Source organism: Trachypithecus francoisi, unplaced genomic scaffold, assembly GCF_009764315.1.
Source record: "Trachypithecus francoisi isolate TF-2019V2 unplaced genomic scaffold, Tfra_2.0 Lachesis_group6, whole genome shotgun sequence".
In the NCBI taxonomy this organism is placed as follows: Eukaryota; Metazoa; Chordata; class Mammalia; order Primates; family Cercopithecidae; genus Trachypithecus; species Trachypithecus francoisi.
Window position 1 is genome coordinate 23,578,019 of NW_022681471.1, and position 273,634 is coordinate 23,851,652.

At 42.6% G+C, this 273,634-nt stretch overlaps 2 protein-coding genes and 2 pseudogenes across 3 annotated transcripts; 1 reads left to right on the forward strand and 3 right to left on the reverse strand.

The window, feature by feature from the left end:
* Positions 1 to 33,101: 33,101 nt before the first annotated feature.
* Positions 33,102 to 236,644, reverse strand: PLAC1 (placenta enriched 1). Of its 2 annotated transcripts, XM_033201896.1 has the most exons (4): positions 236,376 to 236,644; positions 206,550 to 206,634; positions 70,744 to 70,815; positions 33,102 to 33,992 (listed from the first exon to the last, which is right to left on the reverse strand). In XM_033201896.1, the coding sequence occupies exon 4, from the start codon at positions 33,932 to 33,934 to the stop codon at positions 33,296 to 33,298; it is 639 nt and encodes a 212-aa protein (XP_033057787.1). In that variant the 5' UTR covers positions 33,935 to 33,992; positions 70,744 to 70,815; positions 206,550 to 206,634; positions 236,376 to 236,644; the 3' UTR covers positions 33,102 to 33,295. The 2 variants fall into 2 exon arrangements, with proteins under 2 accessions (XP_033057787.1, XP_033057786.1); XM_033201895.1 differs by lacking the exons at positions 206,550 to 206,634; positions 236,376 to 236,644 and adding an exon at positions 130,242 to 130,395.
* On the forward strand, positions 122,486 to 123,093 carry LOC117078344 (annotated as a pseudogene).
* Positions 232,385 to 232,517, reverse strand: LOC117078722 (annotated as a pseudogene).
* Positions 236,645 to 241,933: 5,289 nt separating the features above from the next.
* Positions 241,934 to 267,918, reverse strand: FAM122B (family with sequence similarity 122B). Its single transcript, XM_033201897.1, is given in 11 exon segments — positions 241,934 to 244,649; positions 253,153 to 253,249; positions 257,164 to 257,228; positions 259,105 to 259,166; positions 259,802 to 259,903; positions 260,157 to 260,211; positions 260,295 to 260,338; positions 260,657 to 260,713; positions 265,543 to 265,633; positions 267,825 to 267,891; positions 267,894 to 267,918. Coding segments are annotated over 11 exon segments (810 nt in total). The 3' UTR covers positions 241,934 to 244,504.
* Between the last annotated feature and the right edge of the window lie 5,716 nt (positions 267,919 to 273,634).

Here is a 273,634-nt window from a genome sequence, read left to right on the forward strand (position 1 = left end):
ATTGGATGGTTACACTGGAAGCAGGGTAGGATGAAGCCACAACTCTGGGGAGACAGACAGAGGTAGAAGAGGACGATGGAAGGGTGGTAGAATGAGGGTTCTCTTTCTTTTGGTTGCTCCTGGTGAGACAGACTTTCACAAACTAAAGCCACTCTGAAAAGAACCATGAAGCAACCCTTTGCTTCATCTGCTAGACCTGAGGTTTGTTCATGGTTGCCTTTGAATTCTTTCTGGTCCTAGACCGGGCCTGTGTGCCTTCCCAGTCCTGGAGGCACATAACAATGTTATTTTGCATACCCATGATGTGAAATAAATGGAAGTGATACCTGTGTCTTGTGACAGGCTGGGCTGTGGCTTAATGCTTCATGTGCTATAGAGTGGGTGGGAGCCTGTTGCAGTTGAGTAGGCAAGACTTTCCGGAGTTCTCTAAGGAACAAGTTCAGTTCCAAGTGACAGAGCATGGAATTGCAACATAATACATAATAATGTTTTTTGTTGTTGTTGTTGTTTGTTTTGTTTGTTTTTTTAATAGAGATGAGATCTTACTTTTTGTCCAGACTGGTCTCAAGCTTCTGGCCTCAAGTTATCCTCTCACTGTGACCTCCCAAAGTGCTGGAATTATAAAGTGTGAGCCATCGCACCCTGCCACAATGCTGATTTTTTTTTTGAAACGAAGTTTCGCTTTGTTGCTAAGGCTGGAGTGCACTGGCATGATCTCGGCTCACTGCAACCTCCACCTCCTGGGTTCAGGGGATTCTCGTGCCTCAATCTCCTGAGTAGCTGGGCTACGGGCATGAGCCACCGTGCCCAGCTAATTTTTGTATTTTTAGTAGAGACAGGGTTTCACCATGTTGGCCAGGTTGGTCTTGAACTCCTGACCTCAAGTGATCTGCCCACCGTGGCCTCCCAAAGTGCTGAGATTACAAGCATGAGCCATCACTGTGGGCCCTAATGCTGTTTTGATTATATAAATATTTTGTCCTATATCAGAAATCTCTTCAACTGTGCTGTGACAACCCCCTTCAATATCCTCTAAACAAATATGGTTACAATATATTTTATCATGGGACATTTTTGAGAGTGAAAGAAGATGCTACTAATAATTATGACAATAAAGTAGGCCTAAGCCAGGACTGTCCCAGGAAAAGGATTAAGATGGCCTTATCCCCAGGCCATCTCTGTGCTCAATGTCATCAGTCAACCTGGATGGAGCACCTGCTCTGCTGTGCCGGGAACAGCGCTGGGCTCCATGACAGATTTGGGGGTGAAGAAGGGCCTGGTTCTTGGTGCTTCCTACGGATTTGCAGAAGGCATGCCTGTAAAAATGGACATCTTATGAGCCAGTGTCTGGACATTGGGTATGGCAGGAGGTCAGATGAGGTTCAGTATGATTGGGGTGGTCGAGGAAGTCCTCAAAAGAAGGAGGCACGTGGAATAGGTCTTGAAAGGTAGGCGGAGGCCTGGCGTGATGGCTTACGCCTGTAATCCCTGCACTTTGGGAGGGCGAGGGGAGTGGATCACCTGAGGTCGGGAGTTTGAGACCAACCTGTCCAACATGATGAAACACCTACTGAAAATACAAAAAAATTAGCCGGGCGTGGTGGCAGGCACCTGTAATCCCAGCTACTGCGGGGGCTGAGGCAGGAGAATCACTTGAACCTGGGAGGCGGAGGTTGCAGTGAGCTGAGATGGCACCACTGCACTCCAGTCTGGGCAACAAGGGCGAAACTCTGTCTCAAAGAAAAACAAGGTAGGTGGATTGGGGCAGGGAGGGAGAGGGAAGCCTTCCCTGCAGCTCACATGTTCCTATCAGTGGCGTGTGGACTCCATGTGCAGACAGGTGTGGGGTCGAGGGGAGAGGAATCCAGTGCTAGGTAGGCCTCAAAGCGAAGCAGCAGTGCAGCACACGGGCAGAGGGCGAGAGTGGAGCAAGCTGGGAAGGCTGAACCAAAGGACCCGGCCAGGAAAGGATGGGAGAGCAGGAAGAGCTAGGCCTGGAACACTTCCTGGAAGCACTTTGTTTTCCTCCCAAACTGGGTTTCCTTCCAGAGACCTTGATTCAGGTAGGCCACCTTCGTCATGAGGGCATTTCAAAAATTGAACAAATCAGAGCGCCAGCCACTCCGGCCTTTTTGTAGTCACCGCTTCCAACCTAGCCCAGCCTCATATCTAGACATTTGTGAAAGATCATGTGATTCCTCTGCTGAGAATATTCAACGCCTACCCCGCAGCCCTTGTTTATAGTAGTCCTCAGGCTAACATGCAAAGTCTCCCTCTTGTTTATAGCACAGTCCTTAGGCCAGCCTGTCAAGCCTCCCATGGTCTGGCTGGCAGCACTGTTCCAGCTGGAAGTGACAGAGACAGAGGCACAACTCAGTGTGGTGGGGAAACGCCGCAAGAGCAGGGTCTTTGTCTCTTTTGTTCACCGCTCTTTTTCCGTTCCTAGAATAGTGCCCAGCACTTAGAAAGTACTTGATAAGTTTTGCTGAATGAATAAATGAGACTAGCTTAAACAAAAGGGACAATGTGTGCTCTGGTCACTGAGGGACAGGAGTGGAGCTGACGCCAGAACCACCCGGGTTCAAGGACTCAAGCAATGTCATTAGCTCTCTGTCTCTGTCTCTGTCTCTCTGTCTGTCGTCTCTCTCTTTTATGTGCATGTTTTATGTTTTTATGTGCATGCTGTTCTCATTCTCTCCTGCTAATATTCCTCGGTGAGAGACATGGCAGAGCAGGGTGAGGGAGGGCATAGCTATATACAGCTTTAGGTTTAGAAGCCACAGAAGAAAGGGAGGCTCTTTCCATTTCAGCATTGAACATAAAAAACAAAAATAAAAACAAAACAAAAAAAACAGGCAAGGCTGAGTCTGGTGGCTCACCGCTGTAATCCCAACAGTTTGAGAGGCTGGGGCTGGAGGATCACTTGAGCCCAGGAGTTCAAGTCTAGCCTGAACAACATAGTGAGACCCTATCTCTAAAAACAATTAAAAACTTAGCCAGGTGTGGTGGTGTGCCTGTCGTCCCAGCTACTCAGGAGGCTTAAGCGGGAGGATCGCTCAAGCCCAGGAGTTCGAGGCTGAAGCGACCTGCATTCACACCATCACACTCCAGCCTGAGTGACAAACTGAAACCCTGTCTCAAAAAAAAAAAAAGAAAAAAAAAAAATCCCAGGCAAGTACTTTGAGTGGTTAGGCTGGGGTCACGTGAACATGTGAACTTTCTTTACCACAATCATTGTGGAAGAGAGGATGGGATACTGTGGTTTGCCTGACCTGGGTCACGTGCCTGGTGAAAGGCTCAGCAGTTTACAGAGATGGGCAGCCCTTCCAGAATCCCATGATTGCAGTGGAGGAGGGGCAGTTCAGCAAAGGAAAGAGTCAGGGAACTGTTATCAGAAGACAAGGAGTGCTGGCAGGAAAAACAAACAGCCAAATGCCTAGAGACCAGTGCACAAATACTCCCTCGGAATGAGACTGGAGTGGGAGTCCTGGGACGGCCTGGAGGGGCCTGCAACAAACTGGAAATGATTTTGTGAGGTCTCAGTTTTATCTTTTTAAATTTGTGCTTGTTTTTACAGAAAAACAATGCTATAAATTATTCATTATGGAAACCAAGCTGTGCTCTAGGAAACTGTGCCATCTATATTCTGTGGCTTTTGGCAACACATGGGACACTCTCTTATACCCTCGAGGGCTTGCATAGCCCACGTTGAGAAGCAAGACTTGACCTTAATTTCCTCCAGATTGCCCTGTGGTGACACCACATCCATTCCTCCAGTGCTTATGTCATTACCCGCTGCCTGGAATGTCCACCCCTGTCCTCTCTGCCTCTTCTGGCCCCACCCATCTTTTTTTTTTTTTTTTTTTTAAAGAGATAGGACCTCCCTTGGTTGACCAGGCTGGAGTGCAGTGGCCATTCATAGGCACAATCATCATGGTGCACTGCAGCCTGGAACTCCTGGGCCCAAGTGATCCTCCTCCCTCAGCCTCTGGCGTAGCTGGGCCTACAGGTGAACACTACTATGTCCAGCCCCACCAACTTTTGCAGGTGCTCCTCAAGTCCCATATCCTTCATAGAGTCTTCCTGAGTCACTCCCTGTGTCCTTTAGACCCAGTGTATTACAATGGAAAAAGCCCTGGAGCTCAAGGTTCAAGTTTTGACCTTGCCCAATTCTCTGCACGACCTCTCTGAGATTTATTTTCTCTCTCTGCAACTTGGTTTTCTCTTCTGTAAAATGAGGGGCTGAACTTGTGTAAAATGAGGGTTTGTACCCTGTTAACAAAGGCAAGCCCTCGGCACCTTCTGCACTTGCCCCTCCTCAGCCCCTCTTGGCATACTTCCAACTCTAAGAACCACTCTTTGTACTGGCCAATTCTAGGACATTTCATTGGTTCAGAAATTCAGCAGGGTGCAGGGACTCACGCCTGTAATCCCAATACTTTGGGAGGCTGAGATGGGATTATGGCTTGAGCCCAGGAGTTCGAGACTAGCCTGGGCGATATAGCGAGACCCTGTCTCTCTGTCTTTCTCTATATATAAATATAAAGAAATTCAGGGGCTGAAGATTTTTTTTCACTGAGGTCAACGAAAGGTGCTTAAGATCAATGCTCAATTTGGGGTGATTTTTCTGTCTCTCTTTCTCAGCCCTAGAGGCGAGACCTCCCATTTAGAAAGGGGTCCCTCCCACACTCTGCCCCTATTCCATACATTTTGTCCAGCAGGGACTAGAGTGAGCCCTAGGGGAAAGGAGGCCACTTAGATGGTTGCTTAGCAAAGCAGATTCTCTGTGTGGTCTGACCTGGCTCAGACGAAGGTCAAAGCCTCAGCTGATCCCTGCTCTGTACCCAGTGGCAGACAAAGTATCCGTGTGTTCAAGGCCTCTCTGGCTCAGTATCACCTTAACCCCCCGCTTCTCCCCTACCCTCTCCTCTACCCACAAGTAACTAGCACAGAGGTAGGCACCCGGTAAATATGCTCTGACAGAGTGTGGCAGGGAAAAATGCTCATGCTCCTTAAAGCGGAGCACGCACATTTAAGCATGGGGACCAGTTTGGTTGTATGATTGTGTGTTCTTAAGCAGAGCAAGGGCAGGGCATCAGGAAATTGGAGGAATGGTCTCCTGTATCTTTGTAAATGGATACATACACACACACACACACACACATATATATTTTGCGCCTCACAACTCAGCTTCTCCTTTAAGGAATATGATGGATCTATTTTGAGAGTAATGTCGGCCGGGCATGGTGGCTCACGCCTGTAATCCCAGCACTTTGGGAGGCCAAGGTGGGCAGATCCTGAGGTCAGGAGATCGAGACCATCCTGGCTAACATGGTGAAACCCCATCTCTACTAAAAATACAAAAAAATTAGCCAGGCGTGGTGGTGGGTGCTTGTAGTCCCAGCTACTTGGGAGGCTGAGGCAGGAGAATCACTTGAACCTGGGAGGCGGAGCTTGCAGTGAGCTGAGTTCACGCCATTGCACTCCAGCCAGGGCGATAGAGCCAGACTCCATCTCAAAAAAAAAAAGAAAAAAAGAAAGAAAAGAAAAAGAAAGAAAGTAATGTCTAGTCATATGGACTTGCTAGAGTGCCAAATATGTCTTTGATGGGGGAACAGTTCCCAAAATGCTACTAAAAGGATAGGAAGGACTTTAGATCCTCCTGTAATGTGTCTCTGTTCATATCAGTGCCACTGAGGAACGTTAAAACCTTGGTAGGTGCCCTTCAGACCACGGGCCGGGTACGTGACCAAATGGTTCCATCTCTCTTACCAGAACAGGGATTGCCTAAATTGGGGTGTCACATGTGTTCTGCAACACCAGAGTTATTATGGAGCTCAGCTGAATTTGCAGGAAAATGCAGGGCGGCTTTACCTGCATCTGCAAGAAGTTGGCTGAGTGGAAATAACCTTTCTGTAAGGTGTTTTCCTGACTTGGGCATGTCTCAAACTGGCCAATGTGTCTTGAGGCCCTGGGCGAGCATCCAAGTACCGCCTTCCTGAATTGCTACTAGAGGAAAAGGAGCCTGTTTCAGCTTTCTGTACTTCTTTAAATGTTACTTTGATTAGACAGGAGATAGCAGTTGGTTTAGTAATATTACTATATAACTCTGTTGTGGTTATATTTTTAAGTTATACTTTCTCTTTCCTTTGCCAAGAGCAAATGAAAACACATTTGCAGATCCAACTGAAGCTGTACAAAGGTTTCCCAGATACGTTTGAAAAAGTATTCTAGGCCCACTGCTGGCCAAATAGGAAGTCTTCCCTTACCCTTACGTCAGGGGTTCATGCTTTAAAAAACATACAAACTTTTAAAAAATAAAATGTTTTATTATTGCTATAAAAGTAATGCATTTTGTTGTTTACACAAATATTACTTGGAAAATACATAAAAGTATAAAGAGAAAAACAAACATTACCTATAATACTGTTACAAGTTTTGGTATATTTCTTCCTAGACTTTTCTCCATATGTTGATACAAAACTATGGGTGCAAAATGATCCCAATATGCTTATACTACATATTCAGGAACATACTGCAAAAATAATTCTGCATCTTACATTTATCACAGAAGTAAACCACAGATAGCCACTGCTAGATTTTTGGTTTATTTCCTCCATCTTTTCATCTGTATATTGATACAAAACTACACTTGCAAAATGTTCCCAATATATTTATAGTGCATATGAGGAACACATCGCAAAAAGAGTTTAGTATCGTTTTTGATTGCCTATAGGGACACAAGTCAGCGATAACCACCTCTAGACTTTTGGTATACTTCCTGATGGCCTTTTCTCCCCGTATTATTGATACAAAACTATGAATGCAAAACGTCCCCAATACATTTATATTACATATTAGGAACACATCGCAAAAATAGTTTAGCATCTTTCTTTGGTCACTTTTTATACCACAACTCAGAAATAATCACAATAAAATTTTTATATGTTTCCTCCTAGCCTTTTATCTGTATGTTGATACAAAACTATTCCTATAGAATGCTCCCTATATACCTACATTGCAGAGATGGGAAAATATTTTGCACCTTTTCTCAATCGCTAAATGTTTTATCAGGAGCACATTCTCATGACATGAAAATTAGTTTCAGAAACATTATTTTACATGAAAGCATCCTATTCTATTGTACTAGCTACACTGTATTTTATTTGTCCAATCCTTTGTTGTTGGTCATTCAGGATGTTCCTAACTTCCATCCTTAAAATATTGAAATAAGCACCTTCATGCATTTTTTTAACTGGGGCTTTCTGTTCATGTAGTTTTTATGGTTTTTCTTGACCACTTGTGTGGAGTCAACATATTAAAAATGACCCTGTGTCTGTAATGCTTATAGCAAAATGTTTTCCAGTTGTTTGCTTGGGCATAAATTCTTTATTTTAGCATGCTAGCACAAGTATAAAATCATATACCCTATGTAAGTTTCAATTCATTCAACAGACATTTAAAGCAATAAAGACACAAATAGTTAAGGACATTCCCATTACACTCCTATGAAAATACAACTCATCCCCCCCATCCCATAGCAACCCCTTTTTTCTTTGCTTAGGTCCCACTTTCTTCCTGATAGTTTCATTGATTCGTCTTGTAATACTTACCACGTGTTTTGCTATGAAGATGAGTGGCTCCCAGACCTTTCAGTTATCAATCTGTCACAAGTGCACAGTGGTATCTCGTGACATGATGATCCCCGAGATGTCTGAGGTCTGTGCATCCTTGACTGATCCCAAATTTCTGTATCACCCATGACCCCAAAGACTTTTTAGAGAATTATATTTTGACAATATAACAAGAAAACGTGGCATCACACACACACACACACACACAAACACAACATGAAAAAGTAGAGAAAGAAGAAACTTCAGCTCTAATCCCACCACCCTTAAGTAACAAGTATGTCTGTTTTGCAGGTTTCCTCCAGGTTCTGCTCCTATTTTTCAATCATGGTGTCCATGTGATTTTGTGACCCTGAATTTTTTTAAAGTTGATATCATAAGCATTTTCCAGGTTTCTGTATAGTCTCTATCATTATTATTTGTAATGGCTGAAAAAGGTTCCACTGAGTGAGTGACTAGATTAAGTCAACCCCTATAGCTGGACACTTCATTTGTTTCCTTAAGATAATTTGATTGAATCTACAGAAAATAACAAATATGGGACAGAGGTTTAAAAGGAATTTAAATCATGCTTTTTTGGTTTGTGCAGATTGACTTGTACACGGCTGGGTAACTTATAGTCACTATTAAGTAATCCTGGGGCCAATCTTGGGCCTCGCCCTAGGCCAAAGCTCATCATAAGACTGGTCAGTTTCACCTGGAATTTTTGTAACCAAACACATTTACTTCCACTTCCTGCTCTGGTCACTACTGCATAGTCGGTTCTGATGAACAGGTAATGACATAAGGAACACATTATGAGGCCTGGAGGAAGAGCCCCCAGAGATTAGCCTCAGACAAATCCTTAACCTGCAGAAGCCCCCGTTTTCTTGTCTGTAATTATTTTTTGGACTGCCTTAACTCTGTTTGTCTTTCAAGGTTGTCACAAATAAAAAAAAAAAGAAAGAAAGTATTTGGAAAAGTATGTAAACACACGATACAAAGGCAGGATGTTGGGATACTGGTGATTCTGTGGCCACGCCTTTAGAAGGTCTGGTCTTAGGGTAATAGTCTTGTCTGGATGGCGGATGGGGGTGGACATGAGGGAACAGGTGAGGGAACTGACTTGGGAGACTCAGACTTCAAAGCAACCAAGACTCTCACTCTCAGGTTGCTGCAGTGTTCTGAGCTCCCTGACTCCAGCAGTGGAGCCAAGGCCATGTTTCCAAACTCCCACCAATTGCTCAGATTATAGAGCTCAGTAGTGGAATGGGGAGTGCTCAAAGGCCCAAACAACCACAGGAAGTGGAAGTCTTTCGGGACTCCTCCCTCTTGGCTCAGTTTACTATCCCCACAGGGGTTTTAAGCCTGGCAGCACTTGCCAAAGAGATCAGCTGTGGAGCTGGGGAGGGAGGAAAAGGTGGCAGATAGGTGAAATATTATGAAAGAGCTAGACAATCCTTGTTTATTCACTGAGCAGTAACTAATGGGTGGGCCTGAGTGGGGGGCAGGGAGATACACGTTTGCTATACTTGATGTATATATACTCTTTTTTGCTTAAGAGTCATGTAATAACTCTAAATACAAATGCATATATAAAATTCTAGGGTTATGAGATTAAGCCATACTGCAGGCCAATGGGAAAAAAGACCTCTAAAAACATATGCCAACTTGCATATAGCCCCTGACTCAAGTCTTTTAACTTCTATCGATAAACTCATTGATCTTCCTCAAACATATTTCTTGAACCTAGTTTTATTTTCATCTTGCACAGTCTCAGGAAAGCTGCCTGTAAGTTAACTCCCATCTCATAGGCTCAGGTTTTCTGCAAATGTTGCCCTGAACTCTATAGCAGTCCAGGATTCAGGGAATGAGCCCAGTCCCCTGCTGCCCCATCTGCCTTGATGAGTTGATAGGTATGGTGTTTTGAAACAATCCGCAAAACAATTTGCACTGCAGAGTCCTTAGGAGTTTTTAATTGGACAGTTGCCCATGTTAACGGAAATCAAAAGCATCATACAGTCATTCAATGTCCCAGCACTGGAGTACAGCCCACTGTTTTCCTGTGTGGGGTTCCACTTTAGTCCTTGTCTTTGTGCATGCATACATTTTTACAGAGTTGCAACCACTGCCTTTTTCTGTGGCCCTGGTTATTGACATCTAGTTTTCCAAGTAACATTGACACACATCTGTTCAAATCAGTTGACGTTACCATCATGACTGACTCATTTGGCGGGAAAACCAAATTTACATGCCAATTGGAACAAAGAAGTGTGGGTATGGGGGAACAGCAGGGAGAAAGAAATGGTGGGAGAGGATTCCTTGGACTTACAGATCATAAAACATTTCCCAATAACATTTTTAAAGGATGTATAATATTACACTGAGTGATTGATTATATTTTACCCTTCTATTTGGGACACTTGGGTGGTTTTCAATGCCTAGAGAGTTTTAAATGCATATAAATTACAGCCTTTGAGAGATGATTGTATTTTCTTGAAACAGGAGTCTTCTTGTCCACATCCCCGCCAAGAGTGTTGATGTAGTGTTCCTTTGTCGGAAAAAGAAAAAAAAAAAATCAGTACTGCTAACTGGAGATGCCGGATGCCTTCAAGAAAAACATTCCTGTGATTTAAATTTTAAAAAAATTATGTTCAATTCTGGTTTATCAAACAACGTGGGTATCTTGTCTCATAACTTACCGAAATGTCGAATTTTAGATTTAGAGTTATACTAAGCTCTTCCTAGTTTAAGGGCCACGTCTGCTTAATAAACTTTATACAATGCCACGTGCACACAGCTTCCTCACTAACAAGTAACATGTGTTGGGGAAAAAATGAGAAAATAGTGGAAAGGTGCCTCCTTGGAGGTGGTAACATCGGGTCAATTAATCAACCGAGTATAAATTGATTCACTTTAGACAAGTCTCCCACACATTATGATGCACATTTAGCAACGTTGAAAAACAATGTAAAAGAATACCTTAGGGAGTTGTTAAAGAGAATTTATAGTCTGGAACGAATTGCAGTCTTCTTAATTGACACGGAAATGTTTGGCTAAAATATTGCTTTATTCACATTTTTGTCCTTGGAGGAAAATCTAGGCACACTGCAACTTGGATCGTGTAAATAAAGGTACAAGGAATGTTTTAAGTCAGAAAAGGGCACCACGCAGTCAGGGGGCTATGTGGACGAGCTCAATTTCCATGCATCTCGGGAGACGTGGGCAAAAGGCCGCTTGGATTCCGGGAGGCAACGCCCCCAAGTCAGGATCCCTTGCTCGCCGCCCTCCGCCCCTCGCGTCCCCAACCAGTCCCGTATCTCACCTGGGTCCTGCAGGCGTCCACTGGAGGAAGCCGGATGGCGCGGGCTTGGTCTTTTCAGGAAGGCTGGCTGGCACCGGGCTTCCTTCTGGCTCCAAGGGAAACCGTACAGAACGGGGAGAAAGGGGGAAGCTGGTGAGAGGCAGAAGGGGCGTCACAAGGTGGCTCCCCCACCCCCAAGTGCAAAGGCAGGCGGATGCGGGGACCTGTTCACCGTTTGAGCCTGGAGATTGCGGGCCTGAGGGGCCCTGCGCTGGCCGGCCGGGGCGGGGCGGGAGCAGAATGGGGCTTCCAGGCCTGGGAGTCGCCGCCGGGTCGGGCTGGTGGGCGGCGCCCCGGGAGCCTGAGGGTCCCCGCCGGCCCGGGAGGGACTCGAGCCGCCCCCGCGCACTGCCCCGGCGCAAGGGAGTCTGGGAGAGCCAGCGTCTCGGGCCGCTGAACCCGACTCCCAGCTCTGGACTCCGGAATCCCGGCCCTATCCCAAACTGGGAAACTTCTAGGGGCCCACTCCTGGTCCCGGGAGGCCCAGTTCTAGCCAGCCCGTTCAGACCAGAGGGATTTGGGTGTGTTGTGGTTTTTGTTGAAAGGTGACAAAAAGTGTGGGAAAGATTCCACGCCTCCCTCCCCACGCCCGCCAATGGTCCTTTACCTGCCCATGTTTCAGATCAAATAATTAGCTCAAGTGATTTGCACAGAAAGTTAGCGAATTAGCCCTTTTCCAGTCAGGCTGTCAAGCTCCCAGGCGGGCAACTCGGAACACTATTTCCTCACCGAAGGCTCAGGAGGCCAGCCCAGTGAGGGATGGAGGTGGCTTTGGAGGGCGACAGTTGTGCAGCACTCATGAGCGACAGCGCCCAGGACTTTTGGAGTCACGAAGGGCCCCTGAAATCGACAGCTCAGGTCCCGCCCCTGGGGCGACAAAGGAGTCTTGGGGGCGCGCCTCCAGGGTGGATTGTGGGAGCAGATTTTTGGGAGAGGAGGGCCCAAAGAAGCTAGAAACGCACATCCTCATTCGGGAGCTATCCCAAGGCCCCCACGCTTCTCAGCAGGCCTCAGGCTCAGATGAGGCAGGTTGGCGCCTTCCACCCCGCCATGGGTTCACCTGCCCGCAAGTCTTCGCGCCTCACCGGATCCTTCTAGGGTGCTGGAGCTCCATGGAGCCTCCCTAACCCAGCAGCGGGGAAGGGAGGGCGAGGGAGTGTGGAAGAAGCCTGTTACTTTTATCTTTCCTGAACTCTTAAGTCCCTTCCATACCCAGGACATGAGTGCGTTTACCAGGAACCGCAGAGAGGTGTGAAAACTTCTTGCAGCTGCTCACCCTTCCTCTCCCCTTACTCCTTTTCCAGTCCTCCCCACCCCCCACCATTTCGTGGTTGGGGACTGAAGATGGGTTTTCTTCGTTGTCCTGTGGATGGTATTCTGATTGGGAAGGGGTTTTTTCAATTGTTTAAATTCTACCTGAGCAGGGAAAGGGGGTGCCAAAATGAAGCATCATTCACGTCCAGTCACCTATGGAAGGACGGGGCAAACGTTTGATGCAATCTTGGGTCTCGCTGCTCCCAGGGCTGATGCCGCAGGCGATGGCCTAAGACTTACCTGCTGGGTAGGCCCGAACGGCAGTCCCAGACTTACCCTGGCAGCGGAAACAATACTCCAGAGCACTGATCACTCACTGCAGAACTGTTCCCGCTGCTAGAGCACGGCTGAGCGCGGGCACCGCGTCCCTCCTCGACTCGCACCGCCTATGTGCGCCCTGGACTGGCCACCCCTAGCCCAGCCAGGAATACTTCCCTCCCCGGACTACAGTCCTGCTGCGTGGACAAGGAAGGGCGAGGACCCGCCGGAAAGAGAGACGCGAGCCCTCGCCCACCTACCTGCTCCTGAGCCGGCCTCGCGGGGAGCGGGCACCTGGTGGCAGGAACACGAGTCCGGCAGACCCCACCTTCTACCTTCCCCACGAGGGGGTATAGCAGCGCCTCACGTTTTGAACCATTTAGAACACTTCAAAACATGAATTGCTGCTGTATCCCCTCGGAGTCAATGAAGGGGGATAGATCTGGGGTACCTGCGGGTGAAGAAAGACTGGATGACTGGAAGAAGCCCCGCCCTACCCCATGGCAAGGAATAGGGCAAAACTTATGACTAGGCCACCTCACTCCAAGTTAAGGTACTTTTTATAACTTCATCATTTGATTTCCAGGAGCTGCAGGTGGAACCGAAGGTGTGGCTCTCAATTTTTTCCCGAGGATGAATCTTGGAAAAATGTAGTGGTGAAAAGCAGAGCGATGGGAGATAGGAATTAGTGTGGAGGAGAATCTAATTACTTCTGAAAGTAGACGAGTAAGATTAAGTAGAGGCAATTGGACATCTGGATCATTCTTGCCAGCTTCAAAGTCTTGGTGAAACTTCTTCCTGCTGCATATTACAAGTCTCATTCATTGTCCCCATTAAAAACAAAACAAAACAAAAATCCTTTATTGGAAATGGACTCAGATGACGGAAAGAAAATAACCAAAACGTCACCGGTAGCTTCAGCTGATTCTAATATATACTATCGCTGCGACATATATATCCATCTTTAATAGCATTTGATGTCCGAACTCACTGCTAGTGTTTTTTCTTACAACAACCCTGCTCTGAGTCATTTTTAAGAGCTTCAAACAATGACAGAGAAATTTCTGTAGATGAAATACCAGTTTACATATTAAACTGGTTACTCAAACTTATTTGTAATTTACACCTATCAATGCCATCTATCAAAACATAAATCAAAAAGTTTAAATACTTGATGTCAAGTTGCTCCTTCCTGTTTCAAGCAGCTCCACAGAAACTCTTTCATGTCCTGAAATGGCCGGCACTGCGCATACTCCTTAATGATTAACTCATTAGATACCACTTTTTCCTTTTTAACGTGGACACATATTAGCAACAAGTCACATGCATGACCCCTTTTTGTTTGAATACAATATTCAATTAAGCATTAAAAAAAACCCACTCTGAAATCCTCAATCACAAACCTAAAAGTTAAAACAAAATCAGCACTAACTGTAATGGTTTTGAAAGTTACAATACATTTCAGCACAAGTAACAGACATTTAAATTATCCAACTGTAAGTATCTTGTTACATTTACAAATTATGTCGGTTTTTCAAAACCAGTACAATGAATGTTAAGTGTCCTATTTATTAATTAATAAAATGTGCAGAGTATTTAGTAAGATTAAGTATTAAATTTATAACATCCAGACTGAGATCCAGTGGTAACAAATACACTATGTCATGGTAAAAAAAAAAAAAAAATTATTGACATTAGTAACAATAACCCCATTCCCTAAATTGGGACAGACAATCAAGTATCTCTACATTCCATCTTGTTTTGGCAATGATATTTACAAACAATTTTACATTGACTGGGATTAATGGAGAAAAATGTCGTTGACTGCCCTTAAAAAGAAAAAAAAAAAAAACATGTTTAGCAAATGTACAATTATAATTTAAAATGCCACAACTTTATCCCAATATTTTGTTCCACACACATATACGAGCCATCATGTCTGAAGTTAAAGTCATGCCTAATTTAACATTTCCTTAGTTGACTACTTAGAAAAACAAAAGTTCATTCGAAATAGCATCGGTGTCAAAGGCGAAGGTCCCTTCCAGATTGCTCTTGGAATCAAATTCATTTACACCTTTCACCCTAACCCCTTTCATCTCTCCCAGTGATAGTACAACGAGTTACACCCCTAAAAAGCCACCTTGATCCCCTAGTTTACATATTTCCCCTTAGACTGAAATTTACTTACGAAAAGAGATTACAAAGGGGCGTCTTGACACTTCAGGAGAGGGTCATTCGCTGATACAATAGACAAAGAATCGATACTTTCGAGTTGCCATAGCCCCACCCCCTTCTGAACTGCAATGTGTTTGGCTAAATGATTTAAGAGCCAAAGAATACGCCTCTTCCTCTGTTCATACTTTACAACGTTTTGTCTTTTAATTTTGCATATGCCTTCGTCCCCCACACCCCAAACACACGATGTACCTTCCCTCGGCGCATTCTAGCCAAACTTTCCCAATGTCAAGCTCCCTACAGGGAAAACTAAACAACCTTGAAAGTTATAATTCGGGAGAGACAATGTGAAATTAATCACACATTTCTTTCCAAGACATAACTAACTGCTTGCAAGTAAGAGTCAGGAAAAGTTCACTTACATTCTGTCAAAACCAGTCGCTCCCGACCATAGCGAGGCTGACAGTCGGTCACTGCCCCTTACTCAGTTTTCTCTCCCCGCCCCTCCATGTTAGTTTTTTTTTCCCAGTCCGTTTCCTGAGAATTTCCCGGTCGCACTCATTTGTTAAACACTTTAAAGGTCAGATTTGCCCCCATCCCGCCCCCAAAACGTGCTTTACAACCCCCAAACGCCACAGCACTTTTCTCAGAATTACCACCAGATTTTTTTCGGTCTGCCGTAACAGACGTTACAATCGGGAAAGAGGCCAGCCACCAAGTCCCTTTTTAAAAAATCGCATGTCACCTCTGGCTCCACTCGAAAATGGCGCCGAAATCGAAGAACTTCTTAAATTTCATTGCAAGCTTTTTGCAAAGGTTTCTGGGATTTGCCTGCGAAGCTGTTTCGCCGCGTCCGAGAGCGAGCGAACGTGCAAGCCAGCGAGGGAGAGAGGGAGGAAGGAAGGGCTGGGGAGGCGGAGAGACAGACGGAGCGAGCGACACACGGACAGCGACGGACAGCGACAGAAGCGGGGCCCGGGACTTGGGAGACGGCGAGGTTGCGGGGCGCGAGGTGCCGGGCACGGAGCTACAGGGACGCAGAGCCGAGAGCCGGGGTCGCAGCGCGGAAGGGGCGCTGGCTGCTGCCGAAGCTCGGAGAGCGGCGTGGCGGAGGCGGAGCGGAGCCGAGCTAGGGGCCAGCGCGGAGCGCTCCCTGGGAGGCGAGCGGCGCAGCCGGCGGAGAGGCTCCCGGAGCCGCCCTAGAAAAAGCCGGCTCGGGGGGCGTGGCCACGCGCTGCTGGCGCTCCCCGCCCCCCGGTGGCCCGGCTCGGCTCCGGGGCCCGGGGGCGGAAGGGGGGAGGGGAGGAGAGGAGCGGTAGGGAAGGGGGTTGTGCAGGCGCTCGACGCCGCAGCCTTGGCCCGCTGCGGGGGCGGGCCGAGAAGGGCACTGGGCGCCCAGAGTAACCAACACCAAGACGAATAGCGAGGGCTCGGGGAGAAAAAACGGAGGATGGCAAACGGCAAAGCCAAGGGCACGAGATAGCGCAGCGCGCACCCAGAGGCTCCTGCGATGGACGCCACCCTGCGCTCACCGGTCCTCTGGTGGTTCCTTTGAGCTGCCGGGAGGGCGCAAGGTGGCTGAGCGAGGCTTCTTGCTCGGTGCTTCCCAAACCTGAGATGGTTTGGGAAAGGAAACAGGGGGTCTCAGACCGCGTGGATGCAGCGCTCTCGCCACGCGTTTGAGTGCAGGTCTGTCGAGACGCCCCAGCCCTCGCCACCCCACCAAGCTCTCAGGTAGAGAGGCCCCGGGACAGGGTGAGCCCCATAGTCCTTTGGCGGGAATAACAGAGGGAGGAGCAATTGTTTACACATGTGTCCAGTACAAGAAGGGAAACTGATATTTAAGACTGAAGTGGGGAAACGGGAGGGAAAGGAGCCCTTATCCTGGATGTTAGACGCTATTAGGGACCATGCTATTTTGTATTTGTGAGAATGGTATTGAAGGTAAGGAGGTCCTTATCCTTGAAGATGCATGCTGAAGTGTACAGAAGTGAAATGCCACGATGTCTGCAGTTTTCAAATGATGCAGCTAACATACGCACACATTATGAGAGAGAACAGAAAGGAAGCAAGTATTGCAATATGTTAACAGTTGTTGCATCCTGTTGGGGGTGGGGGGTAAACAGACGTTCGTTGTACCGTTCTTTCAACTTTCCTAAATGAAAATTTTGGAAGAGTTCCCTTATAAAATAGTGCCTGAATGCTAAGAAAATGAACGCGGCTTCTTTTCCTTTCCCTGTCCCGGGTGGGACAAATCTGAGAGCAAGCAGGGCTCAAGGCCAGCGGGGTCTGGACGGGAAGAGCAATGGGTAGAGCTGGCCTGCAGCTGCCATAGCCCTGGGCAGGCCAGGAGGGGCCATCGGAGCCTTGGGGTAGATGGGGCAAAGCTCTGCGGAGGAGCTGCCGAGCGCGTTGGCCCCGGGGGCGGTGCAGGGTGGGGACTTCCTGGCGGCTCTCAGCAACCCCTGGTCCGACTCAGACTCGGTGGGCTCGGCTGCGCTATGGATGAGCAAAGAAACCGGTGGGCCGCGGGGAGCTGAGCCGCGCGCCTGCAGTCGTCGCCACCGCGGCCGGCCACCGCATTCCCCGAGGGAGGCCGTAGTTGTCGCGGCCTGCAGACGGCGCGCGGGGTAGCCCAGAACCGCGTGCGGGCGCTGGGGGAAAAAAAATCAGGTGCCGAAAGAAAGCAGCAACACGCGCGCGCGCGCGCACACACACGAAATCAGTTTACAAAAATAAAACCGCGGAATCTGCCGTGCTCGGCGCTCGAGTTTGAGCTGCTTAACTCTCGCATGCATTTTACTGTGATATTTCTGTAGAGCTGATGGAAAATCTGAAATGTCTTTGCAAGGGCGATCTCGCAAACCCAAGGCGTTGCAAGCGTTTCGCAGCCTTTCGCTGGCGTCTGCGGCTCTTTTCCGGGGCGCGGGGAGGGAAAAGAGTAGCGTCTTCCAGGGTCTGCAAAACTGTTTTGAAAAGTTAACCAAAAAGATTTTACAGGGCAAGATTTTCTTTTCAGGAAAGGTTTTTAAAACGGCTGATACTCGTCCAGTTTCGGTGGGCGCTAAAAACTCTTATTACTAAGCTACAAGTTTCCCTGTTGAGATTTTCAAAAACCCTCGTGGACAGGGCTGAAAGTTTGCCCGGCTGTGAGACGTGACTGAACACGCTTCTAAATCCTCAGATAGATCATTTATAAAGCTCCGGTGACCTTGGGATGAAAGGCTTTGCTGGGTTTTTAAGGCTTGACTTCGTGGGTAAATTTGCTTGGGTTGCTACACGTAAGCATTCATTTCCCCACCTAAATTAGTAAAAGGGCAGAAGGTTCCAGCGACATAAGATAAAAGTTGAGTTTGTGGCATGTTCTCTAAAGACAAATTGTAGCAGCTTTCTTTATTAAACTCCTTTTGCTACCTCAGCAAATTGGAGAGCCAGTTGAATATTGATGAATTCTTTGAGGGTGAGTAATATTGCTACAGGCCGGAGAAAGTAAGGGAGGACAAGCTTAAGCATTTACTCAAGTGAACAACCTTCAAATGTTTTTCAACTGTGATATCTCAAGGATTTTCTTAGGACCTTTGAAGCAAACCCTGATTCTGCAAATGGCTTCTCTTTTGGTAGGCCCTTCCCAACTTGACAAAACTCACAGGATATAAATTGCCCTGAGAAGTGGTGAGAAACTTATCCTAGCATTGAAAACAGGCACAGCTCACCAACTGGGGTGTTAGGGGGGACCTCCAACTGGTAGTCAGGCAACTTCTCACGGGGCAACTAGGAACCTGAAATGAAAATTGCACACCATCTATTGTTTTTTTGGTCCCTTCTGAAACAGTGTTTCAAGGCAGCTGTTTTCAGGAAAATAGCACATATTTTTCTTTCTCTTTTTGTTCCTTGAAACATTCGGAAATTATATTGATAAGGAATAATCATAGTCAGCCGAGGGAGCAATAGCTTTGAAGGCTCTGAAGGCACAGCTGAGAAAAATAAATTAGCTCTAGACTAGAGATATTCAGCAAGGAAGTTATGCATAACATGGTATTTGGCATAAATTTGGAAAATGTTTTCTGGAAAGCAACTGTGAATGAATCTTGGGAAATAGATACTGGAGAATCAAGTTGCATTAAAACTTATTTTTGTAAGTAACAAAGAAGATTTCTAGAACTTCCCATTTTTATTTTAAATAGAAATGCTGTTTATGTTTGTGTTTTTAATGAAGGCCTTGAGTTAGGGAAACAAGACTTTCCTTATGTTGTAAATATCCAGAAGTCTTTAGAGAGATGAAATCAGGATAGAGTTAAAATTTAACAGAAAGAAAACAACTGTAATTGTGTTATGAAGCTTCTATTGTGTTATTTGCAAAGGCTTTTTTTCAGGGTTCAAGCAATGGCTAGCAGTGAGTAGTAACTGTATAATGTATAATGTAAGAATGCTTGTCCTACTCTCAGATTAAACAAAAAAGACAGTGTCCTTTGGTAATTTTTATTTTATTTTATTTTATGAAATTAGTTATAAAATACAGTTATTTGCAAAACTCAGAACTTTGAGAGGAAAATTCTAATCTTAACTTCTCCTACCCCCATGATCTCACCAGGAAAAAGTAGGATGAATTAGTAAATTTTTCCTTTCTGCCAAAGAGAAGCTTAGTAAGTCATCGGTAGCTGTTGCTTTTGATTTCTAGATCTCTTTTCCCTCCTCAAAGACGCAGAATCACTGCCTTCAGTGCTGCCTGGATTTCTTCTTTAAACCAGGCCTTTTTTTCCTTTTTTTTTTTTTTTTCCTGGGTGTGTAGTATCATTGTCTTAATTATTCCTGGATTTTTGCCCATTAAATCAAAGACTGTCTCAGATGACGGCAATGATTGGAACTTTTTGCTAAGGAGGGCGAGAATGAAGGGGTGTAGGACAGTCTCAGTGTCTCTTTACACCATGCTGGCCCTATAGTGCAACCTGTAAGTGGCCAGGACTTGCTGTCCTTTGCACAGAGCATGAACTGACAGAGCAAAATGTAATGACAGGGGCACGGAGACCAAAAACCCATCTCTTGTAGGTGTGGTGGCCATAATGGGGGTTCAAGTATAGTACTAGGCTAGATTTAGTCACTTGCTTTCACCATAAAATTATGGTAATCAGTTTCACCTCACACTTCTAGCACTTTCCTTGAATTTCAGCTAATTATAAAAAGGAGAAAAGAAAAACCCCAATATATCAGTGTCAGCCTGTTAAATGCAATCTTGTTGAGGGAACTGAAGTGCCTTTGGAAGGTTGGTTGCTCCATTGATATAAAAAAAATTGAAATAAACAAACAAACAAAAACACCAACCAAAAGTGACCAGCACCAAGGATGTCCTGTAAAAAGCACAGAGCTCTGCTTTGTGATGTCTGAATGACATCGCTTTCGGGATCTTGTTATATGAAAAGAAAACACTCCTGGGGGCAAATAATATCTTGCTGGGTAGAAAGAATAGGAGGGAACAACAAATTGAAGTGTGCGAAGGGATGCTATCTTTGTTTAAAACCAAGATGCAGCTGCAGTATTTTCCAAAGCATGGAATACGTTGTTGAAATAGCAGAGAGAAAGTGAATGTGCATATCTGAAATGTTTACATGAGAGATGGTAACACGACATCATCCGGAACTGAACTCACTCATGGTTGCCATTCTTTCCCCCGAACATCCGTTTGCATTTAAAAAAAATAAAACGTAAGAGATAGAGTGTCAATTCGCCAGGCATGGTGGTGGTTGCCTGTAATTCCAGCTACTCGGGAGGCTGAGGCAGGAGAATCGCTTGAACCTGGGAGGTGGAGGTTGTAGTGAACCGAGATCGCGCCACTGCACTCCAGCCTGGACGACAGAGCAAGACTGTCAAAAGAAAACAAAAACAAAAACAAAAAAACAAACAAACAAAAAAACAGCGATAGAGTGTCTAGGACTGATGGATAATGCCATTTCTTTTGCCCCCTGTTTCTTTAAATTATTCTTGGGCTTACGATTGGGTGGGATTTTGCAGCGGTTCATGACCAGAGTAAGCCCCAGCCCTACGCGTGGAAGAGGAAATGGAAATCCAGATCCCGTTTTTAATTTTAGCATTTGCCCTAAACCCAGGGCTCAACAGCTTCTTTAGTCCAGAGTCCCCAGGAATGCCGACACCATAGGCAGGGAAGAGTGAAAACGAGAGTAGGGTGGAGAGCAAGGGCCAGGGCAGAGGAGAGAAAGAAAGAAGATGAAAGAAGAGAAAGAAAACTAAGTCCTTGTCGTCTGTCCCTACTATCTGTCCTCAAGTTCAGAGTCTCCACTTGCCACCATGATGTCATCAAGGTGACCTTTTCAGGCCCCCCACTGATCTCTCAGCTGAGTTCTGCTCCTCTCCCAGTGGTCCATGGAGTTCTGGTGGGAAAACACAATTTTGATCATATTAATCCTCGGCACAAAAGGCAGATGACTAAAAAGCTTAACTCCTTAATGTGGCATTCAAGGCCTTCTACAATCTGGCTCCAGTCTTCACCTCTGCTTGCATCTCCTACCCTCCAGTCACACCTTCTTTATGCATTTATGCTGGACATCCCTGTTCCTTCCATTTCCACATCCTTCTTAGGCCCAGCTCAAATGCCACCTCTTCCATGAAGCCTTCTCAGATGGCCTCAGAGTTGGAGTTAACTGCCTCTGGCCTGTCCTGTCACAGCACTTTAATGAACTTAGTTGTTCTGAGAGTCTCTTCCTAGCAGACAGTAAGCTCCTAGAGGGTAGAGACATGTCTGTCTATAGGTATCTTCTCAGTGCTTTGCACAATACTTTGCATCCGTTGATGTCCAATACATATTTGTTTTTTTGTTTTGTTTTGTTTGTTTTTATTTGTTTGTTTTTTGAGATAGAATCTCCCTCTGTCACCCAGCCTGGAGTACAGTGGTACCATCTCAGCTCACTGCAAACTCCGCCTCCCAGGTTCAAGCAATTATCATGCCTCACCCTCCCAAATAGCTGTGATTACAGGCATGTGCCACCACACTTGGCTAATTTTTGTATTTTTAGTAGAAACGGGGTTTCACCTTGTTGACCAGGCTGGTCTCAAACTCCTGACCTCAAGTGATTCACCTGCCTTGGCCTCCCAAAGTGCTGGGATTACAGGCATGAGCCACTGTGCCCAGCCAAGTTAGAAAGAAATCCAATACATATTTGTTAAGTGAACGTATACCTGAGAAGGGAAAAAAGAAACCAGAAGAAGTGAGAACAAGGTGCTGTGGTGGTGGTAAAGATGATGGCTAACATCCTCAAGAGTTGGCTTAGGCACCATTTGGTGTTCTTGGTGCTGACCAAGGGTTGTTGAACCCATATCTAACACGTTGGCTTCACAGATGTCCATCTGGGACTGACACTTGGAACACATCCTCTGGAATAATATAGAATTAATTTGCTTTTAAATTAGCTGCTCAGTACTATAAACTCTCTCCTGAAAATCTGTCACCATCATTTTATACTTTTAAGCTTCAAGCTGATCCTTGAAGGGAAGGTGGAATTTGGATGGAATGGGCAAAAGAGCATTTTCAGAGGCCAGGAGACAGAGAAGAACTGAAAGGAGATGGACCTAGTTAGACAGAGCCTTTCTACTGGGGAATTAGAGACTGGGCTGGACAAGTAGGGTGATGGCACATTATGAGGGGCGGGGGTGGGGGGGCGGGCGCGGTGGCTCACGCCTGTAATCCCAGCACTTTGGGAGGCCGAGGCGGGTGGATTGCTTGAGGCCAAGAGTTGGAGACCAGTCTGGCCAACATGGTGAAAACCGGTCTCTACTAAAAAATACAAAATCTAGCCGGGCGTGGTGGCGTGTGCCTGTAATCCCAGCTACTTGGGAGGCTGAGGCAGGAGAATGAAGAGTGGCTTAAACCCAGGAGGCAGAGGTTGCAGTGAGTGGAGATCGTGCCACTGCACTCCAGCCTGGGTGACAGAGACTATTGTCTCAAAAAAAAAAAAAAAGCTTGGGCGCGGTGGCTCATGCCTGAAATCCCAGCACTTTGGAAGGCCGAGTTGGACTGATCACAAGGTCAGGAGTTTAAGACCAGCCTGGGCCGGGCGCGGTGGCTCAAGCCTGTAATCCCAGCACTTTGGGAGGCCGAGACGGGCGGATCACGAGGTCAGGAGATCGAGACCATCCTGGCTAACATGGTGAAACCCCGTCTCTACTAAAAAGTACAAAAAACTAGCCGGGCGTGGTGGCGGGCGCCTGTAGTCCCAGCTACTCGGAGGCTGAGACAGGAGAATGGAGTGAACCCGGGAGGCGGAGCTTGCAGTGAGCTGAGATCCGGCCACTGCACTCCAGCCTGGGCGACAGAGCAAGACTCCGTCTCAAAAAAAAAAAAAAAAAAAGACCAGCCTGGCCAAGACGATGAAACCTCGTTTCTACTAAAAATACAAAAATTAGCCAGGTGTGGTGGCAGGGGCCTGTAATCCCAGCTACTCAGGAGGCTGAGGCAGGAGAATTGTTTGAACCCGGGCAGCAGAGGTTGCAGTGAGCTGAGATTGCACCTCTGCACTCCAGCCTGGCCGACAGACTGAGACTCTGTCTCAAAAAAAAAAAAAAAAAAAATAGAGATTATGGGGGGCCTGGAAGTAGGCAGAGAAGTTGTGACTTTAGTTGCAGGATGGTATAGAGCCTTTTTTTTTTTTTTTCAGTGTGATGCTTTTAAAGGGGCAGGGGCGTGATGTAGTGAAAGCAGTGTTTTTTAACAGATTTACCGGGCTTATATGGTATAACCCTATGGACTACAAACTATGGTAAACCTAGGACTACCTGAATAATTAGAATATCCCATTCTCCATGCCACACTGGAGTGAACTTTCTTATTTGGGAAGATAAAGAGTGGAAAAATACTATTTATCATATGCCTATTCTATATCAGGAGATGTACTGGATTATTCCCCCACCCCAGGTATTCCCTCCCTGTCTCCCCCTTCCCTTTCTCCCTCCCTCTCTCACACACCTGCACTTGCACACACCAGAAGTCCCAACTAGGACTTGATATTAATTAACCTTTAAAGTTAATCAATTTTTTGTTTAATTACTCATACAAAGTATGCTATGAAATACCAGTAAATATCAGGTTAAAAAATTAATTGAAAGACAGAAACTTACTATTGTGTGCTGATTTGATGGAACAGAGGAGTGAAAATATAGTACGTACCTTCTGGATTGAGACTGTGGTTTTCGTTTTTGTTTTTGTTTTTTGGTAGTGGCAGAGCTTCAAACTGGAGAATGTTCTTTTTCATGGGCAGTTTAAAAAAATTGTCATTAAATATTTTCGCGAAGTTAAAACAACATTGAAAGTAACTTGGGCAACTTAGATATTCCCTGTACTTGCTGTAACTCAAATACCAAAACCTATTTAGAGTTTAGGTGCATCTATCATTAGAGGCATGTGATTTCTTTACCTGGGTAAAGCAAAAGAAAGTTAAATTGATGAAATATGAAATGAAAATGAGAATTAATTTGTAGAATGAACCGTAAAAGAACGAGATTTTTGAAGAGATTATTTTATTTTGATTGCAGACTGTAAATTATCACAGGGAGTTGCTGTAGGAATGACATTGAGGCTTACTTTTGGGTCAATTTGTTCCTGTCCTGACCCACCCTTGGCAGTGGAGAGAGCTAGAATTTCTCTAACTCCATAGAAACCAGTCTCACTGTTGCTTTAGGACTGGATTCTCTCCCTACACTGGGCTTCCTTTAGTGCTTTGTTATGTAAATACAGCTTCAAAAATAGAATAAATATTCTGTAGGCATTACTTGGAAAATGAGCTTTTCTTATAAAGATGTGTGCTTAAGTTGCAGACAGAGCTTTAAAGAGCTCTTGATAGAAAGAAATATATTTGGCGAAGAGTCAAAAATTTTAAAGTAACTTTAAAAGGTGAATAATTTACATTCGTATAGTGTTTATATAATAGGGTGTTATGACAAAGCCAAAACAACATTGAAAAGAACCTGAGCAATTTAAATATTCTTCCTAGTAACTGTAAAATAAAAGTGCCTTTGCTGACAGGGAATTTTTTTCATGTTCCCAGGTGGAAGGGATTATTTCATGTTCCCTTATATTTAAAAACTGGTATTAGCATTTACTTCTAGGACTCAGACCAGTTCCCCCTTACCTGTCAGAGAACATCTAGCAATGAATGCTGACAAAGCTACATAGCAAAGTTGGGCAAACCTGTCACTTCCCTTTCAGAAACCTGTTTAGGCACCCTCCTGCAATCCCACCACCTGCCCAGGCCAAGTAAGTGAGCCCCTCTCCGCTACTGGTGTTTCATCATTCTGGGAGCTACTTTGATTTCATGCATTGCCCTTCAGGTAAGCCACAGGAACCTCACCACTGGCCATGCCAGATGGTTGTGAATTGGATAAGAACAAAGAAAAACGGAAGTAGCAAGTGGTGGGGAGTTTAGTGTACTATATGACTTACTCACATGCAAGTCAATAAGCAAAGTCCCCTGCCTTTTGTCCTTGGATGCTGGATAATAATAAATATAAATATACATAATATATATACATACATATATACGTGCGTGCACACACACACAGACACACATTACCTGGATCCCCCCACCTCCTCACCCCACTCTGAAAAACTTTAGAGTATCCTTGGCCTGATCTGAATTACATTACATTAGAGAATTGTTGAAAGAGTTCATATTACTGCTAATGTGGGGAACATAATTAGAACCAACATTAGTGCCTCTACCCAGTATCATCATTGCTATTATTTGATTTACATCTTACGCTTTTTTCCTTTGACTTTAACTGTCTTTGTCAATCTCCTGTTATAAAAATAAATAGAAGCTTCCTATGAAATGATTTTCACCAATCAGTCAAGTCCTATAACTTGTTTTCCTTGAAGAGGGAAAATATAACTGATGGACACAAGGAAACAGCAGTGGCATAGCATGTCCTTTTCCACCCTGTGTTTTGACATTAACGGTATTTACACAAATAAACTGAAGGACATTGCATTTGTGGAGTTTGCCAGTGTGATAAGATTGAAGGGGTGGTAGGAAGCCTCTACGCTGGTCCCCACTAATCCTGCCTCCTGGTGTTCCCACTCTTCTGTAATCCTTCCTAGCTTGTGAGCTAGACCTAGAGACTCTTTTAACAAGTAGAATAGGCAGAAGCCATGGGATGTCACTTCTGTGACTTCTAACTTGGGTCTTTTGTCATCCCCTTCCCCTTCTCTCTCTTCATCAGCTGCCATGTTATGAGGACACTTGGACAGCCTATGGAGAAAGCTGCAAGAGAGGAACTGAGGTCTTCTGCCATCAGCCACTTGAGTGAGCATGGGAGTGGATTCTCCAAACTCCAGTTAAGACTTGAGATGACCACAGTGGCAGCCACCAGCTTGACTGCAACTTACGAGGGACACTGAGCCAGAGGCACTCAGCTAAGTCGTGCACAGATTCCTGACCCGTAGAACCTGTGACACAATGAAGGTTTGTTGTTTTGGGGGTAATCCGTTATTCAGCAATAGATAATGAATACGGAAGGCCTTGTAATTGTATAACCAACGTGAGTTTATAAGCGGAAATCTGACCTCATTTGTTTTCTCCTGAAAAAGTTGTAGAACAATCACAAGACTGCAAGTCACTCCCTGTCTTTCTCTCTTTTGTGGGAAATAAACAAGTATAATTACAATTTTTTTTTTTTTTTTGAGGCGGAGTCTCGCTCTGTCGCCCGGACTGGAGTGCAGTGGCCAGATCTCAGCTCACTGCAAGCTCCGCCTCCCGGGTTTACGCCATTCTCCTGCCTCAGCCTCCTGAGTAGCTGGGACTACAGCCACCCGCCACCTCGCCCGGCTAGTTTTTGTTTTTTTTAGTAGAGACGGGGTTTCACCGTGTTAGCCAGGATGGTCTCGATCTCCTGACCTCGTGATCCGCCCGTCTCGGCCTCCCAAAGTGCTGGGATTACAGGCTTGAGCCACCGCGCCCGGCCTACAATTTTTAAACCCATTGTTTTATTCTCAAATAAAATTATAATTTAAACAGGATATTGTAGAGCTCCATTGTAGGGATTAACACTAATTAGAATTAAAGGACATTTTCGTGAAAGCCAGCTTTTTTTTTTTATTTAAATAAACACTCATCCCTTGATAATGTATTTCTTTTTCATAAAATTAAAAACAATTATGGGTATGTAGTAGGTGTATATATTTATGTGGTACATGAGATGTTTTGATCCAGGCATGATGTGTAATAATCACATCATGGAAGATGGGGTATCCATCCCCTCAAGCATTTATCCTTTGTGTTACAAACAATCCAGTTACACTCTTTTTGTTAATTAAAAATGTACAATTAAATTATTATTGGCTATAGTCACCCTGTTGTGCTATCAAATATTAGGTCTTACTCATTCTTTTAACTATTTTTTTGTACCTATTTATCATCCTCAGTTCCCTCCCACCACCCACTCCACTACCCTTCCCAGCCTCTGGTAACCATCCTTCTACTGTCTAGCTCCAGGAGTTCAATTGTTTTGACTTTTAGCTCCCACAAATAAATGAGAACATGTAATGTTTGCCTTTCTGTGCTTGACTTATTTCACTTAACATAATGACCTCCAGTTCCCTCCATGTTGTTGCAAATGACAGGATCTGATAATGTATTTCTTATAAACGTGTGTATGTGTGTGTGTGTGTGCTTAGTTTAATGCTTGACTAAGCCTTCATGACTTGTGAAGGAGGGACGGGTGTATTTCTATGCATCTCCAAAGTGGGCTATAGGTTCAAAGTAGTGAGAAAAGACTTTTTGCCCTTAACATTTACATATACTTTACACAGTTTTCTAAAAAACCTGGTTGGCTACTTTCAGGCTACGAGAATAAAAATTTAAACGTTATTTTGAGTTTCCTTTTATGGGTGAAAAATCTCGCTATGGCCCTAAATTTTAAATATTTGACAAGCAATTATCATAACAAACGGTTTCAGACATTTTTGGCTTTCCCAGAGATTGAAAGGTAAAAATGTTCATTTCTTTTGTTGGCAATGAAGGATTTCATCTTATTATCACAAATATGATTAACACTGTTATGGATTTTTATAAATTATGTCATCTTAAAAATTAAAGAACATTACCACAGTAAAGGAGAAAAACACTCTTTTGAAGTGGCATTTTCAAAAGGCAAATGAATTAGTCAGTTTGAAATGCAGGTTTTTCACAAGGTGTTTTTATCTTCCCATCTTTAGAATGGTTCCTTTAGCTTATGGGCTCCCACACCCTTTCTCAGTACCAGTCAGTCAGTCAGTCACCTGGATTGACCATGTACTGGGTACCTTCACCAAGTAATGGAAAAGCAAGGCAAAACAAACAGGCTGGGCGTGGTGGCTCACGCCTGTAATCCCAGTACTTTGGGAGGCCAAGGCGGGTGGATCACGAAGTCGGGAGATTGAGACCATCCTGGCTAACACAGTGAAACCCCATCTCTACTAAAAATACAAAAAATTAGCCAGGCGTGGTGACACGCGCTTGTAGTTCCAGCTACTCAGGAGACTGAGGCAGAAGAATCACTTGAACCCGGGAGGCAAAGGCTGCAGTGAGCTGAGATCGCGACACGGCACTCTAGCCTGGGCGACAGAGTGAGACTCCGTCTCAAAAAAAAAAAAAAAAAAAAAGCAAGGCAAAACAAACAGGAGAGAGCCCCCATCCTGCCCTGCTCAAAAAATATGCAATCGAATTGAGAAGATCAAACATGCACCTGAAATGTTTGAAGAACACTTTTTACTGAGTAATGATATGTCCAAGCCAACAAGTACAGATTACTATTGAATTTTGAAAAATTATGCCCAATTATCCTGAGACATTAACCCATGCATGATCCTTGACCAGATCTTTTTTTTTTTTTTTTGAGACAGGGTCTCTCTCTGTCACCCATGTTGAAGTGCAGTGGCACGATCTTGGCTCATTGCAACCTTCACCTCCTGGGCTCAAGCAATCCTCCCACCTCAGCTTCCCAAGTAGCTGGGACTACAGGTATGCAATGCACCACCATGCTTGGCTGATTTTTTTTTTTTTTTTTTCGTATTTTTGATACAAAAATGTAAAAATACAGGCTGGTCTTGAACTCCTGAGCTCAAGTGATCCTCCCACCTCGGCCTCCCAAAGTGCTGGGATTACAGGCATGAGCCACCATGCCTGGCCTGCATCTTTGTTCTTACTGTTTCCTTTGCCTGGGATGCCCTCCCCCTACATCTTCACCTGATTCAATTCTACCTCTCACTTCAGGTCCAATTCAAAGGCTCCCAATTCTTTGAAGCCTGTGCTTACTCCCTCTTGTCATGTGTTGTACTGGAGACTATAGTCTACCCAACTCTCCTCCCTAAAATTTCATGAGTCATACTTCTTCCGTATCTCTGATCACTTCTCTTCTATCTATTTTGATGACTGTTCTTCTCCTGCCCTTTTTCTAACAATGCCATGAGGATTGAGTATTAGAGAATTCTCTTTCCTGCACTCATGTGATTCCCCCAAGGCTTTATCTCCCAGTAATTACATTTCTTGAGCTGATTCCTGGACATATCTACTTGGATGTCACTGTCATCTCAAACTCAATGTGTCCATCCTAGATTCATCTTCCCCCCATCCTCTACCATCACCCCAATTTCCTTACTTAAATCCAGGGCTTACCATGTCTTCTGAGCTTCTAGGGCTCTTGATGGTGACATCTTTGAGTCAACATCTTCTTTTTCACATATATCCAGTCAGACAAATCAGAGCATAGCTTAAGTCTTGTCCTCCATGAAACCTGTCTCTTTGCTCTAAGGCCTGGAGCTTTCCACGCTCCAAATTCAATTTCTCTCTTAATCGTGAATGAGGCTTATATAGACATTTAACTGTTTCCTGTAGGCTAGAATGAATGAAGTCCTGTTGTTCTTCACTTGAAATGGGTCTCATTTTCTTCTCTTCCTACCCTTCAACTCCTTCTTCCATCTGCTGTCCTTATCTCCTCTCACCTAGGTGAGAGCAATAGCCCCCTAAGCGGCCTCCCTCCAACACGGTGCACTTGTCCACCCTGTTCCAGGGGTTATGCCCACAAAGAATACTCTTCATCCTCTCTCTGCTTAGCCAAGTCCTCCTCATCTTCTAACAGTAGGGTCATTGCCTATCTCTACCAAGAAACCTTCCTGGATCTTCTAGTCCATATGGAAGTCTCTCTTCTCTGGGAGTGAGTTTTGAGCATAGAGGGGAAAGTGGACTTCGGCGCTAGACAAACCTGGGTTTGAGTTCCAGTGATCTCATTTCCTAATGGTACAATCTCCATTTCTCTGAGCCTTAGTTTCCTCATCTATAAAACAGAGAAAATCATTTTCATCTTGTAGAGCTGTTGTGAGGATTAAATGAGATCATGTATAATGTGTCTGACACATAGTAACTCCTGTTATTACCATGGAGGTCTTGAGTCTTTTCCAAGGCTGATACATTATGCAACTTCAGGGCAAGTCTCTGAATATCACCCTTGCAGTTGTGAAATGCTCAGCTTGCACCTCGTAGCCCAAGTCTAATGTATCTAGTATTGATTGTTTGCAAAGTTGCTTGCCTGTGTTTTAGTATTAAACAATTTGTTAGCTTCTGAAGAGAGGATGGGGGGTGGGGATGTGCTAGCTCTCTTGTACACAGTCTCATATACCACTCATGCTCTAGCCTCATCACTCACCACCATCACCACCCTGCTACACTACCTCCATTGTATTGGACCAGACCACTGGCATGTTCTCTGATGACCTCAGCCCAAGGCCTCACGTCTATGCACAGGCACATTCTCTGGACTGCAGTAGCCTCTATAGCCTCTATCTCTGTAGGCCTCTTTACTTGTCTGCCTTACCCCAATTAGACTGTGTCAGTCTTGTTCCCCACTGCATCCCCAGCATCTAACATAGTGCTTGGTGCATAAGACGGGCTCAATAAACATTTGTTGCATGAATACACTGTTTTCAGGGATTATTACTTAGTTTTCCTCAAGAAGAGGCAGGGGATTTTTAAATTTAACCACTCTGTTTCTTCAACTACCATGACCGAATTTCTAAATCTACGCCCTGCTGAAGCACTTTGCCTATATTAAATGTGCAAACATTGTGTCAACGTTGTGTAATTTTAATTAATTTATCTTCGAGACAGGGTTTCTGTCATCCAGGCTGGAGTGCAATGGCACGATCACAGCTCACTGCAGCCTTGACCTCCCAAGCTTAAGTGATCCTCCTGCCTCAGCCTCCCGAGTAGCTGGGACTACAGGCACATATCACCATACCTGGCTACTTTTTAAAATTTTTTTGTAGAGATGAGGTCACTCTATGTTCCTCAGGCTGGGCTCAAACTCCTTGGCTCAAGCAATCCTCCTGCCTTGGCTTCACAATATGTTGGGATTACAGGTGTGAGCCACTGTGCCTGGCCAAATTAATTTATTTTTAATGACAAATAAAAATTATATATATATATATGGTGTACAGTATGATGTTTCGAAATAGTCTACTTCTTAATAGGTATGTGGCCTCGGGCAAGTATCTTAATCACTCTGTGCTTCAGTTTCCTTATTTAGAAAATAGATATGAGAAGAGTATTTCTCTCACAGGTTGTAGTGAAGATTAAATGAGATGCTTTTACTATCTGGAATGTGTTCTCTCCAGATCGTCCCAGGACTGGCTCCTTCTTCACATTCAAGACTCAGTTGAAATGACAAGTCCTCAGAGGCCTTCCCTAAATACGCTGGTCCCTTCTCCAGTTTATCTCATATCACTTTATTTTAGGTTCTCCATAGCATTTGTTGCAGTCTGAATATTTATTTATTTATTTTCTGTGTGACCTCAATTTTTCTGAGTCCCTTTCTACTCACTGCCATATCCTCTGTGCCTAGGACAGTGCCTAGCAAGTAGTAGCACTCAATAATAAATTTCTTTCTTTCTTTCTTTTTTTTTTTTGAGATGGAGTCTCACTGCGTCACCCAGGTTGGAGTGCAATGGCACGATCTTGGCTCACGGCAGCCTCCACCTCCCAGGTGCAAGTGATTCTTCTGCCTCAGCAGGCGCTCCAGGCGCCCACCACCACACCTGGCTAATTTTTGTATTTTTAGTAGAGATGGGGGGGTTCACCATATTGGCCAGGTTGGTCTCGAACTCCTGACCTCAGGTGATCTGCCCACCTTGGCCTCCCAAAGTGTTGGGATTACAGCAGGCGTGAGCCACCGTGCCTGGACTTTTTTTTTTTTTGAGACGGAGTTTTGTTCTGCTGCCCAGGCTGGAGTGCAATGGCATGATCTTGTCTCAATGCAGCCTCCGCCTCCCAGGTTCAAGCAATTCTCCTGCCTCAGCCTCCCAAGTAGCTGGGATTACAGGCGCCTGCCACCACTCCCAGCTAATTTTCATATTTTTAGTAGAGATGGGGTTTCACCATGTTAGCCAGGCTCGTCGTGAACTCCTGACCTCAGGTTATCCACCTGCCTCAGTCTCCCAGAATGCTGGGATTACAGGCATGAGCCACCACTCCTGGCCTCAATAATAAATTTCTGTTGAATTCACTTACTCTTACTCCTCCCTTTCTCTCTTCCTCCTCCCCTTTCTCTCTTACCCCTTTGAGAAAGCTAATAGCCAAACTTGAGCAAAAATTTTCTGATCATAGATGTTGGGGGAGAAAAACTCCTTTCAAAGCACTATCGGCCGGGCGCAGTGGCTCACGCCTGTAATCCCAGCACTTTGGGAGGCCGAGGTGGGCAGATCACAAGGTCAGGAGATCGAGACCATCCTGGCTAACACGGTGAAACCCCGTCTCTATAAAAAAAGATACAAATAATTAGCCGGGCGTGATGGCAGGCGCCTGTAGTCCCAGCTACTCAGGAGGCTGAGGCAGGAGAATGGTGTGAACCCGAGAGGCAGAGCTTGCAGTGAGTTGAGATCCGGCCATTGCACTCCAGCCTGGGTGACGAGCAAGACTCCGTCTCAAAAAAACAAAAACAAAAACAAAGCACTATCAGTCTGTGGCTAAAGCATAAGCTCTGGCTCTTGGCATCAGGAATTTACCATACAGCTGGTGGGTAGTGACGTGAGTGCTTCTTAGAATCGTTGATAGTTTATAATTCACCAGTGCAACCTATGTTTTTTGTGGATAAAAAGTGACACAGTTGTAGATTGAACTAAGAAACGATGTGGCTGAGTACTAAGTTAGTGGTGCAGAGTGTAAGGGAAATGGGGATATAGACAGAGGGTCAATTGCGGAAGGCTTTCTTAGAGGAACTTGACGGAGAGGGAAGTCATCCTAGAGAGAAGGGACCATGCACCAATGTTTGCAAACCACTTAGAACAATGCCTGGCCCATACTAAAAATGAGATATGTGTTTATTAAATAAAAATGCCCAACATATTTTTATGCGATCAGAATTTTATTTCTGTTTACACATGAATATAAAAATATAGAAAAAGGCTTAATTCATGAAGTTGCTATAGGTTGTTCTTTCTCAAAAGTGCTCACATGAGGGCCACAAGAGCACTTATTTGTCAGATATTTGTACACTATATACTAATTCTAGAAATAGCATCTTCAGGGGACCCCAAACCTGAGAATCACATGGACCCAATCATATCATCTGCGTGAAGAGACCAATCCTCAGATATATCGAGAAAGTGAGATGGCTGCAGAGGTTGGGCCTCCTGAGCCCCTGCTTGGTGACAAGGGACCTGGGTATGCTCTTCTTCATTGAAGACACAAGGTGGACAGTCGCAGTTGGGCCTTTGGCTGGACTGTGACAAGCTGAACACCTCGTAGCATTTCTCATCCTTCTGGGCTATGGCCCTGCTCTGGCTGGCTACTCTCATGGAGCAGGGCTTGGTGAGCCATGGGGACTTTAGGGGTGCAGCACATGACACTGGGATCACAAACTTAGATGGCGTGCCCTTAGAAGAGTAGTGTATTTCAGTGCTGTAGATAACCACGTCCTGAGAGACAGCTTTGACCCTGATGCCACATTCAGTAACACGGTAGGTGAACTGGTAGGCGTGTGGCTGAACATGGTTTGGGGGACAACCCAGGCCCAAGTGTAGCTCATGAAAGTGTACACACACATCGTTGTTTAGCATGAAGGGGTGCACTGTGACCATGAACCAGTCTATGGAGCACAGCACAGTCATTGGACTTTGTCCTGAACAGGCTGAAAACGCAGAGGTGAGGAGGATCATCACTCCTATGAGCTTAAACACTTTCATCCCTGCAGCCAATCAGATAATGAACCACAGGAAACAGGAAGCCGTCCAGTGAGGATTTCTAGAGCACACAAAAACACAAGAGGCAAGTCATCTTATTTTCTATTGAAAGTTCAAACGTGATATATTTTTTAAGCAAAAGGCTGTTCCTAAAGCATTAAGAAGAGGAAAACACTCATTCGAGAGAGAACTGAACTTTAATTTCATTGTTGGAACTCACGTGTTTATGGACGATTACAATGGCTTTTTAAAGTGACTTTCCCGTGCTGTTCTAGTATAAAACACATATCCCTAATATGTAGAACAACAGTTACACTGATCAGGACTGACATCCTTTTGTGTTTAACGTCAAGACTAACCCAAAACAGAGCAGTTTTTGTGTCAAACACTGAATAAAGAGATAGGAGATAGAGTTTAATTCAAGATGGCAACACTTACCTCTTTAGGGGCCTCAATGTCCTCTCATAGACCATACTAATGAACCCTTCCCTATTGCTTTTTTGTTGTTGTTACAACAAATTTGATCAAATAAAAACCTATGAAGGAATTGTGGTTTATTCTAACAACCAATATTGAAATTTTGCCGAGTGGCTTACTTAAAAGGATCATACGAATGCTTCATAAACTGGCAGTGGCATCATAAGTCATTATGACCAATAGAGTCCCTGATACATTCTTTGGGACACCTTGTAAAATACTGAAATTGCGGAAACATAAAAACATGCTGGTTTTGAATTTTACATTTTTCAATGCATATTACACATGAAAACTACTGTAAACATCTTATATTAAAGAAAGGGACCAGGTTGTGGCGACTTATGCCTGTAATCCCTGCACTCTAGGAAGCCGGGGTGGGAGGACTGCTTGAGCCCAGGAGTTCAAGAGCAGCCCAGGCAACATAGTGAGAGCCTGTCTCTATAAAACAATACAAAAAACTAACCGAGCGTGGTGGTACACGCCTGTAGTCTGAGCTACTCAGGAGGCTGAGGTGGGAGGATTGCCTGAGCCTGGGAGGTTGAGGCTATAGTGAGCCAAGACTGTGCCACTGCACTCCAGCCTGGACAACAGAGACAGACTCTGTCTCAAAAAAAAAAAAAAAAAAAAAGGAAGAAAGGAAAGAAAGAGAGAGGGAGGGAGGGAGGAAGGAGAGAAGGAGGATTGAGTTTGTACTTTACACATTGATTGACAAGATATCTCCTTAAATCTTTGCTTTACATTCTTTTATTTTCTCTAGCTTTTTATGTTTTCTTTTTCAATAGAAAGCTCTGTGGCCACTTCCTAGTCCCATTGCTTCTAGCTCTCAAAGAGTGGCAGGCAGACCAGTGAGGAGAAAAAGCAGTGCTAGGAATAAGTATCTAAAACATGCTGTCAGAAGGAGGTAACAGATGAAGAAAGAAGAAAGCAAGAGCAACATCATCCAATGTTTTCCAACTCAACTTTCATTTTACAAGTGAAAATGACATAAATCACATAGTAAAGCGCCTAAAGTTTGGAAGGAAATGTACATGCATATAGGGATTCACTTTCGTTCCCTGCTGAGATAAGTAACTCCTGCACAAATTCATTCTTTGACTCGTGTTTGTTGAATGCCTACTATGTGCATAGCAATGGGCCAAAAAATATCCCAAGACATTTCTCTCCTTTTTCCCCAGTTGCAAAAATGCAGCTCTTTCTCTTCCCTTGATAGTGATGAATTTGTTGCATTGTTTAATGGAAACCATGGCACAGGAGCCCACTAGAAAAATGCACTGGCCTGGATGAAATGTTTTGTTTCTGATTGGCACAGATTGGTCTGTCTTTCACTCTGCCATTAATGATTCCTTATTCTCTCAGGGGTGTTGAGGGTGTAAAAGAGAAGCCCCACAGGTCTGCCAGGCTCCTTCCTTTCCTCTTTGTTCCTTCTGAAATGTCTCTCCTGGGACAACTTTTTTGGGGTTTGTTTTTCACAAAGCAAAAGTAGAAGCAGCAGCAAGAAACAAACAAAAACTTACCCCCTTTCTCTCCCCTGCACCAAAAACCCCAAAACAAACAAAAAGGAAACAACAATAACAACACAAATAAGTAAATTCTGATGTGAGCTGGTCCTAGATGACTCAACAGTTAAGTAAAGAAACCACCTGCTCTGGAATACTGCATAACATTTGCTGAGGCATCTTTTGGAAGCTGAGATAATCATCCCATCACTACTGCACTACTGTCTTGGTCTATAGAAGACCACCTTGTGCTAAATGTGCTTTAGGTAGGTTTTCTTTCCCTTCCTGCCTCTCTCTTTTTCTCTCTCTCTCCTTCTTTCCTTCTTTCTTTAACATCATCCCACAACCTGGGCCTAATTGCCCTGAATGAAAACCTCCTCCTTAAGTAGTTCTGGACTAGGCCAAGGAAACAACTATTTTTGTTCAAACCCCAAAATTAACACCCAAGTTTAAGGCTACTCTTTTCCAGAGAGTTAAGCCATCCATTTCTCCCCCTCCCTCAAGCATCTTTCCTGTACTCCTTCTCCTCCCTCCCCAAAGATAATCCAAATATAATTATAAAATGTCTAGAATTTCTGAGAAATGAGACTGTTGTCCCTCAAGCAATCATTTTAGACTACCTCACTTCCCACCCCCACACATTCACTTCTTGTATTATGTTGCACTGAGTCAGTCTCAAAGGAAGGGGTTCAATAACGTCATTGAGTTTAGGGGTTCATTAGTACAAGTCTCCAAATGTGAACACGGCAGAATCCGTTTCCTCTGATTTTCGTAAAGCCAAGAACAGCTCACCATGTGATAGGAGAAATAAATGAAGATGACTAGGCGTGTGACAGCATACCCTTGAGCTCAGATAAAGCTTAAAGAGGAGGTCACTGAGACCCAGGTTTAAGGTTGCTCATCTCTAAGGGGAGAGAAAGGAGATTAGGGTGAAAGCAGAATGTACTTTCTAATGAGCTTGCAAATGAGCTAGAAAAGCTCATTGGCTAGTTAGAAAGCTAGCTCATTGGCACACTTTGGGATTTACTCCTTGCTGAGAACAGATCCTCAAAGCGGGGCAGCCTTCCTTCTCCTGCTACCTGCAATTCCTAGGGAAGGGTAGAATGTGTGTGTGCATGTGTGTGTATGTGTGTGTGTGTGTTGGGGGATGGTTATTATTATTATTGTTTTTTTTTTTTTTTTTTTTTTGAGATGGAGTCTTGCTCTGTCGCCCAGGCTGGAGTGCAGTGGCCGGATCTCAGCTCACTGCAAGCTCCGCCTCCCGGGTTCACGCTATTCTCCTGCCTCAGCCTCCGGAGTAGCTGGGACTACAGGCGCCCGCCACCTCGCCGGCTAGTTTTTTTTTTTTTATTTTTTTAGTAGAGACGGGTTTCACTGTGTTAGCCAGGAGGGTCTCGATCTCCTGACCTCGTGATCCGCCCTCTCGGCCTCCCAAAGTGCTGGGATTACAGGCTTGAGCCACCGCGCCCGGCCATTATTATGTTTTTTGAGATGGAGTCTCGCTCTGTGGTCCAGCTGGAGTGCAGTGGCACGACCTCAGCTCACTGCAACCTCTGCCTCCCGGGTTCAAACGATTCTCCTGCCTCAGTCTCTTGAGTAGTTGGGACTACAGGCACCCACCACCATACCCTGCTAATTTTCGTATTTTTGGTAGAGACGGGGTTTCACCATGTTGGCCAGGCTGGTCTCGAACTCCTGAGCTCAGGTGATCCGCCTGCCTTGGCCTCCCAAAGTGCTGGGATTACAGGCGTGAGCCACCATGCCCGGCTTGGGGATGGCTATAAGTCATTCACAACACAGTGTGAATTCATCAGCTGACTTTTCTAACACCTTGCTGAGATGTGCTGGAAGAATGGGATCCTGAACAAGGGAGGGAGAAAGTGGGCTCTAGTTATTGTGGGCAGAGGGAAAAGAAGGCTGAGGGGCTAGAGATGGGAAGGAGATGCCAGAAGAGAGGGCTGTGTGGGGGTGCCCAACTGAAGGTATTTTTAGCCATCATGCGGGCCATGCACAGTATCCCAGGAGCTGTGGGCAGAATTCTATTTAAAGTCTTTAGAACTCTTTAGAGCTGACGTGGAGTTGGGGACTGGGGAAGAAATAAATGCAAAGAAGGGTCCACTCATTTTGGGACTACTGTCCAGCTTCTTGGGGAGTCCTCTGGGCTGAGAAAAAAAAAGCAGTCTCAGGGTCTGTATTACTGTAGCCCCATTTTAACTCGATTGCAAATTAGTCCTGCAACATGCCTGAAGCAATGAGCTTAGATGCATTTGTATAGCCAAGTAGGGCTCAGCTGTTGGTACACAGCGTCCTGAACTGAGCTATAGAGAGGTCAGGCAAACCCAGAGCTTCTAATAACACCTGGATGCAAAATGTTTGCTTTCCTTGAAGCCACAGAATACAAGTAGCTTTCTGTTTTTTTGTAAATGGAGTTTATGCATATACATTTCCCACTGGCTCCTTTAACAGAGTTTTCCTCTTTCCCCTTTTTTCAAGAACTCCCTAATAAGCCTTAATAAATTCTCTACATTAAAAAATCATAAAACGTTTCATTTTGGGATATAAACTGTATTTCCTTTCTTCCCCCATAAACACATATGCTGTTTTAATTAAGTTCAGAAAAATGCCAGTGTTTATGTTTAGAGCTATCTATGTCAGTCACTGACAGTGATACAATCTGATTAGCAAAGCCAGACTGAGATCTCATAGTACTTGTGAAACCAAGACAGCCCTTTTCTTCTTATAGACAGGAAGAGAGTGGATTGGCCCAAACAAAAAAGGAAAGAGGAAGAAGAGCTACCACTTAACTCCCCATCGTTAACATTTTTTATGCTGAAAATGCTGCTTATAAAGTTAAGCAGTTGTGCTGTTTTTAAATTGACAAATAACAATTGTATATATTTATGGGATACAGTGTTCTTTGTATACACGTAACAATGATCTATGTATACATTGTGGAATGATTATTTTAGATCAAGCTGGTTAACACGTCCATTGACTTACTTTAAGAAGTAGAGAGTGGAGTGGAAGGGGTAAGAGGAGATACTGGTCAAAAAGTAAAAAGTTGCAGTTAGACAGGAGGAATAAGTTCTAGTGATCTATTGCACAGCATGGTGACTTCAGCTAATAATAATGTACTGTATATTTCAAAATGGCTAAGAGGGTAGATTTTAAATGTTCTTACCATGAGCTCTATTTTTTAATGTTTTATAATAAAGAGATTGAATATTGGTCTAAGCACAGAGCATTTTAAATCTCAGGACCCCAAAAAAATCCTTTTAAAAAGAGACAAAAGCTGAAGTCCAAATTAGTTTTGTGATGTTAGAGAGTGAATTGAGAAGTGTAAGAGAAATCGCTTTGAAAGCAGACAGGATTTTTGGTCTCCCCATCTCCTCTGCTGTCGTTAGAGACACGTATGAACTCTTTGCATGAAGAATGGGAAAGGGAATTAGCTAAACATTTCCACATCTGGTTTTGGAACGGTTTGGAAAAAGAATTCACTCCATAGGCCCCTGGAAGCTTTTTGTGTCGACAGTTATTTATTTTTAAAATTCAGTATACTCGTGACAGCATAGTTATCATTTGTATATTGTTTTCCCAGAAACTTGTTGTCAAAACAAAAGGAAACAGCAGGGAAAAGGAAACTCCAAAGCAGCATGCAATTATTTCAGGGAAATGTAACTGTCAGGGCTTTGATTTGCAGCAAAGTTGGTTCACTCTCTTGCAGCTGATTTAAAGAAAATGAATCTGAGTCAGAATAAAGATTCTTTTACAAGACAAGAACGGAAAAAAAGGAATCCTAACACTTTGTGGGCGCTTTAGTTTAAACATTCAGCAGTCAATTCTGACTGTGCCCTGCAAACTATCTCAAGGTTGAGAGCCTTTTAAAATGGAGGTTCTTTTTAAAGCCCAGTTTTAAGGAATTAGTTGGTTCACTGCTCTCAAAGAAAGTGACAATTGTGATTAATACTAATGATGTTGAAAGTACATTAAAGTGAGTTAGAAAATTAAATAACTGCTTTTGTAGAATTTACATTAATTTTAAAGACGCTGAGACTGGTTCAGTTTTCCAACCTCATGAAGCACAGTGTTAAAGTAACCGCACATTATTCATCATTTTGTGTGGAAGAAGAATTATGAACTGCTAATGCTTAACAATGTCCTTTTCTCGGCAGAGAAAAACACCTTGACCGAACCCTAAAAAGGCTTCATTAAAATTAAACTAAAAAGCAGTCATTAAAAATTTATTTCTGATTCTAAAAGTAACTGCAGAAAAATTGGGTGCTGTCGAAAAGAAAAAAGAAGGAAACACCCTTCTCAACCCCCAAATAACCATTGTTCAAATGTTTTATATATTTCTAATTTTGGGGGAAAGTATATGTCCACATATACGATTCGAAGTTATCTCAGGGGAAAAAAAGTCAAGGCTTTTTGAAAGCTGTTTTTAATTTTTGACATTGAATTTTAAAGCAATCAAAGCATTATTTTTGTTTGGGCCATCTGGTTTTGTTCTTATAATCTGTTAAGCTATCAAGCATAGTTTAAATGTCATGGTTCATCTCATACACAAATAAAGGTTGCGAAATAAATAAGAATCCAAGCTCCTTGTAAGAGAGAAATTCCCGCTGGGTCGCAAATTTGGTTACTAAAAGGTGAGTAGTCTAATGTGAAATAAACTATAATAAGGCTACACAACAAGGGTAAACCATGCCCTGACTGAACATAAATATTCCTAAATAAATACAGAAAGCCATACTTTAGAGGAAATTGCAAAGATCAGGTCATGGGAACTCCTCCCCTTTTGTGCAGAGAAGCTGAGTTGGTTGAATTTTAAACTTGAACAAAGAGATGTATTTCATAATTTCCGTGAAGTGTGAGGGACATCCCAAATGTATGCTCCTAATTCAGTTTATGTTTTAACAATTTATTTGAGTTTGATTTTTTTCAGCAAACTACACCCTTTGCCACAAAGCCCCAGATTCCCTTCTCATTTTAAAAGACAAGGTAGGTTTGTGTCTGTGCAGACCTCTCAACTCCACGACAGCCACGGCCACATTTTTAACCCATTAGTAGTCTCTGGGAGTCTGCCAAAACCAGATAAAGGCCCATTTGCCTGAGGTGATCTGAAATCATCAGAAGGCAGAGGATTGAATCAGATGTTCCTTCAAGGGCTTCACCACCTCTTTGATACACCTGTGTCAATAAATGAGGGCTCTAGATGGCTTCCAAAAATGGTCAGGCACATTCCCGTCTCCCTTTCAAAACTGGGATTTTTGAGTACAGGTTTTCTTAAAGTGAGGTGCACGCATAAGAAAAAAATATGGCCCCTTAGGTGTGGCCTAAGTCCAAAATAAACCACAGTTGACTTTATAGGCTACTTGGCTGATTTTTCACTGACTTGACCAGAATGCATCTTTCCAAAACCCAAAGCTACCTTGTGTATGCCCCACCCAGAATGTGGTCACTTGGTGCATGTGTATAATGCCCTGACTGAGGCCATTCACCATCATTTGGCTCCTGAGAGGTAGAAAAGGTTTTAGAAAAGGTTCTTTTGATAGGAAGGCTGTTGGTCATTGTTAGCGAGCCTACAATTTGGGAGGCATGCGTGCATATCAGAGTAGGTAAAGATGCATTGCTCTGTGATGAGGACATTGTAGGAAGAGAAATTTTCTCTCTCTCTCTCTTGCTCTTGCGCGCGCGCTCTCTCTCTCTCTCTCTCTCTCTCACACACACACACACACACACACACACAGTGATGGACAGACAGACAGACACACACATACTGAGGAGAAGAAAATCCCCAAATCTGTTTCTTACTATTGCCCTGATCCCTACTATTTCTCCCCATTCCTTAGTTATTGTACCGTAAATTCCTTTAAAAATGGAGTCTTGGTCTACTATAGTATCTGGTACACAGTAAGTACTCAGTAAATATTTTTTAAATAAAAGGAGGAAGAAATTAATGAATGACCACCAGAAATCACCACCTGCCCCTGTGCCTCCTTGTCCAGCCCCTAAGGGCCTGAATCTGGTTATTGGCTAACCCCTTCCCCCACTCCTTCTCCAGTCTCCCAGTTGAAGGCCTGGGGTAGCAGTAGAGTCTTTCTATAATAGTTAGAGAGTACAGAGTCCTAACAGGGTCCTGGCCTGTCCACTTGCACACCTGCTTACCTTCTAGGCTCACTGATGCCAAGGGCTCTATGTCTGTCCCACCCAACGGTGCCCAATGTCCTGTCAATGAGCTCTTAGTCAGTGACCCCAAGTGGAGCCAGCACTCTTTGTACCCCTTTTCCTCCATCCCTGTGATAAGTCATCCTCTGGAAAGAAGACAAAGTAGAACTCTCCCCTAGTCTGGCCTTTACATGGGAGGAAAGAAGAAATGATCAAGCCGTATCTAGATCAAGTCCAGGCAATTGAGAGACAGCATAATCAGAAGCAGAAGCCTCAGGTCCACAAGGTACTGAAGAATGGTGGGGTGCCTCGAAGGGGCTTGGTAGAGCCCCCAGGTTTACCCAGGCAAATGGAATTAGCCCCTGAGGTTGTCCAAGGATTCCCTTAGCTAGAAAAAGGAACCTAAACCACAGGCTGGATATCTGTTCCTCCTGAGAGCAGACCTACACATCCACTCCCAGTTCTATGCACAGACACAGAAATCAGAAAACGCTAGAGGTTCCGGGGAAAATCAGAGGCAAGATGGGTGAATTCTCCCCTACACCAACTTGACCCTTGGCTCCGTCTGGGCTGGGATTTCACTCTGCCAACTCGACTAAAAGAGAGATCCAGGCCAACTTCAGGTCTGTTTGAGTGTCCCTAAGCCTGAATGTTCCCAAATTCAGGAACCCTGAATGTGACCCCATCTCCACATATGATAAGAGTATTGTACTGGTAAATACCACTATACACTTCTCTGATCTGGACTTTTTATATAACAAAGATTTGACTTTGGGTATCATGGCTCCTTATCCTAGCAATATTAAAAATAATAATAATATTTAATTAGCTGAATGTGGTGGTGTGCATCTGTAGTCCCAGCTACTTGGGAGGCTGAGGCAAGAGGATTGCTTGAGCCCAGGGTGAGACCCTGTCTCAAAAAAAAAAAGAGGCCAGGGCGGTGGCTTATGCCTGTAATCCCAGCACTTTGGGAGGCAGAGGCGGGCGGATCACGAGGTCAGGAGATCAAGACCATCCTGGCTAACACAGTGAAACCCCGTCTCTACTAAAAATACAAAAAATTTGTCGGGCGTGGTGGCGGACACCTGTAGTCCCAGCTACTTGGGAGTATGAGGCAGGAGAACAGCATGAACCCAGGAGGCGGAGCTTGCAGTGAGCCGAGATTGTGCCACTGCACTCCAGCCTGGGTGACAGAGCGAGACTCCGTCTCAAAAAAAAAAAAAAAAAAAGAGCAAGAACAGGGTATTGGGCGGCGCAGTGGCTCACGCCTGTAATCCCAGCACTTTGGGAGGCCGAGGTAGGTGGATCACGAGGTCAGGAGATTGAGACCATCCTGGCTAACACGGTGAAACTCCGTCTCTACTAAAAATACAAAAATTAGCCAGGCATGGTGGCACTTGCCTGTAGTCCCAGCTACTTGGGAGGCCGAGGCAGAAGAATCACTTGAACCCAGGAGGTGGAGGTTGCAGTGAGCCAAGACGGCGCCGAGACAGTGAGTCAAGACAGTGAGCAAGACTCCGTCTCAAGAAGAACAGGGTGTTGGTTTGGTGCCTTTTTCCTGCAATTAATTACTTGGTTAAAAAAAAGCAATTGGTTAAACTTGTGTTCATCATTTGCATATTATAATATATATATTTTAAAATACACTATATATAATGTTAAAAATAAATATAAAAGTCTCATCTATTATATCTAATAATAAATATATATATAGTATATTAATATAATTATTAACAACAAAAAGGAAGTTTCCCCCCACTGGTAATCTATCTTCCCCTAACAAAGAATGAAGGACTTTCTTTCTGAAATTTTTCTCTAGGACTAACACTTGAACTTACATCACTGCACTACAAATGTTTAGGAATACCTATCTATGTATTCTATATCTATATATCTAATATTCTTTTTATTTTATTTTATTTTATTTTGAGACAGAGTCTCACTCTGTTGCCCAGGCTGGAGTGCAGTGGCCAGATCTCAGCTCACTGCAAGCTCCGCCTCGCAGGTTCACGCCATTCTTCTGCCTTGGCCTCCCGAGTAGCTGGGACTACAGGCGCCTGCCACCATGCCCAGCTAATTTTTTGCATTTTTAGTAGAGACGGAGTTTCACCGTGGTCTTGACCGCCTGACCTCGTGATCCGCCCGCCTCGCCCCCCCAAAGTGCTGGGATTACAGGCGTGAGCCACAGCACCCGGCCATCTAATATTCTATATATAGATATAAATATTCTCTATATATCTATATCTATTCTATATCTATATATCTATACATTTTATATAGCTAATTATATATACATATATATGTATAAAATTGTGGGCCGGGCGTGGTGGCTCAAGCCTGTAATCCCAGCACTTTGGGAGGCTGAGACGGGCGGATCACGAGGTCAGGAGATTGAGACCATCCTGGCTAACACGGTGAAACCCTGTCTCTACTAAAAAATACAAAAAACTAGCCGGGTGAGGTGGCGGGCGCCTGTAGTCCCAGCTACTTGGGAGGCTGAGGGCAGGAGAACGGCATAAACCCAGGAGGCGGAGCTTGCAGTGAGCTGAGATCCGGCCACTGCACTCCAGCCTGGGCGACACAGCGAGACTCCGTCTCAAAAAAAAAAAAAAAACAAATTGTGTCCTCCTGGCTGGGTGTAGTGGCTCACACCTGTAATCCCAGCAATTTGGGAAGCCGAGGTGGGTGGATCACAAGGTCAGGAGTTCGAGACCAGCTTGGCCAATATGGTGAAACCCCGTCTCTACTAAAAATACAAAAATTAGCCAGACGTGGTGGCACGTGCCTGTAGTCCCAGCTACTCAGAAGGCTGAGGCAGAAGAATTGCTTGTACCCAGGAGGCAGAGGTTGCAGTATGACAAGATCGTGCCACTGCACTCCAGCTGGCTGACAGAGTGAGACTCTGTCTCAAAAAAAAAAAAAAAAAAAAAAAAAGTGTCCTCCCAAAAAGATATATTGAAGTCTGAACCCCTGGTACATCAGAATGTGACTTTATTTGGAAATATGCTCTTTACAGAGGTAATCAAGATAAAATGAAATCATTATGGTGGGCTCCATCCAATATGACTTATGTCTTTACAAAAGGGGAAAATGTGGACACAGAGACAGACACACACAGAGGTAAGACAATGTGAGACATGTAGGAAGAAGGCAGCCATGTGCATCACTCTAGTGATGCGCCTACAACCCCAGGAACGTCAAGGATTGTCGGCAAATACCAGAACTAGAAGAGGCTTCTCTAGAGCCGTCACGCAATATGGCCCTGCCGACACCTTGATTTTGAACTTCCGGCCCCCAGAGCTGTGAGACAACACATTTTTTGTTGTTTTAAGTCACCCAGTTTATGTACAGCAGCCCTAGCAAACTAACAGTTATATCTTCCTAACAAATGGAACAGACACACGTGCTTCCTTTCTGAGATAGGAGCCTGCAATTATTAATGTTCTGACTCCGTGTTTTGTTACAATCTTAAATTCCGTTTAGAATTAGAATACGATGAGGCAACAAGGAAGAGAAACAAAAACTTAGAAAGAAAGGGGCCAGTTAAAAGTGGTGTTGGTGCTGATATTTGATGCCTACAGGAGAAACTGAACTAGAATTGCACTGTAGTATCAGGGAGACGTTCCCAATATAAAAGTTGTCCAAAAATGGATGGGGAAACCTGGAGTGAAACTAAGATCTCTTTGTTCCCTGTGGGCCTTCAGTTAGAGGCTGGCTGGCCACTTATTGGGGTGACTGGAGAGGGAGATCCTGTCCTATATCAGAGGCTAGAGTAGATGGTCTTTGGCCGGATGTGGTGGCTCACACCTGTAATCTCAGCACTTTGAGAGGCCAAGGCGGGCAGATCACCTGAGGTCAGGAGCTCAAGACCAGCCTGGCCAACATGGTGAAGCTCCATCTCCACTAAAAATACAAAAATTAACTGGGTATGGTGGCGCATGTCTGTAGTCCCAGCTACTCGGAAGGCTGAGGCGGGAGAATTATTTGAACCGGAGAGGGGCAGAGGTTGCAGTGAGCTGAGATCGTGCCACTGCACTCCAGCCTGGGCAACACAGAGAGAGAGACTTCACCAAAAAAAAAAAAAAAAGATGGTCTTTAAGGTTCTATCACAGAATGCCTCATGTGTGCATGCGTGTGTGTGTGTGTGTGTAGTGGAGCGATAGATTAGCACATGTATTGTGAACACATGCATGCATGGGAACCCACACACATACATACATCATGCACACATGCAGAGGTTATTTATGTAGGTCTTCTCTTGAAAGTCTTACAATGTCATCGATGCCCACAGCCTCCAATCCTGACATACAGAAGACTATATACCACTTTCTAACAGGGACTTGACCTCTCAGCCAGGTTTTTGTTGTGACTGGATGTGACTGTGCATTGGTGGCAATTACAAGGGGAAGGTGGAAGGGGAGAAGGGAGGGCAGGTCATGATATAGAAGAAAATACTCAGAATGATTCTAAGTATTAGCCATTGAGAAAAAAAAAACTTAGAATGGCACTTACTGCCCAGCCCTGAAGCCTGGGGGTGGGGCAGTGGGAAGGGTCTTTCTTCTTTCTGACTTTTTGTTTGTTTGTTTGTTGTGTGTGTGTGTGTGTGTGTGTGTGTGTGTTTTGAGACAGGGGCTTGCTCTTTGCCCAGGCTGGAGTGTAGTCGTGTAATCATAGTTTACTGCAGCCTCATCTCCTGGGCGCAAGTGATCCTCATGCCTCAGCCTCCTGAGTAGCTGGGATCATAGGCACGTGTAACCACGCCTGGCTACTTTTTTTTGAGGAAATGGTCTTTCTAAGCAGCATGGTCTGTGAAAGCCTGAACTGGGGATTCATGTGATGCCTGTCTTTAGGGGACTTACAGGAGAGCTGATCAAGAGAGATAACAGGAGGGAGTTATCTACTGGGGTGGTGCTGGGGAAATCTCTAGACAAAAGATATCCAAATTAAAGTGAAATTTCTTGCACCGAATTAAAAAGGTTAGGGCTCTGATCCTTGAAACTGCAGTCTATGGAGGCCCTATCACAGTTATAGGGAAAATGATCAAAAGTAGAAATACTTTCTATTTCACCTAGAAAGCAGTAGTAGTGATGACTTTAAAAATATTTATTTATGCTTCTTTGCAATGTCTTAAGTGATTACAGAAACCAGGGGGTCTAAAATGCTTGTTTAAACATGTATGGGTTACATATGGCAACAAATCTCAAAATACGGCACTTTTGCTTGAATTTGGATATCTTTTGTCTAGAGATTCCCCCGTCCCACCCCAATAGAGTGCGCTCCCTCCTTTATCCCTCTTGATCCTTGCAGCTCTTCTGTAAGGGCCACAAAGACAGGCATCGCATGTTAAAACTGTGGTAACGGGGGTCCCAGAAGGGCAGAGAGCCTTGGCCAAGATCAAGATTGGATAAGTCAATCGGGGCCTCAGGCCTTTCCACCAGCCTACCTGGCTTCTCTGCCTTACAACTCAGAGAAAAATGGCCAGACATTATAATGAATTTAATCACCATGAAAGAAAAGGAAAGTCCTGAGGTGGCTTGGCTTCTGGACTATGGCTCTAAAACACTTGGGTGATTCTGCTTCAGTGTCTGATGGCTGAGTTTTTAGGAGAGGGGACAGAATCAACTTTCAAACTGAGAAACCAAAGCATAGAGGGGCTCTGGGAGCAATTTCCCATGCATGACTGGGGAAGCTGAGAGAAGCTCTAAGATGGTGGGTGGCAGTGAGAGACAGGGACAAAACTTTCTTGAAAATAACAAGAGGAAGAATGGAGTGTTCTCAGGCTTTCACACAAGACTTGTGTCACAGGCTGGAGAGGGCAGACCCAGAGAGACCCCAGCTGAGCAGGTGGTTTGTGCTTTCCCGGAAAGCTGAGGCCTCTAGAACTTAGGACAGTGAGGGCAGATGCTCGTCCCTAGGAGGACACCCACATCCAAGAAGAGCAGATAATTCCTGTATTCCAAGAGCTCTGTGCACTTCTTTATGAACCTGCCCTGCTTCTGCTTCCACCAAACATAGCTATTTCTCAGGCCAAGCCACCAGTTCTAAAATTGATCGCACTGCATTTATGCTGGGTATAAATAGACATAGATGGGCTGTTTAATTTCCTACGTGGCTACCTTGTGCCAATTGGAGCACCCTTGGGAGTAGAACAGAAAGAGGTTTAAGGTAGGCAGGCCACTAGGATTTTTGAAACTTGGATATTTTGTCTTATACAAAGAGCAACAACTTTTCTATACACTCTCAAAAATAATCCTACTTTTTAAAGCTTTCTTTTTACACCTAAGTGATGAGAACAAAGACAGAAACTGAGTCCACCCACTAGACAAAACCTTTCATCATAGGCAGCTGCTTAACTGTAACAACTGAGATTCCCACAGAAGGAAGAAAGGAAGGAAAACAGGAAGGAGGGAAATGGATATTTATTGAGACACTGTGTTAAGGGCTGTACGTGCAGTATCTCACTTAACCCGCATAGCAACTCTGTGTGGTATTATTATTAGCTTCCTTTTATGGAAGAAGAATTGATGATAAGAAAGTTTAGGAAATTCACTAAAGACACAAAGGTCGTAAGTGGCAAAGCCAGGATGAGAAGCTTCTATAGTTCTCTGTCTAGTCTATGCCAGTGCCAAGAAAGTAAACACAGTGAAGGTGTTCACAACAGAGGACCTAAGAGTGGCAATGGTTGTTTATGGGTATCAGAGTCTAGGGTTGTGGGGAGGTGGGGAAGTTAATAGCTTTTCAAGCAGGGGAAATTGAGAAAAATAGAGGCAATAAATGGGGGACAGAAATTAAAGGGCATTTAGAGTAGATAATTCTGGACCACTGTTTCTATTTTATCACTCTCTATATTTTAGACTTCTTGACAGCACACAGCCATTCCTTATTTCAATGTAACACATTTATTCCATGGGCTGCGTGCATACCCAGAACACAATGAACCTCGAGACACACTGTATATTCATGACTTCTCAATCTGTTTTGACGCAGGAAATGTGTATGGCTTCTGTACAAGCCACCAGATATGGCAACCCCAAACTAAGAAGAATGGCCTGTAGACTCACCCAATAAATCTTCCTGAATGAAAAAGGTACCACACATTCTCAAACTCTTGCATTTGTTATGGAAGTGGAGAATCACATATTCCTGATTCCACTCTGAGGACAGGGATTGTATGTCTTTCTGATTTCATCATGTCTTTAAAAAGAATGGGCTTCTCTTGCCAAGCCTGAATGTTTGTGACACTCCAGACTTGGATGTCAGGGCTTGGATGGGAGGGAGGCAAAGAGTACAGACAGTCGAATGACTGAGTCAGGGGCAATGTCTCATTAGTGCCATCTTGGAAACAACCAGAGCTAGGCAGCCCTAGTTCCCTGACATAGTTGGGTTTTACAAACATTTTACTTTGTAAAAACTGAAAAAGGGTGAGGGGCACTTACTGAGTTTGAAGAAAGCAGCAGGGTGAAAGCACCCTTCATTTCTGATTAAATCCAGTAGTTTGGGTTGCTGAAGAAAGGAATTGAGTTTATTTCCCCCCAATAATACCATCTGGCAGTTTCTCAGACTTTTTTTTTTTTTCTTTTTTGAGACAGAATCTCACTCTGTCGCCCATGCTGGAGTACAGCGGTGGGATCTTGGCTCACTGCAAGCTCCACTTCCTGGGTTCAAGCGATTCTCCTGCCTTGGCCCCCCGAGTAGCTGTGATTACAGGCGCCTGCCACCGCGCCTGGCTAATTTTTGTATTTTTAGTAAAGATGGGGTTTCATCATGTTGGCCAGGCTGGTCTCAAACTCCTGACCTCAAGTGATGCACCCGCCTCGGCCTCCCAAAGTGCTGGGATTACAGGGGTGAGCCACCGAGCCTGGCCCAGTTTCTCAGACTCTTTATGAAGAATCCCATATTGTTCGAGCTATGAACTGGCTCATAATAAGAGCTGAACAACTGTGGCACCCACCTGTTAGAAATCAAGACTGGGGTATTAAAACCAGAAGTGCTGGCCTATTAGAAGGGCCTGACCATTCTGTGTGGAAGGCAAACCTCGCCTAACCCAGGGATTAGCATGTTCACATTGGGACAATAACTGAAGCAGGTGCTCATTCTATGGGTTGTTCGGAATCATTTTTCTGACTGCATAGAGGTAGAAGCTGAAATAGAATAAGTTCTCAGAGGCCATGACTCCAAACAGGGAATGGGGAGGGAAGGGAGGCATTCCTTATTCTTTGCTTCCTTGGAAAATGGAAAAAGAAACTGTCACAAAATGGCAGCTGCCCTGGCTCATTGGCAGTTCTGCTAAGAAACTAGGGGACAAAGAGCTGATTAAAGAAGGTCATGTTTATCTAGGGCTATGGTAATTGGAACACACCCTCACTAGTGATCTAAGTTTAAATCCCCAGCCTCTAAATAAGCAATACTTTCAAAGGGCCACCTTATCATTATTTATAAAATAGTCTGATTTTCAGGGAGGAGTACTTCTCTTTTAAGCCTCTCCTTTAGAGATTCTGTATGTGGGAGATTATAGACCTCAAGGAGTATTATTTTTTTAAACTAAGTTTTAAAGTCACCATAGTGTTTGTAAATAAAATAAGATAAAATACAATAAATACCAAGTTTTAAGTAGCATAAATTATTTTTAAGTACAAGGGCTTATGGTTTCGCTGTCTTCTTAAGATTCTATGAACCTAGAAGGGTGACTGAAAACTTGGTGTTAGTAGTATTCTTGTTCTGATTTCCCTATATGGACACATCCTTGGAACTTCCAGATATGCCTAATTGGATATTGGGGATAAGAAGTGATTTGGGTGAGGAGAAAAGGCAAGGTTATGGAGGAGACAATGACTTAGTTCACTTATGGGACAGAAATGAGCGCAATGTATTTGGACAGACTTAGAAGGACAGAAAAAAAGGTGAGAAGAAAGTCTAGGGAAAGAAGTTTGGAAACAATGAGGTCCTGGAGGGTTTCAGGCAGGATAGTCTAGTAGTTGAGTGCCTTTGATGTACCAAGAGAGATTTGGAATAAGACAGTGCTAACTTTGGGAATTACTTTTTAAGCATTGCTTTCATCATTTGTAAATGAGGATAATAATAACGATAACACTGCATAGGGTCGTTATGATTATTAAATGATACCATGAGTGTAAAACTGTTTAGTATAGCTCCTGTCATGCAAGTGCTCAATAAGTGTTATTATTAAATTATTATTGTTGAATATAGAAATTAGACTAAACCACACATGGAAACAGAGTTCATGAGAGCTCCTAAGCTCTCTCTTTCAAAATGTCTGGACTTTTGATGTAATGATAAGGAGGGTTTTCTTGTTTTTTTTTTTTAATTTTTTGTAGAGACAGGGTCTTGGTATGTTGCCCAGGCTGGACTCAAACTCCTGGCCACAAGCGATGTTTCTACCTCAGCCTCCCAAAGCATAGGATCACAGGCATAAGCCACTACGCCTGGCTTTTTTTTTTTTTTTTTTTTTTAATGCCCAGGGAATTGGAGATATACAGACCTAAGTTTGAATTGAGACTGTCACTTCCTAGCTGTGTGACCTTGGGTAAGTCCCTTCCCTGCCCTGGCCTCAGTTTCCTCATATAAAATACGGACAGTTATAATAGCAACCTCAATGGGATTGGAGGAGTGAATGAGATCTGAAAAACTGCACGTACAGGGCCTGGCACAGAGCAAGTGTCCAATCAATGGGAGCTATAGAATAGGCTCAGGCAGACAGCCTGGCTGCAGGTCTCTTTCCGCCCCCACCTCCCTCCACCTCCTGGTTAGTCCCAACTAGAGTCCCATCAATCTGCCACTCTCCTCAGGGGTTGCTGGAAATTCCTGGCGCAGATGTCTCCTACAGAGACGAGTTTTGGATATTCCTCCATCCACCCCTGTTACCACTGAATTATGGGGAGAGAGAGAAGGAGAGAAGACCCATTGAGAGGGAGAGGAGAAAACAACGACTTCTGTATACTGCTGCCCTGGCTAACCCAGGCCCATGCCTGAAATAGGTGTTTGGTAAATACTTGAGGAATGTATGTACAAGTGAATGAAAAAAAAAAAAAAAAGGGCTGCAGGCAGGCATCCGGGCAGGGAGAGAAAGAAATCCAAGTCATGGCAAACTTTTCCTGACTATGCCTCCGTGACATCTGTCTGTACAGGGGCCTCTCCTGCCTATGGGTTCACTCAATAACTCCAATTCGCTCCTTCCTTTTGCACAGATCACATACAACACCCTACGTGCTCCCTTCAAGAGATCCAGATAGAAGCTTGGGGGCTCGCCACTTTGGGTTCAGAGCACTTGAATTGCTTAGCTGTGGGCAGAAATGCTGATCTCAGGCAGCCCAGCAAGGGGTATCCAGATATAACCCCATCCATCATTCTGAGATTCCCTTCTTGTCCTGAGACCAAGCAGTAGGGTGCTAGACAACAGGACCCACCAGTCCACTTCCATTTTCCATTTAACACATGTAAGCAATATGACTACCAGGTTTTGATGTGAAGGATTTGCAAGTGACTGAAGACACCTGTGCACACAGGTGGATAAACACGAGCATTGAACGTGCACGCTGACCATCCAAGGGACTGACACTGAGGATTACGCTTTTTCTGGGCAACATTTTAAAACCTTATGTGTGAGGGTTTCTCAGTGCCCTTCACAAGCTCAACTTCTGTTCCAACATTTGTTTCAAATTAGATTTCCTTCCATAAAAATACCGCTTAACGACACACATGCAGAATATGCATTTGGCTTTTCCTGGGTGTTAAATATTTTATTTGATGTGCTGATTTTGTTACTACATCACTGGAAAATTAATCCACAATGAATTGCCTGTGTGACAAGCTCTCACCACAGAAGCAACAGCGATTTGAATCTTGAATCCTGGATTCTTTATCTCTTGCTCCCTGTGAGCTCCTAGCCTCAATTTCACACCCGATCTCCTGTTACCCACAAATTCTGCAACTGACACATTAAACAGGCAGAACGTCTTTCTCTCTAAATAAAAACAACAAGAAATCAGAAAAACGGGGCAAGGATTCCACCTTTCGTGATGCTACTTAAAATTTAAAAAGTATTTTAGCCCGGGCGCGGTGGCTCACGCCTATAATCCCAGCACTTTGGGAGGCTGAGGTGGGTGGATCATGAAGTCAGGAGATCGAGACCATTCTGGCTAACACGGTGAAACCCGTCTTCACTAAAAATACAGAGAAAAAAAAAAAAAAGCCGGGCGTGGTGGCAGGCACCTATAGTCCCAGCTACTTGGGAGGCTGAGGCAAGAGAATCGCTTGAATCCAGGAGGTGGAGGTTGCAGTGAGCTGAGATTGTGCCACTGCACTCCAGCCTGGGCGACAGAGTGAGACTCTGTCTCAAATATATATAATATATATTATATATATATTTATACATTTTTAAAGAGAACCATTAAGCCAGATCTTGCTAACACATGTAACTTCTTGATTAGTTCCACATTCACATCATCTCTGCCTGAGTTGGTTCTGGGGTCTGACTTAGCAAGCTTTTTAAAATCTCATTCCACATGTGCTGAGAGAGAGGGATATCTGTGAGTTGCTCATTATTGTTTAAGTTAAAAAAAAATAGTGAAGACCACAGCTGACTCCCAAAGTAGGCAACTCCAGCTCATGGGTTAATGAATGAGCCCCAGGGAGTATGTTTATGATGTTCTGCGATGGGGACTCTGAGGTGGGGGTAATTTTGGCCCAATGGCAGCTGGCTAGGCAGCTGGTAGAGAGCAGCTGCAGGAAGGGGACTATTTCTATGGGGGGTTAGAATTTAAAGTTGGACTTGTGGACAGAACTGTTCAAGTTGAGCTGCCCCTGGGTTGAATTCTCCCCCTCAGTATAGGTTACCAGCTTATGCTTTGACATCAGATGTACAAGAGTTGGGGGAGGGAACAGGGGTGAAAAGAAGGACCCCTGCCTACTTCCTGAGTCACAGCATTACTGGGGAGAAGTCAGGACCCAAAGGTGCCCATTGCCATGTGCTCTCCTTCCCCTCTACATGAGTTTTGATGGAACTTAGCATTTGAGAATGTACCGTCAACAGGGCTCTCATTTAAAATGTAAAATGTCCTTTCATAACTGTTGGAAAGGAGGTCTGTATACATAGAGAGCATCTAGGATTTGCCCATTTCTGTGAAAAAAAATTCTTCCTGACTGTAAATCCTGTGCTCTGTAAATAATTTTTGGGTCCAAGAAGACCAACAACTTGCATTTTCCTACCCCACCGCCTGCCCTGCTTTTGAAGCCCACAGCGAGGGGAGGGGGAGAGGGCATCTGGAGGGAGGAGACGGCAAATGGATCCAAACACACATATTTATTTAGTAAACAAGCTCATCATCTCCTCAATTTTAAAATTCACTGTGAGCAAATACAAGCACAGACTTCATTTGAAAAAAAAATGTACAGCATTCCCCTTAAAGCGATTTGGTAATTGCAGGAAGGAGAGAGCAACATTCCACCCAGGTGCTCACTACAGCACACCTGTGGGTTTGGAAACAAAGTCTCAGCTGTTAAACCTGAGGGGCCGTGAAGCCACCTTTGGATTAGGCTGTGAAAGGAAGAGTGGTAGGGGAAGGACGCAGAGAGCAGCTAGGCCCCTTCTTTCCAGGGGACTCCAAGGTCATCTTGCCGCCTTCTCCCTCTCCTCCTCTTCCTTCTCCTCACTAACATTTTTTTTCTTTTTCTTTCTTTCTTTCTCTTTTTTTTTTTTTTTGAGATGGAGCCTCGCTCTGTCACCCAGGCTGGAGTGCAATGGCATGATCTTGGCTCACTGCAGCCTTTGCTTCCCAGGTTCAGGCGATTCTCCTGCCTCAACCTCCCAAATAGCTGGGACTACAGTGTGCACTACCACGCCCAGCTAATTTTTGGTGGTTTTTTGTTTGTTTTTTGTTTGGTAGAGACGGGGTTTCGTCGTGTTAGCCAGGTTGGTCTCGAACTCCTGACCTCGAGTGATCTGCCCGCCTTAGCCTCCCAAAGTGCTGGGATTACAGGCATGAGCCACCGCGCCCAGCCCTCATTCACATTTAGGGAGTACTAACAACATGCCAGGCACTGCACAGAGGGCTTTGTGAGCCTTGCTTCATGTAGGCTTCACAGTGTTCTGAGGTAGGGGCTGTTATTATTCCCATGTGAGAGAGGAGGAAACTGAGGCCTAGAGACTTTGAGTGACTTGCTCACGCAGGTCACATCCTAGTAAGTGACCAGGAGTCAAGGCCAAGCTGAGCTCACTCCGCAGCTGGTTCTCTCCCCACAGAAGTCAGACATTTCTTTAAGGCTCCCTTTGTGGGCTGGGTGCGGTGGCTGGGGCCTGTAATGCCAGCACTTTGTGAAGCCGAGGAGGAAGGTTGGATCACTGGAGGCCACAAGTTTGAGACCAGCTTGGGCAACAAAATGAGACCCCTGCCTTTACAGAAAAAAAAAAAAAAACAACAACTAAAAAAATAGCCGGTCACGGTTGTTGGCATGTATAATCCCAGCTACTTGGGAGGCCGAGCTGGGAGGATCACTTGAGCCTGGGAGTTCGAGGCTGCAGTCAGCTATGATTGTGCCACTGCACTCCAGCTGGGTGACAGAGTGAGACCCTGCTTCAAAAAAAAAAAAAAAAAAAAAAAAGCCTCCACTTGTGGATCCTGTAAGATGTTGATTGCTCTAGGGAGGTAGCCTTTTAAATCCCTCAGTTGTCCAGAACAACTTCATGAAGAGAGGCCCAGGTACATCACAGAAAATGGTAAGTGGGGGAGATGGCACCAGTAAGATGCTTCCCAATTTTCCTTTTTCTCTCACTTCATTCAAGTGCTATTCGTGGTGGCCTCTGCCGTGGCTCCCAGGCATCTTCAGGTTGTTCATAAGACCCACTAGCTTTTAATGAGGCAGGCAGCGAGGGGAGGGGACAGGGATTAAAATCGATGTTGTTCTGTTGCCTCCCTTCATAACATCCAAACTATAAAAAAGGAGCATGTTTCATGCAGAATAAAACAACTGTCAAGATATTTCTTATTTTTATGAACTGGTACAGTTTTACCCCCACTTAAAAAATGTGATTGACCCTAGAAAAGCCCAATTTATAAGGTTCAGGTACTTGTATTCTTTCTCAGAGCATTTTGAAGAAGTTTATATACAAAGAGGATGCATATAGGAAAGTGATATAAAAACACCCTTGAATAGATTTTCTTTAACTATGATTTGATTAGCTTACCCCCTCTTTAGGGGAAAGCTATCGATTTTCTAGCTGTTTTGCTGAAAAATACTCTCATCTTCAAACTTGGTAATATCTGAATCTTGCACCCCTTTTTTTCTAGAACCCTTTATTTTATTTATTTATTTATTGTGAGACAGAGTCTTGCTCTGTCGCCCAGGCTGGAGTGCAGTGGTGCGATCTCCGCTCACTGAAACCTCTGCCTCCCGTAGAACCCTCTTTTCTGTTCTGTGTATGCTGGAGTTAGACCCTCCTTGTGTGGGGAACCCACAGGAACCTGTGGTTGTTTAGTGATTGCAAAATGCTGGTGAATAAATGACCGCATCTACAGCTGGGAAGCAGGCCCAGGATGGATGTGGGGTGAGGGTGCTGTGAAGAAAATGATCTCACCAGAGCACCACTGGCCAGGAGAGAGAGGAGCCTGGAGAATATTTAAGGATGGAGAAAACACAAGCTGGAGGAAGTGCGAAGGAGACATTTGAGAGAAGGGATGAATTCAATCAAGAGTAGCAGAGAGCAGAAGAGTAGCTGGGGAAAATTTTGACTGACTTAGGGGCCCGGGGAGAAAAATGAATTCAAGCAACACAGGGCATTTGATCGAGGGAAGGGTTGAGCAACAGCTCCCGTGTCAGGTGGCTATGAGGAAAGCACTGGATACTGAACGTGGAACTCAGCCAGAAAGGACCCTGTTTCCCTGAAGGGATTGGGTGGAGGAGGTGCGGGGAACCTAGGTGGCCTGGCACTAAATCATGGTATATTGAGAAGAAAAGGCAAGCTTATGTGTGAGAGGCTAAACAGGTTGGACTTGTCCCTGAAATGTTCCGACTTTGAGCATGTTCCTCCACCCCTCCAGTTTCTCCAACTGGTGGAATCTCTGTTTCCTAACTGGCTGGCAGGAGGGCTCCAATCTGAGTGACAGGAAATGGGAAACCTGGAGAAGCCTGAGGAAGAATATTGGGGTCCTAAAGTCAAAGTCTAAAGTGCCGCCTCCCCTCAAATCCTTTGTGCTTGCCTAATTCGCTTGTTCTCTTGGGGAAAATAAGTATAGGGGATGGAAATCATAATTTTTAGCTTGGGTAGCAAATGGTTCCATCAACCCCTGGGCTCTACTGGATGATTTCAAGGGATATTTGGTGGGTGGAAAGAAACCCCTCCAATGATGGATACATGAGTACTGATGTCTACATTTTCATGTGCAGAAGATTCAGGGCTTGGGATTCTGTACCTCAAAGAACATACAATGGGGCTGGGCACAGTGGCTCATGTCTGTAATCCCAGCACTTTGGGAGGTCAAGGTGGGTGGATCACTTGAGGTCAGGAGTTCGAGACCAGCCTGGCCAACATGGCAAAACGCCATCTTTACTAAAAATACAAAAATTAGCCAGGTGTGGTGGGGCATGCCTGTACTCCCAGCTACTTGGGAGGCTGAGGCAGGAGAATTGCTTGAACCCGGGAGGCAGAGGTTTTAGTGAGCCAAGATCACACCACTGCACTCCAGCCTGGGTGACAGAGGAAGACTCTGTCTCAAAAAAAAAAAAAAAAAAAGTACAGTGGACCTCCAGACCCAAAGGTTAGGAAACCATTGCTTTCCTATCATTAGTCCATGTAGTCAAACAGTACTTTTCATTCCGGGGCATCCCTGTAGCCATTCAGTCTTATCCAATGTGGGATGGGGAGTTTTTCTCTTTTGTAAGAGAGAAAATAAATACAAATGAGCCAGGCACGGTGGCTCATGCCTGTAATCCCAGCACTTTGGGAGGCCGAGATAGGCGGATCATGAGGTCAGGAGATCGAGACCATCCTGGCTAACATGGTGAAACCCCATCTGTACCAAAAAATACAAAAAATTAGCCAGGCGTGGTAGCACGTGCCTGTAGTCCCAGCTACTCGGGAGGCTGAGGCAGGAGAATTGCTTCAGCCCAGGAGGTGGAAGTTGCAGTGAGCCAAGATCGCGCCACTGCACTCCAGCCTGGGCGACAAAGTGAGACTCCATATTAAAAATAAATAAAAAATAAATAAATAAAATTTATTTTTCCTTAACATGATTTTGAGTAACTATGTTTACAGTCAATCAGAGTCTTGTTACCTGGCTTCATTCATCCAACATATATGTACTGAGCACCTTCTTTGGACCAGTACTGTATTAGGTGCTGGGAATATAAAAAAGGGAACTAACACAGGGTTTCTACATTAATGGAGTTTACAGTCCCAAATGGGAGACAGGAAGTAAATAGATAAACTCACACATCATTACTTAGTATTAGATAATTGATCTCAAAAATGTGTAATTGGCCGGGCGCGGTGGCTCAAGCCTGTAATCCAGCACTTTGGGAGGCCGAGTCGGGTGGATCACGAGGTCAGGAGATCGAGACCATCCTGGCTACCACGGTGAAACCCCGTCTCTACTAAAAAATACAAAAAACTAGCCGGGCGAGGTGGTGGCGCCTGTAGTCCCAGCTGCTCGGGAGGCTGAGGCAGGAGAATGGCGTGAACCGGGAGGTGGAGCTTGCAGTGAGCCGAGATCCGGCCACAGCACTCCAGCCTGGGCGACAGAGCGAGACTCCGTCTCAAAAAAAAAAAAAAAGTGTAATTACATTTGCGATAAATGATACAAGGGTTATATGCAAGTGTTATAATAAAGAGTGCATAACAGAAGGATCTAACCGATTCTTGGCATCTAGCAAGGCCTCCCTGAAGAAGAGACTTTTTTGTTTTTTTGAGACAGAGTCCCACTCTGTCGCCCAGGCTGGAGTACAGTGGTGTGATCTTGGCTCACAGCAACCTCTGCCTCCCAGGTTCAAGTGATTTTCCCACCTCAGCCTCCTGGGTAACTGGGACTACAGGTGCAAGCCAGGACGCCCAGCTAATTTTTTGTATTTTTAGTAGATACCAGGTTTCACCATGTTGGCCAGGCTGGTCTAGAACTCCTGACCTCAAGTGATCCCCCGCCCCCCTTAGCCTTTCACAGTGCTGGGATTACAGGCATAAGCCACCACACCTGGCCAGAAGAGACATTTTAACATCAGTTGTCAGACATAGAGTTGGGGGTGCAGATGGGGAAGATAGCACATGTCGAGAGAATGGCCAAGACCAGCACTACAGAGCTGGAGCCCAGGTCAGCAGAATCCTCTTCATACAACTCGGTGTTATCTTCCTCTCTTCCCTGCCATTTTCCCTATGCCACTACCAACCATCACCTTTCCCCTGATTCGAGCACAGCTCAGGTAGGTCTCTATCTTTCATCTTTGAAAATGAATCAATAGAGGCAAAAATCTCATTGCATGAAAATCTGTCATCTTGGAAATGTGTGTGTGTGCATGTGTGTACACGTACACATGTGGGATGCATGTGTCTTGCAGGTATGGGATAAAATTTAAGAAACATTGCCTTAGAGATTGCCACTTCTCATACACTGCTACAAAATTGAAATCACCTGGGTGTTTCTTTTTGCCAGTTTGTCTTTTGAATCCCAATTAATCGAAGCTAGAATGTTTGCAATGGCAGAGGAGTGAGGAGTGGAGATCTTTGTGCAAACAATTTTGGCACTCAAGGTAACACCCTTAAGGTCCATCCAAGTTATTGTCCATTCTGTTTTATTGTAGCACGGTTTGTTTAATTATTTACCTATGGAAGGACATTTTGGTTGTTTCTAGTTTTTTGCTATTATGAATAACACTGTTATAAACATTCACGTATGAGAATTTGTGTGGACATAAGTTTTCATTTCTTGGATAAATGTCCAGGAGTGTGATTGCTGGGTCCTATGGTACTTGCATGTTTAGTTTTATATGAAACTGCCAACAGTTTTCCAGAGAGCCTGTAGCATTTCACATTCCCACCAGCAATGTCTGAGAGATCCAGTTTCTCTACATTCTCACCAACATTTGGTATTGTCACCATTTTATTATTTCAGCTGTTCTAATAGGTATATAGTGACATCTCATTGAAGTATTAATTTGCATTTCCCTAATGATTAATGATGGTGAACATCTTTTCTTGTCTTTACAATCCATGGTTCTTCTTTGGTGAAACGTATCTTAATGTCCTTTGCCCATTTTCTGGTTGGATTTTGTTTTACTATTGAGTTTTTTAAAGTTCTTAATGTATTCTAGATATGTGTCATTTGTCAGATGTACAGTTTGCAAATATTTTCTCCCATTATGTTATACAACTTGTCTTTTCATCTTCTTTCACAGAGTAAATGTTTATATTTTGGTCAGGTCCAATTTATTGATTTTTCTTTTCATGGATTGTGCTTTTGGTATCAAGTCTAAGAACTTTTTGCCTAAGCTCTAGATCCCAAACATTTTCTACTGTTTATTTAAACATTTAAAAATAGTTTTATGTTTAACTCCATCATCCATTTTCAGATACTTTTTGTATAAAGTATGAGTCTTAGATTGAGCTTTGTGATGGTTAATTTTATGTGTCAACTTGGCTAGGCCACAGTACCCAGATATTTGGTGAAACACCTCTGAATGTTGCTGTGAGGGTATTTTGTTTTTTAGAGGAGATTAACATGTAAATCAGTAGACTTTGAGTAAAGTAGATTACCTTTCATAATGGGGGTGGGCCTTATCCAATCAGTTGAAGGCCTTAAGGAAAAGACTGAGCTCCCCTGAAGAAGAGGGAATTCTGTCAGCGGACTGCCTTTGAACTCAAGTTGCAACATTAACTCTTCCCTGGGGCCTACCCTGAAAATTTTGGGCTTACCAGCTTCCACAATTCCATGAACCAATTCCTTAATCAATCAATCAATCAATCTCTCTCTCTGTCTCTTTTTCTCTCTCTAACACACCCCCCAACACACACACACACATCCGATTGGTTCTGTTTCTCTGGAGAACCGTGACTACTACAAGGTTTTTTTTTTCCCTACCATGGATGTGCAATTTCTCCATCATCATTTGTTTAAAAGGCTATCTTCCTCCGTTGAATTGTGTGTGTATCTTTTAAAAAGTCAGTCGGCCATATTTATATGGGACTATTTGTGGGTTCTGTTCTGTTCTATTGATTTATGTGTCTGTCCTTCTACCAATACCACACAGTCTTGATTACTGTAGATATATGATGGGGTCAACTGATTCCTCCCACTTTATTCTTCTTTTTCAAACTTGCTTTAGTTATTTGTGTTGCTTTGACTTTCTGTATACATTTGACATAAAATTATACAAAAATCTTGTTGCTGTTTTGATAGGAATTATGGTAAACATGTATATCAATTTGGAAATAATTGACACCTTTATGCTTAATCTTTAAAATGGATTTAAAGCATTAAAATACATGGTATGCTTCTCCATTGAGTTAGTTATTTGATTTCTTTCCTCAGCATTTTGTAGTTTTCAACATACAAGTCTTTTTTTTTTTTTTTTTTTTTTTTGAGACGGAGTCTTGCTCTGTCGCCCGGGCTGGAGTGCAGTGGCCGGATCTCAGCTCACTGCAAGCTCCGCCTCCCGGGTTCACGCCATTCTCTTGCCTCAGCCTCCCGAGTAGCTGGGACTACAGGCGCCCGCCACCTCGCCTGGCTAGTTTTTTTTTTTTTTTTTTGTATTTTTTAGTAGAGACGGGGTTTCACCGTATAGCCAGGATGGTCTCGATCTCCTGACCTCGTGATCCGCCCGTCTCGGCCTCCCAAAGTGCTGGGATTACAGGCTTGAGCCACCGCGCCCGGCAACATACAAGTCTTATTCATGTTTTGTTAGATATACACCTAAGCCTTTTTTGAGCAATTATAAATGGTGTTGTATTTTTAACTTTGGTGTTATGTATTCATTATTAATATATAGAAATACAATTGATTTGTGTGTGCTTATCTTGTATCTCCTGACCTTGCCAAACTCGTTATTAGTTCTAAGAGTTAAAAAAAAAATAGTTTTCTTGGTATTCTCTATACAGACCATCATGTCATCTGAAAATAAGAAAATGTTCTTTCTTCCTTTCTAATCTGTATGCCTTTTATTTCCTTTTCTGGACTTTCTGTACTAGCTAAAATGTCCAGCACTATGATGAATAAGAGTAGTGAAAGTGCACATCCTTGCCTTTTCCTGATCTAAGGGTGAAAACAATCAGTTTTTCACCATTAAGTAAAATGTTAGTTGTAGGGGTTTTCTTTTGCAGATGCTCTTTATCAAGTTGAGGAAATTCCTCTCTATTCCCTGTTTGCTGAGAGATTTTATCATGAATGGATGCTGAATTTTGTCAAATATTTTTTCGGCATCAAATGATATAATCATGTGATTTTTCTTCTCTAGCTGTTAATATGGTGGTTCACATTGATTGATTTTTAAATATTGAACCAGACTTGCGTACACGGAGTAAACCTCACTTGGTCATGGTGTGTAATTCCTTCATATTGCTGAAGTCTGTTTGCTAATATTTTGTTATTAATTTTTACATTTACTTTCATGAGTGATATTGGCCTGCAGTTTTACTGTTTTTGTCTGATTTTAGTATCAGGGTAATATTAGCTTAATAAAATGAATTGGGAAATATTTCCTCTACTTCTATTTTCTGGAAAACATTATGTACAATTGGCATTACTTTTTCTTAAATGTTTATTCCCCAGTTGAAACCATCTGAGCCTAGAGATCTCTGTTTGGGGAGTTTTTAAATTATGAATTTAATTTTCTTAATTGTTATGGAGCTACTACCTGTATTTATATTGGGTGAATTGTGGTAGTTTCTGTTTTTCAAGGAATTGGTTCATTGTTATATTTGTGCGTGTAAAGTTGTTAACCTTTTGATGTCTGCAGGGTTTGTAGTGGTATCCCCTGTTTTGTTTCTGATACTGGTAATTTGTTTCTTCTCTCTCTCTCTCTCTTTTTGATCAGTCTTGCTAGAGGTCTGTCAATTTTATTAAATTCTTTAGTTTTTACAAAGGAACAGGTTTTTCTTTCATTAATTTTCTCTATTGTTTTCCTTTTATTCAATTTCAACTCTTATCTTTATTATTTCCTTCCTTCTGCTTGCCTTGTGTTTATTTGTTCTTTTTCTAGGTTCTTGAGGTGGAAGCTTAGATTACTGACTTGAGACCTTTCCTCTTTTCTCATGTATAAGTTAGTAATATAAATTTCCCTCTCAGAGTGGCTTTTGCCATGCCCCACAAATTTTGAAATATTATAGTTTTATTTTCAATTCAGTTCAATGTATTTTAAACATTTCTCCTGAGACTTCCTCTTTGACCCATAGATTATTTAGAAGGATGTTGTTTATTTTTCAAGTGTTTGGATGTTTTCCTGTTATCTTTCTGTTATTAATTTCTAATTTGATTCCATTATTGTCAGAGAACACACTATGTACAATTGCAATTCTTCTAAATGTGTTGTGGTTTCTTTTATGGCTCAGAATATGGTCTATCTTGTTCTATGTTCTCCAGAATGTGTATTCTGCTTGTGTTGGATGGAGTATTCTATACATGTTGATTAGATCCTGTTATTGATGGTATTGTTGAGTTCTCTATCTTTGCTAATTTTCTGCCTAGTTGTCCTATCAATTGTTAAGAGAGGAGTGTTGAACTTTCCAACTATTGTGGCTTTGTGGATTTTCTTCTTTCAGTTCTATCAGTTTTTGCTTCACATATTTTGCTTCACAAACAGCTCTGTTGTTGTTCCATGCACATTTAGGATTGATACATCTTTTTGGTGGGTTGAGCCACTTACCATTATATAATGTCCCTCTCTGTCTCTGATAATTTTCTTTCTCTGAAGTCTGTCTGATATTAATATAGACACTCATGCTTTGTTTTGACTAATGCTTGCATGATAAATATGTTTCCTTCCTTTTACTTTCAGTTGTCTTGTATCATTATATTTAAGGTGAGTTTCTTGTATAGTACATACTGTTGGTCATTTTTCCTTATCCACTCTGCCAGTCTCTGTCTTCTAATTGGTGTATTTAGACCTTATATGCATTTAATGTAATTATTGATATGTTAGGATCTAAGTCTGCCATTTTATTTTTAATTTTATTTTCTTTTTCCTGCCTTCCTATGAGTACTTGAATATTTTTGGAATATTGTAACATTTTGACTTACCTGTAGTGGTTCTGAGTGTATATCTTTGTATAGATTTTGAGTGGTGGCTCTAGGTATTACATTGTGTATACATAACTTATCACAGTCTACTGGTAATGTTATTTTGCCAGTATGAGTGAAGTATAAAAGCTTACTTCTGTTAATGTCTTTTTATCTCCCTAGTTTATGATATAATCAACTTAAATATTTCCTCTACATGCAATAAGAACTATATCATACAGTATTATTATTTTTACTTCAACCATCAAACAAAATTTTGAAGACTCAAAGAGGAAGGAAAGTCTAATGTGTTCATATTTTTGCTTATTGTATTATTTTTTGCTTCTTGATGTTCCAAGATTTATTTTATCATTTCTGTTCTGTTTAGATAACTTCCTTTAGCTATTATTTTAGAGTAGCACTGATGGACACAGGTTCTCTTAATTTTCCTTCATCTGAGAATGTCTTGATTCCCACTTCATTCCTGAAGGATATTTTTGTGGGATATAGGATTTAGTTCTTTTCTTTCAGCATTTGAAAAATGTGTCAATTCCTTCTGGCCACATGGTTTCTGACAAGAAATCAACTGGCATTTAAATAATTGTTTCTCAGTTTCTCTGTCAAGTATTGTTTTTCTTTTCTTTTTTGAGACAGAGCCTTACTCTGTTACTCAGGTTGGAGTTCAATGTGGCATGATCATGGCTCACTGCAGCCTCTACCTCCCTGGGCTCAGTGATCCTCCTACTTGAGCCTCCCGAGTAGCTGGGACTACAGGTGTGCATCACCACACCTGGCTAATTTTTGTACTTTTTGCAGAGATGGGGTTTCACCATGTTGTCCAGGCTGGTCTCAAGCTCCTGGGCTCAAGCAATCCACCCACCTTGGCCTCCAAAAGTGCTGGGATTATAGGCATGAGCCACTATGCTTGGCCAAATCATTGTTTTTCCTCTGTCTGCTTTCAAGATTGTTTTCTTTGTCTTTAGTTTTCAGAAGTTTGACTATGATATGTCTTAGTGTGGATTTCTTTGGATTTAGCATGTTTGAGATTCTCTAAGCTTTTTGAATCTGTAGGCTTATGTCTCTTGCCAAATTTGGAAAATTTTCAGCCATTATTCCTTGAAATACTTTTCAGTCATAGTCTCCTCCTCTCATCCTGGGACTCTAATGACATGAATGTTATATCTTTTGTAATAGTATACAGGTCCCTGAGACTCTGTTAATTTTTCCAGTCTATTTGCTCTCTGCATAATTTCTGTTGTTATATATTCAAGGACTCTGATTTTTTTCCTTTGTCCCCTCCATTGTGTTGTTCACCCTATTCACTGAGATTTTCATTTTGGTTGTTGTGTTTTTCAGTTCTAAAGTCTATATTTGGTTCTTTATATATTCTTATTTGCTTACTGAGACTTTCTGTTCTTTTTATTTGTTCCGAGCATGCTTGTAATTGCTCATTGAAGCATTTTTATGATACCTGTTTCAAAATCTTTGTCAGATAATTCTATCTCAGTCATCTTAGTGCTGGCATGAATTGACTGTCTTTTTCATTCAGTTTGAAATCTTCCTGGTTCTTGGTATGATGAATGATTTTCAATTGAATACTGTTCATTTTGGATATTATGTCACGAGTCTCTGGATCTTATTTAAACCTTATGTTTTAGTGGTTTTATTCTGACATTGCTCTAGTAGAAAAAACTGGAAGGGTTGCCTTGTTACTGCCAGATTGGGGTAGAAGTTCAGGCTCGCAGCTCAGCCTTTGCTTGGACAGTTGGAGGTGAGGGTTACAGTTTCTCCTGTGGTGTTTGGCTACAGTAGAGCAATAATGGTCTAAAAGTTTTCTGTCTTTCTAGGATGCCCCTTTTCTGGTCCTTTGGCTAGAGAGAGTAAGCTTTTGTTGGCGCTTTAGAAAAATCTGTTCCCACTGGTGTTTTCTGAATTGCTAGCTTCTCTAGCAGCCAGTCTGGGATATTCGAGGCAAAAAGAAAGCTCAGGGAACTCACGAACATGTCACTCTTTGAGTCTCAAGGTCCTTAGTCAGTCTATCTTCTCTCCACCTTTCTGGTTGTCTTATGTTTGTTGTATATATAATAACTAGGGTTTATACTTGTACTTAGTGAAAGGAATAGAGAAAAATACATCTACTCCCATCTTTCTAAAAGCAGAAGCTGACTTTTAGGATCCCATATCTCTGATTAGTTATTAAATCTCATTACTTCTCTCTGAAGTTATGGCGTTAAAAACTCACATTTTATTTATTTATTTATTTATTTTTGAGATGGAGTCTCCCTCTGTCGCCCAGGCTGGAGTGCAGTGGCGCGATCTCGGCTCACTGCAAGCTCCGCCTCCCGGGTTCCCGCCATTCTCCTGCCTCAGCCTCCCGAGTAGCTGGGACTACAGGCGCCGCCACCACGCCCGGCTAGTTTTTTGTATTTTTTTTTTAGTAGAGACGGGGTTTCACTGTGTTAGCCAGGATGGTCTTAATCTCCTGACCTCGTGATCCGCCCGTCTCGGCCTCCCAAAGTGCTGGGATTACAGGCTTGAGCCACCGCACCCGGCCAAAAACTCACATTTTAATACACCGTCTTTGTTGAATGAGTGGATCATACTCGTGTAGCTTGTGAGATGTTGCAGCAGAATTATTGACTAAAGTGTCCCCTGAGCTCGTCAGCTGCTGAACTGGTGACAGATTCCTTGAGTCTGTACTGCTTTTTAACTAACAAGTCTTCAGTATGTGCCCAGAACTGCTCTGTGTGTTTAAGAAACTATGAAGAAAGATGTGGCCTCGACTCTCAGGGTATTTGATGTCTATTTGGGAAAACAAGAAAAGTGAATTCTCCATTTCAGGGTGTAGAATATAGTAGACACTCAATACATGCTTGTTGCATGAGTGAATGCTGCTGAGTATATGCTAATTGCCCCTGAATGACAAGTGCTAAACTAAACTGTGTGATGCAGATTAAAAGTGCTGTATGAAGCCAGAAGAGAGGCAAGAGTATGGCTGAAGTGGTCGAGAAGGGTTGTTTTTTAAGGAGGTAGAGGTTGAGTTGCCTTGAGTGTATGTTAGGACCTGGAGGTCGTTTTTGAAGGAAAAAATTGACAGGACTTGTTAACAGACTGTTTGTGGGGGATGAAATTCAGTAAAAAGCAAAACAGACTTTGGTTCAGATCCTGGGTGACAGGGAGATGAGGGAAACACCATGAGTTTGACTTTGTACCTGATTAGCTTGAGCTGTTAGCAAAACATCCAAGCACAAGTACACAGTAAGTATTTGGAATATTTGGAGCTGAAGGAAAGATTCTACTAGAAAAACCCATCTTTTCACTTGAGAGTCTCCAGAAGATATGGAAACTATCACAACTTAGCAGCCAACAAATGATGTGAGCTAAGGTAGTTAATAACCTCTCTCTGGGTAAATAACCTCTCTCCTCATGTATAAAATGAGGTGTGCTGGTAGGTGGTTTTTTTATGAGATAACATTTGGATTAGCATAGTATCTGGTATTTGGAAGGAGACCTATACTTGCTGGAATATTTTCCTTCCAGCTCTAAAGGTCCAGGATTGTGTGATTTCTTTGAAATATGAACTGTCCTTAATACATCTGCTGATATGGTTTGGCTGTGTCACTGCCCAAATCTCATCTTGAATTGTAGTTCTCATAATCTCCAAATGTCGTGGGAGGGACCTGGTGGGAGGTAATTGAATCATGGGGGTGCCTACCCTCATGCTGTTCTCATGATAGTGAGTGAGTTCTTACAGGATCTGATGGTTTTATAAGAGGCTTTTTTCTTTTACTCGGCACTTCTCTTTCCTGCCACCATGTGAAGAAAGACATGTTTTCTTCCCCTTCTGCCATGAGTATAAGTTTCCTGAGGCCTCCCCAGCCATGTGGAACTGTGAGTCAATTAAATCTTTTTCCTTTATAAATTACCCAGGCTTGGGTATTTCTTCAGAGCAGCATGAGAACAGACTAATACATCTGTCTTCTATGATTGGGTTTTTCCCCCATCAGAGCCCACTAGTTTGTATCACATGAAGCTAAGAATCTAGGGGAGGGAGAGTTGCACATGTTGTGTCTCAATCTTTTCAGACTTCCTAAGTTTTTCTATCTTTTGAGCATTTGCATTTTTCACGCTTGAATCAGAAAAGCCTCCATTTTGGCTGACTCTAGCCCTTCACTCTGGGGAGTAGAATGGGCAGGTAGCCATTAGTACACAGGAAGGGAGGGATTTGTGGTATCTTAAAGCCATTGGATTTTATTTATTTCCAGTTTGCTCAACATTTGTTCCACAGATCTGGAAAGTTTAAAAAGGGGTGGGGGTGGAGAGAGAAGGATGAAAATTAACTAGGCCTAGAGAAAAGGATAAATATATTTTCCTTTCAATATCAAACTAAGGCTCAGAGCATTATTATTATTATTATTATATTATTATTATTACTGTTATTATTGAGATAGGGTCTCACTCTGTCACCTAGGCTGGAGTGCAGTGGCATGATCACAGCTCACTGCAGCCTTAAACTCCTGGCATCAAGTGATCCTCCTGCCTCAGCCTCCTGAGTAGCTTGGACTACAGGCATATACCACCACATCTGGCTTATTTTTCACATTTTTTTCTTTGTTGAAATGGGGTTTTCCTTTGTTGCCTAGGCTGGTCTGGAACTTCTGGTCTCAAGCAATCCTCTCACCTCAGCCTCCCGAGTAGCTGGGACTACATGTGCATGTCACCAGACCTGGCTAATTTTTAAATTTTTTGTATAGATAAGGTTTTGCCATGTTGCCCAGGATGGTCTTGAACACCTAGGCTTAAGTGAGCCACCTACCTTGGCCTCCCAAAGTAGTAGGATTACAGGCATGAGCCACTGTACCCCACCCCTCAGAGTATTTAAATCTGAAATGACTTCTGGGCTTTATTTAGTTTTTCTAAAAACTGACCACTGCCGTAACCATCCATATGGCATCTGAAGAGTTGACACTGAGTTCAAGAGTTTGAGACTGCAGTGAGCTATGATCAGCCCACTTCACTCTAGCCTGGGCAACACAGTGAGACCCTATCTCATTTTTTTTTTTTTAAGGATGAAGATTTGACACTAGTTGGAGAAATGGTTCTACATGTCATTACTAGGATTTTATGAATGTCAGCCCTCTAGCATAAGTAGTAGTTAGTTCTTTCACATTAAAAAAATTTGGATTTTAAAGTAAGATAAGCTCATTACAAAAATAAGAAAATGAAAATGACTCATAATCCCACAACATAGGGATAATTATAGTTTTGTGGTTTGTTGCTTAGGGACATGGTCACCCAGGCTGGAGCACGGTGGTGCGATCACAGCTCACTGCAACCTCGAACTTCTGGGCCCAAGGGATCCCCACATCTCAGCCTGCTGAGTAGCTAGGACCACAGGCATGTGCCACCATGGCTGGCTAATCATTGTTAATATTTCTATTATTTCTTTCTAGTCTTTTTTTTTTCCTGCACACACACACACACACACACACACACACAAACAAACACACTTGGGATTTCACTGTATGTTTGTGTATCCTCCTTTCCCTTGCTTAATTTAGACCGTGAGCATTTACTCATGTCATTAAATATTCTTCTAAACATGATTTTAAATAATTACCTTGCATTTCATAGTATAAATGTTACTGCATAGGATTTCATAGTATGGACAACTTGAGTTGTTTCCACTTTTTCTCTATTTTAAATATTGCCACAATGAATTTCCATGTATTTGTATTTTTTGTGCATCTCTATTTCCTTTTACCATAAATCCTTAGAAAGAGAATTACTGGGTAAAAGGATAAGAACATTGTTAAGGCTTTCGAGCATTTTGCCAAGTTGCCCTGTGGGAGAGTTGTACCAGTTTGCATTCCTATTAGCGTTTGAGAATGCCTGACTCACTGCATTAACACAGACTATTTTACCATCATAGATACATGACACTCTTTTGGATCATTTCAATTCAAATGGCATTTAGTGAGCACCTACTATGTGTAGTGTACTGTGCTAGGCATTAGACTCTCTCCTGTTATACAGCATAAGTGCTAGATGCATAACACATGTACAAAGATGGTTAAAAATGCAAATGAAATATAACAACACATAAATCTCTATGGCCAGGGCTGACATCATTCAGCCTTTAAATGGTTACTCATTGAGTAAAGACACTGTGCTAGCTAATTTAAAAATTAATTTAGATCTTGTAAGCACTTAAAAAACCAGAATGCATTAATATGAATCTTGCAAACAATAGAGGTTCCATTGTGATCACTTACACTCTATTTCCTGGTATAAATTAGAGTAGGAACGGAGAGGAATATTACAAATCCACATCTTTTAAAAAATCAACAATCACAACTCATTTGGGTAAAAGGACAATTTCTGCTTTTGTCAGTTCCCTTTAGAAAGTTAACTTGTTGGTTATCAGAGAAGGGGGACACTGAACACACAGAAAACTAACCTCCTTCTGGCAGCTGGGGATAATTTGTCAGTTTCCTTTGAAATGTGGCTTTGTGCTCACTGGTGAAGGCAGCTGGAACAGAAAAAACATGACAGACAAAAGCTGAAATCCACATGAAGAAAGGTCTTTTTCCCAAAAACTACTGCCTGAGTTAGCAACGGTCAGAACAGAAAGTACATGCATATCTTCCCAGCAACAAGCATGTCTAGTACTAGAGAAGGCCCGCTATGTGACAGGAGGCATTTAGAATGGCTGTAGCCTTGAATAGGGCTGCTGGACAGCATTTGAACAAGTCTTCCCACCCCCATGAAAAATCACACCCTCAAATTAAATCCACCTAAAACTGTGACTAAAGAAATGAAAGTATTATGTTTTACAATCAGTCCAAAGCATTTACTATTCTGAAAAGGAAGATCTACTTACTATATAGTGGATGATGGTGCAAGAAGTAGAGGTTTCAGTATATGATTTCCAGTTAAAAAGTAACCAATAGAATAACTAAAAATAATGCTATCAAACTGGAAACAACTGAAAGGGTCTGCAACTGGTGAATGGATAAGCTGTGGTACATCCACGAGTGGAGTACTATTCAGCAATACAAAAGAATGAACAACAGATACATGAATCTCAAAATAGTTATACTGAGTGAAAGAAGTCAGTGTCAAAGGGTTATATGGTATATGATTCAATTTCTAGGCCTTCTGGAAAAGACAAAATTGTAGCAACAAAACAGATCAGTGTAGGGGGTAAAGGAAGGAGTTGATTACAAAGGGCAGCATGAGGGGATTTAGGGGGTATGGAACTGTTCTATATCATGATTGTGGTGGCAGTTACATGACTTTATGTATTTGCCTAAACTCATAGAGCTGTACACCAAAAAAGTAAATTTCAAAATAGCATGCTATTTTAAAAAGTGATTTTTAAAAATCTCATAAAATAATTCTATCAACCATGGGGAGGCAGAAGAAAGAGAGGCAGTTGGGAGTAATGTTAAGTGAGCTAAATCTTCCATTTTTATAACAGGGAGTCAATAGATAATGTCCAAAATGCATAAATTAGGAATAGAAACAGAGTAATATTTAGAGATTCAGAAGTAACTATCAGATGAATTGCCAACAGAATCTGTTAAAAAATGGTTGCCTCTGAGGAGTGGGACTGGGGATGGGGAGGAGTGGGGCAGAGAACTGTTGTTTTTAATTGTCACCTCTCTGTATTTTATATATGTCTTTCTTTCTTTCTTTCTTTCTCTCTCTCTCTCTCTCTCCTTCCTTCCTTCCTTCCTTCCTTCCTTCCTTCCTTCCTTCCTTCCTTTCTTTCTTTTTTGAGATGGAGTCTCACTCTGTCGCCCAGGCTGGAGTGCAGTGGTGTGATCTCTACTCACTGCAAACTCCACCTCCTGGGTTCAGGCCATTCTTCTGCCTCAGCCTCCCGAGTAGCTGGGACTATAGGTGCGTGCCACCACGCCTGGCTAATTTTTTTTGTATTTTTAGTAGAGATGGGGTTTCACTGTGTTAGCCAGGATGGTCTCGATCCCCTGACCTCATGATCCGCCTGCCTCGGCCTCCCAGAGTGCTGGGATTACAGGTGTGAGCCACCGCACCCAGCTGCCTATTTGATATTTTTAAACCATGCTCATGTATTACTTGATTTAAAAATAAGTGTAGTGGAAAATGCATTGGACTGGGAATCCAGAAACGTGATCTCTAACCCTAATTCTGCACTAATTGAGCAAATCCCTTCCCCTTTCTGGACCTTGGTTTCCACATCTGTATGATAAAGGGGTTGAACTATATGATGATTAAGATTCCTTTCATACCTAAAGAAAATTATAAAATTAGATTACTTGCATATCCACAATAATTCTTTGTTGAATGCCAAGCTATGAAACATGCATTTTTATTTTTAAAGCTGTAAGAGACTAACTCATCAAATTCAACTGTCTCCTTTTAACTGCTGAAGAAACCAAGATACAGATTCATTAAAAGATTCCCTTAGAATGACAGTTAATTGGCAACAGAGCTAGGACTAGAGCCCAGGGCTCCTCGTGGCTCTTTCAGTTGCACCACACAGCTTCTCCTAGGCCTAATGGAATCAGTCCTAGGCACCAGGGCTGACAAAAATTCTCTTGGATGACACCAGGGGTGTAATTCACATGCTGAAATGGTTTCATTGGCCTGGGAGATGAGTCAGAATTTTGGAAGTGGTCCCTGACACAAGCATGTATGATGCAATACCATAGGCATTCCAAAGTTGATCAAGGCTGTGTTAAAATTCCAATTTTAGGATTCCGTTCCCTAATAATTGTCCAATAAGCTGCCCTTGGCAGCTACTGCTAGCCTACTGACTTCCCCCTTTTGTGTGACAGGAATCCCACTACTCAGAAATATCACCATTCTCATTCTGATGTAAAACAATGGGCTCATCCGTTTTTTCTCATCAGCCTTTCATCTCTAGAGCCTCTCAGCTTGTGGCGTGATTCACTGAAATACATCAAATATGACAGAAGATGTGAGCATTTGGAAACTTACATCAGCCATCATCAAGTTAAAAAGGTATCTTGATATGATTTAGCAATCATCCTTGGAAGAGAGTTGAAACAGACCCCTGACTTTGACCACACCATCTTCCTAGGGGAGACCTTCCATGTTGACCAGCAAGCAAGCTAAAAGTATGTGTTTTGCCAACCATTTCCTCCCTCTTTGCTGGGGCCTGCAGGCTCACTTGCCCCTCATCGCACAAGGTCTGGGGTTTACAGAATAAGGACACCATTATGCAGGGCTATCATTCTTCCTTAGTGGAAACAACACTGCCCTTTGTAAGCTCCCAGCTAACTTCAAAGGGTGTGGCTATCTTTTTGTGCTCCAAGGGAAGCCTCCTCGGGAAACATTGCTCACAGTGCCTTTCCAGTTCTAGAATCTTCTTGAGCCGATAGTGAGTTAGAGCAGGCATTTTCAGGCAGCACTCCCACCCCTGCACCCCTCATTGGTGCTTTGTCTACTTTAGAGGCCAGATTGTATTTTTTAAAACCTACTTGGAAAGCACTTGTTTGCCAACTTTTGTGCTCCCCTCCTATCAGTGCTCCCCCTCCAGCCTGGCTTTCTGCCCAGTTCTGAATCTTGCCTTACCTACTGCCTGGTGTTTACTTCACAACAGCTGGCCCAGGGATCTCAAGTACTTAGCCTCAGCTGCCAGCTTAGGGAAGGAGAGGCCCCTGTAGTTGAGCCTGTGACAAAGACAGCATTTGTTTCCACACCGGTATTTTCAATGTCAACAGCAGTGACAGGCTCCAAAGGGGATCATACCCAGTCACTGCCCACTTGATGAGAACTCCACAAGCTCAGGGATGTCCATTCATCCAGCTCCAGCTCTCCCTGCAATGCTATGAGATGACTAGAGACCACTAATAGGACTCGCATTGTTATTTCCCCATGGGGAAAGGAGACAAATGGCTGGAGACTAGGGGACTCATCCAAAGGAATTAATGATCATTTTGTTCACAACAAGAATCAGGATAACTGGGTCTGACAAATGTTGGTTTCTGTGATTTATCCATTTGTGTAGCTGAAAAGTGCTATCAGCTGGCTTGCTCATGCTTGAGTGACCTGAAGTGATGGATGATGGAGAGGAGGTTGCTGTGAGGGTAGAGGTGGTTCAGTACCCTGCAGGAGCAATGCAAAGAGAGACTGTAACCAAGACCATCTCCCCCAAGGGGATGGGTGGCATTCCTGCCTTCCTTCCACCAACAAATGTTGACTGTGCCAGGCACTGGGATGACAGAGATGACTCAGATGTGCCCTTGTCCTCAATGTGCTCATGGTTGGATGAGGAGATCACCAGTCTCACTAGTGACTGAAGGCCATGACAAAGACTCCAGCCTCAAACTTGAGGAAGGAAGTTCATGTTTCTTCCTGGGTTGGCCAATAGAAAGCAGTATTTGTGGCCCGGCGTGGTGGCTCACGCTTGTAATCCCAGCACTTTGGGAGGCCAAGGCAGGTGGATCACGAGGTCGAGATCAAGACCATCCTGGCCAACGTGGTGAAACCCTGTCTCTATTAGAGATGCAAAAAAAAAAATAGCGGGGTGTGGTTGCACACACCTGTAGGCCCAGCTACTCAGAAGGCTGAGGCAGGAGAATCACTTGAATCTGGGAGCAGAGGCTGCAGTAAGCCAAGATTGTGCCACTGCACTCCAGTCTGGGCGACAGAGTGAGACTCTGTCTCAAAAAAAAAAAAAAAAGTGGTATTTGTGTAGTTTTTCTAACCGCAGTGATGTGCATGCACTGAATTACTCACTTGGATTCTCCTCCCTGAGAGTAGGGTTCATTTTGTTACTAATCTGGCTAGATTGCTTATCATAATGCTTAAAAATATAGCTTTAAACATACAAGTGGCCAATAAACATGTGAAAAAATACTCAACATCACTAATCAGAGAAACACAAATTAAAACCACAATGAGATACCATCTTACACCAGTCAGAATGGCTATAATTAAAAAGAAAAATAGATGTTGGTGAGGATGTGGAGAAAAGGGAATGCTTATGTACTGTTGGTTAGAATGTAAGTTAGCACAACTTATGGAAAACAGTAGGGATATTTCTGAAAGAACAAAAAGTAGAAATATAATTTGATCCATTCTCAAAGAACTAAAAATAGAAATATCATTTGATCCAGGAGTCCCACTACTGGTATCTACCCACAGGGAAAGAAATCATTTTATCACAAAGATGCCTGCACTAATGTTTATCACTGCACTATTCACAATAGCAAAGATAATGGAACCAACCTAAGTGTCCATCAGTGGTGGATTGGATAAAGAAAATGTAGTATCTATACATCATGGAATACTACTCAGCCATAAAAAAGAATGAAATCATGTCTTTTGCAGAAAATTGCCTATTGGGTACAATGTTCACTATTCGAGTGATGAGTACAGCAAAAGCCCAAACTCCACCATGATATATGAATGTAGGAAGTCTGCACTTGTACCCTCTACATCTATACAAAATATTTTAAAATATAGCTTCAAGATGTAATTAAAGTCACATATCAGCTGATTTTGAGTTAATAAAAAAGACAGATGATCACTTTTGGCCAGAACCACCATCTTCTAGTATTTTGCCAAAATAACAAACACAAAGGGAAAGAGAAGAGGCACCCAGTATGTGTTCTCTAGGCCTTTTAGAGAACATGGGCTTGTTCCTTTGACCACATACCTGTGAATCTACAAGAAAGGTGATATTTTAGACATCAAGGGAATGAACACTGTTCAGAAAGGAATACCCCACAAATGTTTTCATGGCAAAACTGGAAGAGCCTACATTGTTACCCAACGTGCTGTTGGCATTGTTTTAAAAACACAAGGGTAAGATTCTTACCAAGAGAATTAACGTGCATATTGTGCATATTAAGCACTTAATTAAGAGCCAAAAAATAGCATCCTGAATTGCATGAAGGAAAGTGTTCAGAAAAAAAGGAAGTCAAAGAGAAAGGTACCTGGGTTCAACTGAAGCACCAGCTTGCTCCACTCAGAGAAGCACACTGTGTGAGAACCAGTGGGAAGGAGCCGGAGCTGCTGGAACCTACTCTGCATGAATTCATGGCATAATAGGTATATATGTAAAAAAAAAAAAAAAAAAAAAAAAAAGTCCTCTGGACTGTAAAAAAAGAAACAAAACAAAACAAAAAACATCATCTTGGGTGGGGCTGATGTAATTAAGTGAAAGCTATTACCCTCCCTGAAGAGAGACAGCATTTCCTGCTGAACATGAAGAAGCAAACAAGGTTGTGGAGAGAGGGCCAGCCTCGGGAAGTGAGAGCGTCGGCACTAGAGCAGCAGAGAACTCAATTCTGTCAACAACCTGAACAAGCTTGGATGCGGACCCCAAGCTCCAGATCTCCAGATGAGAATGCATCCTAGACAACACCTGGACTGCAGGCTCATGACACACTGAGCAGAGGACCCAGCTAAGCTGTGCCCGGACTGAACCATAAAAATGGAGACAACAAATGTGTATTCCTTCAAGCTGCAAAAGAAAAATACAAAAATATGTATCTCCATATGATTATGTTTTGGCTGTTGAGTTTTTCTTTAAACAATAAAAGTAGTGCTATTTTCTTGTTCCTCAGTAAGTTAAACACAGAATTACCATATGACCCAGCAAGTCTATTCCTAGATACATATCCAATAGAATTGGAAATAGGTGTTCAAACAAAAACTTGTACCCCGAATGTTTAGCAGCACTATTGATAATAGCCAAGAGGTTGAAACAATCCAAATGTTCATCAGCTGATGAATGGACAAGCAAAATGTGGTCTATCGGTACAATTGAATATTATTCAGTCATAAAAAGGAATGAAGTGCTGATACATGCTACAATTTGGATGAACCTTGAGAACATTATGCTAAGTGAAAGCAGCCAGACACAAAAAGACTGCTATATGATCCCAGTTACATGAAATATCCAGAATGTTCACATCCACAGATACAGAAAATAGATCAGTGGTTATGTAGGGCAAGGGGGAGGGAAGAACAGGGAGTGAGTACTTAAAGGGCATAGAATTTCCTCTTTGGGATGATGAAAATGTTCTGGAAATAGATAGTGGTGGTGGTTGGACAACACTGTAAATGTGCTTTATTCCATCAAATTGTATCACTCTTCTTCTTCCTCTTTTTTTTTTTTGAGACAGAGTCTCGCTCTGTTGCCCAGGCTGGAGTGCAATGGCGCAGTATCAGCTCACTGCAACCTCTGCCTCCTGGGTTCAAGTGATCCTCATGCCTCAGCCTCCTGAGTAGCTGGGATTACAGGTGTGTGCCACTACACCTGGATAATTTTTATATTTTTAGTAGAGATGGGGTTTCACCATGTTGGCCAGGCTGGTCTTGAACTCCTGACCTCGTGATCCACCTGCCTTGGCCTCCCAAAGTGCTGGGATTACAGGCGTGAGCCACCACACCTGGCTGGAAGGGATCTTATTTTTAGGCAAGATGTTAGTGTTGATGCTTTCACTATACCTAGTCCCTCTCAACCCACCAATGGTATCTGTTCACCTTTGGCTCCTGTACCTCCTAAAATCTCTTCTCTGCCATGGTTTTCCCAGGGTTCCAGTATCATCGCAAAGCTTCTGGGAAATTAGATGAGAACAGTTTTCCTTGGTCCCTAATTTAGACTAGTAACATTAAATCCTCTCAAGAATCCTTGTCAACATGGAGGGTCACTCTGGCTGCCCTTGCCTGTGCTACCCTGTGCTCAGTCCAGATACTTGCTGCTTGCTTCTTACCTATATGATTAAGACAAGGGCATTTTGCATTGGATGGCATAACAATCCATGCAGATCCCACAGCTCCAAAGTTGATCGAGGGTGACAAGCTGGGGTGCCAGCAAGTAAGAGAGTGACAAGCTGGAGTTTCTGAACTGATATGACTACAACAACCAGTAATCCTGCCTGCCTCATGTAAACAAATTTATTTGAAATAGTCCATGTTAAGATGTCTCACCCGTCTTAAGCACTCAATAAATATTAATTATTTTACTTTTGTTGAGACAGGGTCTCACTCTGTTGCCCAGGCTAGAGTGCAGTGGTATGATCAAGGCTCATGCAAACCTCCACCTCCAAGGCTCAAGTGATCCTCCTACCCCAGCCTTCTGAGTAGCTTATACGATTATAGTGTGCATCCTCCTACTTTAGCCTTCTGAGTAGCTTATAGGATTATAGGTATGCACAACCATGCCTGGCTAATTTTTGTATTTTTTTGTAGAGATGGGGTTTTGCCATGTTGCCCAGGGTGGTCTCGAATTCCTGGGCTCAAGTGATCTGCCCACCTTGACCTCCCAAAGTGCTGGGATTACAGGCATAGCCACCACGCTTGGCGTATACTTTTATGATAAAGGTATTTTATACATCCTTAAAATTATGTTATTGAATATATCTAGGCATATGGGAAAGTTATTAAGTGAAAGGACATTACAAATAATGTGTACAGTATCTCATTTTTATAAAAATATAATTTACGTATGCGAGATATTGTATAGCAATTTACAACTCAGGATCTGAAGGTAGACCTATTTTTAATCTATGCACTATCACTTATTAGCTGTGTGACCTAGAGTAATTTCTAAACCTGAGTGCCTTAGTTTCTTTATCTGTAAAGTGGATACTATATATATATATATACACACACACATGCATATATATTTGCAATGATATGCTTACATATATAGAAACACAAGAGGTGTAACTGAATTATAATTTCACAAAAGAATGAATAAGAGTTCAATGTGGTAGTTGAATGCACAGTGGACATCGCAAAAATGAAAACTTTCCAGTGTGCCAGAAATAACAAGTTAAAAACTACCATGATTAAAAAAAAAAAAAAAAAACGAGACACAAGGCAGGTGCAATGAGTTGGTTGTCTGCTCTGCCCAACTCTAGGTCACACTTGGACCCCTGGGCTTAGAAGCAGCTCCATGGGTGCTATGGTTTCTCACGCCTGTCAGCCTCTGGCCCTTGGCCTTCTTGTACTCAAGGGACTCAAAATCAAACTCCACTCCATCACCTCATCGTACTTGTTCTCTCTTCAGCCGAGATGTAATTGCTCCAATAGCAAACTAGTTTGCAGAAATGCTACCCTGCCTCCCTGGTAGACAACTTTAAATATCTTCCTCCTTGCAAAGCCATTTTTGCTTCTTGAACCACATCTGATTTCATTAGAAAGTATTTGCTCTAAATTTGCAGGGAGAAGAAACTTAAGTAGTTCTCACCAGGACGTTTTGCACAATCATTAAGACTATGGTTCAAACCCCAGTTTTCCACTTATTAGCCACTTTGCCTTAATCAAGTCCTTAAACCTCTCTTTCCATCACTTTCCTTCTCTATAAAATGGAGGACAACAATAGTACCTCACTTTTAAGGACACTATGAAGATTAAATGAGATTATGTATGTAAAGGGTTGAGCACAGTGCCGGACACATAGGAAGCTCTCAATATATAGGAGATGCTGTCATTAAAACAGGAAGAGTTTGTCCTAAATGAATATCAAAGGTTTCATCTCTTATAAGCTAAAAATGACTTGCAGCAATTAACAGGATTTCTCCACCCCTAGTTTCTATCCAACAAAGTTTCAAACGTGTCAGGGTCTTAGTTTTAGCCTGGGGCTCCCAAGCACAATTGTGCAGATGTTTGTATATAAGGAAATATATCTATATAGAAACATACATAAGGAAATACACAGTCTCCATACAATCCCCTCTAAGCCCTGGAGCCACAGGGCACTCCATCCAGCAAGGCAATTCAATCACAACAAAGTCATTTTTATATTCCTTTAAAGTTCGTAAAAACAAAATCCTCCTTTTCCAACCAGATGAATGTATTGGTACCTTTGCTTTGCCCTGCCCCTTAGCTGGAGTAGCTGAATCTGTGCTGAATCCAGTCTCTAAGAGCAACTTGGGTCAAGTGCATGGACCCCCGGGGGGTCCTATTATCCCATTTGTACTTGAGGGTATATGGGGATTGGGCCAGGCATGGGTTTCTCAGGCACACATAGCAGGTAGAAATGATGCTTCAGAGCCTCACAGGGGTCTCCACATGAAACCACCTCACTCATATTTCTGAAAGAAATGTTCAAATCTGAGATGGGTTGGGTGGCTAACACCGGTAACCCCAGCAACTCAGGAGGCTGAGTTGGGAGGATCGCTTGAGCCTGGGAGTTCCAGATCAACCTGAACAACATAGTGAGGCCCCATCTCCAAAATAAAAGGAAAAAGCTCAAATCTGAGAAACAAATGCTCAGGACGATCCAGGGAACTGAATCCTGAGACCCCTTTGCGGATCTCGCTTTTGTACCTTTCATGCTAAAATGTCATCAGAATTGTGTCCATGTGGGACCAGGTTCATGACTGACCTGTGAAGGCTGAGAGAGCATTTTTCCACGTGAAAAGCCTCACAAGACCTGTTACATCAAGTAGAACTCTGGGCAGAGGCGGAGGAAGGGGACTGTGGAGGTGCTTTGTCATCCCACACCCCAAAGCCTCCCTAGGATGCAGGGCAGTAACTTGCACATAAATTGCGGCAGTTTCTATGTCAAAAGACCCTCTGTGACTCCTTTGGTGAAGAACCATTGTGCAACATGAAAAGTCACCTCTCAGGCTCTCTCCTTTGCAAGCTGTCTTGCCTGGTTTTCTTTAAGCAGGGCACGTGCTCCTGGATGAAAGAGGCATTTCTCATGCTGTAGAAATATAAAGACCAAAAATGGACTTGCTCCTTACAGAGAGAAAAGTCTTTGTGTTACTCCAGGCAAAGGCTCTAGAGACCAGCGAGCGCTTTCATCCTCCCCTTTCTCTGTTTCCATGGCTTCATCCTCGCCCAGACTCTGATCATTGATGTCTAGATTCTTACTCCTGGCTCCCAGCTGGACTCTGCCACTCGACTCCCTTTTCTTGCCGCTCTGTTGCCACACCTCACTGCCCCTCACCACCTACCAAATCAAGTCCAGTCCCCTTCCCTTGTTTGAGCAATTGATGCCTTCCATAACTTCTTTAATCAAAATTCCCACTATTTCCCATAGCGACCCCCCTGGCTGACCACTGTGTGAGCCCCTCCATTCCCCCAGCCTGCTCATCCCAGCCTCTATGCTCCTGCTTATCTGCCTGCCACACTGCTTCCCTCCGCCTCCCTAGCAGCCCAGGGCCCACCTCCTCCAGGAAGCCTTCCCTGGATCCTGCAACCCACCTACATCTTCCCTTCGCTACAGTCTCACAGCTCTCAGCTGTACCAGACCACCTAGTGTCTAGTTACACTTTCTAACGATTTTACTTTCATGTATTCTTTTAAAATGTTTTTTTGCATGTATATTTGAGGTGTGTAACATGATGTGTGTGTGTGTGTGTATATATATACACAAAATATAATCAAGCAAATTAGTATATCTATCACTTCACATAGGTACTTTTCTGTGTGGTAAGAGCACCTAAACTCCACTCTCTTAGGAAATTACATACATTGTCATTTAACTATAGTCCTTATGCTGTACATCATCAGCTCTTTTTAAAAATTCCACATTCTACATATAAGTGAGATCATTCAGTATTTTCTTTCTGTGCCTGGTTTATTTCACTTAGCCTAATGTCTTCCAGGTTCAGCCATGTTGTCACAAATAGCAGGATCACCCTCTCTTTTAGGCTGAATAATATTCCGTATACATGATACACATACACACACAATATACATACATACCACAATTTCATTTGTTATATAGAGATAGAGTCTCACTGTGTTGCTCAGGCTGGAGTGCAGTGGTGCGATCATAGCTCATTGTAGCCTCAAACTCTTGGGCTCAAGCTATCCTCCCACCTCCACCTCCTGAGTAGCTGGCACTACAGATGTGCACTATCATGCCCAGTTAATTTTTTTCTAATTTTTTTACTTTTGTAAAGATACGGTGTCACTATATTAAACAGGCTGGTCTCGAACTCCTGGCTTCAAGCTATCCTCCTGCCTCGGCCTCCCAAGTATTGGGATTACAGGCCTGAACCACTGTGCCCGGCCACCACAATTTCTTTATCCATGCATCTATCCATGGACACAAATTGTTTCTGAATCTTGGCTATTGTGAATAATGCTGCAGTGAACATGGGAAGACAGATATCTCTACAAGGTGCTGATTTCATTTCCTTTGGGTATCTATCCAGAAGGGGAATTGATAGGCTATATGGTAGTTCCATTTTTATTTTTTTCAGGAAACTTTATCCTGTTTTCCATAATGGCTTTACTCATTTACATTCCATCAGCAGTGTACAGGTGGGTCCCTTTTTCTCCACATCTTTGCCAACACTTGTTATCTTTTGACTTGTTGACAGTAGCCAGCCTAACAGATGTAGGGGATATCTCATTGTGATTTTGATTTGCATCTCCCTAATGATTAGTGATATTGTGCGCCTTTTCATATACTTGTTGGCCATTTGTATGTTTTCTCTAGAGAAATGTCTATTCAGATCCTTTGCCCATTTTTAAATCAGGTTATTTATTGATTTATTTTGCCATCGAGTTGTGTGTGTTCTTTACATATTTTTGATATTAGCCCCTTATTAGATATATTATTTGCAAATATTTTCCCCCAAGCTATAGGCTACCTTTTCATTTTGTTGATTATTTTCCTTGCTGTCCAGAAGCTTTTAGCTTGATGTAGTCTCGCTTCTTTATTTTTGCTTTTGTAATCTGAGCTTTTGGTGTGATATCTGAAATATCATTGCCAAAGCTAATGTCACGGTGCTTTTCTGCTAGGTTTTCTTCTAGTTTTATGGTTTCAGGTCTTACACGTAGGCCTTTAATCAATTTTGAGTTGATTTTTATGTATGGTATAAAAGTCTAATCTCATTCTTTTGCATGTGGATATCTAGTTTTCCCAACACCATTTGTTGAAGAGACTGCCCTTTCCCCATGGTGTCTTCTTGGCACCCTTGTTAAAAATTAGCTGATTGTGTATGCTTGAGTTTATTTATGGGCTCTCTATTCTATTCTATCGGTCTATGTGTCTTTTTTAATGCCAGAGCTATACTGTTTTGATTACTATAGATTTTTAATATAATTTTTTAAGAGACAGGGTTTTGCTCATCGCTCAGGCTAGAGAGCAGTGCCACAATCATAGCTCACCGTAACCTCGAACTCCTGGGCCTCAAGAAATCCTCCTACCTCAGCTTCCCGAGTAGCTAGGACTACAGGCATGCACCATCATGCCCAGCTAATTAAAAAGAATTATTTTGTAGAGACACGATCTTGCTATGTTTCTGAGGCTGGTTTCAAACTCCTGGACTCAAGCTACCTCCCACCTGGCTTCCAAAGCGCTGGGGTTACAGGCATGAGCCACTGGACCACCTGCCTGTAATATAATTGAAATCAGGAAGTGCGATGCCCCCAACTTTCTCTTTTTTTCCCTCTCAAGATTGCTTCAGCTTGGCTGGGTGCAGTGGCTCACGCCTCTAATCCCAGCACTTTGGGAGGCCAAGGCGAGTGGATCATGAGGTCAGGAGATCAAGACTATCCTGGCTAACATGGTGAAACCCCGTCTCTACTAAAAATGCAAACAATTAGCCAGGTGTGGTGGCGGGCGCCTGTAGTCCCAGCTACTCGGAAGGCTGAGGCAGGAGAATGGTGTGAACCCGGGAGGCGGAGCTTGCAGTGAGCCGAGATCGTGCCACTGCACTCCAGCCTAGGTGACAGAGCAAGATTCCGTCTCAAAAAAAAAAAAAAAAGAAAAGCTTCAGCTATCTGGGATTTTTTTAGTGGTTCCACACAAATTTTAGAATTGTTTTTTCTCTTTCTGTGAAAAATGCTGCTGGAATTTTGATGGGGATTACATCAAATCTGAATATCACTTTTTTTAGACAAAGTCTCACTGTGTCACCCAGGCTGGAGTGCAGTGGTGCGATCTCGACTCACTGCAGCCTTTGCCTCCTGAGTTCAAGCTATTCTCCTGTCTCAGCCTCCCAAGTAGCTGGGATTATAGGTGGCCACCACCACACCTGGAATTTTTGTATTTTTTTTTTTTAATAGAGACAGAGTTTCACCATGTTAGCCAAGCTGGTCTCAAACTCCTGGCCTCCAGTGATCCACCTGCCTCGGCCTCCCAAAGTGCTGGGATTACAGGCGTAAGCCACCATGCCCAGCCTGAATATCACTTCAGGTAGTAGGGGCATTTTAACAATATTAATTCTTCCAGTCCATAAACACAGGATATCTTTCCATTTATTTGTATCTTCTTTAATTTCTTTCATCAATGTTTTTAGTTTTCAGTGTAACAGATCTTTCTCCTCCTTGTTAAATTTATTCCTAAATATTTTGTTCTTTTTGATGCTACTGTAAATTGGATTGTTTTCTTGATTCCTTCTTGGTATAGTTTGTAGTTAGTGTATGGAAACACCACTTACTTTGTGTGTTGGTTTTGTATTGTCGACTTTACTGAATTCATTTATTAGATCTCACAGGTTTTTTTTAGTGGCATCTATTTTCTACATATAGGATAATGTCATCTACAAAGGGATAATTTTACTTCTTCCTTTCTTTCTTTTTTCTTTTCTTTTTATTTATTTATTATTATTATTATTATTATTATTTATTTATTATTTTTTTTTCTGGAGACTGGGTCTGGCTCTGTTGCCCAGGCTGGAGTGCACTGGCACGATCTTGGCTCACTGCAACCTCCACCTCCCGGATTCAGGTGATTCTCATGCCTCAGCCTCCCAAGCAGCTGGGACGACAGGTGCAAGCCACCACACCTAGCTTATTTTTGTATTTTTACTAGAGGCAGGGTTTCGTCATGTTGGCCAGGCTGGTCTCGAACTCCTGAACTCAAGTGATCTGCCTGCCTCAGCCTTCCAAAGTGCTGGGATTACAGGCATGAGCCACCATGCCTCGCCTACTTCTTCCTTTCTTATTTGGATGCCTTTCAAAAAAGTGTGTGGTTGCTCTGGCTAGTACTTCCAATACTATATTGAATAGAAGTGGCGAGAGTGAGATCCTTGCCTAGCACTGGAGGAGGAAAAGGTTCCAGTTTTTCCCCATTGATTATGATGTTAGCTGCAAGCTTTTCACAAATGGTAGTTACTGTGTTGAGGTGAGTTCCTTCTGTACTTAATTTGTTGAGAGTTTGTACAACAAAGGATGTTGAACCTTGTCAAATACTTTTTCTGCATCTGTTAAGATGATCAGGTGGCTTTTAGCCTCATTTTGTTAATGTGGTGTATCACATTGACTGATGTGTGTATGTTAAACTAACCTTGCATCCCAGGGATAAATCCCGCTTGATCATGATATATAATCCTTTTGATTCATTGTCATGAAATTCTTAGCCGGGCGCGGTGGCTCACGCCTGTAATCCCAGCACTTTGGGAGGCCGAGGCGGGCGGATCACGAGGTCAGGAGATCGAGACCATCCTGGCTAACACGGTGAAACCCCGTCTCTACTAAAAATACAAAAAAATTAGCCGGGCGTGGTGGCGGGCGCCTGTAGTCCCAGCTATTCGGGAAGCTGAGACAGGAGAATGGCGTGAACCCAGGAGGTGGAGCTTGTAGTGAGCCGAGATTGTGCCACTGCACTCCAGCCTGGGCAACAGAGCAAGACTCCGTCTCAAAAAAAAAAAAAAAAACAAATTCTTGCCACTCCAATCTGACTATCCATGTGCCTTTCCATGTGCCCAGCTCTGTGCTATATTCAGTTATACACAGTAAACTCAATATTCAAAAACGAATACCCAATAAACATTTCTTGCTAACACACTAATTTTACTTATTTATAAACCACTGCATTTTCACAAAGTCCTTAAAACCTCTGGACTTGCTTGTAACATTGCAGCAATAAGTGGCTTCTCCAGCACCTGCTCTGCTTACCTCATATGGCTGTTTTGAGGATCAAATGAGAACAGGGATGGGAAGGCCCTTTGGACACTATTATTGCTGCTAGGTCAAAGCATCGACTGGAGCTTTTGAGCTGATTTGACTGCACCAATTGTTCCTCCCTTTTCCCTACATAGAACTTCTGGGTTTTATAGTCAAACATAGTTTCAGGGCTCCTCAACAGTTTCTAGCAGAGGACAAGTGTTGAACAGGCCAAACCCTATGTTTTGAATAAAGTGATAAAGGTCCAACTGGTTTTGTTTCCATGCCCATGGATGGACCACTGAACATGGCCCCAGGCAGCAAGGTAGCTCCCAGACAGAGCTATCCATATCCTCAGGAAAGAGCTTTGGATCTTCTTAGAAACTTGCTTATCAGCACAGGTACCATTGGCATTGCTGTTTATTAAGCACTTACTATGTTTCCAGCACATTATATACATCATCTCACTTTTTTTTTTTGAAACAGGTTCTCACTCTGTTGCCCAGGCTGGAGTGCAGTCGTGCCATCATGGCTCACTGTAGCCTCAAGCTCCCAGGCTCAAGCAATCCTCCCATCTTAGCTTCCTTAGTTGCTGGGACTACAGGTGTGTACCACCATGCCTGGCTAATCTTTTTTTTTTTTAATTTTATTTTTTAGTAGAGACGTGTTTTCGTTATGTTGCCTAGGCTAGTCTTGAATTCCTGGGCTCCAGCGATCTGCCCACCTCAGCCTCCCAAAGTGCTGTGATTAGAGGAGTGAGCCACCATGCCCAGCCTCATCATCTCACTTATAATCCTCACAACAACCCTGTTATTATTCCCATCTGTCAGATGAAAACTGAGGCTCAGAGAGATTAAGTGACTTTCCCAAGGTCACAGAGCTCTCTGATTCTAAAGCTGAAGTCATGCAACAAAGATGTCTGCCTTATAGGCTGTACTCTGGGGTTGACAACTGAGGACAAGGACTTGGAAATGTTGTCAGATAACACCTTATTTCAGTCTACAACAATTGCCACTCAACTCCTATTAGCATGGTTAATACCCTGCAAATGCGACAGAGAAAAAGTAAAAGCTTGGCACTATGTCCCATGGGTACCTATCCTTCAGGGGCAGCAGAAGGCAGAGAACCAGACCATGCAATTGACAGAGACAAAGCCACTTTCTTAATAAATTACAGTTGAAGCTGCATATTTTAGGACTCACAAACACAATTATAGTTCCACCATTTTTTTCACCCAGTTTTTCTTCACCTTTTTGGGTGTTAACCCTTTTGAGAATTTGACGAAAGCTGTTGATCATCTCAGAAAAGTGTGTAAAAGCAAAAACACAATTGTGCACATAGTTTCAGAAAAATTCACCCAGTTTCCTGTAGCTAATCCAAGAGCAACAGACCCTATGTTTAAAACTCCTGCGTTAAGAAAGCCTAATTCTGGCTGGACGCGGTGGCTCACGCCTGTAATCCCAGCACTTTGGGAGGGCGAGGCGAGCAGATCATGAGGTCAGGAGTTCAAGACCAGTCTGGCCAACATGGTGAAACCCCGTCTCCACTAAAAATACAAAAATTAGCCAGGCGTGGTGGCATGCGCCTATAATCCCAGCTACTCAGGAGGTTGAGGCAGGAGAATCGTTTGAACCTGGGAGGCAGAGGTTGCAGTGAGCTGAGATTGCGCCACTGCACTCGAGACTGGGTGACAAAGCAAGACTCCATCTCAAAGATAAAAAAAAGAAAAGAAAAAGAAACCTAATTCTATGTTTTAGAACATGATAAACTAGAGATCAATGATTCCTTTAAATAATAAGCCGATTAGGGCACAAAAATAAGGATTTGCTTTATGAAATTTTGTTTTCAATGTCTAATTGCCTGCATGAGGTACACTTACAATGAACATATCTCTATTTCCCTAGTGCCCCATGCATTAGAAATGATGATGACACAGATGACCATCATCAGAACTGTCCAGAACACAAAACTGGAAACTACAGGTACAGTAGGCAGTAAGTTTTTTGTTTGTTTGTTCGTTTGTTTTGACACTGGAGGGTGGACAGTGACTCATCAGATAGGAATAACTTTACTGGATGGGGACTAGACTATATGACTGTATTAAACAGCACCATTCAGTATCATGAGTCAAAGGTTCTAAGACCCATGTAAACCTGGAGAAGACTCAGACCACAAGTCTGTTCCTGCTAAACAGCTGATGGCTTCATGAAAGGCCAGGCACCTGATGGCACAAACTAAGTAGATATTGGCTGACTCACTTGAGTCTACAGTCAACCTTCTTATACTGGCCCATGTTATTCCAAATAGCAACTATTAGTTCCTTGCCAACTGGAGGTCCCATTGCTCTTTTACAAAAATATTAGATAATCCAAACCCAAGTCATTCCAACACCATTTTCCCCTGGCCTCTTGTATTTTGAGTTGACAAGGTCTTACCATAATCTTCAATAGCATTGTTAGTCCTAGCCTGATATTTCTTCTTCTAAGCCCACTTCCAGTGTTTAAGCCCTCATATAAAAGGTGCTTAGCTGTAAGTCATAGATCCTATGTGGTGGTCCTATAGAACTTTCTTCTTTAAAAACCTTTTTCATCTGAAAGTAAGAGGTTGTGTGATACGTTAGAAGGAGCACTGGATCGGGAGCCCCTAGTTCCATCATCTATTGCTTCTCCACCTCTCCTACCCATTCTCTCTATCAGACAGGTGACAGTCCTTACCTGCTTATCTCACAGGTGCCTTGAAAGATTCAAATAAGATAGTGAGTATACAGATAATGTATTAAGTGTAGTGTTAGAAAATGAGAACTCATAACCATTATTTCATTTAAGCTTCAAACCAACTCCATGAACTATGCAAATCCTTACCATTCTGTCATATATTCATTCACTTTCTTGACATTTTCATTCATATATCCATTGCTTTCTTTTTCTCTCTCACTCTCACTTATTCAGAAAACATTATTACTAGGCACTGTGTGTAGCTAAAGTATTTACTGAATCAGAAACAGGCTTAGAAAAGTAAAATAACACTTCAAAGCTTACACTTCTTGGGTCACCCTTCACACACAAGGGAACTAGGACACTCCCTCCTTCCTTGTCCCCTCTCCGCCTGCCAGACCAGTTTGTTTTCCATTACTCCACATTGCCTGTTACAGAACATTTCCCCCATTAGACTAAGAAATTTTTACTCGCTTATGAAAAATAGATCCTTGGCCAGGCGCAGTGGCTCACACCTGTAATCCCAGCACTTTGGGAGGCCGAGTCTGGCGGATCACTTGAGGTCTGGAGTTCAAGACCAGCCTGGCCAACATGGTGAAATCCCATCTCTACTAAAAATACAAAAATTAGCCAGGTGTGGTAGTGCACACCTGTGATCCCAGCTACTTGAGAGGCTGAGGCAGGACAATTGCTTGAACCCGGGAGGCGGAGGTTGCTGCGAGCCGGCATTGTGCCACTGCACTCCAGCCTGGGCAACAGAGCAGACTCTGTCTCAAAATAATAATAATAATAATAATAATAATAATAATACATAAATAAATAAAAAATCCTTGGCCTGTTTGAGAACTCGGAGGCAGTTAGTCCTGTTTTCTCCTTGTGAACATGAGGGTGAGGCAGGCCCCTTGGACTTGAATCCTTAATGAGTGAACTGTTTGAGTTGTATATGGCTTTCAGAAGATGGCTGAGTATGTTCACTCTCTCTTTTTCCCTGCTGCCCTTTTCTATTTTGCAAGTTGTAAATAAAATGTGTCACCCCCAAATGCACCAGGTGTCTTCAACTTTCTAATTGAGCAAGGCAGACTCTTTCCTAGCCAAGAGTCTTAAAATATTTACCCAAATTTTGGGTTCACTGGATTACTGCTTTAAGCTGGTGAGCAACCCAACTGAAGGTCAATGTTTGTTTCCTAAAGTTGTCCAATGTCTGTGTGGTACTCAGACCTGAAAATGATAACTTTACTCCAGATTACAAACTCCCCAGGGTGCATCCTGGAGATGGAAGTCAGCCCACAATATTTTCTGATTGGTCAGCATAAATGATCCTCTCTTTTGAGTTCAAGGTGGGCTCAGAATTGAAACTGTCTTGAGATAAAGCAGATCAGCCCCAATTCACCCCTGGGGGAAGGGCTCTGAGCAGAGGAATGTGAAAGGCCCCTCCAGTCAGGGAAGGCATCTGCTCTGCTTGGCTTTGGGCTGTATCAGTTGGCAGATGAAGCTCTGTGCAAATGCTGGCCAGACCAAAATGGTGCCGAGACAGCCACAATGTTGTTTAGAAAAAAGAAAGGAAACATCTGCAAATCCTGCCTTGGTGCTGAGCGGGGACAGCCTACTGCATTCCCTCATGGGCCCACGGTGGGCTACCTCCTGACTGATCAGAAGGGTTCCCTGAAACAAATGCATTTGAAAGATATTTTCCATCCCCCGCCTCCCCCCTCCACAGGAAATTCTTGTGTTTAGTCATCCTTACTACATGGGCTGAGTCAGCAAGCTCTGCTTTAACCACAGCTGCTTTCAAATGGTAAGTTAAGACCAGTTAGTTGAATGAGGAGGCTTGGCTGAAACACTTTGACAGCTGGAGCTCCAAAATCGGATGGGTAAACTAGAGGAATTGCAATTTGGATACTGCTCAATACCTTCGAGTCCTTCTGGGTGGGCCTCAGTTACTTTTTTAGTACATTGATACCATGGAGCATTCCAGAACTAGAAGGGACAGCACTTTGAGTGCCTTAAGAGATAACTAAGGTGCAGTAGCACGCTGTGTTGGCCTAAGATTTAAATCCTGGTCCTGCTAATAATTTGCTATGTGACTGTAGGGCCATTATCTCCTCCCTCTGTGTATTAGCATTCTCAATCCTTAAAATAGAGGTTTGGATATGATGACCTCTAAGGGTTCTTCCTGCTCTGGTGGTCTATGAAACAATCTAGGACAGATGGCTGGCCACTCTTTTCCCAATTTACCGGGGGAAGACACTACATAACCTGTTTTGGGAATGTGGCCCAGCATTTTATCTGTGTGTGGTAAAAATGTCTTCCCTGGGTCTAACCACAATCTGTTTTCTCTTGTTTGGGCCTCTGTAGACATGGAGCACCCTCAGGGAACATTCTTTTCTAAAGATCCTTTGTCAACTACAAGAGCCTTCACGTCTGAGCTCTGTTAAATCCTCTGCAATGGCAGACATTTGCTTATTGCTGGGGTCTCAATTAGCACACTTTCCCTCTCGTCAGATAGTTTTCCATATTTTTGGTCATTATCACTGACTTGTGAACCCAAGGACACTAAGGCTGGGCTAGTGGGACAGTAGCTCTATAGAAAAGGGAAAGTCACCTATTCCATAGCAGATACAAAAGTTCTTACAAAAGTTGTCCTAGACCACAAAGGGTCTTGGACACAAGAGGGAGGATGGCCCTGTGAAATCTAACCTTTCAACTCCTGGATCCATACTTGGACATTTGAGCCCAATGGACAAATAGTTAACATTTGCCGAGCACTTAATATGTATGTGCTACACATTGTTCTAAGCACTTTGTGCCCACGTGATCTTATCTAATCCTTGCAACTGTACTCTGCAGTAGTATGATTATTATTCGTATTTTACAGATTAGGAACCTGAGGCACATAAAGGTTAATTAACTCACTGAAGGTAAACAGCTAGTAAGCATTCTAATCCAGGAATGCTGGCTCAGGGATCTCTGCTCCGCACCGTTATGCTTCTGAGTGGAGCCAGCTGCATGGGAGGACTGAGGCTAGTACTGATGATTCTGGCTCCTGTGAGGGACAACCCGCCCCACATGCCGCATGTGCCTGCATCTCTTGTCAGGTGTCAGTTCCTGCCCTGGTTCCCATGGCATTCTGTGCCCCTTCTACATAGAAAGAAGTTTCCTCGTGCAGAGCTGCAAAGTGTTGACTTTACGACACTGGAAATGGGTCATGTTTTCCTTTTAAAAGGGAAACACAGGGAAAGAACATTATATAAAATTAGTTTCCCCAAACTAAAGAAAGTGCTGGAAAATAGCCACATTCCTCTCTGCTGATAAGTGCATTAGATTTGTCAAGTGTCAGAGTTTGGCGAGAACTTGTAGCTTGTCTAGTCCAAGTCCTTTGTGTTACATACAAGGAAACTGAGGCTGAGAAAGTGGTATTAGATACATGTAGATCGAGGGCCAGGAGGGCTCTTAAAAGGTTGGGAAATGGACAGAAATGACACAACTAATTTATAATTGCCCTTTAAGCCAACCCTACAAAGGAATCTGAAGGACGGATTCATCCACACTAGAGCCACTTTTTCCAGCGGGCTGCTCCAACCCCTTGCATAACAGGGATTCCCTAAGTATGGGCTTCCAATGCACTGAGATACCACCCGGCTACCACATTCAGATGATCAAGGTCCATGGCTAAACTGTAATGTTCCTATAACCTTCCTTAACAGCCAACCTGCTTACAAAATAGATCCCACACCAACAGTCACACAGGACTTTGGGAAAAGCCACTTCTGTTGAAAAAGAAGCTGATCAACCACTGGACTAATGACTGTGATACAAAGAAAAGATACCTCTCAAAGCCTACTACAATGAGAGCAAAATGGAGCCATCTTACTTTTCAGTATTGAATGTACAGATGTTATTGAAATATTTTTAAGCTAAAGGCTTGTAAAGTATTACTTTAAAATAAATCTTATGATAGTATAAATTTTCACTGATCCTAACACAGGAGTCAATATGGAAAAGCTAGAAGAAGAAACTGGGGCTTTGTATGTGGTTAAAACTGCCCAGGAATTGGCCCGAGGGAACAGTATCTTAACGGTGTTTTCAAAGAAAGATTTTCTTGCATTCCCCAGTGTCAACCCACAATGTATTTTCCAGTCTCTTCCTCCTAAACTCAGAAAAATAGTGTCAGCGTTTAAAAATACAAAGTACACAATGGGAGATCTTGCCCGATTTGCCTGCTAACGAAGCAGATAGATAGATAGATAGATAGATAGATAGATAGATAGATAGAGGAGAAACCTTATTAAGTATCATGTCTCCTAGGTGCAACTACAGCTAGACTTGAATAGATCTTTAAAAGACCCACATCGTATTTTAGGGCATGATCTTTTACAGCCTACCAACTTTCCCACATGGAAAGTCGGCCACATACCATTTTACAAATAACCAAATGAACTCCCCTTCATTTTATATGATCACTGAAGCCTGATTACCTTTCATAATCAGCCAATATCTTAATTCATCCCAGGTTGCAGCTGGGCTCCAGGAACGTGGAAGAAGCTTGGTTTAGGAGGGAAGGCAGAGGGTGAGAGAGAAATGGGGTATATGTGTACATGTGCATGGCACACAGAATCACTTTTGAAGATTTTTATAGGTAGTCAGCACTTCTAAGCTAGAAAAAAACCTGCCTTTGTAGTGTTAGGGGATGACATTTCATTGCAAAAATAAATGATTTGGTCATTACCATTTCATGGTTGCTGGCAACCACCCTCCTCTGCTTTCTAACAATTTCCATTTTAGGCACTGACAAGCCCTTCAAAGTGATTCAGCCAAATATCCACCCAAAGTTGCGTATTGGCAGTTTCAAACTGAGAAATCTGGGGCCTCTGGGCAAAAATGTCAGAAAGGGCTCCCTCCTTCTTTGTCAATTGTGAAACAAACAGATCACCATGAACAGTCACTGGGGGCTCCTTGGGCAGCCATGCCGAAGGAAAGGGAAAGAACGGAAGTTGTTGGCAGGGGCTGCTTCCTTGGCTTCAGTTTTTGCTCTCTCTCCATTGCTGCTTGCACTTTTCCTGAAGGCCAGCACTGCCTCAATCTTTAACCCTAACCAAGGCGACACACTGCTTTTCCGCAGGCAAGCATCCCCTGCAGAAAGAAAGTGATGACCAGGAATGGAAATTACTGGGAAATGGGTCTTGGAGGCTGTAGGGTTTAAGAATATTTTGGAAGCTCACCTCATTCAACTGGCTGAAACTTGCAGGCTATCACCATGCATCTTCATTGGGGAACTTTCAGGCTGGTCTCTGGAACCCACCTAGTCCTCTGCGCCCCAAGCAACCACAAAGCCTAGAGCACTTTGGTTTGCACAGTGAGGAGCAAAAAGTGGAGCAACTTTCAGGGAGCCTCCTGCCTGGCCAGTGACTTCAAGAGCCTGAATCCCAAAAGTGCTTTCACACACGTTCTGTTCAGCCTGAAAGGCTCTTCTCTTGGCTCTATAAGTGACTGGCCCCCTTCTCTTTATTCAGAATTCATTCTAAATGCCAGGCCACCATGGTGACGCCATCCTGACCCTTAGTCCATGCCCCACCTGTATTTTTTCTTTTGCCATTTGTAATTCTATATTTGTGTGTTTACTTGCTCTTCACTCACCTCGCCTACGAAACAGTAAGCTCCCTGAGGGCAGGGGACACTTCTGTTTTGTTCAACACTTTACTCCCAATGTTTATCAAAGTACCTGGCACATAGTAGATGCTCAGTAAATATTTGTCAAGTGAATGAATAAAATAGTGGTATTCTGTACCTAGTTGATTTTGTGGAAATTTAAAAAGCAGGCCTATTGTCTCCACACATAGGTCTCTCCATAAAAGCTTGCATTGGATTCTGTCGTAACCCATCTCTCTGGGAGAGACAGCTTGCCTCAGCTATCTTCTCTCCCCATCTACTCCCTTCTTCTTACTTGGCTCATGACACCCAGGATCTGGCACCAGGGCCTGGTAGCTTTTTGGCCAGAGGCAGTTAGTACTGGGGAGGTGCCAAGCAGAACTGGCTCTACTAGCAGTGCATCAAACTTACCACTTGGAGGGACAGACCATTATACTTCATAATAACGCTTGAGTTTACCTTCCCTTCCCTTTGGGAGCTGTTTTAAAGAAGTTATTTAAATTCCCTCACTAAAAACAATAGCCAACCTTCTCAACTACAAACAAAATCAAGTTGTTATTATTATATCTGAAAATTGCCCTGTATTCAGTTTGCCAATCTTCCTCCTAGAAGCCTCTCAATAGGCTGTCTATTAAATGATAGCCACACAGGAAGATCGCTTGAGCACAGGAGTTGGAGGCTGCAGTGAGATATGATCACACCACTGCACTCCAGCCTGGGTGATAGAGTGAGACCCTGTCCCTTAAAAAAAAAAAAAAAAATTGACAGCCACAGCTATCTAGCTGCTCAACACTTCAGCATAGTTCCCCTTCCCTCAAAATTAAGTAATGAAGAGAGACGAGTTGCCAGTTCTCCATTTGAAAATGGTTCCCAAAAGGCTTACTGTGTCTTCTGTTCCCTTTCTTTCTGTAATTAGCTTCGACAACATTGATGTTGTTTGGTAGGAATGGTAAGAAAGGCCTTGTGCTTTTTGATTACACTCTTGAATGATGACCAACTCGTTTATTTCTGCTATAGTATATCTACCAAGGAAGGTTCCCTCCCACATCCCTAATTTAAAATAATAATCACTCAACTATGAAAATCTTCCCCAAAAAGTCTATCAAAATTTAAAATATGTTTCTTTCAGGCCAGAAATTCCACTGACTGGAATTGATTCTATATACATACCAGTATACAAAGATATACGTATATCCAGCGTGCCCACTAGAACAGTGTTTGTAGTAGTGGTACTCCCACAGAATGGATGCCTAAGCAGTCACAAAAGGTACAAGGCAGATTTATATGTCTTGTCATAGGAAGATCTCCACGATATCCTAAATGGCAAAAGCAGATCCCGGCACAGTAAGATCCTATTCGTCTTTGGAGTCTGTCAGTTTCTCCTTCCAGTTCTATTTCACAGAATTCTTTATTTTCATTCCCTTTCATTGGTTCTGCCTCCTAACTGGTTCCTTGGTCCCGGGGCCTATCTTTCCAGTTCACTTTTTCCACCAGCCAGAATGAACATTCTAAAATACCACTTTTGTCAGACCTCTCTTCTGTCAGGGGGAGAGTCTCAAGCAACCAAGCTGTTCCAATTACAGAGGCAGGATGGGGGAGTGTTTCTGTGCTCTGGAATTAAGGGAGACCTGGATTTGAGGGGAGGTTCCACCACTGACTAGCTGTCTGACTTAAGAAAGATGAGTTAATCTCTCTGAGCCTCGGTTTCCTCATCTGAAAAATGGAGGTAGTGCCTACATCACAACTGTAGGATGAAATAAAAAGGATGAAAGAAAGGTAAAAGGAGGAATAAGAAAACCATGTAAAGAGCTCAGCATGGTGCCTGGCACATAGTAAGTTCTCAACAAATGGTAGCTATTATTAATATTGTTATTATTAAACCAAGAATTGGTTTACTGGAAGCATTAAAATGCTTTTTAACTTCACAACACCTTCAGAATAAGAAGGTTTGCACCTTTCCTTCACATTTACTGGGCACCTCGTATCCACTGTGTACAGTAAAGCTGCTTTTTTCAGTCTGTTTTTCCTGATAATCGCTGCAAAGGCTGTGCATCTCGCTTGCACTCCAGAATCTGGTGAATGTGTCTAACTCCCTTGGATCCGCGACCTTCAGGAGTTTCTCTGTATACTTTGATTATATGACATCCCTTCTATGCCTTCATCTTCCCTAACTATTTTGCTTTAATCTTTCCTGTCTGGTCTTGTAAGGCAGCTTCCCAATGTCCTTGACCCTTTCCTGGTTTCGTCAAGACCTCTTTGTGGCTGCCTGTTTGGTGTTTCTTTTTTTGGGTTGGGTGACTCTTTTACTCCACTAATTCTTTAAAATGAACAGGGCTGTTAGCTGGTACTGTGGAATGAAAGGGCATGCCAGTTTGGTGTTTCTTGTAGAATCCTAATGTTATGCCTGTGTTGTGAAAAGGCAACAATGTTTTCTGTATTCCATTTTGATTCTGCCTCTTTCATTTAGTGAGTTCCCTGAATTCTGCCTGGAGATGAATTTCCTCTGTGACCCTGGGCATGTGTAAGAGACTCCTGTGCCTGTTTCCTTATCAGTGAAGTGAGAACGTTGGATCATAGTTCCTAGTATGTCTTCCAGCTCTGATGTTAGGTGTGGGTGGAGTACTGATGGCAGACACTATGGCTAAAGTCCTCTCATTATATCCACCCCCATACTGGGGCTGGGCTGGTTCAAGTTGAAATGAGCTATTCTGTGGGATAGTTTCATTTATTTCTAAGAGCCCATCTTTTGAAAATTCCTCTAATGTCCACTAAATATCAAAATAATTGATTTTTCCATTTTTCCAGGGGTCACCACAGCTTCAAGTTCCAAGTCCCACTTATACTGAGAAAACTCCTGCATGCTGAGCTCCAGTCAGACGTGATGGCAAAGAGTTTTCTATCACCACCTCTATCCTCAGTAATTCTCATCCTCACACATGTACATCCCTTGGTCTCTTACAGGCAATGCTGACCGGTTGATTATTTGCACTGATGATTGCAGCATGCCCTCACTTGGATTTTGCCTCCAAAGTATTTTTATTGAGAGTTTTTATATTAAACATACACTGAGTCCCAAGCTTGATTTTTAACTGATCCCACATGAAGGAATGGTTTTCAACTCAGAACACATGAGGAACATCTGTTCCATTATTTGAATTCAGGAGGTCCATTATTATTATTAGTAGTAGTAGTAGTAGTATTGAAGCTGACTGTTGAGTATCAATATTTGTCTCTTTCAGTTCCATTGAACTTTCCTGAGGGCCGTTCCCATTTGTGAATTTTTCAAACATATATCCTGAAGTCTTTAAAACAGTGAAACAACTCACATTTTCCTTTTCCTTTTTCTCAAATTTTGTTGCAGAACTTGGGTCAAGCCCTTGTGATTTCTTGTACATGTGGTTGGGACATGAGAGTCCCTGTCAGATGCAGCCAGAGTCACTGCTCAAAAGTCCAGACACGAGGTACACAGCCTTTGAGACTCCCTCATGAAGGCCACCCCAGACCTTTGTTTGACACAATCCAATCTTCAGTCTTCAGGGAAAACTTCACTGATCTGTGAATTCACCTGCAAACTGGAGCTAAGTGAACTGAATTGTAGCTCTCTGTAGCCTCTAGATGTGTTTGGACCAAAGGTTCTCACCTTTGATGTCAGGACACATTGGTGTTTGACAATCAGGTTTTCTTCTCTCTTCCTTTCTTTCTTTTCTTCCTTCCTTCCTGTTTTTTTTTTTTTTTAGACGGAGTTTTGCTTGTATTGCCCAGGCTGGAGTGCAATGGCGCGATCTCAGCTCAAGCTCACTGCAATCTCTGCCTCCCAGGTTCAAGCCATTCTCCTGCCTCAGACTCCCAAGTAGCTGGGATTACGGGCATGCGCCACCTCACCGGCTAATTTTGTATTTTTAGTAGAAACGCGGCTTCTCCATGTTGGTCAGGCTGGTCTCAAACTCCCGACCTCGGGTGATCTGCCCCCCTCGCCCTCCCAAAGTGCTGGGATTACAGGCATGAGCCACCACACCTGGCCTCAGTTATTATTTATTTCTAATAATCAAATACCAAGGCTTGTGTATGATTTACTTAAAAATAAATTTGAGCAGATTCAAGGATTTCACTATAAATAACTCTCGCTAACATTCCCATATGCTTTCATGAGTGGGAGAGAAGAGGGTGGGGTTATATTCAGCTTTCTGGGAACTAAAGAAAACTCTGGGTGTGCCCAAGGGCATATGAATACTACGGGCACTCATGCCAGGCTACTAGCCCTGCCAACACATGGGTATTTTCACAAGGAGCTCATGAGATTATTCCCTTGCCTATGGGGTCTGTCACAGTGGGGATTTAAGGGCGGGCAAGATGGGGCAGGCAGCACATACCACAAAGAGAGTATGTTGCCTCTGAGTAAGCAGACTGGCTCTAAGTAGGACTGAATACATGATAAATAATGGAAGGACTTGAGTTGGAATCTTAACTACTAGTGCAACCTTGGCCAAGCTACCCAATTTATTTTAGTCTTGGACTACTCATCTTTGAAATGGGAACATTATTATTATTATCTACTTCAGAGAGTTGTTGTGAAGATTAAACAGAATGGTGCAAATCAATCACCCAGCATGTGCCTTGATTAAGCTAAGTATGCTAAAAAGCAGTAGCTGCTGCACCTGAGGAGGAATCCTCGTCTATTACAGTGGGTACTCAAAGAATGCTGGCTTGACAACAAAGACCACATACTGTATGATTCCATTTGTATGAAATGTCCAGAATAGGCAAATCCACAGACACAGACAGCAGATTAGTGGTTTCCGGGAGCCGGTGCAGGGAGGTGATGGGAAATGAGTGCTTAACAGGTATGGGATCTTCTTTGGCGATGATAAAAATGTTCCGGAACAAAACAGAGGTCATGATGGTATAACATTGTGAACGTACGAAATGCCACTGAATTGTGCACGTAAAGGCCTGGGCCCTAGCCCCTGTCTCAATGCAGCTGGTGGTATGTTGGCCCTCTTGGCCTTGCCCCTGACCTGAGTTCATGTAGGAGGAGAAAGAATAGTAGGAGTGGAAAGGTTCCAGCAAAATCCAGAGCTTTAAGCCGAGGCCCAGCAGAAACAGTGGTGTCCAACACAAAAACCACCATTCCTGAGGCTGCTCCAAGCTGACCAGCCCTGGTGGAAGCCACCGATGGCCCTACTCTTGAGAAAGGTAACTCTCCACACTTCTGCAGGGAGCACAGGGAGGCTGATGTTATTATTAAGCGCTTACCGAATCCTCCTTGAGCAATCACCCAACACTCCAAACACCAAGATTCTTGAGTTGCAATCAGGAATGTCCCTGGAGTGAATTAGTTTTGGCCGGGGGGTGGGGGTTGGATTGAGCAACGAGCTCCAATCTGGGGTCTAGGGGTGACTGGAGCATTTGAAATTTGTTACCCAATAAAAATCTCTGCTAAGGCTCAAGACTGAAATAACTCAGCTGGGCTCTGGACTCAGCAGGGACCATTCATTAACTAACACTTCTCATCTGTGATAGTTACAGACAGGTTTTTTCATGCCCCCCAAAACGGGCTTTAACGTTGCAGCTGGCAGACAGCTGTGGCCTCACAGTGTTTACATTACCCAGACTAATGCAGTCTGCGCAGGAGACACAGAATGAATCTGATTTAGCTTTTGGAAAATGGGATTTTGAAAAGTTCCGTGGTTTTCTCTCACCCCTCCCTTCCTGAGCTGCAGCAAGACTGAAGGTGGAACGAAACAGGCATGGCTAGGAAAAGGAGACTCTTGTTTCTTGGGCTGACACTCTTCTTTATTTTGGACTTCTTTGTGTGACACCTCCAGGTGGTGGGAGCTGAGTTGAGACCTTAGGATTAAGACAGCCAAACGGTGGTTCATCACTCTTGAGCTTCGCCTTATTGGTCAGCATGAGCTCCCTGGGGACTTAGCACAGCCGGCACAGAGACAGCTGGGCAAAGTCCCCTCAGCAATGGTCTAGTCCCTTTCACCACTAGACATGAAAAGTACAGCTGGGCTCATAACCAGTTGTCCACAAAGTGCAAGTGGAGGCTGGTTAATCCTACTGGGGTCTGTAGGACCTACCACACTGCCTCATGGGGAACCTACTTTGGTTCCACAGTCCTTTTGCATTGTTTCCTGGTCAGTGTTAACTAAGGTTCCCAAGTCCTGTCTATTCTTCTTTCAAAATACATCAGACATCCTCCCGTCTTCTCTGTCACCATCGCTACTGCTTTGGGTCAGGGCCATATTTTCTCATATCTCCCAGGGCAACATCCTTCTAACTGATCTCCTCTTCCTGCCTTCTCTTCCAGATGGCTCCTCCACAGATCTAACCTTCTATCAAGTCCCATCCCGTCCTGTCCCCTCCCATCAACACACATTTCCTGAGTGCTGACCACGTGTTAAACCCTTTGTTAGGCATTAGGGATATATGCATCAACCAGATGTAAGCTGTTCCCACAAGGAAATCAGTTTGGGAAGAAGTACAAGGAAGCAGTGAATTACAGGAAAATGTGTAAAGTGCTAGGATAAGGCCCAGGGGGTTGTGGGAGCCCAGAGAACACCAAAACCAGTGTTGAGGGGAGGGTGAAGAGAAAGCTGCCCTGATGTGGTTTTCATCTGGCCGCTCACCTCTTCAAAATGCTCCGTTTTGCCTCCACAATCTGTCTCCAACCTTCTTTTTCAATCAAACATCCCATTAACTCCCTCAAAAGAAATCTCTATTCCAGAAAGACTAGTCCCCTCACTGTTATTCAATATACATCAACTCTCCTACCCCTTCAGTTTTGCTCTTGCCCCATGCCCTTGCCCTACACCATGCCTGGTTCACCCTATTTTGGGGGTGTATGGCTTCTGTTGGTAGGCATCATTTCTCCCCCCTGTTTTGTCTCCCCCTAGCACTGGCATTGTACCTGGCACACAGCGCCTGTTGACTGATGGCCTACTAAGCACATTTTCTTTTCACTGTGGTACTAATAGGACTCCAACAAGCATGATCAATGGTTTTGCTGCTCTTAGGGTTATCAGGAAAATCTGTGAATGCAGATGAAGGAGTTTGGAAAATTGCTGATACATTTTGGTCAGACTGTCCCCAGCTTTGTCCTGACCTCCTGCAAAGGTCAGGTTGTGAATAATCAAGTAGAGATTAGCAGTTTCAAGGGCTCCAGTAGGCGTACAGTTGGATGTATTTTCCATTCTGATTTAAATATTAAGCTTAATTTGGTTTTGGCTTTATTATTTTTTGTTTTGTTTTGGTCCTGAGCCTGTTGGTCAGGGCTAATTTGTACAGCTGCTTTTTCGTTTGATTTCTTCAAGAAAGCAAGAGGAAATAAGGTTGCCAGCAAATTTGCAGTTACCAAGGTTTTCCTAAGATGAATATTATTTTTCTCTTCTAATACTGCCAAATACAGTATAAAAAGAAGCATGTGATTATTCCACAAATTTAGTTGTACCAGGGGTCAAATCCTGTACTCCGTCCACATCCTGATGTTGGGAGAACTATAATACAGATCTTCTGATCTACTACTTAGGAAAGTTGTACCATATTTCCAGAATTGTAAATTCACCCTGATTTTGTGCTTGGATTCTCAGACTTGACTCCTAGATTTTAGCAAGAAGGGCTAAAGGGGCTGATCTGGGCAAGACAGGGAAAAGGGAAGTAGTAGAGAAGCTAGGGCAGGAGAAAGAGCACTGGAGTGGGAGTTAGGAGCATCAGGTTCTGGTCCATGTTCTGCCACTGACTAGCTGTGTGACTTGAGCAAGTCACTTCCTCTTTCTGAGCATCTACACAGAGGGATTGGAGTAGGCAAGCTCTAAGGTTCTTGTCTGTCAATTATTATTGGACTCTGTGGCTTTGGGTTGAATGTTTCTATAAAGGCGAAAAAAAAAAAACCCCAAAGGCTTATGGGTATTAACAAGGCTTCTTCCCACTGGTTTGCCCTTATGAGGCATTTGCCCAAGTTCATGCTTGCCCATTTTGAAGCCTGAGAAGATCTGTCTGAAAGAGAGTGCCCATGTCCTTGCTAAAGGAGTGCAAGCCTAAACTGGGTAGCTGGTACTCAGTCTGAGTTATGCCTGGAGGCCACACGTTTAATGGCTTTGTTGAGATCTAAATTACACTCCATACAATTCACCCATTTAAATGGCACAATTCAGTGGTTTTTAGTATGTTCATGGAGTTCTGCAACCATCACCACAATCAATTTTAGAACATTTTCATCACCCCCAAAAGAAACTCTGTACCATTCAGCTGTCACTCTTCCATCCCCGAATCCCCACCCTGCTCAGTCCTAGGGAACCAGTAATCTAATTTCTATTTGTATGGATTTTCCTGTTTTGACATTTCCTAGAAATGGAATAATACGATGCAGTCTTTCGTGATGGCATCTTTCACTTAGCATTATGTTTACAAAGTTCATCCGTGTTGTGGCATATATCAGTTCTCTACTCCTTTTCATGGTTAAATAATATTCCCTTTTATGGATATACTACATTTTGTTTATCCATTCATCAGTTGATAGACGTTTGAGTTGTTTCCTCTTCTTGGCTATTATGAATAATAACGCCATGTACATGCATGTACAAGCTATTGTGTAGACATATGTTTTCACTTCTCTTGGGTATATGTGTAGGAGTGGAACTGCTGAGTCATATGGTAACTCTATGTTGAATTGTTTGAGAATTTCCAAACAGTTTTGCAAAGTGTCTGCATATTTTACGGTCCTGCCAGCAGTGTCTGAGAGCTCCAATTCCTGGAGACTATGTTTTGATCCTGTCTGATTGACAGAGGATACTTTCTAGGGTTGGTGGCTTGGAGAAGCCATTTTCCTGGGATAGTCTGACCATGCAATCTCAAGTTGTCAAGGAAAAAACTTTTACAAGCAAGTATTTTTTATACTTGCTTATAAAATATATAATTATAAAATATATTGCTGCCAAACAAGCTGGGAGGTCATGTGAATTGTCTGCCCAAGCAAAAGGGAGTGTGGTGTTTTTTAATTAGAATAAGGATGAAGGATATTCAGAACCTTGGTCTGTCAGAGAACTTGGAACACCCAAATGCTATATTTCATTCACATTTATTTCTCTCTCTCTCTCTCTCTCTCTCTCTGTCTCTGGAGACAGGGTCTCACTCTGTTGCCCAGACTGGAGTGTAGTGGTATGATCATGGCTCACTGCAGCCTCGGTCTCCTGAGCTCAAGCAAACCTCCCACCTCAGCCGCCCCAGTAGTTGAGACCACAGGCGTGAGCCACCACACCTGGCTAGCTAATTTTTAAAAAAATCATAGAGACAGGGTCTCACTATGTTGCCCAGGCTGGTCTTGAACTCCTGGACCCAAGCAATTCCCCTGCCTCAGCCTCCCAAAGTGTTGGGATTACAGGAAAGAGCCACCTCACCCAGCCAAGTTTCCCTTTAAACTTTACCTTATCCATGGAAGCTTTTCTGCATAAACCTCCATCCCCTCACTGTACCTCACCCCTCCTCCGAAATGCACTTCCCTGCACTTTGAATCTCATCAGGATTTGGTTTCCACTGTGTGCAATCCTGGATCCCACAGCCATTCTGAAGCTGTCCTTTAACAGATTTGAAAGGTTGTTCTTTATCCCAGTGAGATAGAAGCTCATCAACATGCAAAACTCTGTAGTCTTTCTAGCTCTGAGTGTGATTCTGTACATTACATACTTGCTGCCTAAAGCTAAGGTGCTGCCTAAAGCTAACGTGCTGCCTAAAGCTAAGTTTATTGTACAAACTGGAACACTTTTGTGGGTGAAGGGTAATGCTTCAATAATGACACTAGAGCAGCAGGTGTAAAATAGAACTATCCTGAGCAAACCAGTACCTACGTTCCTCCTACCTAAAACACAAGGTTCCTTTTTAACTTCTGTTGTTCCTACCCCAAATCCCAGGAAGTACTGGCCAACACTAAGGCTGAGTAGGCAGATATACCAAAAAACCCTCAACTCCCTCTACCCCAGAAATGATACAATGCTTACAGAAAGTAGCCTTGAAAAGGGTTAAAACTTACATGGGCCCACAACAAACCCTTGGCATCTTAACACAAGTCATTTGACAAAGCATCCTGAAAGTGTTTCTACTGAATTCATATAGGTCTCAAAGGCCAATGATGGCTTCCTCCAAGTCACCTTTTCCCAGGATCCAATTGCCATATAACAAAATGAGCTATAAAGGCTACAGACTTTCACATCTTGATGAGGTTCTATCTCACTGGGATAAAGAATGGGTCTCAAATCTGCTGAAGGACAGCTTCAAAATGGCTGTGGAAGCCAGGATTGTACATAGTTGAAACCAAATGCTGATGAGATTCAAAGTGCAGGGAAGTGCATTTTGGAGGAGGGATGGGGTGCAGTGTGGGGATGGAAGTTTATGCAGAAAAGCTTCCATGGACAAGGTGAAACTTAAAGAGAAACTTGAATGAAGTATAGCATTTGGGTGTTCCAAGTTCTCTGACAGACCAAGGTCCCAAATATCCTTCATCCTTACTCTAATTAAAAGACATCGCGCTCCCTTGTGCTCGGGCAGACAATTCGCATGACCTCCCAGCTCATTTGGCAACACTTGGGAGAAATCTGGCCTTGCAATCAGACTAAATGATGTGTTACCCTACACTTAATCTCCACCATCCATCAAAATCCAGGGGCCTTGGCCTCAGCCCCTCGACAAGAGGCCCACAGTACCTGGGTAGGATTTCATTCAGGGAATGAATGCAAAGCCCCTAATTCTCCATCCATCTCAGTCCTCTGTAAACAGTTAAAGACTGCAGCCAACAGCAAGAACTGCCAACCCAAATGAAAGCAGTGAGTCAGCAAAATAAAGACAGATGGCAATGGATTAACTGTAGCATAGGCAACGAGAAGCAGGCCCTACTTAGCTCTGACCAGATTGCTTTCCCTCAATTTCAGGCAACCCAGTGCTCACATGGAGTCCCTCATGAGCTATGCTGGAGATAGGGGAAAGCAGCTGCTGCACCCAGGGGTGTGTGTAGCCATAGCGGTGCAAGAGAATACTGCTTTAATCCATAGTTTCCAGGTGGTCCAGGCACGGGGAAGGGACAGGACAGAAGAAAGAAGACATTGATCAGGCTTTTCCCCAACTGTTCCACCTCCCTTGTCAAAGGGCCATTTCCTTCAATAGCCCTATTTCCAAGTATTCTTCTCTGTTGTCCCTTAACCATAGTTATTGGATCACATATTCCAGTTTGTGGACACACCACCATCAACACCATAACTTGCCCTGTTCTTGCCCATCAGCTTACTCAAGCTCAAAGTTTAGAGATAGGAAAGGGTTGAAATTACGTTTACAAAGAATTTGGGGGATTGTAGGCCGGGCGCAGTGGCTCATACCTGTAATCCCAGCACTTTGGGAAGCCAAGGCAGGTGGATCACTTGAGGTCATGAGTTCAAGACCAGCTTGGCTAACATGGTGAAACCTCGTCTCTACTAAAAATACAAAAATTAGCTGGGCATGGTGACACATGCCTGTAATCCCAGCTACTCAGGGGGCTGAGGCAGGAGAATCACTTGAACCCGGGAGGCAGAGGTTGCAGTGAGCTGAGATCACACCACTGTACTCCAGCCTGGGCAACAGAGTGACACTCCATCTCAAAAGAAAAAAAAAAATTGGGGAGATTGTATGTGAATTTCCTTTATCCATGCCTATGATGGTGCATCCCTATTACTGTATTTCCTGGAACACAGCAGGTGCTCAATAAATTTTTCTGGAATAAAAGAAAAAATGGATGACTGAAAGCTCTTACACAAAATGTGGTCTGAAGCTCATAAACGAGATTCTACTGGAGTGGAATCCTTTGTTTAAATGTCCTTTTTTGGTTGTTTTTAAAGTAATGCATTTTTATTTCTCAGAAAGAGGATGATGAACATTTAACTTGCACAAAATATTCATTGGCACGTATCGTTTACTCTGGGAGCAGTAGCAGTGTCATTGACCACACAAATAGCAGAAGACACAAAGCATCAGCTTCTACTTCAAAATTCATTGTTACTTTTACAAAGCCTGCTCAAAAATGACCATTTTTCACATGCAGCTGTGTTGAGATATTATTTTATAAAATAAGACTTGCCATTTAGAATAAAGAGTTGTTCTCCTTAATAAGTTTTCTAAGATAATTTTTTGTGAATGTGCAAAAAGTGAGCTGATAGTTGTTCAGGTGTTGACTATTAGCAGAAAAATCTTATAAATAGTTCCATGATGCAAGTATTCTGTCAATGTCATATGATGATTCAAATAGAAAATCAGTTATTTCAGCACTAAATTCTATTTTTTTTTCCAGATTTTGTTGTCTTGGTATTTGTATTTTTCATTTCATCACTACTTTTGCAAAGGATCTCAGTAGCAGAGTTATGTAAAGAAAGATTCCCATCCTCTATTTCTCCTGAAGCTCTCTGCTGTGTCAACATATGCAGCATAATTCCAGGAGTATATTTCTTTTGGTACTGCTCTTACACTTGCCATTCCCTCTGCTGGGTGTGCCTTCCTGGCTATTGCCATTGCTGGCTTTTTTTTTTTTTTTTTTTTTTTTTTTTTTTTTTTTTTGAGACGGAGTCTGGCTCTGCCGCCCAGGCTGGAGTGCAGTGGCCGGGTCTCAGCTCACTGCAAGCTCCGCCTCCTGGGTTTACGCCATTCTCCTGCCTCAGCCTCCCAAGCAGCTGGGACTACAGGCGTCCGCCATGTCGCCCGGCTAGTTTTTTGTATTTTTTAGTAGAGACGGGGTTTCACCATGTTAGCCAGGATGGTCTCGATCTCCTGACCTCGTGATCCGCCCGTCTCGGCCTCCCAAAGTGCTGGGATTACAGGCTTGAGCCACCGCGCCCGGCCGGCTTTTTTTTTTTTAAACACAACTTTTATTTTAGGTTCAGGAGTACATGTGTAGGTTTGTTATATAAGTAAACTTCGTGACACGGGACTTTGTTGTACAGATTATTTCACCACCCAGGTAATAAACATAGTAACCAATATGTAGTTTTTTGATCCTCACCCTCCTCCCGCCCTCCACCCTCAGTTAGGCCCCAGTGTCTGCTGTTCCCTTCTTTGTGTCCATGTGTACTCAAAGTTTAGCTCCTACTTATCAGTGAGAACATGCAGTATTTGCTTTCCTGTGCCTGTGTTAGTTCACTTAGGATAATGCAAATGTCTTTATTTACTCAGTCAAGGAATTAGTCAATCAACAAGCATTTCCTAACATCCCCCAGGTACCCAGCATTTTGTATGCACCCATCACCTTGGCTACATCAACAATTTCTGACGACTCTTCTCAAAAGGCCATCTTCTTAAGCTGACATATGTCTACATGCTGGCTTCCATATTCCTAAAATCTTTTATATTTGGGGTTTCTTAGAAGGGCTGCCAATAAATTACAACTGGCTTTTCCTGATGAACAGTCCTTAGAGAAGTAGAATATTCTTAAGACTAATTCCAGATGATTCTTGGATATGAACAGGAATGGAGATAGGAATAAACACTTGACTTAGCTGAAGAAAGGAACAAGCATTGGGGCATGGTGGGGTGGTGGGTAGGGAAGGAAATAGTTCCCACTCTACACCTAGCTAGTCTACCACTTCCCACAACTACCCAGTTTGCCCACAGAATTGAGGCTGTTCTACTCTGACTTTTTCCAAGGTAAAATAATTGACTGAGGTGAAATTCACATAAAATTAACCATTTTAAACTGGATAATTCAGTGGCATTTAGTATATTCACATGTTGTATAACCATCACTTCTATCTAGTTCCAAAACATTTCCATCATTCCAAAGTAAAACCCCCTACCCATTAAGCAGATTCTTCTCATTTCTCCCAGACCCTGGAAATCATCAGTGCCCCATCCCTACACATTTACCTATCCTGGATATTTCATGTAAATAAAATCATACAATATGAGGCCGCAGTGTCTGACTTCTGTCCTTTAGTATTATGTTTTCAAGGTTCATCCACATTGTAACCCATATCAGTAAGTTCATTCCTTTTTAGAGCCGAATAATATTCCACTGTATAGATATACCATATTTTTTGTTTATTCATCATGTGATGGATGTTTGGGTTGTTTTCACCTTTTGGCTATTGTGAGTAGTGCTGTTGTGAACACACGTGTACTTGTACTCGTTTGAGTCCCTGTTTTCGATTTTTGGGGAGTATATACCTAGAAGTGGAATTGTGGGGTCATATGGTAATTCCATGTTTAACTTTTTGAGGAACCATCAAACTATTTTTCTACCCTATTATTTTAATACCTTCAAGGATGAATAAACACTACAATAAAAGTGACCGATTCAAAGTCACTAGCATCTGTGAAGCTGACCTAGGTATGCCTGAGTTTTTGTCCCATGACTTTGGGAACTGCTTCAGGATTTCAGCTGCTTCAGAGACATCTTGACAAGGGTTGTTTCTGGGGAGTCCAATCAATGATCATCAGGGACTCAAGCATTTCCCTGAGATTGGCTCTTATGAAAGTTACTCAACATCATCTCCAGTCAATATGAAACATTTCTGGAACCCCTCATCTAGCCCTCTTTCCTTCCGTCCTTCCCTTCTCCTTTCTTTCCTTCTGTCCTTCCCTTCTTCTTTCTTTCCTTCCTTTATTCATCTAACAAATGTTTGTTGGGTACCTATCATATTTTAAGCAGTGTGCTAGATGTTGGGGGTACAGAGATAAATGAGATGCAGTTTCTGTCTCTGGGGCCACTGAAAATGCTGAAGAGATGGTACATACTCAAGTCAAGGTGCCAGATAGCATAGTAGCCAGGAGAGTTCCAAATGTGGACACTGTGTCCCACACAGACACCAGACTATAAGCTCCTCAAGGCAGTAACTGTGTCCTGTTCTTTGCTATATCCCTAGAGCCCAGCGCAATGCCTGGAGCACATTTGCTGTCAGCAAAGCAACCTTAGAAAGGCCTGAGGTAGGGGGCCAGGTGCAGTGGCTCACACTTGTAATTCCAAAGGTTTGAGAGGCTGAGGTGGGAGGTTCACTTGAGCCCAGGAGTTTGAGACCAGCCTGGGCAACATAGTGAGACCCTCTCTCTACAAAGAAATACAAAATTAGCTGGCCATGGTTGCATGTGCCTGTAGTCCTAGCTACTCTGGAAACTGAGGCAAGAGGATTGATTGAAGCCACGAGTTTGCCTAGCCTGGGTGACATAGTGAGACCCCACCTCTCCAAAATAAAAAAATAAAAACCTAATTAGCTGGGCATGGTGGCACCTGCCTGTAATCCCAGATACTCAGGAGGTTGAGGCAGGAAGATCACTGAACTCAGGAGTTTGAGGCTCCAGTGAGCTATGATCATACCACTGTACTCCAGCCTGGGCAACATAGTGAGATCCCATCTCTAAAAAAAAAAAGAAGAAGAAGAAAAGGAAGAAAGAAAAGACTGAGATAGGCTGCCTGGCAGCATCAGTCCATCACCTTTCCCTAGCACCCCTGGGGCCTGCATGGTTCCCTGTAGCCATCTCTCTTTCCTTAGTTCTGTCTTAGGCAGGTAGCGCAGAGTGGGTATCCTTTGGGTCCTGTATTCTCTGACCTCCCTACAATTTCAGAATGAGTTTTCTTTCAGAAGTGTTTTTATATTTTCAGTTTCATGGTGCCTTCCTCAAAGAGGAACCCAGATGATGTGAGGAAGTGAGACCATCTTTCCCAGGAAGTAAATTCACAGTGAGCAGGAAAACCCTCAGTCACCAGCTTGATGTTTGTCTCTAGAAATAGTCTTCTATCAGCCTGTAGCTTAGGGTGGAGGTGGGAGCTGAGACGTGGGCAGGAGCCAGCCCTGATGCCGATGGTGTTCCATGATTTGGGTATGCCTCTCTTTCAGTTCGTTCTGTGTTCTGCTTTCCTTGGACCTGAATGCTAACCACAGAAGTTTCCAGAAGAAAACTGAGGGCAGCAGAGCATAGGTGTTGCCAATTCCATAAACTACTACTTCAGTTCACATTCTCGAAACACCTCCTGGACACAAGTAATAAAAAACTACAGGGTCAATGGCAAATAAGGAGAGGGAATTGAGAGGAAAGATGAATATAGAGGGAAAGGTATTTCAGATGAGACTGGAAACAAGAGGAGTGGAAGTGGGGGTGAGGTACCCCAACGTTCACTGCAGAGAAGGAAAAGGCTCTCATGCAGGAAGCTGCTTTGAAATAAAAAAGCCCTGGGGCAGCCTGCAGACTCTAACTCTGGTCAGTCTCAGCTCCTTTAGGGCCAACTCTTGGCCTTGTCCCCTTTGGGGTTGAACCCTCTAGATCCATGCTGGAGTGCACAGGTAGAATGCGCAGGACACGTCCCCAAAGGGTAGACAGACCATGGAATGACACATTTGAAGAGATTTGATTATGTTAAAAATCAAGAAACTAAAGCTACCAAGGATATTTTTTCCTTTTTTAAAAAAGACCCAAAACTTCAGGCAACAGACTGTACTAGGAGCTCCTTTGTGAGATCTACCTACCAGCTTATGGGTGGGTTGCTACCTCCAGTAAAATTTCCATTTGAACTCCTATTGGGGATGGCAAGTATTAATACTATGTTAGGTGCTTGGGAGTACAATTATGAACCAGACACGGTCCCTGCCCTCAAGGAATTTGCAGTCTAATAGGGAAGAGAGATAAAGCAGACAGCTAATTATAACATGGAATGATGAGGTCTGGAAGTTGTTGGGGGAGGACAGAGGATGAGCATTTAAATCACTCTGAAGTGTCAGGGAGGCTTCCTGAAAGACATGATGCATAAACTGAAGAATGAGTAGGAGTCAGCCAAGTTAAAGGGAAGGAGAAAGGATATTCCAGACAGATGAGCTTTGCAGGAGTAAGGTATGCTAAGAAAGATTAAAGCAAAAATTTACAAAATACACAAAATTTACAAAAATACACAAAAATGAAATGTTGATCAATACAAGCAGAAGCCAGCTCTTTGGAAAGACCATGAAAATAGGCAAAGATTAGCAAGTTTGCTAAAGTAAAACAAACAAAACAAAACAAAAAACAAATAAAAAAACAACCACCACTCAAGAGTAAAAAGAGGCAGAGAAACGGAGAGGGAGAAAGATAGGGAGAGGGAGAAGAAGAAGAAGAAAAGGAGAGAGAGAGGACAGAACTGCATTTAGAATATATTAAAAATCAGATATGAAGGGTGGGACTAAACAAAAAATAAAAATAAAAAAGAATATATTGAAAAGTATAAGAGAATATTATTCTTAGTAATTGTGTGAGTCCTGGTATGGGTATAAAATTATGAATAATTGGCATTTTGTATTAATATTTATACCAATAAATTTGGAATGTAGATGAAATAGACAATTTTCTGGATACTTTACCAAAATTGGCTTGAGAGCAAGATGAAAATCTGGCTATATCAACAAAACTAGAGAAGAAATGGAAATAGAATCAAAGATGTGTACACCTCAGCCCCCTTAACACACACAAGTAGGCTTTAAAGTGTACAACAACTTTAAGGAACAGATAATCCCTTTACCAAACAAACAATTTCAGAGCATTAAAAAAGATGAGAAGCTTCCAACTTATTTTCCAAAGATCATAACACCAATACCAATTGTATGAGGACAGAAAACTAACTCTATATAAAACCCCTAAATAAATTATTACCAAATCAAATCCCGCACTTTGGAAAAAGAAGACTATACCATTACCAAATAGGGTTTATCCCAGAAATTCAAGGCTGGTTCACCATTAGAAAATATACCAATGTAATTCATTATATTTACATAATAAAGGAAAAGATAATATGATCATTTCAATAGATGCAGCAAAGATGTTAGATATAACTGAGTTGAGTACTCATTTGCTCTTAGAAAGCTCTAAGAAAATTAGAAATACAAGGAAACTTTAACTTGATAAAAAGTACTTTCCAGAAAGATACAGAAAACTTCATACTTAAAGAGGCAGCAAGTGTAGCAGAGTAGTTAAGAACACAGTCTCCAAAGCTAAGCAGTGGAGCTTTGAACACTTGTTGGTTGTGTGACCTTGGGCAAGTTACTTAGCTTTTCTATGCCTCACTTTTCTTATCTGTAAAAGAGGAATAACAATAACAACAAAAATAGTATCTATTTCATAACATTGTAGAAGGATTAAATAGCCTAATATTTGTAAAGTGTTCATAATAATGTTTCACACATAGAAGAATACACAAGTGTTTGTTAACAAATGTTGAAATATTAGATGTTTTCACCCTTAAAGTCAAGAACAAGACAGGAATGTTTATTTCTACTTCTACTCTGCTATTCAACATTTCACTAGAGCTCCAAGCCAATGCCATAGAATAAAAAATAGAATTAATAGCATCAGAAAGGAAGAAACAAAATCGTCAATATTTGCAGATAATATAATCATCTAACAAAAAATGAGGTCTATGTCTGTCAGAAAGGAAGTAAAAGAAGGAAATTCTTTAGCTGTGCAAAAGCTCTTTAGTTTAATTAGATCCCATGTATCAATTTTTGCTTTTGCTGCCGTTGCTTTTGGTGTTTTAGACATGAAGTCCTTGCCCATGCCTATGTCCTGAATGGTACTACCTAGATTTTCTTCTAGGGTTTTTATGGTATTAGGTCTAACATTTAAGTCTCTAATCCATCTTGAATTAATTTTCGTATAAGGGGTAAGGAAAGGATCCAGTTTCAGCTTTCTTTTTTTTTTTTTTTTTTTTTTTTTTTTGAGGCGGTGTCTCGCTCTGTCGCCCGGACTGGAGTGCAGTGGCCGGATCTCAGCTCACTGCAAGCTCCGCCTCCCGGGTTCACGCCATTCTCCTGCCTCAGCCTCCCGAGCAGCTGGGACTACAGGCGCCCGCCACCTCGCCCAGCTAGTTTTTTGTATTTTTAGTAGAGACGGGGTTTCACCGTGTTAGCCAGGATGCAGTTTCAGCTTTCTACTTATGGCTAGCCAATTTTCCCAGCACCATTTATTAAATAGGGAATCCTTTCCCCATTTCTTGTTTTTCTCAGGTTTGTCAAAGATCAGATGGCTGTAGATGTGTGGTATATTTCTGAGGACTCTGTTCTGTTCCATTGGTCTATATCTCTGTTGTGGTACCAGTACCATGCTGTTTTGGTTACTGTAGCCTTGTAGTATAGTTTGAAGTCAGGTAGCGTGACGCCTCCAGCTTTGTCCTTTTGACTTAGGATTGTCTTGGCAATGCGGGCTCTTTTTTGGTTCCATATGAACTTTAAAGCCGTTTTTTCCAATTCTGTGAAGAAAGTCATTGGTAGCTTGATGGGGATGGCATTGAATCTATAAATCACCTTGGGCAGTATGGCCATTTTCACGATATTGATTCTTCCTATCCATGAGCATGGTATGTTCTTCCATTTGTTTGTGTCCTCTTTGATTTCACTGAGCAGTGGTTTGTAGTTCTCCTTGAAGAGGTCCTTTACATCCCTTGTAAGCTGGATTCCTAGGTATTTTATTCTCTTTGAAGCAATTGTGAATGGAAGTTCATTCCTGATTTGGCTCTCTGCTTGTCTGTTACTGGTGTATAAGAATGCTTGTGATTTTTGCACATTAATTTTGTATCCTGAGACTTTGCTGAAGTGGCTTATCAGCTTAAGAGATTTTGGGCTGAGACGAGGGGTTTTCTAAATATACAATCATGTCATCTGCAAACAGGGACAATTTGACTTCTTCTTTTCCTAACTGGATACCCTTGATTTCTTTCTCTTGCCTGATTGCCCTAGCCAGAACTTCCACACTATGTTGAATAGGAGTGGTGAGAGAGGGCATCCCTGTCTTGTGCCAGTTTTCAAAGGGAATTTTTCCAGTTTTTGCCCATTCAGTATGATATTAGCTGTGGGTTTGTCATAAATAGCTCTTATTATTTTGAGGTACATTCCATCAATACCGAATTTATTGAGCGTTTTTAGCATAAAGGGCTGTTGAATTTTGTCAAAAGCCTTTTCTGTATCTATTGAGATAATCATGTGGTTCTTGTCCTTGGTTCTGTTTATATGCTGGATTACGTTTATTGATTTGCGAATGTTGAACCAGCCTTGCATCCCAGGGATGAAGCCCACTTGATCATGGTGGATAAGCTTTTGATGTGCTGCTGAATCCGGTTTGCCAGTATTTTATTGAGGATTTTTGCATCGATGTTCATCAGGGATATTGGTCTAAAATTCTCTTTTTTTGTTGTGTCTCTGCCAGGCTTTGGTATCAGGATGATGTTGGCCTCATAAAAAGAGTTAGGGAGGATTCCTCTTTTTCTATTGATTGGAATAGTTTCAGAAGGAATGGTACCAGCTCCTCCTTGTACCTCTGGTAGAATTCAGCTGTGAATCCATCTGGTCCTGGACTTTTTTGGTGGGTAGGCTATTAATTGTTGCCTCAATTTCAGAGCCTGCTATTGGTCTATTCAGGGATTCAACTTCTTCCTGGTTTAGTCTTGGGAGAGTGTAAGTGTCCAGGAAATTAGAGCTTTTGCACAGCTAAAGAAACTACCATCAGAGTGAACAGGCAACCTACAGAATGGGAGAAAATTTTTGCAACCTACTCATCTGACAAAGGGCTAATATCCAGAATCTACAAAGAACTCAAACAAATATACAAGAAAAAAACAAACAACCCCATCAAAAAGTGGGGAAAGGATATGAACAGACATTTCTCAAAAGAAGACATCCATACAGCCAACAGACACATGAAAAAATGCTCATCATCACTGGCCATCAGAGAAATGCAAATCAAAACCACAATGAGATACCATCTCACACCAGTTAGAATGGCAATCATTAAGAAGTCAGGAAACAACAGGTGTTGGAGAGGATGTGGAGAAATAGGAACACTTTTACACTGTTGGTGGATTGTAAACTAGTTCAACCATTATGGAAAACAGTATGGCGATTCCTCAAGGATCTAGAACTAGATGTACCATATGACCCAGCCATCCCACTACTGGGTATATACCCAAAGGATTATAAATTACTCTACTACAAAGACACATGCACACGTATGTTTATTGCGGCACTATTCACAATAGCAAAGACTTGGAATCAACCCAAATGTCCATCTGTGACAGACTGGATTAAGAAAATGTGGCACATATACACCATGGAATACTATGCAGCCATCAAAAAGGATGAGTTTGCGTCCTTTGTAGGGACATGGATGCAGCTGGAAACCATCATTCTTAGCAAACTATCACAAGAAGAGAAAACCAAACACCGCATGTTCTCACTCATAGGTGGGAACTGAACAATGAGATCACTTGGACTCGGGAAGGGGAACATCACACACTGGGGCCTATCATGGGGAGGGGGGAGGAGGGAGGGATTGCATTGGGGAGTTATACATGATATAAACGTCATGCACATGTACCCTAGAACTTAAAGTATAATAAAAAAAAAAAAAAGGAAAAAAAAAAAAGAAGAAGAAAAAAAAAAATTTTTACCATCAAAAAAAAAAAAAAAAGAAGGAAATTCTACTCTCTAGGGTATTCCAGTATCAACTTTTTTTTCTAGACATTTCTATAAATTGAACATTGAGTCCATCATCTTCCCTCCATGTCTACTGCTCTTCTTGACTCCCATTTTGCTGTCAACAGCACCACCACTTCCTTTTTTAAAATTTAATTTAATTTTAAGTTCTGGGATACAAGTGCAGGATGTGCAGGTTTGTTACATAGGTAAACGTGTGCCATGGTGGTTTACTGCACCTATTAATCTATCACCTAGGTATTAAGCCCTGCATGCATTAGCTATTTATCCTGATGCTCTTCTCCCCCCGCCCCCCAGACAGGCCCCAGGGTACGTTGTTCCCCTACCTGTGTCCATGTGTTTTCATTGTTCAGCTCCAACTTAGAAGCAAAAACAATGGCACCACCACTTTTGAAGTCACCTAGACTAAAAACTTTGGAAGACTCTTGGACTCTTCCTTCTTATTCATCTCCCATATCCAATTACCTACTCTATCTGGTTAGTTTTTCCTACAAAATATTTTTCAAATGTTTTCTATTCTCACTCTCATATCTCTAGTCCAGGTGCATATCAACTCATGCCTGAAATAATGGATATCCTCCAGTCCCTCTCCAAGTCACCAAGTGCTCCATAGGCCAATCCTATTCGAAGACTACTATTGTCAAGTCACTCTCTTGCTTAAAATTCTCTGGTGGCTTCTCCCTTCCTATCATATCCAGTCTAAACTCCTCCACTTGGTAGCCTTTTACCATCTTGCTGCACCCAATCTGCACAATTTATTTTCTCCTACTCACTTTATATGTATGTACCCTCTGATTTAGCAAGACCAGTATTCTCGATATCCTCATCCACCTCCTTTCCTTTTTAATTCAGTACCTTTGTTTAATTCAGTGCCTTGTATTGTCCTGTCTCTCCCCCTGAGTGTCTCCAAATCTTCCCCATTTTTAATGGTTAGCTTAAATAGCACCAAATTTTACTTACTCAAGTGAGATAATGGATACCATACTGTGCTCATTTAATCTTCTCAGCAACTTTTAAAGTACTTATTCATTTTCACCCCATTTTATGGATCACATATAGTGATTTGCTCAAGGTTCGCATTGCTGATAATGGTGGATCTGGAATTCAAAGCCATGTTTACTGCCCAACCTTAGAGGTCATGCTCCTAACCACCCCCTGTTCTGACTTTCTGGGATGCCTCCCCTGGCTGTCTCAACCCTCTCTGACCTTCTCTTCCTTTTGTTTGGCTGCTACGCATTGTTATGTAGTATGTACAAGTTTAGCTCCCAGCAAAACTGTAAGCTTTTGGAGGTCAGGATCCATTGACCCTGATCTCCTACTTCTCTGTCTCTTCCTCCCTACAAGAGCTGGACCCACGATGCCTAGTTGGTTAACTGGTAAGGTTGATCAAATATAGCTAAATATATAGGAATTTGGCCTTGGTATCCAGTCTTCAAGAAATCTTTTGAGTAGCTTGAGGATAATGCAAGCCCTTCCCATTCAAGCCTGGGTTTTTAGGCCCAGAAAGGGAAAGGAGGAGTAGAATTATTTCATTTCCCAAGAAATTATTAAATTTCCCCTAGTCCCCTTCCCCGATGATCAGGCTTCTCTCTGCATAGCTTAGGTCAATGTTGCATGACAAATCTTCCCTTTACATAACGGTTGGATCAGGCCAGATTTTGTTAGCATGTGCAAATAGAGCCAAACCTGTCAACTTACAATTGTGCAAAATCTGACTCCTGGGAATCTTCCAGAAGTGAGCCGGGGAAAACTAATATCTGTCCTACCTACCTCACAGGGTCATGGTGAGAATCAAATGAGATAATGGATATGAGCACACTTTGAAAAGTAGCAATGAAAAGCAGCTTGCTTCTTGAGCCTGGAGTGGAGCAGTAGGAGCTCTTTGGTGATTTCAAGGCCAGGTGAAGGGTGGAGGCTCTTCTGAAATTCTTGGACTCATCATTTCCCAATGGTTGTAAGACTTGCTTTCCGGCAATTCTTGGGAAGTTTTACTTTATTGTGAGACTTCTTCAACTACGTGGGAATTTGTCCTTGACTTCCCTTTTCCTTTTTCTAATTACCCTTACTCAACCAGTCCACAGTACTTTGAAAGATTCTACAAGATAAACTAACTTTCCTTCCTTTTGGTGCGTTGAAGAGACAGTATTTTGCTGGTGGCTTACATTTAGATTTCGAATCTCTCTCCAACGTCAGGAGCAAGTGATACAGGGAAAGCACACTCTGAGATTGATGACTTCCATGATGGTCTATAAATGACAATTAGCCATTGAATGTTATTGGATAAATAAGGAGTGCCTCTCTGCTTCCCCTGGAGAGACCAAATTCCCTCAGAATTCAAGTGTTAGAAGACACAAGAGAACCTAGAAGTCTAGAATGGAAGGCTAGAGGTGAGAGAGAAGATATTTTTGTAAGAAAGAAAGTTTTGGTTCAAAAGATTCCAATTCTGAAAGTGAAGGACGTTGGGGAAAGCCAGGGGAAAGTGAGCTCAGCTTGGACAGAGAAGAGGAAAGAGTGCCGACTGTGCAGGGACCTTGGCCAAAGGGCTCTGAATCAAGACTAGACTGGGCTTGCAGAGGTAGCCAGAGGTATTCTGACCAGGGAATTGAGCAAGATTTATTGCCTAAGTTGGCCTCAACTGGACAGAGTTTGGCTTTGGGTCTGTTTTGTGTGTTGGGCATGCATACGTACCTCCTTACAGTTGAAGCCTTCAGATAGTGAGCCATGTCCTCAGCAAAATGGGGCCAAAGGGAGGTTGCTGCTGTTGTAGGAAGTGGGGACAGAACCTGAGAAGCAAAGCTAGGGAAAGTAACCCTAAGCCTCTGAAGGTAGCCATGCAGGCAGGAAATAGCAGCCCTCTTGTCCCCCACAGCTCCTGGGCCACTGGCTGTCCTATCTACATTTGAACAATATGCACCCAGCAGACTGGGCAGCTAGCCAAGAAGCTCATTATTGTGCCCCATCCCGTGGCCTCCTGGGCAACCAGGTTCCATGCATCTTATTCCACTGCTCTGCTCTACTTTTGCTTCCATTATACTGACTCTCATGAGCTGCCGTGTTGAACTGAGGGAATGTTGTGGGCTTCTATGTGTGTGCATGCATGTATCCGTGTGTGTGTGTGTGTGTGTGCGTGTGTGTGTGTGTTTGTGTATGTGTGTTGGAGGGGTCCCGAGTGGCCCCCAGCCTCAGCCTCTCTGACTCCAGGCTTCGGAGGGTGCCTGTGCCTATGAACTTTGCTTGGCTAGCCTGCTGGATGGAGAGAGATGAGAGTAAACCCCTGCTGGTTCCATCCCACACTCCCCGTTATGATAGGCAGTGAAGCAAATCACTTGGGCAATTGCCTGACCTTAATGGGATAGAAAGGGCTCCTCTCTTGCTTGAAAGGAACATCCAAGCATGTGCTTAGTGTTTAGTTTTCCTGGAAAAATAATTTTTCTGGCATGCTAAAGAGGGTGAATTTGCCTTCAGAAAGGATTGTGTCATATCCATAACCTTTGCAGCCTCTCTATCATTTTCATGGATGAAAACTACATTCAGGGGAAGACGAACCAAACATCTGCTAGGATAAGGTTTTAGTTTTCACTGCAAGAAAACTGTGTTGTGTAAAGAAAAATAGAGATACACTCTTGGGCCGTTCTTTGGGGGTAACTTAGCAACCCATCGAAATCAAGAGATTTTTGAAGGATACTGCAAAGTAGAATCAGGTCTGACTGTTCAGTGTTATGATTTTAAGGGCACTGAGTACAGACAGCACCCCACCCCTCACCCCCAGCACCCTGCCTGGAATTCCAGCTTTTAGAAATTCATTCCTTTGTATTTGAAAGACCTTATGTGTCTTCTGGAGTCACGTGTTGAAAAGTAAAATATGCCTGGGAGGAATATCACCTAAAACCATATCAGCTGATAACAGCTATCTCTTCAGTGAAGATGGAGAGCCTGGGATGGGACAGAAGGATCTCTGGGAATAGCAGGAATAGGATGCCTGAGTGACAAGAGGGGACAAGGAACGAAAGGGAAAATGGAAGGTTAGCAAGACATGGCTAACTTAAGACATCATAAATGGAAGGAACCTCATAGACCATCTATACCAATGCTTTTCAAAAAAACCCACACATTTAAAAAACATGGAGGCTGGGTGCTCATGCCTGTAATCTCAGCACTTGGGGAGGCCGATGCGGGTGGATCACTTGAGGTCAGGAGTTCAAGACCAGCCTGGCCAACACGACGAAACCCCGTCTCTACTAAAAATACAAAAATCAGCCCAGCATGGTGGCACCTGTCTGTAGTCCCAGCTACTTGGGAGGCTGAGGCATGAGAATCTCTTGAACCCAGGAGGCAGAGGTTGCAGTGAGCCAAGATTGTGCCACGGCACTCCAGCCTGGGTGACAGAAAAAAAGATTAAAAAATAAAAAACATTGGAACCCTCTGCTCAAACACAGAACCCCATTATGTATGAAATGAATACAAGCAGGGCTGCTCTGGTTAAAGTGGGGGCAAGAGCCTTGGGACCCAGTTTACTCAGACTCTCTACTGCTTAAGCTAAGAGAAAAGTGAAGCAGCACCACACTCATCCAGATAGTGAGAATCGATGGTTCAACATGAATTTTGTGGCCCAGTTTGTTAAATATAGCCATTGTTAAAAGTGAAATGATCTAAACTTACAATTAGGTTATACTAAAGACAAAGCTGGCCGGGCGTAGTGGCTCACACCTGTAATCCCAGCACTTTGGAAGGCCAAGGCGGGTGGATCACGAGGTCAGGAGTTTGAGACCAGCCTGGCCAACATAGTGAAGCCCTATCTCTACTAAAAATACAAAACATTAGCCGGGTGTGGTGGCCGGCGCCTGTAATCCCAGCTACTCAGGAGACGGAGGCAGGAGAATCACTTGAACCTGGGAAGCAGAGGTTGCAGTGAGCCGAGATAGCGCCACTGCACTCCAGTCCAGGCGACAGTGGAAGACTATGTCTCAAAAAAAAAAAAAAAAAAAAAAAAAAAAAAACAAAACCAAACACAGACAAAGCTAATGAATACTCAAAATTCATCACTTCCTAATTATTTTACTACACTTATGTTACCTATGCTTTTGAGGTTATTTACATCTATTGTATCTGTGCGGCGGAAATACTCTGTGATGCCATGCTGTTGCACATGTATTCCCGACTCCTTGTTCGGTGATATCATGTCGGGAGCTTGAAATTGGCCATGGTAGGAGCATTTACACCATGGAAATCAGCAAACACTATAAACCAGCATTCCCCTCACTGCTCAACTGAGGGAGGCAATTGTTGGACATCTGCCAGCATGCCACTGACTATACTATACTGTAAGTCCTCACTTCTTTGGAAGCTGTACTTCCAGCAACCTCAACCATGTGGAATGCAGCTTTGCACTAAGGAGGAAGAGGAAATACATCCAACTGGCCAACCATTATCACAAAACACATCTACTTTATACTCCGTGGGAGAGAAAAGTCACTGTAAGGCCCTAGCCTAGGCAAACATGTGTTAAATAACATGGCAGATAAGAAGTGCTGGCCCTCAGAAAATGATACTCCAAATGATGGTACTTTGGCATGCTGAGTACTTTGAACTAAAGGAGACTGGAAGGTCTCAGTTGCCACCTCACAAGCAAAGTATCTCTCTGACCTTCTCCTACCCTCCTGTCTCCTGCCCCGGGTGAATCATAGAAACTGGAACCTCTCTCCTCCAAGGCAACCCATACAATCTAGAAAGGTCACTTCTCCCTCGCAGACCCTCATGCCAGAGAGTTCCTGCCCTATACCCTGGAGGAAGGAATGCTACACAGAAATGCCAAGAAGAATCTAAACAGACAAGACTTACTGGGTACCCTCTGCCTTCAGTCTATTACCATTAGATCATACCCTTTGTCCAATCACATTTCTATACATTCTTTATAGAACCTAAGCATAAAAATACACAACTTTCCCTGGGTCTTTGGGTCGTCATTTCTGAAAGCTCCCATGTCATGTAAAATTTGATTAAATAAGTTTGTTAAATGCTTTTCTCTTGTTAACTGTCTTTTGTTATAGGGTTAGGAAAGAGATCACATCTTTCTGCTCCTAAAGAAACAACACGGTGACAGCAGCACAGAGCGACAGCTGACACTGGGAAGTCTCGGCACCACAATCTGGAGCCTTTTATTATAAGGGCAAACAACCCAACTTATTCCCGAGATCCTCAAAGACCTTACTGCATCACAGCCCAGCACAGTTTAGGAAGTGGAAGTGTTCATTCTCTGACCCCCTCAAAATGGACCAAATTATAGGCAGAACAAGCTCCATAAGAAGGCTCCAGGTCTGTCATGTCCACAGCACCCAACACAGTGCTTAGTGGATACGAGGCCCTGAATAAACAAATATCTATTAAAGAATTAAACCAATTTTCACAAGCAAACTCCTTGCCTCTTTTACCACTCTTTCCAGAAAAAGGACTCAGGACGTTTAGTTTCAGAAAGCAGTGGAGTCTGAATACATTTCAAAAAGCTGTCTATTCCAAACTGAGACTTGGGCTTCTTCCTAAGCCAGTACTCAGCAAGGAGAAGGCCATGTTCAGTTTGAACACCAGGATCAGGAAACCCAACGGCAAGAAGCCAGACAAGTTCAAGTTCGGCATCTCCCAGGCTCTTCTGGAGCCAAAGATGAACGTGGACCTCAAGACTCAGCTCAGGGAGCTGAATATCATAGCAGCCAAGGAGACTGAAGTTGGTGGTAGTCAGAAAGCTATCATAATCTTTGTTCCTATTTCTCAACTGAAATCTTCCCAGAAAATCCAAGTCTGGCTAGTACGCGAATTGGAGAAAGAGTTCAGTGAGAAGCATGTTGTCTTTATTGCTCAGAGGAGAATTCTGCCTAAGCCAACTTGAAAAAGCCATACAAAAAATAAGCAAAAGCATCACAGGAGCCATACTCTGATAGCTGTGTACCATGCGATCTTGAGGACTTGGTCTTTCCAAGTTAAATTGTGGGCAAGAGAATCCACTTGAAACTGGATGGCAGCTGCCTCACAAAGGTTCATTTGGACAAAGCACAGCAGAACAATGTGGCACACAAGGTTGAAACTTTTTCTGGTGTCTGTAAGAAGCTCATAGGTAATGATGTTAATTTTGAATTCCCAGAGTTTCACTTGTAAACAAAAATGACTAAATAAGGTATATTCACGGTAAAAACAAACAAATAAACAAATAAAAACAACAAAAAACAAAACTGAGTTCAAAAGGATTGATACCCAAAGGGGCCAAATGTCTACTCTTAGATAAATCTTTGGTATGAGAACTCTAATGCCCTAATGATGTCTGATAAACAGGAAATGGCTTTATCATGATGCGGAGCTGACTGTCAGCGCCATGGGTTCTCCCAGCTGCCCCTACTCCAAACATCTCTGGCGTCTCTCTTCTCTCCCTTCTGTGCCTGTTCCCTTCACTTTCTAGTCTCTCACCCCTCTCACCTTCTGTCCCCTTTCTTCCTCTATCCTCCTCATGCCCTCGGCCTGCCAGTCATCCCCCACTTGGCCCTAAGCACCCACCAGGCCAAGTCCTGCCTGAGACCCTCAGGCTAGAGAGATTGCTTCCCCCATACCCAGACAAAATGTGTTCAGTAGACAATGCTGTTGTCTCCAGCCTTTACAAAGGAAGCTCACCTAGAGCCAAATACTTTCCTTTTCTCATTTCTTAATTTCTATGGGGGGAGGAGGGTATCATGTGCGTGTGTGTATGAGTATCCCAGATGACTGTGCTGTATCCAAAGTACCTTTTATCCCTGTGTGTCCTTGCAGCCTACTTTGGCCTATCTAAAGTTTATAGTATTGCAGCAGAGGAACTTGAGCCTATTTCCTGATTTTAATTAAGCCTTTTTGGGTTACAGTGACCCAGAGGCAACTATCTAGCCAGTTCAGGCAGACTCTGAAAAGAGCTGAGGCTGGAATTGCTGGGTGAACTGAAGGTTTTCCTCAGAAAACACCCACGTTGACAAGTCATGTGGCTCAAATTGGATGGGTAGTTGGTAGGCTGCACTTTCTTTCTCTGGCAGCATGGTCAGTAATCCGACTATTGGTCTTCATGGACATTTTGGGGTCCTTCTAGAGGATCTTGTGGTTTGTGGCCAACCCTAGTGAAGTTTGTTATTTCTGTTCTCTGGTTCTACAGGCAACTGCCCCCAGGTGAGTGGTGCAGCTGGCCCTTGGTCAGGTTGACTCCACAGCAGGGCTATCCCAGGAAACCTCATTTGAAGATAAACCCCTCACCACAGGGGTTGAATCAATAGGGAGAGACAATTCAGAAGTGGGCTTGGGTTAGGAAAAGTAATCTGAAAGAGTCTAGCTGGCCAGCTGACTTCCAGAAGCTCTGCTGGAGCAGAGCAGTGCTGGCCAAGTTACTTAATCTCTCTGTGCCTCAGTTTCCACATCTGTAAAATTGGTTAACAATAACATCTACCTCACAGTGCTGTGGTAAGGATTAAATAAATGATATATCCAATATGCTTACTCTAGCATCTGGCACATAATATGTGCTTTTAAAAGCATGGGGCGGGGGGCAGGGGCGGTTACAGAAAATCAAAATTGTGGATTTCTTAAGAGACATAGGAGAGCCGGAATAAACTGTCACGCAAGATCCTTGAGGCCTGATCCCCCAGATGTGAGGCCCATGACTGCTCTCTGCTATTGTGGTCCATCAGTCTGTGTCACTGCATAACGGGGCAGGTGGAAGTGTCCCTGGGCTAGCAGGCTCACTGAAAATTCAAAGCACATGCACTCAGCACAGTCATGGTAATAATAGTGGTAAGGAATTGGAAACCGTGGTGATGCTTCCCGATTCCACAATCATTACAGTGAGGGTGTGCCTGTGGGGCCACATATGAAAAGAGTGGCCCAGGCCCCTCATACACTCTCCTTAGGCCCTCTCCTCAGGCCCAATGGCTCATCTCTCTTATTCCTGAAGGTTCTACCAGTGGCTCAGGGAAGGCCTGGGCCTTCTTGACACCCTTCCCTCTCCTAACCACCTGCTCACCCTCCAGGCTTACAACAAAAACCAGACACATCACTACCCACCCTTCTCCATTTGGTTTTTAACCTTAAGTGAAAAGCTGCTTGTCTTAAAAAAATTAGAGATCCTGTCCTTACCTCTGAGACACTTTGATTTAGAGAAGACAGGGGACTTCAGTGCTTCACACTGAAATGCAAACATTTCAGGCAGTGTGACAAGCCAATGCAGTCCTCTGCCATTGTGGGTCCCTAAAATGACATCAGGCCTTGCTCTACCTTGTCCCAATGCAGAGGGTGAGTTAGGTGCAGAGCTGGGTTTTCTAGGACACCTGAAGAGACCAATTTGAGGTCAGCGCATGGCTTCATGGGTCTGTGGGCACTCAAGTCCCCTCAGAGCTCTTGCTCTTGTCTCAGGATTGTTCTTAAAACATTGTGACTGGGAGTCCTAGGACTGCTTCTAGTAGGAGTCCAATTCCACAGACCATTAAAAAAGTCATTTCTTAGAAATTCAAGTCCGTATCAGGAATGATAAAAGGATGGCTGTCTCCCAAGGTCTGCAAGCTGTGTAGGATTTAGCTGCAAATAAATAAAATAAATAGAGGAATCCAGTCCCTTTTTGTTAATTGTGCCAATACTTTCATTTTTCAGGCAATTTCAGTTCAGTCCAGATCTGGTTTCTGGAGTCACATTTTTCCAATCATCCTTCCCATTTGCAAGGAGGAGTCCAAGTATGTGATTTGAATTTGCCCAGGTGCTGGCAGTTAGGGAGGGTTTTCATATTCAAAGCTGCACATGCTTTGGAAATGTGACCCCAATGATTGCAAAAGGAGGCAATCATCTCTGGAGGGGAGGGGTTGGGGAAAGAAGCTCGTATGGGAGTTAGTGGGCTCTGTCCTCGGACTTCAGCATTTCTCAGGTGTCTTGCCTTCTCTGTCTATTCTCATGCCTTTAACTAGTACCATTAGTGGAGCTTCCATCCCTCAGTGCAGTCCTGTTGCTGGAGCCCCAGTCCTGGTTCTCCAACTGTGTATGGTAGCACTGCCCTAGCTGGAAAGCTTGTTAGACAAATACCCAAATGATTCTTACGATCAGGCAAGTTCAGTAAGCCTAGGTAATGTTTTTTCTACCCAGATGTTCCACCATCACCTGAAGCACAATATGATTAAAACCATACTCATCCTAAAAGCAATTCATCCTAAAAACTGTACTGAAAGAATGAGACAGATCTACATGTGGTTATATGGAACAGTCAGGGTGTGCCTGTGGGGTTCATATGAGAAGAGTCCTGGCCCAGGCCCCTCATGCACTTGCTGACTTCACCTCTCCCCAAGCCCAATAGCTCATCTCTCTCATTCCTGAAGGTTACACCAGTAGCTCAGGGGCCATGCTGGCAGACCTAGGCCTTCTTGACACCTCCAGGAAGGCTCCTGAAGTGAGAAAAAAAAGCAGGCTGCCGCCATTACAGTGGAATCTTGCTTAGCTGACGTCTGTGGGGCCAACTCTCACAATTAAAGGATGCTCTCCATTTCCTGTGTAAAATGCACTGATTGATACCCACAGTATTCTGGATGCACTTGGTCACCGCTCCCTAGTGCGTCCAAGCACTTCCACTTTTACTGATTTTTAATTAACTAACTACTCTCCCAGTTGAATAGATAAGAGAGTCTATTTGTAGCTAACAAAAAGATGCATAGCATGAACCTGTCTATTTATTAACAGAATTTACAAACACATACATGGGCTTGTAAAATGCAGATAAAATTTCAAGAAACGTGACCAGTGGTTGCTCCTGGGAAGGCGTATTGGGTGTCTGGGGTAGAAGGGTTCCCCCCATACCCTTTTTTACTGTTTTTTTTTTTTTCACAATGTTCATGCATTATTTTTCCCAGAATTTTTATTTTGAAAACATTCAAACTTACAAATAGATCAAAGAGTAGAACAATGAACATACATATCACCGCCAAGATTCCACAATTAACATTTCAACATAGTTGCCGTGTAGTTCTGTTTCTATCAATCTATTTACACACACACACACACATGCACATATATTTGAAGGTCACAGGCATCATAACACATTCCCACTAAATTCTTCAGAATGACTCTTTAAAGAATAAGAAGATTCTCCCTTCTAACCACAAGATATTATCACAGCTAAGAAAATAAACAGGCCGGGCGCGGTGGCTCAAGCCTGTAATCCCAGCACTTTGGGAGGCCGAGACGGGTGGATCACGAGGTCAGGAGATCGAGACCATCCTGGCTAACACTGTGAAACCCCGTCTCTACTAAAAAATACAAAAAACTAGCCGGGCGAGGTGGCGGGCGCCTGTAGTCCCAGCTACTCGGGAGGCTGAGGCAGGAGAATGGCGTAAACCTGGGAGGCGGAGCTTGCAGTGAGCTGAGATCCGGCCACTGCACTCCAGCCCCGGCGACAGAGTGAGACTCCGTCTCAAAAAAAAAAAAAAAAGAAAAGAAAAGAAACAATAATCTCCTAATATAATTTAATTTCGAATCCATATTCAAATTGCCCCAATATTCCCCCAAATGTCTTTCGTAGCTTTGTAAAATCCAGAATCCAAAACCAAGGTTTGTGTATTGCATCTACTTATGTCCCTTTAGTGTCGTTTAATCTAGAACAGTGCGTGCTCCTAATTTTTGTGTGTGACACTGAATTTTTGAAGAGTTCAGGCTAGTCTTGTAGAATATCTCATATTCTGAATTTGTCTGTTTTCTCATGGTATGTGGGTTTTCTTAAAAAATTAAAAGATTTAATAGCAATAGTACTAAAAGAAACCAGGCTCTGTTTTATATAAACAGCAACCTTAAAATGACTATGCTATCCCAATATGCCTAGTAGCGGCATTGCTCAGTCTTCTGGTTCCCATATCAGATTCTTTCATCATCCTGCTGTCCTTCTTTCTTCATATTCAGCCAGTTCCCAAGTCTGTGAATTTGCCCTTTGACATGCCTAATGGCTTAATGCCTTCTCTAGTCCACCATGCCCCTACCCTGGATCAGGCCTTCAATACCTCAGCCCTAAAGTATCGCAACTGCCTCCTCATTGACCCCTCTAGTGCCAGAATCTTCCCCTGAACACCTGCTGCACTGTGCATATAGAAAACACACTGCCTTTTCTATGTCACTCCTATCTGGAAAACCGTCGATGGCTATTGCCTATTTCCCATCTTTCTTCAGTCAGAGCCAGCTTTGAACATAGCCTTCAACACCAGACAGAGACAGATCTCTACCTAAATCCTAGCGCTGCCCATTACTTGCTGAGTGGCCTTAGAAAAGTCACTAGGCTTATCTGGCCTTCCATTTTCTTATCTGTAAATTGGAAATAACAGTTGTCCCTACCTCTCAAGTTTGACCAGCATTTGCCCACAGAGCTCCCACCTTTTCTAGGGGTCACTCCAAGCCTCATCCTTTCTTTAAGTCTCAGCTGAAGCCTTGCCTCCTCCAGGAGGACTTCTTATTCACAGCAGCACCCCCTCTCTGAATGTCCACAGCATTTGTGGTCTATCTACAGGAATAATTTAGCAGATACTAGTCTTACTGCCCACTCATATTTACATTTTCATCTTTTTTTTCTTTTCTTTTTGAGATGGGGTTGTGCTCTGTCCCCCAGGCTGGAGTGTAGTGGAGTGATGATGGCTCACTGCAGCTTCGATCTCCTGGGCTCAAGTGATCCTCCCATCTCAGCCTCCTGAGTAGCTAGGACCACAGGTGTGCACCACCAAGCCTGACTATTTTATTTTTAGTTTTTGTAGAGACAGTGTCTCCCTACATTGCTCAGGCTGGTCTTGAACTCCTGGGTTCAACAATCCTGCCTCGGCTTCCCAAAGTGTTGGGATTACAGAAATGAACCACCATGCCCAGCCTTTTTTTTTCTTTTTTAACATTTGTGGACATTTTCATCTTATCTGCTCATTTGGATGGCCAGGGCCCTTTGAGAGCAGGAGTAGGTCTACCCATTGTTTCTCCTAGAGCCTCTGAGAAAGCCAGTGCTATGCTGAGCATTCAGCAGCTCAGAGCTGGCACCTGACCATGAGAAGATGCTTTGTTCATCTTTAGAGTCCTCCTTTCAACTCTGATTGTCTCTAACTCCAGTGAGACAGGAAGGACTAAGGGTTGCGACCATCATCCAAATAATCATAGTAATTCCACCTATTTATAGAGCACTGATTATGTATCCAGCACCTTGAATATATGGATACTCCTTGACTTATGATGGGGCTATGTCCTGATAAACCCATCACAAATCAAAAATATCATAAATCAAAAATGCATTCAATACCCTAATAAACCTGTCATAATGTGAAAACATTGCAAGCCAAACAATTGCAAGTTGGAGACTGTCTGTATATTCTACTTGATGCCAATTTAGCAGATGAAGAAACAAGCTGAGAGGATAAGCACTTGCCCAGGGTCACTCAGCTATTAACTGCTGAAGCTGGAACTTGAACCCAAGTCTGTTTAAATACAGAGCCCATATTTGTTCCCTGTTGCCTCTGTAGTAACAGTGATCAGTATATTAATAGAATGAAGGACAAGTTATTAGAGCTGCTGGGATTAGAATGCAATTTATTCTAGTACTCTTTTTATAAATGAGAATGTCCACCCGGAGAGTAACATTGTGCTACCTACCAGTGGTGGTGTAGCTTCTGTGACTCTGTTTCCTCTCAGAATCAAGGTACAGAGACATGCTTCTCTGTGGTCATGGGAGAGAATGAGACAAAGCAGCTCACAATGGATTTAGGGTCCCTGTCTCTTTCTCAAAGAGTCTGAAACTGATCATCTGGGTTAATGGGAACACACAGTTAAAAGCAATGATAAAGATAAATAGGAGAGTAAAGGAAGAGAGAATGATGAGATGGCAAGTAAACAGGGGAGAGAATAGGCAGTTAGACTGGGAAATATGTGTTAAGGGGAATCTACATGAATCCCTAAAAAATACCCTGTGCAGTTGGGGAGTGGTGCATGTGTGAGTGTGTGTGTGTGTATGTGTGTGTATGTATGATATTGATTTTAGATCTGTGTGTGTTCAATCTTTAGATTTAAATAAAGAACAGACCAAATTCAGAGTCTAACTGCCTCCTTCTCAGCAGCCACTTCATCACCCCCATGTCACATTTCCCAGCTGGAGGGCAATAATTGCATGGCCAGATCTGGCCCCATCTGGGAAACACCAGGGTCTTCCTGAATCGTCCTATACCATGCTGGCTGCCAAGACATAAGGTGACCTAAGCGAAGCTTTCATACAGGCCATGTGCACAGTCATAAAATCTTGAGAGAATGTGGCAACAGAGACAGACTTGACTTACCTGCCAAATTTCCAAAGGGAAGAAGGAATTGCTGTGTCTGTATTTGCCCCCGGGATTGGAAAAATGTATCTCAGTCACTGGAACTGAAGGGGGGTGGCCTTTACCTCATAGGAGAGTCACTCTTTATACAAATCCTTCTGATGGCCTGATATATGTGTGTGTCTTTATATAAATAGAGCTAGATACTGACTTTGCCAGATTGCATCAGCTACCTGCTTAACATTTTACTCTGGTGCTTTCGAAACAACACTCTGAAAGTCAGAATAATATGTGGCCTCTGCAGCATTTCCCAGTTTGGCATTTTGTTTACAGAGTAAAAGAAACCTACTCACCCCTGAGATCATCAGTGATTGAATGATACCTACTGTCATGTGTTAGAAACCATGTCACCTTGACAGAGCTCATTCACAGGAAGAAGGGTGGGGTAGAGGGTTACAACATGGTGGTGGTAATTCTTAGAGAAATCAAGCAGTGAGCTGGCCACTTGTAGTGCTTGCTGTTGCCAAGGTAGTCTTTCATGTCTTTATTCAGTAAACATATATCAAGTATATCAGGCATAGGGAATACAAAAACAAATAATATATATTCATTCCCGCCAGGAATCCAGCCTTTGTCCTGAGTTCTCTCAAGGAGCCCACTGCCAAATGAGAGGTAAGCCTCTTCAGGAAGAATGTTCAGGGAGAATGAGAACACATGGACACAGGGAGGGGAACAACACACACTGTGGCGTCTCATGGGGCTGTGAGGGGTGGAGAACATCAGGAAAAATACCTAATGCATGCTGGGCTTAATACGTAGGTGATGGTTTGATCGATGCAGCAAACCACCATGGCACATGTTTACTTACATAACAAACCTGCACATGTACCCCGAAACTTAAAATTAAAAAAAAAAAGAAAGAATTTTTAGGGATTGCTCGTCAGTATGGTTGCCTGAGCTGTTGCAGGAAGCTCCTCTCCTGCTCCAAACACATTGTTTTTCGAAAAATTTAAATCTGTCGTAGAGAGCAGAAGCAAAAATAAACATATTCTAGTGCCAGAAATGAAGAGGGAGCTCAAAGCCATAGCAGCAACTATACAGCCTACAGAAGAACCAAAGGTGGTCACACATCCTGGGCGAAGGGTTTGAATGGCAGGGTGGGAATGGGAGTGGAATCTGAGCTCCTATGGAAAGTTAGCAGTGGGAGGTGCTGGCCCGTAAGTGGGGATGGGGGAAAAACACAGTTCAGAAGTGTACTGGCCACTTGGAGCTGAGAGTAGGCAGTCACATAACCCAAAGTACACAAGACTCCAAGGTAAAACAATTCCTGCCAAATAACAGTAATAACACTAGCCAAGTGCTTAATTATGTGCCAGACACTGTCCTAAGTGCTTGGCTTATATTATTTAGGTTGATGCAAAAGTAATTGCGGTTTTTGTCGTTGAAATAAATGGCAAAAACTGCAGTCATTTTCCACCAACCTAATAACTCATTTGTAGAACAGCCCTGTTTTCCAGATACTGAAACTGAAGAACAGAGAGATTAAATAACCTACCTAAGAACACACAGGTATTAAGTGGCAGAGCCAGAATTCAAACCCAGGTGGTATATAGCACATGAATCTGTGTTTATATCTATGACTCAGGATGAATGCATAGCTAGAACTTACTAAGTCTGTGAGGAAATAAACCACCATAAGACTAGTGCAACCAATGGCAGAATTCATACCTTAAGAACCACAGCTAATAGGGAAATCTAAAAGGGATTTTAAAATAAGTATGCTGAAAATGTTCAAAGATTTTTTTTTTTTTTTTTTTTTTTTTTTTTTGAGACAGAGTCTTGCTCTATCACCGAGACTGGAGTACAGTGGCGCGATCTCAGCTCACTGCAACCTCCGCCTCCTGGGTTCAAGCAATTCTCCTGCTTCAGCCTCCTGAGTAGCTGGGATTACAGGTGCCTGCCATCATGCCCGGCTAATTTTTGTATTTTTTAGTAGAGATGGGATTTCATTATGTTGGCCAGGCTGGTCTTGAACTCCTGACCTCAGGTGATCTACCCGCCTCATCCTCTCAAAGTGCTGGGATTACAGGTGTGAGCCATCGTGCCTGGCTGGAAGAGCTTTTAAAAAGGAATAGAAACTAGAAGCCAAGAATAGAATAGTTTGAAAAATACAGGTGAATGCAAAAAAGAACCGAAATATAGGCATTGCAATGGAAAAAAGAACACTCAACAGAGGGATTAAACAACAAACTAAACACAGTTGATGAGAGGATGAGTGAACCAGCAGATGGAGCTGAGGAAATTATCCAGAATGCAGAGCAGAGGAATAAAGAGATGAAAAATAAGAAAGGAGCCGGGCATGGTGGGTCACGCCTGTAATCCCAGCACTTTGGGAGGCCGAGGTGGATGGATCACGAGGTCAGAAGATCGACACCACGGTGAAACAGCGTCTCTACTAAAAATACAAAAATTAGCCGGGCATGGTGGCGGGCGCCTGTCGTAGTCCCAGCTACTTGCGAGGCTGAGGCGGGAGAATGGCGTGAACCCGGGAGGCGGAGCTTGCAGTGAGCCGAGATCGCGTCACTGCACTCCAGCCTGGGCGAAAGAGTGAGACTCCGTCTCAAAAAAAGAAAAAAAGAAAAAGAAAAAGAAGAAAGGAAAGCTAAGCTACATGGAGGACAGAATGAGAAGTTCCAGTAAGTGTCCAGTTGGAGTTCCAGAAGGAGGGAAGAGAGAGAACGAGGAAGAGGCAGTATTTGAAAGATAACAGAGGATATTTTCTGGAGTTGTGGGAAACCATGAGTCCTCTAACTTCCTGTCTTAGTATCAGCCTCTGGAGCCTGCAGGTCTGTAGCTAGTCCTCATGGGAGGAGTCAGCCTCTTAGCTCTGCCACTGCTGTGATAATAGCTTAAGAGCATCAAGTTGTTTATATAAACCAATGTTTCTCAATGTTGTTTTTGAAAAATTATCATCCCCTTCATCCCAGGGGCCTTTTTAGACGTCGTTTTTTGTTTTTTTCTAATTTCTCCCCCCATTGAATTTTAATACCAAAGATATGCTGTGTATCTGTGTATGTATTGTATGTGTACCTGTGCTTTGGGCAAGCATCCTATAGGATGTCCCCATCACCTGGAAGGAAGGGTGTTCTACTTCTTTTTGCCTCTTCCTTGGCATGGCTTTCTACTCATTCTTCAGGTGTCAGGTTAAATGCCACATCCTGAGCCTCCCAGAATAGATCAGGCTGCTATGTTATATGCTCTCCTTTAAGGTACTAATGTAAAGTATAAGTAAACAATGATCTGCATAATTACTTATTCAGCAGGGGCCATGTCTCTCTTGCATTCTGCTGTGTCCCCGGAGCTCAGTACATTGGCGGGCAGTTGATAGATGCTCAAATAGCTGAATAAATGAATGAGCACCATGAGTGGCATTACCTGAGCAGATGAGAGGAAAATCACAGCCCTGGGAGGAACCTTGGAAAGCTATTTTAACTCTTCCCCAGTTTATGGGCAGAAGTATTGTGTAACTACTTCTGAAAGAGCAAAGTATGTGCTTTTCTTAAAACACACTACAGTAGTTCCTTTTTCCTTAAATAGTTCTCATTATTTGGAAGCAAAAGGTGGTCAGGAAGCAGTTTAGAATAGAGACAGACCTCTTTTTGAAAATACGTAAAAATAACATCTAAAATCATTTCCTATTTTAGAAGAGCCAGGGAAACTCCCAGCTTCAAAGAAACCCTGTAGTAAATTCTTTTGTTACAAGGAATAATGGACCAAATTGAGTGAAGATTCTCTTTTTACCTACCCCCCAACAAAAAAGACAGGTTGAAATTGTTATGGTCACAGTGGTGTGCTCATACCAACTCACAAGAGACAAATTAATTTTGAGAGCTGAGTTGTTAAATTCAGCCATTATTAGAAATTAAATTATATAACCTTGCAATTAAATAAATTATATGAAAAACTAAGCTTGGCTGGGCGTGGTGGCTCATGCCTGTAATCCCAACACTTTAGGAGGCTGGGGCGGGAGGATCACTCAAGCCGAGGAGTTCCAGAGCAGTCTGGGCAACATAGGGAGACCCTATCTCTACAAAACATAATTTTAAAAAAATTAGCTGGGTGTGGTGCCACACACCTGTGGTCTCAGCTGAGGCAGGAGGATCGTTTGAGCCCAGGAGGTCGAGGCTGCAGTGAGCTACGATCATGCCACTGCCCTCCAGCCTGGGTGACAGAATGAGACCCTGTCTCAAAAAACAAAACAAAAAAAAAACCCCACAAAGCTAATACATATGTGAAACTCATCCCTTTCTAATTATTTTACTACATTTTACTATTATCCATGCTCTTGAGGTTACTTATATCTTTTGTATCAGTATAGTGGAAATACTATATAATGTTCTGCCACTGGGCATCTCTTCCCAACTCCACATTCTGTGACATCAAGTTGTGTAGCCTGAAGTTGGCCATGGTAGGACTATTTATGTCATGGAAACTGGCAAATGCTACAAAGCAGTGCTTAATCTATTGTTGTGTTGATTGTCTTGACCAAGAGTTGAGAACTTTCCCCACAGTCTGTTTTTGTGTAGCCCACAAGCAAAGGATGATTTTTGCATTTTTAAAGTGTTGTAAAAAAAAATGACTATGTGGCCACAAAGCTTGAAATGCTTAGCCAGGCGCAGTGGCTCATGCCTGTAATCCTAGCACTTTGGGAAGCTGAAGCAGGTGGATTGCTTGAGCCCAGTAGTTCGAGACTAGCCTGCTCAACATGATAAAACCTCATCTCTACAAAAAAACATAAAAAGTGTCCAGGCATAGTGATGCACGACCGTAGTCCCAACTACTTGGGGCTGAGGCAGGAGAATTGCTTGAACTTGGGAGGCAGAGTTTGCAATGAGCTGAGATCATGCCACTACACTCCAGCCTTGGTGACTGAGCGAGACCCTGTCTCAAACAAACAAACAGACAAACAAACAAAAAAGCCTAAAATATTTACTATCTGGCTCTTTAACAAAATATGTTTGACCACCCCTGAACTAGGCTTAAGAAAGATGGAAGAAATGTTAATAGTGCAGCTGAAACCTAAAAATTGTGTTATCTCTGTAGCTGTTATATTGTAAACAACACAAGAAATTGAGGAAATATCCTTCCAGTATTTGAAGACGATTATCTGATTTAGTAAAGAAGTCATTTATGTCACTATATGAATCAGAAAAATTTTGACATGCATTTTGTTGTTTTGCTTTTGTCTTAATCATAAATGTAAACCAATGTATCAACCAATACTTATGTCAGAACCATGCTTGTTTGTTAATTGCCACCTTAGGTTGGATATGGATACAAGAGTTAGGTAAAAATGAACTAAAGCATGAGTATGAATGTTAATTAGCTGTATGAAATTTATAAGAATGAATATTGTATATTTTATTATTTTTGGATCACGTGCCACACATTTAAAATAAAGGTGTGTGTGTGCACGCGCGCATCCACGTGCGCATGCGCAGATTGTTAAGCATTTACCAGAAAACACTGGTAAGGAGGGGCATAGATCTGAGAAGATTCTTTGAGTCTTTGAATAGGTTCATGGTCCCATTTCTTCAGGGGTTCTGAGCAAAGTTCCTAACCTGAAAAAAAACACACATCTGAGCCATCTTAAGGCATTTGAGTTACGGCTGCAAGTTCTAACCCTCTTCATTTGATCATGGTGATGGGGGAGGCTGTCTAGTCCTTGAGGCCTTGAGCTGCCTGGGAAAGTCTTCAGGAAAAGATAACATTTCACTTTGGTGACAAATTTGTTGATTTTACAGATAACATCCACATTTTGCCCTCGAGGAGCATTCAACAAGGACATTGGTTTTTATGTTTTTCTCTAAACAGTCATTAGTACAAATTAATAAATCTTTTTGTTGAGGGAACATTGGGCTATATTTCATCTTTGTTCCGCTAACAGAAAAAAAAAAGAAAAGAAAAGAAATGTGTTTCCTTGGGTTCAGGATATAAAGAACAAGAGACTTTGAAGTTATATGGATCTGGCGTGTGCCTGTAAGTCATACCAAGGACACAGGACACTGGTTATGCGCATGAGCAGAGCACATGTGAATGCGTCCTTGCTTTCTCTGGCAGTGGAATTTAGAAACCTCTAGAACAGAGGTTCTCAAACTTACGGGTGCCTCAGAATCACCTGGAGGGCCTGTTAAAACACAGATGACTGGGTCTCACTCCCAGAGTTTCTTTCACTAGGTCCCTGGTGGGGGCCGCAATTTGCATTTCTAAACAGTTCCCCGGAGATGCTAATGCTGATGCTGTTGGTCCAGGAGCCACACTTTGAGAACCAGCAGTCTAGGAAGAAAGCCCGAGTTTTTCACATGCCTGGTTTTGATTATATTCTGCCTTGAGATGTTTCCTACAGGGTCACTTTGACAGTTTGTGGTCATCTAAGCAAGCTGGAAGATGCATTTCTCTCATAATTCACACAACTGCCAGGCAAAAAGCTTGGCTGCTCTGACTGCTCTAAGCCTGCACCATTTCAGCTTTGGAGAGCATCAGGTACATTCCCATCAGAAAGTCCTTTGGGGCCTGAGTTAGCATTTCATCTCCTGTAAAGGCAGAAGACACAGTGAACCTGGCTTCCTGACCTGGCTGTCCAGAAAGGGAGCCAGTGGCCCAGAAGATGCAGTGCAATGTGATGTGCAGATGAGGACGTTGAAATTTTGGCACTATTAAGCTTCAGGTTTTATCTGAGGGAAAGAGTGAAAGAAGGGTGAGAAGCACTATTGCCAAGAAGGTGGAAATGATGGCGGAGCTTCCTTTCTCCATGAGCCAGAGCAGGACCATAGAGAAGTAGAGCCAAGAGGACTACAGAATGCAATGCAATATCTAAATGGTCTCTACTGGTTATCTTTGGGAGGTGGGGCCATAGGAGATTTTTTTTCTATTTTTCTGCATTTTCTAAATTTAAAAACTTAACCTGTACATATGCTAATTAATAAAAAAAAAAGGCCGGGCGCGGTGGCTCAAGCCTGTAATCCCAGCACTTTGGGAGGCCGAGACGGGTGGATCACGAGGTCAGGAGATCAAGACCATCCTGGCTAACATGGTGAAACCCCGTCTCTACTAAAAATACAAAAAACTAGCCGGGCGAGGTGGCGGGCGCCTGTAGTCCCAGCTACTCGGGAGGCTGAGGCAGGAGAATGGCGTGAACCTGGGAGGCAGAGCTTGCAGTGAGCTGAGAAACGGCCACTGCGCTGCAGCCTGAGCGACAGAGTCAGACTCCGCCTCAAAAAAAAAAAAAAAAAAAAAATTCCCACTATATTTCGTTTGTAAAAATGTAGCCATAACGTACAAAGGTAGGTGCATAAAGTATATTAATCTTAATGCAAGCTTTGTGATTTTGGAGTGTGTATGTGTGTGTATGTGCATGTGTTTGCGTGTGTATGTTTGTGTATATGTGTTTGTGTGTGTGTGTGTGTGTGATATACCAGAATCTAGATCAAGATACAGAACATTTCCAGCTGCTTAGAAGGTTCCCTCATGCCCCTGGTCATTATCCCCTAAGGATCACCACTGAGTCCTGGCCTTTACCATCACCCATTAGTTTTTGTCTATTCTTGTACTTCAGAGAAATGGAATCGTATAACATGTGTTTTTTGTGTGTCTGGTTTCTTTAGCTCAATCTAATGCTGATGAGATTTACTCATTTTATTGCTGATTAGAATTCCATTGTATGGACCCAGCACAATGTATTTATCCATTCATCTGTTGATGGGCATTGAGGCTATTTCTAGGTTTGGATTATAATGGATACCTCTATTTTGTTTAAAAGTTAGGATGTAGCTATGGAAATGATAGATTCCCTAGTAGTAACAGCTCCCTTTGATGGAATGCCTCCTTTGTGGCAGGTATTGTACTTCATTCTAATGTTTTTATCAACCTGTGGGATGATGCCATTATTCCCCTGTCACAGGGGAGAAGACACAAGCTGAGAGACAGGTTGAGTTCTCTGTGAAGCAGATGCTCTGACAGGTGGAAGTGCAAGAGGTTTAGTGGGAAATACCTGTGAAAGAAAAGGGGAGAAAGCAGGACCAGGCAAGAGGAGCCCAGAGCATGATGCAGACCTGTCAAAGTCTGTGCCCAACAGGGAGCTCTGGAGCAAATACTGCCTTTTAGAGGAGTCTTCTGAGTGGTGGAAATGGGCCTTGTATCACCTCCTTCATCAGCCATTGGCTAGGGGCCACCTCAAGAACAGCATGACCTTGGCTCAAAAGCTGAGGCAGACCCTGAAGGAGCTAACAGCTGGAGGCTGTCAAGTAATCACACTCCTTCCAGCTGGTCAGCGGGTTCTTTCTTGACAGGGGATCTAAGGGATCTAAGCAGTGCATCTCTGTGTCTGCCATAGCAAGCGAATGCAGAATCGGGGACTCAAACTCAGGTTGTCTGGTATCAAAGCTTGTCCGCTTTGCACTCTGCCATTCTACCTTCCCTAACTCAGGAAACCCTATAGTCAAGAGGTCAAGAATCTCCTGAAGGCATGAGTCAGGATCATCAGTTGCTAGGTAGTGCCAAAGCTAGCGGGAGGTCACGTTCCCTTTCTATCCTGGGAAGTCTACTGCAACTGTGAGGTGCTCACTTCCCAGCAAAAGTGGGAAGGACATGTCCAGAGTAATCCATTGCCATTTGCTGGGGGACTGCCCAAAGTGTGAAGCTGTGTGACCGGCAAAGAAGATGCAAGCAAGAGCATTTTTCCTTCAAGAAAAGAAAAGAAAAGAAAAGAAAAGAAAAGGAAAGAAGGAAAGAAGGAAAGAAGGAAAGAAGGAAAGGAAAGAAAGAAGGAAGGAAGGAAGGAAGGAGGAAGGAAGGAAGGAAGGAAGAAACCAAACCCCTCTGCTTTCTGAAATTCTGGGCTCTAACTATAGCTTAAACTGAGAGTGGACAGTCTTAGGAGGATGAACATGGGATGAATTTCCCAGCTAAGGGGAAAGAAGAAAAGACTTTTCCTAAACTCATGACAGCATGCTCAGAAAGAGGAATGGAGGTCTGCACTGAAGCCTAACTTTCCAGAGAAAGGAAGGTTGGTTCTGCAAACACGTGTAACTTTTCCACATGATCTCCTTTCAGGTTGAGTCATTAGACCTAATGTCGGTGACCAGCATTTCCCTGGACAACGATTCTTTCTCTACTGAGGGGATGGAGGGATGAGAGCCTTCTGGGTGTGCTAAGCTGAGACATTGGGACTATTGTAGGCCCTCCATATCTGACCATTCTTTTCTGTCAGTTAAAAATGTTGTGGACCAGAAATAAACCCTCACGTTTATGGTCAATTTACTTTCAACAAGGGCATCAAGACAATTCAATAGGGGAAAGGATAGTCTTTTAAACAAATGGTGCTGGGACAACTGGATATCCACATGCAAAAGAATGGAACTGGATCTTTACCTTACACCGTGTGCAAAAATTAAATAAAAGTATATCAAAGGTCAAAATGCATGAGCCCAAACTATAAAACTCTTAGAAATAAACATACGTGTAAATCTTAGGTTTGACACCAAAAGCACAAGCAACCATGGAAAAAATACACCTATTTTTTCTTTGATGAAATGAAGACTTCATGAAAATTAACAGCCTTTGTGCTTCAAAGCACACAACCAAAAAAATGAAAAGACCACCCATGGAATGAGAGAAAATTTTTGGAAATTATCTCTCTTATAAGAGACTTGTATCTAGATTACATGCAGAACACTTAAAACTCCATAAAGTAAAAAGACAAATAACCCAATTAAAAATGATCAAAGGATCTGAATAGACTGTCTTCCAAAGAAGATACATGAATGCCCAATAGAGCACATAAAAATATGCTCAACATCAATAATTAGGATAATGCAATTCCAAGCTACAGTGAGGTACTACCTCATACCTATTAGGATGACTGTAATAAAAAATACAATGGAAAATAACAACTGATGATGAGAATGTGGAGAAATCAGAACCCTTATGCATTGCCGATGGGGTTGTAATATGCAGCTGCTTTGAAATACAGTTTGGCAGTTCCTCAAAAAGTTAAACATGGACCAGGCACAGCGGCTCACACCTGTAATCCCAGCACTTTGGGAGGTCAAGGCAGTAAGATCACTTGAAGCCAGGAGTTTGAGATCTGCCTGGGCTATGCAGGGAGACCCCATCTCTATTTTAAAAAAATTTAAAAAGGCTGGGCGTGGTGGCTCACACCTGTAATCCCAGCACTTTGGGAGGCTGAGGCAGGTGGATCATGAGGTCAGGAGATAGAGACCATCCTGGCTAACATGGTGAAACCCCATCTCTATTTAAAAAAAAAAAAAAAAAAATTCGCCTGGTGTGGTGGCGGGTGCCTGTAGTCCCAGCTACTCGGAGGCTGAGGCAGGAGAATGGTGTGAACCCAGGAGGTGGAGCTTGCAGTGAGCAAGATCGTGCCACTGCACTCCAGCCTGGGCGACCAGAGCGAGACTCTGTCTGGAAAAAAAAAAAATTAAAAAAAAATCTGGGTGTAATGGTGCATGCCTGTAGTCCCAGCTACTCAGGAGGGTGAGGCAGAAGGACTGCTTGAGACTAGGAGTTTGAGGCTGCAGTGAGCCAAGGCCCCACCACAGCACTCTAGCCTAAGTGACAGAACAAGACCTTGTCTCAGAAAAGAAGTTAAGTGTGGAGTCACCCTATGATCCAGCAATTCCACTCCTAGGTGCATACACATTCAGGAGAATTGAACATAGATCCACATAAACACTTGTACACCAATGTTCATAGCAGCAGTATTCGCAATAGCCAAAAAGTGGAAACAACCCAAATACCCATCACAGACAAATGGATAAACAAAATGCAGTATAGTCATATTATTCAGCCATAAACAGGAATGAAGGACTAATGCATACTACAACATGGATGAACCTTGAAAACGTGATGCTAAGTGAAAGAAGCCAGACACAAAAATCACATATGCATGATTCCACTGATATGAGATATACAGAATACGCAAATCCATACAGACAGAAAGAGATTAGGAATTGCCAGAGGATGGAGTGGGGAGAGAATGGGAAGGACTATTTAATGGGTACAGTTTATTTCTGGAGTAATGACAACATTCTGGAACTAGTGATGATGGTTGCACAACTGTAAACCTAAAGTCACACATCTATCAAATGGTAGGGCTAAGATGTCAGTCCACTCAGTCTTACTCCAGTACCCACACCCAGAGGCACTCTGTCTAGAGTTGGATGCCTAGACTTATAATTCAGTATTGTGGATCCTGAGCATCATGTTCTAGTTTTATTTTTTTTTAAAGGGATGTCTGTTTGTTTCCTCAAAAGGGCCTCTAAGGGCCCTGGGAAGAACTAGTGATGGGTCTAAATCTGGCCATAATGTCCAGCTCACACTTGTCTATAGTAATTCCACACAGGTGAGGCTTTCATACAAAGGTTTCAAGGCTGAAGACAGAAAATTCTAGGACAGGGAAAGACTTCCTCCTGGCCTCTCCAAATTTCCCTGAGACTGGGGCAGGATGGGCTAAGTGTGAGTACTCCAAACAAAGAGGAGCCAAGCCCTCTCCCACCTCACCCACCTCCCTCCCCCAGTGAGCAAGTACACTGTGGTCTTTAACCAAAACCAAATGAGAAGTAGTGGCTACACTGGGTGGCAACAGAGCAGGCAGGCCCAGCAAAAATGGGTCTGGTCTTTGAAAACAGCCTCCCAGAGGCTGCCTCCCAACGTGGGGCCTCCGGCATTGTTCTGGCCTTTGTGCTCCCCAGAAATCACCCACAACAGGATCTGTTAGACCTGAATATCCATCCACAGGGGTAGGAGGGACAGGTGTGTGAGTTATTAGGGGCCACCTCTTTTTCTGGCCCATTCCATCTTTCCAGGATCTTCCCTATAGTCTTCCTGGTTTCGTGTGGTTCAATTAAGTCCACCCACATCTCTGGAGTGCCCACTCTGAGAATTCAGGGATGATTTGACTAACCTGCCCTCAAAGAGTTCACTTTCCAGTGGGATATATTTTGGAGCCAGACAGCTTGGGTTCAAATCCTGACTTCATCATTCCCTAGCCGTGTGATGTTGGGCAAGTTACTTAACCTCTGAATTTCCCAGGTCCCTCATCAATAAAATCAAGATACTGATGTTAATATGTGTAAAGAAGGTAGAACAGTGACTTGCGCATTGTAAGCTGGAGATGAGTGTGAGCTCTTATTCTCTAGAGTGAGAAATGCTGTGGTTGGAGAAAACACAACACTTTGTAGGGGAGCACACAGGAGAAGGCCAAACTCAGACAGAGGGAATCCAGGAAGGCTTTCCAAATGAGGTGATCCCAGAGGGGAGCCTTGCAGAATGGGTAGGAGTTAGGAGAGAGAAGCAGTGGGGAAAGAGCAGTTGGGATGAGGCAAGGGGCATGAGCAGTGGCAGAGTGGCTGAGAACTGCCTGGTGTGAGCGGGATGCTGGGGTAGCTTGGTGTTTCTGGAGCTGGAGGCCCGCAGTAGTGGAATACAAGGCTGAAGCAGGCGGTGGGCTTGGTGGTGGAGGGGCCTTACACAGCCTGGCTACTCTCCCTGAAGTCTCCTGTTTCTCCCTCTGAGTCAGGCCAGCCTGCTCTTGGCCATGGGGCTTGCCCTGGATCTCAAAAGAACCTTGGCTGGGGTTCACAGGAGGCTGCAACCATCTCCAGGAAATGCCGAGGTGATGAGGATGGCCCTGCATACGGCTAATGTAACTGTCACTCCAGTCTCCCCACCCCACCCCCACCCTGAGAAACACATTTTTGTCTCTGTCTCTGGAAAACATGTGTGCAAGCAAAGTTTGGCTGGGTGGCAGCTGAAACTTTGTGTGTGTGTGTGTGTGACAACAGAAAGGCACCAACAATCTGACTCTTGCTACCTGGGAGCTCCCAGCCCGGCCTCCTACATTCACCTGAAAAGCCCAACACACCCCTGGGTGGTCCCATGCCACCTTGGGGACTGTCCTCCCTGCATCTGTTTCCTGCTGACCTTACAGCAGAAATCAGCGGGCAAAGGGACCCGACTGCCTCATGCTTGAGGAATGCCTCCCGAGCCCCCTCCCACCTCCTGCCTCCCAGCTTCCAGAATTCAACAGCTCGCCTCTTGTGGGTCAATGTTTGCAGAAAATGTTTGCAGACTTCGTATCATGCCATTTCCAGGAATAATTAGCAGTCAGGCAGTCAGTCTCTCATTCAGGTCTGGTGAACGAAAACCTCAAGAATGTGGAGCTGGGTAGGGGTGGGAATGGGGGTGGGTGAGGTTTGGGGTGTTTGCCCATCTCGCCAGCCTGCCTAGCTGGCTGAGTGCACAAGCCACTGGATCCCAGTCCCTGAGCACACCACCAACGAACCTGCTCTGACTGGCCTCCATGGAACACAGAATAACTGACTGGTCATTTTGTTGTTCCATGAATGCCAAGTCACAGTGTAGCCTCCAGCCCTGCCATGCAAATAAGACAAGGAGATGCCCTAGCTCATGCAACTCATGCCAAGAGCAAGCAGTCACGGGCACCTTTGCCAATCAGGTCCCACTGCCTTGAGGACTTGGCCTCTGCAAACTCCCTTCCCCCATTCTTACCTAACAAAGACCTGCTGGTTTCAAGTTCCCAGCCCCAATTCAACCACATGGTGAGCAGTTGGGGATCTTTCTGAGAAGGCTGTTATCCATAACATGCTTGGGAGTTCCTTGCATTATTTTACTGAGCCAAAGCATAATGTGATTGCCTTGCTTCTTCATTTGTTAAAAAAAAAATTTAACCCCATGAGGTGAAACTCCTATGACATCTTGGGTGTCAGGCCTTCAACTTTTGACTAAGACCAAGTTTCTCTCTGTGATAGCCCAGTGTTATAAGTTTTATAAACAGACCCCTGAGTACATACAAAGGGCTTTCTGTCCTCCTAAAAAAAAAAAAAAAAAAAAACTAGCTCAATAGACTGGCATGACAGAGTACTTTTAGCAAAATAATATTTAACAGAAATAGATGTAAAATGTTGTAATTTGGTTCAAAAATCAATTGCACGAATATAAAACAGGAGAAAACTGGCCTAATGGTAAAACATGTTTAAAAGTGGGGAATAGGGGGAAGGCTTAGGGGTGTCTGTTGACAGTCAGGTCACTGTAAGTCAATGTATGATGTGACCAGTTGTATTAGTCTGTTTTCACACTGCTATAAAGAACTACCTGACACTGGGTAATTTATGAAGAAACGGGGTTTAATTGACTCATAGTTCCACAGGCTTAACAGGAAGCATGACTGGGAGGCCTCAGGAAATGTACAATCATGGCGGAAGGCGAAGAGGAAGCAAGCACGTCTTACCATGGTGGAACAGGAGAGAGAGAGAGAGCAACGGGGAAAGTGCCACACACTTTTAAACCATCAGACCTCATGAGAACTCACTCACTCTCAGGACAACAGCAAGGGAGAAATCCACCCTCATGATCCAATCACCTACCAACTAGGCCCCTCTTCCAATTTGACATGCGATTTGGACAGAGACATAAATCCAAACCATATCACCAGTGAAACAAAAAGCAAAATTGGTCGTAAGTTGCATTCATAAGAGTCTAGTCTTCAGAATAAAGGAGTTCTGCCCTGACCTCATAAATCAAGCAAAACCCTCCCGAGTCATTGGGTTACATTTTGGGCACCACAAACCCATGGGCAAAGGCATAGAGAGTGATAGAGCTGGTGGAGAAAGTTCTGTTCCTTTATTATCTATCTCCTCACTAGAATGGAAACTCCAGGAGGGCAGGGATCCATTTGTTTCATCCACTGCTGTATCCCCAGTACAAAGTACACTGCCTGTCATATAGTATAAGCTCAGTAAGTTAAACTCAGAGCCTGAATAAATGAAAAAAAAAAATCCTTTTCAGAGCCATTTAAGAGTATGAAACCATCTCTGGTGGTGACGACCCTACTATTGGAATAGTCCAAGGAGAAGAAGGATAGTTATTTGGTGTGGGAACTGTATAGGGGATTCCAGGATCATTAGATAATCTCGCAGGGTCCCCTGACAAATTCCAAGGGCTTATGATAACATCCTCTGTGGGGAATGCAGGGGCTGACGGGGTATCTCTGGGTGGTCCCAATACCTAGCTGGCTGTGTGGTCAGAAGCCCATGAAGCCTGAGTTCTCTTGTGTACTTCCTTGTACACTCTCTCTTGCTCTCTCTTCCCTTCTATTTTGATGTTAAGTATGTCTCTGGAGCATACTGTGGTAGCTGTACTAAAATCAGGCAATACTCAGTTATCTTCCTCTTTGATGGAAATGTTGGTGCTACTAATCTAATTAGCTGCTTGGAGGCACATCCCCACTCTGAAGAAAAATACCCTTGATCAATATGAACCTCAATAAGAACTGATGATTCTGATGAAACAGAGCAAAGGATTCTTCATAAGTCATGAAAGTTACCCCAAAAGGGGGCTTCATTTGAAAAAAAAAAAATCCACAATATACTAGTGAATAAGTTAGGGGCTGACTATTTACTATACATAAGTTGCTGCACTGACAATGCCCTGTAATAGGCAACTGGCTGGTGGGTGAGAAGATTTCAGAATGGATCTGGTGTTTTTCCTCCTTATTGAATGTACTTCTAGGCACCTCCATAAATCCTGTCATTTCAGAGACTCCTTCAGCTATATACTATTAGAGACAAACTCAAGACTTACTGGTACTTTGTCAAGGCTCAAACTCCTTATGTAAGTCACAAGAATATGGATCTTCCCCCTCTGTGTCTGCTTAAACTGAAATAGCCATTTTGGAGAATCCAGTAAGTGCTGACAGGGGAAAAGGTGAGAAAGAGAGAAACATCTCAGGCTTGTGAACTTGCTGAAATAAACTGGGTGAGCCTCTGCAGGCTTAAGTATTTTTTAATGAAAGAAAAAGAGAGAGAAAGGAAGAAGGAAGAGAGAGGAGGAGAGAAAGAAGAAGAGGAAAGGGGGAGAGGAGAAGGAGGGAGGGAGGAAGGGAGGGAGGAAGAGAGGAAGGAAGGAGGGAGGAAGGAAGGGAGGAGGGAGGGAGGAAGGAAGGGAGGGAGGAAGAGAAGGAAGGAAGGGAGGGGGAGGAAGGGAGGGAGGGAGGGAGGGAGGAAGGGAGGGAGGAAGAGAGGAAGGAAGGGAGGGAGGAAGAAGGGAGGGAGGGAGGGAGGAGGAAGGGAGGGAGGAAGAGAGGAAGGAAGGGAGGGAGGAAGGAAGGGAGGGAGGGAGGGAGGAAGGGAGGAAGGAAGGGACAGAAAGGAGAGACAGAAGGGGGGGCGGGAAAAGGGAATTTGAGTGGATTTGTGTGACAGGATATGAGGAAGAAAATGGCCCATAATTCTGTGGCCATTCTTTTCAGCCTAGAAACTCTATCATGTGAAAGTCTCATCATAGTCCTACATTTTTTTTTTTTTTTTTAACGGAGAGGTTTCGTCGACCAAATGATTCCAAATGAAAAGTGGCCATAAGATACAGAGCCCACCCTGGTCCCCAAGCCCTGTGGCCTAATAAGGCTGTTTCAGATTGCTGCCTCCCTCACAGAGAGAGATGGAATGTTGATAGTGAGTGTCAAACGCTGGAGAGATTTGTGGACGGTTAGGCTGACACTGTCTTTTGATCTCCATCTGTTGAGGGAGGAAAGGGGCTGGCCTTGCTTTCCAACATAACTTAATCCCAGAATAAGAGTCCAAAAAGCCTCCAACAACCTGACCTAGGTACTGCCAGCCATTTTTCAAATGTCCCTCACTTGCCTTCACTCTTCTGTTGATGAGAAGAAATGTGGCTATAATCTTGTGTGGGGCTGGGTAGGACTGTTCACACGGTCTTTATCTATCCTGCAGATGAAAGGAAAAATGTTCAACAGATGGATATTTCTAAAGCCTACCACCCTTTGCTTTTTTGAAGCTACACATCTGTTGGGTATGATCACAACTCCCTACAGAGTGAAACACAAGACGGCCTACTTGAACACCAAAATCTTGGCCCAGCAGCCCACTTGGGAGCCATTTAGGATATGGCCTTTTATGACACTTCACAAGTTGAATGGTAAAGGAATATACCAAGGTTGCCCAAAGCTAGCTGATAAGCTGATATCATGGATCTTCTTCAGAAATTCTAGATTCAGGATGACATGTTGAGGAAAAAGATTCCAAGCACTGAATCTTAAAACTCATTTTCTCAGCCTTATGCCTTAAATTCTCTGGGAATCCTGAAACAGACCTGTGGAGATACTCTTAACCTTTGCAATGCCAAGAGAGCCTCCAGTCAAAAGGCCACTCAGGAATGAAATGGAAGGGTTAGGGTAAGGGCAGGGATGTTTCTGTGTCTTCAGTAGATCCAAATAAGAAAAGCTCACACAGGCAATAAAAGAAGGCCAAAGTGAGAAAGGACTCAGGACAAAATAAACGTGGTTCCTACAGCATTCAACCCATACTTAATCTCAATCACATGCACCGTGACCCACAAGCATCTGTGGTGCACAGACATGGGTAATTCAGAACTGTAGAAAACAAACATCAACAGCCTCTCAGACAGTGGTTGACTAGGTCCTCCACTTTCCTATGGGCTATGTTGGTTTCATGTAGATGTGGCCCAAGATAGACCACACTAACTGCTTTTGTACTTCCAGGATGTGGAAGAAACTATTTTGGAGTATTCAAGGAAAACTTGAAATGGGTTCTCATTGGTTTCTCACTCCTACCTCTTCCTGTCTTTATCGCTGGCAATACAGATCAGACCAAATCTTTCAGCAGAACAGGGAAGAAAGAACTCGGCCCAAGCTCTGCTTTCACAAAAAGAACACAGGACAGGAGTTTGGGAAGAGAAAACTCATCGAGGAAACACTCATTCTCTATTCGCTTCAATTCTTAGCTGAGGCTCTTTGGACAAATGTAACCTTCCAGACCTCAGTTGTCCTAATCATAGCACGTGGTGAACAAGAACAGTGATCCATCTGAGGCAGGGGAGCTGAATCAGTCGTCACTTAATGCGTCGAACTCTGGAGTCTAGGATCAGTGGGCTTTGTTCTGAGCCCATAGACAGCCTCATTGTCTCTGAACTCTGCTAAAGGCTGAGTTGGCTTATAGTTAAGATGAAAAAGTAAGCTATTACATCTGGGCAGAGCCTAACCCTGCTGTCAGGCCTCTTGCTCCTTTTCCATGCTAGAATTCTAGACCAGGCAAGTCCAAGACAGAAGTTGGTGAGATTGCCTTGTCCCCCCATAGGCCTCTCCAAACATCTCTAACCAGGTGGCCTGGATAGAAATAAAGTGGCCTGGCCGGGTGCAGTGGCCCATGCCTGTAATCCCAGGACTTTGGGAGGCCGAGGTGGGTGGATCACCTGAGGTCGGGAGTTCAAGACCAGCCTGACCAACATGGAGAAATCCCGTCTCTACTAAAAATACAAAATTAGCCGGGCATGGTGGTGCATGCCTGTAATCCCAGCTACTCGGGAGGCTGAGGCAGGAGGATCGCTTGAACCCAGGAGGCAGAGGTTGTGGTGAGCCGCGATCGTGCCATTGCACTCCAGCCTGGGCAACAAGAGCGAAACTCCGTCTCAAAAAAAAAAGAAGAGAAAGAAAAAGAAAAAAGAAATAAAGTGGCCTTTTTTCCCTCCTGCCATTTATGTCCCCAAAGGATGAAGGCAGAGTTAGAACTCATGGTGTGGGCAACCAATACAGAAAATCTGAGCTCTTGAGATCCATTTTGGAGCAGAGATGGAGAGTCTGAATTCCCAGATGGACCAGGTCACAACATCATTGCTCAACCTCTGTTGTTCTGAGCAAGGCTAGAGTAGCCCTCTTTCCATCTCCCCCAAAAGGTAGAATATGGGCTCGCAGAGGCAAGAGCAAGAGGGGAGGCTAGAACAAAGGAGTCTTTCTTTAGCAGAGTGACCTTCCATAAGTCACTTAACCCTTCCATGCCCCTTGCTGTCATGTGACTCAAGTCATAATTTATTGGTTAGAAACGTTCAGTTGCTCAATGAAAAGTAACGGAAAAAGGGTGAACTCGTACAGTCATTCTACTAAGGAAACTTTGTCCATTCAAAGTCAGGTTACAGAGTGGCCTTTATTTTAATTAAAAAGCATCTGGAAATTGAAAAGCCTGTTTGGCCTGGGGCCTCATTGGAGAGTAACTGAGGCATGTCATCTGGCTGGGCCATCCCGTGGTTCTCTCAGTGGGGGCTGGCGGGAAGAGGGGAGTGGAGGCTGCCTGCCGAGGCCTGGTGCACTTTTTGTGGCCAGAGCAGATAAGCTCTGCCGCACATACTGCTCCCTCCGCTGGGATTATGGGGCTTCTCTTACACCTCCATCCTCAACTAGGCCAGCAGCAGCAAGCTTTATCACCTGTGGCTTTGCTAACTGTCTTCTGAGGTAAGGGGGTCTCCCACTTTAAGCTTGTATTGCCCCAGAGACGATGAGAGATCCCAATGCCAGGATGTGTTCCTGCATTCCCTGACAACCAGTGCTGACAGCAAAAACATTTCTAGACAACTTCTTGTGACTAAATTTTTATGTAAGCAGCATGCTCCCCGGCCATGCCCTTTACAGAGCACAGAATGACTGGACAGAATGGAATGCTCATCAGATGGAAAGATGCAAAACCTATTTCATTTCTGATTGTGGCTTTAATCAGGTCCATTGTCTAGTCTGGGTCTCAGTGTCCTTATTGGAGCAAATTTCATGTATGGGTTCCAAACAGCACTGATCACAGAACTTCCTGTGCAGAGTCAGCACGGAGTAGTGGTTAAGAGGACAGACTAACTGGGTTCGAATTCTGACTCTACTACTTCCTGCCTGGGTGGCCTTGGCAAAGTTACCAAACCTCCCTGTGCCTTAGTTTCCTTGGCAGTAAAACTGGAATACTGAAATTATATTAAAAGGATAAAATGAGTTTATGTAAAATGAGTATATGTAAAATACTTAGAATAGTAGCAGTAAGTGCTACATAAGGTTTGTTACAAACTGAGCTTGTTCAAAATGCAGATTTGTGGACCCTGCCCCAGGAGATTTTGATGCAGTAGGCCTGGAAGGGGCCCTGGAAATATGGATTGTTTAAAAAGCCCTCTGGGTGATTCCGATGTCCACTCGCTGGATAGTCCTTAAGCTCCTGTTCAGCTGTGCACTGGGAGAGAGGTTCATTCACTCAACAGATATTAACTGAGGGGCTATTGTGTACCCGGCACTGGACTAGCTGCTAAGGTCATAGCAGCAAACAAGTCAGACATGAGCTCTGATTCAGGAAGCTTACATTCTAGTAATAAAAGACAGGTAGTAAATAAGCCACCATATAAACACATAATAAACAAATACCTGATATAATTTCAGAGAGTAATACATGCTCTGAAGAAAATAAAAGAAAACAGGGTGACAATCAGGATCCTACTTGCATGAGGGTAATCAGGGAGGCCTCTTGGAGGAGGTGACAGCAGCTGGAAAAACCCATATTACCACCTAGAGGAACAGCTAGTGCAAAGTCCTTGAGGTAGGAACAAACTGGAATGGTTTAAGGAACAGAAAGAAGGCCAGAGTGGCTGGAATGTAGTGAGTAAGGAGAGTGGTAGGGAATGGGGCTGCAGGATAGGTGGGAGTCACATAAGGGGGCCATGGCAGAGTGTTTGGATTTTATTTTAAGCGCACTGGAAAACCATCGCAGGTTTTAAGCCCAGGGGGTAACATGTTCTGACTTATGCTTTAAAAAGATTGATTTGGCTCTTGTGTCGCAAATAGACTGGGGAGGCAAGAGTTGAAGCAGGGAGACCAGTTGGGAGGCTATTATAGTGGTCTAGGCAAGAGATAACAGTGGCTTAGATTGAGGGGTAGTGATGGAGGTGATGAGAAATGGTCAAATTCTGGATATATTTTGAATACGAAGCTGACAGGAATTTTCCAGTGAATTAGATGTGGGGATAAGGGAAAGAGAGAAATCAGGAATGACTCCTTGAGCAACGGGATGGATGGAGACAGCGCCTCTCCCTTTCCATGAGCTTGTCTCACTGCCTATACACTTGCCCTGCTGCTATGATTCCTTCTCTACATCACAGCCAGGCTGATATTTTGAAAATGCAAATCAGGTCACGTCACTCCCCGATCTGTAGCCTCGGTCTCATGGTTTCTTATCACACTTGGAATAAAACCAAAGTCCTTTCCATGGCCCACAACACCCTGCGTGCTCTAGTTCCTACCAACCTCCCCAAAACTCATTTCCTGCCACTCTTCTGGTCACTCTCTGTGCAACACCCACTCTGGCCTCCTTGCTTTTTCTCAGACATGTCAGGAATGATCCTTTCTAAAGACCTTTGCACTTTCTGTTCCCTCTGCCTCTAACACCTTTCGCTGACCTTCCCATGCCTGGCTCCAGTGCTTCGGTTCTCTACTTGAACATCACCTCTTCCAAGAGGATTTCCCTGAGCACCCTATCAAAAGTAGTATACCCCATCATTTTCTATCTTCTTACCCTGTTTTCTTTTTCTCCCTAGCACTTATCACTATCTGACATTCTATATTATATAGTTATCCATTTATTATCTATCTGTCTTCTAACAGTATAATGTAATTTCCGTGAGATCAAGGACTTTGCTTTGTTCCCCATTGTATCCCCAGCATCTATAACATTCCTGGTGCATAGTAGGAGTGGTGGGTTGAATGATGGCCCCTAACAAGATACATCTGTGTCCTAACCCCAGGAACCTGTGAAGATGACCTTTTTGGAAGAAGGATTTTTGCAGATGTAATTAAGGATCTCAAGATGAAGTCATTGTGGATTATATAGGTGGCCTCTAAGTCAAATGTTAAGTATCCTTATAAGAGACATAGAGGAGAACCACAGGGAGAGAAGAGGAAAAGATCATGTGATGACCAACACAGAGATCAGAGTGATGCAGCCACAAGCCAAGGAGTACCTGGAGCCACCAGAAGTTGGAAGAGGCAAGGAAAGATTCTCCCCTAAAACCTTTGGAGGAGGCAAGGCCTTGCTGACACCTTGATTTGGGACTTCTGGCTTCCAGAACTATGAAAGAAAACATTTTCTGTAGTTTAGACCCTGCCAAGTTTGTGGTAGTTTGTAACAGCAGTCACAGGAAATGAATACACTAGGTGTGCAATATTGTCTAATGCAAGAATGAATGAATGAAGGCAAGAATGAGTGGAGAAAGGGCAGGCACAAGAATCAGGAGTTCGGTGTTGTCTGAGATGCCTTTAACATGTACAAGAGGGATGTCGAGTAGGCCGTGGATATATAAGACTGGAGTGGGCTGGAGAGGTCAAGTCTAGAGCTCCACATCTGGAAGCCATCAGCCATGGGGTTGGATGATATCACCATTGGAGACGATATAGTGGAGAAGAATGCTGAAAAGAACTCTGAGGAGCAAGCTGCGTTTACAGTGCTGTTTCTATTCAGCTGTACTCTCAACCTGAGGTTCTGCCACCCCACCTTACCCCTAGAGCAGACATTTGGCAATGTCTGAAGACATTTTTGGTTGTCACACAACTGAGGAAGCAGGCAGGGATGCTGCTAAACATTCTACAGTGCAATGTGTGGTAATAATTTGTAATGATCTGGCTCAAAATGTCAATAGTGCTGAAGTTGAGAAACCCTGGTATACAGAGACTAGCTTAAGTCTCCTAGATTCATGGAGTTTGTTTTTGAATCTGTTCTATACTGCACACATTTTCTTTCTCAACTCTTATTCATAAAAGAGGCAGTAAAAAGATCAAGAGGTGGAACTGTCTACCACTAGTTTATTGTGTGACCTTCAGAGATTCACTTCCTTTTTTGGAGTTTCTGGGCCCGTTTGGTGTTGGCGGGTGAAGGTGAGCAAGAGGGTGACTGAATTAGCTTAGAGTTTATGTCTCTGTTCTTTCCGCCATGGAGTGGTATATTCCCACTTGATCAAGCCACTGAGCAAAGTTTTCAGGCAAAGAGCAGAGTGCAAACTGCTTCCTAGGCAGAGAATGAATTTTGCAGGACAGCTCCAGTTTCAAACAGGCTACCACACTGAATCTTCAGAAGGCCATGGGTACTCTTGTGTCCCAATATTGTAATTTGGACATTTTTCTCCTAACACTGACAGAGCACTAACTAAGAGCCAGGCACTGTTCTAAGCGTCCCTTTGTTTAATTGTCACAACGACCCTAAGAAGTAGTACCATTATTATTCCCTTTTACAGATGAGGAAACTAAGGATCAGAGGTTAAGTAACCTGGCTAAAGTCATGCAGCCAGCGCATGACAGAGCTAAGACTAAGACCCAGGTATCCCTGATGCCAGAGCACACCATCGTAGCTACTCTATCACACTGGCTGTCACATCACATGCCAACGTGCCCTGGAGCTGTTAAGCAGTGAATGGAGGGAAAAGAAGAAGAGGGTCCTACCTGAAATACTGGCCAATTCTTTGCCTTTGAAAGGACTTCTGTATTAGCAAGTATTCCTAAACTAAACTAAACTAAACTAAACAACACCTTCCTTCCCTGATCCCTGTGTTGGTTGTGTGTAGCCTCTTGAGAAATTACCAGCTAAGGGTTTGGAAAATCAGTTCTATATGTGGTGCATTAGCTGTAATTCTAGGCTTTTCATTTGGGTGCCTTATTAAGGCCAATATTCAAGTGTCTGCGCACTGCACTTTTAAATAGAGCAGGGCAGATATGGTAGTGCTGGGGCCATTTGAGAAGACACTATACTTTCTCAAGCATCCTGGCCATATCCTCCCTTTCTGAAGTCAGGAAGAATCAAGCCTAATAGACAGAAAATTGCAAAGGACCCAAGTGCCCAGAGAACAACTGCTTCATTGTACAGGTGAGTCCACTGAATTTCAAGGGGCTAAGACTTGACCAGAATCATATCGGCAGATTGGGGGCAGAACTGCAATCAGGCTCATGTGACCAGGCCAGGAAGATTCTGCATGCCCAAGGTCCTCATCAGAGAAGGGGCCTCATCTGTCTTCTCAGGGCCTAAAATTGTAATAGCTGCTCTTTTGTTAGGGCCTCGTGGTTTTCACAAAGCCCCTGGGAAACTGGAAATCATTTTACCTACCCATATTCATTAGTGGCCCTTAACAGAGTTAAATGAATAAACTACAGTCCCCAAGCTGTCACAATACTGTGTGTGATGAGATTCAAATTAGTGGTAAACACTTTGGTTGTTAAGAGGAGGGGGTCCTCCTGGGAAGTCATCATTAAGGAAATGAGGCTGCCTTGAAGGATAATGTGAGAGAAGTGGAGATGCTATTTCAAGCAATGGGGGACAGATTGAGCTACAGTGTAGAAGTGAAATGGCATTATACACACAGTCATGACATGCGCGCACGCACGCGCGCACACACACACACACATATGCATACACACATTCCCTAATTGAAGATAACAACTATTTATTAAAAACCTATGCTGTGCCAGGTCCTAGAGTTATATCTATTTAGGAGTCTTTCTGCAAAGGAGCACAAATTTTTTAAAAAGGTGAAATGGCAATGGTGAGGATGAGGATGAAGAAGGTAAAGATGAAAAACCATGAAAATCAATAGAAGCCCCATGAAGGCAGAGATCTTTTGCTTAATTCACTGATGACTCTTGAGTGCCAAGCACACTATCTGGCACATAGTAGAAACTTTAAAAAATTGGTTGAAAAAACATGAAGGTATCATCATCACAACATCATTATGGTTGGAACTAGATGGTGCATCAAGACGCCACTGGAAAAAGATTCTAATCCCAGTTTCAGGCTCAGTTCCTTCTTCTTGTTGTGTATCAGTTTCCCAATTTGTGTGACAAGATGTTTTTTCTCCAGCTTTTTGTTTTAAAATGATGTTGTGTCCTCATATTGAGTCACATCCAGGAGACACATTATGTAAGTTTGCTCCATTGTAGGCTTATTTATTATTGTGTTAGGGTTGTAATTTCAAAGGGGAAAAGATCCTTTTATAGTGGAAAAAATGAGTCGATACCACCATAACCAAGAAACCAAACTAACACAGACTTGCACCCTATAGTTTCAGCATACGTTGATGATCATTGTCTAAATCCATTATTAAGATGATGGTTGCGAAATGGTGATATTTTAATTCTATGATTCCTTCTGTATTTATGCATTGGCATTCTTCTGGGCAAAGTGATTTTTAAGGCCCTTTCTGACTCAGATGTTCTGTGCTTCTATAATTAAACAGGATTTAGTTTGTCTGGTAGCAGAAACTTTAAAGAATAGGAACTTTGACAAATTATGCTCTTCACAGGGCAGTTGGATGGGGCAAGGAGCCTCAGCTTCTGCTCCACCCAGGGAGACAAGCAAGCTTAGGTGTGTTCTGAGGGGCTCAAGGGGAAAGGAAGGGCCTTTTGGCCAAATGACTCCTCCTCTTTTCTTCACAGTTATTGGATCCTGGTCTGCCATGGGTGACTCAAGTACCTCTGTATCTGCTTTTTTTTTTTTCTTTTTTTCTTTTTTGACATGGAGTCTTGCTCCGTCGCCCAGGCTGGAGTGCAGTGGCACGATCTCAGCTCACTGCAACCTCCCTCTGCCTCCTGAGTTCAAGTGATTCTCCTGTCTCGCAATTCTCCTGTCTCAGCCTCCTGAGTAGATGGAATTACAGGCGCCTACCACCACACTCAGCTAATTTTTGTATTTTTAATGGAGACAAGGTTTCGCCGTTTTGGCCAGGGTGGTCTCGAACTCCTGACCTCGGGTGATCTGCCCACCTCAGCTTCCCAAAGTGCTGGGATTACAGGCATGAGCCACCGTGCCTGGCCTCTGTCTGCTTTTGACTAGAGGATGTCACTTAATCAGATGGCCTAGGAGAAGTGTCCCTTAAAAGCCAAACTCAGTAAGTGGAGATAAAGTAAAAGAGCATATGGACTCTTCAATTGTGAAACCAAGATGTTATTTCATCCCTGTCCACTTTATAAGTGGTAGAGACAAGCCCAGGAAACACGTGCAATATTATTTTGTGTGTGATTTATTTGTTCAGTTTCAACACTTTCTTCATCCTTCCCTCCATCTCCAGAATTTTCTGTGAAGTCTCATTACACAAAGAAAAATCAAGAAGTAGATAGCTTTAAAGTTTTCATTTTCTCCTGTGATTGAAGCTGCAATTGATTGGGGTGTGTGGGTTGAGCAATAAAATGAGATTTGGCTAATCTAGTGGGCCTTGGAATCATCTCAAGCCTTCCATGGCCATTTCTGCCTCCATCTACAGAGATTCTAGAGATGTCAGCTAGGGTACCTTTTCTCTATTATTGAGGGCCTACTCATCTCCAACATAAACAACAAAAATAGAGAGGTGAATTCCACAAATGGTTCAGATGGCCCTACTCAGTGGAGACTAGAAGAGATTCTGGTCTGCTCTCACTGTGTGATGGCACAAAGATTTGAGTGTCACAAATCTTTTCCATCACAGATTGCCAGGGGTTTGCAAACAGTGGCCTTGAATCATTTATCTTCTCTGCTTCACATCACAGGCTAATTCGGCCCGATTGAAAACAGATGATGGGGATGGCTTTTGGTAAAGTCAGGGATGTGGTTCTTCCAGAGTGTTGTCCCTGACACGGAGCCCAAACATGGAGTGTCTATGAAACCATCCACACTAGCTATTGTGACAAGAGACTTGGAATGATGTATACTTTCATGAAAGGCCGTCTGCTTCCGGAGTTGCCACAAAGTCAATACTGGCTCTGTGTGCAACCTCACTTTGTGCCAGCATCAGTCTGTGTAGGTACCATGCATAAGGCCTGAAAATTGAGCTGGGCATCTGCAATCATGTTAGGCTAGGTCTGAAAGAAAAAGTTAAGTTGGCATGCCCACTACAGGCAAGGTATCAGAAGTCCCTTGCACACTCTCTAGCTAGACTGGCCTGGCTTGGAATGCCCAGTCAGAAAGAGAGGGGGTGATCTTTTGTGGTCCTAATGGGAAACTGGCCACATCAAGTAATGATCAATCTGGGACTACATTTTGGGAAGAGGGGTGAAATGGGAGAAGCAGACTGAGAATGGGACTCTTCTATAGGGTGTGTGAGAGATTGGTAGGCTTACCAAAGTCTCAGTCAAGTTCCGAAGGAAAGGCGCCCACCCGGTGCTAAAAATTTCTCCATATAACCCTCAATAGAAAAACTACCTTTTGCATAGTTCAGCCTCACCCCCAACTATATGAAGGCAAAAGAATGTCCTTCTAAAACTCCTAGTAGAAACTCAGGAATTAGCATCATTCAGGAAGGAAGAGTTCTAGGGATTGAATCTTACTACCTCCTCAACATTCTGAATGTTACTGAGTGCTCTGCCACTAAAAACAAAATAAAACAACAACAAAAAAACACTCTAGGTTGGTCTCTGCTTTTATTTAGTGTCTTTTCATTTACATTTCCGCTGCCAACAAACTAAAAATCTCAGTATTTTCATACGTATATCCTCGGAAGAGAGGTCATCTGTCCTAGCTACTTCCCGTTGTCCTACTAAGTTTTTTCTTGTTAGGCCACTTCATACAAAGGTCATCCATTAGCTTGGGTCAGGTACTCATCTATAATCTAAGAAGTTACCACTCCATTCTCAAGTAATAATTTAGGGCTATTTTCTTCAGGAAGGGACTGTGCAGTTTCCCTTAGAAGGAAATGGTAGAAATGGTAGTCTCCATGACTGACATGACTGGTCTAGGATTTCTGCCAGCATAATGGCTGGAGGGGGGAGATGATTAGAGCCTTATTGGACAGCTCTTGCATTAAAATGTGGAGATGGTCATCTATTTCAGCTACACCTAAAGCTGGCCCTAGGCACATCCCTCAAATCCCATAAAGTGTACACAGGGCCATCCCTGACTTGGACTACGCAGGAGAAAGACAGTCCTATCCCGAGTTTCTCTATTCATGGCAAAAGGTAGTGAAGGAGAATAAATGGCTTTTCTGTCTTGGGAGGCTGACTAGCTGCTCCAGAGGGCCTCGGCAGAGCAGCTGTCAGTCTCTACAGAGAAGTAGCTTTAGCCCTGCTGAGTGAGTGGCCGTGTGTCATGTTCCCTTCCTGAGGAACATGCTCCAACTTGTGTCCCCTGCTATATTTGAGTTGTTGAAAGTGGATCAAACAGGAACTAGACATCTGCAGCATTAGGCAGCAACAACAGATCATAACTTTTACTGGGCTGAGACTTGCAGTGAAACAAGAGCTGAGCCTAGCACCAGATACATAGGAATCCCTTCTCAAATTCCTCATCCAATGCCGCAGTTCTATTGCTTAGGTTAGCTCCAAAAATAGTGCCCATGCTGGGTCACAGTCTGGTGAATAAGGGGAGGTAAAACATGGAAATATATGGAATATAGCAGGCTGGACAAAATGGCGTCCTTTATTTATGTATATTTATTATTATTTATTTATTTATTTATTTATTTGTTAGTACTTAGGAAATAGTGCTCACTTCATGTGAATGGAAAAAATGGTATCTAGAATCTAATGCCTGGTGGAAGAACAGGTTAAGAGCTCCTCAGAGGAGCTCAAGCTTGGATTTAAAAGCCAAATTTCTAAAAACGCAAGGCTTAAAAGGCTCTTCAAGTTAGAGGACTCTATGTACATCTTCTTTAAAAAGGAAATTCAATATTTTGTGCATTTGGTCTTGTTGGAGAGCGGCAACTAGGCAACAATAGCTTTTTCACACCCTAAAAGCTTGTGTTCCCTTATCAGGGCTTGTGTAACTGATAATTTTTCCTTGTCCAGTATCTAAGGAGTCGTTTTGAGACAGGACATCTGCTCAGCAATCTGAAAGCCCCAGACAGAAGACAGAGACATTCATTTTCGTTTACTCACAGTGCAGAGGCCAGGGAGGATTGATTTTGTGGCATGTTCCATTCTGGCCTGGATTGCAATGATTTGGGGAGAACAATCCAGGATGACACTTAGGCACTATCCACACAGCCTTGGATTATCAAGTGAGTCCAAAAAGCCGGTAAAGGAATACTTTGGAACCTGACACACATGTAAACCAAGAAGCCCTTAATCAGATGTCCGCTAATGATGGAGTCACCTTGTGGTGGGGTAGAAGAGTACTCATCCAGGAATCAGGAAATCTGGGTTCTAGCCCATAACTAAGTCACTGCCTGACTTTGAGAAAATCCATCTCCTTCTCTAGGCCTCTTAAGTGTGGGAAGAGATGAGTTTGGAATTCTCTTTCAGTTCTGTCATTTTATGGTTTGAAGATGGGAAAGTTGATGATCAAGAGTATCTCTTGCAGGGTATAATGACAAACCCAGGGTATACTAAAGAGGGCAGAATTGCTGGTTTGACTCTTCTGTGGGATAGTAGTTATTGAAAAGTAAATAAACGGCCGGGCGCGGGTGGCTCAAGCCTGTAATCCCAGCACTTTGGGAGGCGAGACGGCGGATCACGAGGTCAGGAGATCGAGACCATCCTGGCTAACACGGTGAAACTCGTCTCTACTAAAAATACAAAAACTAGCTGGGTGAGGTGGCGGGCGCCTGTAGTCCCAGCTACTCGGGAGGCTGAGGCAGGAGAATGGTGTAAACCCGGGAGGCGGAGCTTGCAGTGAGCTGAGATCCGGCCACTGCACTCCAGTCCGGGCGACAGAGCGAGACTCCGCCTCAAAAAAAAAAAAAAAAGAAAGAAAAGTAAATAAACAAAGAAAAATGTGTTTCCCTGGCTAGAAACCCTCCTTCATCTCAGCTAGCCATCTTATTTGGCACAGACAATACTAGGTGAGAGAGTGACGTGCTCAGTCTGAGTCTTGTCCTCTAATGGAAAAACCCCTTGAAACCCAGTCCTGCTTAGGGTAGGTCAGCAGTGATTAGCTTTGTTAAGGCAGGACAGCACTTATGTTATTATAACTTTAAAAATCCTCCTTCAACCTCTTGTGAATCATAGCAGAAGGCAATGGGTCTTAGTTTAAGCCTCTGCATTGGCCACCTGTACAGACTGCCATGTGCTCAGAGCAGTGCTGAGCCTTGATAAATTTGGGAAGAAGCTAGCTTTCTTGGTTGCCCCCTTCTAGAGCCCCAATTTCCTTGTCTCTTTTCTGTTCTTCTTCCAATATGACAAAGAATTATATTTCTTAGCTTCATCTTGGAAACCAATGGGATGAATTAATCCAACACAGAACTGGGTGGTAATGCAAGAAGATAGTCTACTCTTTCAAGAGACTTGCAATTTAACAAGGGGTAAATGCAAATCATAAAGCTTCTCACTGCCCCTCAAATCCTGTGCAACTCTTAAGATCAATGTTTTAGTAGAAAGAGATTATGAAAGGGATATTGGCATCATGGCTCTGTCACAGATCAGTCATGGCAGGGCTAGATAGAATCAAAGTGCAAATTCAAAATCATGGAAATGCCAAGAAAAAAATGTGTGTTACAATTCTTAATTCAAAAGCATCTAAAGAGTGACTGTAAACTTCCTGCCAAAACAAAACTCTCCCCTTGCCCATGTTAAGGGTAGAAAACATCTTTCCAGTTTCCTTTAGGCCAACCTTGTCCACTCACAGCTTGTGGGCCACATGTGGCCAGGATGACTTTGAATGGGGCCCAACACAATTCATAAACTTTCTTAAAACATTATGAGTTTTTGTGTGTGTGATTTTTTTTTTTTTTTTAGCTCATCGGCTATCATTAGTGTTAGTGTATTTTATGTGTGGCTTAAGACAATTCTTCCTCTTCCAATGTGGCCCAGGGAAGCCAAAAGATTGGACACCCCTGCTTTAGGCCATCAGTGGAGTCTGCCTCAGGGGGCAGATGTAAGGGCCTCTAGGAACTTCACTGCTCAAAAAAATGATGTGAGAGTCTGCTGGTTGCTAGGGTTGATCTGGGTGCTTTTGGCTAGCTAGGTTATACCCCTGTCTTTCCTGTCACTTTATGATGAAGGTTGATGTGGTGGAAAGAGTGCCAGACTCGGGTTTCTACCTCAGTGGAATCTACTTAACCTCTTTAAACCTCACTTTTCTAATCTGTACAATGAAGGGAATAATAGTACTTACCTCATAAGTTTGTTTTAAGACTGAGATAACATATATATATAAAGCACCTAACACAACGTCTGACACATTGTCAATTCTCAATACACAATTGTTATTATGAGTTTTAGGGACGCCTCACAGTGGGGACCTGGAGCTGTGCTAGCTCTGGAACTTAGAGCCTGTAGACTACCAAAAGTAGATGTGAGAAGAGAGAAGACAGGAAGAATGGTGGAAGAGCTAAAAGAGAAACTTCACAAGTTTCCCTGATGACCGGCTCAGACTCCAAGAAAGAGAAGTAAAAGAAAAGGCTCCCACAGCCTTTCTCTCTGTAAAAATGTCCAGAACCCCTGTGAAACCTGCTGTTTTCGCCAACTCGGACAGTTTATTGTAGTTTGACTCACAGATTTCAGAGATGAATTTTTTTGGGTTAGCAAGTCCAAGAGTTTTGTCAGTTACGCTTAAGGAGGTATAGTCTTTCATTCACTGAGCAAGTATGTAACAGACAACAGAGCAAATATTGTCCACTCTCCCATTCTCACTTTGTCAAATTATGTGGTATTACATGATGTCCTGATATGAATCATTCAAACAGCTGCCATCCTGCATTAATTGCAGAAGAGCTGGATTCCATACAAGGTGTTCCCAAAGGTTCATTACTAATACTCATCCAGCAGTTCTTTGAAAGGTTGTATTGGGTGACAAGGACACTAAATCCTTCTATGCATTAAAGCTCCAAGAAAGGACAACTGGAAATTACACCATGGTTTTTCTCTTTTTTCTTTCCAGAAGAAAAAATTTATAATTACTCACTTGGGCCATTCCCACCCTTTCCTTGATGTTTTCTGGCTTTGAAGCACTTAAATGCTTGTTCTCTTGTGTTCAAAGTCTTACACCACATTTCTTTATGAAAACAATATGTCTTTCAAATTAATGCTAAACAAAAATGAGTATGTCACTAGAACACCATCCTTGTGTAAAGTATCCGTATTTAAAATGAGAGTTTAACAATTTCTTTCCTGTAACCCAAGGGCCAATCTCATATTTCAAGCTGCTTGGAAACTACCTTTACTTGGATGTTTCTTTACCACCTCCAACTCCTTATGTCCAAAACCAAATGTTTCACCTTTGCCCCACATTATCTCTTCTTCCTTTGTTTTTCATTTCAGTTAAGGGCACTACTATGACTCTGTCGTCCAGGCTTAAGAATCTTGAATCTGTCCTTTCATGGATGACTAAGTTCTGGCTGTTCTGCCTTTGACTTGCCTTTGAATGAGTCATTGATTTACCTTTGCCTCTTTGTTCTCATTCCACCATCCCATTTCTGGTCCCTGTCATACCATGGCTGGATTCCTAGAAGAGCCCACTCACTGGTCTGGTTTCATCATATGCATCCTGTTGGCCACTGCTAGATTAACCTTTCTACAAGCCTGCTTTCACCATGTCACACCTGTGCTCAAAATTCTATAAGGGCTGCCTATTGCTTACTGTATCAAGTCCAAATTAATGTATTGTTCGAGAGGCTTCTATTAGTTCAAAATATAACTGCTCCAGCTAGGGTTCCATTTTCACTATCTCCATACAAACCAGAAACCAAATTCATTTTTGCTGATAGACTTTTGTGTTCATGCCCGTTTTCATCTCCTCTGATTTACAAATCCTTCCATCTTTAAGGGCCTTCATCAAGTCCTACTTCCTCCATCAAGCCCTCCCCAACTTCTCTAGCACCCACGGGTGCCTCCTGTGTCTGTTGCTGACACCGTGATATTTGAGCAATGAATCAGATGATATAAATTTGAAAATACTGACAGAGTTGGGAGACCTGGATATCAGTACTGGCCCTGCCACTGACTCAATGTGTGATGTTGGGCAAGTCCCTGCCCTTCTCTGAGCCTTGGTGCCCTCCTAAGTAAAACGAGGGAGTCAAACTATAGTCGTCTCTCAAACACCAGTTACTTGCACAGCACCTTCCTGATTGCCATATCTGCAGTCTGTCTCTACTTTTACCAACTTTAAACTTTTCTATCTTGCTTTTTAAAGTACATTTTATTGTGGTAAAATACGTATAACATAAAATTTACCATTTAAAACATTTTAAGTGTACAATTCAGTGGCATTTGGTACATCACAATGTTGTGCAACCATCACCACCATCTATCTCTGGTACTCTTTTTATTTTCCCCAACTGAAACTCTGTCTTCATAAACACTAACTCCCTATTTCCCTCTCCCTGCAGCCCCTGACAACCACCACTCTACTGTCTCTATAAATTTGACTACTCTAGGTATCTCATATGAGTGAGATCCTTCAGTATTTGTCCTTTTGTGTCTGGTATATTTCACTTAGCATAATGTCCTCAATGTTCATCCATGTTGTAGCATGTGTCAGAATTAAATACACTTAATGAAAGAAAAGTATCATATCTGGGAAATCATAGTTTTGTGGAATGGTTATAGTCTTTCTAAATACACACTGAAATAAACATATAATTAAAATATGAAGTTTGTGTGTTCCCAGTCCCAAGAGTACTATGCCTCCCACTCTTTCAGAAACACCTGACTTGTTCACATATATGAGAAGATATGGATCACTGGGGGCAGTGGTTTTCAAACATGGCTGATTATTAGAATTCCTCAGGTGGCTTTGAGAAAATACCAAGGCAATATCCCAGACCTGCTGGGTCAGAATCTCTGGGGATGACCTGGAAGTCTCTGTGTTAACAAGCTCCTCAGGTATTTTTGTTGATCAACCAGGTTTGGAAGTCACCGCTCCATGGCTGACTTGAAGACAGGGCTCCAGGTCTACACCTTTTTTACATTTCCAATAGTGCAGGGCACAGAGGTCACACTCAAAAATATTATGTTGATGGCTCACGCGTGTAATCCCAGCACTTTGGGAGGCCGAAGCGGGCGGATCACGAGGTCAGGAGAGCGAAACCATCCTAACATGGTGAAACCCCGTCTCTCCTAAAAATACAAAAAACTAGACAGGCGTGGTGGCACGTGCCTTTAGTCCTAGCTAATCAGGAGGCTGAGGGAGGAGAATCGCTTGAACCTGGGAGGCGGAGGTCACAGTGAGCCAAGATCGTGCCACTGCACTCCAGCCTGGGTGACAGAGCAAGACTCCATCACAGAAAAAAAAAAAAAAAAAAAAATATATATATATATATATATATATATATAAAATATTGACTGATATATTGAGAATCTCCAGAAATAGAAAGGAGACAAGACTTTAACTTCTTCCTTTTGAACAGTGTTTCTTTTTCTTTTCTTTTCTTTTCTTTTTCACAAGTTCCTCTGTAAAATGGGGGTAATACCACCTACCTTACAGGGCTGCTGTGACTCAAATCTGATACATGTGGGAAAGCAATGGCTGTTACTATAAACACTTCTCGTACATATCCTCTGAGGCCAGCATCACGCCAGGAGTTGTGGAAGAGCGGCAAGAAGTTTAAAACATGATTCCTGCTCTCACAGAGCTCAGGATCTGTTCGAGGAAACCAAACTAACCCAGATGGAACAAATGAGGAGCAATGACTTCCGAGCAGGGCAGGAATTCAAGCCAGGTGTGCTCTGGGCAGGCTTCATGGGTAAGACTTGAGCTGAGCCTTGAAGGAAAAATAAGATTTGGAGAGAGAAGCAGGAGAGGCCAGAACATTCCAGAGAAAGGAACGGCATCAGACGTGGCTGAGGCGGTTACCCATGTGGTATATTTGAGTTGGCCCAATAAGGCTTGCCTCATCACACAACGCGCCGAAATAACTCTGGAAATTTGACTGTTTAGAATTCTGTTCCTTAGGATGGCCCTTCTGGAAATGCAAACACACCTGGCTAGTTCGTGTATGACCTCACTTACACCTTAGTGTGCATTAGTTAAATAAGAATGCATTCTCTCTAGCAGCTAGATGAGATGGGGGAGCTGAGGGATGAGACTCTGATTGGCAGAGGCCTAAGAAGGGGTCATTTTGGAGCCATGGAAAGTTTCTTCTGGGAATTCAGAAAACAGCCTGGGAGCCTGGAGAAGGTGGCAAGTAGGACAGTTCTGAATTGTCAGCAATGACATCACTTGGATCATGAGCAAGGGACAAGTCCCGACCAGAATCCATTTCAAGCAACTTCTTTTATTGATGTGCTTGGAGGCTTTTGCAAACCAGGATAACATGCAGACGTATATTAGAAAAGCCTTGCACTTCCACATTGGACAAATGAAGATTTGTCACAGATGGGTTATTTCATTTGATGAGCATTTGGGAAGACGGATGGTGACAGGCATGGAGCTGTGGTTCTTCGGAACCAGGGTGTAATAGGCTCTTTCCTTTCATTACATAGCCAGGCTATCCTTCCCAGTCCCTTCAAAGTTTGACTCCTGGTCTTGACCTCAGGTTAGAAAAAAGTTTCCTTTGCAAAGACTGTCCTTTTCTCCCCTAGAGACTGCTGCTCTCAGCAGAGCCTGTTTCTTGAATAGCTGTGATTAAAGATAGAGGCTGTTTCTCTTCCTTCTCTGGGCTCTGAGGAAGCTGGTCTCCCCCACAGGGCTGCATTTGGGGCATCTCTTTCTGGACAGTCCTCCATTTCCTGCATTTCCTGGTAAGGACACTAGTTAGCCCAGCCAGCAAGCCAGCCAGCCTTTGTTTGCCTTGGCAGATTCCTGGCTAACAAATGTCTTTAGGCAAAGACATTTAGGAAGATGTTCAAAAAACTTGATTCTGGGGCTTCAGGAATGAGCCCATGACCTATAACCCCGTCCACCTTTCGTTTTACTACATTCCTCACAGAGCCAGTACTCATCCTGTCAAAGGGACACTTTGTTTTTGGTGCTCCAATTAGGCATGCCCATAATCAATCATTGCGTTAACTCATAAATTATTCCTTCAGAGTCCACAATGTGCTAAACTCTGTGTGGCAGACAGAGGAAGTGAAAGGCAGGGCCCTGTCTTTGGAGAAAAATATTTCTCTCTCTCTCCCCCGACACGCACAACTCAGAGAAAACATTTAGCCTTGAGATAAGGCGGTAGATTAAGGGCAAAATTATTAGGGGGAAGGGGAGCAATCAATGTCAACAATGTTTGCAAAAGGAAGAGTGAGATGCAGTAGGGGGAAGTGGCTGTGAGCTGGATTGACAGATGAGCTGAATTTGAAAGTATACTAAATGTTTTATCATCCCATCACCCTTGAGTGAAAAATCTCAAACAATTCTTCACTGCTTCCAGCACCACATCCTGGCATTCAAGGCCTTCAATCACATGGCCCTGCCTTCCTCCTCCAACAGCATATTTTAATATTCCCTTCCACAGGCTTTACTGCCCATCCCCATGTACTTCGGGTCTCCAGACATCCCAACTCATCCATGTCTTGACTTTCTCCCTGCTTCCACCATCACTCCCTTCCTCCTCCAACTCTCCAGTATTACCCATACCTCACCAAGTTCAAAAGTGATCTCACCCATGAACCCCTCCCTGCCAATACACTATTCAGTTATGTAGGTTATAACACATAAGGCATGTCTCTTTCATTTGACATACCACATATAAACCACTTGCTATAATAGTTAATACTGAGGCTTTTATGCTACCGGGCATTAGACTAAGCATTTTGCAAATATTGCATTTAATCCACAGAACAATCCTGCAAGGAAGATGCAATTATTATCCTCATTTTACTAATGAGGAAATGAAGGCTCAGAGGGGTTCACTGGGCCAAGGTCATACAGTCAGTAAGTGGTGAAGCTCTCCTTCGCATAGCCTCTCCTGTCTTGTTACGTGGGTATAGAGAGGCACATCACAAGTACACCATTCTTATATGAGTTGGCTGATACACAGAAGAAATTGAGAGAGAGAGAGAGAGAGAGTGTATGTAAGCAGTTGAAAATTATGTGGGAAATCCTAACTATTATTCCACTCAACAAGTTTTGCCCTGAGTTAAATTGAATTGAGAGAGGTGAATCTGATGTTCCTTCAGATGGTGTCAGTTCCTGTGGGTTTCTCATGGTAAGATTCTCATGCTTAAATATGTGCGCTTTAAAAAATTCAACACAGCCTCTAAGTGCAAGCCAATTGGTTTGGTTCTTGATTAAAGAAAAAGCGATCTGGTATAAGGTTGTAGGGGAAAAAACAACTGTGTTTGACTTATTGAAAAATAGTATGTCTGTCTCTAATATGGCACCTTTCAAAGAAATTTTTGAGGTGCATTTTGTCTATAAATGATTTTTTTAATCATCAAGAATCGAAACCCTTATAAGACAGGACTCTGCCATATGGGTCTTGTTTCCCCAACTGGTGTGAAAACTCTGTGTGTGTGAGCCTGTATCTAAACTTCTTTGTATCCCTGCTCCTAACAGTGCCTAGGAAAGTGACTTGAAACTAATAGGGGCTCAACAAGTCAATGTCAAAGATTATTTATTAGACATGTTAATTTTTTTCAGCAAGTTTAAGGTTCCTAAGATACCCTTCAAGCTCCCTAGAAGATGGAAGGGAAGATTTGTGCAATAGCTTATATCCTATGACCTGTTGGCATCCTCTGTGCTATTTCTAGAAATGGAATCTGTCTGTTGCCATCCCTAGCTGGATCAACTGAGCACCTGGCAATTTCCTATTGATGCCTGTTCAGCTGTCACCTTCAAACTCCTGGTTCTGTTTGCTCAAAGCGTCTCCTTGAGCAGGCCTGATTATTTTGGGTATAAGCTACAGCTGTCAGCGTTTCAGGCGTACCTCACGTATTTCTAGAATTACTTGGAAATATTTGAAGCTTGAAAAAGTAACTATAATGTTCTGAGTACGAAGGAAATATTTAGGCAAGTATCAACTGGCAGCATATAATGCCAGCTAAGAAGAATCAAGTATCTGGTGATAAAAGGAGATGAGAACAACATAGCCAACCCATCTTGGGTTACTTGCATTTTAGTACCATAGGGTGAGTTACCAAACTATTTATATCATTTCTATTAGCATACAATTGAGGAATTGACCAAATGTGAGATCGTTTGCTATAAATCTGAAATGACAGATTGACTGAATACATTTGCTTTGTTCTATTAGAGATCACTTAATTCCTCAACTAAAAAGTCATTCTGGCTATACATACATCCTAAGGATGTTTTGAAAGTCAGGTTGTACCTCTTGACCTCATTCTTTTAATGTTTGATAATCATTTCTGTACTCCAGTCTGATAGGATACAATACTGACCTGGAGCAATTACACTGTGACTCTGTACCAAATTATTAAGATACGATTAGTTCTCTTGGAGTCAGGCCCAGGAAAAGTAGAGAATAAATTTTGTGGAATGGCAAGGCCCCAATGCAAGAGATGTAGGTGATAGAGAATTCTTCGGCTTCCAAGATCCAGTTAAATTTGGTGATTTAATAGAGGCCAGGTCAATCATTTTTTATTTTACATCCAATGGTTATTTTCTTGTACATCTAATGGATTCCTTTATTTGGCTGTGCTGGGGACGGGGGATATCAAATCCCTCTTCAATTTTGCCTTTTAATAAATTACCTTTTATAATATGTAATGGGAGAAACAAAAACTAAAATAACCAGAAAGCTCTCTAGCATTGAGACCCTCCAGATAAAAGCTGTTAGTGGAACTAAAGCCTGTGGAAATGGAGGAAGTGATTGTGGTGCCTACAGGACAAAGACCAGGAACTCAAACTTTCAAAGGACCCATTACCTTCACGTTCTGTCTATATCTACAGACTGCTTCCCAGATGATTCTGATGCAGGTAGAATAAAGACTACACTGTGAAAAACACTTCTTTAGAGGTTAAGCCCAGTCATGACCATGGAGGAAAGTAAAACCTTAATGCTTGTCACCTTTAGAATCTTCTAAAAATTTACTTTTCATGGGAATATGTACCTTTGTGATCATTCTAATCCTATTTCCTTAGAGCCAATAAATTATTGATAAAAGTTGCTGAATTAGATCATGTGTTGGAAAACTTGAAAACTTAAATTTTCAGCCCTAGCACTGATTCGCAGTCTAACCTTGACTTAATCAGTTAGTTATTTTCCCTTTTGTAAATTGAAAGGCCATCTAAGAAACATCTGGTAAGTTTTAGATGAAAAGCACTGAGAAAACCCTTGTATCACATGAGGGATTTTTTTTTTCTCTATCTAGGATTGCCAGATTTAGAAAAAAAAAAAAAAGACATCCAGTTAAATTTTAATTTCAGATAAACAATGACTTTTGTTGGTATAAGTATGTCCCATGCAATATTTGGGATATACTTACACAAAAAAAAATCCATTGGTTATCCAAAATTCAGATTTAACTGGCTTTCCTGTGTTTTATCTGGCAACTCTATCTACCACCACCCTTTTCCTGGAGCCTGCACTTTCCAAGACTTGGGCAATAGCAGAGGGACTTTTGTAACTGAAGGCCAGGAAGGAAATGAGCACTCATTTTGCATGGTACAGTACAGGAGAAATGCTAGCAGGAGACTAATCTCCCATACTGGAGAAATCTAAGTATTTTCTGATGATGGGGAGTGGGTGGGTAATGAGGGGGAATGGAGGGGAGGATAGAGAGAAATTAGGCAAACACATACATAGAATCCCAAAGAATATCCAATCAGTTATTCAAAAAACATAATCCAACTTGTTTTTCTTACAGCCTCAGAGAAAAATAGAGAACCAGGGACTTCATTTTCCTGAAGGCAGGAAAATGAAGACTGCCTTCATTTTCCACTGCAACCATCAAAGGGAGTGAGGCGTTTCTATACCAAACAGCACAATCTGGGAGTCATAGCTTGGCTCCTTTATTAACTCCTCTATCGATCCACAACTGAGAATCAAGAATTTAGATTGCAAACTTTACTGTGCTGTAAGTGTTCCACAGACTCTTCTCCCCAAGGTCAGGCTTGCAAGGGGCCCTCAGTTTCTTGTTCTGTGTTGCTCTGCTTTGAAAATCTCAGCTTGGCCAGACATAGTGGCTCATGCCTGTAATCCCAGCACTTTGGGAGGCCAAAGCGGGAGGATCACTAGGTCAGGAGATTGAGACTATCCTGACTAACACAGTGAAACCCCGTCTCTACTAAAAATACAAAAAAAAAAAGCCAGGCATGGTGGCGAGCGCCTGTAGTCCCAGCTACTCTGGAGGCTGAAGCAGGAGAATGGCTTGAACCCGGGAGGCGGAGCTTGGTTGAGCCGAGATCACAACCACTGCACTGCACTCCAGCCTGGGCGACAGAGCGAGACTCTGTCTCAAAAAACAAAGAAAGAAAGAAAATCTCAGCTCAACTATCTTCCAGGCACAAGTCTTTCTTTCTCACAGTTGCTGTTGGTCTTCACTCCTAGTTCACATTTTCCTGCCTCCAGCTCTCAAGAGACAACATATCTCCTTGTATCATTCTGATATACCTGCCTAAATATGGATTTTCAGTAGCAAAGCAATTGCTTTGCTCTGAATTCAGCCAAATAGGGGTACTTGGAAGTCATAGATAACTGACAAAGGTGAGGATGGTTTCAAAAATTAAAAGAATTTCTTCCTGATAAAAAGAATGTATGGTCATTGTAAAAAAAGAAAAAATCTAACACAATACAAAAGAAAGAAAAATAAAAGATCTTTTATCACAGGACATAACCACTCAATATTTTGGTTAATGTTTTATATTCATTCATTTGTTCATTCATTTATTCATTCCTTCAACAAATATTCATCTGTGTCTACTGGATACTAAACACTGTTTTAGGCTCAAGGGATACATCTATAAACAAAGTGGAAAAACAAAACACCAGCTGGGCATGGTGGCTCACACCTATAATCCCAGCAGTTTAGGAGGCCAAGGAGGGAGGGTGACTTGAGGTCAGGAGTTCCAGACCAGCCTGGCCAACATGGTGAAACCCCATCTCTACTAAAAATACAAAAATTAGCTGGGCATAGTGGTGCATGCCTGTAATCCCAGCTACTTGGGAGGCTAAGACAGGAGAGTCACTTGAACCCGGGAGGCAGAGGTTGCAGTGAGCAGAGATTGCACCACTGCACTCCAGCCTGGGCAACAGAGTGAGACTCTATCTAAAAAAAGGGAGGGGGGGGGAACCTACCATCATGACCCTATTTACATACATGCTCTGACACATACACACATAAAATTTTACATTGATGTCTTCATACTATATAGACTACTTTGTAATCTGCTCTTGCATGTAAGAAGGTATTGTGGAATTATTTATATGTCAATAATATTGATTGGTATCATCGTTTTAATGTTTGCCTAGCATATTCTGTAGTGTGTGTGGTGTGTGTGTGGTGTGTGTGTATGCCACGATTTAACTATCTCCCTATAGACATTTATTTCCAATTTTTGCTATTACAAAAATACTGTGGGCCAGGTGCAGTGGCTCATACTTGTAATCCCTGCACTTTGGGAAGCTGAGGTGGGTGGATCACCTGAGGTCAGGAGTTCAAGACCAGCCTAGCCAAAATGATGAAACCCCGTCTCTACTAAAAATACAAAAAATTAGCTGGGTGTGGTGGCGCACGCCTGTAATCCCAGCTACTCAGGAGGCTGAGGCAGGAGAATCGCTTGAACCTGGGAAGGGGAGGTTGCAGTGAGCCAAGACAGCGTCACTGCACTCCAGCCCAGGCAACAAGAGCAAAAACTCCATCTCAAAAAAAAAAAAAAAAAAAAATACTGTGATGAATATACTTGTGCATTTATATCTTTACATGTTTGTCCAGTCATCTTATTAGGATAAATTGCTGGTCCTATCCTATCTTGCTTGCTGTTTCTTCTCAGTCTCTTTTGCTGTCTTCCCCTTCTGTGCTTGATCTCTCCATGTTAAAATATTCCAAGGCTAAGTCCTTAGCCTTCTTTTCTAGCATCATTACACCATAGATGATCTCATACAATTCTATGACTTTAGTCATTATCTATATGCTGATGACTACTAAATTGATATTTACAATATTGACATCTCCCCTTGAGTTCTGGACTCACATATCCAACTGTCTTCTTAAAATATCTTCTTGGATAGCTGTTACAGAATATCAAATATAATGTGACCAGAAGAGAACCTTTAATTCTGCCCCTAAAATATTTTCCCATGCTGGTCTTCCATAATTCAGAAAATGGCACCACCATCTACCCACTTAGGCCCAAAATAAGGCACCAGCCCTGTTTCTCCTCTTTTCCTTACCCTCAGCCTCCATATATTGAATCTATCAAGTCTTTTCAAGTCTATCTCCAAAATATACTTCAAATCTCTACATTTCTGTCTACATTTACCATGATATTCACTTACTATCATCTTAATCCAAGCCACTTCAATCTCTCATCCAGGCTACAATATTGGCCTCTGATATGGTTTGAATGGTTTTTGTCCCCTCCAAAATTCATGCAGGAACTTAATCCCCAATGCAACAGTATTAAGAGGTGTGGCCTTTAGGAGGTGATTGAGTCATAAGGAGTCCTCCCTCATGAATGGGATTAAATACTTTCAAAAAAGGGCTTGATAGAGGGAGTTTGTCCCTTATTGCCTCCTCTGCCCTTCTGCCTAATGAGGACACAGCGTTCCTTCCTCCAGAGGATGCAGCAACAAGGCATCATCTTGGAAGTGGGAAAAAGGCCTTCACAGACACCAAGCCTGCCAGTGCCTTGATCTTGAACTTCCCAGTCTCCAGAACTGTGAGAACAAATGCCTATTGTAAAAAGTACTACTTGAGGTGATGGATATGTTAATTGCTTCACCACAATAACCATTTTACTATCTATATGTGTCCCATACACCATGCTGTAAACCTATGTGCACAATAAAATTTATTTTTTAAAATTTCTGTTGTTAGTTAATTACCCAGTCTGCAGTACATTGTTATAGCAGCACAAATTGACTAAGACAGCTTTTTAACTGGTCTTTCAGCTTCACCTGTTGCCCTTCTACAGTCCTGACCCTACCCATCAGCCAAAGTTATCTTTTAAAAAGTAAATATCAGGTCTTGTTATCCCCATCCTGAAATCCCTTGATTCAAATCATACTCAAGATCAAATAAAAAATCAATACAAGTCTACAAACCCCTGTTTCTTCTAGCCCTGTATAACTAATCTACCCCATCTCATATGCACTCTCTTCTGCTGGTGAAACACCAGCCACAAAGTCCTTTCTATTTCCTCAGCACAGTAAGCTCATTCCTGCCTCCGACCAGAAATATTCCTCTGCCTAGAACACTCTCCTTCAGAATTTTCAGGTTCCTGCCTCCTAATTTTTCAGATTGTACCTCATATATCGCTGCTCAGAAAGGTCTTTAGTGATTACCTTATGTAGACTAGCCTCCACCCCTCAGTTACCTCTATTTTATAGCTCTGTCTGATTGCTTCATCATACTTATGATTATCTGAAATTAACTATCTGGTTTATTTACTTGTTTCTTCTCCCCTAACTCCATGAGAGCAAAAGCCTTGTCTATCTTACTTACTATTATAACTTAAATATACCATTTCAGTAATTGGCCCATAGAAGGTACTCAATACAGTAGAAGTTCTTTTATCTAACTTCTTCATTCATTACTCTCCTGATTAATCAACTCTTTCCATTCCTCCTGTAAAATACATTGTATGACATTATGAATGCTTGAGGAAGTCTTGGCCAGAGCAATCAGGCAAGAGAAAGAAATAAATGGCATCCAAAACTCTTCACTGACAACATGATTCTATACCTACAAAACCCTAAAGAGTCCCTAAAAGTCTCCTGGAACTGATAAAAGACTTCAGCAAAGTTTCAGGATCCAAAATCAGTGTACAAAAATCAGTAACATTTCTATACACCAATAATGTCCAAGCTAAGAGCCAATTCAAGAATGCAATTTCATTTACAATAGCCACAAAAAATAAAATACCTAGGAATACATCTAACCAAGGACATGAAAGATCTCCACAATGAGAACTACAAAACACTGCTGAAAGAAATTATAGATGACTCAAACTAATAGGAAAACATACTATACTCAGGATTGGAAGAATCAATATCTTAAATTTCCATATTTCCCAATGAATCTACAGATTAAGCATTATTCCTGTCAAATTAACAATGTCATATTTCACATAATTAGAAAAAAAATTCTAAAGTTCACATGGAACCAAAAAAGAGCCCGAATAGCCAAAGCAATCCTACACAAAAAGAATAAAGCCAGAGACATCACATTACACAACTTCAAACTATACTGTAAAGCTACAGTAATCAAAACAGCATGGTACTGGTACAAAAACAGACACATAGATCAATGGAACAGAATAGAACCTAGAAATAAAGTCGCACAGGTACAGCCATCTAATCTTTGACAAAGTTAACAAAAATAGCAATGGGGAAAGGAATCCCTATTCAATAAATGGTGCTGGGATAACTGTCTAACCATATGCAGAATGAAACTGGACCCCTACCTTTTACCATATACAAAAATTAACTCAAGATGGATCAAAGATTAAATGCAAGACCACATACTGTAAAAATCCTAGAAGAAAATCTAGGAAACATCATTCGGACATCTGCCTTGGAAAGAATTTATGACTAATTCTCAAAAGCAATTGCAACAAAAGCAGAAATTGACAAGGGGACCCAATTAAACAAAAGAGCTTCTACACAGCAAAAGAAACTATCAACAGAGTAAACAGACAACATACAGAATGGGAGAAAACATTCACACACTATGCATCCAACAAAGGTCTAATACCCAGAATCTATAAGGAATTTAAACAATTCAGCAAGCAAAAAACAAATAACCCCATTAAAAAGTGGGCAAAAACATGAGCAGGCATATCGCAAAAGAAGACATACAAGCGGCCAACAAATATTTGAAAAAATGCTCCACATCACTAATCACTGGAGAGATGCAAATCAAAACCACAATGAGACCAGGCACAGTGGCTCACGCCTATAATCCCAGAACTTTGGGAGTCCAAGAAAGGCAGATCACTTGAGGTCAGGAGTTTGAGACCAGCCTGGTGAACATGGTGAAACACAGTCTCTACCGAAAATACAAAATTAACTGGGGTGGTAGCACACACCTGTAATTGCAGCTACCTGGGGGGCTAAGTCATGAGAATGCTTGAGCCGGGAGGCAGAGGTTGCAGTGAGCCAAGATTGTGCCATTGCACTCCAGCCTAGGTGAGGGAGTGAGACTCTGTCTCAAAAACAAACACACACAATGAAATACCATCTGACACCAGTCAGAATGGCTATTAATTAAAAATTTAAAAAATAACAGATGCTGGTGAGACTGTGGAGAGAAGGGAACACTTATACACTGTTGGTGGGAATGCAAATTAGTTCAGTCACTGTGGAAAGCAGTTTGGAGATTTCTCAGAGAACTTAAAACAGAACTATCATTTGTCCAGCAATCCCATTAATGAGTACATATCCAAAAGAAAACTAAATGTTCTACCAAAATGACACATGCACTTGTATGTTTATTGCAGCACTATTCACAATAGCAAATACATGCAATCAACCTAGGTGCCCATCTGTGGTGGACTGGATAAAGAAAATGTGGTATATATATACCATGGAATACTATGCAGCCATAAAAAAGGAAAGAAATAATGTCCTTTGCAGCAACGTGGATGCAGCTGGAGGCGCCATTATCCTAAGTGAATGAATGCAGGGACAGAAAACCAAAAACCGCATGTTCTCACTTATAAGTAGGAGCTAAACATTGGGTACACATGGACATAAAGATGACAACAATGGACACTGCAGACTACTAGAGGGGGTAGGAAGAGAGGGGGGCAAGGGCTGAAAATTTGTTGGGTTCTATGCTTACTATCTGGGTGATGGGATCATCTGTATCCCAAACCTCAGCATCACGCAACATATCCATGCAACAAACCTGCATATGTACCCCCTGAATCTAAAACACAAGTTGAAATTATTTAGAAAACATTGTGAATGCTTGAAGCTAGTAGGCCATTCTCTAATACACCCCATGCACTTTTGCTCACACCAGTTAAGTTGCATATTTACCAAGAGTCAATTGTATTTGTTCCTAATCTTGTTTATGATAGTTTTGCTATGTAATTTAAATAAATATTCTGTAAACAGATGATATATGGGTATGAAAATGAAGAGTTATTTCTAAGAAAGTTGAATACTTTAGAGAGGCATAATAGAAAAGAACACAACCCCAAAAAAGGTGTTAAATTGTGTATCGGCAAGATGGCCATAAAAGATAGAGGGAAATAACAATGATGGGAAGGCTGCTATGGTTAGTGCCTTTAGATCTTGATCCACTATTTAAAAATAGAAACTGTAAATTGAAAGCAATGTATTATGAATGTATTCTAATGTAAATAATAGGAACTCAGATTGAAGAGGCCCAGATCCTACGATGAATAAAAATAAATACAACCTAGACAAATCATAGTGAAAACAAACAGAAAACTCTTAACCAGAGAGAAAAGACAGATGGCATCCAAAAACTAACATTAAAAATAGACTGACAATAGATAATAAATAATACACTTCCCATCAGCAACAATAGAACTCAGAAAACATGGAATAAGTTTACAAAGTTGAGGGAAAATACCCATTAACTTAAAATTTTACGTAGAGAAGTTATCATTCACAACTGAGGCGATTAAAATGAGGTCTTTTAAACAAAGACTATGAGAGTTTGTCAGTGATAAGCCTTCACTAAAAAATATTAAATGATGTACATCAAGAAGAAAATTGAACCTAAAATAAAAATCTGGAGTTCAAGAAACAATGGAGCAAAAAACTTGGTAAACACATAGATAAATTTAAATAAACCTCAACTGTAAAAAATAGGGTTTCTTTTGAGATGATGATGTTCCAAAATGGTGACAATTGATATCTCAATAAAGCTGTTTTTTCTTAAAAAGAATCCCAATAAAATAAGGTTACAATGACCTATTCTGTGGGGTATTGAAGAGGAAAATGGCACCCAAATATTGCCCAACAGTACCACTCAAGATAGAAAGTAGAGATTAGAGTTAAAACATATTTAGCTTATTTTATTACTCAAAGGATAAATAGAAATATATCTCTATATCTCTAAATGGAGATATATCTCTATGCAATCTGTTTTTTCTCTCTGGTTAATACTTTAAAATTTTTACATACACCCACAGACTGCACAAAACTTCAAGTTAATATACACTGTGTGTGCAGTCCGGGGTGTATGTAAAATTTTAAAGGTGACCACTAAATTAACAGAAATACAACTTCCAAATTTCAGAGGCAGGCAGGGAAATAAAAAATTAATCAACTCAATCAAGGCAGAAAAGAATAAAAAAAGCAATGTAAAACACAGTAATAGAAATATAGGCTGGGTGTAGTGGCTCACACCCGTAATCCCAGCACTTTGGGAGGCTGAGGTGGGCAGATCACTTGAGGACAGGAATTCGAGACCAGCCTGGCCAATATGGTGAAACCCGCTCTCTATAAAAATACGAAAATTAGCTGGGTGTGGTGGCGCATGCCTGTAATCCCAGCTACTCAGGAGGTTGAGGAAGGAGAATCACATGAACCCGGGAGGTGGAGGTTACAGTGAGCTGAGATTGCAACGTTGCACTCCAGCCCGGCAACAGAGCGAGACTGCATCTCAAAAAAAAAAAAACAACAACAACACAAATAAAACACAGTAATAGAAATATAAGATGAAATGAAAAAATAAATCTAAGCATAATAGAAATAACAATAAATACAAACATATTAAAGTATATGTACTTTTATATATTTATTATATATAATATTAAATTATATTATATGAATATGACATAAAGTATTAAACATTTAAAATATATATATATATGGCCGGACGCAGTGGCTCACACCTGTAATCCCAGCACTTTTGGAGACCGAGGTGGGCAGATCACAAGGTCAGGAGTTTGAGACCAGCCTGACCAACATGGTGAAACCCCGTCTCTACTAAAACAATACAAAAATTAGTCGAGTGTGGTGGTGTGTGCCTGTAATCCCAGCTACTCAGGAGGCTGAGGTAGGAGAATCACTTGAACCTGGGAGGCGGAGGTTGCAGTGAGCTGAGCTCATAGCACTGCACTCCAGCCTGGGCAACAAAGTGAGACTCCAACTTAAAATAAATATAAATTAAATAAATATATATACATACACACAAATATATAAAATATATAAATGTATTATATATATTTATATTAGAAAAAGGAAAAAATCATCATAATTGCAGATGATATGTTGCCTATACAGAAAATGCAAGAGAATCAGCCAGATGCGGTGACTCACGCCTGTAATCCCAGCACTTTGGGAGGCCGAGGAGGGTAGATCAACCTGGCCAAGATGGTGAAACCCCGTCTCTACTACAAATACAAAAAATTAGTCGGGTGTGGTGGCAGGCACCTAAAATCCCAGTTATTCGGGAGGCTGAGGCAGAGAATTGCTTGAACCCGGGAGGCGGAGGTTGCAGTGAGCCAAGATCGCAACACTGGACTCCAGCCTGGTGACAGACCAAGACTCCATCTCAAAAAAAAAAAAAAATGCGAGAGTATCTAGAAACTGCTAGAACTAATAAGAGCATTCAACAAAAGTGCTGGATATATTAATATGAAAAAAATCAGTACCATTTCAATATACCAGAAACAATAAATTAGAATATGTAATTCTTAAAGAGGAGTGATATCATCCAAAATACATATTATTAGCAAAGAGCTAGGACCGTGAGCAGTGTGTAAGTAGCATTCCAAGAAACAGCTTGTAAACAAGTATATGTAAGTGCTTTATTACATGCATTACAGAGTGGCACATTTCCATTCACTGAATTAACACTGTTAACAACATAGTATATAGATCTACACATACAACAGTTGTATAAGACCTTTATGGAGAAAATTATTAAATTTTTGAAAGTCATAAAAGATCTTATACTTCAGTTTCAAGACAAGATGAAATAAAAGTACTTTTCCCTACTCTTTCTGCCAAGTACGGCTAGAAACCCTGAACATTATGCATAAGGCAGACATAAGATGTCTCTGACAGGTAGAGAAAAACGGGCAGACTGGTTAGGGACCTTGGGAACTGAGGCAACGTATTGGTGAGTTTCTTCTGTTCCCTTTTTGCCTCATATATCCCAGACTGGGTGCTAGAGAAGCTAGCAACCCAGTAATACCAACAAGCACAGACAAAATATCCCCAACATAAACCTGCTCTCGCTAGTCAATGTATCAGAAAAAGAACAACCGTGTAGAACTGAACACCTTCAACAATAACTGCTCTCTACTCCCGGCAAATATCTACAGAAAAAAAACACTCCTATTCATGCCAGCAAAGGCTGAGTAGGGAGGCTGACTTTTCCCCTCCCTAGGCGGTAAGGAAGTATCCCAATCACCTAGCCAGTGTGGTGTTGGAGAGGGCCAAGTGGGAAGCTGGGACTGTAATAAATCCCCTCTCTCCACAGTGACAGTAGAGACCACATAGGGAGTTAGTTGTACGTCCATCTCCAGCTGGCAGTAATGAGGGGTGCCTCTTCTTCCACCACTGGAGCAGTGTCAGAGGAGGCCTGCTAAAACAGAAGATTTCAATAAGAACCAGTCTCATAATGCAATACCCAAATGTCAAAGTTGAATAAAAAATCACTTATAATACCAAAAGCCAGGAAAATCTCAATTTGAATGAGAAAAGACATTCAACAGATGCTAAGACTGAAATGACACAGATATTACAATTACCTATCAACGATTTTAAGCAGCCATCATAAGAACCTTTGAACAAGTAATTGTAAATGCACTTGAAACAAAGGGCAAAAAATCTCAGCAAAGAAAATAGGAGATATAAAGAAAACCAAATGGAAATTTTAGAATGAGAAAACAACCAAAATTTTAAAACGTCAATGGATGGGCCCAATAGCAAAATGGAGGAGATAGAGAAAAGAAGCAGTAAACTCGAAGATACAAAAATAGAAATTACCAAGGACAAACAACAAAGAGAAAGTAGACTGAAAAATATATATGAACAGAGCCTCAGGGATCCGTGGGACTATAACAAAGCATTCATGTCATCAGAGTCACAGAAGGAGAGGGAGTAAAAGGTGAGGTTGAAGATGTATTCAAACAAATAGTGGCTGAAATTTACTCAAATTTGGCAAAAGACAAACCTACAGGTTCAAAAAACTGAGTAAATCCAAATAGGTTAAACCCAAGAAATCCAGGCCAAAACACATCATGGTCAAATTTCTGATAACAACAAAGAAAAAAAAAATATTAAAAGCAGCCAGAGATAAACTACACCTTACTATAAGGGAAGAATAATCCCTGTGACTGTAGATTTCTCATCAAAATCTGTGGAGGTTACAAGGAAGTGACATATTTTTTAAGTACTGAAAGAAAAGAACTGCCAGCACAGAATTCTACAACCAACAAAAATATCCTTCTTAATGAAAGGAAAATCGAGACATCCTTAGATTCAGGAACACTAACAGAATTTGTCACTATCAAACTAACATTTTTAAAAATTATACTTTAAGTTCTAGGGTACATGTGCACAACGTGCAGATTTGTTATATAGGTATACATGTGCCATATTGGTTTGCTGCACCCATCAACTTGTCATTTATATTAGGCATTTCTCCTAATGCTATCACTCTCCCAGCCCCCCACCCCTCGACAGGCCCTGGTGTGTGATTTTCCCCGCACTATGTCCAAATGTTCTCATTGTTCAATTCCCACCTATGAGTGAGAACATGCGGTGTTTGGTTTTCTGTTCTTGTGATAGCAAACTAACATTTAAAGAATGGCCGAAGGAAGTTCTCCAAACAGAAATAAGGATAGAAGGAATCTTTGAGCATCAGGAATGAGAAAGAACAAAGAAAGAACAAAAAATATGGATAAATACAATAGGCTGTCCTCTTCTATTGATTTTTCAAAATTATGTTTGATGGTTAAAGCAAAAAGTAAAACATTGTCTGATAGTTTTCTCAGTGTATGTAAACAAAATACTTAAGATAATTATAACCTGGGGAAAGTAAAGGAATAAAGTTGCTATACTTTTAACTGGTAAAATGATGACACCAGTAGATTGTAATAAGTTATGTGTATGTCGTGTTAGACCTAGAGCAACCACAAAGAAAGATACACAAAGAGATAACTCTAAAATCCTGTAGATTAATCAAAATAGAATTCTAAAAATATTCAAGTAACACACAGGAAGGCAAGAAAATGAAAATAGAGAAATAAAAAACAGAAAGAACAAACAGAAAACACTCAAACCAGAAACAACCAAAACGTCTCTCAACAAGTGAATGGGTTCAACCAACTATAGTACATCCACACCATGAAAGAAAAGAACTGCCAGCACAGAATTCTACACCCAGCAAAAATATTCTTCAAAATGAAGGGGAAATCAAGACATACTCAGATGAAGGAAACTAACAGAATTCATCACTAGCAGACTTGGCAATAAAAAGGATTAACTATTGACAACACAGCAACTTGCATGAATCTCCAGGGAATGAAGAAAGTAATCTCAAAAAGGCACATACTGTATTCCACTTATTTAACATTCTTGAAATGACAAAATTGTAAGATGAGACTAGATTAGTGATTTCTGGGGGTTAGAGATAGGGTGGGTTGGGTGTAACCATAAAGGTAGCATGAGGGACATCTTTGTGATGACGGAATAATTCTGTATCTTTTTTATCTATTTTTTTTTTTTTTTAGACGGAGTTTCGCTCTTGTTACACAGGCTGGAGGCAACGGCGTGATCTCAGCTCACAGCAACTCCGCCTCCCGGGTTCAAGCAATTCTTCTGCCTCAGCCTCCCGAGTAGCTGGGATTACAGGCATGCGCCACCATGCCTGACTAATTTTGTATTTTTAGTAAAGAAAGGGTTTCCCCATGTTGGTCAGGCTGGTCTCGAACTCCTGACCTCAGGTGATCTGCCCGCCTCTGCCTCCCAAAGTGCTGGGATTACAGGTGTGAGCCACCGCGCCTGGTCTTCTGTATCTTACACAAATCTACACCTGTGATAAAAATGGCATAGAATTATATACACACATATTGTACCAGTGTCGAATTCCTAGTTGATACTGTACTCTAGTTATGTAAAATATAATCATGGGAGAAAAAAGTGAATGGTACGGGGGCCTCTCTGTACCATAATTTGCATCTTCCCATGAATCTATAATTATATTGAAATAAAAAGTTTAGAATAAAGTAACCTCAAAAAGGAGATACATACCATGTTCATGTATGGCAAGGCTCAACACAAATATGGCAATTTTCTTTAAATTGGTCTATAAATTCATGCAAGTTCAACCAAAATCACAACAGGATTTTCCGGATTTTGATAAGCTAATTTACACAGAAGACTTACACAGAGAATAAGATTTTAACAGAATAGTAAGGCATCAAGAATATACAAGACAATTGTGAAGAAAGTAGTGAAGGGCACATTGTTAGGCTTATTATAATGTCATGGCAATTAAAACAACATAGGCCAGGCGCAGTGGCTCGTGCCTATAATCTGAGAACTGTGGGAGGCCAAGGCGGTCGGATCACTTGAGGTCAGGAGTTTGAGACCAGCCTGGCCAAAATGGCGAAACCCCGTTTCTACTAAAAATACTAAAATTAGGCAGATGTGGTGGCATGCACTTGTAGTCCCAGCTACCAGGGAGCCTGAGGCAGGAAATTCACTTGAACCTGGGATCATGCCACTGCACTCCAGCCTGGGAGACAGAGTGAGACTCCTTCTCAAAAAATAAAAAATAAAACAATATAGTATTGGCAGATGGATAAACAAATAGACAAGTGGAATATAAAAAGGGCCTACAAACAACTCAGATAAGTCTATGAGAACTAGGTAAAGGACAGAGATTGATTATAAATCATGGAGGATATGATATAGACTATTTAATAAATGGTATTGAAAGTATCCATGTGATAAAAGATACAATTAGATAACTTATTCAAACCCTACATAAAAATCAATTCAAAATGAATTAAAGATCTAACTGTTAAAAGCAAAATTTTACAACATTGTGATGCAAATATAGAATACCTTTATGACCTCAGAATAGAAGAATTCATTAATCACACACACAAAACGTATAAATTTCAATAGAAAAGACTGATAAATGTGACCACATTAAACATTATAATGTCTATAAGAAAAAATGACAGTATAAAGTTAAAGATAATCCATACAGTGGGAGAAGATGCTTGCCACACATAAAACTGAAAAAGAAACAGAGTCAAAAAAGACATAAAATAATGCTATAAGTCAATTTTAAAAGGCAATCAACACAATGGAAAAAGGGGCAAAGAATACCAACAGACAACTGCAGAAGACACTGGAATGGTCTAGAAATATATGCAAAGATACTTAACCTCACTAGTACTCAAGGAAACAAAAACAACAACAAACAAGATACTGTCTTTACTCATCAGACAAGCAAAAATTAAAACCCAAAAGTTGTCAATGGTATGGTGTCATGGGAGCTCATACACGACTGATGAGACTGTTATTCGGTAGAGCCACATTGGAGAGCAACCTGCCAGTACCCAGAAAAACTAAAAGTGTGTATAGTCTTTAACCCAGAAATCTTACTTTCTAAAAGGTACATACTCTAGAGAAATTCCAATCCAGCGTGCAAAGACACACATACCTCAGTGTTTACTGCAAGTTGTTTGTTTCTAATACTAAAAATTTGGAAATAAATATCCGCCAAAGGAGGAATGAATAAATTAAATGTGCCGTGGTTGTACTATAGGTTACTGTTCAGCAGTAAGAATGAACTAGACCAATAGGCACTCACATGGACTGATCTCAAGAAATAATGCTAAGTTTAAAAAATACAAAAGTATATCATAGTGGAAGAAAACATACCAAATTAATGAAAATGAGTTGACTCGAGGCAGGAGATAAAGGGGGCCTCCACTTTTCCTGTAGCACTTTTTTTTTTTAAATTTAAAAAGAATGGAAGACAAAGTAAATACAGTAGTGTATTTCTCCTCTGCATGGTGAGAACACAAGTGTTTGCTATATTCTTCCCTGCACTTTTCTGTATTTTAAAAGTTCTCAATATAAATGAAAGGTGTGTTAAATACTCAGTTTGGGAAACCACTGTACTAAGATAGTAATAACTCTATATGTTAACCTACCCAGAGGTATTTTTTAAAGAAGGCTGCAATGTTTAATCCAAAAGTTGAGGCACTGTTGGATTTATTGTCATTTATGAAGTGTGGGTTTCCAAGGTAAAGCTTCAAAGGGCATCATTTTCCTTCTATGTATTAGTCCTGCAATTTGATTAAGTTACCACCACTGTGACAGAATGATAGGCTTCCTTAGGTTGGACAGCTCGGAGAGGGGGAACAGAGCACACTTCCCACTCAATTATGCTTTCATTCTTTATAAATAACTCTGTTTTTAAAACAACACCACATAAAACAAAATTTAGAGCAAGATTTATAGAAACACGGACATTTAAGTGCAAATAAATTCCTTCAAATATTATCAAGCTCTTATTCTATCTTATTCATCAGCCTTGAGTAGATTTCACACAATTTAAATATTTCTTAGCTTGTCTGCAGAGTATCAAGGCTTGTCTGTGGCTTTGAGACTTCTACTCCCTTCACCCCAATCAACTCCACCAGTTGTTTAAACTGCTCAAATCTTTCTTCAGCCACAGTTTTTTAGTGAGAGTCTTTTTATTGCTTTGGGCATGTTCCTTTTCCTAGCCAGTGCTCAGAATGTTAACTATCTAACTATTCAATTTCTCTCTGTCGCTTTACATGGAGGAGAAACTGGATTTCTGTTCCACACAGTTTGGCAAAGGCTAGCAGGGAGTGAGAGATTACAGCCAGATGTACATCTGCATGTCAGCAGCAAGAAGGTCTGGGATGGTGCTTTTTCAATCAGAAGGGAGTAGTCATTTTCCCTCTCTCTAAGGAGAGGGCCTCCTCCCTCCCATCAGATATTTGGCTGCTAGATGTTCACTGATTAATTACGGAGGTCGCATCTACACACAATTGGTTTCCTTAACAATTCCAGCAGGCTTCCAGCTCATTCTTGAATGTGCTTCTTATTTTTAAAAGAACTATCGTCTTTTCCTGCAGCATACATTTGAAAAAAAATGAAAACTAGTTAAACAGAGCAAGGCATAGTTTGTAAACACATAAAAAGGGATTCTACCACAATTCTAATATTAGAAAATCAAGCAGCAGTGGGAGAGTATTTTTAGGGGCAGGGAAAGAGTTCTAGTACCCTTCAAACCAGAACACCAAGCCCATCATTTATTACATTTTCATGAAAGGTGTCATTTCCAATATCTCCTGGTTAATTCTAGAAATCCATTTTATATTGGAAAGGTAAGGAAAAGTAGACACTCCTTCTCTGTACCCCAACGGCTCCCCATACCCCATCTGGCTTCCCAGTAGAAATAGCATATCAAATTCAATATTATTAAGTTCCTTTTTCTAGTTTGACTCATGACTGAGAATTTCCATCTGTTTTTCAAGACAGATAAATGTGGTCCCAGCACAATCACTCCATAAAACCTATCCTGGAAGCTACCTCTTGGGTCACATTCTCATTTCTAAGAAGCTGAACGTGCAACACAGCCAGTGCTAGAAGTACTTGATTCTGAGAAGTATAATTACAGGTTCTCCAAGACAGGTCAAATTCACAAGCATGGGCTGACAGTCGCTACTTAATTACCTAAGATCACATCTCTGTACTTGGGGAAATACTGGAACCAGATAAACAAGCAGTAGCTCTGCATTACTGACAATTAGATCTGCAAAATTTGGGGGCCAATCCAGCTGAAGCTGTGTTTACTCAAGCTCTGAAAAGTCGCATCTACCCATCCTGCCTCTCCAGGTTCATCCCTCTCCACTCTCGCACATAACACACACCTTGTAGGCCACTCGGACAATCCTAAACTACGTTATAACTGACAGATGATGTGCACATGCATGACACACTCCCATGAGTGTCCTTGGGGAATCCACTTGGCATGGCAACTATTAATTGGACCCTTTTCTCTAACTCTCATTAAAACAAACTGAAATTGCAAGCAGGTAAGAGTGATGCTATTATTATAAAGATAACCTTGAATCCACTCTAACTTACAACTAAAGTAAATTATTCAGCAACTCAGGTACATTAACTATTATCAGTAACAAATTACTTGTGTCACACTTTCCAGCCAATCACAATACATCAACTGTGGTTGACAATGGCTACCCTTGTCCTATCAGTGACCTGCTCTCTCACGCCTCTGCCGATGCTTTTCCCCCGTTCCCCAAAGGTCCCAAACCCCATATGGTAAGTCCGCAAAAAAGTCTGTTGATGGATTGAATAAATGAATGAATGAAGAGCTTCCGACCTCAGATAAGCCTCACATTGCATTTGCAACACTCATACATTGGGCTGCAGCCATGCACCGATGAAAAATAATATTCTGTTACGAATAGTAAAGTCCACTGTGATTATGGGCAATTTTCTTAACCAGAAAGCATTGAGTAGTAAGATGCTTTGCAGCTGTACATTTTTATTAAAGGCTGTTTAAATAAACATAAAACATATTTGCCGGGAGAGGTTAAAAAGACAGATGCAAATTTCAGTCACAAAATAGGTACATTCATTATTTTTTGCATTTGCTTTAAAATGTGCCCCTAAAACAGCAATTACCCTTAGATGTCATATTTGACCAGCGATAGGGACCAGAAACAGTGACTTAATTTGGGCAGGAGTTCGCTGGGACATAATATGGCTACTGTGCCTGGAGTCTTTCTTGGTCATAAAGCAGTAAGGAAGTATGACATAATGGTGTGATGGTAAATCACAGCCTAAGCCATTTTGGTTGGCAGAATTTGAAAGACAAATAAACATTACTTCAGGAGCAGAGAAGACGTGCCTAATTACCTCCGTGCCTAGGCTGGGATCCCTGCGGCTTGTGTCGTTCCTGGACTCAGGTGTGTCTACACGGCCAGGGTCCACGTGTACAGGGTCCGGATGGTCCCGTGAAGAGGTTGGTCTGGTAGGGATGTAGGGACTGGCAGCCCCACCTCCACAACCTCCTCTCCAGGGAAATCAGGCAGCTGGAACCGAATGAGAAGGGCAGCCTTGAGGGGCCCCTTGTAGCCTGGAAGGAGTGAGATTGGAGGAAGAGAAGAGGCTGGTCCCACCCACTCTGCCTTGGAAGTGGTGGGGAGTTGAAGAGCTGATTGCACTTGCAAATCTCTGCAATTTTTACCTCAGGCCAGTCCAAATTACCTCCTCCTTCCCTTTTGTGGTCTCCCAGCCAGGCTATCTATAGCTGTGGCCCAAGTGGGCTTTGGGGCTCACCTAGGGATGGAGCCTACTCTCCTTGCTTGTTGCATTTTCAGAGCTGAAAAACCTCCAACTTTTGTATTTTTTGTTTTACACTGACAGCCCAGGCCATTCTCCTCTCTCTCCTTTCCTGCTTCTCTCTCTCTCTCCATCCCCCCATCCCTCTCCCTCTCTCTCTCCCCTTCCCCTGTATGGAAACTGGCTGCCTTCTCATAGTGGAGTAGAAAATAGAATCCCAGGCTTTCACCAGGGCACTGACCTGTCATGGCTTTTCTCATATATATACTCCCAATCCATCCAAAATTGCAGTAAACACACATAACATAAAATTTACCGTTTACCATTTTAACCATTTTAAGCATACAATTCAGTGGCATTCAGTACATTCGCAATGTTGTGCCACCAGCGCCACCCTCCATCTCCAGAACTTTCATCTTCTCAGACAGAAACTCTGTACCCATCAAGCATTAGCTCCCCATTCCCCTCTTTCCCAGCCCCTGGCAATTCCCATTCTACTGTCTGCTTCTATGAATTTAACCACCCTAGAAACTTCATGTAAGTGAAATCATGCAGTGTTTGTCTTTGTGTCACTGGCTTATTTCATTTAGCATAATGTCCTCAAAGTTCATCTGTGTTGTAGTATGCATCAGAATTTCCTTCCTTTTAAAGGCTGAATAGTATTCCATTGCATGTGTATACCATGTTTTGTTTATCCAGTCATCTGTCGATAGACATTCGGGTTGTTTCCACATTTTGAACTCACCTTTGAACTGTGTAAACATTAGGAATGCACACCTAAAGTGCTGAACATTTCAGGAAGAGAATGAGGTATCCCATCTCCTCTCTCCACAATCCTTGTCTTTGATCATCACACCCCTCCACGTATATTGATAACATAGATCAGTTGCTAAGCACTTGGCACACTTTATGGCATGTAATCCTCACAATGCACTGAGGTAAGTGTTATCCTCATTTGACAGAAGGTTATACTGAGACTCAGAAAAGCTAAGTAACTTGCCCAAAGTCAAACAGTTATAAGTAGCAGAGCTGAGATTTGAAACTCTCACTCAGGCTTGTCTGACTCCAAAGCCCACTCTAAACCACCACTCTAGTGCCTACCCAAAGCCCAGGGTCCCTTTGCCACCAGTCTCTACTTGCTTCTGGTCTGGGGTTAGGTTGGTTTTTAAGAAAAGTAGAGCTGGCTCTAAACAAATGACAAACCACTGGCCACGTGCACTTGGAAGGGTCCTTCAAATCTTCAAATCCTGCCCACAGCCACCCTTCCTCCCCACACACACTGAGTTCTGAAACCGTTCTACCTTGGGCTACTGCTATTCAAACCAAGCAGACAGCATTACTGAAATGCTGGGATTTGTTTTAACCTTGTTTGTCAATTAGCAGAAAGACTGACCTAGAAGACCAGGGACTTCATTTGTGTCCTTGGATCGGTAGCTCTTTCATAAGCTATTTGTTTCCCTCTCCTGGGGCCCTCTGCTCTTATCTGCCTTGAATGGACTAATTAATTACAGAGAAGCCCAGCATTTTGAAATGCTAAAAGAATTAAGCTAGAGGCTGTTGACAGATGTTTACCTGTTAGTGTCTTAGATACCTGAGTGACACTAGGTTCCACTAAGAGGAAGAAGACCTGAAGAATTTTGTGGCTGAGACTGGGGGGTGTGTGTTACGGAGGGGTGCCCCTGGAGATGGGAGAAGGCCCAGTGGGGCAGGAAAGTTGCAGACACAAAACACAAACTTCCCTGCCTCAGTTTTGCCAGGAGATGGCTGAGTGCACAGCTCACTCTGACACTGCCCCAAAGGCCGGCCAGAGTGGCCATGCACATGCTGGTCCTCTGGGCAGCAGCAGGCCCAGCTGGGTAAACAGAAGTGCAGGAGCAAAACAAGCCAATCAATCACAGCACAGCTCCAGCCTGCCCCAGTCCCCTCCTCCCCTTTCCTTTCCAGCTCCCCCGGGTCTCTCTAGCAAGCAAGTGGGCCCAGGTGGCCTTTGATCGTCTCCTTTGCTCTTTACAAGGGGGAAATGTATCTATAGGAAGAGTGAGCTCAGCCCCACCTGTGACCCACCCCCAGGGTTCCTTGCGGGGAGCCAGGAGCTTCACACATTCAGCTGCTAATGGTAAAAAAGACAGGCAGACCTGGGACGCTTGAAAAACTTAATGTTGGCTTATGGTTAGGAGGGCCTGGGGTGGTTGACCTTCACAGGGTTACAGAGATCAGTAGGGCATGTCATCCTTCTCAAACACTGGAGCATGGGCTATAGCCTATACTAAGCACACAGAGCCCTGTCAGGGTTGAGCTGAAACTTTGCCATTGCCGGTTTGCCTCGTGGCTTGAGTTTTTCATACACTCCCTGTGTTTAAGTGTGGAGCTCCCACATTTTTGAGATCCCTCATCCTGCTAGCAAATGGATGTATTATCCAGTGTCAGGTCACTGATTCCCAGAGGGCCTTCTTCCAGAGGCCCACACAGTGTCATGTTCCACTGGGCAAAGATCTTCGACTGCTGTATCCCCAGGGCCTAGAACCATGCTAACACAGAATCTGTGCCGATTTTTAAACACTAGTTGAGTGAATGAATGAACTGGCATAGCGTAACGGGTAGAGGTTAGTCTCTGGAGTCAAACAGGCCGGAATTCCAGCCCAGTTCTGCCAATTTGACCTTGAGAAAGTTTACTTACCTTCCCTTGGCCTTGGTTCCTTGTCTGTAAAGTGAGAATAATAGTACATAACAAGACTATTGTAGGAATTAAAAGAGATAATGCACGGAATGCACTTACCCAGTATCTCACCCATAAGTCCTCAGTAAAATGATGGCAATTTTCATTATCTTGTATACCAACTCCAAGCAACTGGCCGAGGTTGCTGGGAGTGCTGACCTGAGGATTCTGTGGTCTAAACCTGACTCAGTGAAAAAGAGTGCTTACTCTAAGGCCTACTATGGGTAAAGATGGTAGAAATAGGAAGGCACCTGCTGGGTACATGTGCGTGCTGGGTACGTGTGCGTTCTGGGTAGATGGCCAAACCCAAACCATTTGGAGTAGTCTTCAAGGAGAACTACATTGTGTACATATGACAAGTAGCTTTTTTCTTGAGACAGAGTCTTGCTCTGTCACCCAGGCTGGAGTGCAGTGGTGCAATCTCAGCTCACTGCAATGTCTGCCTCCTGGGTTCAAGGGATTCTCCTGCCTCTGCTTCCCGAGTAGCTGGAATTACAGGTGCATGCCAAAAATTAGCCCTACTGATTTTTGTCTTTTCAGTAGAGACAGGTTTTCACCATGTTGGCCAGGGTGGTTTACAACCTCCTGACCTCAAGCCTCAGCCTCCCAAAGTGCTGGGATTACAGGCTTGAGCCACCGCACCCAGCCAGACAAGTAGCTTTTATCAGCCACACATGTGGGAGTGAGGAAAGAACTTTGCCTTTAGTGGGGACTGTCCCCCAGAGTGAGGTCTGTCTCCTAAAATTCTAGAGCCTTCATTAGCCCATTACTTGCCTAAGGGTTGGAAATAGCATTCTGATTCTCACAAAGAGCCCCCAGTCTGAGTCTGTTGTCAACAAAGAGGCAGGCCCCAATGAGGTGTCACTCCCCTAGTCCTTAGTGGAATCTTTGTTCTGTAAGCAGAATAGCTGCCTCGCCATGTGCTTGAATTTGTCAAATGTCACACACTCTATTTCAAACACGTGAGATTTGACATCATGTGAGCAATATTGCACTCATTTCCAACCCTATTTGAACTTCAAAGGGCATGTCAGCCACACTGGCCCTACCTAAATGTGTGACACTTTTGATCAACTGGTACCTGATGGCCAAGAAGACTTAGAAGCCCATGTGTAATTAGAAGTGGAGCCCAGAAAGGGAATTTTGATTAAAGGTAAATGAACTCAAGTCTTGGAAAGTTTGAGTTTAACTGGAAACACAAAGCACATGAGGTCAGAGCAAGTCTTAAATTCTCTATCTGAAAACACTCCAATGACATCACCTTGCATCTGGGAGTGTCCTCGGGGTCTGGAGAAGTGAAAGCCAGAAAGCCTCCCTGGAGAAAAAAAAAAAAAAATCCCCAGAATCTCTCCAGAGACTTAGCTCCTAACAAAGCTGTGGAGTGGGCTGTAAGGCGTACTGTGAGGGTGGGGGTGTCACCTTTCTCTTTCCACTCCCTGATCCTGCTTCACCAAATAACAGATTTGCCCATGGGCATTACTTGAAAAGTACATAAAGATCACCCTGCTCTCCAGAAGTACCTCTTTCTTGGACTTCAGTGAGTCACCAGTTTTACAGCTTTGGGGCTTGACATTCCTCACGTTCAGGGAATTTGCACAGGATAACTTAGGAGGTCTTAGCAAACAAGAGCACGTGGCTCAAGCAAGTGGATGCCATCTGGCCAGTTAAGTAAGGCTTGCAAGCAAGGGACACCCAACAGGAAACCAATTATAAAAGTAGTCTCAGGTCCTGCAGCCCCGCCTGGAGGGAAGAGATCTTCGAGATATCCTAGGGCCTGGCTACTTGAGGCCACCAGGGCCTGGATATAGCAGCAGAAAGGGGAGATTTGAGGGCAAAAGAAACAATGTTTATATTTTGCCTGGAGCCATCCTGGGCAGTCCTCTTCTCATAGTCCCCCTTCTCTAGCAGAAGGAGAGGAGACAGTTGAAAGAGTGCCCTCTTCCTTTTCCATGCTTACCTCCCTTTCTTGCCAAATGCAGGAGGTTCAAAGGGGGCCTGTGAATAATTGTGTTGGACAGGCTGCTGACTGACTGCTGACTGATAAAGAATTTGTGATAGTCATTTTCTAAATAGAGGATATGTCACCCAAACCCTTTTCACCTCACACCTGGGCAAAAAATATTCAGAATAGGCAAATACATAGAGACAGGAAGCAGATCAGTGGTTGCCAGGGGGAGGGGAGAATGACGGCTTAGTGTGTGTGGGGTTTCCTTTTGTCATGCTGAAAATGTCTTGAAACTACATAGTGGTAAGTATTGCACAACATTGTGAACATAACAAACGTCATTGAGTTGTACACTTTGAAACTGTTGAAATGGTGAATTTTATGTTATGTATATTTTATCACACAAATACAAAAATTCTCAACAAAATACTACTAAACTGAATCCAACAACAAATAAAATGAATTATGCATAATGATCAAATAAGATTTTTCCTAGGGATGCAAGGTTGGTTCAACATAAGAAAATCAGTCAATGTAGTATGCTGCATTAATAGAAAAAAAACTACCTGTTCATCTCCATAGATGCAGAACAAGTCTTTCACAAAATTCAATATTCCTTCATGATAAAAGCACTCAATAGGCTAGGCAAGGTGTAATCCCAGCACTTTGGGAGGCCTGTAATCCCAGCACTTTGGGAGGCCAAGGCGGGCAGATCACTTGAGGTCAGGAGTTTGAGACCAGGTTGGCCAACATGGTGAAACCCCGTCTCTACTAAAAATACAAAAATTAGCTGGGCATGGTGGTGGGCGCCTGTAATCCCAGCTACTCAGGAGGCTGAGGTGGGAGAATTGCTCGAACCCGGGAGGTGGAGGTTGCGGTGAGCTGAGATCGTGCCACTGCACTCCAGCCTGTGCGACAGAGCAAGACTCCATCTCAATGAAAAACAAACAAAAAAACACTCAATAAACAAGAAATAAAAAGTAACTTCTAATCTGGTAAAGAACATCTATGAAAAACCCACAACTAACATCAAATTTAATGGTATAAAACTGTAAGATTTCCACCTAAGATCAAAAACAATACAAGAATGTTCACACTTAGCACTTCTATTCAATATTGTACTGGAAGTTCTAGCTGGGCTAAATAGGCAAGATAAAAAAATTAAAGACATCCAGATCAGAAAGGAAGAAGTAAAAATATCTCTATTTGCAGGTGGCATAACCTCAGTCAGAAAATTCTGAAGAATCCACAAAAATCTATTAGAGCTAATAATCAAGTTCAGCAAGGTTGCAGGATGCCGGAAAACACAACAATCAATTCTATGACTAAGCACTAACAATGGGCAACTTGAATATCAAATTAAGAAAACAATTCTATTTGCAATAAAATAATAAACTAATTAGAAATAAATTTAACAAATGAAGTACAAAACTTGTACACTGAAAACTACAAAACACCATTGACAGAGAATAAAGAAGACCTTAGTAAATGGAATGACATTTCTTGTTCATGGATTAGAAGACTTAATATTGCTAAGATGGCAGTACTCCCCCAATTGTTCTACGGATTCAATGTAATGTCTAATAAAATCTCAGTTGGCTTTTTTTTTTTTTTTTGGCAGAAATTGACATGTTGATCTTAAAATGTACACAGTAATGCAACAGATCCAGAGCTAAAAGTGTAACAACTAAAACTAACACTCAGAAGAAAACATAAGTGTAAATCTTCCTGACCTTGGATTAGGTAAGAAATTCTTAGGATGACAGGACAACAAACACTCAAGTGACAAAGGAAAAAAAAGAGAGATAAATTGGATTATATGAAAATGAAACACTTTTGTTTTTTGAAACAGGGTATCGCTCTGTCACCCAAGCTAGAGTGCAGTGTCATAATCATAGCTCAATGCAGCCTTGACCTCCTGGGCTCAAACCATCCTTCCACTTCAGCCACCTTAGTAGCTGAGACCACAGGAGTGTGCCACCACACCCAGCTAAATATATATATTTTTTTATTTTTTGTAGAGATAGGCTCTCACTATGTTGCCCAAGCTGATTCTCAAACTCCTGGGCTCAAGTGATCCTCCTGCCTCAGCATCCCAAAGTGTTAGGATTACAGGCATGGGCCACTGTGCCTTCCTAGTATGAAACACTTTTGTACTGCAAATTAAACCGCCCAGAAAGTGAAAAGGCAACATGCAGAATGGGAGAGAATATTTGCAAGTCATATATCTGATAATGGACTTGTATCTAGAGTATCTAGAATTCTCACGACTAAATGATAAAAAGACAAATAACCTAACTAAAAATGGGCAAAGAATCTGAAGAGGTATTTCTCCAAAGAAGATAAACAAATGGCCAATAAGTACATGGAAAGATGCTCAACATCATTAGACATTAAGGAAAGACATATCAAAACTACAAAGAGATACCTAGTGAAGACATCTATTAGGATGTCTTTAATCAAAAAGACAGGCCGGGCACGGTGGCTCACGCCTGTAATCTCAGCGCTTTGGGAGGCTAGGGCAGGAGGATCACTTGAGGCTAGGAGTTTGAGGCCAGCTTAAACAACATAGCAAGACCCCATCTCTGAAAAAAAAATTAAAAGATTAGCCAGGTATGGTGGCACACACCTTGTAGTTCCAGCTACTTGGGAGGCTGAGGATTGCTTGAGCCTAGGATTTTGAGGCTACAGTGAGTTATGATCGCTGCCACTGCACTCAAGTCTTGGCAATAGAGTGAGAACTTGTCTCTTAAAAAAAAGACAGGCCAGGCTTGGTGGCTCACACCTATAATCCCAGCACTTTGGGAGGCTGAGGCAGGTGGATCACAAGGTCAGAAGCTCAAGATGAGTTTGGCCAAGATGATGAGACCCCGTCTCTACTAAAAATACAAAAATTAGCCAGGCATGGTAGCATATACCTATAATCCCAGCTACTCGGGAGGCTGAGGCAGGAGAATTGCTTGAACCTGGGAGCAGAGGTTGCAGTGGGCCGAGATTGCGCCAGTGCACTCCAGCCTGGGTGACACAGCAAGACTCCATCTCAAAAAAAAAAAAAAAAAAAAAAAGCAGATAATAACAAGAAGTGTTGGTGAGGGTGCGGAAGAATTGGAATGCTCATACGTTGCTGATGGGAATGTAAAGTGGTGCAGCTATTTTGAGAATGTCTGGCATTTCCTCAAAAATCTATAAACACAGAGTTCCCATGCTACCCAATAAGAGAAATGAAAACATGTGCCCACTGAAAACCTTGTAAATCAATGTGTTCTTTTTATTATTTTAGAGATGAGATCTCTCTGTGCTACCCAGGCTGGGCTTGAACTCCTGGGCTCAAGTGACCCTCCTGCCTCAGTCTCCTGAGTAGCTGAGACTACAGGCACATGTCATTGCACTCGGCATAAATGAATGTCTATAGCATTGCTATTCACGGATAGCCAAAATATGGAAACAACTCAAATGTCCATCAGCTGACGAATGGATAAAGAAAATTTGGTGTATCCATACAATGGAATATTGTATAGGTATAAAAAGGAATAAAGCACTGATTCATGCTACAATGTGGATAAACCTTGAAAACATTCAGCAAAGTGAAATAAGTGAAATAAGCCAGACACAAAAGGCCACATATTACATGATTCCACTTACATGAAATGACCAGAATGGGCAAATCCAGAGGCAGAAAGATTAATGTTTGCCAGGAGTTGGGGCGAGGGGGAAATGGGGAGTGACTGCTAACATGTAACGAGTTTCTTTTTGGGGATGATGAGAATATTCTGGAATTGAATAGTAGTGATAGTTGTACAACTTTCTAAATATATAAAACCACTAATCATATAGTTTAAAGGTGTGCATTCTGTGGTATGTGAATTATATCTCAATAAAAAATGGAAAAGTTATTTTTGTAGGGAGATAACTCTGAGTTTTGGTTTATAGCCCAGAGGTTCATGGAATTACATGACAGTGCTATAATAAAACTTTTAAATTTTCTTGTTCTTATGTAAACAAATTTATTCAGCCCTTAAATATATTAAAAAATTAGAAATAGAATTGATGCTGAAAGGTGAGAGTCTACAGTCCAAGATACTCAGGAGGCTAAGGCAGGAGGACTGTTTGAGCCCAGGAGTTTGAGTCCAGCCAGCGCAACATGAGACCTTGTCTCAAAAAAAAAAAAAAAAAGATGTGATGCTGAATACTGTCTCTAGCAATAAGTATTATTTATCCTGGATACCTGAAAAGAAAATCCCATTCATTTCATTAAGAGATATATTTAAATAAAAATTTACTTTTCACGAGGAATAATTATTTTTAAAAAAACTTTAAATATACTTGTTTTGATCACTGTGCATAATCATCATAATAATTCTAATAGTGCTTTATGATAAAAAGCAAGTATAAATCAATTTCAATTTATAAAGCATATTTTTTGTTACAGAGAAGTCACATAGGGTGAGCATTTTAAGCCTTACCTTTTAGGTATAAAAATGTACTACTTTTTTTTTTTTTTTTTTGAGACAGGGTCTCACTTTGTCACCCAGGCTGGAGTGCAGTGGCAGGATCATGGCTCAGTGCAGCCTCAACCTCTCAAGCTCAAGCGATCCTCCCAACTCAGCCTCTGAGCATCTGGGACAGTAGGCACACACCACCACACCTGGTTGGTTTTGTAAAATTTTTCTTTTGTAGATACGTGGCTCTCTCTATATTGCCCAGAGTGGTCTTGACTCCTGGCCTCAAGCACTCCTGCCTTGGCCTTTCAGAGTGCTGAGATTACAGACATGAGCCCACGCTCCCAGCTAAAAATGTATTACCTTAAGATAAAATTATCTGAGGAAAGTGGACTAGAAATACAGATTCAAGGAGTAAAATGTTACATGTTTAAAAAAGATCTTCATGTATTTTAAAATAAAATAATGGTGCGTAAAAATGACTTTGGTATTTAGATTCCACTGAATACTTTTAAAAGAGTGAAGTAATTGCATTTCAAATGCTGATATTTACAACAGATTGGAAATAAACATCTTTGCAACCATTTACGCTTATAATTTTAAAATTGCATGATAAAAATGTTTAAGGGGACACAGTTATTAAAAGACCAGGGAGTGCTAAGAATGGCATAATATCACTTCTCTGATATTTCCCTCAAAAAACCTGTAACCTCAATCTAATCATGAAAAAAACATAAAACAAATCTAATTCAAGGGACATTTTACAAAGTAGCTGACCAGGATCTTAAAAAGTGTCAAAGCCACAAAAGACAAAGACTGAAGAACTGTCAAATTGAAGGAGGATAATGAGACATGACAATGCAATATCAGGTGGGATCCTAGACTGACTTCTGGAACAGAAAAAAAGACATTAGTGGAAAAGACTGGGAAAATGTAAATAAACTCTATGGTTTAGTCAATATTATTGCACCATTGTGGATTTCCTAGTTTTGATCTGGAAACTGTGCTATGGTTAACTCAGTTAACATTAGCGAAAGCTGGATGAAGGGTGTTAAGGAACTATCTATCTGCACTGATTTTTTTCCAACTTTCATGTAAATCTAAAATTACTTTGAAACAAAAAGTTTAAAAATCTCAAGGAAGTCTCAGGCAAAAAAAAAAAAGTTGAAAGATCATTGAGTTACATGAGTAACAGTGACTATAAGATAAAAAGCAAATCACTATAGCTCTTCCCAGTTCTGAGACCTGAGAGAAACTCCTCCACCAGTTCCCTCACTGCGTGCCAATGTGATAAGTCCCTCAGAATCCTCTTGCATGAAATAGCGACAAGCAGGGTGCATTTTTCTTTCTGTGGGTCTGCATTGTGCACTGAGAGGATGCTCACATCTTCCTCAAGTGCACGTGTTCAATTTATTTTCTTTTTCAAAAGGGTGTTTTCCCTGATTACAAAAGCAATATAAACTTTTTATAGAAATTCTGGAAAACAAAGATAACTACAAAAAAGAAATTAAAAATGCCTGCAATTGCACCACCACAATGAGTATGTTGGGCTATTTCCTCCCAGTCTTTTTCCATGCATATATCCATGATTTATGGGTTTTCTCTTTCAATAAAAACAAAACTTGGCTGGGTGCAGTGGCTCATGCCTGTAATCCCAGCACTTTGGGAAGCCAAGGTGGGAGGATCATTTGAGCCCAGGAATTCGAAACCAACCTGGGCAAGATGACGAAACCCCATGTCTACAAAAAAATACAAAAATTAACTGGGCATGGTGGAGTGTGCCTGCAGTCCCAGTTACTTGGGAGGCAGGTGGGAGGATGGCTGGAGCCTGGAAGGCCGAGGCTGCAGTGAGCTGTGATTGTGCCACTGCATTCCAGCCTGGGTGACAGAGTGAGACCCTGTCTCAAAAACAAAACAAAACAACAACAACAAAAACAATTCCCACTTTAATTGTAAACATCTCTCCACATCACTCCATATTTTTACCTTTCTGAGCCCGTTTCCTCAGCTGAAAAATAGGATTATAAAGTTGTTGTAAGGATTAAGTAGATTAATATCTGTAAAGTTCTTAGAATAATACCCAGTCTGCAGCAAGCTCTTAATAATTGTGAGCTATTATCATGAATGTCACTGTCACTCAGATTCCTTCTGGATGACCAACCATGTTTATATGGCCTGTGGGTCTTAGTTTAGTGTCACGCGTTCCCTCACTTCCTGTCCCCTCCCCTTACCCCCTCTCTTCACTGGAGTTTAGAATTTGCCCAAGGTTATATAGTGAGAGAGCTAGGCTTCCAACCTAGGTGGTCTGTGTAGGGAAGTAGTTCTCCAGCTTGAGCACGCATTGGAGTCACCTGGAGAGCTTGTTAAAACACTGATGACTGGGGCCTATCTCTAGTTTTTGATTCAGTAGGTCTAGAATGGGGCCCAAGAATTTGCATTTTTAACAAGTTCCCAGTGACACTGAGACTGCTGGTACCTGAACTACACTTTGAACGTCACTGATACATAGATTCTGCACTCTTAACTGCCTTACTATACTATCTTGGTCATTCCCTGTGAAATCCTTTGTTGACGCCCTCATAACCTTCAAGATAAAGCACAGATGCCTCCTTAAAACATGCAGGGCGTGCCAGGCACAGTGACTCATGCCTGTAATCCCAACACTTTGGGAGGCCCAGGTGGGTGGATTACCTGAGGTCAGGAGTTCGAGACCAGCCTGGCCAACATGGTGAAACCCTGTCTTTACTAAAAATATAAAATTAGCCGGGTGTGGTGGCGGGTGCCTGTAATCCCCACTACTTGGGAGGTTGAGGCAGGAGAATAGCTTGAACCCAGGAGGCAGAGGTTGCAGTGAGCTGAAATCACACCACTGCACTCCAGCCTGGGTGATGGCGTGAGACTGTCTCAAAAAGCAAAACAAACAAAAAACACGCAGGGCATTTCATGATCTGGCTTTATTTAAATTTCTAATCTAATCTCCTCTGGACCCTCCATACACCCTATGTCCATCTTCCAAAGCTATTTTTCCATCTCAGAATGTATCAGAATATACCAGAAGCTCCTTCTGGCTTCTGTTCCTTCTCGCTAGGATGTTTGCACCCTCGCACACTCCTTTTGCCAGTGATGTTGACAAATTTATTGAGCTTTATCGTTAGAGATTCATCTCAAGTATTACCTCCTGCTAGAAGCCTTACAAATGCTATTTCCTACCCCTACTCCAAGCTGGAGTGAGGGGTCTCCTTGCAGATCCAGCTCCCTGGCCTTCCTTCAGTCACACTCCTGCTCTCACACTACTGTAATTTTCCATACATTACTTTCCCTTATAATCAGGACCTGTTTTATTCATCTCAGTATTTCTAGTGCCTGACACTTGGTACATAATTGTTGAATGAATGTATAAGGTTGATGCTTAAGGAATATTTCAAGAACAAAATAACAATATTAAACACTTCCTGGCCAGGTGCTGTGGCTCACGACTGTAATCCCAGCACTTTGAGAGGCCGAGGCGGGCGGATCATGAGGTCAGGAGATCGAGACCATCCTGGCCAACATGGTGAAACCCTGACTCCACTAAAATACAAACAATTATCTGGGCATGGTGGTAGGTGCCTGTAGTCCCAGATGCTCGGGAGGCTGAGGCAGGGGAATTGCTTGAACCCAGAAGGTGGAGGTTGCAGTGAGCCAAGATCATACCACTGCACTCCAGCCTGGCGACAGAGCAAGACTCTGTCTTAAAAAACAAAACAAAACCAAAAAAACTTCCTGGTGAAAATATGGAGTCGGGAAAGGCAAACTACCCATTGCTCTAAGCCTGCTCTAGTGTCACAGAATTTACTGACCATATTTTATCCCATTGCCTATCTCCCTTTCCCCCTTTCTCTCCCTCCTCCTTATCCCCATCATGCTGGAGAAACTCTGCCCATGCTCCTCGGGCTATGTTACCAGTCCTTCTGGCCCAGTCTCTGATTACCTCCCAATTTCCTAAGGCTGCCTCCTTCCTGTGGAGAGACAGCCTCACATAGGCACCCCTGTCTCTGGTTACAACAGGACCTAGACAACTCCGGTTAGCAGGGTGTGCTCCCCCCCCTCAAAAGTAGGGAGGCTTGCAAATAGAAGGAAAGGGCTAGGGGCATCTCTCTCAAGTGACATGGATTTCCATTCTCCTTCTGATTGTGGCTTATTCACTTAAAAGGGAGCCTTTAACGCCTCATAGAAGAGTGGAATGGGATCTTCTTGCATGCCATGTAAATCTCTCATTTTTTTCTCATTCTGACATAAGGCAGATAATGAATGCTGATTTGCCTTGTAATTTATGAGTTAATTGAACAGAGGTTGCTCGTGAAGATCTAAGAGGCATCAAGACAAGCTTCATATTTATATCTCGCTTCTCTTAATGACTGGCTTTAAGTTTCATCAAAAGAGTTGTGGGGCAGCCAAAGCAAACAGTAGGGGGAGTTATACTTTGCAAATTGTAGCTACGAGATAGGGCCAGCCAACTCTGGTAGAAGTTCAAACAGAATATGTCACTAAACAAATAACTACTACAACAAGCAGCAACAACAACAAACCCTCAGGAGGACGGAGAATCTGATTTCCAGGATGCCACCTTATAATATTCAAAATGCCCAGTTTTCAACAAAAAACATATGGGATCTGCAAAGAAATAGCCCATACACAGGAAGAGAAAACAATCAATAGAAACTGTCCCTGAGAAAGGCCTGACATTGGACTTTTGACACAAAGATTTAAATCAGCTATTTCAAATAGGTTCAAAGAGTGAAAGGAAACCATGTCTAAAGAACTAAAATATGAGAGTGGTATCTCAATAGAAAATATAAATAGAAATTATTTTAAAACAACGAAATAGAAATTTTTGAATTAAAAATATAATAACCAAAGTGAAAAATTCACTAAAGATGTTCAATGGCGGATTTGAATGGGTAGAAGAAAGAATCAGCAAATTTGAAGATATTCATATTATCCAGTGTGAGAAACAGAAAGAAAAAAGAATGAAGAAAAATGTCAGAGCAGGCCGGCGCGGTGGCTCAAGCCTGTAATCCCAGCACTTTGGGAGGCCGAGACGGGCGGATCACGAGGTCAGGAGATCGAGACCATCCTGGCTAACATGGTGAAACCCCGTCTCTACTAAAAATACAAAAAAAAACTAGCCGGGCGAGGTGGTGGGCGCCTGTAGTCCCAGCTACTTGGGAGGCTGAGGCAGGAGAATGGCGTGAACCCGGGAGGCGGAGCTTGCAGTGAGCCGAGATTGCGCCACTGCACTCCAGCCTGGGCACAGAGCGAGACTCCGCCTCAAAAAAAAAAAAAAAAAAAAAAAGAAAATGTCAGAGCCTCAGACACCTGTGGGACACCATCCAACATAACAATGTAGACTTAATGGGAGTTTCAGAAGGAGAGGAGAGAAAGAAAGGAGTATAAAGAATGTTTGAAGAAATATAGGCAGAATCTCCTAATTTGATGAAAAACATTAACCTACACAGCCAAAAAGCACCACTAACTCCAAGTAGGATAAACTCAAAAATGTCCATATCTAGATATGTCATAATCAAACTGTGACAAGCCATAGGCAAAGAGAATCTTATAAGCAGCAAGAGGGAAGTGACTCATCACATGCAAAAGACCCCCAATAAAATTAACAGTTGATTTCTCATCAGAAACCATGAAGACCAGAAGCCAGTGTGATGACATATTCAAAGTACTGAAAGGCAAACAACTGTCAACCAAAAATTCTATCCCCAATCAAACTGCTGTTTAAAATAAAGGAGAAATGAAGGCATTCCCAGCTAGACAAAAAGTGAAAGTTTGTTGCTAAGAGATCTTCACTACAAGAAATGATAAAGGGAACCTCTCAGGCTGAAATGGCAAGACACCAGATAGTAGTTTGAATCCACAGGAAGAAAGAAAAGAACACCAGTAAATTTAATATTTAAAGGTAAATGTTAAAGATTTTAAGGTATTTTGAAACTCCCTTTTTTCTTATCTGATCGAAAAGACAATTGCATAAATCAATAATTATAAATCCGTGTTGATGGGTACACAATGTATAAAGATGTAATTATGATGCACATTTTATAGATGAGGAAACTGAGAAATAGGGAGGTAGTTACCTTTCCCAACATCACACCTCAGTCAGGAGGCAGAGACGATATGCCTGCCTGATTGCAGAGCCCATGAGTTTAAACCCCTTGCTATGCTACTATGTAAGGAAGAGTCATGGGCCTCTCCACGTGGCTGCTAGTTGGGCTCTTGGAGGAAGCTCAAAACACCCTGCCTAAAAAGCTCCTTGAGAACAGTTCTTCCTTCATAGATTTCTCCTGTATTCCTCACAGTGTCCCCAGCACAGTGCTAGGCACACAACAGACACTCAATAATTCCAGTTGAATTGAGTTTTCTCTAAAGTGACCTACCTATTAAGGGACCTAAAAGAAGAGGTCGCTTTAGCAAAGAAATGATAAGATTAGATACTATTCATTAAGTGCTTCCCATTGTGCCCGGCACACAGACACTCTGCTAAGTGTTTATATGTATTCAAGTCATCTAGATTCACCCACCTAAGAACCCTGTGAATTATGTACTATTCTTATCTTGTTTTATAGAATGAGAAAACAGAGGCACCACGCAGTGAGTAACTTATGAAAGGTCCTACAGCTAGTAAGTAGCAGAGCTAGAACACGACCCCAGACAGTCTGACTCCAGAGCCCATGCACTTTCCATTTGACCATGTCAGGGGCCGCTGAGACTTTTCTAGCTATGGTTTCCAAACAGGGGACTGAAACTCAGAGCCAGGTGTATGATTTCAGGAGTGGCAGAACTGTGCCTTCTCTCAATCTCTCTTTATTAACCCACCCACCTGCTGGCTGATGCCTGAAATTCCACTGTTAGGGATTTGTTCCTTTGGCTTAAGATTCTTGTCCCCCGAAACAAAGGCGCAGAAAAGAGCATATATGCCATTATGATATTCTTTCCAGAGAGATAGGTGTTTTTTGTTTTTGGTTTTTTTTTTTTCAAGACGGAGTTTCGCTCTTCTTGCCCAGGCTGGTGTGCAATGGCTTGATCTCGGCTCACTGCAACCTCTACCTCCCAGGTTCAAGTGATTCTCCTGTCTTAGCCTCCCAAGTAGCTGGGATTACAGGCATGCACCACCACACCCGGCTAACTTTGTATTTTTAGTAGAGATGGGGTTTCATCATGTTGGCCAGGCTGGTCTCAAATTCCTGACCTCAAGTGATCCGCCTGCCTCAGTTTCCCAAAGTGCTGGGATTACAGGTGTGAGCCATCACACCCGGCCCCAGAGAGATAGTTTTGTCGTACACATGTGGACAGCACATGAAGATGCACTCCGATTCAGGGAGGAAAGCACAAGCACATGAGGACCTGAAAGCTCCATATGAGAGAAAAGTGTGAGCTTGTATGCTGCAATAGACAAATGTTACCATTTTTGAGGGGGGAGGAAAGGATGGAGTCGCCTCTTGGTATGGAAGTTGCAGCTGAAGGAAACGGCATGGGGAGTGCTGTTGCCTGGGCTTGGCTCTGTCCTTGATGGTCGTGTGACCTGGAGCAAGTCTTTCTGGCCCTTCCTCTCATCTCCCTGGCTTCACTTGCCTTCTATATGCTGACGGTACCCCGGCCTGTGTCCTCCTCCTAAAGCTCTCCTCTGAGTGACAGAGCTATTTTCCCACGTGAGGCTGAGAGCTCCTCCAGAGAACACTTATGAAAAGAAACATCCCTTAGTTTTACACATCTATCTATAAGAATATGAATATTCCTGCAGCCTGACTTCACAACCTATGCTCTGTACTACACTGTTTTTAATTCCAGCGCCACTACTTTAGAGCTGTGCAATCGAGATGAATATGCCCAAGCGTCAGTTTGTATCTCTATAGAATGGGGATATAATTGTACCCACCTGTCACATGAATGCTTTTCACTGTGCCTGGCACAGATTTAATGCTCAATATAAAATGCCCAACTTTTGAAGGTGAATAAATGAGCAGTAGTTGGATTTGATTCCCAAATTTATGTTTTTGTCAATAGATTAGGTCCTTGCTCCATGTTTGAGATATTTAAATCAAATAATCAAATAAAAGCCCATTCAAGCATTAGCAACAGCCTTCTCATCTAGACTACAAACTAGACTACCCTAGGGGCCTGCTCATGAACTTGCAAAAGTACTTGGCCTATCTGGAACTTCATGAATGCTATCTAGCAATATCGTAAGCCTACTACTGCCGGGGTGGAGCAGAAAGATTGGCACCATCTGATTGAGACTCAGTGTGGTCTATTTGGTGGGATTTCCGGGGCATTGGGAAGCTCTGCCCCTGTTTTCCCAATCACACCCTTCTGATCACTGAAATTCCCACAGTGTCTTCTGATAAGACTCAGTCCAAAATATCTACCCTATGAGTTCTTATCCCAGCACTATGGCCTCCATCCTTGGGGGCTTTTGCCTCCTTGAGACTCCTGTCAATGTACAAGTATAAAAAATTACCCAGGATTGATGGCAAACACCTGTAGCTCCAGCTACATGGAAGGCTGAGGTGGGAGGATCATTTGAGCCCAGGAGGTTGAGGCTGCAGTAAGCTGTGATTGCACCTGCAAGTCATGCCCCAGGATCTTACCAATGAACTTCCAACTTGTAGTTAATTCCTTAACAGGGCTTGACAGAGCGGGGGCACACAATGGCACCGTGAACTAGAGGGATGCTTTCCAGCAGGAAGGGGAGTGGTGTAGATGGAGGTGGGGGCTGGTGCCTACATCCTCTGACCCTACCTCACTGCATGCAGCCCTTGTGTCCTTCCTCCAGATTTCCTAAAGCTCCAGACAGAAATTAAATCCAGTATCTAAGAAGCCCAAGACTGGGCCATCAAGTCATATCAATTTGAGCTAATGGGTGCAGAGGAGGCTGTTCTACATGATGGACCATTTTTCAAAGAGATACAGTTTTATGACTGCCCAGCCGGTACAGTAGCATAGAACTAATAGCTAACCAAGGGCTGCCAAGTTCCAGGCCTGCCAGATCTGTTTTAATCACAAGATAAGAACCATTCATAATTAACGCATTTGGTCTGTATGGGGCTCTACTACACTCCTCGCCAACAGTTTGTTCCCTGGGTTGTGATGAGCATGTGCCCACAATGCTTACTCCATTTTTTAACAGGATCTCAAAGAAAACCCAATCTTTATGAAGGTCAGCCCCTGGAAAATGCTCTTAAATGCTGAGATAGGGCCATTCAAAGCAGTGACTGAGGTTTGGCTGTTGCCAGATTATCACAAAGCACAACTGTGGGCGAGGAGAAACCTTGAGCTTTATTAGAATGAAACATCAGCCTCCTGAGTCAGGAACGGATCCTACCTTCCTTATCTGCAAGGAATATGTCCAATGTCCTTGCTAGGAATATGTACAATGTTACCCAAGCATCAGCTGAACACATTGGTTTTGTGGGCATCAAGTGGAGAGTGGGAGGTAGTCAGAGAAGCCAGAGATGCAACTTTGTGGTTACTTAACCAGCCTTGGAGTAAAATACGTTCCCAGCAAGCTGGGAAAAGAGATGGCGAGAGGCCCACACCACTGCTCCCTAATACTGCTGGGAGTAGACACCCACTGCTGTTTCCTCCCAGGAAAAGTGAATGAACAACAAGGATCCTGTGTGCCTTCTCCTGCCATGGTACACACACTCACACACCCCCTCATACACAAGTCCTTTGTTGAGCCCTGAGGCAGGAAATGGGGAATTCAAAAGGAAGAGGCTGAGAAACCATTTTATTTCATTTCAGGGGGCTTCTCACCATCCCTTGAAGGAGGCAGCCCCGAGTGATATAGACCAGAACCCCTCTCACAGAGTCTTAGTTCACATCCTAGATATAAAACAGAGAACTTCCGGGGCTTAGAAGTTTTGTCTGTTGGGGGAAATCTCTGCAGGCTCAAAAAGTAACCCAGGGTCGGCCTTATGGGTGTGGTGGATTTGTGTTTCAGTGAAGTGAACACAGAAAAGAGGTGAGCATATACATAAACACAAAACCACAGGAAAAAAACTCCAAAAACTCACTTGTGCTAGGTCTTCAGGGCCAGTCCAGCAGAAAGATACTTGCCTTTCTCCTTCAGACTTCGTTGTCAGTCTCGTTTTCTTTGTCCTCTGGAGTAGTGGGGAGATTTGGAGTTCATGAGGATGGACACACAGGCAGTATGTGCCCCAAAGCCCTTGGTCAGGCAGTAATGGGGGCCTCAGGAATAGCTAGGGCTGTTTCCTCAGAGAACTGGTCATGTGAAAGGACAAAGGCTTTGGATCCTCAAAGGGCAAGAGGATTCCAGATGGAGCAAAAGCTAAAGGCAAATCTGAGCAGGGTGGGTTGGCAGGGGTGCTAGGGATGAGGATGAGGCCTGGTTTGAACATAAGGCTCAAGGCTGGGAGCAGTGAGAGGTGAGAGGGAAAAAAACCAGATTGTACTTGTCAGATATGCAGGCTGTTGGCATGAGAGCGTTCACTGCCCTTCCCTTAGGAAAAAAAAATGTTTGCAGACCGATGTGATTTTATGAACTGCAAGCTTTAGGACCCTGTCTGTTTAGTGGCCTTACCTCTGGGGAATAAATCTCTTGTCTTCAAAGATCTATATGGGTCCTAGGAAACCTGATTGAAGTTCTTTCCTGGATGAAATACAGTAAACCAGGACAACTGTGCCTGACATCCCACGAGTAAAACAAGGAGGTCTGTGCCTAGCTGTGCCTTGTTTGCGAAGGGAACATTCTGGAGGGAGCCACAACTCCCATCCACTGCTCAGCCAGCCCTCTCAAATGTGTTAGGTTGAAGGTTCAGGATGAATCCTCCACATGAGTTTTCTCCAAACTCCATCTAGAGCGAACTTCCACATTTAGCCTATTGTCCTCACTACATTGGTTATGACCTAGGCCTGATCTCAAAGGCAAAGCCTTGCTGGTTTCGGGAGAACTATTAGCACTGGGAACGCATGGGGCCAGGGGGCTCCCCACGGCTCAGCAGGCCCAATGCTCCCTTTCTCTGCTCTTGGGACCTGCAGGAGTTAAAATGCAGGCTTAGTCCCCCACTCCACACCTGCAGAGGGGACAGCAAGCCTAATCTGCCCCCAATGGCTGGCATACAGGGGCCTCATTCACAATTCACTGTGTTTCAAGGCCTCTCACAGGCTGCTCTTCCATGGGCCTCTTTCTAATGACTTGCTACCGCGAACAGCCAGGCTGCTCTAATCTCGAAGATAGGTCTGAACCTCCCTCCCTCAGCACATTTTTAAGGAATGGCGTTCCCTCCCCTCTCTCTTTTTTTATCATCATCAAAATATATTCACAAAACACCCACATCTCTGTCCACGCTATAAATCAGGGTGGGGAACCTCTGGCCCACAGCCCAGATCTGGCCCTCAGCTTCATTCATCTGGCATGTGGGGGATACTGTACTTGCTGCCACAGCTGCAACCCAGAGAATAATGCCTCCCTCCCCACCACCTCCCACCCCCTGGACTGCTGGGGCCATCCCCTTCCAAATGGAGCCTCGAAAATAGCCAGACTCAGATGGGGGTGGTGGCTCCTGTGGCTATTTCAGTTGCTATTAAACAGGAAATGGGACTACAAAGCCAAGGAGATGATTTTCATAATGAGTAAAGTCACCATTTTGTGACCATTTTACTAATTTCCAGGACTGGGCTGAGAAAGCGTATCACCTATATTTTCTCATTGAACCTTCCCAACCCTTTTGCAGTAAGAACTCTTGCTTTCATCTGGAGGGTAGGAAGCAGGGGCTCAGGAACCTGCCTAGTGCCATGGCTCTGAGGAGCACAGCTGGGGATCAAATTCAGGCCTAGCTCCCATCAGAGCCTCTGTAACCAGTAGCAACCTCTGTAACCTTACTGGCTGCTGGATAACTTGGAGGTGCTTGCTCTTGTGAATTTTGTCTCGTATCTTTTGCTTGTCTCTGCAGTATATGCAATAACTATGTGGTTGTTCTGCAGTGACTATAAATTCTACTCCACTTACTTAAGTGTGACAACCTCTGCTCTAAAGATTTGTTTAAAAATAAAAAAAAACAACAAAACAAAAGAACTGGAGAAAGAATTAGAGGGTCGAAATAGTGTTTAACAGAGTACTTAGAATTTTAAAAGGCAGTAAAGCTCTTCTCAAGTCCAGAGCCCAAAGAAATGGATTTGCCAGGAGGAGTTTATCACAAAGATTCCCCTTTCCTATTTGCTGATATAGGTCATAGCTAATAGGGAAGAGAGAGAGAAAGCAAGAAAGACAAGGGGAGAGAGAGAGAGAGAGAGAGAGAGAGAGAGAGAGAGAGAACACCCTTTGGTCTTACTCAGCAAGATACCTCTTCAAACTCTCCGATGGTATCTCAACAGGTACAACTCCTCATCTCCTAAAAGACTGCTTTGGGATGGCATCTCTGGACAGGTGAGCTGAAGCCGAAAATTTATGCCCCAACATAATATAATATGCCTCTGCGCACCAAGAAAGAGGTTATAAATCCAGAATTACCCAGTAGTTGAAAGGCTAAAAACAAAAAGTGGGCAGCGGGTAAGTTCAGAGTCCCCAATGTCAGATAAACTGACTACCTTTAAAAAAAAAAAGAAAAAGAAAAAGAAAAAAAGGGGCCAGGCATGGTGGCTCACCCCTGTAATCCTAGCACTTTGGGAGGCCGAGGCAGGCAGATCACAAGATTGAGAGATCGAGACCATCCTGGCCAACATGGTGAAACCCTGTTTCTACTAAAAATACAAAAATTAGCTGGGCATTGTGGTGAGCGCCTGTAGTCCCAGCTACTCGGGAGGCTGAGGCAGGAGAATTGCTTGAACCTAGGAGGCAGAGGTTGCAGTGAGCTGAGATTGTGCCACTGCACTCCAGCCTGGTGACAAAGTGAGACTCCGTTTCAAAAAAAAAAAGAAGAAGAAGAAGAAGAAAAGGGAAATATAAGCTTTTGCCTGATATGAAATCTGCAAATACCATGGACCCACAATACCCTTTGCTGACACTCCAAGGCAGTAGACAACTGCTTGGGTTTAGGAAAAATCAGGGGGAACTCTAGACTGATCCAGGCAAGAAGCAGCTGCTTGGTGACAGAGCCCCAAACCGCCCCCCTGCTCCGACTCCTGCTTCTTAAGGCCCAAGTGACCAGAGGTATAGAATCAAAGAAAGGGTTGGCTGGGCCCCTGACCCCACCAACAGGGTGGTCTCTGAACCCGACAGCTGGTACAAACAGCCCTGGCAGTGTGATACTCCAAATGAGTACATCTTGTCCTCCCAAGATCCTTGGAAATCGAAGCTTTGCTATGCTCATTACTGAGAAGGCTCTGGCGCCCTTCAACCCGTTTGTATCTCTTCAACCTCTCACTAAACATTTGTTGTCTGGCAGGCACAGCTGCAGGCTCCTAAAAGCCATGGCCCCAGACCTCTGGGAAGCTCCCCTGAAAGAGGTCAAGGTGAGGAGTATCCCAAAGGGCATTGTGTTTGATTCTGGAAGCAAGTAGACACCAGGACACCACAAGATTGATCACAAGAAATCCATGCCTCTGTTTTCAGAACTTGCTTGCATCTTTCCTCATGTGGCACCTAGAAGCCAGTAAGTTGGAGGAGATTGATTCTACCCAGAGAGAAGTCTATGAAGACTGCAAGAGTCTAAGGAAGTAAATCAAAATAGCAGTGCATCTAGCAGCCCGGTGACCTATTTCCTGAATTGGATGTTGGAATCGTCTTCCCACAGAACAGCCAATTGTGATGTGTTAGTATTTTCATGCTGCGCAGCCCTCTGGCATGGAAGCGCTGCCCCATTCCTTCCCAAGGAAATTCCACTGCAGGCAATGTTATGATTAGTGGACTAATAACACTTGTCGTTGGAACACTCAGACAAAGCTGCAATGTGGACTGGCCTCCAAGTCCCTTAATCACCTATTTCATCATCTCGACACTGAAGCCCTGGCAATAGGGATGGACTTGTGGATCCCAATAATTAAGCAAAGGGACAGCTGCTTGCTTGCATGGGGATCTCCCTTCCTTCCATTCATAATCCCAAGCCGACCCGGGGTGTTAACTGGTGTGGTTACCACATCTAATACTGGATGGCAGCTAGAAAAAGAGATGCTGCAGGCTAATTCTGAAGCAAGTCACCTGCCTGTTCACTCCTAACATTCAGGCACACACAGTTTCCTTGTGATTAGCTTGCTGGAGTTCTGGACAGGGACCAGGGGAGAGGCCAGGAAGTGTGTGTGTGCTAATGCACCTGCCCCTGATTGGGAGCACCACTGATCCCCAACATTCTAGTGGTGTGCTCCATTACCCTTCCTCCTGACATTGCACGGGCAGTTAGAAAGATGTGGAAGCTCTAACCATGCTGAAGTCTACGAAAAAGCCAGTTTGGTTTATGGGAAGTCAGGTGGGGGCGCCGAAAGGAAAGTCCACTCTATTCCTTTATTCTGGTTCCTTTTGATTGAACTTTGAACCAAATCGCAGTTAATTTGCTGAAGGCAGATGCTTATGGTGTTTGAATGAACTGATTTAAAAGTGAGCACGGATAAAAGGAGAATGGATAACACAGACAAGTAGGGGAGAGTGAGGCTGATGCAATCACAGAGGGAGGAAAAGAATCTTCAGGGACTTGCTGATTTCTCAGAACTGCCGGTTATCCTCACACCAGTGCACTTAACCTCCTTTGTGACTCTGAGAGCCATTGGGGCTTCTTGGCCACATCTTTGAGGGAAGAAATAAACACATAAAGAGAAAACTAAGACTAGGGAAAGGGGGAGACTAGTGAGAGCAAGACAGAGAGGGTGAGAAAAAAGAAAATAAAAAGGAGAAAGGTCAATTATTGTTGGAAGGTGTCGTGTTAACAGCGATGTCTGCAAGCCCTTAGCAGAAGCACTGGAGCTCTGAGGTGCCTGGAACTGGCTTCAGGGAGAAGCACTTTCCCAGTGCACAGTATTCAATTATTTGAAACACATCAGCAGTTCTCTCGAAAACAAGACACAAGGCAGACAATCCTCAGCTATTTTATTCCCACAGATGTTCTGTTCTATCTCCAAGGTTCCTGACATAACTACACTGTTCATGGGGTTCAAACGGGCTCGTTCCCAGGGTGAGACAACTGCACCTAAGCCAACTGAGCAAATCCCAGGTTTCCAGCCCCCCTGGACCCAGGTACCCAGAGAGAAGAATTGCTTCTGCTCTCTTCCCCACCCTCTCTGGGAAGTACAAACTGTCCGGGTGACCAGACAGCTCATGGAGCAAAGGCTCAAACATTTTCTGGGAAAGTCCCACCCCAATCTCTTTCCCACTGACCTTTCCAAAATTCATTTGGCTTTGTTTTTGGGCTCCACAAGTTATGAAAGTTAGCTTCCAGGGGAGCCAGAGATGAGGCATTCCCAATGTGGGATTTAGAACTCTTCATTTCTACCAAAGTGCCAGAGTAGAGTTTTGGGGCTGTTGTTTCTCCCTCATATTTAGACAATGACGCAAAACCTGTTGATTTGTTTAGACACCATTGTCCCTCAGCAGGACAGATGGTATTCAACAGAATGGAATAATTAGGAGATTTAAAAGAAATAATTATGTGGGAAAATGTGGTTGGAGTCAAACATGCCTGGTAATCTATATGAGGAATTCTGGTTTAAAATGTGGGTAAAATTTATCATTGTAGATTCTGTTGCCTTGTTATCCTGAAGTATAACTCCTTATCGACAAGAGATGTTTCATGTCGTGCTGTTAAAGACAAACATGATGTTTTAAGACTCGTGGGAACAGTGACATGAAATGTTCAGTTTATTTTCATCTCTTCCTGGGGAAACTGAAGTTCCTGGTGAAACAACTTTACGAGGCAACGACTTAATGACACTAAATGGTTTTTAAAAAATAACACAGCAGGGTGGGAGTGTGTGTGAAAGGGACTGTTTTGTTAAATTGATTTTTTTATTCAACTTCGAGGTACCTATGGCTTTTCATAGCTCAGGGTCCAAAAGTGGGAACTGTTTTTTGAAACAGACACTTCTTGAAATGCAAACTTAATGCGCAATGCCCTTTCCTAGGCAACATCACCCCTATGCCTACACTGGTGAGGATGAGAGAGCCTGGCTTCAACACTATCCCAAGCCAGCTGACTGCTAGAGCAAACAGGAAGCCTCAGTGCAGGGAGGAAGCTGGTTAATTCCAGCTAATGCTCTTGGCCACATGGCTTACCTCTTGCCTCTCTCCATGGCCAATGCTACCAAGCTCTCTTTTACTTGTGTGATCTGACAAAGACAATGCAGCATGTTTTTGGGGTGCCTGAGCCAGAATGGCAATGTACAATAAGATTTGCCCCATTCAAAAGGTCTGGGAACCAGGAGAAATACTGTTTTTTGGATTAGTGGATTTGGTATTATTATTTGCATTTTATTTAAGTGAGGCATTACTTAAATCTGGTCTTGATTTCAAAGATTAATTCTAACTTAAAAAACCTATAATTCTTTGGCATTGTCTACTGAAGCTGAACATACACATATCCTAGGACCTAAAAATTCCACCCCTAGGTATACCCAATGGAAATATATGCACATTTGCCCCAAGACACAAATACAGCAATATTCGTAACCACATTATCATAATGGTAACACTGAAGGTAATTCAAAGGCCCTTCAAAAGTCGAATGGATCATTGTGATAAAGTCATTCAGGCTGTGTGCAGTGGCTTATGCCTGTAATCCCAGCACTTTGTGAGGCCCAGGCGGGCGGATCACCTGAGGTCGGAAGTTCAAGACCAGCCTGACCAACATGGAGAAACCCTGTCTCTACTAAAAATGCAAAATGAGCCAGGCGTGGTGGCACATATCTGTAATACCAGCTACTCGGGAGGCTGAGGCAGGTATATCGCTTGAACCCGGGAGGTGGAGGTTGTGGTGAGCCAAGACCGCGCCATTGCACTCCAACCTAGGCAACAAGAGTTAAATTCTGTTTCAAAAAAAAAAAAGTCACTCAATAGAACACTATACTGCAATGAGAGTGAATGATCAACAGCTGTAAGCAACCATGGAGATCTCACAAGCATGACGTTAAGCAAAATAAGACAAACACAAAAGAGTATATCCTCTATGATTCTATTTATAGAAAACTGAATTGCATGCAAAGCTAATCTATGCTTTTAGAGGTCAGGACAGTGGTTACCTTTGACATCGAAGTCGCTAGGAGGGGTGTTAGGTTGAATGGCGGCCCCAGAAAAGATATGTCCATGTCCTAGAAGTTGTGAATATGGCCTTCTTTGGGAAAAGGGCCTTTGTAGATGTAACTAAGTTGAGGCTCTCAAGATAAGTTCATCCTGGATTATCTGAGTGGGCCCTAAATCCAATGACAAGTATCATTATAAGAGATGGCGGCCGGGCGCGGTGGCTCAAGCCTGTAATCCCAGCACTTTGGGAGGCCGAGACGGGCAGATCACGAGGTCAGGAGATCAAGACCATCCTGGCTAACCCAGTGAAACCCTGTCTCTACTAAAAAAATACAAAAAAAAAAAACTAGCCGGGCGAGGTGGCAGGCACCTGTAGTCCCAGCTACTTGGGAGGCTGAGGCAGGAGAATGGCGTGAACCCGGGAGGCGGAGCTTGCAGTGAGCTGAGATCCAGCCACTGCACTCCAACCTGGGGGACAGAGCGAGACTCCGTCTCAAAAAAAAAAAAAAAAAAAAAAGAGATGGCAAGGAGAAGGCACAGAAGAGGGAGAAGCAGAAGGCCATGTGACGACAGAGGCAGAGAATTCTGGAGTGATGCAGCCACAAGCCAAGGAATGCCTGGAGCCACTAGCTCCAAGAAGGAAGAGGCAAGGAAGGATTCTCCCCTATAGCCCTTGGAGGAAACACAACCCTGCTGACACCTTGATTTCCGACTTCTGGCCTCTAGAACTGCAAAGGAATACATTTCTGTTGTTTTAAGCCATGAAATTTGTAGTAATGTGTTATGGCAACCGCAGAAACTAATGTAAGGAAAGTGTTCTGTTTCTTGATCTGAGTATTGGTTACACGGTTATGTTCATTTTGTAAAAATCCAAGTTGTACACTAATGATTTGTGTACTTTTTGACATGGATATTATGCTTCGATAACAATTTTATTTTAAAAAATCTATGATTCTATAATCCGGTTTCCAATTACCCACTACTTTGGATAAACAGAAGCTGGCTTTATGAGGTTTTATTGTTTATGTTTAAGACATACTTCACAATAGCAGAGCCTTTTTACCAAATCAAAAAAGTATACCCGTAACAAATGTATGTTCATAGTCTTTCCCTCCACTGTAGTACGGTGAGGAGAACTTTGAAAGAAAAAATGTTAGAAGCAATGAGCAAGCATCTAATTTTCATGCTTTCCTTTTTGTTAAATTAGGTAGCAAGGTAGTTTAGGGGTAACAAGTCTCTGAGACAGGAACTGTCTGGAAATTTTGGATAAGGAACAGACATACCCAATCACCGAGGAGGGAGAGAGTAACAACACCCTATGTTTGCTCAAAGCAGTTCAACTGTGACCCCTTTGTGGTAAACAACAATGATAATAAGCCAACTCCTAACCCCACCCCACCTTATTTGGCAATTTTGTAATGGGTGAAAGAAGCACTGTATATAGTTTGTCTGTTATTTAGAATGAGATGCAGAGATGGTGTCCTCTGTCTTGGAAAAAAAAAAAAAAAAAGAACACACTTGGCAGCCTATAAACAGTAAACCAGTGGAGGTTTCAGATTTTTCCAAAAGAATGAGATGCCTCCACACTGAGCATGTTTCCCATTTTCCACTCCTTCCAATCTCAGGCAGATGATTTTGAACGTGCACTCTCCTCTCACTGACTTGGAAGAAGTTAGCCCTTGCCAGAACTGTGGACTCCAGAAGAAAGCCAAGTGCAGATGGAAGTGGCTGTGGAGTGCAGGCCTGAATTCCCTCAGCAGGGATTACTGAGGAACAAAGCTGGCAGAGTGGGGATTTCAAACAGTCACAGGTGCAGGGGCTGGGTGGGGGATGGGCAGTGGGAAGAGCCTTTTTCCATCCTCATGCAGTCAGTTCTTATGTATGGCTGTCTAAAGGCGGCCACTGCTGTCTAAATCCAGGTATTGAATATGTAAGTTCAAAGAGACGTCATCACTGAAGATGGGCAGACAGGCTTACTGTTCCCTCGATAACAGAGTTGACACTTCCTGATTATCCCTGCCCAGGCACCGAGAGCACAGGACTGTGGCTGCACACCCTGGAGCATGGAGTGCAAAGTAAGGAAGACAACAGTGGGCCAGGCCGGGTGGCTCAAGCCTGTAATCCCAGGACTTTGGGAGGCCGAGGCGGGCAGATCACCCGAGGTCAGGAGTTCGAGACCAGCCTGGCCAACATGGTGAAACCCCATCTCTACTAGAAATACAAAAATGAGTTGGGCGTGGTGGCGCATGCCTGTAGTCCCAGCTACTTGGGAAACTGAGGCAGGCGAATCACTTGAACCCAGGAGGCGGAGGTTGCAGTGAGCAGAGATCACACCACTGCACTCCAGCCTGGACGACAGAGCGAGACTCTGTCTCAAAAAAAAAAAAAAAGAAAAGAAAAGAAAAAAGAAAAAAAAGACAACAGTGGTCTTCTTTCAACTCTGAGAGGGTGTTTTTAAAGTCCAAAGTAGGAATCAATAAAGTTTTGGCAATGGTCTCAGTGCTGACTTCCTTAAGGGGCTAAATTAGGTTCGTATTGATGACTCCTCTGTCCCCTCCTGCATTGGAATCCTCAAATGTGTGTGTTTTGTTTCATTTGGATGTCCTGTCTTTCCCCTTTTAGGATGTAAGCTACAGCAAGGGCTGGGCCTCCTTTTTCTGTTGTCGCCTTCTAGCTGTTGTCATCTACAGGCAGCTGTTAATGTAAAAAGAAAAGAAAAAGGAAAGAAAGAGAGAGAAAAAGAAAAGAAAACAGAAACAGAAAGACAAGAAAATAAAAATAAAGACAAAAGCACATGTTTCACAGCAGGCCACTCTAGGATGGCCACAACAGTGACTTCTTCAGCAAGAAGAAAAACCATGCTCAAGGATTTGTTTGAGAGGGATAAACGTGAAATTACGGGACAAAGAGAAAAAAAATATCCCACCTAGAAGATGTAACAAGAAAGGCAATGTTTGTGAGGCCAGATAATAACTAACTGACTTGAAAAGAAGTCAAAACATTAGGTAATGCAAAATTCTAAGCCTGAAACCTTGACTCTAACGTATATTGCATGTTTTTTTCCTAATTCAGTTTTGTCTGTATGACATTCCGGCCAAATGTTCTAACCAAAAGCCCTTGGGGAAAGACTGAACATGAGACAATAGTTCATAATTCAATTCCATCAGCATTCACTGAATGCTTACTATGGGCTCCACTTTCTGTATGGTGCTGTGGGGAATGTGTAGAAAGCAGAAAATACAGTGAATGCCTGAAAGAAGCTTGTCATTTTGTTGGGGGGGGAGAGAAGGCCTCCAAACATAAAACAATTAAAATAATTTAATTAGAAAATAAAGACGTAGTAAAGAACCAAAAGAAACATAAGTTACAGCAAAGATGTATGGTTCAGGCAAGAATGAATAATTAACCACCACAAAAATTCTGAAAATAGTAAGGAGAGGTCTGCAGGATGCAAATAAGGTAGACTCCTGTGATGTAGTGACAAGGTCAGCCAATGTCACTCTCTGAAAGAAGAAAAACTCTAGCCATTGATGCTATTAAGACTAGGGTACTATCTCAAAATCAGCAAGAGACTGAGAGTGGCTTCTGAAATCTCAACCATAAGGGATCAATTTAAAGAGCTAACCAATACGAAATCAGTTATCTTGATGTGGTTGTGACGAAAGTTTTTGGTAACCGAACGTGAATATCGAATAAGGACATCTGGATTGTAAGACGTTCTCAGCAAGTGTGTGGCATTGTTTAAGGAAGAGGACGTAAGTTCTTTAGGCCATCAGAAAGAGACATTTTGGGCCGGGCGCGGTGGCTCATGCCTGTAATCCCAGCACTTTGGGAGGCCGAGGCGGGTGGATCACCTGAGGACAGGAATTCGAGACCAGCCTGGCCAACATACCGAAACCCCGTCTCTACTAAAAATACAAAAATTAGCCAGGTGTGGCACACGCCTGTAATCCCAGCTACTAGGGAGGCTGAGGCAGGAGAATTGCTTGAACCAAGGGGGTGGAGGTTTCAGTGAACCAAGATCATGCCACTGCACTCCAGCCTGAACAACATAGAGAGACTCCATCTCAAAAAATAATGAAATAAAAAAAAAAAAAAGGTATATTTTGGATGGGACCAGAGGAAACAACCTAAACGCTACTCTTCTCCCCGCTCCCTTGGTTATGATTCCTTAAAGAATAGTGGATACCCTAAAATCGTATCAGGTGACCCCGCCACTTATTACCCATGTAGCCTTGGGGATTGACTTCATTTCTCCAAGCCTCTGTTGCCACCGCTATAAAATGGGAATTATCGTAATACCTGTCCCCACTGGGTTATAGTGAGGAATCAATGAAGTAACACATGTTGAGTGCTTAGCACACGGCCAGCCACATAGCAAGGGCTCAGTATACTGTTTTTGTCAATCGGAATAACCTCCTGATTGTCACTAAAGGCTAGATAAACTACTTATGAGTTTTGGCTTTGGACTCAGATAGATCAGCGTCTACCTGTTGACTCCCTGTGCTCTGCTGTTTACAAGCTACGTGACTTTGGGCAAACTAGGCTGTTGGTTATTATTACTTTTGCTGTTTGTTATTTTTGTACTACCAGCCTGGGTTCCTAGGTACCTTGATACTGGGATTGGAAGTTAGAGGACACAAGTATTTCAGGTCCTGGAAAGACACATCCTCCTTGTCATTGAATAAATCGGTGTTCCAGATTATAGTCTCTTCTGAGTCCAGTGTGTGTGTATCAGTCTCCCAGAGTCTCCACTGGGTGATCTGGGAGTTCCTGTCTCAGGGTCAAGCTAGCTTCTCTTGTCACCATCTACCTTCCAAAATAAGGAAGCTATTGGCTCATAAAACTAGAAATCCAGAGGCACATGGCTTCAGGGCCGACATAATTCTGTAGCCTTGGTTCCTTTTCCCCACTCTTCTCTTTGTCCTGGCCTCCTACCCCAGTTGACTTTACCCTCAAGCTTGAGTGAGATGTCTGCAGCAGTTGCAGACCTTACACCCATGTATGACAACATACGGAGAGAGATCTCTTTCTTAACAATGAGGAAGCTTTCCTCAGAAACCCACTGCACACTTTCCTTCATCTGTCATTGATATGAATTTAGCCATATGCCCATTCCCAAGTCAATCCTTGTAGCGAGATATAGCTGAAAAATCCAGGGACATGGCATTACCAAGATTGGCTCAGACTAATTAGGCTCCACCCACTGGAGCTGGAAGCAATCCCCAAAACTATACTTATATTAAACAATGTAAGAGGTAAAATGGATGGTGGGATATCAAACCACAATGGCTACCATCTTAAGCGTAGGAGATCTGTACTTCTTAATGTTACAGATCATGAAAAATAACCCTACCATAAATAATTGGCCAGTCCCTGAAAGCCAGTTGAAATTAAGGTCTATCTCAGTGACCTCTTTGGAACTATAGTCATATCCGCAGTAACAGGAATGTCACTGCCTGGAAAAACAGGGTCCTTTTCTAAAATGGGCTTTCCCTTCTGGCCAGACTCCTTGGTCCAGAACTGCAGTTGATAGGATCTTTGGGAGAGGTTTCCTTGGCCTTTTGTTTGAATATTGTGCCCCCTTTATGATTCTATACATGAAAAGGAAACCAGCCCTTTCCAGCTATGTCAGGACCCTGATTAATGCCTCAGTAGCAAGCACTACCCAAACCACAGTAAGTCCAGTTCCTTCCTTTCCCAGAAGGAAGCTAACATGCTCTCCCTTTGTTGCAAGGTGCTGGGTTAGAAAACCCCAGCATTAGTTTCAGAGGGAGGTAAGTAATCCCTAAAATCTGTTCCCCTCCCCACCTCTCCCTTGTTTTTGTTGAATTTAAAATGAATCAGCTTGAGAATTGAAGATTCACCCATGCCAAGGTTGAGGATAACACACATTGACACAGGCAAAGCCAGATTACTTGCAGTGCTCAGTGTGACACTCTGTTCTGGAGGGTATACAATCAAAGGCCTGTGGCCTGAGGTTCAGTTCCCATCATCAGCTTCCTCCTTGACCTGTTTTTAATTTTTCAAAACTCCCACCCCTCTTGCAGAATAGTTTCACTTCCTTGCCTGACCTCTGCTTTGTCTTGTTGGGCAGGTTGCCTTGTTCTCCTTCAGCTGGCCAGGCTGGCTGGCTGCCTCATTGTCCCAAGAGACAGGAAGGCACCCTTTACATCTCTCTGCTGTTGGTCCATTTTTACTGCCTTTCTGGAGTTAACATCAAGGACTTTAAAAACATCTTGGTAAAGGCAGATGTAGAGGCTAGATAGGATTGTGGTCACCTTGGCCCTCATTTTTCTTGCTGCTTACAGAGTAGGAAAATTGAATGCTGTTTTTGGACTTGACCCAATACTTCTTCTGTCCAGAAAGCCCATAACTCACTCTCCAATGACTAGTTTGGCTCCACTGGCCATATCACATATCATATATTATAGATGATATATCACAGTCATTGGCAAAGTTAACTGATGCCCAGGCTCCACTCACAGATCCCAGCATCGAGACTGCCAGAGGTAACCATACATTAACATTAGTGAGACATGGTGGGCTGTTAAACCAATCTGTACAATTTGAGGTGAAAGGGTGGAAGTGAATAGACTTCCAAGTCTCTTGGATTAGTATCAGTATAATTTCTTTTGGACTGTAAATACTTCAAAAGATCGTATTTTCTACATTGCTTGGATTTTGTTTTTCAAATTATGTGAATATTGTTTACAGAACATTGTGCTCAATGTTCAAGGGGCTACAAGGGTTTCAGTAAGGGATACAGACCACATGCTTTGGAAAAAAGAAAAACAGCCCAAGGCAGTATATGCTAAGAGGAATGGTATAGAATAGGCTATAAGGGTGACAGAAGCACAGAGGACTTTATCCTTAGTTGATGTGTAACAGCTTAAACTCATTTCTAAGCATTGCCCTTAGGCCTTCTCATTCAGGACAATGACATACTCTGGGAGAGGTGGGGTGGAACACCACCGACCACCTAGAGTTAAATGAAACCTCTCATTAACCCATGGCCAATCGGCACCAAGAGCAGCCTGTTTAGTTGCTTGTTTCCTGTGGCTAACACGGGCCTATCCAGGAGGCCAAAAGAGCATATGCCCAAAGGTTTGTGTGGCAGCTTGCATTCTGATGGAGAAGAGAAGATAAATGAGGAGGGGGTGGGGAAAGTGGTGACCTGACCTCCCTGGGAAACACCCTGCTATATTTCGAGTTGCCCGGTCACTCAGCTTAATGATTTTAAAAGAAGACATTATTTTGTTCAGTGGCCTGTAGTGAAGTTTGCACTCTGCCAAGGAAGAGAAAATAAATGTGTGTGGGAGTGGGGAAATAGTAGGGACCTCCTTGGGAAATTCTCTGCTAGTCACTCAGCTTATTAATTTTTAAAAGAGACATCATGGGATCAGAAAGAGAACCCTGGCCTGAGAGTCAGGAAACTTGCTGTGTGGTGGGCCTGTTAGCAGCTGCAGGGAGAATATCAGCTCTCGGAACCCCAAAGAGGCATTCATAATGATGATAATGCCACAAACATTACAATGTACACCACTTAACACTTTTCAAAGCACTTTTGGATTCACTACCATAAAATCATAGAATATTAAGAACCAGAAAAGGACTTCGAAATTATCCAGTATGGCTTCCCACCCTAGACAAGAGGCCCTGTGAGAAAGCCAGTTTAACAAGTAGCATGATCTCCATTTTACAGAAAAACAAAGAGGATTTAGAGTTTAAGACCAAGGTGATCCAGTCAGTTAGTGACAAAACTGGCCTTAGATACGCTAATTCCAGGTTCTCTCTATGCTATCACATGTCTAGGCAACATGATGAAACCCTGTCTCTACAAAAAAGTACAAAAAGTAGGCGGCTGTGGTGGCACCTGCCTGTAGTCCTAGCTACTCGGGAGGCTGAGGCATAAGGATTGTTGAGCATGAGAGGTGGAGGTTGCAGTGAGCCAAGATCGTGCCACTGCATTCCAGCCTGGGTGACAGTGTGAGACTCTGACTCAAAACAAAACAAAACAAAACAAACAAAAAACAACAACAAACAAGCATGGTGACGTTTGCCTGTAGTCCCAGCTACTCGGGAGGCTGCAGTGGGAGGATCCCTTGAACCTGGGAGGTTGAGGCTGAAGTAAGACATGTTCGTGCCACCGCACTCCAACCTGGGCGACAGAAGAAAACAAGAACCAAATGCCTACAAAGAAATATCCACAGGACTGACGAGGTAGTCTAAGAGTGCACTTGTTTCTGAAGTTAAAAATTTGAGCTTGTTATTTCTATAAAAAAATCAAGATTTTTAATTGCTGCCTAATACCTGGATTTTAAAGAAAACTGTTCAGTTCATAATTAATTCTTTTCATGTTATTAACATATAGAAAAATACTAGCTGATCAGTTTCCATTTCTATCTGCTCATTCCTTTAATTTTTCTCCTTTCCCACAAATAGAAGCTGTATTGCAATAAGCATATCTTGCCCCTGGCCTCCATTCCAAGAACATCTGGAAATAGTGTTAGTTAAATAGCAATGGGCTTACACAGAGCTATAATTTTTCTAGCTATAAGGAAGCCCCCACCATCCCCACTCCTATCACCAGAGAGGCGTGGGTGAGCTACCCCAAAGCTCTTTTGCTTGGAGAACAAGAGGAGAACAAGCAATGGAATCTTGCAGATAACCCTAACCAAACACCACCCAGGCAGAAGGGCCCTAACCTGTCTAGTGAGATTCCTCCAAATACATTTTATACTATCAAGGTTTAAATTCATCAGAAAAAAAAAACCAATGCAATTTATCAGAAAATGTTTAAGAGAGAGTAACAGAGCTGCTGGGATATACTCAAACATAACTTTCTAAGCCTAAATTGCATAATATCCTTTTTCCAGATCCTTTTAGTTTGTTTCTTATTCCAGAAAGAACCTTATATGGAACTGCACGCATTTGGCTCAGTACAAATTTGGCCCATGTTGAGCCTCTTGGCCCACCACAAACTCATGCTGTCAACCACAGTTTGGTTCCCATCACTGCCCAGTTGTTCCTGATATACCGTATGCTGTGACTATCCCAATCTTTCTCCTCGGGCCCCCAAATCTTCTTCCTCTCAACTCTCCCATTTTTAGTAGATGAGCTTGACAATTGGGTTGCTGAAGACATTTATGCCATGGGTCTGAACTCCCCTAGCTATTGGAGATGCGAGAGCATCCCTAATTAGATGAAGATTTTTCCTAAATACGAAGTTACTGCCTCCTACTCTGCTCTAGAATTCATTTCTTCCCACTTTCTCATTCCCACATTTATTTTCTTCTTTTAGACCTCTGCTGTCCTAGATAGTAACCTCTTGCCACGTGTGGCTATTTAAATGTAAATGAATTATGATTGGGTGCGGTGGCTGAAGCCTGTAATCCCAGCACTTTGGGGGGCTGAGGCAGGCGGATCACCTGAGGTCAGCCTGGCCAACATGGTGAAACCCTGTCTCTAATAAAAATACAAAAAAAAAAAAAAAAAATTGCCTGGTGTGGAGGCGCCACCTGTAGTCCCAGCTACTCAGGAGGGGGAGGCAGGAGAATCGCTTGAACCCAGGAGGCAGAGGTTACAGTGAGCCAAGACCATGCCACCACACTCCAGCCTGGGCAACACAGCAAGGCTGTGTCTCAAAAAAAAAGAAAGAAAAGAAAAGAAAAATGTAAATGAATTATAATGAAATAAAACTAAAAATTTAGTTTATTGATTGTGCTAGCCACATTTCAAGTACTCAGCAGCCACGTGGTGCTAGCGGCTCCTGAATGGGACCGTGCAAATGTATATAATTTCCATCGTCGTGGAAAGTTCTAGTGGACAGCACTGCTCACCAGGGACCTCTGATTTATTTCCTATCCCATGGGCTCTTCAATCTCATGCAGACAGCTGCATCACCATCCACAACAACAACATCAACAACTGCTCTACAAGTGACCCTCCTATCCTTCCAGCTACCAGTCTCTAGAATGCTGCCAAACTTTTAGAATGAATGCTGCATTCCTTTCTTGCTCCTCTGCAATCTGTCTTCTGACCTTCTCGACAGAAATAAAGCCACCAAAGACTTTTGGGCATCTTCTACCATTTTATTTTCATTCATCACCCTCCTAAAAATGTCTTCTCTCTATCCTGTTCCTCCCATCTCTTGTCCCTGGCATGCTACCATTGCTGAAGAAGTGTTGGTTAAATAAGACAATAAGCTTCCCTCCTTGATCATTCACTCCTCCAGGATCCTTCATCCTACATCTCCCTTCTGTTGCAAAAGCCCGGTCCTCTGCTCTTCTTTTGTCAGCCCTTCTCTCATGAGCTCATCTTCTCTCACTTGCCTTTAACTATCTGCTCTGTATAAAAATGGGTCTCAGTTTCACAACTCAAGCTGTCAATTTCTCACTTCCATGACTAGCATTACTGGAGAGCACCAAGAATAAATGTTTGTATTATTAATGACTGCCCCCAGTGATGCAAGGAAATCTGCTCTCCAACCCAGTTAATTCCTATGTTCCTTGCAAAACTGTCAGGGCCAACTCTGTAAGAAGTTATCAGTGCTCTTCTGTGAGGCTGCATTGTGAGGAGATTTCTGGGCTTGTGAAGAGTTAGGGACTCAAGGGGCCAGAAACAAAGGCTGCAAGATGAAAGACATGGGATGGCTCTGGCCAAAGGAACTTTGTCCATATAACAATTCTGCCACAGTTTTTTCTCAGGACTAGTTTCAAAGTCTCACGATGCTACAGAAGTTCGTTTTTCTTTTCATTTCTTCTTTTCCTTTTGTTTTTTTTCAGAGGGGGAAGTGGGTTAGTAACCTCCACATTGCCTCTTCATTGAGAACTACATAATGCTGTAGATTAAAATGGAAAACCAGTCACTTTCAGAAGGGCAATATCATGCAATAAGCCTGCAGCAAATTATACCTTGGTGTTACACGAAGGAAGCTGACAGGACAACACTTTCTTTCCCTTCTCAAAATGAATGTAGAAAGTACACTGTAACCTTTACCAGCATATGATGTCTATAACTAACATGAAGGAAAGTCAGAACTTTTTTTTCTCCCCTTGGCTTTTTTTTCTTTCAACAGACACATTGCTTTGCTGATAAGAAAGCTAAGAAAGTGGGTAGGTAGAAATATACAGCTCATTCAACTAAATGAAAATTAATGTAATGCAGACAACACAGTGCAGGCTGCTTGATTTTGTTACATTTAACTTAAAGACTACCAGGCCCTGACAAACATCCTTGAAATGTAAATTCAACATTCAAAACCCACAAGTCACACTAAGAGCACTGGGAAACAGGAGAAATATACACTGGACAGATGCAGGCAGTCCCGAGGCTCGGTGATCTTTTACAGCTAGAAGGTCAAGGCAGTTATTTCACAGTGATTTGTAGGAAAAGAAAAACAAATTGAAAAGAGGGCATTCATGTATATATGAGATAATTGACATGGCAAAAATAACCCCCAAAGTGAGCATTTACTAGGCAATTTGGGTTAAAATGGTATAAAAGGCAGATTGTTTGGGCCAGCACATCCGCCTTTCTTGCACTTAAAGATAATTTGTAGATGAAGAAACTGCTCTCTTTAAAAAAAGAAAGAAAGAAAAAGAAAATCCTCCTCCACAAAGCCTCCTTTCCCACAGCCTTCTCCCAAACAGATTATGTTGCTAGGTAAACATAAGCTACCAACAATTTCTGTACCAGTATATATAGCAAATTACACTGAGAGGAAGCTTGCAAGCTTATGAAACAGATGGTAGATTTGTGTCGTGGCCCGAGAAACAATTGTGTTTTGGTAAAATGAGCCACTGCAAGTCTCCCTGACATTTTCCTAGCCTAATCGACATTGACTTTTCATGTCACGAAGTTGCATGAAAGAGCGGGATCATGTAGAAAAGCAGATAAGCATCAGAAGCAATGGTAAAGAGGATGCCCTTTTAGAGTTGGAATCATCAGTTTTAAACTTTGCATTTAAATATACGATAACAGCAAAAAATAAACCAACACAGCTCCTAATGTATCACTGAGACCTGCCATCTGGGCTGAAGTCAAATTTAATAAGCCCAACGACATCAACTCTGCTTCTCCAGCACTATAACTAATCTTAGAGAGGCTGGTTAAACAATCAGGGGCAGGAACGCGATGGTATAATCTTCTGTGAACTAGATGTAACCGGAAAATATATTCATGCTTATTTAGATTTTATAAAAAGAAATTTCAGAGACTTGAGGTCCTTACAGCTCACATTTCTCATCCAAACTAAACTGTTATTTGTTTAATAAGCAACTGGTTCACAACTGGACTTCAACTGTCCCACCACATCCTGGAACAAAGTGTTGAATCACACTCAGATCCACACTGACATCTGCAGGTAATTGAAACAGGACTTCTGTGAATTCATTTCTCGACTCGGGAGTCTTAAACCATTCGCCACAGTAGTGTGCTAAACCGTAAAACTTAAATATTCTGGATTACACAAAATATTTCTTTAAAAAATACTATCAATGTTTAAGTACTTTCATAGACTAAAATATTGCATATAGCATATGAGTTCCATCACATAGAAAACCCCACATACACATAGCTGTCTCTGCCTGGCGTAATTATGGTGATTTTTATTTTCACTTTAAACATTTTTTTCTATTTTTCATTACTTTTCATATATTCTCCAATGAGCATATGGTACTTTTACAATATGTTATGGCAAGGTTGCTACCTAAATTTTAACCTCAAACTTTCTGTTGTCCCTATCAATTTATATTCACATTAATCAAAACTTCAACAAAATCCGGCAGAATATTGTTTTATTGTAATAACTGCTGCCATGCAGCACACTTATTTATATAGGCTATCAAAACTCCTAAACATTCACAAGATAGGGAGTAGATTCAAGCTGCTTTAGTCTAATACATGCGATTTTTCTATAGTGCCTTTCCACTGAGCAAAATTTTAAAGTAACATTTATTGGATCGATCTATAATTACAGTTCTAGAAAAAAATGGAATCTGCTACCAAGAGACTCCTTTTACAGTGACTGTCTGGGGGAAGCCTGTTTTTCTGGACTTGTAAAAATCAAGTAACTCACTCAACTTCTGAGGTAAAAGTCAACATAGAAGGAAGGCTTTATTCTATGTGTTGAAAATTAGATGTAATAGAAAAATCCATCAAGGATTTCTAGTGGTAGGAGAAAAAGGGGCAATTTCTTAAGGGCTCATTAACAAATTTAATCAACAAGCACTCATAAACATGCTGTCTTTCAATTTACAAATGTGCTACATTTCAAACATTTATTGTTCTATTTTTTTTTTTTTTTTTGGTGCCTACAATGCATTTTCTTGAAGAGACAAAATTATGCTGGTTAGAGTGCCAATTTGATTCACAAAAGTAAAGCTAAAATACTGTAGGTTTGCAATGAAACGGTAGGAAGCAGTTTTAGCAATAAGATAAATGTTGGAATGACTTTAACAATAAATTATTTTTCAGTTTTCTTATTTTGGTGCATAAGAAAATAATTATAGAAAGACAAGAAAGCAGGCCATTTTAAAGCACTTCAGATGCTAACATCCAATTTATCACGTAAATTTGCAACTTTTCTTATTTTTGATCTAGGCACACATTTTATGAGCATGGGCCATGCTGAAGGTTTTACTTTAGCTAGCATGTGGAAATTAGATGGAAATTAGGGAGAAAAAAATAGGAGACAGAGTTTGCCATGGAAAGTGGGCAAGAACTGAAAGAGAAGCAGGGAGAGAGAACTACAGAAAACATAGATTTAGATTCAATTCCTTGCCTCCACGTTACTCATTCATTCATTCAACTATTAAGTGGTAGCTCTCATTGGTGAGTATAAGTACTCTGTAATTTGTTTGTTCATTGATTTGACAAATGTTAATTGAGCATTTACTTTATGCATGGAGCTGGGGATACCAGTGTGAACAAGATAGTCTGGTCACTATTCTTATACATTTGGTAACTAGTATGGAAGACAGACATTAAGCAAACACTATAATTACAAGTCAGATAAGTGCCATAAAAGGTGAAACCCAGGGAGATCAAGGAACGCCTAAACGGGAGAACTTAACCTAACCTGGCATTGCTCTTCCTCTCCAAATAATCCAGATGGTCAAGTTGACTGTGTATTTTAAAGATATTTGCATCTCTTACTATGTGTGAAGTTGACTATCTTTTCATACACTGAACTTTGTATACTTTCTTCTGTGAACTGTGTATTCATGTTTTTGCCCATTTTCCTCCTGAGACTTTTTAGCCTTTTTCTTTAGATTTTAAAAGTTCTTTATATGTTTGGGATATTGGCCTTTATTTAGTATATGCATTATAAGTATTTAGGTACCTCTTGGTTTCATCTTTTTTTTTTTTTTTTTTTTTTTTTTTGAGATGTAGTCTTGCTCTGTCGCCAGTCTGGAGTGCTCTCGGCTCACTGCAACCTCTGGCTCCTGGGATCAAGTGATTCTTTTGTCTCAGCCTCCCAAGTAGCTGGGATTACAGGCGTCTGCCACCACACCTGGCTAATTTTTTATATTTTTAGTAGAGATGGGGTTTCACCGTGTTAGCCAGGATGGTCTCCATCTCCTGACCTCGAGATCCATCTGCCTTGGCCTCCCAAAGTGTTAGGATTACAGGTGTGAGCCACCGTACCCGGCCTTCATCATCTTTCTTTTGACTTTGCCTATCTGATTTTTACCATGCAGAAAAAGGCTTTTACTTTAATTTTTATGTACTTGAAAATACTCATCATTTTATGGCATATGGATTTGGAGTCATATTTAAAAAGGCTTTCCCCACACCCAGATTATAAAGAAATTAATCCACATTTTCTTCTAGTGCCTACATGTTTTTTGTTTTTTTAATTTGGACCAGTTGGTACATATATGGTTTTTTTTTTAATTTTATATAATAAGCTCCATTTGGAGCTTATTCTAGGGTACAATGTGAAGTATGGGACCAAATTACCTTTTTATCCAAATGGCTATCCAGTTATGCCAATAGAATTTCCTTAAAAAGTCCATCTTTGCCCCAATAATTTGGATATACCACGTTTATTAAAGATTACATTTTCATATATACTTGGGTCTATTTCTGGACTTTCTGCTTTGTTTTGTCAGTCTATTTAGGCACGAGACCAATAATGGTAACAGGTTATAACACATTGATTAATTTTAAAAAGAATTTGAAGTGACATGAAAAAAGAAGGGATTCAGTTTCCTTTACAGAAGAATGGATAGCTAATAAATGTGGAAGGAACAACAGAATTTGGAAAACATGCCTTTGTAGCCACTATGTTAAAAACTGATTCAGATAGGGATCATAATGAATGCTAAAACTATCAGATGAAAATTGCTGGGGAACAGAACATTTACATGGTCATACTTTAAAGATATTAATTTAATATTAATTACAAAGGAGGAGAATGTGCCTTTACAATGGAGAAATCTAGATTACACTACTTTGGCCAAGTGATCAAACTTGGCAATAGGACAAATTGACATTGTATACCTCCTGACAAGATGCAATGGAAACCACCTATGTGGTATCCTTGCCAAAAATGTTTAACCTGAATATATTCATGAGGGAACAACGTGACAAATCCAAATTATAGGCCATGATACAACATAACTGGCCTAGAGTCTTTGAAATGAATATTTCATGAAAGATGAAAAAAGTGGGAAACTTTTATATGAAAGACTACTAGAGATATGACAAGTACATGAATTTGTATGACCTTTGATCCTGAATTTGGGATCCTTGATTGAAACAAACAAACAAACAAACAAAAGCTCTAAATGACATTATTGGGGCAATTGGGAAATTTGAATATGGGCTATGAATAAAATAATATTATTCTGTCAAAACTTTCTTGGGTGTGCTAACAAAATTGTGATTATGTAGGTAAACATCCTTGTTTTTAGGCAATACAGGCTGAAGAAGTGTCTTGATATCTCCAAATTAATGTCAAATGGTTCATAAATATGTATATATATATGTATGTGCTATGTAACATTATATATATGTATACACACAGAGAGAGAACAAATGTGGCAAAATGATAACAAGTGTTTAATCTTCATGAAGGGTATATGGGTTTTTATTGTACTATTCTTTCAACTTTTCTGTAGGTTTGACTCTTTTAAAATAAAAAGTTGCAGGATACAAAATCAATGTACAAAAATCATTAGCATTTGTATATGATGGCCAATAATGATCTAGCCATGAAAGAAAAGAAGGCAATCCCATTTGCAATAGTTACAAAAATAAAATATGTAGGAATAATTTCAAACAAAGAGGTGAAAGATCTCTACAAGGAAAACTACAAACACCGATAAAAGAAATTGAAGATGACATAGACAAATGGGAAAAAAAAAAAAAAAAAAAAAAAAACCATGCTCATGATTTGGAAGAATCAATCTAGTTAAAATGACCACATTGCCCAAAGCTATCTATAGATTCCATGCAGTCCTTATCAAAATACCAACATAATTCTTCACAGAATTAGAAAAAACAATCCTAAAATTCATACAGAACAAAAAAAAAGAGCCCAAGTAGCCAAAACAATCCTGAGCAAAAAGAAAACTGGAAGCATCGCACATTACCTGACTTGAAAATATATTGCAAGGCTATCATAACCAAAACAGCATGGTATTGGTAAAAAAACAGACACACATACCAATGGAACAGCATAGAGAACTCAGAAATAAAGCCACATACAGTCAACTGATTTTTGACAAAGCCAGCAAGAACTTACCTGGGGAAAGGACACTTTCTTCAACAGTGCTGGGAAAAATGAATAACCACATGCAGAATGAAATTGAACCCCTATCTCTTACCATATACAAAAATCAACTCAAAATGGATTAAACATAAGACTTGAAACTATAAAAACACTACAAGAAAACCTATGGAAATCTCTCCTGGACATTGATCTAGACAAAAACTTTATGACTAAGTCCTCAAATGCACAGGCAACTAAAACAAAAATAGGCAAATTAAACTAAAAATCTTCTGCACAGTAAAGGAAACAATCAATAGAGTGAAGAAACAACCTGTTGAATGTGAGAAAATATTGTAAACTATTCATCTAACAGGGACTTAATAACCAGAATATACCAAGAACTCAGATAATAGGAAAACAACAAATATTCCCACTAAAAAATGGGAAAAGGACATGAATAGACATTTCTTAAAAGAAAACATACAAACAGCCAACAGGTATATGAAAAAATACTCTACATCACTAATCATCAGATAAATGCAGATCAAAACCACAATGAGATATCATCTTACCCCAGTCAGAATGGCTACTACTAAAAAGACAAAAAATAAGAGATGTTGGTGAGGATGCAGAGAAAAGGAACTTTTTTTTTTTTTTTTTGAGACGGAGTCTTGCTCTGTCACCCAGGCTGGAGTGCAGTGGCGCGATCTGAGCTCGCTGCAACCTCCACCTCCTGGGTTCAGGTGATTCTCCTACCTCAGCCTCCTCAGTAGCTGGGACTACAGGTGTGTACCACCACACCTGGCTAATTTTTGTATTTTTAGTAGAGACAGCGTTTCGCCATATTGGCCAGGCTGGTCTCGAACTCCTGACCTCATGATCCACCTGCCTAGGCCTCCCAAAGTGCTAGGATTACAGGCATGAGCCACCGCGCCCGGCCAGGAACTCTTATACATTGTGGGTGGGAATGTAAACTAGTATAGCCACTATGGAAAACAGTATGGCGATTTCTCAAAAAACTGAAAATAGAATTACCATTTGATCTAGCAGTCCCATGTATCTACCCAAAGGAAAAGAAATCAATATATCAAAGGGATACCTGCACTCCTATGTTTACTGCAACACTATTCACAATAGCAAAGATATGGAATCAACCTAAATGTCCATCAACAGATGAATGGATAAAGAAAATGTGGTACATATACACAATTGAATACTATATGGTTATAAAAAAAGAATGAAATCGTGTCATTTTCAGCAACATCGATGGAACTGGAAGTCGTATCTTAAGTGAAATAAGTCAGGCACAAAAAGACAAATATTGAATGTTCTCACTTATATGTGGGAGCTAAAAAACTTGATCATATGGAGATAGAGAGTGGACAGACAGATAACAGAGAGTGGGAAGGGTGAGTTGGGAGTAGGGAGGAGGATGAAAAAATGGGTTAAAGGGTACAAATATACAGTAAGACAGAAGAAATAAATAAGGTGTTTGACAGCACATTAGATTGACTATACTTAACAAAAATATATTGTACTTGGGTTATGGACACCCTAAATACTCTGACTTCATCACGATGCATTATATACATGTAACAAAATTTCACATATACCCCATCAACTTGTACAAAAAAAAATTTAATTATGAACTTCCATTTCTTTTTTTAATTTCTATTTTTAGTTTAGTCTCCATACAGACTGTCAAAAAATGCCAATGCCAACTATATTTCAAGCCATCATGGTGGGGTATTGGGAAAAGTTTTCTTTTTTTTTTTTTTTTTTGAGATGGAGTCTGGCTCTGTCGCCCAGGCTGGAGTGCAGTGGCCGGATCTCAGCTCACTGCAAGCTCCGCCTCCCAGGTTCACGCCACTCTCCTGCCTCCGCCTCCCAAGTAGCTGGGACTACAGGCGCCCGCCTCGTCGCCGGCTAGTTTTTTGTATTCTTTAGTAGAGACGGGGTTTCACCGTGTTAGCCAGGATGGTCTCGATCTCCTGACCTTGTGATCCGCCCGTCTCAGCCTCCCAAAGTGCTGGGATTACAGGCTTGAGCCGCCGCACCCGGCCGGGAAAAGTTTTCAATTAGCAATAATCACTCCTCAGACAAACCTCACTGGCTATGATGTTGCCACTGCACAAAACTGAACTTCTATTTCTTTAGAGTGGAAAAAAAATTACAAAATTTTCAGTTTAATTTGGAATTCACTATCAAACATAATAAATATATATACCTTTTGACCTAGTAATTCCACCTCTAGGAATTTATCTGACATATGTTCAATGTTATTCATTGCAGCATTGTTAGATAATAGCAAAAGACTGGAAGCAATATGTTTCCTTCAATAAGGGGCTGGTAAAATGAAATGGAATAAAAAACAAAGAAGCTCTTTGTAGACTAATATGAAGTCATTTCCAAGATACAGTGTTAGGTTAAAAAAAAAAAAAGGTAAGGTACATAACAATACCTATAGTATTGTATTTGATAGAATAAATGGCCCCAGCTCTTCCCCTCCCTAAGCCCATACACTCTGCAATGTGACTTTCTTTGCAGTTCCTCACATTCCTTGAATCCAGGCTAGCTAGCCTGTGGGTTGCTTTGGTCGACAGAATAAGACAGTAGTTATGTTGTGCCAGAGCCAAGTCTAGGCCTCCAGAGGCCTTCTGTGCTTCTGTTCTTGTGGCGTCCTGACACTACGATGAGAACAAGCCCAGACTAGACTGCTTATGGGTAAGAGACCTCATGAAGTAGAGCTGAATAAGACCAGCTGAAGCCATTCTAGACCAACCAATCCCCAACTGACCCATCAACTAACCAGCCACAATGATCTGAGCCTGGCCCTGAATAGTAAATACTCTCAGCTTACCCATAGGCTCATGAGAAAAAAATGAATAATTGTTTTAAGCCGCTTAGGTTTTTGAGGGGAAAAGGAGAGGGAGGTCATGTAGTAATCGCTCATACAAATATGCTACCATTTGTGTAAAATTCAGGAAAAAAAAGACTATATAGATGGATTTGTTTACATATGCCAACTTTCTCCGTAAGGATGCACAAGAAACTGAAAACACAATTGCTCTGGGGGAAAGGAGCTATGGCAGCTAGGGGATGAAAGTGGGAGGCAGACGTTTTGTACCTTTTGAATTCTGAAGCACATTAATGTACTGCCAATGGATGAATGAATAAAACCTGTTCCTTTTTACTCAAATCTTTTCAGAACCCCTAAATTATCCCTGGCCAGGGCTTGGGATCAGGGGGAAGGGAACTCTCAAATCCTATTGATGAGATTATAATTGGTACAATCTCGATGGGGTGGTGGTATGGCTTTAAGCAATGCCTATAACAATATGTAAATATATATGCAATGTACACACTATCTCTGTTAGAAACTGCCAGAAGCTGGTAACACTGGTTGCTTCTGAGAAAGGATCTGATGGAACTGGAGGTCAAGGGTTAAGAGGAAAACTGACTTTTCCCTATATGTCCTTTTTATTTGCTATTTGATTTTTTTACATTGAACTTGTCTTACCTTTCCAAAAAGAAAATAATAAAATGCACATGTCGTCTGACCCAACAATTTATCACTTCTAAGAATCTCTCCTGAAGAAATACATACAGAAGCAGACAAATTTAAATGAATAACAACATTTACTTGTGTATACTAATAAATTATAAAGAACCTCAATGATCATTTGAGGGTTAAATTATGGAATGTTCATACAATTGCTAAAAATGAACCCATAAACCATCACCTACCTCAGTGCAGAGCATTCGAGAATTTTTGAAGCACCCTCTAATGCCCACTTCCAGTCATTCACGCTATGAATGATCACAAACGAAATCAACCCAAGTAACCATCACCCAGGTCCACAGAGAACATTCCAGAACTCTTGAGGTGCCCCACAATACCTACTTCCAGTCATTCACTCTATGAATGCTGAAAAAGTGAACCTAAGCAAACATCAGTCAGGTCACATAGAACATTCCAAAACTGTTGAGGCACCCCCAAATGACCACTTCTAGTCATTCACTCTATGAATGATCACAAACTGAATCAACCCAAGTAACCATCACCCAGGTCCATAGAGAACATTCCAGAACTCTTGAGTTGCTCCCTACTGTTCATTTTCAGCCATTTACTCTGCAGGAATTATCACAAATGAATAAACCCATGTAACCATCACCCAGGTCACACAGAACATTCTCCCAGAAGATCTAGTTTGTGATAATTCATCAACCGGTACACTTTTTGTATATACATTACATTTCAATAAAAAATTTAAAATATGCATGTGCATCTATTAGAAATATGTTCGCCTATGTATAGAAAAAGATAACTAGGGCCAGGCGCGGTGGCTCACACCTGTAATCGCAGCACTGTGGACTTTGGGAGGCTGAGGTGGGAGGATCACAAGGTCAGGAGCTCAAGACCAGCCTGGCCAACATGGTGAAACCCCGTCTCTACTAAAAATACAAAAATTAGCCGAGCACAGTGGCAGGCGCCTGTAATCCCAGCTACTCGGGAGGCAGGAGAATCACTTGAAGCTGGGCGGCAGGGGTTGTGGTGAGCCGAGATCACGCCACTGCACTCCAGCCTGGGCGACAGAGTGAGGCTCTATCTCAAAAAAAGAAAAACAAGAAAAAAAAAGAAAGAAAAGAAAAGAAAAAGATAATTAGGTACACAAATCAAACTATTACATTATAGATGAAAAGGCTGGAGGGGGAGTATTTTTACTTTGCATACTTCTATGAGGGTTCAACTTCTTATAATAAGCTTTTCTCCTCCATAATTCAAAAATGAATACAAATGAATAAAGATGAAAAAACAAAGAAATTAAACCACTGTTATGAGATGTTAATTTTGTCTCTGAGGTAGAAAGACACATGATCAAGATTACAAATTCTAGAATTCTTAACCCCTCTCCTACAACAGCCACAGCCCCTCTTCCCTTCTTCCTCCCCACAACCCACAGGTCTCTGAGGGAGATGGATGCTTAGAGGGCAGATTCAAAGTGCTAGGGCTTTCACCCCAGACTACTTCAGTAGTCATCAGGGGCACTAGACGAAAAATTCCTCTTGGCCAAAGAAGGCAGGCCTCAGTGATCCAGACTAGAAGCTTCTTTCTCTGAGGGCTGCATGCTGACATTAGCTCTGGAGTTCTAACCACTTTTTTAGTCAGAAGAGATAGGTAAGCAAACCAGGCCTGAAGTGCTCTTTAGCCCCACTTTACCTCAGCCACACTCCAGTTCCCCCTAGAAGCTGAAGGAGAGAGGTTCCTGACCTCTCTTACCACGCCTCACAGAAGAAGAAAAGTACAGAACAGGCTGGGCGCGATGGCTCACGCCTGTAATCCCAGCACTTTGGGAGGCCGAGGGAGGGAGATCACCTGAGGTGAAGAGTTCGAGACCAGCCTGGCTAACATGGTGAAACCCTGTCTCTACTAAAAATACAAAAATCAGCCGGTCATGGTGGTGGGTGCCTGTAATCCCAGCTACTCAGGAGGCTGAGGCAGGAGAATTGCTTGAACCCGGGAGGCGGAGGTCGCAGTGAGCCGAGACGGCGCTGCTGCACTCCAGCCTGGGCAACAAGAAAGAAACTCCGAAAAAAAAAAAAAGAAAAAAGAAAAAAGAAAGAGAAAAGAAAAGGGAAAGGAAAAGTGCAGAATCCCAAAAAAGAGGAAATCTAAAAAGAACCCGGCAAGAGCATTCCACACAGATTCCACAGCTTCTAACTTCTTCATACAGACAGTTCCACACACCACTGTGACCCAATACTTTCCTGGATCGAAGTAATTATGTATATTTTAAGATTTGGGTCATATCTGGCTATGGATCATTCGTTCTATCATTTACTCAAGATGTATTTTAATTAAGTCACTTTTCCTTTACTATACGACTTGCCGAGTTTACTCTAATAAAAAGCTTCCTATCACTATAGTGAATGGAACATCAGTATCACATGCCACAAACAGAAGGTACATATTAGGTATATATTAATAAAGATTACCAAAGGGTGGCACTCCTTGACAGACTCCTCGTGCAAGTTTTCCTCGGGAATGTCTGGAAGACAAGAAGCTTCACCCTCCTCCTAGAGGTGAGAGTGTGTGGTTAACACTTCCCCGGAGATTTACTTTCAGCTTCTCCTATAGGTTCATTCCCTAGTGATTTTCTTTCAGCTTCTCCTATAGGTTAACAGTCCCTGTGGTTTTCTTTCAGCTCCCTCTATAGGTGAGAGTGACTTTCTTTTACTCCCTCTATAGGTTAGAGCGTGGGGTTACCTTGTTCAACAAAATTTTATTGAGTGACTATTCTATTTCAGATAGGATAACGTGGGGTTACTTAGTTTAACAAAATTTTATTGAGTGACTGTTCTATTTCAGATAGGATAGCGTGGGGTTACTTAGTTCAACAAAATTTTATTGAGTGACTGTTCTATTTCAGAGAGGATAGCGTGGGGTTACTTAGTTCAACAAAATTTTATTAAGTGACTGTTCTATTTCCGATAGGATAGCGAGGGGTTACTTAGTTCAACAGAATTTTATTGAGTGACTATCCTATTTCGGATAGGATGCTAGCTGCTGAGGATACAGAAGGAAAAAACGGGAGAGTTTGTATTATGATTGAGCAAGGGTTGGGAAAGAAAAGAAGGGAAAAAAGGAAGTTGGCAGATGGACATAGACTATAACATACCCTCCTGTCTCCATCTCCTAAGCCCCCGCTTATTTAAGCCACTGCAGTTCAACTTTGGCTCCTTCAGCCTCACTAACAGTACACTAATGAGAGCCTCCAGAGGACCTTCTAATTTTAAGATCTAATGGGAAAATTTCAGTCCTCATTTCAATTGACTCTGTAGACCACTCCCTCCTTATGGTTCACTGATATTGTTAGCTGCTTCATCTAGGCCATCCTTCTTATCTTCAGTCGGCCTTTTTTTTTTTTTTTTTTTTTTTTGAGATGGAGTCTCGCTCTGTTGCCAGGCTGAAGTGAGGTGGCACAATCTCGGCTCACTGCAACCTCTGCCTCCCGGGTTCAAGCAATTCTCCTGCCTCAGCCTCCTGAGTAGCTGGGACTACAGGCACGCACCACCACGCCAAGCTAATCTTTGTATTTTTAATAGAGACGGGGTTTCACCATGTTGGCCAGGATGGTCTCGATCTCTCGACCTCGTGATCCGTCAGCTCTTAAATGCTGATGATTGTCGGGATTTTGTCCCTAACCTTCTTGTCTGGATGATCTCCCTGTTTACATCTACAGCTATAGCTTCCACCTACATAAGCTAAAGACTCCCAAATCCCCAAAGAACAAGTAAGGTCTGTTTTCCTCTCCAGCCTCATCTCCTATATTAGCAAATTACTAGCATTTCTGTAACGGTGCTTTAGCGCTCTTCTCACCTGTATCTTATTTCACTCTACCTAACTCCTTGACTCATGCCAAGTTTATTCTTCAAGATTCAGCCTTAGTGTTCCCTCTTCTGGGAAGCATCGGGGGAGGGGGAGTGTTCACCCTTGATGCTCCCCAACACACACTGTCAGTGCTTCCAGTAATCAGTGTACCTGACTATTCTGCTCTACTGCTCTCCTTGAAGGCATGCTTTTTTTTTAATTTTATTTTTTGAGACGGAGTCTCACTCTGTTGCCCAGGCTAGAGTGCAGTGGCATGATCTTGGCTCACTGCAACCTCCACCTCCCAGGTTCAAACATTTCTCCTGCCTCAGCCTCCTGAGTAGCTGGGACTACAGGGGCACGCCACCACACCGAGCTAATTTTTGTATTTTTAGTAGTGACAGGGTTTCACCATGTTGGCTAGGCTGGTCTCAAACTCCTGACCTCAGGTGATCCACCTACCTTGGCCTCCCAAAGTGCTGGGATTACAGGCATGAGACACTGTGCCCGGCCAAAGGCATGAAGTTAATCTGCATTTACAGTTCACAGCACAGGGCTCAATAAATATTTGTTAAATTGATGAATGTAAGAAATTCCCAAGCTGTGAACAGTCAAGCACAGAAGATAAAGGAGCTTGTGGTGGTTGGGATGGGTGTGAACCAGGGATATTTAAAACTTGAGGACTTAGGCCGGGCGCGGTGGCTCAAGCCTGTAATCCCAGCACTTTGGGAGGCCGAGACGGGCGGATCACAAGGTCAGGAGATCGAGACCATCCTGGCTAACCCGGTGAAACCCCGTCTCTATTAAAAAATACAAAAAACTAGCCGGGCGAGGTGGCGGGCGCTTGTAGTCCCAGCTACTCGGGAGGCTGAGGCAGGAGAATGGCGTAAACCCAGGAGGCGGAGCTTGCAGTGAGCTGAGATCCGGCCACTGCACTCCAGCCTGGGCGACAGAGCGAGACTCCGTCTCAAAAAAAAAAAAAAAAAAAACACAACTTGAGGACTTAGATCCTCTTTCCTTCCTTCCATCCAGGCAGCCAAGACTGGCAGACCATCAGGGTCAGAGCCAAGGAGATGGATGGGGCTGAGGAGGCAGGCTGGGTAGCCAGCTGGCAGGATAGGAAATGGTTACACACAGGAGAGAGGAGTAATTACACCAAGATAAACACTGGAATGAACCCTGTGGTATTGAATTGGAATCAGAGGTATAGTTTGAACTCAGAGGTATAGTTTGAACTAAACAAATATAGATGTGTATATACATTTACATGGCATATATATGCATGTGTTTTTCTCTGTGCTCTGAGGCCTTTAAACAATGATGCCCCAATAGCAATAATATACCTAGTTCCCCACCTTGGTTTTTAAACACTGTTCTCTATTAAAAGGAATCAAGGGGCTACTTAGAGAAATGGCTGATCCCAGTGGCTGGGGCAAGGAAAGTATGAATCTGGGACATCTTGAGTCAGAAAAGTAAAAAACTGCTCAGAAACTGATTTGTCCAAAGGACATAGGGACGAGTTGGAGGGGCCCTCATTTTCCAAATCTGAGGCAACTTGAATATCAAAACAATCATGGCAATGAATTAAAACTCACTAACTAAAACGGGAGTCCATGAGTCCACACTGATGCAAAGTGGTGGAGGAGAGTGTGTTCTTCTTTACAGTAGAATGTCAACTAATAAATTAATGATGGAATTAGAGCCAGCATTAGGTAGTCATCATGATACTATCAGGCAGCCATCATAATACCATCAGACAAAAAAGATCAATGAATGTTAAAACTAGGGGGTCAAAGTTTAATGAGCAAACAGGATATTTATAGTCTCAAAGTACACAAAATACTTTAATTTCAATGGGAAAAAGACAACAGACACTACCTTATCCAAGGGATCAAGGTTATCACTAGTAACAGGACAAAGTAACACCATGTGCCTCCTCCAGAAGAAACAGGGGTCTCTTCCCTACTGAAGTAGTCTGAATAAAATCTGTCTTGCTAACTATGTCTGGTATTGTTCCTCCTTGACAAGGGCAAGAAGATATATCTCAGAAACAGAATGAAGTCATGCTGAAGAATTATATGCAAGGAATGAAAGTAAGCAACAAGTCAAGGTTAACTCCTGGGTTCTGGGCTTGAGTAGCTGAGTGGGTGAGGGTGTCAATTACTAAGATAAGAAAGTCTCCTCCTCCTCCAGAAGAAAAAAAAAAACGATCATTTCCCTTTTGCCAAAAACGGCATCATCACAACTATAGGCAAAAACTCAATGGGTCTGTAGATTAGAGGCAGTTTAAAAAAATCTTTTTATTTTAAAAAATATAGATACAGGGTCTTGCTATGTTGCCCAGGCTGGTCTCAAACTCATGGACTTAAGCGATCCTCTCACCTCAGCCTCCCAAAGTGCTGGGATTACATGTGCGAGCCACTAATAGATGGTAGTTCTGTGTCAGTTAATTTTCTGATTTTGATAGTTACAATGTGCTTATGTAGAATGTCTTTGTCTTTAAGAAATTTATGCTGAAGCATATAAGGGCAATGGGGCATCGTAACTATAATTCATTCTCAGATGATTCAGAAAAAAAATATGTGTGTGTGTGTGGTGTGTGTGTGTGTGTGTGTATACATCCCCCCTACACAGAGAGACACAGGGAGAAGCAGAATGGTAGTGCATATATAGAAGGAGAGAGACAGACAGACAAAGCAAATGTGATTAAATGTTAACAACTGAGGAACCTGGGTGAAGGATATATAGGAGTTATTTGAGCTACTCTTGCAAATTTTTTGTAAATCTGAAATTATTTCAAATTTCAAAATGTAAAGTTGTTTTTGTTTGTTTTTTTTGAGAGAGTCTTGCTCTGTCACCCAGGCTGGAGTGCAGTGGTGCGATCTCCGCTTACTGCAAGCTCTGCCTTCCAGGTTCAAGCGTCAGCCTCCCAAGTAGCTGGGATTACAGGCGCATGCCACCATACCCAGCTAATTTTTGTAATTTTAGTAGACGAGGATTTGCCATGTTGCCCAGGCTGGTCTCAAACTCCTGGCCTGAAGCAATCCACCCGCTTTGGCCTCCCCAGGTGTTGGGATTACAGGTGTGAGCCACTGCACCCGGCCCAAAATGTATTTTAAAATAAGGTAGTTCATGTATTTCTTAAAAACTGAAGATAGGGCCAGGCGCGGTGGCTTGCCCCTGTAATCCCAGCACTTTGGGGAGGCCGAGGCAGGTAGATCACCTGAGGTCAGGAGTTTGAGACCAGCCTGGCCAATATGATGAAACCCCATCTCTACTAAAAAATACAAAAACTAGCCGAGCGTGGTGGCGGGCGCCTGTAGTCCCAGCTACTCAGGAGACTCAGGAAGGAAGAATTGCTTGAATCCAGGAGGCAGAGGTTGCAGTGGGCCAAGATTGTGCCACTGCACTCCAGCCTGGGCAACAAGAGCAAAACTTTGCCTCAAAAAAAATAAAAATAAAAAGAAACTGAAGATAAAACATAATAATCTGAACCATACATAAAAGGCTTTTTGCCTGGTTTTGTTTTTTGTTTTTTTTAAGACGGAGTCTCGCTCTGTCACCAGGCTGGAGTGTAGTGGCACAATCTCGGCTCACTGCAACCTCAGCCTCCCAGATTCAAGCGATTCTCCTGCCTCAGCCTCCTGAGTAGCTACGACTACAGGTGCCCGCCACCATGCCCAGCTAATTTTTGTATTTTTAGTGGAGACGGGGGTTTCACCATGTTGGCCAGGATGGTCTTGATCTCTTGACCTCGTGATCTGCTCACCTCGGCCTCCCAAAGTGCTGGGATTACAGACGTGAGCCACCATGCCCGGACCTTTTTGTCTGTTTATCCACCCCAATCTTGTTCTAAAAATAATTTATAGAGGCTTATCAATATGTAAAAAATTCAACAAGATAAATTAAATTGAAAACGAGGAAGAAAGATGTATGACCCTGGCAAGAACCTTCTAAATTGTCAAATTCGACAAAATACTCTTGAAAATTTGATTATGTGGAGAGGTTTCACTTCATTTTTGCAAACAGCCCCAACTTCAACATAGCTATTAGTTCTTTTGTGTTTCTGATATCCTTTTACTCAAAAGCTGACCTGCAACTGGACACAGAGAATAAACTATTGGGATATAAGGGCAGAAAATGATTATTAATAAGAACGAAGGACAGATTTTTAAAACATTAGTAAATTTTATGCATGTATACACACTTTATTAAATTTATTCTAAGATATACACAAGGCCAGCATTTCACAAAACTTCCTATTATTCCAAAAGCAGTAATCATGAAACAGTGATTATATAAGTCAATCAAGCAAAAAACATTATAGGGTTCCATCATATCATCTTTTATACCTGTTTTCAAATAGAAGCCTGAAATATATGATATATATTAGAATAGGAAGAGAGAATTTTACTTTATAACAATCACTTTTCAAATATTAGACTTTATATAAAAATAAAGGGGTCTTATCAACAAAGTTCATCTGTGAGTTAGCGTATCTCTTTATTTCAAAACAATCCCTGCAAAAACTTAACTTTCCAGTTCATTTAAACAACAAAAACTAAAAATGAAGCTTGGTTTAAATAATAAAGTGAATCATCTTATCTCCTAGTTCTCACACCATTGGAACAATTTCCATTTCCTGACCTAATTCTATCCCACCATTGAATTTCAAAAATTAATGTAAGTACCATCATATTTCAGTTATTTCTTAACAGTGTTAAGTTTGAGTCTAAAAATGATGGCCAAGTGTCCCTTTAAGGCAAAGAAGACAGTAGGTGGATAAATCTCCTGAAAGACAAAACCATCTATTATCATTATAGAGGCAGAACATTTTGACATGATCCTTTACAAACAGAATAGATACACTGCATACCATCGAAGAATTTTTTCTTTATAATGGCATACTAGGGGACAAGCTTCATAATAGATATATTTATGTTACGTTTGAAGAAGTAGACTTTTCCCAGATGAGAGCAATACAAGAAATAAAGCCATTAATGGCTGTTATGGTTACAATTTAAAATAAAGGACACATCGGATGCTATAATAGAACTACTGCACGCTAAGTGATGCTCTCTTGTAATTGAAAGAGAATGGGTTTCCCTTCAAGCCATATGCTATTACTAGTCTCTGAGTGCCTTCAAAGCACATATCTTCCTTTAAAATCCAAGGATCTTTGCCTTCAAAAGACACAAATGCAGTAGTTTTCATTTCTTACATTCACTTTAAAATGGATTATGATGATTCCAGCAGGCAAATCTGCATATTAAATATAGACAACCCAACCACAATATCTGAACATTAAAGGAAATCTATCACGACAGACATTTTACCTAGTTATAAATAACGTAACAATAGATTACACTCAGATTTCTTAAACAGCTCACTCAGGAGTTTCCTCTTTTAAAAATTAAATAACTTATGGTACTTCACACTTAGAGCATGTACACAGTTCATAGCTGAAACAGCTTCTTAAAAGCAGAACGCACAATCACATTGACTTCTTCAGCTCCTAAAAGCTTCTTTGTAGATATTAAACTGCCCTCACTACAAGGCAGTATGAACAAGAACTGGATTCTGATTCTGGTGGCAACACAATAACTATAAGGCAGTATGAACAAGAACTGGATTCTGATTCTGGCGGCAACACAATTAACTGAAACACCATTCACCACATGACAAAACAAACAAATCCAATGACAAAAAGGAATCGGAAAAAAAGCAGCAACAGAAACAGTATGTGGCAATCATACACATAAGGCCCCTCTTCCACCATACCTTATGATATACATCCCTTATAGCATGACAATGTACCCCAAGGCACCTGAGGCCTCATAATGCCACCCGAGACACTGACAGCTCCATGGACGCTTTTGTACACAGTGGTTTGTGTGTAAATAACTATTCATTCATTTGTAGATGCTCCACACATCGGGTCAAGGCAGGAATTTCTTCTCCTTGATAACACCACCTAGAAATATCAACAATATTTTATATATTCCTTAGGGCAACAGGTTTGAGGAGAAATATATCAACTGTGGTAGCAAAGTCATAAGAACCTGTGGTGACTAATCCAAGCATCCTGTAAGTCCATTTACATTCTCAGCACTAAAATCAATGCTCACTTCACACACCCCAACAGCAAAGAAGCAATAAGGGTAATGAAAGCAACTACGTATTTCTTCCCCTCTGTGAGAAATGGCATAAGCGGCTCAAACAGGAAAGGAAAACAAAATAATGTACTTTAAGCTGATGCAGAAAAATAAAATTTAATATAATTAAAAGCAATTTATATATTATGAAATAGAGATTTGAAACTATGTAGTCAACGAAGAACAAAAAAAAAAAAAATCTCTCAAGCAAGAGAATTTCTGATCAAATCTGTCATATCACTGCTGCGGAAAAGAACCATTAAAGGCAATACGTATCAGTGCCTTTCTTAAATGTATAAACTCAAAATAGGTGTTGAGGCACTAAGAAAAAAAAATTCCTCTAAGCAATCAAAAATGAGCAGTTGAGATTTAATCACTAAATCCAAAATGAGATCAGCAAAACCAGATTATTAGCTAAGGTCATTAGGCTCACAAAATTGAACTTTGGAGAAGAGAGATGCCAAAGAGTAATAATAGCATCAGAATGGGTGAAATCTGTAAAACTTTAATCCTCATTATGGATCAAAGTTCTCTGCGTTCCCCACTAAACATTTTATGTAGGAAACAGCAGTTAAAACGTTGAATCAGAAATGGTTAAGTCACTTGGGTGAGAGATCATCCATCAAGATGAACGAAGAGCATGAATTGGAGCATGCTACTGGAGACTCTGTGGTAGCGCTGCCTTTAGCCAGCGGGTCTGAGGATAAGCCACTGCTGCTACTACTGCCATCCAAAATATCTGAACTGAAGACAAAGCAAAAAGAATTATAAGCAAATGCAACTATCAGGGTAAACGTAACATGCAATGACACAGTTTCAAGAGCTCACAAATCAGTAAATCACTTGTAAATAATAAAAAAGCATAAAGCCACAGCAATGAACTACATAATATACTACATTATAAAGCCACAAAAATCCAAAGTAAGACTCTTCGAGGTCCTGTATCATTTGATTGTCCCCCCTGGAGGCATCAGACCATCCAACCTACAATAAACGTTCCTCTTGACATGCCATGGTTTTTGGGAGGGAGTTCCTTCACTTCACTTCAGCTCAAGAAATTTCTATCCTTATGTTTATCTTTTTATCTTCCCATCAGGCTTGGAGCAAGAGGAGTAGTTACTTACTGAGGTAACCATACTCGGACTATCAGAGGTGTTCGATGAAGTACACTGCCTCATAGTTCCTCTATTCTAAAACAAAGTCTTTCAACTCCCCTAGAGTTGATCACTTCCCCAGTCCCAAAGGGCCTTCAATTCAAACACATTTTTAAATGGGTTCCCCCTCCAATTCTATGCGATTTATAATTCCTTACACTGTTTCCTTTCTTCTTGCTTTCAAAACCCAAAGGTCTATTTCTAGAAGAGTCCCTTTCTTTGATCCCTTCAGTCATTCTCCAGTTAAGCTTCTACAATGAATAATCTACACTCATGGTCTCAGTACCCATTATCTGTTGCCTCTTTATCCTGACAACTGGCACCTGTTCCTATCCTTCCAGTAAAACTCCAGATCTGGACATCAAGCACCTCTATACCCAGCCCAGGGATTCCTTCCCTATCCAGCCCAGGGGCTCACTGTTCCCAACCATCAACCTGGCCTGACTCATGAATCTGGCTCCATACTTCAGCAGGGAACTGAGAGCCTTTACAGTCTGGCATCAAGCTGTCTTTCTGGCTTTGATTTCCATCAATCCAATAATAAGATCTATGCTTTATATTTGCCCTGAATTCAATCATTCACTTATTCTAATATGTACTGAGTGTCTGCCAAGTGCAGGACGCACACTAGATATTAGAAATACAACAGTGTTTAAAACAGACGTGGTCCCAGCCCTCATTGAATTTACAGTATTGTGCAGGAGACAGACATTTAAATAACCATGCTAATAAATATGTAATTATAATTTGCAATAAAAGTGATAAAGGAAGATACAAGGGGCTATGAGAATATATAACATGGGTAACCTAATCTAATTCGGAGGAATGAGAAAAGGTTCCCCAGAGATGATATTTGCTATCATCTGAAGGATGAGCAGGCATTAACTAGTTAAGACTTGGGAGGAAGCAAGGGTAGTTCTAGGAACCAAACAAAAGCAGACTATTGTGGCTGGGGTATAGAGAGTGAAGAAAACACAGTGACAGACAAAGCGGGAGAGGTAATTGGGCAGTTTTAGAATTTACACAGACACTTTTTATTTTTGAAAATGAAAAAAGCACAGAATTGGAGAAGGAATTATGGAAATCAGGAACATGTGTTCTAGTTTTAACTTTGGTCACTAGCTCCTTTGAAAAGGCCATTCCAGTCTAACATGCTGAGCCGAAAATGTTAGGAGTCTTTAATATTATCATTTTTCTGAATTTCCAAGTTAATGTATTTCTAGTGTTAAAAGTAATCTATGGTACATTAGAAAGTTTCTGGGCCCTGTACTACCCTCAATGAAATATATCACTCCCACCCTTGCTTCTCTACTCGTCTACTTTTCTTTGAAATGTCATTTCATTCTCTTGTTTGTGGATTGTTTTTAGGTGGAGACAGACTACAAATAGGCTTCAGAAAAGTAAAAGTAAAAATGGAAACAGTATATTCCACACTACTCCTACTCTACACTCACTGCTGTCAAATGCATCATTAATAATACCACTTTTAAGTAAGAAGTTTGGAAATTTTAGCTGGCTCCGATATTTTTTCAACCAAATGGCAAAATGGATCTAAAATATGAATTACTCAAACTACTGAAAGAAAGTTGCACAGATAATCCAAGGCATTGGAAAATCAAAAGACCTTTCTATTTGCCTTTGGAACATATGCGATTTTTCCTCCTGCAGGTTTTTGCCTAGACTAATATTAAAATGAATTTACTTTCCTAAAGCACATATTGGCCGGGCAGCTGAAGGACACGCTCTATGCTACTTGGCAGGAAGAAATGGGCTTAGATTAAAACTTGGCCACCAAGCAGATAATCTGAATATAAATAAAGAATTCTTTATTCCAACCACTAGACTTACGGTGAGCCCTGGGTTAAAAGATTCCATTTGTAATAAGGCCTGCTTGCTTGGGTGAATCCTGTATTCATTCAAAAACACACAACAGGACTGATGCAGTGAAATCTGACTTCTAACACTGCTGATTTACCTTAAGAGAAATAAGCTAATGGAGAAGCAGAAAAAAAAAGCCCTGAATATTTCATTTCAGAATGTCTTCCCTATTATTAAAATATAAATGTATATATATAATTTTGTTCATTAACAGAAAATAGCACACTTACATTTAGTCTCCACTGCAATTTAGATTCAGAACTTGGTAAATCTTTAACCAGACATTTTCACTTAACTAAAATCTAGTTTCCGTTTGAATTAATCTGGCACAATTACTCATGGTCATGGAAGCAGAGACTTCACGTCACAAATCACTCATTGTTATTCTATCCATGTCAAGTAAGACTTACATGATTTTTTAACCCACAGCAACATCACTGCACAAAAGTATTTTCACAGAGTCTACTATTAACTCTTCTACCAGAGCTTCTAAAAGCAACGAGGTCTGGACTAATTTGAGTTCATCTCTTCTTTCTTTCCTAGCTTAAGCCCTGACGGAAGTGCTAATGAACCTTACTTACACTAATGGCCGAAAGCCAGACAACAGTAAAAAAGGATCTAGACAATTCAAATTGGACATAGGAATCCCTGAATCAAAACGGAACGAATGTGTTCCAGCCACTGAATATACATATTGAGGCAATATTTGAACCACACAACCAAAAGTACTTATGACTTAAGGTAATGCCCTCTGTCTAGAAAAACTAAGGATGAAGTATGAGTGACTCATTAAAACAGTCCAATGATAAAGTAATAACAAAGGTAGGATGTCCAGTGTGATTCATGCCATCACCCCATCTGGCTGAGCCACTTGGTGCCTTGTCTAGTCAATAAGCTGGGTCCTATCAGATTAATGACAGGCAGGTAAATGCATTAGAAATTAGTCACAGTCCTGTCAAGCCTAGCACAGATTTTGGTATAAGGTATGACTGTAGGGCATCCCCACACCCCTTGCTGTGGGTTAAACTGATATATATGGCATGTTCTCTGGTCTCTACTATCTTACCTTAAGGGTCCTAGTATTATCCTTCTGAATAACCTCTAAGTTTTTAAGATCACATATTTAAATATCAGTCCGCAGTCATGCTGAGGACAGGAGTGTTTTTTTTTTTTTTTAACTTGCTCATTTTTATGGTGAAGGTAGACAGGAGTTTTAAACTATCAGCACAGATGTCTAAGTGGCTCACATAAACATCTCTAAAGTGTGTGTGTGTGTGTATACACGTGTACTTTAGAGATGTGTACAGACATACACATTCCTATTAATGATTAAAACTTATTTTTTGTACTTGTCACATATTCATGAAATTTTGGCATGATACATATAATATTAAAAATAGTGTTAGAACCACTAAGACCAATTTAACAAAAAAATGTGTTAAAACTATCACATTAACACTGATGCATGGGGTAAGAAAATTCATAAGTTTTCCTTTCATAAAAAAAAAGACACTATCATTTAATCGTCACCGTATGGCCAGCAGCCCTGAAAACTCCTTTATTTTATATAGTATGCTGCAGACACACACAGTCTCACTCCCAACAGAATGAAGAGCAGATTAAGAGCTCCCAACATGCAGAAAGAATCAAAGCACAGGCAAAGGTAGACTTCTGAGTTATGCTCAAATTTTGATGTCCATAAGGACTAAATGCAGAATGACATAACTCCCGCCTTGTGGTTGATAATGTCCTCCAGATTTGGTTGGCAAAGATTTGGAAATTTTCATTTGGAAAAAAAAAAAAAAGAAAAGAAAGAAAAAGTATGCCTAACTGGACACAAACTCCAAATGGGTCCACACTCAAATTTCAAACTTAATTTATGCTTCAAAAGATGTCAGATTTTAACGATTGTTATCTAGTACATAAACTTCAATCTAAAGGCTATAAAAGCCATCTCTCCTTTTGTTGGGTGGGGCAGGAAAAAACTATAAATATTTAAATGACAAGATAACATCTAATGATCTGATCCTTTTCTGCTCTCTAAAAGAGGGCAGTTGTTTCTGTAGTTTCATTAAAATAGCAAATCATTAAAACCATCCAATGATAAAAGTAATCACAAAACTAAGATATTCGGTTTGATTTATGTTATCACCCCATCTGGCTGAACCACTTTGTGCCTTGTTCAGTCAATAAGCTGGGTTCTATCAGATTAATAGCAGATAGGTAAATAAATAAAAAATTAGCCACAGCCCTATCAAGCCTAGCACAGATTCCTCAGTTTTGTTATCAAGTAGGTTGCCAACCTTGGTAGCAGAAACCAGAACACAGCTGGATTCCTATCTCTAGCCCCATTTCTAAGAATGTGAATGTCTGATTCTGATTAATGAAACTGCATTAAAGAGATAAAAGAGGCTGCATGCGGTGGCTCATGCCTGTAATCCCAACACTTCGGGAGGCCAAGGCATGCAGTTCACTTGACTGCAGGAGTTCAAGACCAGCCTGGGCAACATGGCGAAACTCGGTCTCTACAAAAACAGAAAAATTAGCTGGGCGAGATGGTGCACACCTGTAGTCCCAGCTATTCGGGACGTTGAGGTGGGTGGATGGCTTGAGCCCGGTAAACAGAGGTTGCAGTGAGCCATGATCACACTACTGTACTCCAGTCTGGGCAATAGACCAGATCTTTTCTCAACAACAGAAAAAAAAGACCAGGTATGGTGGCTCACGCCTGTAATCCCAGCACTTTGGGAGGCTGAAGCGGGTGGATCACCCGAGGTTGGGAGTTCGACACCAGCCTGACCAACATGAAGAAACCCCATCTCTACTAAAAATACAAAATTAGCCGGGTGTGGTGGTGCATGCCTGTAATCCCAGCTACTCGGGAGGCTGAGGCAGGAGAATCATTTCAACCAGGGAGGCGGAGGTTGCAGTGAGTAGAGACTGCACCATTGCACTCCAGCCTGGGTAACAAGAGTGAGATTATGTCTCAAAAAAAAGTTTCTGCAAAAGCAGGATCCAGAATTTTTTTTTTTTTTTTTTTTGAGACGGAGTCTCGCTCTGTTGCCCAGGCTGGATGGAGTCCAGTGGTGCGATCCTGGCTCACTGCAACCTCTGCCTCCCGGGTTCAAGCAATTCTCCTGCCTCAGCCTCCAGAGTAGCTGGGATTGCAGGAATGCGCTACCACACCCAGTTAGTTTTTGTGTTTTTAGTAGAGAAGGGGTTTCACCATGTCGTCCAGGCTGGTCTTGAACTCCCGACCTCAAGTGATCCGCCCACCTCGGCCTCCCAAAGTGTTGGGATTACAGGTGTGAGCCACCATGTCTGGCCAGGATCCATTTTTTATATAAAAGAAGTAAATCATATTTTAAAATCTCTTAATTACAGGCAAAAATGTCAGCATCATTAATATATAAGGTGTCCCCAAAGTCTCAGCACAATTTTAAGCTTTAATAACCTCAGAAGTACAATTGCTGCAGACTGACTAAAAACATCATCTGGACGTTTAATTAATGACTTAACTATCTTTGACACTTAGTTTTGTGAATTTTGAGTAACAGATTTCTTTTGCAGATTACTTGAACCATACTTGGCTTGTGACACTCTATGAGTGGCTGTGAATAAAGCAAATGTCTCTTGTGTGAAGCAACAACTTTTTTTTTTTTTTTGAGACAGAGTCTCGCTCTGTCGCCTAGGCTGGAGAGCAGTGGCGCAGTCTCCACTCACTGCAAGCTCCGCCTCCTGGGTTCACGCCATTCTCCTGCCTCAGCCTCCCGAGTGGCTGGGACTACAGGCACCTGCCACCATGCCTGGCTAATTTTTTTGTATTTTTAGTAGAGACGAGGTTTCACCGTGTTAACCAGGATGGTCTTGATCTCCTGACCTCCTGATCTGCCTGCCTCGGCCTCCCAAAGTGCTGGGATTACAGGCATGAGCCACCACGCCGCAACAGCTTTTTATGTTTAAGAATCAAAAGTTGGTCAGGCACAGTGGCTCACGCCTGTAATCCCAACACTTTGGGAGACCAGGGTGGGTGGGTCACCTGAGACCAACCTGGACAACATGGAGAAACTCCGTATCTACTAAAAATACAAAAATCAGCCGGGTGTGGTGCACGTACCTGTAATCCAAGTTACTCAGGAGGCTGAGACAGAAGAATCGCTTGAACCCAGGAGGCGGAGGTTGCAGTGAGTTGAGATTGCACTGCTGCACTCCAGCCTGGGAAACAGAGCGAGACTCTGTCTCAAAAAAATAAAAATAAAATAAAAATAAAAGTTTCCTTCATCACCAATGTTGACGTTTCCAGGGCTCTCCTAGCCATTCATGGGTCTACAGGATAGAGGAGTAGTGACAAGGAAATAGAAGCCTCACAACAGCCACTGCTAGAGATGGTTTAGGTTGTGCTGCTCAGAGGAATAAATGTCTGGACAACGAGAGAAGACCTTCGTACACACTGCACCTTCTCTTTCCTTTCTTACTTATTTGCATGAACCTGTTTTACGGCATCCTGCACTGTCAGCCAAAGACAATCTAAAAATAAGTCACCTCACCCTGTATGTTTTCAGCTTGGTAAAATGCTGTCATATATTTTACTTAACTTGGTCACTTGGTTAGTAACTAGGTAAGCAAACCTATTTATAGTCATGTGCCTATATTAAAACACTTTACCATAAAAGTGATATGCACTTTCCACTAAGGATAGAGTTTCACCCAATAGTCCTCTTGACAAGCTTCAGAAGTTTTCTCTTTGCCATCATCTACATACCTGGAAAGGCACTCTACCAAAATTAGCACACTGAACTAGCAAGGATTACAGAGATGAGAGGAAAAAGAGACTATGGGGTTGAAAATAGCTAGAACAATTCTAAAAGGCATCTATCTGTTCCAAGGTTAGAATAGTACTGATCAAAAAGACTAACAAACTAGAATAATCTGTGACTTCTTGGTCAACTAGAAGTACAAGTTATTTCACACGGAACAATGAATAAGTGATTTGGGAAGAAGGGATCGTCCATCTTTATAGCTTATAAGTGGCTTATACACTTTTTCCATTTAGAGGGTATGATCTTGCTATTTTTAAAGTGAGTGCCCTCGTGGGTTTTTTAAAAAGACCTTCAGGCTGGGCACGGTGGCTCACACCTGTAATACCAGCACTTTGGGAGGCCGAGGTGGGGGGATCACCTGAGGTCAGCAGTTCGAGACCAGCCTGGCCAACATGGCGAAACCCCAGCTCCACTAAAAATACAAAAAAAAAAAAAAAAAATAGCTAGGCATGGTGGCCCGTGCCTATAGTCCCAGCTACTCGGGAGGCTGAGGCAGGAGAATCTCTTGAAGCCAGGAGGCAGAGGCTGCAGTGAGCCGAGATCACACCACTGCACTCCAGACTGGGCAACAGAGCGAGTCTATCTCACCAAAAAAAAAAAATCCTCAGCTGTAAAACTTAGGGAACAAAAACAATTCTGAAAAACAGTACACAATTGATTACACAAGTATTCAGTGAGTTGATCAGAACATACTGAAAGATTTCAAAATATTAACTGGTCACTGCTACTTATTCCTTCCCCTTCCTTCCAACGTATATATAAGCACGCAAGTGCTCAACTTCAGGTATAGGAAAAGAAGTTAACGTTCTCATGAAAACACTGAAGGCCCTTAAAGACCTAAACTAGGATGAGTAAGATTTAAAAAACATGTGTGTGACTAGACCATAAGAATCAGGAAATGTTATTATAAAAATGAAACCTTAGCACTGTGACAAAATATTTCATAATTTTCAAAAAGATAACAATAGATAATGCTAATCAGAGAATACTATGCTTAAGAGAATCCTGGTATTCTCTGCTAAGTTGAAAGGACTGGATACAAAATGCAGGCAGAGCAGCTACAATCAGTACACATTACCCACAGCCACCCAGAGACTCTTTCTCACACCAGCCAGCAGCTGGCACTGCCACACCATTGGCAACTAATGACAGGCTGACCTAACAGGAGCTGGGAACGAAAGCGAAGGTGTCAGAAAGACATATACATTTCCAAATGAAATACTCTTGACTTTAAAATAATCTGTTTTTTCACATTATCCTCCACAGAGATTTCCCCTTCATGGGAGCATGGATAAGAAGTTGAAAATATTTTAAATTATCCCAATATACTTTCCATGTGGCTCTTTTAAAATGGATTATACTCTAATATACTTTTCATTTTATTTCATTTTTTACCATGAACTGAGATCAGACAATTGCGCAGCATCTGGAGATAACATATTGGTAGTGCCTTGGAAGAGTCTCTTGGGCTGACTTTCTGTCTCCATTTCCCCTGAAACAGAAAGAGATGATGCTACTATAAAACAATTTTACAAATACAGGGTGGTACTAAAATAGGATGACCTTTGTTTAACCAAAGCTCAGAATACTTCTTCAAACCACTGCTTACAACTATTTTCCCATGTGCTTTAACGTGGAGAAATATGCTTCCACATAAACTCAACCAAAAAGTCGGCAGCCGTAAAAAACTTCTCACTCATTATCCACAGCGTGCTATGGACATATTCACATTAACAGGACAGTAGAATACTGACTGCATCAGGCAAAATGAAGCAAGGCTGACCACAGTAGAGATAAAGAATTCCCAGATAGCGGAAACTCACAGTGAATATTGTATGCTACATGGTTAGCAAGGCCTATTGGTTTTATACATTTTGATATCTGAACATTTCCTAAGATGGTGTCAAACTGGTTAAAAAATGATAAGTAGTGTATAAGTAAAAAGTTGCTTTCACACTATTTAATGAAAATGAAGATTAAAAAGATAAGTTTGAAAACACATCTGTAATCAAAAGCAAATCTTACTCAATTCACAAAATTTGTGTTGTACTGACCACCTCAATCCTACAGATTTTCTCGGAATTGCTAATAGAAAAACTTTGCACCAACAGGGATACTGCCTAACATTTTGCTACCAGGAGTACAAAGAGTAAAACCCTAAGTTAGAATAATCTCCTTTAAAATCAGGCTCTGATTTTATTTAAAACATACACATTCCTTGGTTCTGAAGCTCTTCATCTGAGCTTGAAAACGGAATGTTCAAGACAATTTAATTCATGAGCCTGTCTATACTCCAGCAGAAAATTAGTAACTTTGAACTTAAAACTGTGTAAGATTCTTAGAATGAAAAAAGATCAAGCAAGAACAAACGCAACATTCATTTTGTCCATGTTATCAATTAATTATCTTTCCTCTGGGACTATTCTGAAAATTGCTGAAAATCTGCAAAAGTTGTTATTTTCCATGCTTTAATATGCAGCTTTTAAAAGTTGCTGCTGGGCTTTTGAGTTTGCCTCACTAGTAAAAGCCTTTAGCTCTTTTGAGCAAAGAATTCCTCCATCTGCTGGTGTATTTTGGAATAGCTGTAAAACTAAACTACCATACTAATTCCTTCAACTTCCTGCAACAAATTTTAAGTTAGTAATAATAACAATAATAGCTTTATTTCCAGCTGTTATTTTCACTTACTAGCTACTGAGAACATTCCTAGGACTACAAATAACTCCCTACAAGATCGAGGAAAAACTGTTTATAAAACAAAATTTATATATTAAATACAAATATTGTCACCATATCAGGAACTATTTTCCAGAGCACACGATCTTTAATTTTAAGTTGTTTGAAATACAGCACTTTTGGAATCTGTGTATGATCCTATGACTGGAAAGTTTTCAAAGCCACAAATACCTGTACCCCTAACATTAGAAAAGTTGGTCTGTTTATTGGCCCTGAAGGTGATCTGCACAAAGAAACCACTTGCTGAATTGCTTTTAAAAGTACAGTTGGCCAGGCGCGGTTGGCTCATGCTTGTAATCCCAGCACTTTGGGAGGCCGAGGCAGGTGGATCACCTAAAGTCAGGAGTTTGAGACCAGCCTGGTCAACATGGCAAAAACCCCATCTCTACTAAAAATACAAAAATTATCTGGGCGTGGTGGTGCACATCTGTAATCCCAGCTATTTGGGAGGCTGAGGCAGAAGAATAACTTGAACCCAGGAAGCAGAGGTTGCAGTAAGCCAAGATCGCACCACTGCACTCCAGCCTGGGTAACAAAGCAAGACTCCGTCTCAATTTAAAAAAAAAAAAAAAAGTTATTGTTAATGGCTGGGCGTGGTGGCTCATACCTGTGTAATCCCTGCACTTTGGGAGGCCGAGGCAGGTGGATCACTTGAGACCAGGAGTTCGAGGACAGTGTTGCCAACATGGCGAAACCCTGTCTCTACTAAAAATACAAAAATTAGCTGGGCATGGTGGCGCACTACTGTAATCCCAGGTACTTGGGAGGCTGAGGCAGGAGAATAGCTTAAACCTAGGAGGCAGAGGTTGCGGTGAGCTGAGATCACACCACTGCACTCCAGCATGCGAGACAGAGCGAGACCTTGCCTCAAAAAAAAAAAAGAGTTATTGTTAAGACTTGTTTAAAATAACACCTGACACTTGCAATCGTGTAGTCATATCCCCAGGAATAATGAATAAACCTGTGTTGCCAGCTGGGTGTGGTGGGGTAATCCCAGCACTTTGGAAGGCCGAGGCAGGTGGATCACCTGAGGTCAGGAGTTCAAGACCAGCCTGGCCAATATGGTGAAACTCTGTCTCTATTAAAAATACAGAAAATTAGCCAGGCGTGGTGGTGGGTGCTTCTAGTCCCAGCTACTCGGGAGGCTGAGGCAGGAGAATCGCTAAGCCCAGGAGGTGGAGGTTGCAGTGAGCCAAGATCACGCCACTACACTCCAGTCTGGGCAACAAGAATGAAATTTGGTCTCAAAAAACAGACAAAAACCTGTATTGCTTTTTTTTTTTTTTGAGACAGGGTGTCACTCTGTGGCCCAGGCTGTGATCTCGACTCACTGCAACCTCTGCTTCCTGGGCTCAAGGAATTCTCCAGACTCAGCCTCCCAAGTAGCTGTGACAACAGGCACAAGCCACCAACGCCTGCTTAATTTCTGTATTTTTTGTAGAGACGTGGTTTTTCCATGTTGCCCAGGCTGGTCTCAAACTCCTGAGCTCAAAACAATTCTCCTGCCTCGGCCTCCCAAAGTGCTGGGATTACAGACCTGTGTTGCCTTTTTAAAGAGATGCCATCAGGTGCCCTTTATAAGCATCTAGCACTAGTGTTGACTGATACTAAAGTAAACTATTTTAGTCTACTGCTTTGTGGTTCAAAACAAGGTAACTGAGAGCACCCTGTTATATAAAAAAAACTCTGTAGAATTGAATATAAGGCAATTCTTGCTTTGATGAGGCATAATTTGATGAGGGGGTAAACCTCACCTTATATTTGAGTAAACAGCACATTTATGGATATGTTTGACACGGTATTAGCATATATTTCTGCAATTTATAAACTATGCATCTCTTTCATATTTAGATAACCGAGAGGCAATTTTTTGAATATATAATGATAATGAATATATGAATAAAACTGTTATGAAGTATAAGAAAATACAGATGTATCAAATAACTCATTTACAAAACTGAAAATCAGTAGAGCAAACATTCGGAAGAATACTTTTGAGTTTCCCTAGAACACAAGAGAGCAATGCTGTTAGCTCATTTCAGACAGGAGTTCTAGTTTTTAATTCAAGCTTGGCTAGGTTTAAGACCAGAAGCGTGATGCTTATCTTTTTCTTTCCCCCCCGGCTTTACTGAGGTATAAATGACAAACAAATTTACATATATTTAAGGTATACAATGTGATGATCTGATGTATGTACATAATGTGAAATGATGATCAGAGTCAAAAATTTTTTTTTTTTTTTTTGAGATGGAGTCTCACTCTGTTGCCCAGGCTGGAGTACAGTGGCGCGATCTCAGCTCACCGCAACCTCCGCCTCCCAGGTTCAAGTGATTCTCCTGCCTCAGCCTCCCGAGTAGCTGGGATTACAGGTACCTACCACCACGCCCGGCTAATTTTTGTATTTTTAGTAGAGACGGGGTTTCACCATATTGGCCAGGCCGGTCTTGAACTCCTGACCTGAGGTGATCCACCTGCTTTGGCCTCCCAAAGTATTGGGATTACAGGCATGAGCCACTGTGCCCAGGCCACAGTCAAGTTTTTAACACATCTTTTGCTTCACCTAGTTACCTTTTGTATGTGTGTGGTAAAAATACTTAAGATCTACTTTCTTAGCAAATTTCAAGTATATGACACAGTAGCACTAACTATAGTCACCATGCTGCTACATACCTTTTCTTTTAAGAGGACCAAGAACACTGGGTCTAATGCACTTGACTGGACTCTGACTTCTCCTGCTTTGATGAAAAAACAAACAGGATAATGTGAAGAACATACAAGATGCAAGATAAAACAGCAGTCCAGCCCAACAAATACATAAATAAAATGGACAATCATATCAATGACTAAAATGGAAACTTCTTGTGTAACTGAATAACTGAAATGCCAATACATGCTCTGACCCAGCATATGGCAACCTGGAATAATACAACAGCATTTTAAGCCATTTAAAAAATATGCCAGGCCGGGCGCGGTGGCTCAAGCCTGTAATCCCAGCACTTTGGGAGGCCGAGACGGGTGGATCATGAGGTCAGGAGATCGAGACCATCCTGGCTAACACGGTGAAACCCCGTCTCTACTAAAAAATACAAAAAACTAGCCGGGCGAGGTGGCTGGCGCCTGTAGTCCCAGCTACTCGGGAGGCTGAGGCAGGAGAATGGCGTGAACCCGGGAGGCGGAGCTTGCAGTGAGTGGAGATCCGGCCACTGCACTCCAGCCTGGGTGACAGAGCCAGACTCCGTCTCAAAAAAAAAAAAAAAAAAAAAAAAAAATATGCCATATAACAAAATACCCACAACAGTTTAAAGAAAAAAAGATACCTTATTTAAAAAGTATTTGGGGCTGGGCACCGTGACTCATGCCTGTAATCCCAGCACTTTGAGAGGCCGAGGTAAGCGGATCATCTGAGGTCAGGAGTTTGAGACCAGCCTGACCAACATGGTGAAACCCTATCTCTATGAAAAACACAAAAAATTAGCCAAGCGTGGTGGTGCATGCCTGTGATCCCAGCTACCTAGGAGGCTGAGACAGGAGAATCACTTGAACCCGGGAGGCAGAGGTTGCAGTGAGCTGAGATTGTACCACTGCACTCCAGCCTGGGCAACAGGAGCGAAATTGAATTTGACTAGTCTATGAACTTTAACATTTCTTCCTTATTCTTAAAAAGGATTATTGTGGTGTGCGTGCGTGCGTGCGTGTGTGTGTGTGTCCCCACTAAATATAAATCAGCATTAAATCCCCCCTAAAAAAAACTCTGGGGCCAGGCGCTGTGCTCATGTCTGTAATCCCAGTACTTTGGGAGGCCAAGGTGGGCGGATCACAAGGTCAAGAGATAGAGACCATCCTGGCCAACATGGTGAAACCCCATCTCTACTAAAAATACAAAAATTAGCCGAGTGTGGTGGTGCACGCCTGTAATCCCAGCTACTCGGGAGACTGAGGCAGGAGAATTGCTTGAACTCGGGAGGCAGTGGTTTCAGTGAGCCGAGTTTGCGCTACTGCACTCTAGCCTGGCAACACAGCGAGATTCCGTCTCAAATTAAAAAGAAAAAAAAAAGAAAAAACTCTGGTAAAATGTTAATGGTAGATTATAGGCAGTGGGTATATGGGTGTTCACTGTAGATTATAGGCAGTGGGTATATGGGTGTTCACTGTAGATTATAGGCAGTGGGTATATGGGTGTTCACTGTGAAATTCTTTCACTTTTGATGTCTGAAAATTTCACAGTGAAATATTGGGAAAAATATATATATATTTTTTTGAGACAGTTTTTGCTCTGTTGCCCAGGCTGGAGTACAATGATGCGATCTCAGCTCACTGCAACCTCCGCCTGCTTGGTTCAAGCGATTCTCCTGCCTCAGCCTCCCGAGTAACTGGGATTACAGGCGCCTGCCACCAGGCGCAGCTAATTTTCCTATTTTTAGTAGAGATGAGGTTTCACCATGTTGGCCAAGATGGTCTTGAACTCTGGACCTCAGGTGATCCACCAGCCTCGGCCTTCCAAAGTGGTAGGATTACAGGTATGAGTTACCGCACCGAGCCACAAAAAGCTAATCTGAGAGATAAATGTAATGAATGGTACTTCAACCACATTTAAAATTCAAGTTTGCTTACCTTGAAAATCGTCTTGGACTGGGAACTGGACTTGGTGGCAACCCACTGCTGCTCACAAACATCTGTAAGAATGGTGAAAAACATTACTAGAAAAAAACATATTCAATATTAAAATAGTTCTAGCACTCCAGTTTTCTTTCTTACTTTTTTTTCTTTCTTAGAGACAGGGTCTCTCTTTTGTTTAAGCTGGAGTGCAGGGATGCAATCAGAGCTTACTGCAGCCTCAAACTCCTGGGCTCAAGCCATTTTCCTGCCCCACCTTCTTGATGAGCTAGGACTATAGGTGTGCACCACCATGCCCGACTCATTTTTTTTGTATCTTTTTTTTTTTTAATGTAGAGATGGGGTCTCACCATGTTGCCCAGGCTGCTCTCGACCTCCTGAGTTCAAGTGATCCTCCCGCCTTGGCCTCCCAAAGAGTTGGGATTACAGGTACGAGCCACCATACCAGACCCACAGCCATTTTCAAAAGGTTCTTTTCAAAATGACAGAAACAATTTCCTTAGAATTGCTTGGCTGTCTGTGTGTCTCATAACTAAATTACATATATATATGTATATTTTCCAAATTACTGCCATAGTTTTCATTGATTTTCCTTCAAGGCATTGGGTACTTTAAAAGTGGTGTGATTTGTATGTGTTTTAGAGTAAACAGCTCCGTTTGTGAAATAGACTTAATATCCTGTCAATTATCCTACCTTTCCAAATCCCCTGGTGGGTGAAGGTGCTGGAGAAACTGGAGTGAAGTCAATTCTCTTAGGAGAATATAATTTCTCCGGCTTGTCAAAATCACTGTCACTCTGTAAACATAAAGTGTCATCTCCTCATAATAAATTCAGCACATCACAGCTCTTATTTACTACTATAACACACCCAGATTTTCCAAAGAGAAAGGTACAGACTCTAATATTCTGTTGGAAAAGCAGAGATCAAAAAACAAGTATCAATTTGGAAGTAGAAGGGGACAGAAGCATGCGAAAAAATTAATGAAGCCAGTGAACAACATAAAAGTTTCTAGAAAATGAAAACCAAACAGAAATAAGCAAACTTTACCAGGCTCAAGCTCTCATCCCATGATTGGCTTATCTGCATTGCCGTTTGCATTTCCCTAAAACAAACAAAGGGAAGGGCCATGAGTGTTTACAAACAAGATAGTTATTAGGCTAGGCCCTGCTCTTGCAAAGCACTCACCTTTCATGTGCAGTTTCTCTGTTCATCATATCCAGGCCTTCTTCCTGTAAAGACAAACATATGTGCTAAAAAGGTAGGATCACTGACAAAATATTAACTCTTCCACACACTGTAATTTTTATCCACAAAGTTCTCAGCTTCAAATAAAATAAAAAGACTTTTCTACCTCATTGACATAATCACAGTAGAGTAGAATATTCATGCCGCTTGTATATTTTATCTGCACACTCCAGAAGAATTATAATCTGTCTCCAACTAACCAGAGTTGCATCCCAACTCATTTTAATATCTAAATCTTTAAAATAAAAATAAAAATGTAAAATCCAAAAAATTTCCAATCTGAGCTAGTAAGTAAAATTTACCCTTTTGATCTGATGCAGTCTGCTACTAGGAATACGATTAGGTGAGGATGACAGCAACTGGAAAGAAAAAGTAAACATTTACTATTTTCCGAATCACAAAGCAGCAGTCTGCTGTCAGTACTGGTGTACAACCTCTTCCAAGGTAAGTTTTCATATTCTTCTTCGAAATTTAGCTCTTTAGATCACTGAACATTAATGCACTAGAGGCAGTATATTTAGTCTTCAAAAAGTACACCAGGTGTCCAACCTCAAAGCACCATCTGTTGCTAGACAGACACTGACTTCAGCACTTTTCCCAAATGAATGTGAAGCTACGTAAATTTAGAGAAATAAAGACTATAGGCCTTAGACATATCCATTATCCCACTTATCTAAAATAGAGAACTACATGAGAAGGGAAAGAAAAAAAAAAAAAAACCAACGCTATTAATTTTTATTACCAATGCAGCAATGGGGGAAGACAAGCTAATAAGTCTGGTACATAGTATTCTGTCTATGATTGATGTTTTTCAAAAACACTTTAAAACTGCAATAAGGAGGCTTTGCTTTCACGATCCAAATCCATTCTAAAATCTCATCACATGTTATCACTACAAATCTTACTAGTTAACAAAAAACAATTTGGGGCTGGGCCCGATGGCTCACGCCTGTAATCCCACCACTTTGTAATCCACCGCCGAGGCGGGCAGATCACGAGGTCAGGAGATCGAAACCATCCTGGCTAACACAGTGAAACCCTGTCTCTACTAAAAATACAAAAAATTAGCCGGGCGAGGTGGCGGGCGCCTGTAGACCCAGCTACTCGGGAGGCTGAGGCAGGAGAATGGCGTGAACCTGGGAGGCGGAGCTTGCAGTGAGCCGAGATCGCACCACTGCACTCCAGCCTGGGTGACAGAGTGAGACTCTGTCTCAAAAAAAAAAAAAAAAAAAAACTTGGAAAGACAAGGTGTATCTTAAAATAACTGATGCTTTCCCTTAGATCATCATTTTTTAATAACACAAAGCAGAAATGATTTGGAGGACAAATTATGTTCCTTCACAATAATTACAAGCTGGTCACAAACTGTAAGACACAATTCATATCAACAGGTCTTAGAGAGTTCTAGTGGTCGTCATATAAACAACCACTGGCCGGGCGCGGTGGCTTACACTTGTAATCCCAGCACTTTGGGAGGCTGAGGCAGGCAGATCATGAGGTCAGGAAATCGAGACCATCCTGGCTAACACGGTGAAACCCCATCTCTACTAAAAATACAAAACATTAGCCGGGCGTGGTGGTGGGCGCAAGTAGTCCCAGCTACTCGGGAGGCTGAGGCAGGAGAATGGCGTGAACAAAGCAGGGGGGGGGGGGGCGGCTTGGAGCTTGCAGTGAGCCGAGATCGCACCACTGCACTCCAGCCTGGGAGACAGAGCAAGACTCCATCTCAAAAAAAACAACAACAACAACAACAACAACAAAAAAAAACTACTACGATTTATTCTATAACAAACTACAAATGAACTCGTAATACTATAAAACCAAGTAACAATCACCCTGTTTAAGAGGCCCCGCACTATTAAAACTTTTTTGAATACTAATGCAGTGAGCAGTATAAAATAGTAATAAAATGCTCTAAGTTTCTTTTTATATTTTTTGAGACAGAGTTTCGCTCTTGTTGCCAGGCTGGAGTGCAATGGCATGATCTCTGCTCGCCGCAAGCTCCACCCCCCAGGTTCACGCCATTCTCCTGCCTCAGCCTCCCGAGTAGCTGGGACTACAGGCACACACCACCACGCGCAGCTAATTTTACAACCATTAAGGGAGACTGGAGCATAAGATAAATGTGTGTTAGTACAGACAGAGTTTCACCATATTGGCTAGGATGATCTCGATCTTCTGACCTCGTGATCCGCTCGCCTTGGCCCCCCAAAGTGGCTTACAGGTGTGAGCCACTGTGTCCGGCCACTGGCGAACTCTTAATAAGATCATTTAGAAAACACTAAGCTACAAGGTGAGCAAATACAGCAGGAAGACTCTCCAACAGGAGACTGCGGAAGAGAGCACACATGTGTCAGTTAGGGAAACCCAAGAAACTGAAGAAGCAGTGAAACGATCAGGAAAGCTGACATGAGGATGGCCAAAAACTAACTGCGGACAAAGTCAGAAATTTACATGCTATATTTACATAATACACAACTTGACAATTTTAGACAAAACCGGAAAGTAGACCAGAAAGAAGAACAGAGCAAAGCTGTGTGTAGTACTAGAAACAACAGGGCAATGTATCAGCTAAAAAAAAACCACACACACAAAAAGAGCCAGAACTCCAAGGAGGTGCTGGCTAATGGGGTTAAATAGAGCAAAGAGCTCAAAGGGGATAAGAAATGAGGCCCCTGACATTGGCAGTTAAGTGGGCACTGGTAACTTTTGCAAGAACAGTTTTTTAGTGGAGTTGTGGTAGAAGCAGCATGAGTACAAACTGGCCAGAAAAGAGGAGACAAGGAATTAGAGGCAGTGGAGTGTAGATTATGCTTTGAAAGAGCTTGGAGAGGGGAAGGAAAAGGGAAGGAGAGACCTACGAAAAAGAAAACAGTTTGTTTTCCCCCATCAGATGCATGAGTCTGGAGAAGGTGGAAAGAAGAGAGCTCGTGAGGAATAGGGAAAAGATACAAGACAGAGAGGAGATGATAGACCAAGCAAAGCAACAGGAGAGTCAAAAGCATATGAACCATTGGGGAGAAATGCCATATAGTGAAGCTAAAGACATTTCAAGGCAAAGAAAGCTGACATTTACACAAGATAGGTGTCTGTCTTCTTTGTAAAGTAAGAAGGGTCATCTGCTCAAAGTAAAAAGTGGTGACACTGGAAGCAGACAGAATCTTTTTTAAAAAGTGAGAATACTGCTTTGAAGAATATCATGGGGCCAGAGGCACCTTAAATCCAATTATGTCCCAAAGAATTCATCTTCTTCCCCTTCAAACTACCAATCATCTCAATTTCTCTACTCCTACTAAAGGCAGCGCCAATCCCCGGTCACCAACACACAAAATTTCCATCACTTGGGGTCTTCCTTCTCTTAGTCCTTATACCTAATCAGCTGGTGAATCATGAAGATCCTACATCTGCATATCCAGTCCATTTCATTTGTCAACACCTTACTCATCACAGGTTACCATGGGACACAGATAAATGTATTAAGATTTATAGCACATCCTGTGATAGAGTGTATATAGTGTAATTAATATTATGATAGTTGTGGAAGCCTGCCCAGAGGAGATATAAGGATTAAACTGAGTTTTGGAAGACCAAAATGCTAGAAAGGAGAGGGGCAGGAATGAAAAGATGCATCAGGATCAACAAAGAGCAGTGAGTCACCATGGTCCTTTCAGAAAACTAGGTATTTCAGTGAGAGATGAACCTAGACCACTGTTGATAAGAATCTTCTCATCTTACAAAAGAGGTAAGTGAAGTGTAGAGAGGCAAATTCACTTTCCCTTCTTTGCTATGCTACTGTTATCAGGAGCATGGCTGTATAACATGTATAAACATTTTTCATATATACAGCAAAAATAAGTAATATTTTCCAGTATCCTCAGAGAAGAAGGTGAAATGAATAAAGCTTCCAGATAGCTAACATTTCCCCCATAAGTATTTTCAGTCATTTCAGTTGGAAATCTTTCTAAAATGCATTCTAGTTTTCCCTTTCTTAAACAAATTATACCAAACAGAATGGCACTGGGAGATCTCTGTTCTAATCCCAGTTCTACACTTACTAATTGTGCGATTCTGAGCAAGTCACTTCTAACTTCTTGAGTTTTAGCTGCTGCTTCTTTTAATTGGGAAAAATATCTTTGCCCTCCCTATTTCATAGGAGTTGTTATGACAATTAAATATGTGAAAGTACTTTGTAATGGGTAAAATACTATACAAGTGTAGGTATTACTAGACTTTATGAATAAGTTAATGACCCAGGTATCCTTAAGAACATGAATTATTATATGATTCTACACCAGTGACATGCTTGGGGTGTACTAACAGGCTTTTAGCCCTTATACTATTAGCCACAAACAAATTTTTAAAAATGTCTGTTTTTCAGTTTTTCCCTCTCCTCCCTTGCTAGCAGCTATTAGTATACTTTTAACCAAAATGCATCCCTTCTAATTTGCTGCTTCTCACACACTATTGGATTGGAAGCTTATTATAATTGTGCATACATTTTAGATGATTCAGAGGTCAGAGGCTCTCCTATAAATAAACCGATGAACTTCTGTGCACAGACTATGGAAATCTAGTTCTGCCATTTAGGGATCTGTCTTCTTTCATCTTAGATGTCTTCCAGAGAATTGAAGCTGCTGGATAAGTGAGTTTCACATGTGAACTGCTACCATATAAAAAACCTCATCATAATGTATCCCAATGTGACCAACTAATAAAGCAATCCCTGACAGCTCTGGCTACAGAGATCAGTCACATTCAGTAACTCTTCAGAGAATATAAATACAAGCATTTTAAAGTAGTCTTCATTTTGGAAAACCAGCATTGTTTAACAGGTAAGTATCAGAAACAAACACTGTGCTACCTTTAAGTGATTTGTGCATCCTAGGACAAATGAAGACCACTGTTCTCAGGTATAATTAGAAGTTAATCCTGACTTACCTCACAAGCCTGATGCAAGTAGTGACAAATAATAATGAACAATTTTAAAAAATACAAAGTCCCACAGCAAAGAAAAATTTTTAACCATGTATCCTTTTTGTACCAAAAGCTGAATGGTCACAGCATAAGCAGTAAATAAGATAGGTAAAATCAATCTTTTCTTTCTTAAACAGTTGTGCATAGCACATCATTTAAGAAAGACCTCCATTTCAAAGTATTTTCTCCAATCTAAATCACTTCAGATACTTACTTCTATACTTACCAGGCTGTGACGGCTCATAACCGTTGTACTATTCCTCCGAGTTCTAAGTGTGTAAGGTTGAAAAACCTGTGAAAGGTCACTGAAAAAAACAAAAACAAACAAAAAACCAAAATTAGTCATTTTTCTAATGGAAGATCTCTTTCAAATATATTAACATCAGTTCTCTAGTTAACAACGAAATCTTCCATGGCTCCTCATTTCATACAGAGAATGAACTCCTCACCGTCCTCTCTGCAGAGCTTCCCAAGTGGTGTGCTATGGATTACAGGTTTGCAGAGATACTGATCTCAGTGGTCGGGGGCAGCTGGGAGAAGTGGTGCAGGCGGAGCTCCAGACTGGTTGACTCTAGCTGCTTCTGGTCAGAGCTACGCCCCCAAACCGGTTACCACCAGACCTGAGCAGCCTCATCTGTTTACCCCAGAGAACCAATGAGTACTGTTTTCTGTGTTTGCCATGATGCGAAAAGGGGCGAGGAGCATTGTTCTACAATACGAGGTGGATCAAGACATCTCCCCCTTCACCCTAAACATGTGTTCTACCTTTGAACTCTGCTGTTGGATGGAATAAACATAGCAGAGATTGTTGCCCTTCTGCCTCAAATGCTCTCCCTCCTGCCACCATCTATTAAAATCCTTCCTCTCCTTCTACATCATCTTGAATGCCATACCCTTCAGTGAAGGCATGGCACAAACCTCTCTTCAATCCACAAACGGAATGCAATCACTCTCTCCTTTGAACCCAAAGAGTACACTGGGAGATGAGATGCTTCTTGAGACACCTACTTGTCTCTTAATAAAGAGAGATGTGGATGTGTCTTAAACCACTGGTAGAGAGGTTTTTTATGCATGTTTTATAATATCCCTGCAGTGCCTAGCAGAGGGCGACGCCACGATAAGGATGAGAATTCCAGAAGGATTTTCAGAAATGAACTGCACTGGCTTTCAGGGCCCACTGAGATCACCTAATTCAGCTCTCTCAATTTTCAAATGAGAAAACAGACTCAGAAAGGTTAAATGACTCATTCGTGATCATAGCTAGTTAGTGAAAACTGGGACCAGGCCTGGTCTCCTCGCCCCTTCTTGTGTCACATCATGCTACGTTACTTAAATCATGATTCAAAAAACAGTATGTTTTTTGCCACAATAGTCTAAATGCAGGTCAACAGAATTGCTGAAGTCCCTAGCAATTGCTTGCTTACGAGATTTCAAAAGACAATCAGAAAAAGACCAGTTTATTGTTATAGTAACCAAAAGAAATTCAGGGCCAAGGACAGCAACAGGAAAGCAAAAAGTCACTCCTACATTCCCTCAGTTTCAAAATTATATTTAATAAATGAAAAAGTCAAACTGTTTTTTCCCCAAAATATGGATGTTATAATCAGTTCAACAGCAAGGATTATCTCTTTCTTTGCCTTCACTGTGCTTGATTAATACGTTTTTGGCTAATTGTACTCTCATCTCCTTTTTTGGACTAATGCCATTTCTACAGGGTCTCGCAAATTGGCTCTCTACCTAAGATGAATTGTCTCCTTATAAAAGTGAAATACAATAGGCTCAGGAGGTGAACCAACCTAACCTTCACTATTACAAGATGCTACCTTAAAATAGACCCTCGATGACTTATTCACATGAAAACACAAGACCCTACCACTGAAACTGAAGAGTCGATTCTCTCCATCGTTTTCTAAAACCTGCCTTTTCACTGACCCTAAGCTACAGACTACCCTTCTTTTTTATTCACCGCAATGCATTTCAGGCAGTTTTGGAACCTGAAAACATTAGAGCAAATCCAAATCACGTACTATGATGTGAACATACCACTTAATTACAAGTTATTAGATAAAGTGTGATTTATTAAAGTAAACCTCTGTTAATACCGGGATTCCTAAACTAAGCTTAGAAATAGCAGCTCTGAGAGACAGGTGTCAAGTTGCACATCTAGTTCCAGGGGCTTCGATCTGACATTCCCCGGTGTAAGTTAGTCGGGCAAGTAACCTGTCAGAAGAGCCAGAAGCTTTCTGCAGTTCCTTTTACAGTGGGACAACATGGCCCCAGGTAGAGGGGGAGCCGTTTTCTCCACACTGCCCAAAGTTGGAGATTAAACTTTCACTCCACCTTGGGACCCAAGTCACTATCAAGCAAACGAGTCGCCACCCCCTCAGGTCGAAGAGCCCAAAGGAGCTCAAACGTGCACTTTAAGGAAGGAAGATTGCTCGCACGCAGGCAAGGAGCCCCTGAACCCTGTACTCCCCTCTCCCCAACCCTGCTCACCTGAGCCCATGGATTAGGGGGCGCTGGGATCTCCTCAGGGTTCCCCCATAAGATGTGTCAGGCTCAGGTCCAGCTCCATTTTCTCCTGAGCCATGTCAGACTTGCAGGCAGGCACAGCGGGCAGTGCTCAGCTCCTGGTGCTTAGCTATGGACTCCCAAGACTCTCACTGCAGGACTGAGCTGCTGGGGACTGGGCAGCTGGGGGCGGGGGCTAAGGGGCGGAGGCTTGGGGACGGGGGCGGGGGCTGGGGGCGGAGAAAAGTAGGAGAGGAGGAGGGAAGGAGGATGATGATGAGGAAGGGAGGATGATGGTGAGGCAGGGGAGGAGGATGCAGAGGTAGTGGTGGAGGCGACAGAATGAAGGGAAAGGATGCAGGAAAGAAGAGGATGGAGGGAAAACAAGGATGGAGGGAGGAGGGAAGAGGGAGGGAAAAGGATAGATGGAAAAGCAGGAGGACAGAAAGGATAAGAGGAGGAGGCAGAGGGTGAAAAGGGAGAGGAAGAGGGCGGGGGAGGGAGGGGAAGGGAGAGGGTAGAGGGGAGGGAGGAGGACAGAGGGTAAGGGAAAAGAGGAGCGCAGGGGCGGGAAAGGAGGAGGTGGTCTGGGGAAGAGGAGAGAGGAGGGAGAAGAGGAGGGGGAGGAAACTAGGCAGCGGCGGAACTCATGCTGCTATCTTTCCGGCTGAGGACCACAAGCGGGGCCGGGCTACAGATGCTGCGGCTGCCCGGGCAGCGCTAGCACCGAGGACCTGACAGTCGGGTAGGACCCGGCCGGGCGGCCTTGGTGACTCCAGCTCCCCATGCTCGGGGACCCGGTCCAGCCCCCCATGCGCCCGGACCTGGTCCCGGAGGCTCCTCAGCCCTGGGATCGGTGCTTCTCCCCTCCCTGCCCCCCTCCCGCCTCGAGGACAGGTTGGGGGTTCGGCCTCTCAGCCGCCGCCGCGGTGCCTCCTCTTCCTCTCTTGGGTTCTAATGGTCTGGGGGAACACGTTGGGGCCAAGACCAAAATCTACAACCTGCAGTCCTTCCCCTCCGCCTCCAGCTTCAGAAGCGGGAACCTCCGCGGGGCCAGTTCTTCCGCGTCCGGGCACCCATCGGGTCCTGCGCACGCGTCCAGCGGCCACTCCAATGGGCCCGCGGGCACGGAGCGTGCGTGGGAGCCCCGCCTCGAAATCCGCCTCCAAAGGGGAGGAGCGTTTCCAGGGGGCCCGGCGCCTTCCTCGATGGCATTGGCCTGGGGACCCTGGCGCCCAATTTTGAAAAGAACCAATAGTTGGGAAATGCTGGAGCATCGGCTTTCAGGAGGAGTTTGGGCCAATATTCATGGGAAACAGAGAAAAACATGGGATTTCCACGTTATTTCACTCCTAATTTGTACGCTCCGACCTCTGTGATCCCCACTCATGCCTTAAATCCTTCGATTTTGTTGGTCTTTGTCTGGAGGGGCTGATTTCTTTTTCAGATCATCCATTTGGATGCACTAGACAAAAAGAAGTGGGAAACAAACGCATGGGTAAAATAAAGCGAATATCATGACAGTTCGTATAGCTAAGGAGAAACTCAGTTCCATTTTGCAAGCATCTTTAGATTCAACGAAACTAGAAAGTCCGAAGAACAGGTAGCAAGCAGAACCAAATGTTTTCTCTTACTAAGAATTACGGAGTCCCGAACAATCATGACTCAGCGTGTGTGAGATCTGGATTTTTTTTTTTTTTTTTTTTTAAACAGAGTCTCGCTCTGTCGCCCAGGCTGGAGGGCAGTGGCGCGATCTTGGCTCACTGCAACCTCTGCCTCCCCGCCCGGGTTCAAGCGATTCTCCTGCCTCAGCCTCTTGAGTAGCTGGAATTACAAGCGCCCGCCACCACGCCTGGATAATTTTTTTGTATTTTTAGTAGAGACAGGGTTTTGCCATGTTGGCTAGGCTGGTCTCGAACTCCTGGCCTCAGGTGATCCACCCGCCTCGGCCTCCCAAAGTGCTGGGATTACAGGCATGAGCCACCACGCCCGGCCGAGATTTGGATTTTTTATTTAACAAACACCTACATAACACTTGTTATGTGGTAGGCACTATTCTAAGAGTTTTAGAAATATTAACTCTCGTGGGTGTGACTGGCCAGTGGTGCAGGTGCTAAAGAAATTTACGGAGACAGTCATAGGTAACGAAAGGCAGATTTGTTAGAGAAGATGTGAAAATACATTGCAAGGATGCATATGGGCAGCACTACAGAGGAGGAGCTGTCTGCAAAGAAGCAGGGACTGGAGGGAAGTTTTATAGGGTCATGCTGGAGGGGGGTAAGTGCAGAAAGAGGTCATGCTGCTGGGGTCAGTGTGGAAGTTGTGACCTCTGGTTGTTTGTGCTCATTGTTCTTCCCCACCTGGGGCCCACCTGGCCCCTTTCTCATTGTTGCTTACTTCTCAGGACTCTGCATCCCACCCCGGTAACACCCCTCAGAACAACAATGACAAATCTTTGAAATTGGGGGTGATGTCTCATCTTCCTACTGCTTCCTGCTGACCAGGGGTATAGAGTTGACCCTACCTATGGTTGTTGGTCTGTCAGGAGACCCTGTGGGTCATTGTCCCAGACTGTGGGACCTAGGATATTGAATCTTGCTGGAGGAAGGGACTCATCACAGAGTGGGAGTATGTCAAGGCAAAACTGGTGACCAGCTGAATCCAGGGAGACTCATAAAGGTAGCAGGCATCATTGGGGAGAGACTGATATCCCATTCACAGCATTACTTGAAAGTGACACTGCTGAATTCTAGAAGATAAAAGTTTGTTTCTTAAGCCAGTTACTGAAAAGGCAAACAAACAAAAAACCCCACAACCATTTGTAGTGTGACTGTTTTTCCTTATTGGAAGCCCATTTAGATAGCCTGGAAGTTAAACTCAAAGAAAAAGTGTTTAAATATAATTAGACACAAGAAGAGTGTATTCAGGGTTATGAGTATAGCAGGTGATACATGACTCTTAGGAAAAGTGTGAAAAGGTTTTTTTTTAAATTACATTGAGATTTAGACATATTTTTTAAAAGGGTACAGAATTAAGCTATATTAGAGGAAAACATTGCTTCTTTTTTTTTTTCAAGATGAAACATTTTAATCATTAGGCCATAATAACAGAATGGGAGGAAAAAGTTACAGGAGCTGACAAAAAATGAAGGAGAGAGTTATTATCGTTGGCATTCTCCGGGGAGAAAAAGCTGAAAGCAGCAGGGCACAGCAAAAGTTGAACTGAGATATTATTCTGTGAAGCTTTAACTTCTTACAATTATATTAAGAGCAGATTAATATCTTAAGAAAATCTTGTTTTTAACATAGGGGACTGATGTTAGGCTATCCTAAATTATTCCCTTTCAATTATAACCAACTTAAACACATACAAAATTCCTTTCATAACTTCTCCTTTGTAAACCTTCTCACGACTTACACAGACTATTTATGACATGGACTTTCTGACTTGGACATCAGGGCTTTCTGACTTGTCCTAAACACCCCTTTCTTAAACAATAGGTCATTTTACTTTAGGACAAAAGTTTGTCATAAAAGATCCTTTCTTGGCTGGGTGCAATGGCTCATGCCTGTAATCCCAGCAGTTTGGGAGGCCAAGGCTGGCAGATGACTTGAGGTCAGGAGTTCAAGACCAGCCTGGCCAACATAACATGGTGAAACCCTGTCTCTACTAAAAATACAGAAATTAGCCGGGTGTGGTGGTTGGCACCTGTAATCCCAGCTACTCCGGAGGCTGAGGCAGGAGAATCACTTGAAGCCGGGAGGCAGAGGTTGCAGTGAGCCGAGATTGCACCACTGCACTCCAGCCTGGGCAGACTTGGTGTCAAAAACAAACAAAAAAAAAATCCTTTCTCATATAAAATTTTTATTTAAAACCTTCCTTACCGGCCGGACGCAGTGACTCATGCCTGTAATCCCAGCACTTTGGGAGGCCGAGGTGGGCGGGCCACGAGGTCAGGAGTTCGAGACCAGCCTGGTCAACATGGTGAAACCCTGTCTATACTAAAAATACAAAAAAATTGGCTGGGCATGGTGGCAGGTGCCTGTAGTCCCAGCTACTCGGAGGGCTGAGGCAGGAGCATCGCTTGAACCCAGGAGGCAGAAGCAGAGGTTGCAGTGAGTTGAGATCATGCCACGGCACTCCAGCCTGGGCAACAGAGCAAGACTCCATCTCAAAAAAAAAAAAAAAAAAAAGCTGGGCATGGTGGCATGCGCCTGTAATCCCAGCTACTCTGGTGGCTGAGGTGGGAGAATTGTTTGAACCTGGGAGGTGGAGGTTGCAGTGAGAGATCACGCCACTGCACTCAGCCTGGGCAACAAAGTCAATATTTCTGGTTTTGGAACCTTTTACTAAAGGTAACCTCCTATGTGAAATTAAGAAGCGTTGGCTGGGCGTGGTGGCTCACACCTGTAATCCCAGCACTTTGGGAGGCCGAGGCGGGCGGATCACGAGTTCAAGAGATCGAGACCATCCTTGCCAACATGGTGAAACCCCGTCTCTACTAAAAATGCAAAACTTAGCAGGGCGTGGTGGTGCTCGCCTGTAGTCCCAGCTACTCAGGAGGCTGAGGCAGGAGAATCGCTTGAACCTGGGAGGCGGAGGTTGTAGTGAGTCAAGATCACACCACTATACTCCAGCCTGGCGACAGAGCAAGACTCCGTCTCAAAAAATAAAAAAGAAGCCTTAACTGAGGGGATGATTTAAACATGAGGTGTCTCCAAAGAGATGGCAAGCAATTTATAAGATCTAGAACTGCTCCAAAGGTAACTCAGAGAAAAGAAAATTTCAAGACAGGAAATCAGAAGCTGTCCATGGAGGGAAAAATAATCAATACATGGCAAAAGTACCACAAGTATTAAACCACAAAGGAGTGACTTTCAAATCCAGGAATTGAACCCAGGCGCCATTGTGATAGGGCAAAGCCTTAGCAACTGACCTACAGCACAAGGTGACTACTGTTGTTTTACCACGAGTTTAGAGCATTTTCAAGCTTGCAAAAAGTTTTGACTGCTCAAGAGAATTTTCTAAGACTAGCTATGTTATTATTATGCATCCTTCTTTTAATTTAACCATTTTCTTTTCATGGTGTTCTCAATTCCAATAGTGACTCAATCTAAAAAGCCTGTTAAAGTCCAGATAGTAATTTTCCAGGTTTTTACCACATAAGCAAAAGGTATTTCCAGAAAGGGGTAGAGGAGTCATCTCCATGGCAGGCAGCTTTTTAAATCAAAAGGGAAGTTTATGATTTTACTTGCCTCCTCCAGAGTTGCCCTTGGCTTTGTTTCATTGATGACTCATTTTTGATCTGAAAGCTAGCCAAAGCAGAAAGCCCCCCTTCAGTTTAAGGCCCGATGATCATCAAGGGTTGGGATTATGTCCCAGGGGCCCTTTGGCCCTCCAGGGCAGTCCCATTTCCAGTGGCCGAGCTTGTGGCAGAGGGGGCAAGCCATGCAGGGGTTTTTCGTCATTCATCCCATAGGACCAGTTTGCCTTCCAGTGGCGTGGGCTTCTGCACTGATGGCAGTTATCTGGAGGAGTATCGTTAGGGCAACCTGGAATGGAGGCTAGGGACTTGCAAAGCAGCCAACAGTTGAGGCTGCTTCTTGTCCCTGCGTTCTTCTTTCTCCTTAGCCCTGTCCTTATCCTGCTCTTGATTATAAAAGACTGAGGAGACTAATTTGAGGTTTTCTGCATAGAGGCCATGCTGTATTACAAAAGAAAATTCGACATTTTTTATTTTTATTTTTATTAATCTCAGGGTTACATTTGTGTCAACGTTTTGGGATGCACCCAGA

Bases quoted from the DNA above. Each gene is read 5' to 3' on its own strand.
- PLAC1 (XM_033201896.1), bottom strand. From the start codon at position 33,934: ATGAAAGTGTTTAAGCTCATAGGAGTGATGATCCTCCTCACCTCTGCG.